The sequence below is a fragment of the Mus musculus genome, chromosome 17, assembly GCF_000001635.26.
Source record: "Mus musculus strain C57BL/6J chromosome 17, GRCm38.p6 C57BL/6J".
Classification (NCBI taxonomy): domain Eukaryota; kingdom Metazoa; phylum Chordata; class Mammalia; order Rodentia; family Muridae; genus Mus; species Mus musculus.
The window spans coordinates 53,465,784-53,708,407 of record NC_000083.6 but is presented as its reverse complement, the minus strand read 5'-3'; the positions used below and the strand labels follow the sequence as shown (position 1 = coordinate 53,708,407).

General features: G+C 42.2%; 4 protein-coding genes and 4 pseudogenes across 10 annotated transcripts; 5 read left to right on the top strand and 3 right to left on the bottom strand.

Moving 5' to 3' along the window:
* Rab5a-ps (RAB5A, member RAS oncogene family, pseudogene) lies at positions 5,342–6,285 on the top strand (annotated as a pseudogene).
* A 751-nt stretch (positions 6,286–7,036) lies between these two features.
* Gm31532 lies at positions 7,037–18,253 on the bottom strand (annotated as a pseudogene).
* Positions 17,077–33,622, top strand: Sgo1 (shugoshin 1). 3 transcript variants are annotated; one of them, XM_011246642.3, is made up of 9 exons: positions 18,980–19,228; positions 20,288–20,418; positions 20,550–20,697; positions 21,128–21,324; positions 24,778–24,854; positions 26,920–26,963; positions 28,707–29,498; positions 31,312–31,501; positions 31,697–33,622. In XM_011246642.3, exons 3-9 carry the CDS (start codon positions 20,556–20,558, stop codon positions 31,806–31,808), a joined length of 1,554 nt encoding a protein of 517 aa, XP_011244944.1. In that variant the 5' UTR covers positions 18,980–19,228; positions 20,288–20,418; positions 20,550–20,555; the 3' UTR covers positions 31,809–33,622. The 3 variants fall into 3 exon arrangements, with proteins under 3 accessions (XP_017173147.1, XP_011244944.1, NP_082508.1); NM_028232.2 differs by having other exon boundaries at positions 19,093–19,197; positions 31,697–33,621; XM_017317658.2 differs by lacking the exon at positions 31,312–31,501 and having other exon boundaries at positions 17,077–19,197; positions 28,707–28,757.
* A 2,064-nt stretch (positions 33,623–35,686) lies between these two features.
* Positions 35,687–141,634, bottom strand: Kat2b (K(lysine) acetyltransferase 2B). 5 transcript variants are annotated; one of them, NM_020005.4, is made up of 18 exons: positions 140,830–141,437; positions 97,418–97,544; positions 83,911–84,056; positions 78,992–79,084; positions 75,690–75,871; positions 69,865–70,056; positions 67,109–67,215; positions 63,672–63,794; positions 59,525–59,661; positions 55,178–55,386; positions 53,843–53,969; positions 48,980–49,090; positions 48,236–48,379; positions 44,759–44,873; positions 42,966–43,002; positions 42,692–42,755; positions 42,501–42,585; positions 35,687–37,733 (listed from the first exon to the last, which is right to left on the bottom strand). In NM_020005.4, exons 1-18 carry the CDS (start codon positions 141,076–141,078, stop codon positions 37,540–37,542), a joined length of 2,442 nt encoding a protein of 813 aa, NP_064389.2. In that variant the 5' UTR covers positions 141,079–141,437; the 3' UTR covers positions 35,687–37,539. The 5 variants fall into 5 exon arrangements, 3 of the variants coding, with proteins under 3 accessions (NP_064389.2, NP_001177775.1, XP_006523883.1); NM_001190846.1 differs by lacking the exon at positions 140,830–141,437 and adding an exon at positions 124,229–124,282; XM_006523820.4 differs by lacking the exon at positions 140,830–141,437 and adding an exon at positions 141,493–141,634 and having other exon boundaries at positions 35,788–37,733.
* Gm6919 (predicted gene 6919) lies at positions 109,711–110,255 on the top strand (annotated as a pseudogene).
* A 27,322-nt stretch (positions 141,635–168,956) lies between the features above and the next one.
* Positions 168,957–200,948, top strand: Pp2d1 (protein phosphatase 2C-like domain containing 1). Its single transcript, NM_173449.3, has 3 exons — positions 168,957–169,229; positions 192,404–193,467; positions 199,810–200,948. Exons 1-3 carry the CDS (start codon positions 169,198–169,200, stop codon positions 200,574–200,576), a joined length of 1,863 nt encoding a protein of 620 aa, NP_775625.1. The 5' UTR covers positions 168,957–169,197; the 3' UTR covers positions 200,577–200,948.
* On the bottom strand, positions 200,730–229,174 carry Rab5a (RAB5A, member RAS oncogene family). Its single transcript, NM_025887.4, has 6 exons — positions 228,800–229,174; positions 224,333–224,587; positions 210,730–210,881; positions 209,898–210,020; positions 207,939–208,032; positions 200,730–202,094 (listed from the first exon to the last, which is right to left on the bottom strand). The coding sequence occupies exons 2-6, from the start codon at positions 224,493–224,495 to the stop codon at positions 201,979–201,981; spliced, it is 648 nt and encodes a 215-aa protein (NP_080163.1). The 5' UTR covers positions 224,496–224,587; positions 228,800–229,174; the 3' UTR covers positions 200,730–201,978.
* Positions 241,105–241,950, top strand: Tpt1-ps7 (tumor protein, translationally-controlled, pseudogene 7; annotated as a pseudogene).

Sequence of the window (242,624 nt, the reverse complement as noted above, 5' to 3'; positions counted from 1 at the left end):
ATTACACGGTGACTCTAAGGAAGTGAAAGATCTGTATGATAAGAACTTCAAGACTCTGAAGAAAGAAATTAAAGAAGATCTCAGAAGATGGAAAGATCTCCCATGCTCATGGATTGGCAGGATCAACATTGTAAAAATGGCTATCTTGCCAAAAGCAATCTACAGATTCAATGCAATCCCCATCAAAATTCCAACTCAATTCTTCAATAAATTAGAAAGAACAATCTGCAAATTCATCTGGAATAACAAAAAAACCTAGGATAGCAAAAACTCTTCTCAAGGATAAAAGTACCTCTGGTGGAATCACCATGCCTGACCTAAAGCTTTACTACAGAGCAATTGTGATAAAAACGGCATGGTACTGGTATAATGACAGAAAAGTAGACCAATGGAATAGAATTGAAGACCCAGAAATGAACCCACACACCTATGGTCACTTGATCTTCGACAAGGGAGCTAAAACCATCCAGTGGAAAAAAGACAGCATTTTCAACGAATGGTGCTGGCACAACTGGTGGTTATCATGTAGAAGAATGCGAATTGATCCATTCCTATCTCCTTGTACTAAGGTCAAATCTAAGTGGATTAAGGAGCTCCACATAAAACCAGACACTGAAACTTATAGAGGACAAAGTGGGGAATAGCCTCAAAGATATTGGCACAAGGGAAAACTTCCTGAATAGAAGAGCAATGGCTTGTGCTGTCAGGTCAAGAATTGACAAATGGGACCTAATGAAACTGCAAAGCTTCTGTAAGGCAAAAGATACCGCCAATAAGACAAAAAGGCCACCAATAGATTGGGAAAGGATCTTTACCTATCCTAAATCAGATAGAGAACTAATATCCAATATATATAAAGAACTCAAGAAGGTGGACTCCAGAAAATCAAATAACCCCATTAAAAATGGGGCTCAGAGCTAAACAAAGAATTCTCACCTGAGGAATACCAAATGGCTGAGAAACACCTGAAAAAATGTTCAGCATCCTTATTCATCAGGGAAATGCAAATCAAAACAACCCTGAGATGCCATCTCATACCAGTCAGAATGGCTAAGATCAAAAATAATATAAGTTACAATTTGCAAAACACATGAATCTCAAGAAGAACAAAGACCAAAGTGTGGACACTTTGCCCCTTCTTAGAATTGGGAACAAAACACCCATGGAAGGAGTTACAGAGACAAAGTTTGGAGCTGAGACAAAAGGATGGATCATATAGAGACTGACATATCCAGGGATCCATCCCATAATCAGCCTCCAAAAGCTGACACTATTGCATACACTAGCAAGATTGTGCTGATAGGACCCTGATATATCTGTCTCTAGTGAGACTATGCCAGGGCCTAGCAAACACAGAAGTGGATGCTCACAGTCAGCTATTGGATGGGTCACAGGGCCCCCAATGTAGGAGCTAGAGATATTACCCAAGGAGCTAAAGGGAACTGCAACCCTATAGGTAGAACAACAATATGAACTAACCAGTACCCCGGAGCTCTTGTCTCTAGCTGCATATGTATCAAAAGATGGCCTAGTTGGCCATCACTGCAAAGAGAGGCCCATTGGACTTGCAAACTTTATATGCCCCAGTACAGGGGAACGCCAGGGCCAAAAAGGGGGAGTGGGTGGGTAGGGGAGTGGGTGGGAGGGTATTGGGGACTTTTGGGATAGCATTGGAAATGTAAATGAGGAAAATACCTAATTAAAAAAAAAAGAATTACACGGTGAGAAGTTTTGTTTTCCAAACCATACATTGTTTATTATTTCTTGATTTTCCTGACTGCAGTTTCCCTTCCCTCCTCCCCTCCCTTCTTCCCTCCCACCTTCTCTCTTATTATCACCTTCCACACTTCCCTGTTTCTCTTCAGAAAAGGGCTGGCCTCCTATGGATATCAACCTGCCATGGCAGTTTTGTGACCTGCTAGGCAGTGTCATCATTGGATTCCCTCTCATGACACAGGTCCCACGATGGACCAGTCAGTGGTTCATCCCTGCCATGATTTCTTTACCACCTTTACCCCAGCACATCTAGTAGGAAAGATAAATTGTAGGTTGAAGATTTAGTGGCAGAGTTGGTGTCCCATTAGCTCCCCTGTAAGTCTTGCTAGCTACAGGTGCTGGTCAGTTCAGGCTCCATAAACCCCCATTAGTAATAGTCTCAACTAGAGTCACCTTATTGATTCTTGGAAGTTTCCATTGCCCTAGCTTTCTAGCTCATTCCAGAAATGTATGCTCCTCCCATTCATTCCAGGTGACACATCCAGTACTCTCTCCCTTGGGCCTCCAAAAACCTAATCCCTCCTGTTCCAATTCCTAACCCCACTCCTATCCACTCCCCTCTCTACATTCACCCGTGATGTCTTTTTGGTTTCCCTTTTTGAGTGAGGTTGTCCCCCATTAGGCCCCCATGTGTTACTTTTGGGCGTCTGTGGATTCTAGCATGGCTATCCTTTACTGTACAGATAATATCCATTTACAAGTGAGTACATACAACTTTTGTCTTTCTGTGTCTAGGCTACCTCACTCAAGATGGTCTTTTCTACTTATATCCTTTCGCTGGCAAACTTCATGATGTTCTCATTTTTAACAGCTGAGTAATACTTCATTAAATAAATGTACCGCATTTTCTTTATCCATTTTTTGGTTGAGCAAATCTAGGTTGTTTCCAGTTCTTTAGTTTTTTGTTTTGTTTTGTTTTGTTTTTTGTTTGTTTGTTTGTTTTGTTTTGTCTTGTTAGGTTTTTCGAAACAGGGTTTCTCTGTATAGCCCTGGCTGTCCTGGAACTCACTTTGTAGACCAGGCTGGCCTCGAACTCAGAAATCCGCCTGCCTCTGTCTCCCAAGTGCTGGGATTAAAGGTGTGCGCCACCACTTCCTTACTTTTTATGAATAAAACTGCTATGAATATACTTGACCAAGTGTTTTTGTGGTTTGGTGGAATATCATTTGGATAGATGCCTGAATTGGTATACCTGGGTCTTGAGGTAGATTTATTCCCAATTTTCTGAGAACCTGCTGTATTGATTTTCAAAGTGACTGTACAATTTTCCAACCCATCATAGACAGAGAAGTGTTTCCCTTGCTCCACATATGTGGCAGCATGAGCTGTCATTTGTGTCTTTGGTCTTCCTGATTCTGACAAGTGTATCTGATGGGAGCATCATTTTGATTTGCGTTTACCCGATGGCTATAGATGTTGATCATTTCCCTAAGTGCTTCTCGGCCACTAGAAACTCCTGTGCTGAGAATTCCCTGTTTTGAACTCTAAACCATTTTTAACTGGATTGTTTAGTTTGTTGGTGTCCAGTTTCTTGGCTTCCTTATATATCTTAGACACCAGCCCTATGTCAGATATGGAATTGGTGAAAATATTTTCCCATCTTGTAGATTTCAGTTTTGTCCTTTTGAATGTGTCCGTTGCTTTAAACTTTTTGGTTTCATGAGGTCCCGTTTATTTATGGCTGATCTTAGTCCTTAGCTCTGAATGTTCTGATCAGAAAGCTCTCTCCTGTACCAATGAGTTCAAGGTTATTCCCTACTTTCTGGCTTATTAGATTTAGTGTATATGGATTGACGTTGGCAGTGCAAACTTCTCCCATCACTCTGGAAATCAATTTAGCAGCTTCTCAGTAACACACGTTATAACCAGGTTATAAAAGAAGAAAATTAAAAAGAGTAGCTAAGTGAGTTTTTAATAGGAATTTGCATAGTAAATGATGAAAGAGATAAGACATAGAGAAACCAAAGGTCCTTAAAAAAAAAAACACTTATTTATTATGGGTACAGTAGCATGTATGACTGCAGGACAGAAGAGGGCACCCAATCTCATTATAAATGGTTGTGAGCCATCATGTGGTTTGATAGGAATTGAACTCAGGACCTCTGGAAGAGCAGACAATGCTCTTAACCTCTGAGCCATCTCTCCAGCCCCAAAATCAAATGTCCTAATTAGGGTTTTACTGCTGTGAACAGACACCATGACCAAGGCAACTCTTAGAAGGACAACATTTAATTGGAGCTGGCTTGTAGGTTCAGAGGTTCAGTCCATTATCATCAAGGTGGGAGCATGGCAGTGTCCAGGCGGGCATGGTACAGGAAGAGCCAAGAGTTCTACATCTTCACCTGAAGGAAGACAGAAGACTGGCTTCCAGGCACCTAGGAGAGGGGTATTAAAGCCCACACACACAGTGACACACCTACTCTAACAGGGCCACATCCACTCCAACAAGGTCACAATTCTTAATAGTGCCACCCCTGGGACAAACACATACAAACATCACATCAAACCTCAGACAAAAAAGAAGCATATAAATATAGATATGGAAATCAACTTAAACTCCTGGGAGCAAAATCAACAAACTGGGAAACAAGCTCACTATACCAAAGTAAAAGCGATTGGAGATTCCAAGTCTACCAGAGCCAATTTTAAGTCCAACTGCTCCATAGGCATCAAGAGCTTCTCCAAAATACAAGAAGAGGAAAATGCAAGCAATGACTATTATCAACTAGTTAGTAGCATTCTTCATAATGCTTTCTGTGATGTCCTCACAAGCAGCCAACCAATCCTGGCTTGTCAGAATGAATAGTGTTTTTTCTCAGCTTCTGTACCACACCCAGTGTTCTGGTTATTTTTTTTCGTGGCTGGCACCAAATCCCAGGCCTGAATAAGTTCTAGGAAGGAAGGATTTATTTATGCTCAGGCTTTCATGAGACACAGAAGCCATGGTGTTGTATTTTGTTCTCTATAGAGATGGGTAGTTGGGTGGCTGCTGAAACACATTACATGATCTCTTTCCCCTAGTGATAAAGTTCTCCTAGCTAAGCTCCACCTCCTTGTATTCCACAAATTCCCGTACTAGAAATCAAATGTTCAATATCTGAGATACCTTCAACAAAACCACTGCAATACATTGAATGAGAAATGTCTCCTGCAATCTTGGGCATTTGGACACATGGACACCAGTTGTTGGCACAATTTGGGGAAGAACACTCTATTGTCTAGCCTTGGTGTCAGAAGTCCATTACTGTGGCTGTCCTTGAGATGAAAAAACCTAGGCGTTATTTGGCTGTCCGTCTTCCTATTGACTTTGAGGTTATGTTGCTCTCAGGTCTGCTTGTGCCTTCAAGACTCCAGATGGCTAAGACGGAGACGCAGCAAGGCAGGGGTGGCATGGTGCTTGGAGTCCACCTCAGGCCAGTGTGAGAAGTAGCCATCAGGCGACTCCACTGCAGCTGCGGTGCATCTGATCTCCATGACTGCATGGCCTTGCTGACAGGAGGCCCAGAGCTTGCTGTTTGCTGGGCAAGCACTCTTCCAGTCCCCAGCTCCAAAGTCAAATTGTTGAAGGTATTTTCTCCAGAAAGAAAACAAAATTGATGCCTTATATCATGGAAGTTCATTTAGAAATCTGAATTTAGGAACTTCTTTAAGATTTGGACATGGCTAATCTAGGAGCAACAAGAACCAACGGGCCAAATACTGGAAATAAAATATGCCAGGTCAAACTGGTCCTTCTAGGAGAGTCTACTGTTGGCAAATAAAGCCTGGTGCTTCGCTTTGTGAAAGACCAATTTTATGAATTTCAAGAGAGTACCTCTGGGGCTGCCTTTCTAACCCAAACTGTGGGTCTTGATGACACAACAGTAAAATTTGAAATATGGGATACAGCCGGGCAAGAACAGTATCATAGCCTAGCACCAATGTACTACCGAGAAGGACAAGCAGCCAGAGCTGTGTATGATATCGCGAATGTAGAATCCATTTCGAGAGCAAAAAACTGGGTTTAAGAACTTCAAAGGCAAGCAAGTCCTAATATTGTGATAGTTTTAGAATAGCTAAGAAACAAAGTTGACTTAGCAAATAAAACAGCCATTGGCTTCCAGGAAGCACAGTCCTATGCAGGTGACAACAGCTCACTATTTATGGAGACGGCAGCTAAGACATCAATGAATGTAAATGAAATATTTATGCAATAGCTAAAAAGCTGCCAAAAAATGAACCACAGAATCCTGGTGCAAACTCGGCCAGAGGACAAGGAGTAGACCTTACTGAGCCTGCACAGCCAGCCAGAAGCCAGTGTTGTAGTAACTGAGCTCCAGTGTGAACTTCCTGAATGGCAAAAACCGTGGAATTGGGAGCATTTAGCCGGCCCAGTGTGACTTCCAAAAAGAGACTATGGTAGAATCAAGTTTCTCATTCTGAATTATTTTGAGTGTTTTGAACTTAATTTTTAATAACATGCATGTGCTCCTCCAGCAGTAGAAAGGAAAATGAGGACTGTGTGTACACTTGTTCCATGGGAAAGTGCAGGGGAACAACTCATCTCCAGTGGGTATGGACCCACTCTTAACCCACCCAGTCTCCAAACTGGGATAATAGTCAGGAATGACATGTTCAAAATTACTAATGTATGCTTTAAAAACATTTTTAGAAGACTAAAATTATTTATGCTTAGCAACAAAAGTCAAATAAATGGTAATTTGAATAGTCTTTAAAAGTCTACATTTCACATATTAATAAATCAATCCTAAGAAAACAGTCCTGCATTTTCAGAAAGAAGGAATGAATATTGGTGACATTTTAATTTTATTCAGTCCCGTTACTTCTTAAAATTTGATTGAGCCAGGCAGTGGTGGCACACGGCTTTAATCCCAGCACTTGGGAGGCAGAGGCAGGCGGATTTCTGAGTTCGAGGCCAGCCTGGTCTACAAAGTGAGTTCCGGGACAGCCAGGGTTATACAGAGAAACCCTTTCTTAGGAAAAAAAAAAGAAAGAAAGAAAGAAAGAAAGAAGGAAGGAAGGAAGGAAGGAAGGAAGGAAAGAAAGAAAGAAAGAAAGAAAGAAAGAAAGAAAGAAAGAGGAAAGAGAAAGGAAGAAAAGGAAAGGAGAAGAGAGGAGAGGAGAGGAGAGGAGAGGAGAGGAGAGGAGAGGAGAGGAGAGGAGAGGAGAGGAGAGGAGAGGAGAGAAGAGAAGAGAAGAGAAGAGAAGAGAAGAGAAGAGAAGAGAAGAGAAGAGAAGAGAAGAGAAGAGAGAAGAGGGAAAAGAAAAAATTTGATTGGAAAAAAAAAGTCACATGCAACCCCATGCTGTTTTAGGAATATGAAACCGATAAATGCATTTTAATGATAGTGGTCCCTTCATATGAGCTTCTTTTAAAAAGTGGAAACAAACCAGGTATCTGCTTTCTAGTTAATCACTGTTGGCTATTCCATAGAGGTGTGTCTGGAACAGGGAGGGGGCTCTGCTTCCCTTTGGGCATAATTAGTCAGTGCACTAACAATTATGTACATTCAAACTTGATTATTTTAAATATGATCTTCAGCTGTACTGTAAATAGAGTACTGCATTGTAGTCTCCATATGTTTATTATTTCCTATAATATTTAAGAATTGCCTAAACATATACAAAATGTACAGTTACTAAAACAGCTAATTATTTCTTTCTCCCCCTATGAAAGGAAGGGGCTTTGCTGTTCTTACATGGCTAGAACCATAATAAACAATGTATTTGCAATTATAACATAAGTATTACAATGTTATTAGTAATAATCTTGAAGCCTTGTTTTTTGAAGTCCATTTTATTTTAATCAGTATATTGCACTAATTATTTTAGGTATTTTCATTATATGAAATCTACCATGTGTCAGATGATTTAATCTATTTAAGTGTTGATCTGCTAGCAGAACTTGTACATTTTACAGTAACTCAAAATTAGTAAGGAGAACAGTTCACTGGTGTTTAGTTTTATATTGAGGTGCTCAGGTTGGAATAAAGTGATGTAAAAAGCAACACTGAGTTTTCTCTGTCTTTGACATAAAGTATACACCATAATATGCATGATATATAAGCTGCAGCTTTTGTATTTCCTTCCCAGTCTAAGGAATGGTTTTCACGGGAGTCTTTGTAGCACTGTTTGCTGTTCTAGGTCATTGGAATGTTTTTATGTCAGCCTGTGATACTCGCTCCCATTGAGAAACATTACCATAACAGTGATGCTGTCGCTGGAACCCCCTTCTATTGCAGCACTTACAAGTTCACAGCCAATGTACTCAGCTGCACCTTTGTAGAAATTCTTAATACATAGTTCTTTCTCACTTTCCTGCTTACTGTCTATAGTGGGTAAGCTGCTATTTTCTTCTGTGCTGCAAGGGTCATAAGGGGTCACTTTTGGAGAAAATGTACCCTGATGAGTGTAAGCTTCAGCATATATTGAGTCAGATAACCCTTTCGTCCCATCTGCAGTTGACATAATGTCTTCATTTTCAGGCTGGTACTGGAACAGCACTCGGATGTTACTGTCTGGTGGGGAAAGAAGGCCTATAGGTGGCCAGGGTTTGCTTTTAGGGCGAGGAACATGGGTTTCTTTATATGCATGAAACAAGGTGATTACCAGTGCAGTGACTTCCTTCTTGTCCAAAACTTGCCAAAGTCCATTCGTGGCTAAGATGAGAAACTGACATAGATCATCTATAGGGACAGAGATTGTTTGCGGTGCTGGAATAATGGACTTTTTTAGTCTGAGGTTTCCATGGAATCCAAGACCCCTGGTGGTTTTGATGTGCCCATCCAGGAGGCCATAGGGGTCATCTGAACTGATCACTGCTTCGCTGTAAAGGACTCTTCTTCTTTCTTTGGTGTTTCGTGTACTGTGTTCCTTGGTCAGGCAAAACCCTTTTCCATTTCTGCATAAGACTGCTTGCACGTTTCCTAAACAAGTGTTTTGTTGTTTAAGAGAAAGAGATCAAAAGATTAATCATCAGTTCATATTAACATATGCAACTTACTAATTCTGTTTCAATGCTAAACACAAAGTATGACATGTAAATATTTCTAGAATATGTAAGCTCAACACTGTACAGATAGGATTTTTAACTGGGAAACGACCTAATTCAAATCTCAGTGTTAACCAGTAGACTTTAAAACACTTAACTAAAAAAAAACAAAAAAAAACAAAAAAACAAAAACTACAGGTCATGAAAAATAATTACTAAATTAAATTTTTATGAAACTGTTTCAAAGAATGGTTTTTACTGTTTCTTAACATCTATTCAGCAATTTTTTTAAATATTCAGATAAAGGGGTTTTTTAATGTTTAAATTATGTGTATGTGCACATGAGGAGGATGGGTGTCTGTAGAGTCCAGAAGAGAGCATTGGATTCCCTAGAGCAGAAGTTAGTTTGCCATGAGCCACCCAAATGGATGCTGGGAACTGAACTCTAACTCTCTAGGGGAGCACCAAGTATTCCTAAACACTGAAACATCTTCCCAGCACCAAGTAATTAACAAACAACAACAACAACAACAACAAAATCTTTGGTGGGCTTTTGAGAGGTAACCCAGCAATAACAAGCAATAATGTGGTCTTCTAGCAGAGGACCTGAATTCAATTACTAGCATCATGTAGGTTAGCACACAATTCCCCTTGGCCTCTGTACTTGTGTGCACAGGACCACATACACATAAAAATTAGAAATCCTTAAAGGACAAAACACTTGGGGGCTGATAAGAAAATTAGGTAAAGGCAGCTGCTACCAGGCCTGCTAATCTTGAGTTCCATTCTTGGGTCCTATATGGTGAAAAGAATTATCTCCTAGGAGTTGTCCTCTGACCTTCATATACAGGTATATGCACACACAATCAATCAATAAATAATAATGGATGAATAAATGAACAAAGTATGTGTGTATATATATGTATATATATTATATTTTACTGGTGAAAATTAAAACTCAAATGTATTTAGGATATGGATGATAAAATTCCACTGTTAAGTGTCCATCCTAGATTTCTGTAATGTGCAATTAAACAGTAAGTTCTATAAAAATTCATATTGGGGAAATAAGCAGCCACGTTAAACTCGACAGTTATTAACTGAAGTCTTCAGTAAGAGATGGCAGTATGGTATGATCATAGTTGAGATAAACCTGGGATATTTGCAACATTTTGCTTCATTAATGTCCTGAAGTCTAAATCTGGTCCAGACAGATTAAAAGATGCTGTTAGAAGGGGTTTGGATTTTTTGTTTTGTTTTCCCCAAGATTTTAGAATTATCATATGTTTAAGAACAAGCAGTGGTTTTTTGTACAGCATTGTGATTCACAACATATCTCAGGTGGCATTGGTATCTGAATACTCTGCCCCTGAAAATTAAAATTCCTACTTTAATATACCAGCTCTAAAAGCAAAATTTGGTGGGGGCAGTGAGATGGTTCAGTGTGAAGAGACACTTGATGACCTGTTTGAGCTAGACCCCATATGGTGGAAGGAGAGAACCTGATCCCCAAAGCTGCCCTTGACTTCAACATGCATGCTGTGGCATACATGCACGTGTACCACACACTTTAAAATAAGAATATTCTGTCAGGTGGGGGTGGTGTGCCAGCACTCAAGAAGCAGAGACCTGTGAGTTCCAGGACAGTCAGGCTACACACAGTGAACCCCTGTCTACAATCAAAGAATATTTAGGCCTCTGACAGTGCTATACTTGGAATCAGAATTTTGTTGCTAATGTGTTCAATTCTGTTTCTTCAACTTTTAACTTATTTTTGTCTTTCTTTTTGTAGTCTCCCCTCCCCCAGCCTGAAACCTGCTTGCTCAGGGGTGGAGCTTCCCGCTCAATTGTTCTGCCACGCCCACTGCTGGAACCTGCCGCTTTGCTGTTTGTAGCCATACACCCTGCTACTGGACCTCAAGATTATTTGGCGGGAATCGGGCCCCTCCCCCTTCTACTATTGAGTGCCGCAATAGTAAAAATTGAACCTTGAGCAGAGACCTTTGTCTTGGTTCCTTCCTTATCTCGCGCAGCCCATCCCCTCTTCTCTTCCAGGTTTCCAAAATGCCTTTCCAGGCTAGAACCCAAACCTGTGATCTGCTGGCCAGACACAACATTTGGTGAACCAACGCAAGACTGAGAAATGGCAAAGGATTTTTGGAAGAGGCACTGCTGGTTTGGAGCTCCATAGAAGAAGAAAATAATTAAAGGATAAAGGAAATTCATACCGGAGAAGGTTGGTATGGGCTAAGCTGAAACAGCGTTAAACCCGAGAGCTAATTCACTTAGGTTCAGCAGTGAAGCTTAAGAGGAGCTGGGAACTATAACAGGTGGTAGGCCGTGGCTCTCCGAAGCTACATTTTTAGGTGTGAGAAAAGAAAGGGTTTATTAAAAGGAAATTAATAATCAGGCGGATTGCATCATGAGGGAGGAAAATGTCCCAAAAAGCAGAGAGAAATTTCAGGAGTGCCATGCTTTGTTCTCTCTGGGCCTTATAGCAGAAGTAGTACTGTGTCCCCTTTTGTGTCTTGTCTAATGTCTGGTGCACCAATCTGTTCTCGTGTTCAATTCATGTATGTTCGTGTCCAGTCTGTATGAATGAATGTTCTATGTTTTATGTTGGATAATAAAGATGGTATAAAAAACTTTATCTGCAAAGCTGAGAGCTGCCACGTGCTTCAGCCAGGAATCAGACACATGGCAGGAGGGCCCCTGCTAGAAAAACTGTTTGTTTTAGGAGAAAAGGGCAAATGCACAGCCTCTTAGTTTCGGTGTAAAAAAGCTGATAAATGGTTCGTGACTAATGTGTTTGACAAATGGTAAAGTGCCTTTTATTCTATGATTGTAGCTACAAAAATTAATATTCTCTGAATGGTCTAAATGTAACTGCTTCATTTGGTTCCTTTTTATTGATAATGTGCTCTGCATGTTTTCACATTCAGCTCATAAGTTGTTGGTTAAGATTAATAATTGTTACATTGCTACAGATGGTTAGTGTTAAATTTGATAACTCAAGTTTAGAGTCCTTCTGACACGTGGCATAAGGCAGGCCCAGAGGCTGGGTCTCTAAAGATATTTCTAGTTTAGATAATAATTAATGTGGTTCCTATCCTAAATAGTAAAATTTAAGATAAGATTTAAAGCAATGCCTCTTTATTAAAGCATTAAAGCTTGCTTTAATAGGTATTCATAGGTATTAACTGGCAGCCAAACTTCATAATATGATAGTAATGCTTCTAATATTGATTTTAAAGATGATAAATTGTTTTAAACTTGGGTTTTGCTTTCCTAAGGTTGTAGATATTATCCTAACGTTACACAAGAAACTTAAAAATTATGGTTAAGACTGCCATTGTTACATTGACTGCAGCTTGCAGTTTGATTGCAAATTTAAGATTTTCTACTCACCCATATATTATTAATTAAGATAATTATAAGAGTAATCATCTTTTGAAAGCGCAATTACAGCTCACTTCATACAAACCTGTGATCTGCTGGCCAGACACAACATTTTTTTTTGATTAATTTTGAAATAGAGTTTCAATATGTAGCCCAGGCTGACCTAAACTTGAGATCTTCCTGTTTCTGCCTCATTTCAGAAAAACTCTTTGTTTAGCAAATAAGAATCTAGGCTTAAAAGGCTGAAGTCTGTCCAACTGGTATGATTTGACAGAAAGCCTAACCTGGTGTGAGATAAACTGTAGTCTTGCCTCATTAACATAATAGAATGAATGCTAGTTGAGGTCCGGGGTTGGTTGCAAAATGTGACCCTGTGCTATGCAAATTATGCTCCTGCAGTCTGCACAAATTTCTATTTTCATTCTTCTTTTATCCTAACTTGTGGATCTTTTACTTTGATCTGTAACAGGTAAGTCAGTAATTATTAAGTGGGGAGGTTTGGTTTGGTTTGGTTTGGCTTTGAGATAAGCTTCATTTAGCCTGAGCTGGCCTTGAACTCTTTGTGTAGCTCAGAGTGTCTTGAAATTCCAAGTCCTCCTGTTAGCAGGTACCATCATGCCCTGTTTATGGGTCTTATGCATTCTAGGTAGACATTCTGCAAACTGAGCAATTGTCACCAGCAAAGTGGCACATTGGCATTTAATGTGGCAACTGGATAAACTATTAGAATGTAGTTCAGCACCTTTCTTAAAATAGCGAAAGTGTATGTATGTGTAAGTAGTGCTACTATAGGTTTAAAACTATGTGGGGGAAGTAGTTCAACTTTCTAATATTCCATGTGACAGCTTGAATTCACATACTAGCTTAAGCAGGAAGATGGTAAGCAAGCACTTTGGCTTTATATACTTCTGTAATATGGCAGATACATGTGACTATTCTGGTTTTTAAAAGGAGTAGTAACTTGGTAGTATAAGGCAGGTGGGTTGCAAGAGTGAGGCCACTGTGTCCAGAAAACCAAGGGGGCAGTAATAGTCACTGTGGATCAGGGTCTAGCCCATCTCACCAAACACGATCCTAGGCAATGTACTGTTAGGTCTCCACATGTTGATGAGTTGATGCAGAAAAAACAAAGTTCTTAAGTCAGAAGATGATAATGGGCTGGAGAGATGGATCACTGGTTAAGAACACTTAGTGACCTGTCAGGTGGTTCACAACTGCCAATAACTCCAGCTCCGGGGGATCCAATGTGCTCTCTTCAAACTCCCCAGGTACCTGCACATATGTTACATTCACAAAAACACATAAGAATAAATTCTTTGTAACTTCTAGCTTCTTGTCTTTAGTGACTGACTAAATCTCAGAAAATGGGGGGGGGGACTTCTAAAAGTGAGAGAAAGGGGGAAGAACGGAAAGATGAGAAAGGAAGAAAATTTGACATGGTGGCTAGTATCTGTAACCTCAATGCTCAGAATGAGGCAGAAGGATTGCCACAAGTTGGAGGTCAGGCTGGGTTAGAGTGAGATCCTGTCTCCAAAAGGAAGAAAAGATGGCTTGCCAGTATGGAGTTTATAATATCCAAAATGTTGAGATGCTCAGAATGAGGCAGAAGGATTGGAGGACAAGTTGGGAGGACAGCCTGGATTAGAGTGAAAAAGAAAGAAAAGATGGCTTGCCAGTAGAAAGAGAACTAACCCTGAAAGTAGTCTGGTCTCCACACATGCACCATGATCTTTGTGAGTTCAGGTCATCTGCATTTAGAAAAATATTTCCTTCAAAGAAGGAAAAATAGAAGAATGAAACAAAGCACAGATTAAAGGAGCATTCGTAGGCTGCTGGTGGGTTCCAATAGACTAACACAAATGATGTGAGTGATCTTAGAGAGGATCCTTAAAGAGAGAAATAGATCCATCACAGTCAAATGGCTTAAAATCTAAGAAAGAGAAAATCTTTCAAGCAGCCACAAGGAGGAGCCACATTCTGAAGAGAGGAACAAGAGAGGTTGAGACAGGGATGCCTGCCAGGCCAAACAAGGAAACAGATTCCAACAACTGAGAAAAATCTGCCAGTCTGTAATTCCACACCAAATGATTATTTCCTTCAAAACCAAGAGTCAAATAATATCTTAAAAATTCATCACTAGCCTTGTATGGGTGGTGTATTCCTTTTTCCGAGCCCTTAGGAGACTGAAGCAAGTGGATCTCAGTGAGCTTGAAGCCAGTCTGGATTACAGAGTTACAGGTCAGTCGGGGATACATAATAGAGACCCTGTCTCAAAGAAAGGAAGAAAGAGAGAGAGAGAAAGAGAGAGAGAGAGAGAGAGAGAGAGAGAGAGAGAGAGAGAGAGAGAGAGAAGAAAAACACCAGAAAATCCACATCATAGAAACCAAGGAATTTTCTAGGCAAGAAACAAACCAAATGAATAGGTCAGCACAAAGGAATTAAGAACAAAAGGAGTATGAGTTCCTAAAAGATACAACCTCTTTTCTTACTGAAAAACATAAAAGACTTAGGAAATACAAAACTATGAATATAAAAATACATATATAAATATCATTTACACAGAAACATTGTAATCAAAATAATGACTGAGACAGGTGTAGCCTTACACACCTATAATCTGGACCAATTTCCTTTATGAACAGTGATGCAAAAATACTCAGTAAAATACTCTCAAACTAAATCTAAGAACACAGCAAAACATCATGCACCATGATCAAGTAGGTTTCATCTCAGGGATGTAGAGATGGTTCAATATACAAAAATTCATTAACGTAAGCCACCATATAAGCAAACTAGGAAAAAAATCACATGATCATCTATTAGATGCCGAAAAGGCCAAGATATGGATCTAGCTCAATGTCCATCAGTAGGTGAGTAGATCAAACAGAAACAACAGAGATTTATTCAACTACAAAGAACAAAGTGATATCACTGCAGGAAAACAGATGGAACTGGACACCACCATGCTAAGAGAAATATGACACACTCTAAAAGACAATATTGTATGGGTTTTTACTCCTATGTAGAATTTAGAGTGGTACAGGGGACATCAAAGTAAAAAAACTGACTATTCAAGGATTGGAAAAGTATAAAATCAAGGAGGCAGGGAGAGAAAAGAAAGCAATAGAGGAGATGAAAATGATAAGCTCATATTGTGTGTTATATAAAAATGCAGCCCCAGGCCAGCCTGGTCTACAGCATGAGTTCCAGGACAGCCTACATAGAGAAACCCTGTCTTGGAAAAAAAAAAAAAATGCAACTGCAAAGTAAATTAAAAAAAAAAAAAAAAGCAGATCTTTAGATTACCAATTATCTGCATTGTTAACCAAAACAAGCCTAAACACCATTTTTAGAGTATACCTTTTCTTTTTCTTTTCATTAAAACAATTTTTTCATCCAACATAATCTAATCATGGTTTCCTCTCCCCCAAGTCCTCCCAGACCCTCCCTACATCTTCATCCTCCCAACTCCTATCTCTGTCTCTGTCTATCTGTATATCTGTCCCTATCTCTCCGGGAAAAAAAAAAATATATATATACCAAATTTTAAAAAAATCTACTGAGTCTAGAGTGAAGGATCAGCAGTAAAGAGCACTTGTTGTCTTGCAAAGAACTTCAGTTCAGTTTTCTAGCACCCACATCTGTAAGTCCAGTTCCCAGAGGTTGCTGTTTTCTCCTGACTCCACAGGTAGTAGACATAATGTGCATGCACACATGCAAGCAAACACTCATCCAAGTTAAAGAAACACACAAATACACCTATTTGTGTATGAATATCTCTATATCATGTTGAGTAAGTACACAGTTTTTAACAATAAACACCATAGACTTATTATGATTTAAAAAAATAAATAAGGGGTTGGGGATTTAGCTCAGAGGTAGAGCACTTGCCTAGCAAGCGCAAGGCCCTGGGTTCGGTCCTCAGCTCTGGAAAAAAAAAAAAGATAAAAAATAAATAAAGCAATACATAGAACGCCCTGGCACAGAGCAGAGCATGCGCTTACGTTACATGTGTTTATGTTGCTGTGATGAAATACATGACAGAAGCAACTTAAGGGAGGAGAGATGGTTCAGGAGTTGTAAGTCCATCATGGCAGGAAAGGCAGGATGACAGACTAGATGTGTGGCAGTGGGAGTGTGCAGTAAATGCTTGTACATGCCACTGAGCAGAGCAGAGAGAGCCTAGGCCCAAAGCAGTCATCCCCAACCCTCCCACCTCCTCCAGCTGTGTCTCATAGCCTAAGGTTTTACAACCACCCGAAACAGCGTTACCATGTAGAGATAAAGTGTTCAAACCCATGAGCCTACAGGGGAGATTTAATATGCCAAAATAGGAATGCAGTGTAGTGGCTCATACCTTAAACACACACTTAGGAGGCAAAGACAGTAGGTTGTATGAGTTCTAGGTCAGTCTGATCCACATACCTATGTCCAAGCCAGCCAAAGCTACATAATGAGACGCTGTCTCAAAAACAAACAAACAAAACGCCAGCACGGCCAGCATCTTAGTTAGGGTTTCTATGGTGAAGAGACACCATGACCAAGGCAACTCTTATAAAGGACAGCATTTAATTGGAGCTGGCTTACAGTTTCAGGGGTTCAGTTCATTATCATCATGGCAGGAAGCATGGCAGCCTGCAGATAGACATGGTTTAGGAGGAGATGAGAGGTCTACATTTTGATCTGAAGACAGAAAGAAAGAGACTGTTTCAGCAGCATTCAATTAAGCCTGGGAGCCCTCAAAGCCTGCCTAAAGAGTGACACACTCCCTCCAACAAGGCCTCCTCATAGTGCCATTTCCCATAGCCCAAGCATATCCAAACTGCCACAGGCAGTAAATTCAATTAAATACTTACATTCTTGGCACTAGGCTGAGAAATTCAACCCTCTAAAATAGAAGTATACAGCAAGGATTCTGAGGTTTAATAAGTTATTTCAAGTGGTTAAGATACATTTCTAAAACATGCAGATGAAAGCTACAAGCAATCTAAAAAGTAGGACTTTCCCCAGCCTGTCTGTCTACTGTACACTTATATAGGTTCTCCACAGCTTGGGACTGCTCAACAAAGGAAAAGACTAAGCCAATATAAGTGGGTACCAAAATGATGTGATAGTTTGCTGCATTTTGGTTCTGACAAATTCCTTAAAACTTTTGGTCACCAAGTTTCTAACATTTGTATGCTATTCAAATTAATACACAGCACATGACATGGTAAGTATTAAAGAATCTTTCAAAGGGTTTTTTAATTCTTATTTTTGTATATATGTATGTGTTCTCTTTGATCACGTATGCCACATGCTGTACACAGGTGCCCATGAAGAGGGCATCAAATCTGGAGCTGAAGTCAGAGGTGGTTGTGAGCTGCCTGACATGGGTGCTCAGAACTGAACTCAGGTCCTCTGCAAGAGCAGCAAAAGCTTTTGATATCTGGATCATATCCACATTTCCAAAGGAATCTTTTTTAAAAAATTTTTTTTAATGTCAGCACTTGGGAGGCCAAGACTAGCATATCTCTGTGTGTTCCTGGTCATCGCAGAAATATCACGAATTTGAAGTCTGCTTAGGCTGTGTAAAAAACCTGCCTTAACCCGTTGTTTTGTTTTGCTTTGTTTTGTTTTTTGAATGCCAAATAAACAGACCAAAACCAAACTTTTTTAGGAGATGGACATGGTGGTACACACATTTAATCTAGCATTCAAGAGACAGAAGCAGGTGGATCTGTTTGCATTTGAGGCCAACCTCAAATATATAGTGAGTTCCAAGACAGTCAAAGGTACACAGAGAGACTTCTCTACAGCGTAAGGAGTTAGAGGTCATCCTGGGCTACAAGAAGACCCTGTCTCAAAAACAAAAACAAACAGAAAACAAAGAAGAGAGCCATAAATGAGCAGCCGTGGAACGATAATCTTAGGACCCTAGGTAAGAAATTAAGAGTGTGAACCTTGTGTGATGACCAGCATAGTAAAATATAACTTGTTATATTGGCTACGTATATCTATCTACCTTATGGCACAAGACATCTGCCAAGGATATGACTTATGAAGCAATCACTCAACTGTGGAGGCTCCAAATGTCTTGTGGTAGGGCTCCCTGCTGCCACCTTCCCCTTCCCATTTTCTTTGTGTGCCTTCAGAACTACCCAGTAACGCTGCCTGATGTGTAAGCGTGCCGAACTTTTCTCAGCATGACTAAACCCAATTCCTTGACTATTATCAGGAACTGATAAAGAAGTTTAGATTGTTCCCGGGAAAGCACTTTAAAAAACGGATCCCACAAGATGACCTTCTAATTCAGTCACGGCTGCTGCACTACAATGACTTCTGAGGTGAGCGCAGCCGGTTGTAAATCTCTTCCGTAAATGCACAGGACAGGATCGGGCTGTCACTTGGCGTTTCTTCTTGAATCAGCCAGGCCCACCCGCAGATCTCGCCAGCGGGCTGAACCTGGAGAGCCCAGTCTCTCACATCAGTCCTTTCGCTGAGCCTGCGCTAAACGTGCTGGATGGACGTTTGCCACACGGGCGCGCCCCGGAGCACAAGAGCTGCGCGGCCTTGGGCGCCCTGACAAGCCACGCCAGGATCTGTTTGGATCTTTCGTGCTCCAACTCAGGCTTCAACTCGAACTCGTCATTCTCCTGCCTCAGCCTTCTGAGAGCTGGGCTCTCAGGCCTGCGTCAACACCCCAGGTCTAACCGGAAGTCAGGGACGCACCCAGACAAGACCCAGTCTCAAAGTCGCTAGATCTCTAGGCTGTGGGAAGGCGGACGCCGAGCCAAGGCCTCAATTCCAGCCTGACTCCACCCCCTCTACCCCACCCCAGCCACAGCTGCGCGTGCGCAGGCGCGCCACGTGATGCCATTCCCCGGGGCCGGGCGCTGCGTCTACGGAGAAGGGCGGGCCGGAGTGTCACGTGATGGTGTCCGGCCAGCCAATGGATACGCGTAACGCAGAATTTCGAATGTGGCGGCGGTAGCTGCGGAGCGCGGCGGAGCGGGAGGTTGCATCTGCTCGTCCGGACCTGAGTGGCCGAGGTACGGAGCGGTACGGGCGGCGGGACTGGAGGTATCTCTCCGACCGGACGACGCGTTCCGCTCGCGAAAGCGAGCACCCCGAAATCGACAGGGCTTTTGCTCAATCAAAGTAGCAAAAACTTTTTAGATAGGGGCCGGAGGAAGGGGTGTTCTCGCCGACTTGCACTGTCTAGCACGCACAAGGCCCGATTTCCATCCCACTGTGCTCGCGCACGCGAACAAACTGTAATTAACTTTAACTCTATCAGTTATTCATTCTGTGTGTCACTCAGATGTCTCCGGTGCAAACTTTTAAAACTTGATGGTGACCCACCCATTCTTATAAGAAGTCGTTGCATTTATTCTGTTGAACTCCCCTCTCCAATCTATCGTATATACACATTGGTAAAAATAAAGGGTTAGATAAGATATACAGTACCAATTTAAGGCTTCATTATGCGTGGAGGAAAATACGTCCTGGTGAGAATACTCAAGAAGAGATTCAAGAAAACACTTAACTAAAAGGAGATGAATCAAGATAGTTCTTGTGGTGACAATTATATGCACACATTGTGGTTGGCAACAGTTTACAATTTTGAGACCAGGAAGTTTATTTTGCTTGAAGCACGCTACTGTTATTAACATGAATACATGTTTTCTCAGCCCCAAAATTACTAGAGAAAAGCTGCCAAACAGAAACCCAGATATACATATAAATTGCTTCTGAACTAATACTGTAATCCTAAACACTAAAGGTTGGCTATAAACATTGTAAGAAAAGTAAGTCTGCTTATGGCTCATACATTTGTGGTCCCAGCTACTCAGGAGGCTGAGGTAGGAAGGACATGAGAGCTCTTAAGTTCAAAACCAGACTGGGTAACAGCAATATCCTGTCCCAAAATAATAAGTTCCCATAGAGCCTAGAATGTTGTACGCCTCCAATGAATATTTACTATAAGATGAATAATTGATACTTTCTGGAGTTATTTAATACTTTCCTATGAAATAGTAGAAGATAAGGTTATAGCAAAAGCATGAATGACATTTTATGGGATTTTTTTTCTTATGATGGCTTGATTCTAACATCTTTTTTCTTCTTGTTTTGTTTTAGATGAATTTCACTATGTAGCCCAAGCATAAATCTATGACCCACCTGCCTTAGCCTTTTTAGTAGCTTGGATTATTCTACAACACCTGACTTAATATTTCTAAGCAGAAAATCAAAATATTGCTTTTTTTGAAGTAAGTTTACAATTTAGTCTTTTGTAATCCCTTCTTGATGAACAGCCTATGTTTCTTAAATTTTATGTTTAAAAAATATCTGAGAAGTGTTCATTGGTTTTTTTTTTTTTTGTTTTGTTTTTAATTCAAAGACAAAGATGGCTAAGGAAAGGTGTCAGAAAAGGTCCTTTCAAGATACCCTTGAAGACATTAAGAATCGAATGAAAGAAAAAAGGAATAAAAATTTGGCGGGGATTGGGAAACGCAAGTCCTTTATTGTTGCACCGGGCCAAGTACCCAGTAAGAGAATTTTGTGTTGTCTTCTTCCAGCATTCTTACTTTGAAAGTGTGGCATTTGTGTGTGTTGTGTGTGTTTCTTTGTGTGTGGAGCACAGTGGGGTGTTGCTGTAGTAGAAGTTCTGGAGTCCTGCTATTAATCTCTGCCCTGTTCCCCTGCAAAGGGTCTCTCACTGAACAAGGAACTATTGTGGCAGCCAGTCAAGCCCCAGAGATCCTCCTGTCTCCACACACCTTTAACACCTTACCTTCCCTCCGTCCTGCCACAGCAGATAGAGTCACCAGTGTGCAGGACCACACCTGGCTCTTTAGGGGATTTGACCTGTGGGCCTCATTGGTTTCTTAGCAAGCACTCCTAGCCATTGAGAGATATCTCTAGCCTCTGCTTCACCTTCTAGGTTGAGGCTTACTAACTGAAAATTTTATCTTATAGCTAACACTGCTACACTACTGAGATATTACCAAGATAACAACAGGTTGTTAGTCTTGGCTTTGGAAAATGAGAAATCCAAAGTGAGAGAAGCACAGGATGTCATCCTGCAACTGAGAAAAGAATGCTACTACCTTACTTGTCAGCTGTATGCATTGAAAGAGAAGCTAACTTCCCGACAAAGTGAAGAAACTACTCAGGTATATTCAGTACAAAACTTTTCTGTGTAGTTTTGCCATATGCAGTTCAGCTTTATATAGATTTAGATATGGAAAATATTCTTAAGTATTCTTCGGAGAGTCACTTTTTAAAAAAATACTTCATTATATCCATTTACTCTGTGTGTGTGTCTGTGTGTAGTTCAGAGGATAACATTAGGTGTTATATAGAAATAAGTAACATACATATATGTGCCCTCACATATAATGTGTATATTGACGTTATCGAAGACAGTTGTCTTTCTAGAAGGTGCTATTTCTTCCTGAGTGTCATGTATACCTGCGATTTTGTGATGCCAGAACTCAATATGCTAACTCAGAAAGACCCAAGTTATGGGTCAACCTGAACTGCACAATGAGACCTCATCTCTAGAAGAGATTTTTGAAGCCTACATATGATTTCATGACTTTTCTCTAAGATTTCAATTACTTTTTAAAGATTGTTTTCCTTCAACACTTAATCTTTTTTCCTCCTTTTTCAGTTAGTACAGTGTAAACCTAATGGTTTCTGAATCTCCCCCATGGTTTTCCAGTTTTTAAACAATTCCTTTTTAATTGTGTGTGTGTGTGTGTGTGTGTGTGTGTGTGTGTGTGTGTGTGAGTGGTGTGAATATATGTATGTGAGTATGTGCAAGTATATGTATGTGAGTGTGTGTGCACATGGAAGCCAGAGACATTGGATCCTCATCGGAGTGGAGTTACAGGCATTTTGAGCCACTTGAAATAGGTGCTGGAAACCAGACTTGGGTTCTCCCAAAGAGCTGTTCACACTCTTAACTGCTGAGCCATACATACCTCCAGCCCCTACTTCGCAGAGTTTTTGCTGAAATTAGAAGAACCAGTGTTCAGTGACTACTTAATGACATAAGCCTCAAAACAGTAGGGGGAAAAATTCTATTATTCTCGCGCCTTCGATGCCATCTATTGATGACTTTCCGTTAAGTGTATTGTTACTAGTTAGTTGCTGATATGTACTTAGCATTTAATATCAGGTGCTTTGCTTGTTTCTCTGTCACACATGCATGTGATCACTTGTGAGCCATCCTGTACCTGTACTTCAGTGCGCAAGGTTGGTTTTTCAGTAGTAGAGAGCTTAGCGTTGTTTCTTTGTTTGTTTCTGACAAGATCTCAATATGTCGACCAGGCTGGTCTCAAGCTCACTGTGTAGACCAGACTGGCCCCAAAGTCTTCCTGCCTCAGCCATCTAAGTGCTGCCATGCGCAGGTTGAGATATTTTAGTGTAAGGTTTTCTTGGGCTGAGTCTGTAGCTCAGAAGTGGAATACTTGTTTAGAATGTACAAGGTCCTGAGTTCATTCGTCCTCAGCACTGCAAAAGTAATTGTGGAAGAAAAGTGAAGATTTGGAGCCAAAGACATCATTGGGTTTGCCGCCGGTTGATACAATCCTGATGAGCTGAGTCCAGTCATTGGGACTCGCCGTGCTGGAAAGAGAACTGACCCTCTCCCCCCACCAAAAGAAGCTGTCCTCTGATCTCTATGCATGCTTCCTCGTGCCTCCCCCCAAATAAGTAAATAATGTTTTAAAAATGTATACACAAAGAAGAGAAGTTTTAAAAGCATGTTTCTTTTGTACTACCATTTTCTAGTAGTTCCTATGTTTTATAGTAAATCTTTATATTTTATATGTGATATATTTATATTATAGTTAAGAGGTGTAGTGTCTGTAGAAACTCTGGCCTTCAAGGTGAAACCACTCTTGGTCAGGTTTTCATCTGTTTGGTTTTTTTTTTTTTTTCTTTGTTTCTCCCTCACAACAGAACTTCAAAAAGAAAAATGGGGAAATTAAAAAAAGGGGACCAAGCATGGTGTTCATAGCTTTAATACCTGCGCTGGAGAAACAGGCATTCAGATCTCTGTAAGGGCCCACCCCAGCCTGGTCTACATAGGGAGTTTAATTTTAGGCTGGCCAGGTCTGTATAGTAAAACCCTATCTCATTTAAACCATGTGCTCTGTTGCTGTGTCAAGATCACCAAAACTTGTGTGCTGCCATTTGGCTTGCCCTTGTTTCTTAACCTTGTAGAGATATTCAGTCTCTCTTCTTAAAAGTATTGATCCATTAATTTTCTTGCCACCAGATGTGCCCTGCATTCTCTTTCTACATTCCTGCTGTTAGAAGACTAACAGGTCTTCTGTGTTGTCAGCTTTTTTATGCTGTGCACTTCGGCCTTTCTCCCTGTTTGGTTGGCTGTTATTGAAGCATGGTCTCTCTTTGTCGCCTGGGCAAGCCCAGAACTCGGTCTGAAGCCCAGCTAGCCTTACACTGATTTTCTTCCTGCCTCAGCAGCAGAGTGCTAAGATTAAGCTGTGCCCAGTTCTTCCTCCATAACTGCTACACATCTCAGTGAAGTAGCCTGCTCACTCTAACCATCACCCCATCCACATTCAATCCTTGCACGTGGTTGGACTCCTCTTTTCCTAGTATTCTCGTCTACTCAATGTTGAGAATGATGGAACCCTTGGCAGAAACTCCTTGGCAGCTCGCTTAACTATGAATAAGCCACAGACCCCTCGGGTTCTACATGTTTTATTAGTGGAGCCATCCCACAGGCTTTACCACTAGAACCCCAGCTCCAGACCTACCCAGTCTCCTATCTTCATTTGCTACGATGATCTCTTAACCCTTTCCACTCAGGGTCCCTTTTGAGTCATGCTTCATATGGGCCAGAGTGATCTTTTCAAAGCTGATCATTTTACTGCCTTACTTAGTATTTAAATGAGTTTCCATCACACTTAGACTAACCTTCCTATTAGGCCCCTTTGCTAGCTGGCTAGTAGGTGCACACCTCCCGCTGTTCTCAGTTTCTGTGTTTTAGTCACATTGGCCTATGTTCTTATCAGGACTTGTCCTGATTCACAACTTCTGCGTTTGCTGTTTTCCCTGCTTTCTCTTCCTCCTGCTCGTCCAACAGCTGACTAGTTCTTCTACTTTAGGTCAGCATCCCTGTGTCATAGAGCGCTCGACTTTAGTTGCTCTCAATTCGTTCTTGTGTTGCCTTCATAGCACTTTTCACTGTGTAAAACTCAGACGTGTCTTTTTTTTTCATTGGGAGGAGAGGCACAAGTGCCTCAGTGTGCATGTGAACGTCAGAAGACACTTCTGGGTGTTGTTTCCTTCCACGCTGGGTTCCACAGATCCAACTCGTCACGAGGCTTGCATGTCAGCTGACTTTACCTGTGACCTACCCTGCAAAATCGTTTTTTAAATTTTCTCTTTATACACTAAAATGTAAGCTTTAAGAGGCAGAGTGTGTGTGGTGTTTCAGCTGTTGGAATCCTAGTTCCTGAAACTACATGGCAGTGCTGTAGACTGTCAGCAAATGTATTTGTTCATTCAACAATACATTAATAATGCAGAGTGCATATGCATACCTCATAGCAGTACATACTTGTGTTTTTGTTTTAATATATTAACAGAACTGGAAAGGACGTCCCTCAGACGTGGTCTCCAGCATTGACAATACGACCAGGGACTTGTCAGGGAAGTCCTTACAGTGAGTGCCAAGTTCATTATTGTTTCTATAACACTGATCCATTTGTTAAAGGAAATTGACATTATTTGTGTCCACAGTTTGAGGCTTTTCCTACTGGGAGTATAAGTAAGAGAATTTGATACTCAAATACTATTGTATATAGAAAATTAGAGCTGTCTTTTTCTTTTGTTTAGTTGCTTTAATGACTAAGAGTTAGAAACTTTCTTTTAACTGTTTTCTTTCAGTCTAGTTTTTATGTGTGTCATATTTTCATTTTAGGAAGGAGTCATTATTAAAAAGGATATTTTTCCAGTTCTAAACACTGTCCAATTTAGCAGGAAGAAAATAAAGCAAAACACCTCTCATTAATTAGTTCTGTTTTTCCAGATTCACATGCTGATCTCTTCTCTTTGATTGTATAGATTTTATGTTCTTTCTTTTGGTTTGTTTTTGCTTTTTTGGTTTTTCGAGACAGGGTTTCTCTGTGTAGCCCTGGCTGTCCTGGAACTCACTTTGTTAACCAGGCTGGCATCGAACTCAGAAATCCACCTGCCTCTGCCTCCTGAGTGCTGGGATAAAAGGCGTGCGCCACCACTGCCCGGCTTTTACTTTTTTTTTTTTTTTTTTAATGTTCTTTCATGAACTGTGGAGGCTTAATTATATGTATATGAAAATATCCATCTCTTTTGATCAAACATTTTTTTTCAAGCAATGTATTTTGATCTTTTACCCCTCCCCAAACTCCTAGATCCTCTCTGCCCAACCAACATTATGGTCATTCTCTCAAGAGAGAGGGAAAAAAAAAGAAAACAAGAAACACAAAAATGAAAATCAGAACAAACAGGCAAAAGACCAATTAAAAAAAATAACCAAAACAAAAATAAAAAATAGACTGAGTCTGTTCTGTGCTTGCCACCACTCCCGGGTGTGGAGCCTGCGCTGGAGTGTAGTTAATTAATATACCTAGAGAAACTTGATTGGAGAAAACTTATTTTTCTCTTTGCCAGTATGAAATATCCAGCCTTTAATTAGACCACTTAGTGAGTTTGACTAACAAGTATAGCTATAGATCCAAAACTTTAGATAAAATACAGAACATCAAACTGAGTTGTAATCCCAGTGTTTAAGAGACTGATACAGGACATTCAAAGATAGCCTGGGCTACATGGCTAAACCTTGACTTGAAACCAAAAAACTTGGAAAGCTACAGCATATGGCTTCATTCTTCGTAGACCTCAGCCTTGGTGGTGCTGCCACGGAGCTGGGGTTGCCCACATGCTGTGCACGTCGCAGGGTGTGTGGCCCCTTGGCCTGTACCACTGTGCCAGGAGCCACTCCCTCCTGAGCTGTTAGGACAGACAGTGTTTCCAGATCTTGGCAGATAGTCCCAAGAGTGAGTGCCATAGACAGTTGTTGTTAGCCCTGTTAAAATCTCTTTCTTACAGAAGAAGCCATAGTACCATTTCTAGCCCCACAGGTCACTATGAAGCTTTAGTCCTTTTCAAACTGTTGGTTTTAAGATCTGACTAATGAAGTTAGATGAAACAAGGTAATCAGATTTTTATTAGATTTCAAGATAATTAGTACCCTCTACTTTATTACCAAACCTATATTTTAATTTTTATAACATAAAGTGTAAATTTTTTACAAAGAATAAAATTACAAATTATCAGTTACAGGTTTTAAGTGGAAGAAAACTTGGTTCATGAAGCAAAAATGAGTGGAAGTTTTGAAGAAAATAAAGGAGAAGCAGCTCTAGTTGACAACATTAAAGCATATACCACATGAGAGCCCCACTAGGGACGCCGGGTTCTGAAGGACTGAGTGACTGTTCCTACTGTGATGGGAGATTGGATTATGTCACGTTTTCAGAACAAACTATCTACCTTGATTTGTTTCTTTCAGTGAGAGTTAATACTAGTTGAGAAAGAAAAAGTATATCAGGCCTCATGTAAGCAACATCAGTGTGTGGGGATTTGGACTAGAATTTTGAAATGATACAGTAGCAAACTTATAGCCTGGGAAAATTTCAAATTTCTTTTGACATAATTGCTGATATTTTTGTTTTTCATTGTTATTCTTTAAGGCAAATTGCTGTTGAAGAAACTGATTGTCCTTACCAAACCACAGGTACGTCAGGTAGAAAATCTAAAAATATTGATCATTGTGGACAAGCAACCTAATTTCATTTCATTTTCTATCTTTTTATCATTTTTTGTTTTGTTTTTCGAGACAGGGTTCCTCTGTATAGCTCTGGCTCACTTTGTAGACCAGGCTGGCCTTGAACTCAGAAATCCACCTGTCTCTGCCTCCCAGAGTGCTGGGATAAAAGGTGTGCGCCACCACACCCAGCTTCTTTTTATCTTTTAAGTCTATTTGTCTGTTATTCTGTTCAAAGTAACTTTATCTTACGTAGACTGATATAAGGCATAGGTCACCGGCAATCGCAGCACTCAGGAGGGTGAGTGTCTTAGTTACTGTCCCCATGATGAAATGCCATGACCAAAAGCAATCCAGTAAAGGTTTTGTTGTTGTGTCCCACTCGTAGTTCCATATAGTTCATAAATTCAGGAACTCAAACATGGCAGGAACCTAGAGGTCAGAGATACTGGAGGAATGATGCTTACTAGCTTGCTCCTCATAGCTTGCTCAGCCTGCTTTCTTAAAGAACCCAGGACCACCAGCCCCAGCATGACACCACTCACAATGGACTGGGTCCTTCCACATCAATCACTAATTAAGAAAACACCCCACACTCTCACCTTCCCTGGATCTTACGGAGGCGTTTTTTTAGTTGTAGCTTCCTCCTCTCAGAAGCTTGTGTCAAACTGACATAAAGCTAGCTAGCACAGGGCAACAGTAGGCTTAAGAGTTCTAGGCCTTCTGAGTACACAGTTGAGACCCTGTCGTGAAAAACAAACAACACCAGCACATCGATTGATTGTACCCAGTCTACAAGAAGAAATTGTGGTTGTATCTGTAGCTGTAACCAACTGCTTCCTGCTGAAGCATTTTACATAAATTGACTTAGTTAACCCTGTTGTAGTCTAGAAATATAATCTACTTTCTGTAGCCTCAGGGAAAATAAGACATCTGACCAGAAGGAATGGAGAGGATACCACTTTGTACTAAGTGGTACACAGCATGGATGAAATTTGAATAAGCTAAGTCAGATGAAAACCCTGCTGTTCCTATAAATACAGATTATATTTATCTGAAAGGCCTAATTAGCAATTATTCAAATCTTAGTCACTTTGAAAAACTAATTTAGCTTCTGTATATTTTCCTACTTCAGACTTTTGAAGTTTTCCTCTGTGTTCACAGATTAAACAGAAAGGCTTTTTCTTTAAACCTTGGAACAAGAAGCACATAAAAACCCCTCTTAAAATGTATACTTAATGAGTATATATTTGCTTATGTTGGGGGTATTGTTTTGTTCTTTTGAGACAGGGTCTCACTATGTACATCTGACAATGAACTCAAAAGTGATCCTCGGCCTTCTAAATGTTGGTATTAAAGGCTGGCACCAGACTTAAATTCTTGTTTTATTTTGACACAGTGTCTCATTCTGTGGCCCAGGCAGTCCTAGAGCTGTGTAGCACAAGCTGGACCTCACTTGAGCTGCATCTGTCTTCCAAGTATGAGCTACACACATCTGGGCTTTTCATTCCAACAGTATTTTTAAGTGCTGATGTAAGCTGTCTGTTGTTCAATGAGGAGTAAATAGGTGTTGAGCTGTCCAGGTCTTTATTTGTGTATAGGAAGTACAGAGAAACTATTGAATAACTGCTGCAACTTTGAATTCTAATATTCTTGGAATGCAGATTTCTGAAGCATAACACTGTTTTTCTCATTTGTTTTTTAAATGGTCAGAACCAAGTCCTGCTGTTACTCCAGAGACACAGGGTTGCGATTTTGATTCAGGTAAAGTTGAGTCTACTGATGAAGTCTTACCCAGAACTATATCTATCCGTCGCCATTTAAGGAAAGATTTTAGTAATATAAGCCACTCCACGACTTTGGAGGATTGTAAAGCCAGTCCAAGAGTGGCACAGTCTCTGGAAGTTAAAGGAAGTAGATGTAGAGAAGTAACCGTAACCCTGCACAGACTTGAAAATGTTTGTCTGTGGAACAAAGACCAAATTAGCTTATGTTCTAGACTGATTAACCCAGCAAAGATTACTGAAACAGAAGTCATTTTATCATCTAAACCTGAACAAATAGAAAGCAAGCATAAACGTGCACGAAAAAGAAGAGCAGAGCAAAGAAGAACCAAGCAGAGATGCAAATCAAAATCCTCATTGAGGAGTAAGGGGAACAAAAACAAAGATAAGCAGGGTTTACCCCCTACTACACTGGATGGAGGTATTGGTTCCTGTGATGCTTACGATTTTAATCTAAAAGGGACGGTCCACCCCACCCCTTTCCGACAAAAAATGAACAATGGCTGCAACAAAGAAACGGATAGCAGCAACTCAGAAGTGAGTGACCTCGAATGCAGTACCTCTGAGGATGAGTCTGATGACCTCTACCTGCCTCCCTCCAAGCGCTTGCGAGACTACAGAGAGTCAGAGAGAGCAGTTACCAGGCCTCGGTCTAAAAGAGGACTTCAGTACCCAGATGGGAAAGAGAGGAAGGAGGTGCTGCCATCTACAGCTCCTACTGGTAAGCAGTGTGCTTTTTTGCCTGTGTTTCCAATGTTTCTGCTAAATGGTTGCCCTGATGCGGATGTAATCTTAGATACTGTACCTACCATCTGTTACTCTGGAGGAGGTTAGAGACTTCCCATCTGTCTCTCTGTAGGGGAAGTTACAGCCTGATTAAATAGTAGGAGGCGGAAAATGGAAATGCGGCTGTGTTGTTGAAGTAGTTCAAACAAACATGAATCTTACAGGAGTATTACTTCCCACAAACTGGATTCTTATCAACTAAGGAGACTTCTGAGTAGTGTGACAAGGTTGCTGTGGTTGGTTTGAATTAAAAAAAACCTTTACACTCATGAAAAAATTTTTAAAAAAAACCTCATTTTAATAGACATATATTTAATTTAATAGGAAGCATAACTTGTTTTTCTAGTTGTTGGTGAGCTTATGAGAGCAAAGAGTTCTTGTCTCATCTGTGCTGAAAACTTTGGCTGAGAAACTCTTCCTTTTCTATTATCAAAGTGGATCAGTGTTAGTCATCAGCCCGCACCTACTCACAAAGACTCTGGGAGTTGGGATTCCTGTGGCAATAGCCCCGTGCTATCAGGTCCTATCATCTCCAAAATGTTGTCCCATTGAAACAGCTCAGTCAGCCTGCTCAGTTTGTTTAACCCAGATATTAAAACTTGAACAGTGAAACTTTCCTAGCGGAACAGCTGAGCAGTGAAGCTTGCAAGATTCCGTTTTTAAACAATATATCATGAGTATTCTTTCCACTTTCCGTAGCTGTTTCTCTTTTCCTTAATAAATCTGTTTGCTCTACCTTAGGTAAAGATAGTCTGATGATAGAGTTGAACCAAATCGGCAAACTTGATAACTATTGACGTTGAGTAACACAGGCTTTCAGTGAATTACTGTTATTTTTTTGTGTTCTTTTGAAAATAAGAAGTTTTGAAAAGAACAAAATAAACACTGGAGTAGTTTGACCCCAGACTTCTAGCATGACCAGAAAACAACCATCTGGTTCTATCCTATCTCTTGAATTAGAATTTGTTAGAACTTTGCCTGTGGTTATAAATACTTAAATTTGTGAAGCTTTATTCTAGAATACAGCAGCTGGTCTAATCCTGATGTTTGGAGGTGCTCTATGCAATTAATATTGGAATTGAATATATTGATGGGGTTAAGAGGACAGACTGAAACCTAGATATTCTGTAGACTGTGGCTGCGTAGCTTCAAGTCATCTCACAGTTATAATTTAGTTTATCAAGGTTATCAGGGATAGAGGAACCTGGCTGGATGGTTATTGTGGGAGAGCTACCTAGATCTCAGAGATGGAAGGAACTTGATGTTTATGGTGGGAGAGACATCTGAATCTTGTTAACTAGCACCAATAGGAACACATTTTATCCTGGTCTTCACGGACTGATTGAGAGTTCTTGTGTGTTTAATGGAATGAATTGAAGGACCTTTGTGGTCAGTGCGCCTTCAACAGTGTTACAAACTTTGGTGTTGAATGAGACTGGTGCCTTAATGATTCTAAGTATTAAAGTGACTAAAATGCAGTGTCCCGCCTTAAACCAACTCATAGCATTTAAGCTTTTGGGGAAGAATGCTGAGTTTTAGTAAAACATTCTGTTGTAGCTAGCACTTCTTTTTGCCTGTCATAGTTTCTACATTATCTGGATTGAAAGGAAGAAAAGGCAATAAAAAGATTTTTAATCACTGATTATGAAGTGCCAGATATGTTTTGTGTTTACAATAGGTAACTTAGCACAGTTTTATTTCTGTGGTTTTTATCCACTGGTCCATATTCAATAAATACTGTATCATAGGTATCCCACCTGAGACTCAAGAGTCACCTCGTTGTAGCCTAAAGGATGTCACCAATATCCTGCAGTGTCCTAGAGTGAAGATCAGGAAGCCTTCTCTGCCTCCAAAGCGGCGTGAAGACAGCCCAGCAGTGGCTCTGACTAAACGCAGGTGTAGCACCATCAAAAGCTATAAAGAGCCAACACTCGCTTCGTGAGTATTGTTGTGTGGACTCAGCTGTGATGACTCTCGCGGGAGAACTGAAGACATGAGTGTATCATACTTGAGCCTAAGACTGGCATAATGTTAGCATAATCCTGTGCTGACTTCAAACTCGTATATTTGTAGTCATGTAATCTCAATGTCTCCCTCCCTCCCTCACTCTCTTTTCTCTCTCTTTACTTACAGAAAGCTAAGAAGAGGGGACCCTTTCACGGACTTGTGTTTCTTGAATTCTCCTATTTTCAAGCAGAAAAGGGGTATGAGATGTCCTAAAAGAAGAACCAAGCAAACACAGTAACTCATTTGATTAGCTACTGTTTAAGGTGATCCTTCTTTTTTACCTAATAAAATATTATTAGACAGTGCACAATGGGCAGAACCTCTACCAGGCTCTGATCAGGAGGGTCTCTTGGACATATACTTTGTATGGACTATTATATTACCAACATCTAAAACTTCTCCAGCATCCTTATTTTTTCCTTAAGCAGGAGAATTGCAGAGTACAAAACTTGCATCGTAGAAAACTTACATAGGATGTAGATCTTTCATAAATCCTTACCATCACAGTAAGACATAAGTGGGTGAGGATCCCTTCTGTCATTGATTCTTTCTGTAAACTGTGTATCGAATGGTGATTAAGAGAATTAATGAATTGGGTTCTGGAACAAGGTAACTGTTGTGAACTGTGAGTACTATGCTATTGCTCAGCAGAATAATAGCACTGTCGTGGACCTCAGGCTAGCCCTTTGTGTGGTCAGTCTACAGTGTAAATAAAGGTGTGAATAAAGGGGCTTCTGGCTTTGATATGTGAACAAAATAAAAGTATCCAGTTCAGAACATTGAATCTTTATGTGTGTATGTATGTCTTCAAACTTAAATCGTTGTAACTGGTCCATTGTTAAAGGTGAAGCCTATGGTGACCGCATTGTGTTTTCCTTTTGCTCTTAATGGTCAGTTACTCTTGATTATCTTCCTTTCTGGCCTTTACCACTCCCAACTTAGCTGGAACCTCTTCTGTCTTCCCTGGTTCCCCTTTTCTTCCCATTAGATTTGTCCTGTCAAGTTTTCCCAACTGAAGCCTCCAGGGCCAACATCAAGGCATTTCAATTTTCATTAAATCGGAAGAACGTTTGTCTCCTATGGGCAAGGCCCAGGGATAGATAAATACCACTCAAACAGGAGATTTTAAGCTATCAGAAGGGCCTTCTGGTGGTCATCTCAGATTTTACCCACAACTGCATGGCTTCCTACATTTACCATCAAACTGAAAGTGTGGCTCTGTCACTCACGTGCACCCCTCTCGCCCATCACAGCCTTACATTTTTAGCCACTGTTTACAGCTCTGAGGATTGGACCCACAACTCTGTGTGTGGTAGGAGTAGTCACAGCAATCCTCAGCCACTCCATTTATCATTTTCTAATGTCATGGTATCTTGAAAGTATCCATTTTAGCTAAATATAAATGCAGTTAAAAGTCTAGTTTCAGCCCAGTTAGCTGCATGTAGCGGTGATTACCATAGTACAGCCTACATAGAGAAAGGCCCTATCTGTTTTGGACAAGCTAAATTTACTTTTTCTGTAGTTAACATAAAGTAGAAAATATTTGGATTAAATTTTGCTACTTGGCTTGCAGAACCTCAGATATTTATTTTCTCCCCTTTTGTCAAAAAAGCTTTCCAAAGGCTGATATGTTGCATACATGTAATTTCAGCAATATAGAGGCTGAGTCAGGTACTACGGATCTCAAAAACCAAACAAACAAAAATCCACTTCCTGCTATAGACATTTAAATGGCTACTTCGTAGGTCAGCATGTCTAGTGTCATGGTGACGCTCACTCACTCCATGCCAGTCACTTATCTTAAAGCTGGTATTAGGCCTTTAGTCTTCTTCATCTTTCTTTATTCTTGCTGTAGTGTTTACTCATGGGCTATTAAGGGGTTTGTGTCAACATTTTTATGAAACATGTATTTTTATAAAATATGTATTGTATTATTTATGTTTATAATTGACTTAAGAGTTTGAGACTTCCCTGGTTGATAGATATAGTTATTTCTGTGGTTGTATAATATGATATAAATAAACCAGACTTAATGACCTCTTTTGAGACATAGTCAGTTGCCGCTTACTTTTTACAGTTACAGTTAAAAGTTACAGCTGCAGTTACTATTCGGTAGTTCCCCAGGGCCTGGTGTAAAGGCAGGCTCCGCAGCAGGCTGCTTCATGATGTCCAGCCAGATCCTCCAGCATTGGACAGGCTTACCTGTTGATCTCTTAGCTCAGTTCCCTGGTGGTCTGTCCCTTCTCTAGGAACAGTCTTAAAAGCTGGCATTTAACTGTTCTAGTTTGTTACAACATATAAGGTATTAAGAGAAACAATTCTACAAGGAGATCCATGCAACAAGCAAATGGAGAGAATTAAATTTTATTCCAGCTTTATACTTCTAGAAAAGATGGAGAGCTATGGCTTAAAGGAGGATTCATTAGGTGTGCTACAGCCACATGACAGCACTCAGTTGTCTTGGCATCAATCCTCTTCAGTAATTGATCGATAAGGAGTATCTGCCAGAGATATAGAGCAGTAGAGCATCTGCGAGACCCTGACTACTGTACCAAAAACGTAAAACTAACATGGAGATGAATACACGTAATTTATAAATAAACTGAGACCTAGAGAAGAGTGGGAGACAGTAAGCAAGGGGACCTAAGCCAGCGAGTAATAGCACTTGCCACCAAAACTCATGACAGGACATGTAGTGGAAGCAGAGAACCAACTACACACACACACACACACACACACACAAGCATGCACAATGAATAAGTTCATAAAAATAGGATCTCTCTCTTTTTTTTTAAACTATAAATGTATAGGGTGAAGTTAGCTCGTGTGTAAGAGGACATCAACATGTCTCCCCCCACCCTGTGCCCTCATCCATTCCTTACTTGGGAGAGTCTCAACTAAGCATACATGTAGTTTGAACATGGGTTGACATTACCATCTGCACCTCTCTCCCTTCCTGTCACTGATGAGAATGATCCCACGGTTTCGAGTATGAGATGGTTCATGCGCCTTTTCTACCTGTGGTCTCAGAAGCCTGCCTTTCACACAATTGTTTTTGATACTACAAAAGGCTTAAAGGGCAAAGCCCTGCTTCTAGCTCAGGAAATCATCGAACATCATAACTACTACTGGGTCCTCTCACCCAGGTTATTATTGAGATGTTATTGCTTGAGAGAGAGTTTTGAGGATGGTAGCAAGATTTTGCTGAAAGGACCCTGATATAGCTGTCTCTTGTGAGACTATGCCAGGGCCTAGCAAACACAGAAGTGGATGCTCAGTTAGCTATTGGATGGATTACAGGGCCCCCAAAGGAGAAGCTAGAGAAAGTACCCAAGGAGCTAAAGGGATATGCAACCCTATAGGTGGAACAACAATATGGACTAACCAGTAACCCCCAGAGGAGCTCATGTATCTAGCTGCATATGTATAAGATGGCCTAGTCGGCCATCAGTGGAAAGAGAGGCCCATTGGTCGTGCAAACTTTATATGCCTCAGTATAGGGGAACGCCAGGGCCAAGAAGTGGGAGTGGGGGGGTATGGGGGACTTTTGGGATAGCACTGGAAATGTAAATGAAGAAAATACCTAATTTTAAAAATCATATGCATTTTATCTTCTCCCCATTCCTCTGTCAGATATAAAGTGGAAATAATAGGTTGTTTTTAAACTTCTGACATCACTTATGTGAACGAAAGTTTTTTCAGTGGTAGTGGTTTAGTGAGTGACACAGGAAGTATCTTCCTTCTGACATTCCAGCAGACTGGATTTTATCTTATTTTTAATTATGTGTATATATGTGTGCATGGATATTTGCGCATGAGTATGGATGCCTGTGGAGAATAGAAGATAGAGGAGCAGGAGCTGGAATGACAGGCATCAGATGTGGGTGCTGGGGAACCGACCATATGCCTTCTGGACTAACGACTCTCTAGCAACACAAAGAGGGTTTGCTTTACATTGTTTTCTTTTGTTTATAAAATTTCCTACAACTGTGGCAAGTCTAGACATGTTCACAAAAGCTTAAGAAGTAAAGACTAAGAGCAATGGATGCTCATACCAGGTGACACATTGTTCTTTGTAACTTCAGACTGTTAGAGAAATAAAACATAACACCAGACAGAGCTTTTCAAAATATAATTTAAAACTATTTTGTACCAGTACAATATATTAATTTTACAAATGTAAAGTTTTTGTCGGCCGTTAAAGCATTTGCAAAAACCACATTCTACTTCTGCTTTATTGCACAATATCTATAAGAAAATATTAATTTTAAATTAGAAAACATAAAAATGCTTTCAATATAGAAGAGACCATCTGATTTTAAAGACAATACTCTTTAAGGATGTCTACCCAGGAAATAACAAACTTTCACAGGATACCAAACTGGACAGACGCTTCAGCGAAATCGGTACAAAGCTGTTTTAAAACCAGTCTGAGACACTTAATGCAGCCTCTATTATCACTCTTCATTAATAGTCTAGATACCACTCAAAGTGTTCCTTACATTTCCCAATGTTGAGGCATCTTCAGTGTGATCTTCAGTGAACACTATGAACATACAGCATGCCTTCCATGTCAGAAGCAGCACTCGGGAGCAATGCCAGGATATTTTCCTTCAAGCACACTACCTCTGCAAGCTATTTTTAATGACTATTAGTGACCCAATATAATTTATGCGGATAGAAAACATACATTAAATACATTTTTAAAACCTCAGCCTTTACAAAAAAATCAGTTTATAAATTTGCATCATAAAAATTAGTGTCGAGACCATTAAGGTGGCCTTCATTTAATATGGTTGTATATTAGTTGGTTTTTCCCAGAGTTGGGCTGGCAGGTGTCCCACTTTTCTATGTAGTGTAATTAGGAAATAAATCCAAGCACTAAGCTGGAGTCCCAAGACAAAAATGGTTAATAAGATTGTACAGCGAATGTTAGTGGGATATAACCCTGGACCAATAAAACAATGGAGGTGTTAAAATACTGGCCTAAACTTTGGTGAGAATTCAGTTCACCTCAGACAAACAAAACTCTGGAAGTGCAAATGGGAAATGTTCACATAGACACTGGTGATGGGGTTAAATGTACCAGAAAATACAAAGAATCCTTACATAGTGAAGCAAGGCTCCCCTGGGTTCATGTTTAGGCCACATGTCTTAACATTAACTCAACCTCAAATATTTTCAAGCTAACACCTTTGTGGCCTGGGAACGGATCTTTTAGAAGTTGGGCCCTGCACAAGCAAAGTCAAATATGAGATGGACACATATCTGCCAAGATATTATTAAATAGTGGTTGTGCACTCTCAAGTCTGTAATAGGTAGACAGAATGATCAAAGCCCCAGGAGCTTATAAAAAGTCCCTTCCTTAGGAGTCATAGCAGCCGCTATTGTGGAAGCTGCATTTTTTTTTTTCAGAACTGCTCAAAGCACCTCATCTAGATGAGTGTTTTAAAAATATATACTTATAAAAAGTCTACAAGGAGACTTCAAACATCACACAGTTCATTCACAGCACAGGTGTGTCACGGACCCTTTAAAGTCCTTCAGAATAAAATAAACTCTCATGTTCCATTAGAAAAAAAATGGAGACATTCATGGTCAAACTTTTCTCTAGATTACCCCAAATCTTGGTACTGTGTGCAATTTCCTCACATACAGGTTTTGAGGAAGCCCCTGATCATCTACCATGCAATAGTCAGCTACTGGACATGCCAGAGAAAAATTACATGATAGTAGTAAATAGATTAAAATCTATTGCTCAAAATAAAAAAAAAATCTATGATTTCCATTTAAATACGTCTCTGAAAAGCTAAAAGGAGGTTTTGTTTGTTTTTCAAAAGTGCTAATTATTACAAGTCTCTTCAACACATGATGTACAATTTAAAAACAAAAACAAAAAAACAAAAGCAACCAAAAACCTAAATGACCTGTTTTAGGCACACTGCTGATGTGTGTCTAAGGGAAAGAAATCACTTGTCAATCAACCCTGCTTCCTTAATTTTACTGAAGAAGAACTTCTCCAGGATGCTGGCGCATTTGTAGTACTCGCTCTCGGGAGGGTTGTACTCCTTGCAGTTGGTGAACACTCGTTGCAAGTCCGCCATGAATAACTTCTTAGACACATAGTACCTGTTCCTGAGGCGTTCACTCATGGTTTTCAGATCTGCACAGGAAACAACAACATTAGCGACTGTTGACTCCTCCCTCTCAGCAGCTGACAAGGGGGATGTGGGAAGAAAGCTACACTCTTGATTTGCTCTTACATCTTTGTCACTCTGATGCCATATTAAAGAAAAATTCTTTAAAGAATGCCATATTAATGCCATATTAAAGAAAAATTCTTGGGAGTAAGCAAAACCGATTCCTGAGTACTCTGCTGAAAAGGATTTCTTGTATAGCACTGCACAGACACTGACATTAGAAGGAACATGAGCAGTCATCTGCTTCCATCCCTTGTGCACCAGGAGGCTAAGAGACAGTGGAGGACTCATGGATGCTGAGTGGGGCAGGCAGAGCATTGGCACAGAATCTTTGATCACTAAAAATGATGAGGCTGAGCTCAGCTTACTAAATTTACAGTTGTTCTTGTGGGATACAAAGAAAGAAATTAATATCATATTTGCAAATACAGTGGTTTTCACATATAGTACCTAAAGGAAAACAACTAACTTTCGGTTGAGGGTCCATCGAAGAAGTCAAAATGACCAACTTTACCAAATAATCTACTTACTTATTGCTATTTCAATTATATAGATACTTTGTTTCTGTGTATGTCTGTGTGCCACATCCATGTCTAGTGCTCTCTGAGGTCAGAAAAGGACATAGAACCCCCTAGAACTAGAATTAAAGAGGGTTGGTTGTAAGTGACTGCGTGGGTGCTGAGAGTCCAACCCAGATCCTCTGGAAGAGCAGCCAGTGCTCTTAAGTGCTGAACCGTCGCTCCAGCCGAAAATAATCTATTTTCCCTCACTAAAATTGATAGTGCATATTGTTCCTGCAGGGGACCTGAGTTCGATTCCTAATACCTCTGTGGGACAGTTCTCATTAAGGAAAGGAAGGAAGCTGGGCCTCTGGGTGAAGTGACTGAACAGAAAACTAAACCACTAGGGGATACTCAAAAGTGAAGTCCAAAAAGAATGAATCATGAGGAAAGCCAGCACTCAGAAAGCTGAAGCAAAAGGACTGAGTGTGAGGCCTACTCAGTGATACTCCGCCTCAAAATAACCAGTCAACACAGGATGAAACGAGCGCAGAAGTATGACCTGATACAAGGTTGGGAGCTGGAGAGGTGGCTGGGGAATAAGAGCACTAGCTTGCTAAGGACACGGGTTTAGTTCCCAACATCCACAAGTGGCTGACAACCCTAACTCCCATCTCTCAGTCCAGTTCCAGGAGATCCAAGGACCCGTCTGTAACTTCTGCAGGCACTTCCCATGCATGGTATACGTATATACATGCTGGCAAACACTTTTACACACAAAGTTTTCAAAAGAAAATTAGAACTGGGTGTGGTGGCAGACTATTGCCAGCAATCAGATAGACCTCTGAGTTCAAGGCCAGCTTGGTCCACAGAGTGAGTTCTAGGACAACCAGGACTATACAGAGAAACCCTATCTTGAAAAATAAGTAAATACATATATAAATACATATACAGACAGATATAAAAAACATTTTTTATTAAAAAAAATGAAAAGCCCAGAAGTTGGTTCAAAGCTCTTCAAACTCTTTCTTTGAATGGGACTGGTTACAAATCCAAAGGGTTGCTAGCAGAAACAAGCTCAACTCACAGAAGGCTTCAGCCTTCCCAAAGAAGTACAATGGGTTCATCCCTCCTTCCACACTTGCTCTTATAAAAGGATAACGTCTTTCTTCTTCTAGTCATCTTAGATTCTATGAACTGACCAAAAAGGGGAGGGAGCATGTAAAATAAATATGGATGGCTAGTGAGATGGGTGTCAGTCTTTTTTGTTTGTTTGTTTTTTGTTTTTTGTTTTTCAAGACAGGGTTTCTCTATATAACCCTGGCTGTCCTGGAACTCACTCTGTAGACCAGGCTGGCCTCGAACTCAGAAATCCGCCTGCCTCTGCCTCCCTAGTGCTGGGATTAAAGGCCTGCGTCACCAAGCCTAGTCCGGGTGTCAGTCTTGATGGAAACCACATGACAGAAGGAGAGAACCAACTACAAGTTGTCCTCTGTCCTCCACACAAGTGCCATCGCATTCACATACACACATACAAGCATGTGTACACACACACACACACACACACACACACGTGTGCACACAATGTTAAATACAAAGAAACACAGAGCCATATTAAATTATTCTATTTTCCTTTCCTCAACTCTATGTAAGTAGAGAAACATGCTAGGTAAGGTCATAGTGGGGAAAAGTACTCAGCCTAGGTCCTCCATGTGTGTATGGGAGAAGAAGTTTTAGAATATGACAGAAAGAGAAGGGGTTCGTTCAAAAACCTTCAAAGGCAACAGGGCAGAGTAAGTGTTGACGTGGCATAACAGTCCTGCTTCATCCCAAGGAAATAATATTGCTCCACTCTTACAGATCATAGTTGAATGTTTTAGTTAATTTTGTCTCGGCACATTTCTCAGGCATCATCGGTGTTAAGCAGTGGAATTAGTTTTCTCCTCTGCCATGCACACAAGTTAGTACCTGACTGGAGAAGCTCATAGCCCTCTCCAGTAGAAACAAGCAAGACCCGTCCATATGCAGGTAGTGATTTCATTTGATTGAGGAGATCTGATAGCTCTAGCATTGCAATCGGGAGTGGGTGCTGAGAAAGGAATTAATTACTCTCCCTAAATTCAACAGGGCTCAGTGAGGACAAAAAGGAGGTTGAGAGACTAGAGAGACGGCTCAGAAGTTAAGAGCTCTGATTATTCTTGCACACTAACCACAGTTCCAATCCAACACCTACAGCAAGAGGTTCAAAACTCTCAGAAATGCCGTCTCCAGGGGATCTAGTGTCCTCTTCTGGCCTGGTTACCAACATGGATACACGTGCGCCCACGTGCATTCCCCCCCACACACATACACACACACGCACACACATGCACGCATACCACACACATGCACACATACACATGGTGATAACAGGTTTGAAGCAAAAAAATAACTGCTTCCCAGATGATGTTTCCTATCAGAATTCTACACTAGGTCACACCTCTCTTTGGTTTTCTTACATTACAATGTATTGGAGCAGGATAGGGCAAAATGATATAGATGCAGAGCTTTCACACTCCATTGAAATCCTCCAATAGCCACACATAACATCTACATGGAAATGAATGCCATGAAGAGACATGTAAGACACTTATCACCCAGGAGGCCGTGAGTCCCTGATTCTTCCTCCCTCACTCTGACACTGGGAACAGGTCCCAAGGAAAAAGAGGACCGTCACACCCTCTGGCTTTTCCTTCAGCTACTTGTCACAGCACACTGACAAGCTAATTTAACTTGAGGATTCTGAACTGATTGTTCCTGTTACCCCCAGCATAGGTGAAGCCCAAATTCTATAAGTCTATATTCCAGAAACATATATTGTAGCTGTAGGATTTGGAAAATGATTAGAAATATACAGAAGCTGGTAAAATGGTTCAACAGGTAGAGGTTCTTATAATACAAACCAGATGACCCCAGTTTGACTCCACAAAGCTGTCATCTCTCCTTCACTTGTGTGCTATGACACTTGACTTCACATGCACACACCATTCGCACACACACCAATATAGTTTTACAAAGAATTTTTAAAGGGAAATATACATATGGAATCTATAGTCTAAGAACAATCATTTACTAGTTTTTCTCTCTGAAAGTCTAGCCATAAGGGAACTTAACCTACCCTCACTCTGTTAGCTTCAAAACTTCTTTTTAAAAAAGATTTATGTGGCCAAGCAAATTGACAGACACCCATAATTCCAGCAGTCGGAAGTTGAGACAGGTGGACTGCTATAAGTTCGAGGCCAGCCTAGTCTGCCCGGTGATCTCCAGGTCAGCCAGGGCTAATAGAGAGGTCTTGACTTGGGGGGAGGGAGGAAGAGACAAAAACCCTTTATGTGTATAGTATGGTGGTTTGACTAAGAATGGCTTTCACAGGCTCATATATTTGAATGCTTAGTCACTAGGAAAGGTGCTATTTGAAAAGATTAGAAGCATTAGAAGGGGTGCCCTTGTTGGAAGAAGTGTGTCACTGGGCATGGGCTTTGGGGTTCCAAAAATGCTTATCAGGCCCAGTCTCTCTCCCTCTGCCTGTGAATCAAGGTATATCTCTCAGCAACTGCTCTAATGCCTACCTGCATGTCACCATGCTTCAACATGATGATAATGGACTAAACCTCGGAAACTGTAAACAAGCCCTTAAATGCTCACTTTCATAAGAATTTCTTTGATCACGGTGTCCTTTCACAGAAACAGAACAGTGACTACATGCATGCAGTGCTTAAGGAAGCCAAATTCCCTGGGCCTGGAGTTAGAAACAGTTGTGAGCCACCATGCGGGTTCGGGGAATTAAAGCCAACCCCCTGCAAGAGCAGCCAGTGCCACTTAACTACGGAGCCATGGCTCTGACCCTCTATCTTGAACAACCCTTCGAATAAGAGTGACTTTTGGCAGACTCGAGCCAAATAAAAAAGATAAACGCCTGCTTTCTTTTCATCAGTAACACAGTAGTCAGCTACATCCAAAGAGCCAGTGTGTAATCCAGAACTGTCCACAGTAAGATCCCTACCTCCACTCCACAGCTAGTGTACTAAAAACGCACAGAACGTCCCTGAATGAAACCCACTTCCCTCTCACAAATCCCACTCGAGACACACTCATTGTCACAGAAGTCAACACGTCCACCTTAGCCAGCACTGGTCTCCCACAGCACCACCCAGTTCTATATCTATAATGAGAAAATTGCAATAGCATTACCCATGGGGAACCTTATAACTTCATAATATCCCGGAGCTTCTGTTCTCTTCACTGGTTCCATGAAAGGCCAAGCATTTGGATGGTTCTTGAATAAAAGAAAATAATAAAGATAATAAGGTATCTCATATGGGAATGTCAAGTGGGAAATCACTTCAAAATAAGAGCATGAGATAAAAGACAAATACACCCACCTTCACCTGCTGCAGGATGTTCTTGAGGGTGCTGTAAAGCTGCTCAGGGTCTTTGGGCTCTTTACTTGAAAGAACAGAGAGCAAAGGAGGAAGGATTAGTGTTCTTGCTCCCAGCCTCTTCACCACTCAGCTTAGCCTCACAGGTAGGTCCCAGCCTAGGAACTGAAGCCCACCAACTGCTGTGTACCAATTAACATCACTTGGCCCTTTTCCTCTAACACGCTGGAAGGGGGAAGAACACTTCCATTAACATCCTCTAACCCAGCTTGCTTACCTTTTCTCTTTTCCACTTGGTTTCCAGCCTGTCTCTCCTATATGTCAACAAAATTAAACACTAAATGAGAACTGCTTTGGGTCAAGAGAATAACATACTTACTACTTATCAAAAGCATCATACATGACAGCCACGTCTCAATAAATGTCTATTAGGGGAGACACACTGCAATTAGTGGCATATATTTTCTTTCTCACACAGCTTACAACATAAAAGGTTTTCACAGACTGGCAGCTATATTAACGTCTTTTGTTCTCTTGATTCATTAATTGCTTCTGTAGGGCTGAGTATTGAAGCTAATACCACACACCACCACTGAGGCAAGTGCTGTGTCCCTGAGCTTTTGTCTCAGCTAGTTAGTGTGTACTAAGGCAACTAACTCTTCTAATTCCAACTCTTCAAAAGAAAGAAGAAAGGCAGAGAAGAAAACAGTACTACACATTTAAACTGCAAGTCTAATGTCTTCAATTACCCTACACCAAAGTGCTGCTATTATTTTAGCTCAGGACAATATTCTGCTCCTTGTTTTGTTTGGCCAAGTTCCTGCTGCTTGCAATGCACATCTGGTTTACAGAGACCTGGTGTCTAGGGCATCTGGATTTGACTTCTTCTCTTATCCTTTACCCCTTCCTTGATTTACCTACCTACAAAGCAGAACTATGGAAATTAGGTGTGGTTAGCCCTTGTGACATTAGTTGATACTAATAATAATTATTTTTAAAAAAAGAAGCCCAAATATCTAAACATTTGACCAAGAAGGAAAATAATAAATCGTGAACAAATAAAATAAACACAGAAAAATACCTAGCACCACTGGGCATTCAACAATGGGGCAATTACTCGGTCATTAACAGTGACTACATGGAGACATGAGACCTGGGTTTCAGCAAAAAGAGTTCTGAGGCAGGGCAGATGCAGTGAGACAGGCATCCTGTCTCTTTCCTGGAAAAGTTTAGTTTTGTGTCTGTCTGCCGAAGGCAGGGAGGGGTTGAGTCATCATAAGAACTTAGGTTCCAACCAAATAAGATTGCCAAATGATAATTGCTAGCTTCTAATCTACAAACCCCAGTCATTTTGTACGGTTCAACCCAATACAGTTCACTTTTAGAGAATAAAAAAAAAGAATTCTTAAGAAAGCTACTGTAAAATAAAAACTTGAAACAACTGATGTGACCTCCATCACTTGGAGAGGGAGGAAGAAGGAAAGTCAGGCTATGGGTCCATCACAGTGGCACCAAGGCAGGTTGTCCACAGCAGGCGATTGGGCGAACAGAACGAGTTGCTCCATTCTGACCTTCTGCCTGATAATTTATACAACCGTTTGAAGACCAGTTCCTCCATTCGTAAATATGAAAATCTAGAGTTTCCACACTACTTAGTACACATTCCTGTTGCCAAGCATTGTGTGCAAGTGCCAGGCTGAATAAATTATGGATATTAATAACTTCTTTTTAAAGGTACACTGTCTGGGTTGAGTTAAGAAGAAAAAGACATCAGAAACTCTTTATTATTGCCCTCCCCGGCCCCAGATAATGTCTCACGCTTGTCTTGGTTAGCCTCAAACACTACATCCTCCTGCCTTAGACTCCCAATGCTGGGATTGCACGAGAGCTCCTCCACAACCAGCTTGCTGCCCACTTCAAAGACCACAAACACCACGCATGGAAAAGGAGACAGGTGAGAGCTTTTCAAAGGACTGCACTCTGGAAATCGTTTCAAACATATCTCACAGGAGCAACAGAAAAGTTTGCTTTTTTTTTTTTTTTTTTTTTTAGAAAGTATCTTATACATACTGATTCCAGGAATGCTTTCTATAGGAATCTGCCGAACTCCATCTTTGAAACACGAAAGTCCAGGGTAGACTTTTCGAATCTGGGCTTGTTTTCTTTCTATCAGCTTTTTAATGATCTGAAAAGCATAGGGAAACATGTGGTTAGAACAAAGAAGCCACACCACAGACCAGGACAAGTCAGGTAAACCAAAGAGATGGTGCTCCTGAGGCTGTACAAGTTTTTAATAAGACAAAAAGGCTGAATACACATTAGCAGGTAAGAAACAGAAGAATTCTGGGGCCAGTGACGTGGCACAAGGGGTAAAGAGGCCTGCTAACAAGCCCAAACACTTGAGTTCAATCCCTGGGATTCTACGTAGTAAAAGGAGAACGCTATCCCCAGCAAATTGTTATCTGGCCTTCACATGTGTCATGGAGTGGGGGGGGGGGGTATAAACACACACACACACACACCACATACATAAATACAAAAAGTTAAAACATATCTTTTAAAAGAAGTATTCTTTTATACCATACTCATGTAGCAACATTCACCCAACCCTTTGCCACTAGGGAAATGACCATCAGAGAGAAGGAAGAAGGGAGGCTGGCTGGAGGTTGGCAGGGGCCCCTCCAGACCCAGCCTCTTGTAGTCTCACATATGGACTAAGATGTAAGAATCACACTCCACGGCAACCTACTCATAGGCATACACATAAGCAGCCATACACCTCCCTGCCCAGCACCTTTTCTCCCACTCTTTCTACGTGGTCCTATCTACTGTGTCCACCATCTTCTGTGCTAGACACTGACCTAATCTTTGTTCATTATCCCCAGTGCACACAGAGATTCTATCTATAAATCTATCTCACCTGTGGAGAGGTCTCTCTCCACCTTCAGATGATTCTAATCACTCCTGGACTAGAAAAGTTCTCCGTATCCATAGCTTATTCCCTGCTGTTGTTTCTCAAGGGGCTTTCCACAAGTGGAGTCTGACATTTGAGAGTGTTTGGATGTTGGAGTTTCTCATTAAAGATGCTCCATCAGTAAGTCAATGGAAAGAATGAAGAATAAGAAAAAAAAAAACAGACTCTAAAATACTCGGGTCACGAGCATTTTGCATCAGAGATACTTAGCCTGTCTCTACAAGAAAATAATTATTTCATTATGGTACGGTTGCAGCTCTCTTTTAAAAAATCTAGTTCAAAACACTGAGAATAAGGATATGATTGTGCAACCCCAAAGGCTCAGAGAACATCCTGGAAGAGAGGGCAGAAAGAATGCAAGAGCCAGCAGATCGGGAGGAACGTTGTAACGTTGTAAAAGGAAAGCCTCCGGATACGCACCAGATGGTACATCTGCGTACACACGTGAACTCACCCAAGTTGTGCTTACCTGCCCAAGAGTTAAAAACTGTATCATGAAGAGGGTAAAAATTCCAGATGCCATACCCTTAAATGAGAAGCCAATAAAACTGATAGCTTCGGGGGGAGAGTCACTTTTCTTTGTGAGTGTGGCCACTGATAGGCTGTCAGTGCCTCAGTGGATAACCCCATGCATGTGCATGCATGAGCAGCACTAACTAGAGTTAGTGATTTGGGGGTTATTTTTTAAGGTATGAAGGTGGGAGTCATATGAATGATATATTGGTGTGATGCTGGAGAGAGGAGCAGAGGGTGGATATGAGCAAGATACATTGTATATGTGTGTGGGAAAAAAGAAAACTAGGGTAATACTCCAAACACTGGTCCATTCAATGGTATGCGTGAAAAAAGACTAGAGACAAAAAAAGGAGAAGTAAAAGAGGAAACAGAAAAGAGGAGAAAGACTTGTCTTTTAAAAAGTGAAAAAACGTTAGCCATCTGAAATATCTCTGTGCTTCCAGCTTTCTCCTATACAGTAAGAGTGAACAGATCATTCTCTGAGGGAATCTGCAGACTCCCAGGGGACTCTCATTCTACTAGGGGATGAATCCTTGTAGCTAGTGGAAGATTACAGAACGAGCAGCTGTCAGCACAATGCTAGTGTCAAGCGATCAGCAGCCACCGATGCACCAAAGAGCTGCCAAGTCTAGACCTGCTTGTTAAGACTGAAGAGCAGTGAGGGAAGGTGACTCTTTAAAGAAGGCAGGCCAGAGGTGCCTGCTACATTAAGAATTCTCCCACTACCCTGTTTGGAACTCCCTACTAGGCAGACATCTTTGACCATGCAGCAAAAGTACTTTGATTCTCTAACAAAACAAAATTCGTTTTGCTCTTCTAATAGCAGCACCTGCCTGACCCACTTTAAATAAAACACTCAGTGAATGACTGCTGTCACTAGACATTACGTAAGCTTCTGGGCTGTTATATGTGTCACATCTAGCAAGCAAAAGAATTGGGATTAAGGATCTTAATAGAGAGCAGATGGGTTTAAGGCAGATGTTCCTCTTTGGTAACTTGTCAGGGAAGAACACAGAAGGTTAAGTAAAAGGAGTACTGGATGAAGCAGATGTCACCCACATCCCAGCTCCCAGATAATGGTCCTGGCTATTCCAGAGTTCATTCACTTCATGAACAGTCTTGTGGACTCTCTAGTATGCCATTCTGCCTTCTAAAAGGTGCTAGTCACTGTAAACTCACACCTGGAGCCTTCTCCAGCATTACCATTTCTTGTTTGCAAGCCTAAAGAAGGACATATCAACACAGATAACAAACTAGTTCTTTTTGTTGTTGTTGTTTGTTTGTTTGTTTTGTTGTTTTGTTTTGTTTTTTTCAAGACAAGTTTCTCTGTGTAGCCCTGGCTGTCCTAGAACTCACTCTGTAGACCAGGCTGGCCTCAAACTGAGAAATCCGCCTGCCTCTGCCTCCCAAGTGCTGGGATTAAAGGTGTGCGCCACCACTGCCTGGCACAAACTAGTTCTTATAGGACTTCAGATCATGAAGTGTAAAGGAGAGAAATAGACACTAGAAGAGATGTCTCTGCAGGATAAATAATTAAATCCGAGTAGGTGAGTCAGGCTGATGCTGTACAAGTTTACAGAAACGTTGGAACAGAACCTGAAAGAATGCCGTTTACCTGAGTGACAGGGTATTGTGAGCCAGAGGCCAAAGCATCAGCAATGGCCCTTGAAGATCCTTTTGGCGATGAAAGTGAAGAGATTAGATTGCAATGGGCTCGTACTATACGAACCTGGCGTGGTGGCGCACGCCTTTAATCCCAGCACTTGGGAGGCAGAGGCAGGAGGATTTCTGAGTTCAAGGCCAGCCTGGTCTACAAAGTGAGTTCCAGGACAGCCAAGGATATACAGAGAAACCCTGTCTCAAGGAAAAAAAAAAAAAAAGATGTACTATACACATGCTATATTTTACACAATTTAGCAAGTGCGCGCACGCGCGCGCGCGCGCGCACACACACACACAAGGCGGGGGAGAGGATGGGGTTAGGGTGGACCCAGTGTAATGGTGAAATGCAGTCCACCCCAAGGCTGGCCTGGGCAGAACAGCAATCAGCAGCTCACCTCCTTCTGCTTTTTAATGATGACAGAGAACTCTGTGTATGGGATCTGAGGGTTCAGCTCACATCCCATCAAAGTGGCCCCTTCATAATCCTTGATGTAGCCAACATATTTGGTTTTAGGTATTTTGATTTCTTTGGAGAAACCCTACAAGGCAAATCAGATCACTCATTAGGGTGCTGTGCATAACGCCTGCACAACTGGCTGCTAAGGGCTGGCTCTGGGCCAAGCCTGGTGCCAAGGATTCAGAGGAACTCTCTTCCCAGCACCGTTGCCCTGCTCTGAACAGCAGCCACACAGAGAGCCCCCTGATGAACAAAACCATCAAAAATCAAACAGTGCCAACAGGAAGCAAATTTAAAAGTAAAAGTGTCTGGGGGTGGCAGCGTGCACATCAGGAATCCCAGCAGGAGGAATGTAAATTCAAGATCGAAATAATGACACACACACACACACACACACACACACACCGCCAAGCCTGAAGCCTATGCAGACCTTATCAGAAACGAACATTTTCCAGAAACTAAGTCAATTTCCCTTTTTTTTTTTAATTTTTAAAAGAGATTCAGATTTAGTGAAAGACCCAGTTTCAAAGCAATACGGCAGAGAAAGATGTCTGGCTTTGGCCATCAGAAGTGCAGAAACAGGTGCAAGCACCTAGACAAACACACACACACACACACACACACACACACACACGTATATGCATACACAGTCTGAGAGCACACGGCTTCGTTGGGAACCGACCTGCTTCTTGAAATAGCCGATGGCATACTCATCTGCATATGTGAGGAAGTTGAGGATCTCGTGCTTTATGTGGTATTCTTTGAGATGGTTCATCAGGTGGGTTCCATAGCCCTGGTGGAAGTAAAGATGCTCAAGAAAAGAAATTCCTAACAACGTGACAGAGAATGGTAGCTTACAGGAGTTTGCAGTTTTAAATATTTTACCAACCAGGGTCTTTCCTCGAGGAACTATTTCTTGCATGTCTGAATTTTGAAAAGGAATCACAAACTAAGACATTCAAAATCTGCGGTTCAAAACAAAATTATCACAGGCAAACACTAGCTCCGGGTCCTTTGAAAATAACACAGTAAGACTCCAAACTCAGTCCTAAAATCCTTCTTGCTGCCAAATGTTTGCAGAGTGAATGCTGATGGTGAGTTTAATCTTGAAAGTATTTGAGAAGCTGAGATGAAAGGAGGGAGGCAGATGAATGGTGCTGATCTCATTAGCATATCTGAGGTATGTAAATGAGCCATGCAGATCTTCACTGGGTACTGTGTATGCTGAGCTAAGCATTTACCTGTTCCAGGCACCAACAACCCTTCTAGCAACTGCATCACAGACACAGGACTTCCAGCTTGGTTTATCAGACCAAGAAAAACCTAAGAAACCCAGAATCTGAGTCAGCAAAAAAACAGTGGAAACAAAAAGACGGTGAACAATGTTGAATAAATGACTGGGTTAATGTATGAAAACAGGCCCAGTGTTCCGGTGTGCACCTAAGGAGCTGGGACTGAAAATGCTGGGCTGGGAGGGTCTAGATTTGGTAAATAAGGCTATAGATAAAAACCCTGTCTCAAATTTTTAAAAATGAGAGTTGGGGCAAGGGGTTGTACAAATGTATGAAATTCTCAAAGAATTAATGAAGTATTTTTAAGATTAAAATATTAATTTGAAAAGTGAAAACTATAGTGGCGACGGCCGTGTATCCAGAGATCAGTGACCACCACAAAAGACAGACAAAACCACACAGAATCACAGCACACAATACAAGAGCTAACCCTCACTCCTGTTTACTTCCACTGCCCAAGCCTCAAATCAACCAGTATCATGAGTGGGGACCCTTTAGCAATCACAGCACTCCTTCTCCACTATGCCTGGCTACTATCAGGTGGGGTGCTCTGTCCCATAAAAGTCAGCAGCGACACCTCCCTTTTTTGGAGAGTGTTCTTCCAGTCGTGTCAGCCAAGGACATTTTTCCTTATACACATACCACAATACCAAGACACTGTGAGTTCGGATATAATGTGAATAGAAAAAACAAGTGAAATGTATCTCATGGAAGAATTCCTGGTGACACAGGGAAGAGAGAAAACACAATTATAAACGGAACTTCAGTATGGCAGCTTACTAGTGCTAGCTGGACGGTGCTAGGAACACAAAATGTCCATCAGCAAGATATGTGTGAATATACATTTTATACTTCGTGTTCACATGGCAATATTTTGGACAGATTGGGTTAAATAAAAAGTATAAACATTTTTACCTGTTTTTATTTTACTTTGCAATATGACTCCTAGAATTTTTTATCTCATTTGTTCACTTATTTACTGGATGTTTTGAAACAGGCTAGCCTGGAACTTACAGAGATCCACCTGCCTCTGCCTCTCTGCCTCTCTGCCTCTCTCTCTGCCTCTCTGCCTCTCTGCCTCTGCCTCTCTGCCTCTCTGCCTCTCTCTCTGCCTCTCTCTTTGCCTCTCTGCCTCTCTGCCTCTCTGCCTCTCTGCCTCTCTGCCTATCTCTGCCTATCTCTGCCTCTCTGCCTCTGCCTCTCTGCCTCTCTGCCTCCCTCTGCTGGGATCAAAGGTGTATGCCACCACACTTGACTTAGAAAAAGAATTTTATGTGAAACTCGGATTTCTGTTATACAGCATGTATTGAGAACAGTGTATTATTTGTCATGTGTAAAAGGAAAAGAGATAGAAATGATTAAGTTAGGCATTTAAAAAGAGTGTGTCAAGTTGCTGGGGCGAGAGAGATGGCTCAGCAGTTAAAAGCACTGGTTGTTCTTCCACCGTACCTGTGTTTAATTTCCAGAATACCTAGAGAATTGCTTCAGGAAGACCAAGAATGAGCAATGGATGGGCGTACACACAGATCAGGATCTGCGTGATCCAACAGAGAAACAGAAACCACAGCATGACCGCGCCCCAAAACACACAAAATTTCAGCATGTTTATTATGCAGAGTTGATCACGGGGGAAGGAGGAGGCTGAACTGTTTCATACAACTGAACAAGGAGACAGTTTACTAGTCTCCTAGGAACCGACTCTGCAAGAGAGCAGTTTTCAGGCTGTAAATATCATGGCAATGGTTCTCAACCTTCCTAATGGTGGGACCCTTTAATACAGTTCCTAATGTTGGGATGACCCACAACTGTAGAATAATTTTCATTGCTACTCCATAACTGTAACTTCGCTATTGTGATAAATCAGAATATAAATAACTGTTTTCTGATGGACTTAGGAGGCCCTATGAAAGGGTGGTGTGACTTCTGTTCCCCAAAAGGGTTTCAGAAGCACTGGGTGAAGGGAGGAAAACTATGGTGGACATCTTCTGCCCACACTATTAAACTCTGCAAGAGAACCAGCCATCTTTATAAGCCTCGCTCTGTGGGAGAGGAGTGTAGCTTCTGACTTTTCCCCATGAGTCGAGGCTAGGGTCCTTGACATGGCCGGTTGTAGCAACAGCAACCACTTGCTCAGGACCTCCCACCATCAGGGCGTGTCCACTCCTCACACGTGTATATAAGCAATCAAGTCTCCTGAGAGATCCCTCAGCCCACTGTAAGCATCTGGAAAGACACTCTCCAGCTGCTCCAGCTGCCTGCAGGCTGTGCAGTGTGCTCCAGGTGCCCAGCTTTGGGGGGGCTCTCACTCACACTGGGGTGGGCCTTGGCTGATAAGCTGTCTTTGAGTCATTTCTGCTCGTCTAAGTAACCCTTCACCCACATTCCTTCACTAGTTAAAAAAAAAAAAAAAGGCCAAAAGCCAAACAAACAAACAAAAACAAATATTTTCCCCCTTGTTATTCCTACTGAGTCTGTAATGTTTGGCCTCCTTCTTCCTTCCACACTGCAATAAAGAGAGGAGGTGGAGGAGAGGAGAGGGAGAGAGAAAATAGGCAATAGGATCAGGAGCTCAGGGCCACTATATAGCAAATATGAGACCACCATCAATTCCAGGAGACTTTTTGTCTTTAAAGGGGAGGGAAGCAGGGGAAGGGGTGTTGGGCAGTGAACATGGGAGGGACATGCAAACCTAACCACACTTGGAACAGAAAATGCGTCTTCCAGTGACTTATTTTTAGTCTTTGTAAATGGCAGTCCTTCTTTGACTCTGAAAGAACTAATAGACTCCTTCGCCCTGCACTGCCCAGGACAGAAGCCACCAGCCTCTTGTGCTCACTGAGTACATGAATGTGGCCAGTCCAAACTGGGTGGGACAGGCTGGGAGTCTAAACCACACAGCGGTTTCAAAGGCTTAGTACAGAGAATGCAGATGCTGTTGACGATTCCTCATGATACTGAATTTTACCTTAAATGAAACATATTTGAAAAAAATGGCCTCTCCTGCCTGCACTTGCTGTTTTGAAATAGATTTTCTAGAAAGCGTAGACTAAGTGCAGTGATGGATTGTGTGTGCAGCTTCCACACGCTACTGTTGAACAACTTGCCTCAGACCTTACAACAACTTTGTTTGTAGTGCTCCTGACTCCTAAGCTGTTCACGGCCCCTTCTCACACACAGTTTCTTCATACTCTTTTGTATCTGTCTGCAACCTGTGGGTCTTAACCCCTTTGGGGTCAGATATCAAATATCCTACATTTATATTACAATTTATAGCTAGCAAAATTACAACTATGAAGTAGTAGCAAAAATAATTTTCTGTGTGGGGGTCACCAACAGCATGAGAATGGTATTAAGGGGCAGCTTTAGGAAGGTCTGTTGAATGCCAAAAGCAAAACCTTCTAAGACGGAAACAGTGTCCTCAGAAAAACAGAGTAGAATACGACAGAGTGTAGAGAAGTGCTCTTTGTACCCAGCACATCTAGGTTATTCCAGGCAACCCTAAGAAAGCACAGCCTTAGCGCCAAAGGAACAGAGGACCCGTGCCAGAGACAACATGGGAGGGACAGAGGAGGACTTCAGCAAAATCAAAACCTAATGCAGGAACAACAGGGTTACAGCTATGTGTGGCAAAGTGCTAACTTAGCATGCACAGAGCCAAGTCCACGTAAATACTCTTCTTCTTTCCGTCTGTTTCTATTTTAGACAGGGCCTTCTGGGCTATCCTGGACTTAATAGGTAAACCAGGCTGGCCTCAAACTCACAGAGATCTACCTACCTCTCCTTCCTATGCACTGGGATTAAATGTGTGTGGGCCATCACACCCAACTCCTTTTGGGATTTCCTTAATATTCGTTTCTCTTTATAGACAAGGTCATGAGAATCTTGTTGAAGTGTGTGAGATAACTAAATACTCTGTGCGTGTGTGTGTATGTGTGTGTGTGTGTGTGTGTGTGTGTCCCATCTGATTGTCTGTGTCTGTTACATATAAATTAACAATAAACACAGATTTGCCTGCCATCTGCTACTGTCAGGATACAAGCTCTGCTTAGACAAAGCCTCTGTGCAACCCTACTAAAAATATTCAGTCTGATGAACTATGCCCACATACACACAGGGAGAGAACTTCGAAGGAAGGCCTGAACTTCACATCCTGAGCCTTCTCTGAGCCGAGCCTAGAGGGAACTCCCATGCTCCTCTGCAGCAGCAAGAAGCCCTACCCCTGCTTCCCTGCCAAGGTCCTGGGCAGCTCTTACCTTGACTTGTTCATTTGAGGTTACTGCACAGAAAACAATCTCTGTGAATCCCTGGGATGGAAACATCCGGAAACAGATACCACCAATGACACGGCCATCTTTAATTAAAGCAAGGGTTTTGTGTTTCCTAAAAATAAATAAAATAATGTTCAATCAGAGTTTTATCTTGTTTGGTTACGTAAAACACTTGTGGAGATGCTTCCTGCTTGGAAGGGGATGGGTTGTAAGTTCTTTCATCTAGATGCTAGGCAGCCATTTCCCTGGACTCTACAGGGCAAGCCTACTTCATCAAAGCTCCCACCAAAGCAAAGAAAGTATTCCCTGAGAAGAGCCTGAGCCCATAAGTGTGTGCTTAGAAGGGTTCTGAAACTGGCATGCCCAATGTCCAGCGGGCTATAGGGGTTGGAGGGAGAGCTCAAAGCTGTACACAAGGATGGCCTGCATTTCTGAAGAGTTCACACTTACACAGACAGTGACGTTACATCAAAGAACATAACATCCACATGTAGGAACTGTCAAGCCCCCATGTGTGGAATCTCACCTGACTGACTCACTCTGACTTGCCACGTGCACAGAGCACATTTCACATAGGCTGTCTCGCTAACTAGGTCAAAATACAGCCAATTGGAGACATCTGCTTACTTGTTGTTGGGTTTGTTGGGTCTGTTATATATAAATTAACAATAAACACAGATTTACTTTCAAACCTCTGTCTGCCATCTGCTACTGTCAGGATACATGCTTTTTGCAGACTGACTGATTGATTGATTGATTGATTGATTGATTGATTGATAGAATTGTGCATTGAACCTAGGGCTTTGTTTATGCTAGGTGAGCCCTCTACCGATGAACTACATCCTCATCCTTGGTTGTTTTGTTTTGTTTTTCCTTAAACCCATAGATTTTGTAGGTTAACATATCCAAAATCCCAATGGTTTTCCCAAGGTTTACAGAGTATATGGCATAGCAGATATGGTGCTGTCCTCTGTACTTCTCCTGAAGATCCAACACAACTTTGGTGCAACCTTACCTATGGGTACTTGGTCTACAGTGGTACCTAGTTAATATAACAAAGCCAAGAATGTATGGGCTATGAAGTAAGACACCCTAGGATTTCTATGCTCTCGTGGCTATAAAATTTCAGTCTATTAATAAGAATGTAAAAAGTGTTGATAGATTAATCTTAGTGATTTTGACCCGAAAGTTATATCAGTATGGCTCTCTATCAACAGTAGGACAGAAGGCAGCTATATTCCAAGGGCTGAATGTCACTGTCTAAATAAACAGTTCGTCCTTGGACTGGAGAGGAACTAAGGAAGAATGAGTTGAACTTACGGGTCAAAGACGAGCCGTGTGATGTACTCTTTGGGCATTCTGGGCAGCTGGTGGGAAAACACATTCTGGAGGCCCACGAGCCACATCAGGATCTTCTTGTTTGGTTTCTGGTTCAGGGAGTTGCCCACCACGTGGAATTCAATGACACCCCTGCGTTCTTCCAGCCGTGCCGCCTCATCTCTGGCCGAATGGGCTGACAGAAAATTGGTCTGGGATCCAGAAGACAAGAATAGATTACAAAGGGCTTTTCTTTGAAAGTGGTGGACTGGATAATATGAACTCTTTCCATGTTCTGATAAGACTCTGATGTGAATTTCTGGGTCTTAAACACATATGCACAAGAGCCCCTGTGCATCCACATCCCACAAGTTATGAAGACAAAATAGAAATGTGAATTAAGTAGGTTAGATAGGTGAATCAGCAGTTAAAAAAGTTTACTATATAATCAGACAGACTGGAGTTTGGAATCCCAGTATCCATAGAACAAGCCACGAGCATCCTTTTGCACACTTGTAACCCCAGCTCCAATGAAGGCATAGACAGAAGGGTCACTAGGGCTTGCTGGCTTCCAACCTAACCAAGAAAATAAGCTGAAGCCCTAGGTTGAGGCCCCGTCTCAAAAGGCTTGAAGGAAAGTTGTAGGGGAAGATACTGAATACCCTCTTCTGGCCCTGATGCACACACAGGCATGGGAAACCACGCACACAAAAGTAAGTGGATGAATTAAGTAGATAAATTAGCATTATGAAAAGTTAATAAGTGCATGTGCATTATATTTTATATGGGTTAGGCATCAGAAAACTTTTGGTTGTTGTTCTGAGACAGGGTCTTGCTCTGTAGTATAAGCTGGCCTTGAACTAAAATCTTCCTACCTCAGCTTGCCCAGGGACAGGAAATATATATATCACTTCTGATTAGGAAAATCGTTTTGTAAGAGAACCTGTAGAAAATATTTTAGAAGAGCTGAGGAGATAGCACACCAACTAAAGCACTTGCTGCATAACTTGAGGACCAGAGTGCAGATCCCCAGAGCCTAGGATTTCAAGTGGATCTGGTGGCCAGCAGTAGTGCAAGCTGACTACTGAGACTAATCAACAAACAAGTTATGTGGGGTTTTGGTTTGTTTGTTTGTTTGTTTTTGTTTTGAGAGAGAATCTGCCATGCATGGGCACCGATGTCCTGCCATGCTCATGTGAACATATGTATCAACGCAAAAGTTATCTTTAAGACAATATTTTAGGGCGGTGTTAGAAAGCTGGCTCCTTGGTTAAGAGCATGCACTGCTCTTTGAGAGGACCCAAGTGTGGGTCCTACAAAATACACACACTTGGTGGCTCACAACTGCCTGTAACTCCAGTCCTGAGAGTCTGACACCCTCCTCTGGCCTCCTTGGGCACATGTACATAATTCCACACAGATATACATGTACAGGTAATTTAAACAATAAAATAAGATATTTTTAATCATGTGTACCCCCTCTCTCCTATTCAGTTGCTACTGTAGCCTATAAGCAGACACAGACACACTAGTATAGAATACGGAGCATGATCTTCCAACTCTAAGGAGGGTAGCGGAGCTTGAGGAAAAGATCAGCAGTTCACAGTGCCTGCTGGTCTACAGGGAACGCAGGCTTGGTTTCAAGCCCCCATATTGGGAGGCTCACAACCGCCTGCAACTCCAGCTCCAGGGGACCCAGTGCCCCTTTCTGGCTTCTATGGGCAGCCACACATACATGGCATGTACTCAGATATATGCCATAAATAAATAAAAATAAATATAAAAATTTTTGAATTGGGGGAGCAGTCAGGTGGCACAGCAGGTAGGGTGCTTGATACAAAACCCGAGAACCTAAGTTCAATACCTGGACAAAGACCCATCTGACGGAAGGTGAAAATGAATCCCCTCACACTGGCCTCTAACCTCCATATTTACACCATGGCCTGGGTGTCTCCACTGGTGCATGAACACATACACACACAAGCACATTAAATAAATCAGTGTTCATTTTTAAGAGAGAACCAATAAGATGCATTATCAGGTAAGAGTGTTCACTGCACAAAACTGATGACTTCGGTTTGAGGCCCAGAATCCACAACTAAAGGAGAGAACTGACTTGTGAAAGTTGTCCCCTAGCCTCGATGCATGAGTGAGTCACTCACACAACATATTAATAACATAGAAGCAATGAAAATAATAATAATAATAATAATAAATTAAAGACCATTAAGATAACAGGTTCCAAATTCTTGAAATAGAGCAGCAGTCATATTTATATTCTTAGTGCCTCTTTTGGGAAGACACTTTTCTTTCTAGAAGTATCTATTGATCCAGACTTAAAACTCACAGCAGGCTACATGGCCTAGAGCCAGCACCCCATGCTTTAATCCACCTCATGCTGGGCAAGGAAATCTTTGACAAACAGCTCTGCTGGGAAGAAAAATCCTAACTATAGCACTAGCTTTGAGGTCTCTGGCTAGTTGTCTAGGTGACTGGGTATCACTGTGGTAGATATTTCAAGTGACCAAGATATTTAAAAACTAGCTTACAAAAATGTCTAAAACTGTAGCAGCTTTCTTGGGCATGCTGATACACTATTAACTACAGCAACAGATTGTGAAATGGGAGACTGCCTCCCCACTTTTCATCTGAGCAGGCCAAGCTCTGGCTCATGTATGAAGTTACGAAACCCCTAAAGCCAATACACAGAAGGTCAGCTTTAGGTCCCCACAGACTGGATAGTCAGTCCAGAAGGAATGAATTTTATGAGATGGTTCTGTTGCAACACTCAATCCTCCAAATGATCTTTGACATTAATAAAAGAGTCACAAAAACAGAGCAGTATGAAACTTACTGATTTAATCTAGCAAAGCCACACCAAAAAGATAGAAGTTGTTTATACACTACTACCCAAGTCATGTGTTCATTTCCTGGAAACGTCTTGAGCCTCCCTGTTCCTGGATGTCTTACAATAAGATGAGAGCAGACTTTCAACCAAAATGTTTTACCTGCATTGACCTAAACTATTACACAGATCCACACTGAGATATTATGCATAATTTGCTAACAAAGTTCCTCAACAAAGACAGCATTGTAAGAGAAGAGAAAAGGCCTGGAGAATGGCTTTAAAGGAGACTAAGGAGCCGGGGATATGGCTCGGAGGTATGGAATATGGCATATAACAAGCCCTTGACTTGATCCCCACCACCACATGAACCTAGCAAGGTGGTTCAAGGTCATTAATCCTGGCTATATAGATAGTCCAAGATCAGCCTAGACTACATGAGACCAGTCCAGGAAAAAAAAAAGAAAGAAAGAAAGAGAGAGAGAGAGAGAGAGAGAAGGAAAGGAAGGAAGGAAGGAAGGAAGGAAGGAAGGAAGGAAGGAAGGAAGGAGGCAGGGAGGCAGGCAGGGAGGGAGGAAGGAGAGAGACAGAGACAGAGAGAAGGAAGATAAAAAGATGAAGAAATGAATACTGAATTCTATGCTTGGTTCTTAACTGAGCCTCCAACAATAACGCATATTATGAATAGCATAAATTGGTCAGATGGTCACTGGACCTAGAGGTTGAAAATTAGGCCATAAGTCAGCAAACTTTCCACTGAAAAGTCAAGAGATGAACTTTTTTTTTTTTTTTTGCAAGACACACATTCCAAGCCTCAGTGATTCCATTTTCCTGCTATGCGCAATGGTTAGCAATTAACACAGCCCAGAAAAGCGATTTCCAGCCTACGACGCTGGACACCTTCACTCCTAGCGAGTAAGAAGCTGACACCCAATTCCTTAGCCCACAAGCTGAGCAGCAGACATGACTGGTAGGCTACAGTCTGCCAACCCTAAACCAGAGAACCTTATAATGAAGTTAAATTTCCTGAGTGCTAACTCACGTGATTATATAAGAGAATTGCTTTCCTATGAGACACAGGCAGATGCACTAGGTGTGATGTATTATTATATCTGTTTCGGACTCTGCAATGATTCTAAAAGGTTCACAGGAGAGGAAAAGGAGGTCAAGAAAGGAAAAAAGGAGGTAATCACTGACGCTTCTCAGCACAACACAGTCCATGGGTGTTTCGTTTTCTTTTGTTTTCTTTTGTTTTGTCTTTTGCATTGCTGGTGGAAGCTTGAAATTCTTCACTATGGAAACGTTCCCAACTACTTGAAACTGTAGTTTGTGCCCCTGTAATTGATATTTATCAAAGGGAACCACATCTTGGTTAGCCACTCCTGACCTCCCTATAGTGGCCTCTAGGTTACAGGTGACCAGCAGTGTGTTCTCAGCACCCCACCCTCATCTGTGACAGCTAGTGTGGCAGGGAGACCAGAAGGTGCCTTGTTCACCCTGCTGACCTCTGGTCCAAGCATCCCTGCAGGGTCTGTGATGGTAGACATGACCTCATTGATCAATTCCACGGGAATATCCCCCATCACTCGAGATCTCTTGGCCTCCTCGGGAGCATGAGAGTTGTTCATTTTCCTCTTTTCTCCTGTGATGTTCAAAATAAAAGGCAAAAGAAAAAAAATGGATGGTTTGAAATGGAAATACATACTGATGGATCTAATGTACTTGGGGAGGAGATGTGGAGTGAGAAAATGTCTTGCCATGTATCCCTGGATGGTCTAATACTATATATATGGGTGTGTGTGGGTGTGTGTGTGTGTATACATATATATAGTATTAGACCATCAATATTACACAGACACACACATATATAATATACATATATACACATATACATATATATATAGTATTAGACTATTAGTATTAGACACACACACACACATATATATGTGTGTGTGTGTGTGTATGTGTATGTGTGTGTGTGTGTATGTGTATGTGTATATGTATGTGTATATGTGTGTGTGTGTGTGTGTGTGTGTGTATGTGTATGTGTATGTGTATGTGTATGTGTATGTGTATGTGTATGTGTATGTGTATGTGTATGTGTATGGCTCGGGTTAGCTTCAAACTGGTGGTAATACTCCTGCTTCTATCTTCCGAAAGCTGGGATAATAGATGTACATTTTCACACTGGTCTCCCTACTAATTTTCTAATAGCACTAATGGCTGTCTCAGGAGGGAAAAAAGTGGTGGTGGAAGAGAAGGGAGATCACCACCACTGCCAATTCCAGATCCATCTTAAAGATTGCTTATTTTCTAAGATGACTTTCAACCTGACATATGAGTTATTAAAGCATGTTTCTTTGTCTTAATTTTTTATTTACTTTTATGTTGTATACATTGCTATTTTGCCTGCATGCATGTCTGTATGAGGATGTCAGATCCTGTCTGGAACTGGAGTTCCAGGTAACTGGGAGCTGTCTGACATGGGTACTAGGAACCAAGCACGGGTCCTCTGCAAGAACAGCCAGGGCTTTGAAACACTGGGCCATCTTTCCAAGCCTAAACATATGGGTTTGGTTTTTATGTTTGTTTATTTGTTTGTTCGTTTGTTGTTTGTTGTTTGTTTTTTGACATAGAGCTTGGTTTCTGTTATTTATTGGAGGATTGGGAGCTCAAGGTCTTCCTTGACTACACAGTGAATTCAAAACTGTAATACATTTCTATGATCATAGATGTCAAAGACTGTTTTAATCGCCTCAAATAGAATGTGTTGGTTGTTGTTATTAAATCTCTAATTTCTTCCTAGCAAGAATCTGTGTTTCCCAATGCTGGGGGTAGAATAATCCCTGAGCATCCAGCAACCCAGGCCTGGAGGACATTTTGTCTGCTTGATATATAAATTAAGAAGGTTTGTTTTTCTTTTTCCTTTTTTTTTTTTTTTTTTTTTTTTGGTTTTTCGAGACAGGGTTTCTCTGTGTAGCCCTGGCTGTCCTGGAACTCACTCTGTAGACCAGGCTGACCTCGAACTCAGAAATCCGCCTGCTTCTGCCTCCCAAGTGCTGGGATTAAAGATGTGCACCACCACGCCCGGCCAAGTTTGTTTTTCAAACCTTCAATGCTGGTTGATCTAATTATTTACCTCCATCTACACATTATACAACAGGTGTTCATATGCATGCTCGTATATTATATTTAGGTACCTTTTTATATATTTGAAAAATACCAGTAAAATGTTTTGCTTTAATAAAAACACTGAGGAGATGGCTATGGTAAAATGACTTGCCTTCCAAATGTGTGACTCAAAAGTCAGATCCTTAGCACCCACAAAAGCCAGGCAGTCATGCTGACCGACTTCTAATTCCAGCCCTTGGAAGGAGGAGGAGGAGGAGGCCAATATCTCTACAGAAAGCTGGCTAGCTAGACCAGCCTTTCTCTGTAAGCTTTGGGTTCAATTGAAATATTTGGCCTCAGGGAATAATGTGGAAAGTGATCAAGGAAGATTCTTTTTGTTTTGTTTGAGTTTCTTGTTTGTTTGTCTGTCTGTTGTTTGAAACAGGATTTCTCTGTGTTGCCCTGGCTGTCCTGAAGCATGCTCTGTAAACAAGGCAGGCTTTGAACTCAGAGATGTGCCTGCCTCTGCCTCCCAAGGGTTGGATTTAAAGGCATGCACTGCCACCGACACCGGGAGAGGAAGATTCCTAACATCAGTCTTAGAGCTCCACACACATGTGTACCACACACACTCACATGTATACCATACATGCACAATGGAAAATTATAAAGTTAAATAAATAAATTTTAAACAGTAAATTTTCTTTTCTCATTACAAAATGGTCCACTTTAACACTCACATGTCGTAATTTGGGAGGGTGGGGTTTGGATTCCTCTCCCTTAAAAATGACACTTCACAAGGCCAGCAAGGCCCTGGCTGAGAAAAGTATGCAAAGGCACAGAGAACATTCTCCTATGTTCCTCCTGAAAATTGTAGAACATGGTAGCTTTTTCTATTGCCTTCTTATGTCCATGTCTGATGTAACCACGTCTGGCATTTGACATACTATAAAAACAAAGTCAGTCCTGAAATCCTCTGAGCTCAGCCTCCTAACTGCTGGGATTATAGTTAGCATTACCACACCCACCTTGTTATGACCTTTTCTCCTTTCCATACTCACATTTGATTTTTCTGGCTTTCTTTTCCTTTTACTATTATTACCTGCATCTATTTTTTTAATCTGGTGCAAGCATTGTGTGTTCACTCATGTGTGCACACATCTGTGTGTTTGTGTGTGTATATGTGTGTGCACACATGTATTGTTGAGGCTAGAACCCAGAGCTTTATACGTTCCAGGCAAGCACTCCACCATTGAGCTACATCCCCAATCCAATAACTGAATAAAAATACGAATAGTAATTTGAAAGCAGGCATGGTACCGCATGCCTTTAATCCTAACACTGACAAAGTAGGTAGATCTCTGTGAGTTTGAGGGCAGCCTGGTCTGTATAGCAATTTCTAGGACAGCAGCACTACACAGAAATACCTGAGGGGTTGTTCACTTAAAAAAAGAAGAAAATAGTAACTTTTCAATGTCCAAATGCAATTTGTTCCTCAAATATGAAGCTCATTAACACACTTTCACACTGTACTCACTAACTTTAAAAAAAAAAAAACAGAATACTACAAAGTACATCATCTATAAGAAAGGCTTCATAGATGGCTTTCCTTCCAATTGTACCAATTCTATGAAGGTTGGTTTTGAAGATAAGCATAGATTATCTTAAGATTTTTTTTGGCCAAGAAGTCATCATGTTCCATGATTTGCATGTAACTTTGAAATCTTTCCCACAGGACTTGCCAGCAGCATCCCTTCATTTCTCCCCTGCTGCGATGCGACTCCAAGTGGAACCATGTGATTTGGGGTACCAGAAAAAGGCAGTCTTCACCTCAAGACACTGATTATTTCTTTTGTTTTGAGAAAGAAAATGGATTTACTTAGTGCACTGCAAGGGTTTCTGGCTAGAAACAGTTTCCTATAGACAACACTGCATATCTCAGAATGACCTATGGTGATGCTACTGTCTCAAGAACATGTGTACAGGACAACATCCCCAGAGAAGGAGATACACATGAAAGAAAGCTGCTTCCCCTTTAAATGCTTTAGCCAAGCCACAGAGTTTTGAGTAAGCCCAGGCAAAAGTGAATGAGACTAGCAGAAATTTGACCACCACCAAAGGATATATCTCATGGGTGCTGTAAGTTTTTATAGTTATGGGCTGGGGAGATGGCTCAGTGGTTAAGAGCACCAATTGCTTTTCTGGAGGTTCTGAGTTCAAGTCCCAGCAACCACATGATGGCTCAAAACCACTTATAATGAGATCCGATGCCCTCTTCTGGTGTGCCTGAAGAGAGCAACGGTGTACTCACATAGAATAAATAAGTCTTAAAAAAAAAGTTTTTTATAGTTATAGTTCCGTGCTGCTGGCTTGTTTGTTACACAGCAGTACACTCCCAAAGTCTAATGCAAAGAGACATCCGAACATTAATGTTGTGGGGAAACACAACTGGTAGTGGGTTTAAATCTAGCTGAGGGGCTCTGCCACTGACTGAGCTCCCAGTGTGCGCTGCAGTGCTCTCTTACTCCCTTGGTAGCTTACCCGGGTTTGCTTCAAGCCCAGAAGAGCCTCTGCATCCAGGACTTGTTCTCCCTCCATTGATCTGCTCATGGGAAGTGGAATTTGAACTGAACAATGCTGTCCCAGTAACAGGAGGACTGATTACTGCCCCAAGAGAAAAAAAAAAGGAGAGAATGTTAGGTGGCTCTTTTCTTTGACAACAAGACTCAAGGACATGTGAGACCATAAAGCCATCCTATGACTGCCTAACACCATAAACACCATGCTAAAAAAAAAACTGCAGAGCACCAAGATGCTAGACAGTCATGGAGTATAACTCACTGAACAGAGGAATGGTGTAGCCAAGTTCAAACTGATAAAATAGTGAACAAACAAGACAGTGAAGATTTTTTTCATGAAGACATATGCCACGAAGTCAATAAGGAAAGATGTTTGCGCTTTTAAAAAAAAGCCATCATGGTAGCCATCCTGATGAAACCAGGTAAAGGAAGACTGGACGTGGAGGCTGAACTTCATGAGCAGAATTGCCAAGGGTGGGGTTTGGACAAAGCCTAAAAGTTCTTCCCAGGATGAATTTTCCCTGAAGCGAAGAAAGTCAAAGGACTCCACATTAACAAGTAAGCAGGCCTCCTACCAATATTAGTAGACTAGCCTTATCCACAGCCTCTAGGGGTGCTTAATAGTCTAGAGATTATTAAAATGCTGTCTTACCAAGAAAAGAGGCCAAAAAAAAAAATGATAGGCAGTCTATCCATTAGATAATATTGCACCCAGATACACTTACTGACTTTAACAAGAACACCATTCTCATGTAAGAGAATGTCCTTTGCTCTGAGAGGAGTTGATAAGTGGGAATATTTATAATTGTGAACTGATTTCTGAGAAAATACATAATAGGCTAGGTGTGGTACTTTGAGTGACAAATGTTCTTTCTCTGTGGGCTCTTTTATATTTGGTCCAAGGCTGGAGGTGTTGTCTGCAAAGGTTATTTAACACTGACCTGCAGCTTTGCGGAAGAAGGTACGTCACTAAAGGCAGGCTTGAAGGTTTACAGCCTCACCCTACTCCCTTCCTGCCTTCTCTGCTTCCCATGAGAAGGAAACGTGATTAGCAACCTTCCTGCTCCTGCCACCAGCTCCCATACTTTTCCTGCAACCATGGACTATTGCCCTCAGAAGAGCAAGCCAAAATAAACCTTTCCTCTGAGTTGTTCTTGGACATGGTGTTTCATCACAGCAACAAAAATGATGTTGAAATAGCAGTATGAGGAGGAGTGTGTGTGTGTTTGTGTGTGTATGAGTGTGTGTGTCCGCTGCCTCAACACACACACACAGTGAATGGGAAGGGGTGGATAGGAAGGGAGCAATTCTTATTTAATATCAAGTGTGTCATTTCCTAAGACTCCAATGCTCTGTTAAGCTTATAACTGCTTTGTTTGTCTGAGTTTTTATTTCCAAATAAATTGCATTGGTGTTTTTCACTGTAGGATGTTGCTTTTGTTGGGTGTGGCACTGATTTGTAGCTGAAGAGGTGAGAGATGGTAAGTAGTGAGCACTCTCAGGAACACTTCCACATGGGTAGCCAACGAGGTCATTCACTGACATTTCTCACTGAATAGTGGTTCACTCTGCAGATGTTCCCAGCAGCCAAGTCACGGGATTCAATATGCAACCCAGGTGACAATAAGCCAGCAACCCCTGATGCTTCTAACTGTAGGCAACTGAATCACAAGAAAAATGGGTACAGTGGCACCTGCAGCTCCAGGTACTTGACAGGAAATTGCTTCAGCCCAAGACTTGAAGGCTAGTCTGAGCGACATCGAGTAATTTTGCCCTCTGCACCTCTAAAAGAAGGCTCAGAATGTGCTAAAAAGCAAAGCTGGCACACAGGCTCCGAGCATACAGGGTTCTGAATCTCGAAGTATGTGAACAGAAGCAGCTCTGGAGATCCAGAAGACACGGGAATAGCTGACAGAACTTCAAAGTCATTATTATGACAGCCATTTATCACTGTGGCACGGGTGTGCAGACAGGGCAATTTAGGTGATTACATTCTACTTTCCCAGCAAAGAACACATTGTAATTACAGTAGAACAGGAGATGACAGCTCACTCCTGACTGGCATCGAGTAATACCAGAATGAATGGCCTGACTTAAGGGTACAAGCTTAGCCACAGAGACAACCTCTGCCATAGCCAGCCTGTGCCATGGCAGTGACCTAACCCGAAGGTAGGCAAAAAAGGAGGAGTCTGATCAGGCAAAGGTCACAATGAGTTTTTACACGCAGGAAGAGATTTTCCAGAGACCTTTCATCAAAGAACTAAGCAACAATGTCACCTCAAACAGCGCATGTATGTCAAAACTCCTAGTGCATTATAAAGATGGACTTAACACTGCTAAAGATGATAGCAAAAACAATCTGGCCCCGTTGAGAAGTACTTTGCATACTGAAAGCAGAATCGCCTTCTCTCGCTCACAACCCCACCATCTTTTAGAAAATAGATGTCCCAGGTGAAGAAGCCAGACTGAGGCTTGATTCCTGGACATATCTTGCCAACAACTGTTACTGCAGTTTGAGTATGAAATGTCCCCCATAGGCTCATAGAATTAAACAATCGGTTCCTGGCTGGTAGTGCAATTTTTGGTGGTTATAAATTCATTACCAAGTGAACGCTTGCTGAAGGCAGTACACTCACTGAGGGATGGCTTTGAGGTTTTATGCCCTCACCCCAGTTTTCTGTCTCTCAATTTTCTGTGTAAGGATGAAATGTGATAGACAGCTTCCTCTGCCTGCTGTCATGATTTCCCAGTCATGACAGACTGTTCCTCTAGAATTACAAGCCAAAATACACCTCCACAAAGCCCTTTATCACCTAGATTGCTTTTTTTTTTTAAAGATTTATTTATTTATTATATGTAAGTACACTGTAGCTGTCTTTAGACACTCCAGAAAAGGGCGTCAGATCTTGTTACAGATGGTTGTGAGCCACCATGTGGTTGCTGGGATTTGAACTCCGGACCTTCGGAAGAGCAGTCGGGTGCTCTTACCCACTGAGCCATCTCACCAGCCCTAGATTGCTTTTTTATCAGAGAATTTTATTATAGCAACAGAAAAGAAAATAAATACAATTGCATTAGCATCTTCAAAAGGTCACTATCTCCTGACAGAGCTGAGCTGCCTGACATTTGATCCTCCATTAATCCGACTATGAAAACTAAGACTTCCTGTGTTTAACGTGGTTTCAACTGTTTGGTTTGTGCTTGCACTGCTCATCAACAAAACACAGTTGAAGAATTTGAGTTAGTATTTACTTGTTCTTCATTAACAGTGATGCAGATACCAGACTTACAGGCTCTAGACATCTATTTCCTTATGACAAACAAATAAACGCAACACTACAACTAACACCCTGGCTTGAGCTTCCTGGTTGCTTTCCAATTTATATAAAAGGGATGTACCTGTTTGGATTCCTAGCGGGCTGGTTCTGGAAGAGGCTGAGAGAAAATCCTGATCCCAGATAGGAGAATTTTGACTATACACTTCTTCTTCCAACATGGACAGAAACCTAGGCACAGAAAATAACAAGAATGAGCTTCTAAAATTTATAAATATTCCTCAAGGCTCAAAAACCATCTTGGAAGAGGGAACAAAAAGACTATAAGATGTCAGGAAAGACTGCAATACAATGTCCTCAGGACATAAGAACCACTACACGCAGTAACTCACAGCATCTGCGGATGCCTGTACAAGACATATGCAAGATCAGGCAGGTCAACAATCCAAGTTGGAGTGGGAGTAGGCTCAAAAGATGGCTTCTGGGTAGGAAAGTCAGTTTTAAGGGTCTGGATTCTGGTAGGTCAACCATGTTCCATTGGATATCCCCACAATAAGAAGTATAGGGGCAGTACAAATTGGACTTGATGGGTCATTTAAAAATAAAAGAGAAGCCAGGCAGTGGTGGTGCACGCCTTTAATCCCAGCACTTGGGAGGCAGAGGCAGGCGGATTTCTGAGTTCGAGGCCAGCCTGGTCTACAGAGTGAGTTCCAGGACAGCCAGGGCTACACAGCGAAACCCTGTCTCGAAAAACCAAAAAAGGAAAAAAAGAAAAGAGGAGACAAAGGGTGGATCTGGGAGGAGTGTGTGGAGATGAAAATGATCAAAATATATGAAATTAACAAAGAGTTAATAACAGTATTTTTAATTAAAAATAGGGGCAGGAAAAAATGGCTGAGTGATCTAGAACAACATTGGCAGCATTTCCACAGGAACCAGGTTCAATTCCCAGCCCCCACATGGTAGCTCACAAACATCTGAAACTTCAGTTGCAGTGATGTGTCCTCTTCAGGCTTCTATGGACACCACACATGCACGTGGTGCACAGATACACACTCAGGCAAATCACCCACACAAATAAAATAAAAACTTTCTACATAAATAAATAAAATATACCATTACTTTACTACCAGAGCATCAGTCACCTGTAGCAACCTTCACCAAGCAACAGGGTTCCCACTTCAGTTAGAAAATGCATTAGAATTATGATGCCAGAGATGGATTCAGATGGACATTCCTGTGTATTCAAGTACAGATTGTGTCTCTATAAACATCTCCTTTACCCCTGAGTAGCTTGGTAGGGCACTGGCTAGAGTACTAAGCAGATGATGTATACTTGGTGAGATGCACAGCAGATTCCAGCTGTCTATGTGGAAGTCATTGGCGTAGAAACCACCACCAATGTCACTGTGTACTGACTAGGCCCTTACACCCATGCCTGTCCTGCTCCTGGAGCTTCTGGAACTCCACACTGACTCGCCTCACTACTGCTGTGATTAGGTATCCCCTATTACACAGCTCTCATTACTTGACAGTGTGGTGAGGGATTGATGCCCTTAGTTGAGCCTCCTAAGGCCACTGTGAAATAGAATCCACTGCACCATGGAAACATGCAAAGTGCAGAGGGATGGAACAAGCATTCCATATTCCCATGACTACTAAAGAGCAGGGTCTGAACTGAGACCAGTGGGGATCTGCTGTATGGACTTCACAACACACTAAGGCAACCAACCGCATCTCAACAGCAACTGGAGGCCAGCAACAGGAAATAGCCCGATGCCACCACAGAGTACCTTTTTCCCCACTTCAATACTGAGAGAAGAAAGAGAAATATGGAAAGTGCAGAAACAAAGAAAAGAGGGTGGGTGAGAAATTAACCAATGGGGTTGGAAAAAGAGAGAAAGAAAAACAAGGAAGGAATCTTGTAACAATTCAGAGAGTAGTGGAAAGGCACTTGTTAGAACCAGTACAAGAAACCAGACCTACTGGCACCAGTCTGGAATCCCAGGTACTCAGGAGGCTGAGGCAGAAAGATCACCACTTCAAGATCAGTCTGGGCAATTCAGAAAGGGACTACAAAAAAAAAAAAAAAAAACAAAAACAAAAAAGGAAAACAAACATACAAAACATACAGGCCTTTAATCCCAGCACTTGGGAGGCAGATCTCTGTGAGTTTGAGGCCAGTCTAGCCTACCGAGTGAGTTCCAGGACAGTCAGGGCTGTTACATTGAGAGACCCTGTCTTTAAAAAAAAAAAAAAAAAAGCTCTAAATTCAATTCCAGTGTCAGTACCACAAAAATTAATAATGGCTGGGTACACACATTTGATCACAACACTCAGGATTTTGATATTCTCATTTCTATGGTCCATCACCAGGTTTTCTATATGTAAATGCTTGTCCTTTCTCACATGCCCAAAAGATGAAGGTCAGGCAGCTCTCATAGCCTAAAGGCAACCCTAAGAGATGAATGGGTATTGTCTTGATGCTGCTTGGTTCAGATTAGAGTATGGCTTTTGTATAATAAAGAGCTGATGGCTTCCCCTCAGAGAAGCAGGATGGAAGAAGGACACTCAAAGAGAAGGTAGAGGCAGGGCATGAAGGAATTGAAAGAACTGTAAGTAGGAAGTGAGAAGCATGGGAAGAGACTGGATGGCAGAGAAGTTAGGATAAATTTAGACGACCTAGCTGAGAGACTGTCCCACCAAAGGCCAACAGCTTTAAATTATTAGAAGTTTCTGTGTCTTATTTAACCACAGGAGTCCGTGAAAGCACTGATATACTCGGATGTTCATGATTTTGGTACTTAAGCAGGCTTTGGCCTATTCTCCACATCCTCAGGCCCTGGGATGAAGCAAAATCCCATAAGCACCACCCCTTACTTTGGGAAATGTGTGAGGATAAGCGTGCGTTTCTCAAGAGGCAGTTTGTCTTTTTCCTGTCTGGCTTGTTCCAAGAGCTGTCGTCTCATGATGGTGAAGACCGAGCGAAGCAATGTTCTCCCAAACACCTTTGTGGTTTCGTACCGAGGTAAGCTGTCACAGAACTGCGGTACATTGCAGTAGCACAACCACCTGCAAGAAGGAGACAAGTTCCATCAGTAAGCCAACAAGTCCCAGCCACCCAAAACATCCAATCACAAAGAAGCCATCAAGTCCCAGCCATCCAAACATCCTATCACAAAGACCTTCTAGACAATGAAGCTCAGTGGAAGAAACGAGACCTTCAATACCAGCCAGCAAGATCAACCAGCAAGATTACTAGCAAGAAGTGAGTGCAGGATAAGAGCAGCTGGTAGACCTGTTGGCCTCTTCCTATTCTGTTGTGCAGGGAGCCTGGAATCCAATACTGCTATGCCACTTGACTAACTACATGGATATACTACACTGTTCAGTGCCCACCTTCTTGCCTATAAAACAGAGACAAGTCACAACTACTTCACTGGACTCTAGAGAATGAGATAGCACGAGTAAGGTACAGAGTATAATTTGAGCTTATGCTGAAAGTATAGGCAGGAGCAATGTCCAATAATCCCAGCACTGTAGACGCTAAAGTGGAAGAGTACTGAGGACTGAGCCCAACATCCCTGCATGCCAGCACAGAAGTTCCTGAGGACCAAGGAGGAGAATTTATACTTAACACATTGAACACCAAGGAAATATGGCTGCCTGCATGGGTTGCTGAATCGTGGGAAGCCAAAATGTGGCATAATCAGATGTACTGTAAGGTATAATCCTGTCACTGTCCATGTAAGGTCAGATTCAAATAGAGCACCTCAATTAGAAGACCTACTAATCTGAAACAGCCTATTTTTAAAGACTGATAGTAAGCAGCTGAAAAATGTGTATACCACATCTCACTGGCCTAAAGGACCTTGTCTAATCAGAGACTTGGAAAAATTTCTTTCTTTAAGTTATTTGGTAGGTGTAGATATTTAGATAGTCTGAAGTACTTAAAACTAAAAAAAAAAAAAAAAAAAAAATTTAAAGTATGTATATAAAGTGGGTTTGGGATGTAGCTCAGAGGCAGAAAGCTCACTTAGCATGAGCAAGGTCCTAGATTTGAGCCCAGAACTGAAAATAAATAAATAAATAAATAAATAAATAAATAAATAAATAAATAAGCAAGCTATATAAGTGAGAAACAAAAAGGAAAGGCAACAGAGGCATTTCCTTATGTGGCGTCACTTAAGGGGAAAAATCACTTGCTGCCAACATTTCACGCACACACCATAAATAAAATGTAATAAAACCTAATAAAATACCTATAGGCATGATGGCATATCCCTGTGATTGCAGTATTCAGGTGGCCAAGAGAGAAGGATCATGTAAGTTTGTGGCCGGTCTGGGCTAGCTACATATTAATACTGTGTTCCTCTCAAATACATGCAAGCACACACGCATGCACGTGCACACACACACACACACACATACACACACACACACACACACACACACACTTTTCTTCTTTTTTATGATACATAGAATGAACAAATGAATGAATGAACTGCCTAGATGACACTCTCTTACTGCCGAAGCTGTGGGGGGAAGATAAAGAGCTTTAAGACTGTTCAAACCCCAGTCAGGCGCAGGAAGTAAGAAGCTTTGACCATCTGTCACCTAGGTATACTCTGCAGCCTCAAAGTCAAGGCTGCTTTCAGCACTGTGGGATAGAAGAGAAACCCAGTTTGCTTGACCTGACCAGAGGTCTGCAGCGAGCTGACCATCGGGGCCATCTAATTTAGAAAACTTCCTTCAACGCTAGTGCTTGAAAATGAAAAGATTCAGAAACCGTCCCTTGGATTTCCAGTCTACAGATGTGGTGGACTCTACTACTTCCAGAGACAGCAGTAAGCAGAGATCATGGGATTCCCAGAGTGTAGCAGTAAGTATGGGAGACGCCATGGGAATGTGTCATTGCACAAACCCCCCTCTTCCAGGCCAGGGCTGCTATCCAAAACAATAAAAATAAAAAATAAAAACCTTCCTCCATCCAATGAGGACGCTAACAGGTAAGGTGAAGCAAGGGCAGGAATGAATGGCGTGCTGCTGTACACCTAGGGGGCCTCAGTCTGTATCTGACCCCAAACGATCCTATGTAGGGGGCAATGGAGCTGTGCTGTGTCTCTTAGCAGGAAGACTTTCATGATCATACACACCCATAATTCTCCTTACATGGTAGGCCAAGGCAGGAGAATGGTAGGTTCAACACCAATCTGAACTATCCAGGGAAGGGGAAGAGAGGGAGGGAAAGAAAGAAGATGGGTAGACGAGAAGGAAAAAGCTTTTTGCTTGCGTCCCACCCTACCCCCATATTTTGAGACAGCTTTACTCTGTAGTGTAGCCTGGCTTTGAACTCATGGCAAAACTGCTACCTCAGACCCCTAAGCACCGGGGTTACAAGCATGAGTCACTCCTTGGGGAGAAGCGAGTTGGTGTTATTATGTCTGCCTTGATCCACAACCTTTTCTTCTTTTTAAATTTTAGTCTATGTATGTTATAGCGTTTTGTCTGTATTTATGTATATGCACCATGTGTGCCTAGTGCCTGAGGAGGAACACAGTGTTGGATCCCTTGGAACTGGAGTTACACACAGGTGGTTATGAGCCACCTAATATGAGTGCTGGGAACCAAACACCAGTCCCCTGCAAGAGCAGTGTGTGCAGTAAATCACTGAGCAATCTTCCCAGATTCATAGTCTTAAAACACTACACTACTTCTGTTTTCCTCTCTCAGCTCACTCCTCTCTATAGATGGATGATAGATAGATAGATAGATAGATAGATAGATAGATAGATAGGTAGGTAGGTAGGTAGGTAGGTAGGTAGGTAGGTAGGTAGATAGATAGATAGATAGATAGATAGACAGACAGACAGACAGACAGACAGACAGACAGACAGACAGACATATATGGATATATACATACATATATACATATTCATACAGTGTAGGTACTATTTTGCACATGTGGCCCCTATCTGGGCTTCACATCTGTATCTAAGCAGTGCTAGCTTGTGTCTAAAATGCATTATAGGTATCTGACAATCAAGAAACTGGCATTTCTGCTATAAAAATTATGGTTTATGAATATCATAATAAAAGATTTAATTATCTGGTTGGTTGGCTGGTTGGTTGGTTGGTTTTGAGATAGGGTCTCTTTTCGTAGCCCTGGCTGGCCTGGAACTAGCTGTGTAGAGCAGGCTAGCCTCAAACACCAAGATCCATGAACTACCACAACTGACTAAACAATAATGTAAAACTTAAAACACCTTTTCTTTTACTCATAAGAGTGCCAAGCAATTCTGTTAAATCCGTTTCATTTATTTTGTATTTTGAGGTGGGGTCTCCTGTAGCTGTCTGGCCTTGCAGTCCTGACCCTCCTGGGATCACATCCCTGGGACTAAGATTATAGACATGTGCCATCTCAGGTTGCTTTTTACTTTTTTCAATAAATAAAGCTTCAGACCTTTATTCACCACAGAGAATCCCACTTGCCTCATTTTTACGTTAATAGTGTTCTGTAAGTATGGTCTGTTTGTTGTTTTATTTTTTTTTCCCCAATTGTCCTCAACTTTGCTGGGTTCTTCTCCCTGTTTCCTTTCATCAAAGGGCATGATGGAGGACGCTGAGGTGAATGCATCTACCTTCATTCCCTCCTATTATAAACAGAGTCTCTTGGTCTAGAAATGAACAGGTCCCAGGACATACAGGGACATATCCACTGTCTCTGGGCAGGTTTCTCTTCTCATGGTTAGCTCCACCTTTTTGGTCCAGGGGGGAAGCTGAGCACCAAAGGACTCTTCTCCTGTTTCTATCATATACTATGACAGCTTCAAAAGTCTCACTCAAATACCAACACTCTCGTTCAACTGTCCATTAGTCTTGACAACCCTACATTGGCAGACTGTGTTCTAGATAGCACTGGTGGGGGAGGCAGGTGAAAACAAAACCCAAAATCTTCCCTGTAACTGGTTTATGCCAGACAGCAGTGCAAACTTCTCAGAGGATACAACTCCACAGAGCAAGAAGCTGAGAGTAAGGAAAGAGAAGGCTGCTCTACAGCTCACACAGATAGAGGAAGGTGGGACCAGAGACAAGCCCTGAGCCCACTGAGAGCCCAATTTCTGGTTTTGCCACTCTCTAAGTATCTATTATGTGCCAACCATTTCTTGATAGTTCCGAAGTGCCTCCCTCTACTAATTATTTGGGTTTGGTTTGGTTTGGTTGGTTGGTTGGTTTGGGTTGGGTTTTTTGTTTGTTTGTTTGTTTTTTGTTTTTTGTTTTTTGTTTTTTGGTTTTTGGTTTTTTTTTTGCAGACAGTGTTTCTCTGTATAGTTCTGGCTGTCCGGAAACTCATTCAGGCTGCCCCCCAACTCAGAGATCTGCCTCTCAAGTGCTTTGATTAAAGGCATACACCACCACACCCAGCTTCACTTTGTTTTCTAAAATTTGGCAATATCGCTCGTGTTTCTTTAACATTTAATTCTCTTTCTTCTCCTTCCATTCTACCTCAAACCTCCAAACCCCCTCTTAAAGACTGTGGCCTGAAACTCACAATCATCCTGCCTCCACTTTTAGCATCTTCAGAGCACAGGTATGCACACACCTCTTTTTTTAATTATTCACCTTCCTTTCTTTCCTTCTTTCCTTCTTTCCTTCTTTCCTTCTTTCCTTCTTTCCTTCTTTCCTTCTTTCCTTCTTTCCTTCTTTCCTTCTTTCTTCCTTCCTTCCTTCCTTCCTTCCTTCCTTTCTTTCTTTCTTTCTTTCTTTCTTTCTCTTTTGTCCCTTTTTTTCTTGATGAAACAATAATTTTCTCCAGTAAGAGCTACAAGCACAGGATTGGTGGTACACACCTGTAATCTCAGAATTCACCTGGGCTATATAGTGAGTTCAAGGATACCCGGGCTACATGCACCCTCTCTCAAACAAGTCCATACATGGTATGAATATCATGGAAAGAGATAAAATTTCTTCCCACAGCTACTTAACTGAAGATGAATGTAAGCCTTTATATTTTGGAAAATGAACATGCAGAATTGTTTTCTAATTTATCCTTCATGTCAATATACTATATGATATTGTAATCATTAAAATTAAAACCAAAAAGTTAAATGAAAAAATATAAGCCATGTTCTAACATTTTTTTCTTTGTGACAGTGTCTTATTATATAGCATTGGTTGAGCATATAATATGGAACTCACTAAAGTAGACTAAGCTGGTCTTTTCAGAGATCTGCTTGCTTCTGCCTCTCAAATGTTGGATTTAAAGGCATGTGTCTTGGCTCCTGTAGATGTTGTAAATCACATAGTAGCCACATTGAAGAAATAAAAACTAGAAGTTAAATTAACCCTATTTAATTTAATTTATCTAAAATATCATCAGGGCTAGTAAGATGGCTCAGTGGATAATGGTTCTTGCCACCAAACCTGAGGACTGGGTAACATTTCTCTGTATCACATGGTAGAGAGAGCCGATCCCTACAAGCCTGTTTCTACAACCCCCACATACATGGCAGGGCAGAGAGACAAATAAATATAAATACATTATTAATTAATTAATTAATTAATTAAAACTAGAACTTGAAACTAAACTGCATAGGCATGCTGTCTGAGTGAATGGAGTCACTGAGCAGAGCAGAAGTGAATAGTAATTTCATGCCTTGAAAGGTTCTCTTTGGAGCCAGGCTGCAGGATTCGAACTCAGTTACCTTGTGTAGTTTTCCTTGTATCCAGAGATGTCATCATTGGGAGACCGTAGTCTCCGCTGAGATGGAGCCTCCAGATGCCAGTAGTTGATGCGGTTCAGAAACATCTTGGCCAGCTCGATCGTTGTCTGCCTCTCTTTCGATGGCAAGTGACTAAACTTGTACTGCACGAAGTTGTTCACACCCTGAAAAGATGGAAATGCAGCATGTTAATGAAGCTAGATAACCATATTAACTCAGAATACAGCCAGTTACCTCAGTGGTTATTAGAAAAAAAAAAAAAGATAATTTCTCAATAGAGAAAAAAAAGTTTTCCCTTTGCTTAAAAAGAACCACTACTACCATGGGAAATCTCCCTTCTGGTCACAGTGGAAGAAGTTACAAAATAAAAAAAATCAGAATTATCATTTTGCCCCCACTTCAATCTGAAGCATCAAAGAGCAAATCCCGGACAAACATGGGAAGGGGTAAAAAAACCCTTAAATAAATGAGGTTCTGGGATAATTGTTTCTGTCTGTGAATTTTTTAAAAGTTCACTACCTCATCTTGAACTAACCGCCAAAATATGTACTTTTCCGAGAGAGTTATAGGTTGATTTAAATTTTCTATAAAATATTCCCATCTCATCACATAAAAGATCAAGAAGTCTTCCTAGTTTAGAATCAATAGGAAACATATTCTCAGCCAGGCAGTGGTGGCGCACAGCTTTAATGTCAGCACTTGGAAGGCAGAGACAGATGGATCTCTGAATTTGAGGCCAGCCTGGTCTGCACAGTGAGTTCCAAGATAGCCAGAGCTATACAGAGAAACCCTGTCTCAATAAACCAAAGATGAAGAGGAGGAGGAGGAAAAAAATTATTCTTACAAAAAGTCATGTATTTGTAACAACGCTGGTATCATATTGTGATGGTTAGCGCTGTCAACTTGACCTACAGTCATCACCTGGGAAAACAGTCTTAGAGAGTTGGGCATGGCTTCAGAGAATGGTCTTAATCCAGTTTATTGATGTGGGATGAGCCAGCCCACTGTGGGTAGCACCATTCCCTATGACTGAGGTTCTGATCTGCTTAAGCATAAGTAAACAAAACTGAACACAGCAAGCCTAAATGAATTCACTGCTTTCTGCTCTTGACTGTGAATGTGATATGATAAGCTTCCTGGAGTTCCTGCCACTGTGACTTCCTGTTATGAAGAACTGCAATCTGGATTGTAAACTGAAGAAACATCTTTCTCAGAAACTGTTCTTTCTTTTTTTTTTTTTTAATGAGGTATTTTTATCACAACAACAGAAATCAGGTATTTTATCACAACAACTGAAATCAGGTACTTCACAGCAACAGAAACATCACTAGAATTAGAATTAACTCCCACCTCCACCCCCACCAAGTTACAATGTTTACCACATCTTTAATGAACTCCCTCTCCTCAATAGGCTTTTTCAGACAGTGCCAAATAAAAAAACAAAGCCAAATAACCCCATTAAAAAATGGGGCTCAGAACTGAACAAAGAATTCTCACCTGAGGAATACCGAATGGTAGAGAAGCACCTGAAAAAATGTTCAACATCCTTAATCATCAGGGAAATGCAAATCAAAACAACCCTGAGATTCCACCTCACACCAGTCAGAATGGCTAAGATCAAAAATTCAGGTGACAGCAGATGCTGGCGTGGATGTGGAGAAAGAGGAACACTCCTCCATTGTTGGTGGGATTGCAGGCTTGTACAACCACTCTGGAAATCAATCTGGCAGTTCCTTAGAAAACTGGACATAGTACTACCGGAGGATCCAGCAATACCTCTCCTGGGCATATATCCAGAAGATGCCCCAACTGGTAAGAAGGACACATGCTCCACTATGTTCATAGCAGCCTTATTTATAATAGCCAGAAGCTGGAAAGAACCCAGATGCCCCTCAACAGAGGAATGGATACAGAAAATGTGGTATATCTACACAATGGAGTACTACTCAGCTATTAAAAAGAATGAATTTATGAAATTCCTAGCCAAATGGATGGACCTGGAGGGCATCATCCTGAGTGAGGTAACACATTCACAAAGGAACTCACACAATATGTACTCACTGATAAGTGGATATTAGCCCCAAACCTAGGATACCCAAGATATAAGATACAATTTGCTAAACACATGAAACTCAAGAAGAATGAAGACTGAAGTGTGGACACTATGCCCCTCCTTAGAATTGGGAACAAAACACCCATGGAAGGAGTTACAGAGACAAAGTTTGGAGCTGAGATGAAAGGATGGACCATGTAGAGACTGCCATATCCAGGGATCCACCCCATAATCAGCATCCAAATGCTGACACCATTGCATACACTAGCAAGATTTTATTGAAAGGACCCAGATGTAGCTGTCTCCTGTGAGACTATGCCGGAGCCTAGCAAACACAGAAGTGGATGCTCACAGTCAGCTAATGGATGGATCACAGGGCTCCCAATGGAGGAGCTAGAGAAAGTAGCCAAGGAGCTAAAGGGATCTGCAACCCTATAGGTGGAACAACATTATGAACTAACCAGTACCCTGGAGCTCTTGACTCCATATGTATTGCATATGTATCAAAAGATGGCCTAGTCGGCCATCACTGGAAAGAGAGGCCCATTGGACACGCAAACTTTATATGCCCCAGTACAGGGGAACGCCAGGGCCAAAAAGGGGGAGTGGGTGGGTAGGGGAGTGGGGGTGGGTGGGTATGGGGGACTTTTGGTATAGCGTTGGAAATGTAAATGAGCTAAATACCTAATAAAAAATGGAAAAAATAAATAAATAATAAATAAATAAATAAACACAAAGCCTTCATTTTTAGATCTCAAAAGCATGAAAAGGCACGTTTTATGAGTTCTTACTAACTACATGTTCTACTCAATTCTCCTACATACAGAGTGGAGTCTAAGTGAACAACACTCCCAAAAGACAAAAGCCAGAATATTCATGACACTAGGCACGTACATGGGACACAGAAGAGGGCATCAGATCCCATTACAGATGGTTGTGAGCCACCATGTGGTGGCTGAGATTTGAACTCAGGACTTTGGAAAGAACAGTCAGTGCTCTTACCCACTGAGCCATCTCACCAGCCCCTATTTGTAGGAACATCTTGTAGCTGGGTGGGGATGGATGCAAGAACTATATAGAAATGTTGAAGGAAGCATAAAATCTTCAGGCTAGAATATATCTTAATGGTATATGATGGCTAACTGGTTCCAGGTTTGAACCCAGCAAACAAAACCTGGCAGGGCCTTCAGCCTTAAATGCATGAAAAAAGAGCTCCTCTAAATATGCTTACCTGTTCAATACTGGGCTTCTCAAATGGCGGCTTCTTCTCCAAGGAGCCTTCAACCACAGGTTTTCCTCTTTGTAAAATTGACTTTCTCAAGAGCTGCAAAGAAATCATTTTTTTAAAACAAACTTTAGTTTGAAAGGCTTTTTTATGGTGTGTTTGTAGTTATGTGGTCCAGGTTTTGGTTTTTTGAAACAGGGTCTCCCTATGTAGTCCAGGCTGACCTTGAACTCGTGGCCCTTCTTTCTCAGCCTCAATTTTCCAAGTACTGGAATTACAGGTATGTACCACCGTATCTAGCATTTAAAGCACGCATGCGTACACACATAGTCACACATACAAATACATCCCATACTACATCTATTTCTTTCCTCCCCCCCACCTTACCCCACATATACCTAAGCTTTAAGAGAAATCACCAACTTAGCTACATATATAAGAACTAATCTTTAAGTCAGATACTCAAACTCCTAGATACCAAAAACTTGCCTTCTTGCGTTTAAACAGAGCCAAACAACCTCTCAATTCTGAGCAGTCTGGACTATCCTGCACTGAATACACACACATACACACACACACACACACACACACACACACACACACACACACACACACCACTCTACTCCTCCTTCAGTTTCCCCTTCTTTCCCATTTTTGCTTGCTAGGGACCCAGAGGCCCAGTGAGACTCATTGAGGCCACCACAGGTAGCTGAAGCTCTCAGAGTCTTAAACACTAGAAAAAGCAGGCTCCACTCTGCACACATAAGGCCAAGGCCAGGAGCGCAGGCTCAGAAGCTTGGAAGGAGCTTTCTCTACCTCTGTCTTTTTCCACTCCTTCTCTGTCTGTAGAGGCCAGGTGCATGTTCTCTGGGCCCACAAACCAAATATACCGCTTCTAATTCCAGCCTGAGAATCAAAGGCTCCAAAGAAAAAAAAAGGGGACAGAAAGAGGAATATTTCCCTCAGAGCACAACACCTTCTAGGGGGCCCATATACGTTATGGATGTGGAGGAGTTACTGATCCTTTCGATGTGCTGTAATAAAGGTAAGCACTGTGTGTTTGCAGTGTTAAAGATTAAGCATGAATCAATTGTAGCTCTGGCTAGAATCCCAGACCTCGGAAGTGGAGGCAGAAGGATCAGAGTGCTTAGGCCATCCTCAGCTACATGCTGAGTTTAAAGCTACACGAGACTCCATCTTAAAACAAAACTAAACGGGATTTGTCATGAATTTTAAAAGCAAGAAATCCCAGTCCCTGTGTTTATTTTCAGAGTTAGATAAGATCTTCTTTCCTATCTCAGCCCCTTGGGAACTGGATCCACTGAATGGTTAGTTTTTTGGTAAATCGATATGAACTGGGAGACAGTGAACCTATTTTCTCAAATATAAAGGGATAGAGCTGGAAATTGGGCACCATGGCTCATGCTCCCATCCCAGTACTCAGGAGGCTGAGGCAATAAGAATTGCTACAAGTTCACAGCTAGCCCCAGCTACCTAGTGAGTTTCAGACTAGCCACAGCTACACAGAAAGATCCTCTTTCAAACAACAACAAAAAGATTGGCCTGAATTACATAGAAAGACCAGGTCTCAGGAAAAGAAAGAAAAGGGGATGGTTGAGAGAGAAGAGAACACTGGCTATCTTAGATTCTGACTTGAGAAGCAAATATATCTTTCCTGTCGTTTGGAAATGAGGGAGGGCAAAGGCCAGAGACCTACAGCCTGGGCCAATGCTCACTGGCTTGTTCTACTGGCTGCAAGCCACAGGGCCAACAGGATGGAAAGCCTGACAGCATCTTGACTTGCAAGGCAACGAAAACTGCGGGGTCACTTGCTCCGAGACAAACACCAGCTAAAGTTATGCAGCCCTTGTTTTCCCTCAACAAAGATCTTTCTCCAAAGAAGCACTACCAGCTACAAACTGCCAGGGTTGATTGAGTCAAATGACTCCAGCCCCACAGCTATGTCCACAAGCTGCCACCTAAGGGGCCTATCCTGCGGATGCTGTGTGACTCACTCACCCACCCAACTCATCCCATCTGTGATTTTCCAATAGTACCCAAAAACGAAAAAAAAATGGATCCTCCTTCCCCCTCCTTCAGTTAATACAGCAGAAACTATAAGTAAAGAAGAGAAGGAGGGAGGGAAGAAGGGAGGTAAGTAATGAACGAAAGAAGGAAGAAACAAATGAACAAAGAGAAGGGGAAACTACAGAGCAAATGTTTAGATAAAGACAAGAATCCTGTAGAGAATCCACTGAGATTCCCAGCAGCTATGGCAAAGACAGGATCTCAGTGAATGACTTAGCTCTCTCTGCCATACAAAACATAAGCAGAGGCTGGAATGCAGTTCAAAAATAGCACGTGTCCATATTGGAATACAAAGTAATATATAAGGCCCTGATCTCAATCCCCACTATCACAAAAAGTAAAAACTAAAAATAATTTAAATGCACTAGCTCTCAGGAAAAGAAGAAAGCTTTTGTGAGCTATGAACATAGCTAAATTTCTGGTATGTACCTTGCAATCATGTAGTATATAGACATACATACAAGCAAAATACACACACACACACACACACACATCACTACAGAGAAAAAGAGAGTGTGACCAGAGAGGGGAGGCTAGTTGGGTATTGGTGGTGCACACCTTTGCTCCCAGCACTCAGGAGGCAGAAGCAAGCAGGGTTCTGTGAGTTCTAGGCCAACCTGGTCTACAGAGTAAGTTCCTGCACAGTCAGGGCTACACAGAGAAACCATGTCTCCAAAAGAAAAAAAAAAAAAAAAAGAGGAGGTGCCGGGCATGGTGGCGCATGCCTTTAATTCCAGCACTCGGGAGGCAGAGGCAGGCGGATTTCTGAGTTCCAGGCCAGCCTGGTCTACAAAGTGAGTTCCAGGCCAGCCAGGGCAATACAGAGAAACCCTGTCTCGAAAAACAAAGAAGAAAAAAAGAAAAAGAAAAACCAACAACAACAACAACAAAAAAAAAAAAAGAGGAAAAGAAAATACAGACTCGGGCACATGTTTCTGGCCATGCCTTCTGTTTTGATGTGTTTCTTAACATCTTTACAAGGATTACACAATAAATGTTGGCAAAGATCTAAAAAACAGGTCTCTCTGTGTGTTTCCTTACAAGACTTCTTTTTTTATGTGTATAAATGTTTTGGCTGCATGTGTGTATATGCACACATGTGTACAGGTGTCTGCAGAGGCCGGAAGGGTGCATATTGGATGCTGGAGTTCCAGGCAGTTGTTAATGCACCCTGCATGGATGCTGGGAACTGAACCCAGAGCCCCAGAAAGAGTAGTAGGTACTCTTAACCACTGAGCCATCTCTCCAGCTCAGGTTTCTTGTTTTACTTGTCCTTCTGCCACCTCCTATGAGGTTGTGACAAGGTGTCCTCCATCATCACCTGTGAACAGCCATGTGAATGAAGGAGGCGCAGCTTGGGGACAGTCAGACTTCCCCAGAAGTTGCCCTTCCTTCCATTGACACCTGTCTCCAGGCTCTACCTTGATGGCTTCACTGCTGTGACTCCATGCCACAGACTCTGCCTGCAAACCTCCCTGGCAGGAATGGCTCTTTGTCCCTCACAGGCTTTTTTTTTTAAAGATTTATTTTTTGTATATGAAATCCACTGTACCTGTCTTCAGACACACCAGAAGAGGACATCAGATCCCATTACAGATGGTTGTGAGCCACCATGTGGTTGCTGGGAATTGAACTCAGGCCCTCTGAAAGAGCAGTCAGTGCTCTTAACCACTGAGCCATCTCTCCAGCCGCCCCTTCCCCCCTTCACAGGCTTTAACATTGTCAACCCATTCCTGATTATTCACTGACCATATCCTTGACTGACATGCAACTCCATGCTGGAAGAACTTTGTCTTGCTACAGCTCTGTCCCTCAAGATACCTCAGTGCCATCTCTGATACAGGCTGTGCTAAGCACCCGTTTGGTGGGCGGAAAGAAATCTATGAGTGTACGTGAATCAAGCTGTCCAGTTCTGCACACCCGTGTGAAGGAAGGCATTTTAGAGACTCCTGAAGAAGCAGATCTGCAAGCACAGGGCTCAGTGCCTTCTTCCCACACACTGCACGAGGCACTGGGATCATCATGTGATCACCATCATGACGACAGGAAAATAAAAGGCTTTGGAAAGGCAAAAATCTCACCTCACACTCGTGACACCTAGATTCTAGGTCCTGGAAGGTAGAGAGGCAGGAAGGTCAGTTTAAAGTAAGCCTCAGCAACACAGAGAGTTTGAGGCCAGCAAAACAATGTGTCATAAAATAAAAATAAGGGGGCTGGAGAGATGGTTACGTGATTAAGATCACTTGCATGTCTTCTGGAGAACTTGAATTCAATTCCCAACATCTATGTTGGATAGTTCCCAACTACCTACAACTCCAGCTTGAAGGGATCCAACAGCCTCTCTAGCCTTTGTGGGCACCCATACTCATGTGCACATATTCCTACACAGACAAACACATGTACACATAATTAAAAATTAAGTAAGTCAGGCACTGGTGGCACACGCCTTGAATCCCAGCACTTGGGAAGTAGAGGCAGGTGCATTTCTGAGTTCAAAGCCAGCCTGGTCTACAGCGTGAGTTCCAGGATAGCCAGGGCTACACAGAGAAACCCTGTCTTGAAAAACAAAAATTAATTAATTAATTAATTAATTAATTAAAATAAGTCATTTTAACAGTAATAAGAACCCAACATGATGGTTTAGCAGGGAAAGATGCTTGCTACCAAAGCTGATAACCTGATTTAATCCCTGAGAACCCAATGTGGGAAAGAGAAAAATGACTTCCATAAGCTGTTCTCTAATCTCCATATCTGAGCCACGATATGTGCATGCCTGCACACACACGAGTATGCAACTAAATGTAATTAATTAAATAAATAAAAGGGTAAGCTCTCACCTTGAATAGGTAGAAGTACACTTGTTTGGTATCTGCATCTTCTTCTTTGTGGACGCAGGTGAAGAGGTACTCCACATCCAACACAATTCCCAGGAGTCTGTCCATCTCTTCCTCTGACACATTCTCCAAGTGAGAAACGTGAGCAGCTTAGGGTAAGACCAAAGGAAGCGAGAGGTGTAAGAGACAACCGTAAAGATCATGCACAGTAAACCAGGTTATCACCTAGCATCATGGCACTAACCTGAAATCCCAACCCTTGGCAGGCTGAGACCGAGGGGATGCAAATCCCAGGCAAACAGGAACTACAAAGCAAGGTCCCAAATACAAAAACAAAACAGTGGAGCCAGTAAGATGGGTCGGCAAGTTAACACCCTGGCCACACAAGCCTGATGACCCAGGTTCAATACCCAGAACCCACAGTGCAAGGAACAGACTCGTAAACGCTGTCCTCGGACCTCCTCCCACGTGTCATAGCATGTTCACACCTATGCGTGTGTACGGGGGCTGACAGTGAGCTGGCTCAGCGGGTGAGGATATTTATATCCAAGACTGACACCCTCAGGTCAATCTCCTTGTCTGACACGGTAGAAGTGAACCAGCTCCAAACAGTCTGACTCCATAAAATACTGTAGCACACACACACACACTCACACACACACACTCACACACACTAAACAAAAACTACAGAGGCCAAAGCAGCCTCTGTAATCTTCTTAATTGAATAAATCCAGAGAACACATTTGAATTCACAAGCATCCAAACTACACCTTGGCGTTATCGAGTTGAAAAGGAACTGATGAGCTGGGCATAGTGGATGTCTGCCATCCCAGCATGCAGGAGAACTGAGACTTTAGGAAGAACCTGGATTACAGAATAAGACTCAGAGGGGTCAATGGTACATAGTATCAAAATGCCACCATGAATCCCATTATTTGCATGCTACGTAAAAAAATAGTTATAATAAGAAAAGCCTCATTGGTACTCCAGCGTCTGAGGTTTGCTGCTGCTACAGATGAACCAGGCTCTATGTTCCCCAGGCTAGCTCACATGTCACCACATATCATATGGCTTTGTATGTCATCCCGCTGAACTCCCCTGTGCCGGGTTAACTACTAAGGATTTCCATGTTGAAATTTACTAATTTTTATCTTTCTTGGGGGGAGGGATGTTATTTAATTTGTCTGAGACATCGGCCCACTAAGTAGCCTTGGATAGCCTAGAATTCACTATGTAGACCTTGTTGGCTCTAAACTCAGAGATCTACCTGCTTCTGCTTCCATCTTTGCCTGCTGTGTGTGTGTGTGTGTGTGTGTGAGAGAGAGAGAGAGAGAGAGAGAGAGAGAGAGAGAGAGAGAGAGAGAGACATCTGCCAAGTTTTAGTAGCGAGAACATATTTAAAATCCACTCTCTTGGCAGTTTTCAAGCATAAAGATCATCTCTTGGACTTTTATTTATTCTTTTGTGTGTATGTTTGCCTACACATATGCATATATATGATACATCTGCCTGTTACCCAAGGAGTCCAGAAGAGAGGGTGGGACACCGTGGCACTAGCATTAGCAAACATTTCTGAGCTGAAAATTGGATCCGGGTCCTCTATTAAAGCAGAAAGTCCTCTTAATGGCTGAGCAATTTCTCTAGCCCCAAGACCCATGTCTTAAAAACCACTGGTGTAGTTTCACAAAGCACTTTCCTAGCATGCATGGGTTCCTGAGTTCATTCCTCAGCAGATATGCAAACAATAGACAAAAATAGACTTAAAAAAAACAACAACAACAAAACAAAGCATGACTGCTTACATCAAAAATCTGCTTTAGAAAGACTTAAGGAGGCTGAATATACTGCTCAGACGCTAAGAGGACTGTTTGCTTTTCCAGGACCCAGGTTCAATTGCCAGCACCCACATAAAGGTCCATAACCAACTGTAACTCTAGTTCTAGGGTATTTGATGTCTTCTGGCTTCCACAAGGACCAGGCACACATGTGGTGCATAGACAATATAAAAAGGCAAAATAGCCATACATATGAAAAATAAATAAATAAAACTAATTTTTTTCTTAATTTTGTAGTTAGTGGTTCTTTAGGACTTAATGAGTTGCTTATCAGTGACGAAATTTGCCTTGTGGTTAGAAAGAGGCACCCCTGGGTGCCTCCTTCAGTAGAGGATCCTCTATCAGTAGAGGATAACTAAATGCTTAGAGTCCAGAGATAAGTTAATCACGTTCAATTCTAGCACACAGCCCCAATGAATGAGAAGTGTGGCATAAATGTGAGCCCTACCCCCCTCCAAGCTTCTGATGTGTCTGAACAACTTACATAAAGGAGCAAGGAGAGAGAAACTTAGACGAGTGATCTTAGGATCTCAGAGAGATGTGGGTTGTTTGAGTCAAGCCATGTTCAGACTACCCTGGGAACAGAGCAGGCAGTCTAGAGTTTAAGAAAATACAGCGGCTCTGGAAGGTGACAAAGAATGACTGAATCCTGTGGCTGATGGGGAGGAAGATGAGGACAGAGCCAGGAGAGCTATCATTTCAGGACCGATTGACACATTGTTTTAGGAGTCCGATTGACCTTGCTGGTGGCACCCTTATGATTTTGAGATAGGGATGCTAGAGGCTCCCGATAGACTGCCATTTGAAGAAGCTAGCTGGTGACAGGAGTTAGGGAGAGCAAAAGACCAAGAGGCACACACCTATACACACAAGAGGCTTACACAGGAGAATGATCGGCACAAGGCCAGCCTTGAGTGGCAACACCAGGAAATAAGGATTTCTGCAATTAACTGACGACATTAAAATTTTAGCCTATTTATCTCCAAAATGAGGTCTGTCCCTGGAAGGCTTCCGACGGACCTCAAGGAAGACCCTGCACAGACGACCTAAGAAAAATGTGCCCTAATATTGTTCTACTTATACGAAGTCTAATTCTGAGCATGATGTCATAAGTGAGATGGCCACATACTGTAGTCAAATAAAAAATAAAATGTACATAGGTCTTTTTTTTTTTTTAATTTAACTTATTTGGTTTTTTCCCCTTGGAGACAGGCTTTACCTGTATAGCTTTACTTGACTGTACTGGAACTAGCTCTCTGTACCAAGCTTGACTTGAACTGACAGAGATCCACCTGCCTCTGCCTCGTAAATGCTGGAACTAAAGGTCTGTATCACCATGCCCCAAATTATTTATTCATTCATTCATTCATTAATTGTTGAGACACTGTCTCAGTATGTAATCCAGGCTGGCCTTGAGCTTGATATGAAGACAAGGCTGGTGTCAAACTCACAGAAATCTGCCTGCCTCTGACTCCCAAGGGCTGAAATTAAAAGTGTGTACCACCACAACCACCTTTGAACAGTAACTTTCCTGTTTATAAACACTTGTAATCTCACATGGATGCAAACTATATATAGCCTTAGAAATAAATGAAAATGTAATTAGTTCCTTTCCTGAAGTGTTGTTGAATTGATTTTCTCAAGTCTTACAATGTAGTCCCAACTGTCCTAGAACTTGCTTTGTAGACGAGGCTGGCCTGTGAGCCTCAAACTTGTGGCAATCCTCCTGCCTCTGTCTCCCAACTGCAGGAATTACAAGCTTGCACTTTGAAGCCCAGGTTTTGGTTTTGGCTTTTGCCTTGTTTTCCCCTTGACAAAGTCTCACTGTGTACTTCATTGTCCTGGCTGGTTTCAACTTTATAATCGTGCCAAGTCCCAGCTCCTGCCAAGCCTGTCTGGGGTGTGCTACTCCCTGTGGTGAGTTCTTCCTACCCCTCGAGAAGTCTCATCAGCACAGTGAAGCAGTAATGTGGAAGGGTCTTCTGGCCTTCCACCACTGCCTTAATGGGTGGATTCTCATCCAGACTGTGCTGTAAAACAGTAATGACTGCCGGTGCTCTATTGCACTGACTGGATGCCTTAGGTGTCGGCCATTACGTTCCACAGATACTGTCCTCTCTAGCACTGCCAACTCCTCTGCCTACGTTGTGAGGATGCCCGTCTTTTCCTACTGCCTTAAAAGAAATCAGGTACTAATGGTCTGTCATATGCTGTGCAGAGGCTTACGGAGTTTGTGAGGACCTGTGTTAAACGAGTGGATTTGGTCCTGGCTGCTCTTCCAGAGCATCTGGGTTCAGTTCCTAGCACCAACATGGAAGCTCACAACTGTTGGTTATTCTAGTCTGGGTCAGTGGAGTTGTGTTCTGACACCTTCTTCTGGTCTCTGTGGGCACTCCAGGCATGCAGTGCACATACATACATTCAAGTAAAAAAAATTTAAAAAAAAAATCATGTGATTAAATAAATGAATAATTTTTTACTTAATATTTTTTATTTTGATTATTTGGGAATTTCACACCATACATTCCCCCAATCACAATCACTTCCCAGTTCTCCCAGGTTCATTTCCAGACTTTTGGGACCTGTAACCCACAAAAAATAAAAAACAAAAGGGAAAAAATAGTCATTTATTTAAAAAGAAATTTAAGGGGCTGGTGAGATGGCTCAGTGGGTAAGAGCACCCGACTGCTCTTCTGAAGGTCCAGAGTTCAAATCCCAGCAACCACATGGTGGCTCACAACCATCCGTAACAAGATCTGACTCCCTCTTCTGGTGTGTCTGAAGACAGCTACAGTGTACTTACATATAATAATAAATAAATCTTAAAAAAAAAAAAAAAAGAAATTTAAAAGCCGGGCAGTGGTGGCGCACGCCTTTAATCCCAGCACTTGGGAGGCAGAGGCAGGTGGATTTCTGAGTTCAAAGTCAGTCTGGTCTACAAAGTGAGTTCTAAGACAGCCAGGACTACACAGAGAAACCCTGTCTTGGGGGTGGGGGGAAGCACTAAGAAGAAATTTAAAGCAGGGTGTGGTGCTGCATGCCATGGGAGGCAGAGGCAGGGAATTAGTGTGAGTTCAAGGCCACCTGGTCTACATAATGAGTTCCAAGACAACCAGGGCTACCAGGAAAACACTGTTTCAAAAATACAAAAACAACAAAGGAACAAGGAAGGAAGGGGAAGGGGGAGAGGGAGGGGGAGGAGAGGGAAGGGGAAGGAGAAGGGGAAATGGAAGGGGAAGGGGAGGGGAGGGAAAGGAAAGGAAGGGAAAGGGAAAGGGAAGGGCAGGGGAGAGGAGGGAAGGGAAAGGAAGGGAAAGGAAGGGAAAGGAAGGGAAAGGGAAGGGAAAGGAAAGGAAAATTCTTGATATCTCTCTGGGAGAGTGTTCCTTGGCGCTTCTCTGTCACGTTACAAACACCAGCAAGCCATGAGGTACCAGCTGTGTACCTGCTACTGAGAATCAGTGTAGCTGTTACCTTACAGGGGACCCATAGTACAGCAGACCCATAGCTCTGTATGCTGTGACCTTCGCTAAGTTCCACTAAGTACACTCACCTGGACTTCTCAAGGCTAGCTTGCCAATTCTTTTGAGACCTGCTGAACTGGAAACAAGTGTGTCCCTGATCCTTTGCACCAGAAGCAAGCACCAAGTGTCTAAGCAATTTGGAAGCAGCACAGATCAGTTTGTTGTAGTCAGTTTGGGGTCTTTAGTTTGTTATGTTTCCTTTTTGAAAGAGGCCTCATCATGTAACCCTAGCTGGCTTAGACCTTAATAAGTAGGCCTAGATGGATGTGAACTCACAGAAACCTATCTGCCCATACCTCCTGAGCACTGGGATTAAAGTCATGTGCCACCACACTGCCGAGAAATCCATTTTTCTCTTAGCTAGAAGAGGTAAAATTAATGCCCACAATGTCCTAAGGTTAGAAAACTAGCACCTGCAAAGAAAACTGTTAACACATTAACGGGCAAAAGGCGGATCATGTAAACACTGCTTCTCTTTCCTAATCACAAATTTGAAATGGGAAAAGTAGACCTAAGAGTCAGCGCGCCCATGAGAGGATGTGGTCGATGACAGTGGTCAATGGGAACTCAGAGGAACCAGCTTTCAGTTGTCAGTGTCCCCATAACAGCACCGAGAATGGTAAAGCGAAAGAAATGTTGTGATGAGTAGGCCCATAGCTCCAACACTTGTGAGGCAGGGAAGGTCCAGGCAGCCCAGGCCAACCTAAGCTATAGAAAACCCTGTTTTAAACTAAGGCAAAACAACAAAACAACAATAAACATCAAGGCACAGGAAGAGCTGAGGAGTCCTGAGGAGGTGGCGCCTATGGTTAAAGGATTCACATAAACCTGGACCAGAGGCTTTTAGGCCACTACAGCAATTAACAGAAATGAGAGAGCCTTCATCTCAGTAAAGGGAAGGTTGAGGGTCTGGGTCTACTCAGAGCATTCTCCTCTTCCCTTCTTACACACGCAAACACACACACACATACACAATAAATAAATATTTGAAATAAAAAGAAGACCCATCATGGCTGTAATTTAGTGTGGGCGTGAGTAGGGTTTGCTCCAGTCCTACTTCTGATGCCACGCCCCCAAAGCATATGAAAAGGTAAAAGAAATAGACAAAGGCTACTTTAACCATACATTTGGCTTAAAATAGCTCAAACTCCAAAAACATTGTCACATACTCCATGCTAGAAAAAGAACGGAACCCGTAGGTTCATACGCTTGAATAGTTGGTAGAATGGCTTGGGAAGAATTAGGTAGTGCCACGCTGTTAGAGGAAGAATGTCACTGGGTGGTGGGCTTGAAGTCTCAAAAGACTCTCCACCTTCTCCTTGCAAAGCCAGTTGTGAGCTCTCAGCTGTTCCTGTACCCTGCCTTTGCTCCTTTATCATGGAGTCTAACCCTCTAAACAGAACAGGAAGTATAACCTGAAATATAACATGAAGACACCATTGATCTCTTCAGACACACCAGAAGAGGGCATCAGATCCCTTTACAGATGGTTGTGAGCCACCATGTGGTTGCTGGGAATTGAACTCAGGACTTCTGGAAGAGCAGTTGGTGCTCTTAACCACTAAGCCATCTCTCCAGCCCCCTAAAACTGTTCTTTTAAGTTGGCTTAGTCATGGTGTTTTATCAGAGCAATAGAAAGATAAAGAAGACAATTACATCTAGTTTACATTCACTTGAGGAAGTCCATCTTCAAAATAAGTATTCATTTTATACCTGAGACTCTATCAGTAAGCCCCATTTAAAGTGTTGTTAGTCTCACGGGGCCCAGTTCAGTTTTAAGCACTGTACTCACAGAGCCGAAGATATGAAACCACATCTGTAAATTAATGCAACTCAATGCAGCTAACCCTCCTCTTTCTCCCTCCCCCCACCAGATCCCCTCTCCCCTCCTCAAATATTATTTAACTTAAAATTATTTACCAGTAAAGGAATAAACCCAAGTCTACCCAAGGAACTGAATATAGTGTAAACTGCAAGCAATGCAACCTTTAATCACAGTTCAGAAAAACAGGTAATATTTGCAATCATACACAGGGAAGCATCCAGCCAATCTCTGTGAACACCTTTATTTTCTCTATACGTTCTGACATTGTTAGGCTTGGGAGGTTAAGAATTCCCTGGCCCCAAAGAAAAAGAAAGGAAGGAAGGAAGGAAGGAAGGAAGGAAGGAAGAGAGAGAAGAAACTAAAAAGGAAAGGCATGAGGTATATATATGGGCAACCAGATCTGAAGCTGGGGAGGCAGCCTTCAGGAAAAAAGTGCTGTGCAGAAGGACAATAAAGCAAGTTTCCTGCTCTAGCCTGTAACCCTGAGACCTTGAAACCTGCACATGGCTGGACTCACTTTTAATGCAGCTGAAACTTAAAGTTGGCTGGTTACGATATCGTAGACTTTCAATCCCTGAATTTGGGAGAAGGCAGGAAAACCAGAAAGAAGTTCAAGACCATCCAAAATTACATGAGACACTAGTTCAAACAAACAAAATACTTTATTATGTCGTATTTTTCAAAGACTAAAAGCCCCCCGGCCCCGTGGTGTCTGTCTTTTCAGTCGTAGGAGCTGAAGCAAGAGAATCGTGATTACAAAAAAAAAAAACAGACTTCAGAAGTAACCTCTACTTTCCTTAGAAAGACTGAAATAATGAACATAATATTAAATAACAAAGGACTATCATTTGCACTGAAAACGTCAATTGAAGCTGATGACACTGGTGCTGGAAGAAGACAGTGAAAAAGAAGTTAAATAAATAAATAAATAAATAAATAAATAATGGTGATCGTCATCATCAACATCATCCAAGCATGTGGTGGAATCTCATGCTTGGAATCTCAGAATAGGGAGGTAAAGACCTCGGATTCCTGGGTATCCCAGAGACCTGGTCTCAAAAAGAAATCAAGATAGTTCTGGGGTGGGGGGGACACACACCTGCAATCCCAGTACTCTGGAGGCAGGGGCAGGCAGAACTCTGTAAATTCCAGGCCAGCCAGGACTACAAAATGTGACTGTGTCTCAAAAACAAAAAAACAAAAAAACAAATAAAAAGAAGCAAAGTGAACAATGGGGTTCCTGAAGAAGAGCACAGAGATTGATCCAACTTCCATATCCATGTGCATACACACACACAACTTCCTTACAAAGCTGAAAACTGAAGGCTGGAGAGATGGCTCAGAAGTTAAGATCAGCTCCCAGCATCCACATAGCAGCTCACAACGGACTGTAACTCCAGTTCCAGGAGAGCCAATGTCCTTTTCTGGCCTCTGGCAGCACCATACACACAAATGCATACATGAAGGTAAAACACTCATACACATAAAATAAAAATAAATTTATTTTTAAAAACAATCCTGACAGCTCATCACTCACTGGTGGAGTCTGATCCTCCGCAGCTGACAGTGTTCAGAACTCCAAAACAACAAAACTTACAGCTGCACTTGCTCGCCTCGTGTATCTCTTGCTTTCTGGTCTTAAAAACTGGCTTCTGAACAAATGCACAGCCTTCAGTAATAAATGTTTTGTTTAGTCAGGGCAGAGTCTCATCATGTAGCTCTGAGAACCTGGAATTCACTATGTTAGACTGGGCTGGTCTCAAACTAACAAAAGATCCACTTGTCTAGGCCGTGTGATGCTGGCACCAAGATGTGCACCCATCCCCCAGACCATTTTCCTTTGTTGTTGTTGTTGTTGTTGTTTTTAAAGGCATACATTCCATCTTTTTCCAGAGATAGTATCTCTCAGTGAACCTGAAGCGGCACTGTTTCAGCTAGGCTGGCTGGCTAGCCAGTGAGTCCCTGGGATCTGCCTATATCTGCCTACTATCATTGGGGTTATGGGCATAGGTGGTGTCTTAGTTAGGTCAACTCTTATAAAGGACAACATTTTTTTTCTTTTTTTTCTTTTTTTTTTTTTTTTTGGTTTTTCGAGACAGGGTTTCTCTGTATAGCCCTGGCTGTCACTCTGTAGACCAGGCTGGCCTCGAACTCAGAAATCCGCCTGCCTCTGCCTCCCGAATGCTGGGATTAAAGGTGTGCGCCACCACGCCTGGCAAGGACAACATTTAATAGGGGCTGCCTTACAGGTTCAGAGATTCTGTCCATTAGGATCAAAGAGGCAACATGGAAATGTCCAGGCAGGTATGATACAGGTAGAGCTGAGAGTTCTACATCTTCACCTAAAGGCTGCTAGGAGAAAACTGACTTCCTGGGAGCTAGGATGAAGGTCTTAAAGTCCACGCCCACAACGACACGTCTACTCCAACAAGGCCACACCTACTCCAACAGGGCCACACCTCCCAATGGTGCCATTCACTGGGCAAACCATATACAAGCCATCACAGGTGGCCATGACAGGCTTTTATGTGGGAGTTTGAACTCAGGCCCTCTTCTTTTCAGAGGAAAGGCACTTATCCACTGAGCCGTCTCCTCAGTCTTGTGAATAATTATTTCCTAACACTTGATTGAATGTTCTTCGTATCTGAACAGATTATCCTGCTTCCAAAGATGTAGAAGAGTCTCCATCATGGCAGTCGGGGTTACATGGTTCTTACAGAAGTCCCTCATTCACAACTTGATTAGCAACACTACAACACATGCTGATGTATTTCCATGGCAAGGCACAAGGTGAGACCTTGCCTGGATAAACAAGTTAGATAGATAGATAGATAGATAGATAGATAGATAGATAGATAGATAGATAGTTGGGGGAATGGCTCAGTGGCAGAATACTTGCCCAGTATGAATGAGAACCCAGATTCAACTTCCAGCACCACACACACACAAAGATTAAATGCCTAAAGAACTTGCTCAAAATCCCCTGAAGGTAGGGGTGAAGGGAAAAAAAGAGTGGTAGGGTGTTAACAATCATTAAGTGGGTGATGGGTCCAAGACAGTTTGTTAAACTATCTGATGTGTATCCACAAGTTCATACGATTACTTTTTCTTAAGCAGGGTTGAAGGAGGAAGATGGTGTAATCTCACAAAATGGTTTTCTAGAACCCTGGCAAATTAATAAATTTTTGCATTTCAGCAAAAATTCCCATGAGTTCTTGAAAACGTACAGACAGTTCCATTGAGAAAGCAATGGAGTAATGGTGGATTCCCAGTTCAAAAGCATTCAGCAAGTGAAGCAAGAGGATCATATCTCTGGCCTCTGAGGTATCCTATCTCTGACAAAAAGGAATAAATCAAAAAAGGTTAGGTTGTCCTTTACAGAGGTGGTTTTCAACCTGTGGGTCATGATCCTTTGGGGTCAAATGACCTTTTCACAAGGGTCCATATCAGATACCCCAGGGACTGTATTAAAGTGTTGCAGCTTTAGAAAAGTTGAGAACCACCCCTTTACAGTGTTCTATGTTCTTTTTTTTATTAGATATGCTCTTTATTTAGATTTCAAATGTTGTCCCCTTTCCTCGTTTCCCCTGTGAAAACCTCCTATCCCACCCCCTTTCCCCCTGCTCACTAACCCACCCTCTCCTGCTTCCCTGTCCTGGCATTCCCCTACACTGGGGCATCAAGCCTTCACAGGACCAAGGGCCTCTCTCCCATTGATGTCCGACAAGGCCATCCTCTGCCACCATGGATCCATCCATGTGTACTCTTTGATTGGTGGTTTAGTCCCTGGGAGCTCTAGGGGTACTGGTTGGTTGACATTGTTGGTCCTCCTATGGGGCTGCAAACCGCTTCAGCTCCTTGGGTCCTTTCTCTAGCTCCTCCATTGGGGATCCTTGTGCTCTATGTTCTAACTAATCAAATGGGCATGTCCTAAGGAAGGCCATGGTACACTGAAAATTGAATAGCTGTTGCTGCCTTTGGGAAGGATCACTTTGTCAACATTCCAACAAGCAACACCAATTGAACTCAGTAGGTTCACAGGACAGGACATGGAAGTAGGACATGCATCTGGGGGTTGGGAGAAGTCGGAGGGAGAGCTGAGATTGAGTTATGTATTACAGCGTCAGAGAGTAAATAAAATACACTTAAGTGAGTGTAAAATTCTTTTAACTTAATCTCAGGGTACTTCTTAACTTACAAAGAGGTTAATTTCAGGTGTGAATTTACAAGTATAAAGAACATGGGGCTATATACACACAGACACACACATACATGCACACACGTACGTATACACTCTGCTGGACTGTAACTCAGTAGTATAGCACTTACCTAATTGATACAATGTCCTTAGCTAGATTCCTAGCACTAAGGACCAAAAAATAAAATAAAACAAAATAAAATAAGATAACTGCAGACTTGTTTTTCCATTCTTCACTGTGTATTGGAAAATGAGGGCGCTGCTGCCAACACTCGTTCAGAAAGGAAAGAAAAGGAAAGGATAGGAAAGGAAAGAAAAGGAAAGGAAAGGAAAGCAAGCCAAGTCAGCTAGCTTTTGTCACTTGCGCCACTTCTGGCAGATGATTTCTTACACGTATAGAACCATACAATTATCAGCTTGAGAAGAAACAAGAGCTTTGTTTTTTAATGGTAATTGATTGGGGATAATAGGATTTCCCAAATCAATATGGGCACAGCTCAGCCCAGTCGTAGGTAGATTCCTTAAGCTCTGTTAACTGCATCATATTTCCCAGGTGATTCAATGTGAAGGGCACCCGGTCTATCAACTCACAGATGGGCGATAATCTTGGCATACTATAAGCTAAGACATCTCTGGAAGCTTTGGAATCTTCCCTTTGCACTGCTTAAAACTATGACAGCCTTTAGCCTGAAACAAGATGTTTTTGTAACGAGAGCGTTTGTCTTTTAGTCACAGCTTGGGTTATTTTTGACACCAGTTCAGTCAACACAATGATGCGCTTATTAGTGTGTTGATTTCTCCTGCGAGATCTCAATTCTGTTTCCTAGTGGAGAGCTTTCCAGTGCAGCAGCTTCCGGGGAAGACCACACCGCTGTCTGTCCTTTTGCCTGCTAAGTATTGAAATGCCTATACTTGCATTAAATGCAATACAGTGCAATAAATGCACTGAAACACACCAGACTCAGCTTAACAGTGGACTGGCTTCAGAGGTGGAGCTATGTCATTTGGACCAACAGCAAACCGGCAAAGACAATGACAAAATGCCACTCTTTTACAGGTCGTGGGTGGAGTAGTAAGACAGGACTTGGTGATCCCATTTTGCCTAAAGACAGGTCCTTGCCATACTCAACAGTAAGCCAGATTTATTTGGCATGGGCAGAAAAGTGTAAAAAGAGCAGCCTTTCCAACTGAAATGCTGGTATCCAAGAGCAACCAGTTCCCCACTGAACTTGACCTGAAACAGAGTTTGCACATACCCAGCACTTAGGAAAAAAGGCACAACATTATGAGGTTCAGACCTCTGTGTGTGTGTGTGTGTGTGTGTGTGTGTGTGGCAGAGGCAGGTGGAATTCTGAGTTCAAGGCCAGCCTGGTCTACAAAGTGAGTTCCAGGACAGTCAGGGCTACACAGAGAAACCCTGTCTCGAAAAAAAAAAAAAGTAGTGTTAGGAGAACTGGAGTGAGGTTCAGCTGGGTTAAGAACACTGACTCTCTTGCGGAGGACATGGGTTCAATTCCCAGCACCACATGGATGCTTACAACCATCTGTAGCTCCAGTCCCAAGGGATCTAACAGCCTCGTCTGTCCCTCACAAGTTTCCACACGAACATATTGCGAGGCATGGTAGCACGCGCCTTTACTTCCAACACTTGGAAAGCAGCGGCAGGCAGATCTCCTGAGTTTGAGTCCAGCCTGGTCTACAGATGGAGTTCCAGGATAGCTGGTACTACACAGAGAAACATTGTCTCCATTAATTAATTAAAACTAATTAATAATTACTGTCATTGTGATTATTATTATACATAACTATCCACTTAGTTGAGGTTTCAAACCTAACACCAAAGCCCTAGGGCGCCCCCTCCACCAGGACAAATCAGGCCTGTACCTCTTAGACACCAGAGCCATCATGCCTATTTCAACTTTAGCCTTCTGTGCCCCCAGCTCTTATAACATGGTGAAAAGACAAAGGAGAAGGCAGTGCAAGCAGATGGGGTCTGTCTCACCCATGAAGCACTTCCCAGCAGACTCTGGACCCTTGTCAACAAAGTGGCAAATGTGGTTTGCCCAGAGTCCAGCAGTGTGATTGTCAGGCCACTGGGGAATGGCTACCAGCTGATTCGGGAACTTACCAAGGGCATGGCTACAGCTTCGACAGGATTCTGTCAAACTGACAATTATCTGCTGGAGGTCTCCTCTTGGTGGAGTAGGAGAGGGGTTAGGGTTCTTCCAGCCATTGCATTTACAGGACTCCTCTGCCTAGAAGTGAAAAGAAAGAGAGAAACACAACTCTTTTAACAGGCACCCATGGACAGTTTTACAAGAGACCAATGCACACTAATTATCTGACAGTGACTCACACGTGAGCTAAGTAATTTCTATATATGTAAGCGTAACAAAATAGGGGGTGGGGGGAGTAAAGGACATATCCTTAATTAAAACTAATTAATAATTAATAATAATAATAATAGGGGGTGGGACTTCAGATTTGCTTCTGCTGGTTGTAACTACAACTCAAACATTTTGCTTTTGCATTCCCCAGGGAATGGTCAGATCAAAGACAGTCCACAACACTAGCTTCATGAAACAAGCAACACCCCCAAACAGCAATAGAACAAGAGTGAGTTTACAATACTTGATATAAATCGTGTTTCCCTAAAGACTCACACCTCCTTAGCTCTGTACAAAAGAATAAAGCTGACTTATTTAGCTGCTGTGCAGTGATCTTGGCTACGAAATGGAGACCAAACATGAAGGACATATTATTTGCTCTACCTGGCTGGTCATACTGTGTGACAGGGAGGCTTTCAAGTAGTGTCCTTAACTGAAAGATCCCTGGTACCTTTGGAAAGCCCCGTTTCATCCCCCAATATCGTTCATTGGTGCTGCGGATATGTCTGCTAAAACAGTGGGCTCTGGCTGCAGTGAAAGACTATCTCAAAATATAAGATGGACAACTCCAAAAGATCCAACACCCTCATCTAAGACTGCCAGAACCTACGCACACGCGCAAGCACGCAAACACGCATGCGTACACACCACATAATTCTTAAAATAATAGTAAATTGGCCTGGGATTGCGGAAAAGCCACTCAAACCTTGAACCCTGGCCTCCACCCAGCACCCCAGCTGCATTTCTACTGAGCCCTAATCTTGTTTGTCTCTGAGGACAGGATGCCTAAAAGTCAGAACCCCTCCCTCCGCAGGACAATCAAAACTAAGGAATGTAAGAAGGTTGCTGGGATGGCTGCAAGACAGTCTCTAACTCCATTATAACACAACTGAAAACCTACACGCCCTAGCACCATGACAGTTGACAATTGCCAAGTAACAACTGGAAAGGCCCCAAAAAGAGAAAAAAAGCAGAGGTTTTGTTGTTTCTTAGGTGTTGGTTGGTTGGTTTTGGTTTTGGTTTTTTGAAACATTGTTTCTCTGTGAAGTCCTGGCCATCCTGGAGTTTGTCCTGTAAACCAAGCTGGTCTCAAAGATTCACCTGCCTCCGGCTCTCAGTTTCTGTGACTAAAGGTGTATGCCACTATCGCTGGGCTAGAGGCAGAATTTAAATTCCCCAGAAAACTTCTGCCCATTCCAAGAAGACCATATGAATATTTTTCCCCTTTATAAGCCTGTATCCCCTTCTCTTACCCTGTAAGAGAAGAACAGAGAGGGTAACTCTCAAGTTGATCTTACACTTCTTTCCTTAGCTAAGAACAAGCTTCTTGCTTCTGCTCAATCAGGTACCATGGTTGCCACTTTTCCAAGAAGGAAAACTGAGATAGAGGTGGAAAACTGCAGCATTTTTGTTATACGTGAAAGGAAACGAAGAGCCTTGTCTGGGTGCGGCAAGCCACCAGGCAACACAAAATGAGCAAATTACATTTCAAAGCCTCAACGCAGTACAGGAAGAAAGAAAAAGACAAAGACCTAGCTGAGAGATTGAAAGCAGAAGAGAAGGTGCCCTGTGAGGAGGGCTGCAAAGAGGAAGGGGTGACGTCCATGTCCATCTGAGGCTGGAGGGCTGGAGGGCTGCAGTGCAGCTAAGAAGGTGAACCAACAGAGCTGCGGGAAGGTGGAGAAAGGAAGGAACTATGTGAGGCCGCAGGAGCAACTACATCCTCTACCTTAAATCCTCTCTCAAAGAGAACTCCAAGGTGTTAATGGCAGGTGCCCTGTGACCTCCCTTCTTTCTCTCCTCCTTTCTCCTGTGGTCTCCCAGCCCAGAATCTTCACTTCTTCTCCTTTGATAACAGTCAGGGAGGCTAGTAAGAACCCTATCTAGACCTTTCCTGTTACTAATTTCCATGAAGAATCATCTTATTTCCTTTTTTTCTTTAGGTTTCCAGTTCAGAATCAACCAGCCATTCTGGGACAAAGACAGCACACTCCCATTAATACAACAGAGAGTTAAAACCCTCTGACAGATGGAAGAAGCATCGATGTTTAGACCAAGGCCCCAAAAGAGTGTGAATGAGATAAACTTAAAAATAGAGAGAACTGCAGCTGGGTGAGGAGGCACACACTGTTAATCTTCTAATCACAACACTCAAGAGGCAAAAGCTGGCAGATCTCTGAGTTCAGTGACGGTCTGGTCTATAGAACAAGATCCAAGGCAGACAGGGCTACATAGAAAAACCTTGTCTTAAAAAAACAAAAATCAGGGGCTGGTGAGATGGCTCAGTGGGTAAGAGCACCGACTGCTCTTCCGAAGGTCCGAAGTTCAAATCCCAGCAACCACATGGTGGCTCACAACCACCCGTAATGAGATCTGATGCCCTCTTCTGGTGCGTCTGAAGACAGCTACAATGTACTTATATATAATAAATAAATAAATAAATCTTAAAAAAAAAAAACAAAACAAAACAAAAATCAATAAACAAACTAACTAATAGATACCAAGGAATCCTCAAGTGTTCAAGTCAAAGCGTTTCTCATTAGATCTAAGGTTTACTTTAGAGTTAGCGTTCAACTGAGTACGAACGAGAAGTCTAAACCCTAAGGAGTCATGTCATTGAAGTTTCCCTCACCATGATAGCCACACCCCTGTTTTCTAAAAATTCTTCCAAGTACGGAGGGTAACCTTAAGATCTCACCCATATTAGGCAGTGTTTTCCCACTACGTGGAGTCCCCAACCCCATAACTTTCTACAATAGCAGCCATACATAGCCTAGATCCTCTTCCTTGGATGGCTGCTCAGGGCAGAGAGCAAACTGGTGGAAATTCTGGATGGAAGAGAACAAAGCCAACCTTTACTAGCAGGGGGGAGTAAAGGACATATCCTTAATTAAAACTAATTAATAATTAATAATAATAATAATAATAGGGGGTGGGACTTCAGATTTGCTTCTGCTGGTTGTAACTACAACTCAAACATTTTGCTTTTGCATTCCCCAGGGAATGGTCAGATCAAAGACAGTCCACAACACTAGCTTCATGAAACAAGCAACACCCCCAAACAGCAATAGAACAAGAGTGAGTTTACAATACTTGATATAAATCGTGTTTCCCTAAAGACTCACACCTCCTTAGCTCTGTACAAAAGAATAAAGCTGACTTATTTAGCTGCTGTGCAGTGATCTTGGCTACGAAATGGAGACCAAACATGAAGGACATATTATTTGCTCTACCTGGCTGGTCATACTGTGTGACAGGGAGGCTTTCAAGTAGTGTCCTTAACTGAAAGATCCCTGGTACCTTTGGAAAGCCCCGTTTCATCCCCCAATATCGTTCATTGGTGCTGCGGATATGTCTGCTAAAACAGTGGGCTCTGGCTGCAGTGAAAGACTATCTCAAAATATAAGATGGACAACTCCAAAAGATCCAACACCCTCATCTAAGACTGCCAGAACCTACGCACACGCGCAAGCACGCAAACACGCATGCGTACACACCACATAATTCTTAAAATAATAGTAAATTGGCCTGGGATTGCGGAAAAGCCACTCAAACCTTGAACCCTGGCCTCCACCCAGCACCCCAGCTGCATTTCTACTGAGCCCTAATCTTGTTTGTCTCTGAGGACAGGATGCCTAAAAGTCAGAACCCCTCCCTCCGCAGGACAATCAAAACTAAGGAATGTAAGAAGGTTGCTGGGATGGCTGCAAGACAGTCTCTAACTCCATTATAACACAACTGAAAACCTACACGCCCTAGCACCATGACAGTTGACAATTGCCAAGTAACAACTGGAAAGGCCCCAAAAAGAGAAAAAAAGCAGAGGTTTTGTTGTTTCTTAGGTGTTGGTTGGTTGGTTTTGGTTTTGGTTTTTTGAAACATTGTTTCTCTGTGAAGTCCTGGCCATCCTGGAGTTTGTCCTGTAAACCAAGCTGGTCTCAAAGATTCACCTGCCTCCGGCTCTCAGTTTCTGTGACTAAAGGTGTATGCCACTATCGCTGGGCTAGAGGCAGAATTTAAATTCCCCAGAAAACTTCTGCCCATTCCAAGAAGACCATATGAATATTTTTCCCCTTTATAAGCCTGTATCCCCTTCTCTTACCCTGTAAGAGAAGAACAGAGAGGGTAACTCTCAAGTTGATCTTACACTTCTTTCCTTAGCTAAGAACAAGCTTCTTGCTTCTGCTCAATCAGGTACCATGGTTGCCACTTTTCCAAGAAGGAAAACTGAGATAGAGGTGGAAAACTGCAGCATTTTTGTTATACGTGAAAGGAAACGAAGAGCCTTGTCTGGGTGCGGCAAGCCACCAGGCAACACAAAATGAGCAAATTACATTTCAAAGCCTCAACGCAGTACAGGAAGAAAGAAAAAGACAAAGACCTAGCTGAGAGATTGAAAGCAGAAGAGAAGGTGCCCTGTGAGGAGGGCTGCAAAGAGGAAGGGGTGACGTCCATGTCCATCTGAGGCTGGAGGGCTGGAGGGCTGCAGTGCAGCTAAGAAGGTGAACCAACAGAGCTGCGGGAAGGTGGAGAAAGGAAGGAACTATGTGAGGCCGCAGGAGCAACTACATCCTCTACCTTAAATCCTCTCTCAAAGAGAACTCCAAGGTGTTAATGGCAGGTGCCCTGTGACCTCCCTTCTTTCTCTCCTCCTTTCTCCTGTGGTCTCCCAGCCCAGAATCTTCACTTCTTCTCCTTTGATAACAGTCAGGGAGGCTAGTAAGAACCCTATCTAGACCTTTCCTGTTACTAATTTCCATGAAGAATCATCTTATTTCCTTTTTTTCTTTAGGTTTCCAGTTCAGAATCAACCAGCCATTCTGGGACAAAGACAGCACACTCCCATTAATACAACAGAGAGTTAAAACCCTCTGACAGATGGAAGAAGCATCGATGTTTAGACCAAGGCCCCAAAAGAGTGTGAATGAGATAAACTTAAAAATAGAGAGAACTGCAGCTGGGTGAGGAGGCACACACTGTTAATCTTCTAATCACAACACTCAAGAGGCAAAAGCTGGCAGATCTCTGAGTTCAGTGACGGTCTGGTCTATAGAACAAGATCCAAGGCAGACAGGGCTACATAGAAAAACCTTGTCTTAAAAAAACAAAAATCAGGGGCTGGTGAGATGGCTCAGTGGGTAAGAGCACCGACTGCTCTTCCGAAGGTCCGAAGTTCAAATCCCAGCAACCACATGGTGGCTCACAACCACCCGTAATGAGATCTGATGCCCTCTTCTGGTGCGTCTGAAGACAGCTACAATGTACTTATATATAATAAATAAATAAATAAATCTTAAAAAAAAAAAAAAAAACAAAACAAAAATCAATAAACAAACTAACTAATAGATACCAAGGAATCCTCAAGTGTTCAAGTCAAAGCGTTTCTCATTAGATCTAAGGTTTACTTTAGAGTTAGCGTTCAACTGAGTACGAACGAGAAGTCTAAACCCTAAGGAGTCATGTCATTGAAGTTTCCCTCACCATGATAGCCACACCCCTGTTTTCTAAAAATTCTTCCAAGTACGGAGGGTAACCTTAAGATCTCACCCATATTAGGCAGTGTTTTCCCACTACGTGGAGTCCCCAACCCCATAACTTTCTACAATAGCAGCCATACATAGCCTAGATCCTCTTCCTTGGATGGCTGCTCAGGGCAGAGAGCAAACTGGTGGAAATTCTGGATGGAAGAGAACAAAGCCAACCTTTACTAGCAGGGGGGAGTAAAGGACATATCCTTAATTAAAACTAATTAATAATTAATAATAATAATAATAGGGGGTGGGACTTCAGATTTGCTTCTGCTGGTTGTAACTACAACTCAAACATTTTGCTTTTGCATTCCCCAGGGAATGGTCAGATCAAAGACAGTCCACAACACTAGCTTCATGAAACAAGCAACACCCCCAAACAGCAATAGAACAAGAGTGAGTTTACAATACTTGATATAAATCGTGTTTCCCTAAAGACTCACACCTCCTTAGCTCTGTACAAAAGAATAAAGCTGACTTATTTAGCTGCTGTGCAGTGATCTTGGCTACGAAATGGAGACCAAACATGAAGGACATATTATTTGCTCTACCTGGCTGGTCATACTGTGTGACAGGGAGGCTTTCAAGTAGTGTCCTTAACTGAAAGATCCCTGGTACCTTTGGAAAGCCCCGTTTCATCCCCCAATATCGTTCATTGGTGCTGCGGATATGTCTGCTAAAACAGTGGGCTCTGGCTGCAGTGAAAGACTATCTCAAAATATAAGATGGACAACTCCAAAAGATCCAACACCCTCATCTAAGACTGCCAGAACCTACGCACACGCGCAAGCACGCAAACACGCATGCGTACACACCACATAATTCTTAAAATAATAGTAAATTGGCCTGGGATTGCGGAAAAGCCACTCAAACCTTGAACCCTGGCCTCCACCCAGCACCCCAGCTGCATTTCTACTGAGCCCTAATCTTGTTTGTCTCTGAGGACAGGATGCCTAAAAGTCAGAACCCCTCCCTCCGCAGGACAATCAAAACTAAGGAATGTAAGAAGGTTGCTGGGATGGCTGCAAGACAGTCTCTAACTCCATTATAACACAACTGAAAACCTACACGCCCTAGCACCATGACAGTTGACAATTGCCAAGTAACAACTGGAAAGGCCCCAAAAAGAGAAAAAAAGCAGAGGTTTTGTTGTTTCTTAGGTGTTGGTTGGTTGGTTTTGGTTTTGGTTTTTTGAAACATTGTTTCTCTGTGAAGTCCTGGCCATCCTGGAGTTTGTCCTGTAAACCAAGCTGGTCTCAAAGATTCACCTGCCTCCGGCTCTCAGTTTCTGTGACTAAAGGTGTATGCCACTATCGCTGGGCTAGAGGCAGAATTTAAATTCCCCAGAAAACTTCTGCCCATTCCAAGAAGACCATATGAATATTTTTCCCCTTTATAAGCCTGTATCCCCTTCTCTTACCCTGTAAGAGAAGAACAGAGAGGGTAACTCTCAAGTTGATCTTACACTTCTTTCCTTAGCTAAGAACAAGCTTCTTGCTTCTGCTCAATCAGGTACCATGGTTGCCACTTTTCCAAGAAGGAAAACTGAGATAGAGGTGGAAAACTGCAGCATTTTTGTTATACGTGAAAGGAAACGAAGAGCCTTGTCTGGGTGCGGCAAGCCACCAGGCAACACAAAATGAGCAAATTACATTTCAAAGCCTCAACGCAGTACAGGAAGAAAGAAAAAGACAAAGACCTAGCTGAGAGATTGAAAGCAGAAGAGAAGGTGCCCTGTGAGGAGGGCTGCAAAGAGGAAGGGGTGACGTCCATGTCCATCTGAGGCTGGAGGGCTGGAGGGCTGCAGTGCAGCTAAGAAGGTGAACCAACAGAGCTGCGGGAAGGTGGAGAAAGGAAGGAACTATGTGAGGCCGCAGGAGCAACTACATCCTCTACCTTAAATCCTCTCTCAAAGAGAACTCCAAGGTGTTAATGGCAGGTGCCCTGTGACCTCCCTTCTTTCTCTCCTCCTTTCTCCTGTGGTCTCCCAGCCCAGAATCTTCACTTCTTCTCCTTTGATAACAGTCAGGGAGGCTAGTAAGAACCCTATCTAGACCTTTCCTGTTACTAATTTCCATGAAGAATCATCTTATTTCCTTTTTTTCTTTAGGTTTCCAGTTCAGAATCAACCAGCCATTCTGGGACAAAGACAGCACACTCCCATTAATACAACAGAGAGTTAAAACCCTCTGACAGATGGAAGAAGCATCGATGTTTAGACCAAGGCCCCAAAAGAGTGTGAATGAGATAAACTTAAAAATAGAGAGAACTGCAGCTGGGTGAGGAGGCACACACTGTTAATCTTCTAATCACAACACTCAAGAGGCAAAAGCTGGCAGATCTCTGAGTTCAGTGACGGTCTGGTCTATAGAACAAGATCCAAGGCAGACAGGGCTACATAGAAAAACCTTGTCTTAAAAAAACAAAAATCAGGGGCTGGTGAGATGGCTCAGTGGGTAAGAGCACCGACTGCTCTTCCGAAGGTCCGAAGTTCAAATCCCAGCAACCACATGGTGGCTCACAACCACCCGTAATGAGATCTGATGCCCTCTTCTGGTGCGTCTGAAGACAGCTACAATGTACTTATATATAATAAATAAATAAATAAATCTTAAAAAAAAAAAACAAAACAAAACAAAAATCAATAAACAAACTAACTAATAGATACCAAGGAATCCTCAAGTGTTCAAGTCAAAGCGTTTCTCATTAGATCTAAGGTTTACTTTAGAGTTAGCGTTCAACTGAGTACGAACGAGAAGTCTAAACCCTAAGGAGTCATGTCATTGAAGTTTCCCTCACCATGATAGCCACACCCCTGTTTTCTAAAAATTCTTCCAAGTACGGAGGGTAACCTTAAGATCTCACCCATATTAGGCAGTGTTTTCCCACTACGTGGAGTCCCCAACCCCATAACTTTCTACAATAGCAGCCATACATAGCCTAGATCCTCTTCCTTGGATGGCTGCTCAGGGCAGAGAGCAAACTGGTGGAAATTCTGGATGGAAGAGAACAAAGCCAACCTTTACTAGCAGCTGTCATCCTGCTGACAGTGCAGAATAAGAGGCTGTATCACTGTCAAGCACCAAATTTCAGGATTCAAAGCTGGGCGTGATGGCATATGTCTCTGTTTAATCCCAGCATTTAAAAGGCAGAGGAGTGGGTAGATTTCTAACTCCGAAGCCAGCCTGGTCTATACAGCATGTCTCAGGGCTACAAAGAGAGACACTGTCTCAAACAAGCACACACACACACACACACACACACACACACACACACCCCAAACAGAATTCAAGGATCCAGGAACTGGGGGATGATTTAGCAAGTAAGACCCTTTGTTGTGTAAACATGGGACCTGAATTCAAATTCTCAGCACCCATGTCAAAGTCAGATGTTGAGGTGGAGTGGAAATAAAGGACAGTTAGATCTTTCGAGTCACCAGCCTACTCCAGGGTCAGTGATAGGCTGTCTCAAGAGAATAAAGGCTGAAAGTGATAAAACCCTCTGGCTTTCTTACATAAGTGTGCATATGCATACACAGAGCACAAACACACACACACAAGATTTATTTGACAACAACAAAAAAGGGAGCTGAAGCACCAGGTTGGGCTTGGTTGCACATGCCTGAGTCGTCAGCTTCTCAGGAAGCAGACAGAGCAAGAGGGTTGTCAATTCAAGCTCAACAGAGCTGCAGAGGAAATTCAAGGCCATCCTGGGTAGTTTAGTAGTAAGGTTCCCTCAAGATAAGACATTTTACAAGGGGAGATGCAGCTCAGTGGTAGAGCACTTGCCTAGTATATGAGAGACTCTAGACTCAATCCCCAGTACTAGGGGAGGAAAGAGAATTCAAGAATCCAAACCTTTCATCCATGTGGGGTTACTTATAAAAGCCTGATGACTTCTTGTACATCCATATGTGCAGACAAAACACCCCTGTGCATAAAATTAACATAAACCCAATAACTTTAAAGGGCTGAACGGATGGCTAAGTGGTTAAGAGCACTGGCTGCTCTTCTAGAGGACCTGGGTTCAATTCCCAGCACCCATATGGTAGCTTAGAGTCTTCTGTAACTCCAGTCTCAGAAAATCTGAGATTCTATTTTGGCCTCCTCGGGCACCAGGTATGCATGCAGGCAAAACACTCATACATATAAAAATAAATGAGTAAACAATAAAAATCAAATCAAAATAAAACCATCTTGGCTTCCTTATTAAAATTCAAGTGAGCAAATAATGATTTTTTTAATGTTGGATAAGAAGACCCTGAAGATTTTCAGAGCCAGAGACTGAAACTTCAAGATGGCAATGGGCTTAGAGTACAGTCAGCAGAGAATGAAAATCTTATACCTCTACGTGCCCGACATGACATAAAACAATAGCCCTGTTCACCAGGGCTCATAAACCTCAAGTCACAAATCTCACAGCAGGGGCATTTATAGTAACCAAGTCTTACACTTCTCCTTTTAATCCAAATATTAGCTGCACATATTTAAGCCACTGTAATAGAGTGCTGAGCCCATTCTAGCACACAGTGAATACTGGCACTTAAACATGACCAAGAATTCTTGGATGCAAATCCAGCACTGAATATATACATATGATATAGTCACACACATATTGTATATGGCTCTCCTTGCAAAACTGATTAATTTAATTACTCCAGGAGTTTTTACAAACTCAATGTTGGTTTCTATTGTTCAGAATGAGTGAATATTTTTCCTAAAATAAACAAACAAAAAAACCAAATTAAAAAAAAAAAGACAAGAGGTAAAAGGCATGAAACAGAACAATGACAGTCCAACAGTTTTGTGGCACCATGGCACTCCACAGTGCAAGGCAGGATGAAAGAGTCCCCACAATGAGAGGGTGACAATAAAGAGAAAGCCTCCTAGGGCTGTGGCTCAGTGTTAGCCTTACCTTGCAAGTGTGCAGCCCTAGGTTTATTCCCTAGAACAAAAAAGAAAAAAGCATGCATAGTAGTGCTCAATTATAATCTGGGCACGTGAGAAGAGAGGCATGAGTTCAAAGCCAGCCTAGGCCACATATTGCGACCGTGTCCCAAGAGAAGAAGCAAGCGAACAAGATTGGTTATGGTGGTGGCCACCTTTAATTCTAGAACTATGGAAGTAAAAGTAGGTGGGTCTCTGTGAGTTCAAAGACAGCCTTGTCTACATAGCAAGTTTCAGGACAGCCAGCACTATGTAAAGGGATGCTGTCTCAAAGAAAAAGAAAAAGAAAAAGGAAGAGGGGTAATAGCTCAGTTTGGTGTCACAGCACCAGCTACCATCCTGGGTTTAATTCTCCAGCAGTGCAAAAGCAAACAAACTTAATAGAGAGAAGGAAAATGGAAGCAAAGAGGGAGAGAGGGGAAAATGGCAATCCAAGTTGAGATACGTTACTACAAACAACATTAAAATATATGGGGCCAGCAAGATGGCTCACTGGTTGAAAAGGCTTGCCACCAAACCTTATGGCCTGAGCCTGAACCCCAGAGCCCATACTGTAGAAAAGAGGTAACTCGAACAGATTGATATCTAGACTCTAGAGACATTGTAGTGCATGTGTGCACTCGCGCGCGCATACACACACACACTAATTGAAAAACAAATATAATTTTAATGCCTTAATCTTATTAAATTGAATATGGTAGTTCATACATATAATCCTGGCAGCACTCAGGAGACTGAGGAAGAATGATTGTGAGTTCAAGGACAGTCTAGACTACACAGCAAAGCTCTGTCGAAAACACACCAAAAAATATCATTGGGCCAGCAAGATGGCTCAGTGGTAAAGGTATCTGCCACCAAGTCTGACAACTTGAGTGCAATCTGTAGTATCCACATGTTGGAGAGCGAGATTCTCAAAGGTCATCTATACACATCCACTGTGGCTTACACACACTCCCACATTACATGGATTAAATAACATTATTTCTAAAAATTATTTTAATTATTTTATATTCACCAGGTATTGTGATAATAACTTCCAGAGTACTAGACTAAAAAGAAAATCACTTAATAAAATTTAAGTTCTAGTTCTTTCACTGTAACTTAAACTTATATATGTCTCTCTATATAGAGGCATAAATATAGATATATATCATGTTCTACGTAAATATGTGCACACACACACATCTCCCTGTCCTCTTGCTAGAGATCAACCCAAGTTATTAATATGATAGATAAGCCCTGTACAACTGAACCACACCCCAGTCCTCTCATTTGTTAATGTGATATTGTGGCTCCTAGAGCTCAGAGATTTGAATCCAAATACACAAGCTGGCAAGAGAAGCCACTGAAGACAAAGGCAAAGACTGGCATGGTAAGCCAGACAAGCGAAAGATTCTCAAGGATGGATCGCCAAGAGATGTCACCTGCTGAGAGAAGAAAGGAAAAGGAGGGAAGGTTGGGGAGAAAAAAGAGGGAAGAAAGTGGGTCTTTAGGAGGAGGTAAGGGGCTTTAGAAGAAGGGAAGGCCCTTAAAAAGAGGGGGAAGGGCTTTAGAAGTGGGGGCAGGGGCAGCCATCTTCTAGTAACTCGCCAAAATGACGAACACAAAGGGAAAGAGGAGAGGCACCCAGTATATGTTCTCTAGGCCTTTTGGGAAACATGGTGTTATTCCTTTGGCCACATACATGCGAATCTACAAGAAGGGTGATATTGTAGACATCAAGGGAATGGGCACTGTTCAAAAAGGAATGCCCCGTAATTGCTACCACAGCAAAACCAGAAGAGTCTACAATGTCACCCAGCATGCTGTGGGCATCATTGTAAACAAGCAAGTTAAGGGCAAAATTCTGGCCAAGAGGATCAACGTGCGGATTGAGCACATCAAGCACTCAAAGAGCAGGGACAGCTTCCTGGAACGGGTGAAGGAGAACGATCAGAAGAAGAAGGAAGCCAAGGAGAAAGGCACCTGGGTGCAGCTGAAGTGCCAGCCTGTGCCACCCAGAGAAGCACAGTTTGTGAGGACTAACGGAAAAAAGTCTGAGCTGTTGGAGCCCATTCCATACGAATTCATGGCCTAATGTACACAAAGAAATAAAGTACCAGGACTGCAAAAAAAATAAAAAATAAAAAGAAGAAGGAGGAGGAGGAGGAGGAGGAGGAGAAGAGGGAGAAGGAGAGGGAGAGGGAGAGGGAGGGGGAGGGGGAGGGGGAGAGGGAGGGGGAGGGGGAGGGGGAGGGGGAGGAGAAGAAGAAGAAGAAGAAGAAGAAGAAGAAGAAGAAGAAGAGAAGAAAGAAGAAGAGAAAGAAGAAGAGAAAGAAGAAGAGAAAGAAGAAGAAGAAGAAGAAGAAGCAGCAGCAGCAGCAGCAGCAGCAGCAGCGGGGGCAGGAGGGCCTTTAGAAAAACTCTTCTCATGTCTTCAGCTTCCCAGAGCCAACACAGAAGCTGGGGGGGGGGGGGGTTGTTTGTTTGTTTGTTTTTGAGGCATACTATATTTTACTACACAGGTTTATTTCTTTTTTTTTTAAACAATTTTTATTCGATATTTTCTTCATTTACATTTCAAATGCTATCCCGAAAGTTCCCTGTACCCTCCCCCTTCCCTGCTCACCAACCCACCCACTCCAGCTTCCTGGCCCTGGCGTTCCCCTCTACTGGGGCATATAATCTTTGCAAGACCAAGGGCTTCTCCTCCCAATGATGGCCGACTAGGCCACCCAGAAGCTGTTATTTTAAGCAAGCAATTTTGTGCTCATGTGTGAGAACGTTCTAAGATACGTGAGGTAACTAGAAACTGTAGGTTAAGGCCCAGTCATTCATGCTTATGATGTCAACACTTAGGAATCTGAGGCAGGAGAACCAGCATGACTTTGAGGCCAGTCTGGACTACACAGTGAGCCCTAGACCACCCTGGGCTTCAAAACTAATTAGACTGCATCGATGGCTCACATTATAACTTTAAGTAATTACTGAAGTGGTGTAGAATGGGAAAACACCTGAATCTTCACTGTGGACACTGTAGTTTAGGGTAGAAAGCATCAGTATTCCTCAGTGGCTAAGGACACCCCATGATGCACGGGGTTTCCCTCAGGTTAGTGTGCAAGTGTAGGGTAGGGAGCATACGTGAGCAAATGGAGTTTCAGGTGTGAAGAGCACTTCCGGCCCCTGTGCATGCCCAGGAAAATGTCAACCAGAGTGTCCAGTATTGATACTGTTTGACAAATTGTCTACCCTGAAAAGGGGGAAATAGTCTTTTAAGAAACAGTCGGTGGAAGCTGGGGTGTATCTCTGTAATACAGTGTTTGCCTAGAATGTCAAGGCCCTGAGTTGTAACCCCAGCAACAGAAAGAAAAGTAAAAATAAAAATTGAAAATATTTAAAAAAAAAAAAACAAACCAGTGAATTTCATTGTCCTTGGCTGCCAAGAACACATTTCTGTCTCGTGCTTTGATCTGCAGCTATCAAGCCCTCCACTTGGGCCTTCATTTCTTCTTCCAAATGTTAGAGCCTGGTCCCTGCTCTTAGAGATAAGAGGTCCCCTTGGAAACACCTCTTCTATAGCTCTTGGTAATTAGGCGTGACAGCTGCTAAGAGAACTCCTAGCAGGGTTAGCCTAGCAGCTTTAACTCAATAACAGCTGGAGGACAACCTTTTAAGGAGCCCTCTGCCAAGCCAATTACCACAGCAGCCAGCAACCTTGGCACCAAGGAAGAGCCAGCTGTCCAGGTGACGTCATCTCCCAAACAGCAAATCTATGCAGAGGAGACACATCCAAGGAGGAAGAAAATGCTCTCTAGAAGCCTGAGACAAAAAGTGGCTTTGTTCACATGAGAGGCTCCTGGACATGCAGTGATTTTCTTACTGTGAACAGAAGACAGACACTGGAGAGACTCTAAGGAGCTGAGCTGGATAGACATGTGGTCACATCCAGATGACAGACAAACAAGAGGGACAAGGGATTGCAGTTTGCTTAGTGTTAACGTGTAAGCATTTGTGTGATATTTGGAGGCCACCCAGGGAAAGAGAAGACAGCCATGCTGTCTAACAGAATTCTGTCACACTGAAACTACTAGACTAATTCAAGTAGGTAGAAAACTCAGGAAGAGCACACCGATAAAAGTGACTTCTCAGCCCTCAGACTCAGACCAAGCATAGGAACACGGTGGTAGGAAATGATGACTCTAGACTCATTCGTGGTAGCATTTCTGTGCCACGCCGCCATGCTAGAGAAACTCCTGCATCTCTATCTTCCCTTCTTCACCTTGTACGATGTACGAGGAAGGGATGAGCTGAGAGCCAAACTGAGCAGGGCTCTTTCTACAATGCAGAACCATAGATCCTGTCCTGGCAGGTACCTGAGCATGAGATTGGGGGCAGGGGTGAGGAGGCAATGGGAATTGTATTGTCTACATCCTAGCTCTGAAATTTGACAAAGGTATACTATTTAAAAGTCAAAAGGCCAGAGATAATGACTCGTGGCTCAGCGGGTGTGGGCGCTTGGCACCAGGCCTCAAGATCTTATAGATTGATTCCTGGAACTCACATGACAGGAGGAGAGAACTGACCCCAAAAACTTGTTCTCAGCGTAGCACACTGTGGTACATTTACATCTACACATAAACACACAAGGAGGAAATAAACAAACATTAAAAAAAAAAATAAAAGTCGGAAGTTGATAAGACAATTCTGTCGGAGGATGGAGAGACAACTCCAAGTTAAGAGCACTGGCGCGCTTTCAGAGGACCCAGGTTCTATTCCCAGCCCCAATACAGAAGCTGACAAATGTCTGTAACTCCACTTCATGGGAGTGAAATACCCTGCTCTGGACTCCACGGGCACTGAACTCACACAGTGCACAGACATGACAGCAAAACTCCCATATACATAAAAAAGCTAAAACTTTTTTTAAAAAATTAAAAGACCAGCACTTGGGAGGCAGAGGCAGGCGGATTTCTGAGTTCGAGGCCAGCCTGGTCTACAGAATGAGTTCCAAGACAGCCAGGGCTACACAGAGAAACCCTGTCTCAAAAAACCAAAAAAAAAAAAAAAAAAAAAAACTAAAAGAAGTTAGGATACACTTCAATGACAGAGTAATTGCAGCACATGAAAGGCCTAAGGATCAGCCCAGAGCTGCCAAAGAAGAACAAGAACAAGAGGAGGAGGAAGAGGAAGGGGAGGGGAAGGGGAAGGGGAGGAGGAGGAGGAAGAAGAAGAGAATTTCAAGAAGTTGAAGAAAAAGGAGGAGAAGGAGGAGAAAAAAGAAGAGGAGGAGGAAGAAGAGGAGAAAGAAAAAGGCTACAGACAATGAGGATGACTAAGGAGAGGGAGGGGGAGAAGGGGAGAGGAGAGAGGGAGGGGGAGAGGGAGGAGGAGAAGAAGAGGAAAAGGAAGAGAAAGAGAAAGAGGAAGAAAGGAGGTGACTCACGCCAGCACTCAGAAAACTGAGCTAGAGAATCACCATAAGAGACTGGAGAAATGGCTCAACAGTTAAGGGCCCTTGCTGCTCAAGCAGAGGACCTAGGTTCAGTACCTCACAGAAGGCAACACACCAGCTGTCTAACTCTAGCTCCAGGGGATCTGATGCTCTCGTCTGGCCTTTCTGGGCACCAACGCACATATTCACACAGACACACAGACGTAAAATTAAAAATTAAATCTTAATAAAAAAAACTGAAATAAAAATGCTCAGAATCATTAATGATGAGGAAATGCAAGCCCTACTGGGGTGTCCTGCAGCCTCATTAGCAAGCTAAAAGGGAGAAATTGGAGCATGGCTGGATAGGATCTAGAAACCACTTGAGGTGGAGACCAGCAGGAGCAGCTGAGGTGGAGAACAGTAGGACAGGACCTCGAGCATCAAGAAGGCACTGCCAAAATTCTGAAAATTCTACTTATGAGCATATATTTTAAGAAATTGAAGCAGGAATGTCCTTGCTGAGATGTATGGGACCTTCGGTTCTAGCCTCAGCAATCAAGAAAACTATAACAGGAAATCAAAACACATATTTGTCCACCCACATTCCAGCTGCCTTCTTTATTTAGCACAATAGCCAAAAGTCAGAAGCGATAAGTGGTGAATAAGTAAATATAACCTGGTATATGCAAGCAAATGCATGCTATTTGAAAAACTGTGCATATATATATATATATATATATATATATGTTATATAGATACAGTGTGTTCAAGCATGCATTTGTATGTGTATGTGTACATGAGTGCTTGTATGATTTGACCTGGAAAGGAAAAGAAAACATGATTTAGCTACAATGTGAAACTTGAGGATATTCTGCTAAGTAAAATAAACCAGTCACAAGGGACAAACTCTGTATGACGTCACTTCTATGAAGAGCCAAGTTTATAAAGATACAAATGAAGTGGTGAGTGAATATGATTAATACCCATTATATACATGTATGAAATGTGAAAAGTATTCATAAAAAGGAGAGCAGGACCAGCAAGATGGTTAAGCAGGCAAAGTCATTCCTGTACAAGGAGGATGGCCTGAATCAATCCCAGAATCTCTCATGGTGTGACAGTTAATGGTATAAATTTATCCTCTGACCTGCACCATGTGCCCAAACTCACTATCTATTCATCTATCTACCCATCCATCTATCTATGTCATATGCAGACACTCCCTAATAATATAAGAAATAAGGGGGTGGGGAGCACACAACTTTAATCCAGCACTTGGGAGGCAGAGGCTGATGGATCTCTGAGTACTAAGCCAGCCTGACCTACAAAATAAAGATAGCCAGAGGCACACAGAAAAACCTGGCCTTGAAATACCAAAAATAAATAAGAATATCAAAACCTTTAAAAGTAGATAGCAGTTATCAGGTGTTAGGAAAAAGAATTGGTGCTTAATTCTCAGACTTTAATCTGTTCATTCATTTTACAAGCTAAGTTTTGTTTGGTGGTTGCCAGTGGTGACTTCTGGAAGATTTATTTATGTCTGTCTGTCTGTCTGTCTGTCTACCTATCTATCTATCTATCTACCTACCTACCTATCCACCCATCTATCTATGTATCCATCTCTCTATCTATTTACCTATTCTATTCATTTTATGTATATGTGTGTGCCTAAGTGTATTATGTGTACTATGGACATACAGGTACCACAGAACTCAATAGAAGAAGAAATCAGATGAACTGGAGTTCCAGGTGGTTGTGAGTAGCCTGACATGTGCTGGAAACTGAACTTAGGTCCTCTGCAAGAGCAGCCAGTTTTCTTACTGAGCTATCTCTCCAGCTCCCAATATTTCTTAATGTTACTGAACTATAGCCTTAAAATGGTCATGATGGCAGTGTTCTGAGTATCATTCTGTAGTTCAGGCTCGATTAGAACTCACAACCCTGGGGCTGGTGAGATGATTCGACGGTTAAGAGCACTGACTGCTCTCCGAAGGTCCTGAGTTCAAATCCCACAACCACATGGTGGCTCACAACCATCTGTAACAAGATCCGACGCCCTCTTCTGGAGCGTCTGAAGACAGCCACAGTGTACTTACACATAATAAATAAATAAATCTTTAAAACACAAAAACAAAAACAAAAAAACAAAAAACAAGAACTCACAACGCCTCTCCCCGTTAGTCTCTTTCTCTACTTGACAGCAGCTATAGTTACCTAGGAAGAAGAGTCTCAATTGGAAAAAGCCTGCATAAAACTGGCTTGTAGGCCAGCTTGTAGCACAGTTTCTTAATTAATGATTGATGGGGAGAACCCTTCAGGTAGGGTCAACTTTGGTCAGGTGGTCCTGAGGTATAGTAGAAAGTAGACTGCGCAAATAATGGGCAGCAAGCTAATAAGCAACATTCTGCCATGGCCTCTGCATCAGCTCCTGCCTCCAGGTTCCTGCCCTGACTTTCCTGGATGATGGATTGCAAATGGTAAGATTAAATAAACCCTTTCCTCTTCCAGCCTCAATCTCCAAAATGTTGGGATTCCAGGAATAAGCTATCATACGATGCTAAGATTCTACATTTTTAAAAGTTCTCTGGTTATGAAGAGATGGTTCAGAGGTTATGAGCACTTCTTGACCTTGCAGCAGATCCATCGAGAGTTGGTTCCCAGCACTCACATGGGTGGCTCACAACCATCTGTAACTTCAGGATGATGTCCTCTCTGACCTCCACAGACATTACGTATGCATGTAGTGCATGCATATTCATGAAGGCAAAACACTCAAACACACAATTTTTTTTTTTTTTTTTTTTTGGGTTTTTTGGTTTTTTGAGACAGGGTTTCTCTGTATAGCCCTGACTGTCCTGGAATTCACTTTGTACACCAGGTTGGCCTCGAACTCAGAAATTTGCCTGCCTGCCTCTGCCTCCCGAGTGCTGGGATTAAAAGTGTGTGCCACCACGCCCGGCCAAAAATATTTTTTAAATCTCTATAGTGTGGCTATGGCCCAGAGGTAGAAGGCTTGTCTAACATAGATGAAACCCTGAGTTTAAGACCTTCACTGTGTTACTGACTCCCACAAAGAAACGTTCCAGTCGCATTTTTAAAAATTTGTTGACAATTGCATCCATGTACGGAGCACTGTGATCATACTCATGCCAACTCTTTCCTCCCTAGGTACCAGACCTGGGCCTCAAGCTTGCTGGTCAGTAAGCCACATCGTTAAGCCCAGAAAAACATCTCTTCCTCTTCCTTCTCTTCTCCCGCTTTCTCTTTTTCCTTTTGATAGACCGGGTCGGGTATGTAGCCCAAGCTGGCTTCACATTTGTGCTGTTCCTCTTGGCCTAGCCTCCCATCTGCTCAATTACAGGTATGAGCTATAAGCATCATTATGTTTGTACCCACAGATTAGTGCTGTTCTTAGCAGGGGTCAGAGAAACTTCCTTTTGCAGAAGATGACAGTTAACACAGAATCTAATAACTGGTAAAAAAGTAATCTGGATATATAACCGTTGGATGTTCAGTCCTAAATCAGACATCTACCTCACCTCCTCCAAGGCTCAGAGAACAACATAGAAGAGATGGTGGGATGAATGCTAAGAGTCAGAAGATGGAGATAAGGATATGAAACACTCTGGATATGACATGGCTGTCATAATCATGTACTCTTGTAGCTGTGGCTGGTATGCTGGAGACAGAATCAGAGACAATGCCCCCACCCAACACATACACAAGATCTCACTCTGTAGCCCAGATCTAACCTCAAACCTGTGATCCTCCTGCCTCAGCCTCTCAACTGGAATTCTTTTGGGGGCTTGGGAGAGGGCTTTGACACAGGGTCACATTTTGTATCCCAGTCTGGCCTAGAACTCACTATATAACCCAGCAATCCTCCTGCCTTGGGGTCCTGAATAGAGACTAACTCCAAATGTGCCGGTTTTCAATGGAATTTTTCAGTTTCCACAAACACACACACATACACACACTTTTATCTGTGAAGATGTTTAGCATCCAGCTGATCTGAGTTTTCTTTCTTCCTTCCTTCCTTCCTTCCTTCCTTTCTTTCTTTCTTTCTTTCTTTCTTTCTCTTTTTTGTTTGTTTTGTTTTTTTCGAGACAGGGTTTCTCTGTGCAGCCCTGGCTGTCCTGGAACTCACCCTGTAGACCAGGCTGGCCTCGAACTCAGAAATCCGCCTGCCTCTGCCTCCCAAGTGCTGGGATTCCAGCTGAGTGTTCAACTCTGTGAACACCTCACCCAACTGGCTGGCTAGCACCCAGTCACTACCAGTCACTACATATCTAAGCTATATATATATATAATCTTTATATAAGCTGTATTAGACAGAGTTTACACAGATAGACTGATGGGCTACCTCCATCCTCCACCTGATGTTTAGGCACCAGGGCAATGGGATGGGTAGAGTCAAGCCTCCCCCGTGGTTGCTTTGGAAGCTCACATTCTCAAGAAACCCACATAACCAGCCCAACCTGTGAAACAGATCTTGCAGCCCACATTCCCAACTGCCTACGCCAGCTTTCTGCCTAAAGCTCTATGACAGGATTTGTCTTCAACACCATCAGCCCCCGTTCAACCACCCCTAGCCCTGCATCCCATGGCCCTTCTCCAACTTCTAAGGCTCAGTGACATTTTGACTCAATGCCTCGCCCACCGTCCTCTGAGTCTCATCCTTACACCTTCTGCAAGTTTGCTGCCAAGGGCTCCTTCACGCCACCATGGTTGGAAGGATGCTTCCTCCCCTCTCCCCACACATTCCTTACTCTCAAACCTTTCCTCTTATAAACACAAAAAATAAAATTTTAATAAAAAAGAATAATGAAAATCTTGTTCTATTCAAAATTCAAAAGTTCCAAACTAATTTTTTTTTTTTTTTTTTTTTTGGTTTTTCGAGACAGGGTTTCTCTGTGTAGCCCTGGCTGTCCTGGAACTCACTCTGTAGACCAGGCTGGCCTCGAACTCAGAAATCTGCCTGCCTCTGCCAAAGTAATTTTTTGATGAAAGAAGAAAAACTAATAAAAGGCACTATCAGACAGTGAAGATGGATGAAACACAAACAACAGTAGCAGAGAGGTGGAAGAGGGTGTAAAAGCACACGTTTTCTAATTTCAACTCTGTTGGGTCTTCTCCTCCTCCTCTTCTTCCTTCTTCATCTTCCTCTTCCTCCTCTTCTTCTTTCTTCCTTCCTTCTTTCCTTTCTGACTTTCCTTTTACTTTTTTCCCTTGTGGTAAAATCCCTAAAAATGCCATTGATAGTGAACACCTAAACCTTCAGAATGACCTTCCTAACTATATAGACGGTCCCTGGGATTCACAGAGTTCGAGACTTCGTAGGTGTTTGAGTAGCTACCACGATCCAGCTGTGTGATGGTTTTTTTGAGTTCATTATAAAGGTGATTTTCTTGTGAGAGAGGGTCTCACCATATAACCCTGGCTGGCCTATAATTGGCTGTATAAACCAGGCTGGCTTTGAACTCACAGAGATGGGTCTGCTGCATTCTAATTTGGGGGATTAAAGGCATGAGCTAACATGCCCAGTCAGTACACTAAGAGGATTTTTTAAAACTCGCTACTGGGAGCTGGAAATATGGCTGGGAGGTTCAGAGTACTTGTTCTTACAGGACAGAGGTTCAATTCACAGGACCCAAATGGAAATCACAACCATCTATAACTCCAGTCCCAAGAGATGATACTCTTCTGGCCTCCATGACTACTCAGCATGCATATGATGCAGACATACATGCAAGCAAAACACCAGCATAAAGAAAATAGTTTGTTGCCAGGCGGTGGTGCCGCACGCCTTTATTCCCAGCACTTGGGAGGCAGAGGCAGGCGGATTTCTGAGTTCAAGGTCAGCCTGGTCTACAAAGTGAGTTCCAGGTCAGCCAGGGCTATACAGAGAAACCCTGTCTCGAAAAACCAAAAAAAAAAAAAAAAAAAAGGAAGAAAGAAAGAAAATAGTTTGTCTTTTAATCTTGCTTAACTACCAAGGAGAGCATTTAATTTTTTTCAAGACAACTCTGGTCTAAATCATCTTATTTTCCGAACAACCCACAGGAAGGCCAGGTGAATAATTCAATGATAGAGAAGGGTTTCACTGGCCTGAGTTTACATAGCTGGCAAAGAGCAAGGGGCCAAAACCAATACCAGAACTCAGCTCTGGCACCTGAAACTACCTTGTGGCACCTCCTTCTTAAAGTGCAGGGACACAGAAATCAGTGGGGTGGCATATAACCTGTCGAGCATCACTCAGCAGGTGAAAGCAGCAGGACCAGGAGTTCAAGGTTATCGTGGCTACAAAGGCTGTTGGAAGACCAACGAGATTCCAAGACTGTCTCAATTTGCCCCCTCCACGAAAAACAGAAAGTGGCTACTGGTGAATGCAGCCACACGTTTGAATCTCAAAAACACTGCTGCACTAAAGTGTATTGTGTAATACCGTTTTCTGGTGATGGTGGCAGTACTAAATGTGGAACCCAGGATCATCTTACCTCTTAAGCTACATCTCCGCCTCTCTGTTTACTGGTTTTCTTTGAAACCAAATCTAAATCATGCCCAGGCTGGCCTTAAATTCCTTCTGTGGCCTTAAATTCCTCTTAGCCTCTTAATGGAGCAACTAGAGTTATGAGGCCTACACCACCAAAGAACAAAACTCAGAGTCAGTTCGGAAGCAGCTTCTAGGGGTGGGGTAGGGCTGAAAGGAAAAGAGCAGGAGAGAAGACTCCAGAATGTTCTTGCTTGGGCATGGTGAGGCACACCTGTATGTAATCCAGGCACTTGCAAGGCTGAGGCAGAAGGATTGCCATGAGTTCAAGCATGAGCTACACAAGTAGCATCCTGTCTCAGGCTTGAAATGAAACTTGCTTAAAATGTTTAAAGCACTAGGTTCAACCCCCAGCATACTCACTCCTCACTGAACAAAAAAATAAATTTTTTTTTCTCTGCACAGTCCCTGCGGGGTAGGACAGGAAGGGATTCCCCAGGCACTACCAGCAACTTCTCTGTTTTCCTTCAGTGTGGCACTTACCATGTTCTGTTATTTTCTTTTTCACCATCTGCTTCTGCTACCAGAAAGCAAGCTCTACAAGAATAAGGACCCATCTGTCACTACACCCCCACATCGTCTACATCAATGCCTGGCAGCCTGAGTAACAATGTTGACTGAACGGAAAAACTGTCACTATCTACAGTGCACAGCCATGAAGCTCGAGTCTGGGAAGGGTGAGAAGCCTCGGAGGGCACAGATGGAAAGTGCCATGTGAGAATTTGAGCTCAGGTCTGTGGTCTAACCGCCCTGAGGTTTGGGTCTCCTCGATTTCTTGGCTTGTTTTCTGGCAGTTCAGAAAGCTGTCTTCTACAACTCACGATGGTTTTCTCTGAAGTGACTTTAAATGTGACTTTCCACTTTAATTTTTCTCCTCCTCCATTATTGTCTCTCTAGCAAGAGGCTGCTGCGGCTTTCACCTCCCTTTACACATGCTGGCCCGGGGAACTGTTCCGACGGAAGAAGAGTCAAGTAGTCATTCCTACAGGGACGCGCAATCCTGGGTTGCATGACTCATTTGTTATTTCGAAGTATGCTGACCTTGGCTTCCTTGGCATTCTGCCAGCCCATTTCAACACCAGCTTGTTACAGCAGATGCAAATTAGTGCTGCCACCATCTACCACTGAAACAGTCACTGGCATTCCTTGATCTGGGCCCTGTCTTGGAATCTCCTGCACAGCAATGGGGAGGGGGTTCCAAAAGGCTTCAGCAAGGCACATTAACTAAGGGAGATTGGGAACCATGGTCAACATGGAACTTAGTACCCCAACCCAACCCTGAGGCAACCAAAGAGATAAGTCTCCTTCAGAGAGTGGGGGACAGTCATTCCAAGGGCATTCAGTTTTTTCCAAAATCAGTATATTCATGATTTAGAAATTATAAAGCTGTGCATGGTGGTCTATGCCTCCAATGCCAAAACTCACAGGCAGGAGGCAGGAGGATCAGAAACTCAAAGTCAACACTGGCTTCATAGAAAGTCTGAGCTGTCCCTGGATTCACATGACCTTGCCTTAAAAAGAGAGAGAGGGAGGGCAGAGGGAGGAAAGGAAGAAAAGGGGATGGGATGGGGACAGAAGAATAGCTGGCTCCTAAACAAAAAAGTAAAGACAACTTACTGCCACTTTAAAAGAGCAGTGTACACAAAAATATATAAACAAGAGCAATGTAGGTCTATACATAACTGATGTCATTTCTATTTCATTAATGTAGTAGACTTTTAAACTTTCTGGAAAGTCAATTTTTGTATTGTATAGGTTTATTTTGGTCTGTTGGTTGGCTGACTTTCTGAAACTGGCTTTCTCTATGCCGTTCTGACTGGTCTGGAACTCTCAAAAGAGATCCTGAGAAATCCTGCCCCTGTCTCTAAGTGCTGAGACTAAAGGTATGTACCATCATGCCTTTCAAAACAGTAATGATGTCTTTAGGAAAATATGATTATGACAGAGCAGAAAGAGTGAATTTGAGGCTAACAGAAGCTGCAAAAAATGACCCTGTTCTCAGCAACAACCAACGACAAAAGCTGGAAAGATTGCATTAGTCTGTGATGCCAGCATTGAAGAAGTAGCCTCGACTAAATAATGAAACCCTATTTGAACAGAAAGAAAAGCCAGCCGTGAGCGAAGAGAACCACACTAGGAGATGCCTCAGTCCCAGCTGCCAGGTCTTTTGCTTTGGATCCATAGCTACAAAGTCTCTTAGAGCCTCAGTTTCTCTTCCTTTTGTCTCAACACAAGAGTCTCACTCTGCAATCTAGAATGGCCTAGACCTCACTACGTAACCCAGGTTGGTCCCAAACTTTGTGCAATCCCCTGCCTCAGTTCTGGGTTGTCAGGATTATAGGTGTAAGCCACCTCATATGGCTACCTTTCCCAAATTTAAAAAATGTTTTCTTGGGCTGGAGAAGTGGCTCAGCGGTTGGGAGCACTGACTGCTCTTCCGAAGGTCCTGAGTTCAAATCCCAGCAACCACATGGTGGCTCACAACCATCCATAATGAGATCTAATGCCCTCCTTCTGGGGTGCCTGAAGACAGCTTCAGTGTACTTACATATAAAATAAATAAAAATAAAAAATAATTTTAAAATGTTTTCTTGCCAGGCATGGTGGTACACAACTTTAATCCAAACATTCGAGAGGCAAAGGCAGGTGGATCTCTGTGTTCAAAGCCAGTATAGTCTACAAAGCAAGTTCCAGAACACCAGGGCTATTATACCCTGTCTTGAACACACACACCAAAAAGTGTTTTCTTTCTTCTAGTCTCACAAAGCCTTTGAATATAAAATTATCATCTTACTCGACAACTATTTTTTGAGTGCCTAGGATGTACATCTTCATGCTATGAGAAATAAGTCCAAGTCCCTGCTTCATGGGACTCAGAACATGGGCAAGAAATGGTTTTCAAACTTTTGATATCTAGGGGTATAGTTCAGGAAATGTGTGTATGTGTGTGTGTGTGTGTGTGTGTGTGTGTGTGTGTAATACATATATACATACACAATGATTTCCAACTCTTGGTAAGTGTAACAAATGAATGAAAAGGATAATTAATATTACAAGGTGATGGATGGCATGCTCCTGTTTAGACAGGCAGGGGAGAGGAGTTAAACATTTCTGAGATATTGGAATCTGAGACCATATGAGAAGGAAGTTTGAGAACAAGTTACAGAAATAAACACAGGAAAGAGCTGAAGGATAGCTCAGTAACAAAACACTTGTGTAGGATGCACAAGACCCCATTCCCATCCTTTTCCATTTCCAGCACAGGAAACAAAAAGGGGAGGGGGTTATGCAAGCATGCCTCTTTGTGTGCAAAGACAGAGGTAACCCAGGTAAAATCTGACGGAGAGAGGAATGCAACTCAAAAACATAGGGGCTTCGTGATCACATGTACGGCTCAATGGACAAAGGTGTCTGCTGATGGGCCTGAGTTTGATCCATGGGTCCCACATGGTAGAAGAAAAGTGGTGCCTCCGGTTTTCCTCTGACCTCCACATGTAAGCAATGGCTTGGGCACACAACACATGTGCACACACACAATAAATTAAAAATATGTAATTAAAGAAGTAGAAGCCAGTTAAATTAGACTCTATCTGGGAGAGAGAAAAAAAAAATGGTCCACATAGTTAAATGAATACCAGGAATAGCAGTAAAAGCCAGAACTGTACACACAGTAAGTCAGCTCAGAACTGACAATCACTCTTGGTGAACAGTGCCCTGCCGGCTACCAAGAGATGGGTATGGATAGTCACATGATTCCACTGAGGAAGCTCATCTTAATTTCCCATTATGGAAAAGCTGTGAGAACCTGTTGAGTAATCCTACTTCTCTGCCATTCCTGAGGAGACGGGGGCACACAGGAGTTTGGCATCAGCTGAGGAATGTACAAATGAGTGTTCTCTTTCCAGAATCTACAGGCAGTAGGCCAACATCACAGAGATGCTGTTGTTCCCCCCACTCCCCAGATTTCTGTGCAGGAGTCTGGCAGCCTTTTAAGAAAGCTACCATCCTCCCAAGCTCTCCAGTTCTACACACCCTCTGGAAGACAATGGGTTGATAACTCTAGTCATCTTCCAGAACCACGGGTTGGAAGCAACAGGATTTCACATGAGAGTTACCATTTCAGGACTCATCACGACCAACACCAAGAACAAGGAACCATGGCACTAAACAGAAGGAAGTCTACAGCTGGCATTCCACCAGCTGTGACATCACCTCTCTTACCCGACAGCCTATCAGCTATCTCCCAGCATTCCATTCCTGCCCACATTGTTGTGGTTAGGCACGTTGATTTCATGTCCATATTCCTGCCTCACAAGGCCTTCTCAGTACAACTGAATGTCAAATTTCCATCTGCTCTTTCAAAACCCGAAGTAAATTCCAGTTTAGGAGCCTAAAGAGTGAGGAGTGCCGGGCCGTGGTGGTGCACGCCTTTGATCCCAGCACTCGGGAGGCAGAGGCAGGCAGATTTCTGAGTTCGAGGCCAGCCGGGTCTATACAGTGAGTTCCAGGACAGCCAGGGCTATACAAAGAAACCCTGTCTCAGAAAAAAAAAAAAAAAAAAAGAGTGAGGAGTAACTCAAACCTGTCACCCCCGCACCCAATGGGCTGAGCCAGGATTGTAAGTCCCAGGTAAGTCTTGGGTTTCATAACAAAACTGCACCTCAAAAGACCAAACAACTAAATAAAAACTTAATTTTTAAAAAAATGAAATCAATTCTCTAACGTTTTCCATATCCATTGACTTCCATTTTTTAAATGGCTAGCAAATTTAACTTTGTTTTTTTTAACTTAGAAGCAAGTGTTGTTATAGCTAGGTGATGGTGTCCCAACCCTTTAATTTGAACATAATGTTTGGTTTGTTTCTTTTCTCTCTGGGTAGCCCTGCCATTCCTGGAACTTACTCCGTAGACTAGGCTGGCCTCAAATCCTCTGCCTCTAGAATGCGGAGAATAAAGGCATGTGCCATCGCTGACTAGCTTTGAACGCAATACTGTACGCAAAATAAATTTTTAAAGTTTTGTTTGTTTGTTTGTTTGTTTAGAGGCTGTGTCTCAATATGTAGCTCTGACCGGCCTGGAACTCTTTGTATAGACCAGGCTGGCCTTAAACTCACAGAAAATCCCCGGTCTCTGCCTCTTCAGTGTTGGGACTGAAGGTGTATGCTACCATGTCTGGCCCTTTTCTCTTTTCAATAATCCTATAATCGCAGCACTTCGGAGGCAGAATGAGGGAGATTAGGAGTTCAGGATCACTTTCAGCTACATATCAAGGCCAATCTGGGCAACATGACGTGAGAGGAAGGGGGGCAGGGCTTTGGGTTTACAGTGTACTAACTCTACAGTCCTAGAAACTGCTTAGGGTGCTGGGGCCTCCAAATTAAACTCTCCATTCCTTACCCTCCTGACAAGCTGGCAGCTTCTGCAGCGTTCTTCTAATAGTCTTGTCTTGCCTGCCAGCTTTAACGCCCTCAGAGCCGTACACATGCTCACCCTATCCCAACAATAAAGAATACTGATTTCTTACAGCCTGTGCAAGATCCACGGAATGGAAAAGCCTTTGTCCACATCTCTTCAGACAGGTCAGGTGAGAGCAGAGTACCTAGAAAGATGAAATCTCTCCCAGAGCCTTTAGAAGAGTTCTGGGTATCCACTCTACCAGCAAGTGGTTTTCTTGGCCATCTTCTCACCCAGGGTGATCAAATGAAACAAGATAGCACCTTGGGCCAAACACTCACGTCAGAGAACACTGTTCATTGTTTTGTTTTGTTTCACGCAAGGTTGCATGCTTGTTTGTTCATTTGTTTGTTTGAGGTAAGGACTCTGACTGGCCTGTAACTGTGTTACTGTGGCCCAAGAAGGCTCTAAATGAAGAGTTCCCTCTGACTCAACTTCCTGAGTTCTCAGATTACAGGTGAATGCCATTACACTTGACTGACAAACACCTTTAAAAATAAAGTACGGGAACTATGAGAAACTTTTCTTTTCTATCCAAAGTAATTAGCTGTAAGGGCCCCACAGTTCCTGAACCTCCCTCCTCCCCCACTTTTTGCAGATTAGCTAACAGTCAGATTGTTAAGTCAAGATCCCACCACGGAGATAAGATGCAGTCACTCCTACAACAAGGATGAAAGACAGATGCCATCTTGACTGACTCTACTCACTAGCCCAGTTTGGATTCTGGCACACCATTTTGCAAAAAGAAATTGCCTTGTAAAATTACTTTCACTTTCTTCCTTTGTAAAACACCAAGAGTACTCTTTTCCCACAAGACTCAGCAAATAAAGTGTGGATGAATTCTACCCCAGAACCCATATAAAAGTGAAAGAAGAGAACTAACTCCACAAGTTTTCTCTTGAGCTCAGAATGTACACGTGTACACACACACACACACAAACACACCATAAGACACATACAAAGCCGGGCAGTGGTGGTGCACACCTTTAATCCCAGCACTTGGGCTGCAGAAGCAGGAGGATTTCTGAGTTCAAGGCCAGTCTAGTCTACAGAGTGAGTTCCAGGACAGCCAGGGCTATACAGAGAAACCCTGTCTCAAAAAAAAAACAAATAAATAAGTAAATAAGTAAATAACACATACAATATAGTAATAAAGATGATAATGCTAATAAATGTAAATAATAAATTTAGAGAAAAGAACTGCATGTTTGAGTTCACTCTGGACTAAGTAGCAAAAAGAAGTCTTGGAAAACACAAAACAGATTGGATTTTGTGGCACACACCTTTAACCCTAGCATCAAAGATGCAGAGGCAGAGAATCTCTGTGAGTTCAAAGCCATCACACTCTACATAGTAAATTCCAGGACAGACAAGGCTATGTAGAGAGAAATCCTGTCTCAAAACAGAGACAGACAAAGAAACAAAAAACATAAAACAAAACAAAAGCTGCCTCATCCTTGGAAGATAAATAAAAATTAGAGTTAGTCCTGGGATCTTTCATTTAAGAAAGTCCCAGCTATTCTAACTCACACGGGGTATGTCACAGCATGGTGGGACACAGGGTGGGATGGCTGTATTGCAGTTGGTGGAGCGCTAATTTAGGATGCATGAAATTCTGGGTTTAATCAACAACACTACCTAAAGCCAGGTGTGGTGGGCCAAACAATTCTGAAGTAGCTTCAAGAAAGCCAAGAACTCAAAGCCATCCTCAACTGCTTACTAACTTTGAAGCCAAGACATGAGACTCTACCTCAAAATGAAATCAAAAGGAAATGATGTCACGTGTCTATAATCCCAGCCCTGGAAAAAGGACAGGTAGGCAAGTCCCTATGAGTTACAGGCCAACCAGGGCTACATAATGTCTCTCAGAATCAAAACCTGTGGGCATGGTGGCACATAGCTTTAATCCCAGCATTTGGGAAGCAGAGGCAGACAGATCTCTGTGAGAGTAGGTCAGCCTGGTCTACAGAGTGAGTTCCAGAACAGCCAGGGCTACACAGTGAAACCTGTCTCAGAAGAAAAACAATCAAACAAAAAGAAAACAACAATAACAACAGCAAAACCACCTTAACCATCCCCAATCATTGTTTGCAACTATACCTGTCCTACATCCAAACAGGCCACAGAAAGATCTTGCTCTGTTTTGCTCTGTAAGCCTATAAACTTTCTCAGGAGTATAACACTACAAATTACAATCTGATATTTTTATAAGCTTGAAAATGTCTGAGAAAATACAAAAGTAGATTTTTTTTTCTTTCCACCCTTTTGTTCTGAACCTGCCAAATAGCACTAAGTCTGCCTGCCAGGTTCTGATATTTACCAGCGTTTGGAGGTGTTGCCACCTTCCAAATGGCTACTATACACTTCACGGCTGAGGACAAATCTTTCACAATAGGGTTGGCAGGAGAGAGAGGCAGAAGGATTACAGGACACCTGAAGCTGGCACAGGCCGAGGCCAGGAGAGGAGAAGAGAAAGGTCTTGTCTTGATTTTCCATTTGTGTGTTTGTTTTTAGATAGGGTCTTTAGTAGCCCAGGCTAACTTCAAACTCAGTATATAACTGAAGCTGACCTAGAACTCTTTATCTTCCTACCTCTACCTCCTAAAAGCAGAGATCAGAGGCATAAGGCCACCAAACCCAGCAGACTAAACTTTTAAACACATTTTATCTTCCCCATCCCTGTTTTGTATTTTATTGTAACATAGTTGCCAATTTGATGAATTTCCAAAAGTATACTTTTAACTCGGTTCCAGTTTGTAAACGAGTAATGACTCAGACTCACTGTGCACATCCTCTTACCTGCTTGAGTTACAGGGAATAAAGCTGTTTTAAAATTGTCTGCAGGGCTGGAAGATAGTTCAACTGGAAGGTTGCTTGCTGGGCAAGCATTAAGACCTACATTCAAATCCTAGGTTCCTAAGTGAAAGCCCGGCCTGTGGGTGGTAAGGACAGGCTCTCAAAGGCTTGCTGCCTGACAGCTTAGCTCCAGATTCAGTGAGAATCCCTGTCTCAAGGAACTAAGGCAAGGCATGAAAGAAACAGAGGAAGGACGTTCCTCTGTCACTGGTGCTTACATGTGTACAAGCAACACACACACTGAGTATAGAAAGAACAGTGAGTAGCTAGGCAGTGGTGGCGCACACGCCCTCAAGGAGGGAAGGGACCAGAGACAGAGAATCTCTGAGTTCTAGGCCAACCTGGTCTACAGAGTGAGATTTAGGACAGGCTATACACAGAGAAACCTTGTCTTGAAAACCAAAGGGTGGCGGGGGAGGGAAGGAAAGGGAGAGAGGGAGGAAAGGAGAGAGGGAGGGGGAGAGAGAGAGAGAGAGAGAGAGAGAGAGAGAGAGAGAGAGAGAGTGAGAGAGGGAGAGGGAGAACAGTGAGCAGTTCATACATAAAGATGCCTATGATTTACAAAGGAAAGTTTTCAGATTCCTAGTGTAATTCAAATTAATACTAAAGGAACTGTTTTTGCACCCCGCCAAGGTGTTTATCAGACTTTTGAATATGATGTTTCTCCAAAGCAGAATTTTCAGCTCTCGCCTCCTGACCAGATAATTCTTTACTGGGTAATACTATCCCTTGCTTTCTATCTGGTAAGGGTTCAGGCATTTCTTCCTCTCAGAGGCCATGACCAAAAAAAAAAAAAAAATGCTTCTGCTTCAGGACACAGCCATATGCCCCCAGGAAGAGGCACTAAATGGCCCCCAGAAGAGGGGAGGGTGGTACTTTAAATAGAAAGTTGCCGCCTGGTGTGGGGGAGGGGACCTGAATCCCAGTGCAGAGAGGTGGAAGTAGGTCAGGAGTGCAGAGCCATTGAAATACATGAGACCAATCTCAAAAAGCCAAAAGACTGACCAATACGAGGAAGCGTGCTCGCACTTGAACGCACACACACGCACATGCACGAGCGCACACACACACACACACACACACACACACACACACACACACACACCACTGCTCTCTCTGCAGCTCCAAGGTTTGCTCAGGTATGGCCCACTGGCTGGCCTCAGCCACAGGAAGACACATTTCCTCCTCTGAGGACGCATCCCTTTCTAACCCACAGTTAGTGCTACTTTTTAATGACTTTCTAATTTGTACTCATGTGTGTGTGAGAGTGTGCAGATGCCCATGGAGGTCAAAAGAGTGCATCGTCAGATCTTGTGGTGCTAGAGTTACTGGCCAGTTGTGAGCCCATCTCACGTCTTTTGGAGCTTGGAACCAGTGAGCCCTTTTGGTGGGTCCCAGAATCAAATTCTCACGCCTCCCCTCTTTTGCAAATGACATACCCCTGCAAGAAGGGTCAATAAAAGGCCGGGAAGATGACTCAATAGGTACAAATGTTTGCTGAGCAAACTAAAAGTAGGAGAAGACTAGTTCCACAAAGTTGTTTTCTGACCTCCACATGAGTATATGTGTACACACAAACACATGAGCTCATGTACACCACACACACACACACACACACACCACGCACACACAGTGGTAGCTTTTGTCTTATAGTAGGTTATGATATTTAATTAAAAGAGCTTCGGCTATTCACAATACATTCATTCGAGCTTTCTTCTTTAATTTGTTCATTTGGTTTGCTTGAGGTCGGGTCCCATGTGGCTCAAGCTCGCCTTGAAATCACTCTGAAGATCAGGCTGACCTCAAACTTAACGATACTCTTCCTATGTCTAACCCCCTAGAGTGCTGTTAATTACAAAGACACTCACACAAACATTCTTTCATTGCATAAAAAAGAAAAATCTCATCAACGTGTACCTATAAATGCCCTATAAAAAAATTAAAAAGGGCTCCTTCATAAAGCTGTTGAGATGCAGCCAAGCTGAGCACCCACGGTGGCTGAAGTGAGTCATTCGCTCCATCTTCTCATCTCCAGTTCAGTCAGTCAGTCAGTAACCTCGTCATAGAATTCAGTCTGTTATTCTAAACATAGTAGAACATGATACTGGGAAGTGCACCTAGAATTTCAGCACTTCTCAGGCTGAGAGTGTGGGATCTTAAACTCCTAATCAGCCCGAATTAAAATAAATAAGTAAATAAGGCCAGGCAAGTGGTACCCTTCATCCCAGTGCTCAGGAGGTAAAGAGGGGAGGATCTTTGTAAGGTTATGGACAACCTGGTCTACGTATGGAGCGCCAGGTTAGTCAGGGCTACAGAGAGAACCCCTATCACAGTAAATAATTAAATCACATAGTGTGAGACCAAAACAGGAAAAAAAAGTACCTTGCAGGTTAAGAGTTCTGTTTGCAGTTAAAAATAAGTTCCTCTTATTTATCCTATGTTTGACCCATCTACACTGGCTATGCTAAACACATCAGGATGTACTGCTTGGCCCTGATTGGATGTAGGATAGAGGCATGAAGGTAGGAAATATGTCAGGATGTATGCTTCCTCCTGAGTGGACCTAATGGGATATGTCAATTGTGGGGGTTGTCCTTTTAAGGCCTTGGGGAAAAAACCACGACTCATGACCATTTTCCTGGGAACCAGGCTATGGACCTGGCCAGAGTCCATCCACATGGCCAGTATTTAATTAAAGCTTCTTCTAATCTGGCCTAAGAGTATAGTAGTGGTCTTATTCTGGGCCAGTGCGATTAACACTTTCTGGAGGCTCCCAGTGAGATTCAGACCACACATCCAAATTCTAAAGCCAGACTTTCACTTCAGAACTCTGAGGTAACTTTGGGAGGCATGTGCCTAGAGATGTTCCAAGGCTCTGAGGCTTCAGTTCATAGACTATGGGGATGAACTGCCGTGCTAAGAAAGGTAGAAGTCATCTATAGAGGCCTCCTAGCGAGTCACTGTCTGTGGGATCGCAATCCTAGACATGGAAGGGTTTTGTTCAAAGGCCCAATAACCTCCCGTGTAGGGCGAATAGCAAGACCATCTGCCTACCTGGTTCTGGCTAACCCGAAAGTTCTGTCTGTTATTGGAAAGTTTTATCTGTCTTCTTGTGAAGTTTTGTCTGTGTTTTCTGGTGGATCTGTAAGGTTTTTTGCAAACATGCAGCTGAGACAGAAATGGATGTTTTTACCGTCTCCTCTGCCAGCCACCACCGCTACTGTAACTGCTTTCATGGCTCAGAATTTATCGCTGAGCTCTGTGGTCAGTGGATGCAGGTTAGCAGGAATTCAGATGATACCCTTCCTATGTCTAACCTTTATTAAAGTTATTTTATGCTGTTCTTCTTATTGGAAAGCTGGCTCTTGAGTTGGGTCTCCCTTGTCTAGACCCAAAAATTTTAAAGTTTCCTCTATGTCCTGTGTCAGTTGAGCCACCTGATGCTGTGACAGGGAGAAGAAAGCAAAACTGAACAGACCAATAATAATAATAATAATAATAATAATAATAAATAATAATAATAATAATGAGATCTGGTTTATATGAACACTCGATACCTCAAGATTTATAAGTGTATTGGGTATGGTTAAAAGTCTGTGAAAAATAAGTGAATTTAAAACTCAACACAGGGTTGAGAGTTAAAACCCTATGCATAGGTAATCTTAGACGAACCATCTGGCAAAATTCCATTTAGGAATAAGCAACACATGGCTTGCCATTCTCTTTAGGCAGCCATATAGCACGTTTGCTAGGGCTGAAGAAAGCTATTGTCATGTGACTTCACCGACATCTTGATTGAAGGTAACCAGGTGGCACGGCCCAACCGAGGAGGCAACAACCAGAATCCAAGATATTTTGGATTAGGATGTATTACATGATAATGTCTCTCCTGAAAACAGAGTTTATGAAAGGATTTAAAAACAATGTTTGTTTAAAAAGGTATTAAAGCTGTACCTCCATTCATATGCAAGAATGTACCTTGTGCTGGCAGCCAAACTTTGTAACATAAGAGTCACCCAGGTAATATTGGTTTTTAGAGCTATGAAGGGGACAAGGAGCTGGCTTGGATCTAGAAACCAGGCTGGGTTTGCCTCTTAGGGTGCGGCCAGAGATGTAACCCAGGCCCCAGAGGATTATAAATGAATCCCAGACATTTAGAATTGAATTTGCCTTGTGAGGATTATGATCATGGCCTATATCTTTCCTCTTGAAATAAAGAGATGCTTTATATGTTTAACATTGCTGGAACACACAGTCGAGGGATTTTTTTTTAACTTTTTTAAGAGGAATTTTTGGAGAGATTTTACAGAAATTTTAAATTTAAAAACTGTGTATTTTAAAGGAATAGCTTTTTTTCCTTTTTTTTTAAATTAGGTATTTATTTCATTTACATTTCCAATGCTATCCCAAAAGTCCCCCCCCCCCAAGCTCTCCCACCCACTCCCACTTCTTGGCCCTGGCATTCTCCTGTACTGAGGCATATAAAGTTTGCACGACCAATGGGCCTCTCTTTCCAGTGATGGCTGACTAGGCCATCTTCTGATACATATGCAGCTAGAGACACGGAAATAGCTTTTAAAATATTTACATTTTAAAACTAAAACTTAACAGACATAAAGCTATAAAATCCTAATCTTTTTTTGGTGTTTTGTATTGTTTTGTTTTCGAGACAGGGTTTCTCTGTGTAGCCCTGGCTGTCTTGGAACTCAGTCTGTAGACCAGGCTGGCTGAGTCTGTAGACCAGACTCAGAAATCCGCCTGCCTCTGCCTCCCAAGTGCTGGAATTAAAGGCGCGCCACCACGGCTGGCCCCTAAAATCCTAATCTTATAAAAGCTACTAACTTATCATAAACTGTGAAAGATGATTAAGACGTGCAAGTTAAAGGTCATAACGGATCAAATTCTTTAATGTGTTCCAGGCTGTGTTTGTGATCAGGAGAAGTACCAATGTAATTAATTACAGAATAAGACTGATTTCGCCTCCATTAGGTTTTCCATGGTAAGCCTAAAGCAAGTAACTAAAAACAAGCAACGTTTGTTTGGCTCAGATAGATAATTGTCCTCAAACTTGTCAGAGATTTGCTGACTGTGACATTTCAAATATTTAATGGAAAAAGCTTACTGTGATCTCTTGTTAAGAAAGGCAGACGGGTTTGCCTTGCTAACAGGCTTCATATTAAAGGAAAAGCAGGCTTCAGACGTAACTCTTTACTGTTCATTTATTTTACCCCAGCTCATAGAATTACCCCAAGGTCTCCAAAGATGATGATGAAGTCCAGCAACAACCACTCCCCAGGATTATGGTAACGGTAACCACTGAGCAAGACTGTCCCAAAGGCATTGCCTGCCAAGGGACCTTGCCTTCATTGTGAACAAGCAGGACAATGGAGAGATGATTGCCTCACTGTACCTTGGCAAAGTATGGTCAGACTTCAGGAAAAGCCTCTCAACTCTCCTGGGCCTGTCAGCCAGACAGATGCTGTCCTAGGACCTCTGTACCCAGCCATGTCCTGGAGACCACAGGAGCCTGGGATAGCTAGGTAATTAATGGGTAAGCCTCTTCATTTTAATTGCTACATAGGCCATTTGGAGTATACTTCCTGCTATAATTTGAATTTCTCAGATCTCGGATGGCCTGGATAGCTAGGCTAGCTGTAGATTTGTCAACGTAACAGCAGCAGGCAGCCAGGTTCTTCCCTAAGAACCCACGAAGGGTCCTCCTTAGTCCCTTTCTTATATAAAAATCAAATGTACCTTTTTCTAGAGCTACCAGATCTCTTGTTAAGAAAGGCAGACGGGTTTGCCTTGCTAACAGGCTTCATATTAAAGGAAAAGCAGGCTTCAGACGTAACTCTTTACTGTTCATTTATTTTACAGAACTTGCTTTGAAATAACTTCTCAGTAATACCTACTCTGGTAAATGAATAGATGGAAAGAAAAAGGTTTAAGGTCTATGCAAGTTCTGAGGGTCTAAGAAAATGTTCTAAGGTATACAAAAGTCTGGAGATATGAAAGCTTCAATAAGTTCTAAGGGTCTAAAAAATGTTTTCAGGTATATAAATGCGAATTAGCAAGTGATTTAAGGGATATGAAAAATAGACGATGTTTTGGACTTCTTTCCCCTTCTATGCTATTGTTATACTAAGATTTCAAAGGGCCAGAGTTTTAACATTGATTAATGGAGTTCTGATAAGCTGGTAACGCTATTTTTTTCTACAGTGTGGACTTCAGTACAGATTAATGCTAATATATCTTGAAAATTTTATGTCTCTTTGTAAACTAAAGAAAAAAAAAATCATGTAGGCTTCAGGGCATCATAAGACTTGGATCCACCTCCCTCAGGTCAAAAGGACTCCAGTTAAGTATAGCTTAAGTTTCCTCACCGGCCCATTACTGAGAATGGGCTCTCTGTCCTGGTCAGGAGACTCCTTCTCCTCCCACAATTACTAGGTCTGTGGGCCTGAACGCTCCAAATGTAATTTTCTTTTAAGTTCCTAACTTCAGCTTCTGTCTGCAGTCTCTATCTGTCCCAGCAGATTGCTGTTTGACCGACGCCATCCATGAATCAGCTGCTGACTACAGCCTGCTCATGAGCCCTGGACTTGCTGAGAGCTGATGAGAACTGATGGGATTGTTCTCTGTCCCTTCAGGGGTCAGCAAACCAGATGCTCCTGATAAATGTCCCATTGCCTGAATTTCCTGGTGACCTTGACTAGCACTCCAGCCTTCCTAGGCCCTGATAATGACTTCCTAATTCCAGCAGGAAATAGTTACACAAAAAAGTATGTCGACCCTTGTCCCCCTACAGGCTGGAATGTTAGATCAAAAGGGCACTCTCTGGCACAGGAGACAAACACCTATAATACTCATTGGCATACCAAGAAAGGTACCAGTTAAAAACCAAATAGCCCCAAATCTATCAATAGGTAAATTCATTAGCTGAGACAGTTCTACAGTGTAATAGGACATTCAACCTGCCCAATGTAAAACAAAGAGGTTATTGCATGGCTTTAAAAGAAAATTGTTGTTTCCATATAAACCACTCAGAATAATTATTATCTGACTGTACTTAAAAAAAAACAAAATCCAAAAAAGAGAGCTGACATGACCTGACTGGGGCCCCATCCACTTCTAGCCTCCACTAACACAGTAACTCTGATGTCAGCCATCACAGGGCCTTTGGCTCTTCTGCTTCTGCTATAATTACTCTTGCATCATTGATGCCTTAACTAAATGCCTAACTAAGTCCTGTCTGGGTACCACTAAACTGATGGTTATTAAATCCCAGTATAAACAGGTCATCACAGAGTCAAGGATTTGACTCAAGATATAAGTCAGGGAAGGAATGTAAGACCAAAACAGGAAAAATACACTTGCAGGTTAAGAATTCTGTTTGCAGGGGTTGGGGATTTAGCTCAGAGGTAGAGCGCTTGCCTAGCAAATGCAAGGCCCTGGGTTCGGTCCTCAGCTGGGGGTGGGGGTGGGGTGGGGGGGGTGTTCTGTTTGCAGTGAAGAATGGGTTGCTGTTTGTTGGTTGGTTTGTTGACCCATCTGCACCAGCTGCACTAGATCACATGTGGGCACGAGGTATGCTTGGCCTGATTGGATTTAAGCCAGAGGGAATGTAGGCAGGTAAAACATGCCTGGCCCTGATTGGATCTGATGGGAAATTCAGTGCATTATGAGTTGTGCCTTTTAAAGTCCCTGCAAAATATGATCCATGGCCATTTTTCTACAGACTTGGCCAGTATTTAATTAAAGCTTGCTTCAAATTTGGCTTAAGACTGTGGTAGCGACAAGGACACTTGCTCTACTCTGGTCAAAGCTGCTTTATTCATAATAGCCAGAAGCTGGAAACAACCCAGATGTCCCTCAACCAAAGAATGGGTACAGAAAAGGTGGTTCATTTACACAATGGAATACTATTCAGCTATTAAAAACAAGGACATCAAATGGATGGAACTAGAAAATATCATCCTGAGCGAGGTTACCCAGACCCCAAAGGACAAGCATGGCAGGAGCCTAGCCTAGCATGGCTGTCCTCTGAGAGGCTCTACTAGCAGCTGACTGAGACAGATGCAGACACTTACAACCAACCATTGGGCTGACATCAGGGACCCTATGGAAGAGTTAGGGGGAGGATTGATGGAGCTGAGGGGGATGGCAACCGCATAGGAAGAACAACAGTGTCAACTAACTCGGACCCCTGGGAGCTCCCAGAGACTAAGCCACCAACCAAAGAGCATACATGGGCTGGTCTGTGCCCCTGGCATATATGTAACAGAGGACTGACTGCCTTGTCTGGCCTCAGTAGGAGAAGATGCACCTAAACCTGTAGAAACTTATGGCCCAGGGAAGGGGTGGGGGGGAGAGCTTGAAAAGGGGAGGGGCGAAGAACTCTTGGAGGGGGAACTGGGAAGGAGGGCAACATTTGGAAAGTACATAAATAATGGGCTGGAGAGGTAGCTCAGAGGTTAAGAGTACAGCCTGCTCTTCCAGAGGTCCTGAGGTCCTGAGTTCAATTCCCAGCAACCACATGGTGGCTCACAACCATTTTTAATGGGAGTGTCTGAAAACAGCTACGGTGTACTCGCATAAAATAAATAAATAAATAAATAAATAAATAAAACAGTTGTTAAAAAACTGGATTGTGAGTCGGGTGTGGTGGTGCATGCCTTTAATCCCAGCACTCGGGAGCCAGAGGCAGGCGGATTTCTGAGTTCGAGGCCAGCCTGGTTTACAAAGTGAGTTGGTCAGCCAGGGCTACACAGAGAAACCCTGTCTTGAAAAAAAAAAAAAAAAAAAAAAGCAAAAAAAAAAAAAAAGATTGTGGTAGTGGTCTTAATCTCTAACCAGTAGGATTAACAATCAAATTTGATTATTGTGGTAACGATTAAATTTGCAGGAAGGAGGCACTTGGGTAATTAATTCCTAATGAAAATGTTGGGTAGGGAAATAAAGAGAAGATATCTGGGAACAAATTTTGCATCTCTTTTGGCTTTGTTTGGGTTTGGGGTGTGTGTGTGTGTGTGTGTGTGTGTGTGTGTGTGTGTATGTGTGTGTGTGTGTGTGTGTGTGTGCACGTGAGATCAATACTAAACTCTGAGAGAGCCTTGTGATAAGCTCCCTCCCCGGGGTTTGGCTTTGTTTGGGTTTGGGGTGTGTGTGTGTGTGTGTGTGTGTGTGTGCGCGCACGTGAGATCAACACTAAACTCCGAGAGAGCCTTGTGATAAGCTCCCTCCCCGGGGTAGGGAATGAGTTTTCAGGAGGGAAGACCTTTCAGATCCCAGAGAAAAACGTGTGAGACCTGAGGTGGAAAGAGAACTGTTCCACAAAGCCCTGAGACAGACGTCAGCCAGGGAAGACACATAAAATAGACTCAGGAAAGGGGAAACAAAAGGATGGGAAGTCACCAAGGTCAAGACTATGCTTCCCTTATCGCTCTGGCAGTGTCACACAAGCCAAGTGGCTCTGATGCAACCTTTACCACCAACAGTTCAAAGAGCTCTAGGCTGGATCCTGTAAGACAAGTTTGTCACACACAGAGTCTTCCCTCTTTCTTCGGTTTCATAAAGTCTAAATGTCAGATCTCTGTTTTCTTTCAGTGGTCCCCAGGAAACTAAGACTTCCCAGATCTGTCTTTTTCCATCTTCCTTGATGTCCTCCCACTGGCTCAAGAGTCATTGGCAAAGGTAGTGTCAGCTGTCTTTTGTGACTTGCTCAACTTAAGTACAAAGACAAGCTGAGAAAAAAGAAAAAAAAAAAAAAAAAGCCACAGATTATGTGAGAAACCTCATCAAATCCAATCAGCCGGGCTTAAAGAAAATAATCTGACCACTCATATGCACTCGAACACACGTGCACATAATAAAATGTCTTTTTTTTTTTAATCTAAGATAACATCCCTCCCAGGTTTGGAGTCCAGTATTCCCAAACACCCACTAGGCCACACTCACCCCTCCCCCACTCCAGCAGGCCCCAAGCAAAGGAGGGCAGGCTCTGGTTGGCCCAGCTCCAAGTTTTCAAAACTGCTTTCAGTTTCTCTTTACAGCAAGAAACCCTACCCCACCCAACTCCAACGGGCCAAAAGTTCTAAATCAGTATGACACTTCCTCCGTCTACTGGATCTACAGCTACTGAGTTCTCCAAGTCCCGTGCCCTACATCCCAAAAAGGCTCCACTGGAGTCCACTGTCACTGCGTTACTGCCTTTACCTTAGAATCTGAACACATACTCCAACAACTCCACAAAGACAGACCCCAGTGCCATAAACCTGGTACCTGGCTTAATGCCTAGCCCCAGTTAGAAATCCTCATAACATTAGCTAAATAAATCAGCAAATAAGACGGCACACTTTCAGGCTGGTGAGATGACTCAAGGAGCACACAGAAGAGATGAACACTCTCTGACACTCGCAGACAAACACCACACACACTAAACTTCATTTCAGAGTCTCTCAAAAGCAGGAAGAAAGAATAACAGGTTTTTCTTTCCTAGGAGATTGTCAGAAAATATGACCAAAAAAAAAAAAATTCTCAAGTTATACACTTGAAGTTTCAAATAATTGAATAATAATGAATAATTCAAAGTATTTGGGAAGGCCAGGGGAGGAGCATGGTGGTAGAACTGTAATCCTAGGCAGATAGGAGTTCAAGACCATCCTGGACTTCATAGGAAGACCTAGAGAAAGTTAAAAAGAATGCATGTGTACAACCACTGGAAAGTTTTCAGACAGGAGGCAGTATGGAGATGGGTATTGGTGATGGGGACTCAGGCTAATACTGAAAACTAAGTCAGGACTACATAGCTGGCTTTCTGAATGAGACTAGAGCAGCTGCAAAGGCCAAGCCTATTTATTAAGTCCTTGAACTTGCTCTGGGTTCTGTTGGCCACTCTCTCCCCGGCATGCTACACCAGAGGTCCTGTCTAAGGTGGATGGTAGGTCGGACTGGTAGGACTGTAAAACTAAGGAAGTCAATAGCTTTTGGAGTAGAGCCCCTCGCCTTTCCCATTTCTTAGAAACATACTTCCAATTTTTTTTTTTTGCACGCCTTAGTCTATACCACGTGACGTTAGTATTTCCCAGCTCCTCTGCAGAATTCAAAAGTAGTAATATACTTGCTTCGTGGAAAGTATTCTCAGTTGCCACTCACATCTCCTGGGGGGCTTTGTTGGAAATGTAACTCCTCAGACCCCACCCCAGACCTCCTGATTTTTGCTTTTAGCGATTCCAAAGCATATTTGTGTGCATAAGGCACCGCACTGGAGCCCTCTCAGGAAGGCACAGCAGGTGCTGTGACTGCATCGATAAACAGGAGGTGACCACAAGGAATGGGCAGGGCATGCTTGAGACCCCAAGGTCCTTAAAGCTCCAGAAAACACGACAACCAGAATGTCCCGGAAGGGAAGTCATCTACCAGGTTTATCCATCCTGGCTGTACAGTGGGGAGTAGGAATGAGAACCTGGATGCTGCGGATGCGACTCCTTTTACAGTAGTAAGCTGGAGCAGCAAGCAACACGGGAGGTGTGAGTGAGTGAGTGCCTGGTCCCAACCACAGGCCGCCCGGGCTGACAAGGCCAAGTCCCCGCCCACTTCTGCTGTCACCCAGTCAAAACAAAGCCGCAGTCTACAGTGCAGAGTCGCTCTCCCCTGCAGCCTGGAGATGCTGAGCCCCCTACAAGTGCTCTACAGCTGGATGCCCTGGGTGCCTAAAGTCCCCAAAGAGGGAGAATGGCAAGAAAGCTGTCTTCAAACTGAGCAGACGCGCTCGCCGCCTGGGCTGTCACCCTGCCAGACCCTGTTTACACCCTAAGCGGCCAGGATCCCGCTTTCGCTAAATAAATAATAACAATAATGACAGGGTTGTCGCCGCACGGCCGAGGCCGCCAGGCGCCAAAGGACAGGGGCTTGGGGCAGTGCCCACCTCCCACCCCGCGCTCCGCCCCTTCGCTCCCGTAGAGCGCCAGGATTCCAGGACACTTCTGGGTGCTCCACAACCCAGCTCCTCCTAGCGGGGCTCAGTGGGGAGGGCGAGCGCGGGGAGACACACGCTAAGATGCCCCCAACCCCAAAAAAGCTGCTTCCCAACCCCGACAGATCTGCCACACCAAGCACAGTTACACTCCCTGTGAAAGGACTCCCGCGAGCTCCTACAGAGCAGAAAAAGCCCCAGTGCCGAGCGCTCCGAAGCCAAGACTCATCCTTCCCAGAAGAGGGACACCGGCAGATCTAGAAGACCCCCTACCCCTGTCCCAGTGAGATGCTGTGCAAGCCGCAGCGGCAGAGCGCGCGCACAGAACGCAGCACTTCCGCGGTGCCGGCGGGAAGCTGGGAGTGGGTGGGGGAGGGGAGGGGGGGTCCGAGCCCGCCCGTGACCCCGCGATTGTGCTCATCCCAGCGGGTACCTTGCAGGCGGAGTACACGCCGAGTTTCTCCAGCTTCTTCGCCCGCGGAGCAGAGCGCAACTGCGCCTTCTTCACGGCGATCCGGGCCGAGCCGCCTCCTCCCGGTCCCTCGGCCGTGCCCGCCGCGGCCACCGCGGTCGCTGGCCCGCAGGAAGCAGAGCTCCCGGCAGCGGTGGCCAGGGTCCGGGGGGAACCGTGCGGGGGCGCGGGAGGCAGTGCTGGGGACCCGGCCCCGCCAGCCTCGGCCATGCCGCCCCGACTGTCACCCGCAGCTGCCAGGGTCCCCGCGGGCGCTGGTGGCGGAGCCGAGACCCTCCCCCCCCCCCGGCCGCCGCCCTGCGCCCTCCCCGCCCCCGCCGCACTCGGCCGCCAGCGATCGCAGGCCCCCGCGCCTCCCCAGGCGGCTAGGACGCTAGCGGGCCCGAGCGCCTTGGCCGCGCTCTGCTCCCCTGGGCCTCCGGCATGCTGCTGCGAGCGTAGCCGCCCGCCGGGAGCGCCAGGGCCCGTAGGTGACCGGCGACCCGCGAGACCGGGCCGCTGCAGCCCAGGCACCTGCCGCCCTGCGCTGCTGGCGTCCCTGGGCCTGACACCCTCCCGCGCCGAGACCCAACTTCCTCCACCCTAGCGGGAGCCAGAGGAAAAAAAAATGTTTTCCAGAAGTACCCGTCAGCGGCCAATCCTCCTCTTTGTTGCTAATTCACCAAAATCATGGCGTGAAGGGTTCCTTTTTTTTTTTTTTTTTTTTTTGACTTTGAGTTAAACTTTTTTTTTTTAAACAATTCTTCCCCATCGTCTTCTCCTGGTAGTTTCTGAACCGAATATGACCAGAGAGGGAGGGAGATGACTCAATGGTGTGTGTGTGTGGTGTGTGTGTGTGTGTGTGTGTGTGTGTGTGTGTGTGTATCACATAATACTTGTTCGTTTGAGAACATTACATGTCGGCGAAATGAAAACTAAACGCATGGAAAAAGTTTGAAATTAGTCCGCCTACGGGGTTCACTCGAGGTTGGCTACTTTCAGCTGCTAGTGTGTCTATTGTTTTCAAGTTAACCAGAAAGACAGCGTCCAGGAAAGTGATTCCGATTTTGACTTAAACTTCAAAATCAAAACTATTGTCCCTGGCTCTGATGGTAGGAAGAGATTGTTTCATTTTTTCACATGGGTCAACCTTCCTAAAGCGATTTGAATAGCCCTGCATTGCCGGTCAGCACCGTTGGCAAGTGCCCTAATTCTGCGGAGCAAGCATAGTCACAATGTGGGACAATGGTCGTAATGAATTTGTGATTGGTTGTCTAGCAAGCTTGGTAGCTCCTGCTGAACTCCAGCCATATGGGATGGGCTTTCCCTTGCAAATACTCTTACCAGTCATGCTTAAAGTTGCATTTTATGTCTCAAGATGTGTTTCGCCAGATTCTGTGTCCTTTTAACGCAGAGTAATGCAATGCCAAGAGAGAAAGAAGTCTCTTCTCAAAGGAGTGACACCTGCTGTGAAACTGCAGCCTTACTAGGCTACATCTAACTGAAGTCCTTACCTAGGCTTGACCTTAGCCTAGTGTGGAAGCTCAATAGAGTAAGACTCTTGCCTCAAAAATTAATTAAATTAATTAAAAAACAGGCCAGGAGCGGTGGTCTTCACCTTTGACCCCAGAACTGCAGAAGCAGAGACTGGCCAGGCTCTGTGAGTTTGAGGAATTCTGGTCTACTGTTAGGAGTTCCAGGTCAGCTAGGGCTACACAGTGAAACCTTGTATATAAAGAAACAAGGAAAAAAAAAAAAAAAGAACTCAGCATGTCTTTAATCCTGGCATTTGGGAGGCAGAGGCAAGTGGATTTCTGAGTTCGAGGTCAGCCTGGTCTACAAAGTGAGTTGCAGGACAGCCAGGGCTACACAGAGAAATCCTGTCTGGGGAAAAAAAAAAAAAAAAAAAAAAAAAAAAGCTCAGGGGTTTTTTGTTTTGTTTTGTTGGGGGTGGGAGGGCTCAAGACAGGGTTTCTCTGTGTAGCCCTGGCTGTCCTGCAACTCACTTTGTAGACCAGGCTGGCCTCGAACTCAGAAATCCTCCTGCCTCTGCCTCCCGAAAAAGCTCAGGTTTTACATCACTGTCCTCTGGTTGTTTGTTCTTCAAGTTTCTACAATAATGTCATTAAAACATTACTTACTGGGGAAATCCAGGTTCTCTTATATGTTCTTAGTGTCCTTTATCTAAGAATTTTTAAGTGGATTCAGAAGGAAGATTGAGGCCCATTGTATTATAGTGAACTGTAAATTCTGGCAGCTGCCCAAAGGTAAACAGAAGGAAGAGAAAAACTGGCTCATTTTTAGAGTGCAGAAAGTAAGCCTGTTCTGCACTTGGAGCCTAGGTGGGGTGTAAGTAGCTGTACAAAAGGGTGGTTTGGAGATGTATATAACCTTCAGAGAAAAGTGGAGAATGCCCCGAGGGCCAGGGGTGGTATGCTTATGCTCTTGGCCAGAAACCAAAGAAGGGATAGAACTGGTGTGAAAACAAAGATACACCTTTTGAGTTAAGAGGTCAAAAAGGCAGACAATCTCGAAAAACCAAAAAAAAAAAAAAAAAAAAAAAAAAAGAGGCAGACAAGAGTTCGAGGCCAGCCTGGTCTACAAAGTGAGTTGCAGGACAGCCAGGGGTATACAGAGAAACCCTGTCTTGGAAAAAAAAGGCAGACAAGCTTAGCAGTCCAGATCTGTAAGTGGCTGCACAGCGAGAGGGGCTTATGGGTAAATGTAAGAACATTATCTCATTTAAGAGACTGAAAAATGTTCCCATCTCCTTAATGTGTTTGTGGGCATATCAGTTTCCCTAAAAACTGGTTACCTGGCCAGATGATATTTATTGCCTTTCGAGACAGGGTTTCACTGTGTAGCCCTGGCTGTCCTGGAATTCACTCTGTAGACCAGGCTGGCCAGGAACTCACATATATCTTCCTGCTTCTGCCCTCTGAGAGCTTGGATTATTGAAAGCATGCACACCTAATGGTGATTTGTGGTGATTTGACAGGGCCAGTTGGAAGAGGACAGTAATTTGTAACCTTTTTTTTTAGTTTTTCTTTGTGTAGCCCTGGCCGTCCTGGAACTCACTCTGTAGACCAGGCTGGCCTCGAACTCAGAAGTCTGCCTGCCTCTACCCCCCAAGTGCTGGGATTAAAGGCATGTGCCACCACTGCCCGGCCAAATCTAAGTTCTTTAATTCTCTCTCTTTGTCTCAAAAACAAACAAACAAACAAAAAGTCGAATAGTACATTAAATGTAATCTTTTAAGAAAAAAAAAATCTATGGCCAGGCATGGTGTCGAAAGCCTTTAATCTCAGGACTCGGGAGGCAGAGGCAGGCAGATTTCTGAGTTTGAGGCCAGCCTGGTCTACAAAATGAGTTCCAGGACAGCCAGGGCTATACAGAGAAACCCTGTCTCGAAAAACAAAAATAAATAAATAAATAAATATAAAAATAAGCATGTAAAATACCCAGACTTGATGCTAGAGTCTGTTGTGCCAGGGAAATATTAGTGATCCCAAAAAAGACAGACAGGAGTTGATCTGATGTAACTCACAGCAGGGTCTTTATTCTATTTGAGCAAGCTCCCCTGCCCCCAACACATCACCTTCAAGCAAGACAGTTATAGTGGTGGGGAAGCCTCAACTGTCTATGTGGCAAGGCTTTACAGTAAGCAACAAGCAGGGATTCATGTGCAAGCACCTAATTAGAAAGCTGCTGTGCCCTTTAACATAATTGGCTGGTTCTGGGAGTCCTATCATAAACTTAACTTCTGCTCCCCTCTGCACTGGTGGTCGTTAGGTAAGGGGTGGGCTTGTGACCTGGGGGTGCAGGTTTGTTGGGGGAATAATCTGGAGACACTGGTCTTGTTGAGGGGTGTAACCTGGAAACTCTGGTCTTGTTGGGTATTTAGCCTAGAGACTGCAGCTAGGCTCAGGTTTTGTCGTGGGGGGCAACTGGGAAACTAATGCTAAGTACCAGCCTGTTAACTTACCCTGAGTTCAAACTTAGGTCAGGTTCCCTGAAATGGAGTCACAATTTAAAAGCTTGGGCATCTCAGTCCGCAGTTCAGAACACTCATTGCTTTTGCTGAGAACCCAGGTTCAATTCCCACCACCCACATAGCAGTTCACAACCACCCTAACTCCAGTTCCAAGGGATCCACTCCTTCTGACCTTAACGGGTACCATGTATGCATATGGCATACATTACATGCAAGTAAAACATGCACACCCATAAAATCAATAAGCCTAAAACAATTCTTATTAAATAGCCCAGCTTTAGGAAGAGGAAACCGCCCTTTCTAAAATAGGCCTCATCAAAGCCTGCGACTCCCACCCTCCACTCTTTCTTAGTTTCTCAAGTTCTAAGGAGGGGCAATTGGAATGCTTCCTTTTCTACAAAATGGTTGTGGTAGCTTGGAGTAATAATTCACAAATGTAATCCCAGGATGTTGGAAGCAGACATATATGGTAGCAAGTTCAAATCCAGTCCGGGCTACCTAATGAGCAACGAGCCAGCAAGGGCTACATAATGGGACCCTAGCGTTAAATTACTTAATTAAATTAAAAGTTGTATCGCCATGTAAATAGAAGATGGAGTCCAAGGTTTATAGTGAAGGAGAAGGGAAGAGGGGGAGGCCTATCCTCATGGATTGGCCTACTAATGCCTATTCAGCTTTCTAACATAACTAAGTGACTGTAGTACTCAGATCAAACTTCTTCCTGACATTTCTTTTCTTTTATTTTGATCAGGTTTGATCATCATGACATTAACAAAGGGTATTGGGTTCCACTTCTGGCCATTTGTTACACTGATGGAATGGTCCTCTTGATTTGTATGTACCACTGGGTGTAAATGTTATCTCAAAAGTGGGATGATGGGGCTGGAGAGATGGCTCAGTGGTTAAGAGCACTGACTGCTCTTCCAAAGGTCCTGAGTTCAAATCCCAGCAACCACATGGTGGCTCACAACCACCCATAGTGAGATCTGATGCCCTCTTCTGGTGCATCTGAAGACAGCTACAGTGTACTTAGATACAATAATAAATAAAAATCTTAAAAAAATATTTTTTAAAAAAAAAGTGGGATGATGAGATCCAGGGGCAGATGTGATGGTGGGGGGTACTTTAGGGGGAAGAAAAGCAAAAGTGGGGGAATGGATTTTTTTTTTTTTTTTTTTTTTAGCTCAAGGCTAGCCTAGTCTACATAGTAAATTCCAGGCCATTCGGCACTACAGAAATTTCATTCAAAACAATAACAAGTTTGAGTTTGAAGCCAGTCTATTGTACATAGAGAATTCCAGGACAGCTTGTTCTGCATAGCAAGACTGCTTAAAAACTAAAACAAATTTATTAAATTAACTTTTCAGATCATTTATTTATTTTTATTTTATGTACATTGGTATTCTACCTGCTTGCATGTCTGTGTGAGGGTGCCAGATCCCCTGGAACTGGAGTAGCCCCATTAAATACATTTTTAAAAGAAGAAAGACTTTCTGAGCATGGCGATACATGACTGTAATCCTGATGACTAGAAGGGTCCTGATGTCCTGGCTTGGAGAATATAAGAGGAAAAGAAAAAGAAGACCATGCCACAGAGATGGATATGTAATTCAGACACACAGAGGACGAAGGACCATGTGACAGGAAGAGTGAATGTAGAGGTTTGCTGTGCATTGTAATGCTAAATTCTGTACCCAAAGGGAAAGTTGCCTACATGACAATTCTTATATTTACAAGCTTTTGTCCTGCAAACCTTGTTCCTTGATGTAAAACAATTGGTTAAATAAAACTGCCCACAACCAGTTACTAGAGGGTTTTGAATTACCTGGTTAGGGGTGAATAGGAGAGTGGGGAGACCTGGTGGAGAAGAAGAAAGAAGAGAGGAGGCTGGCAATGAGGGGAGATGGGCGATGAGCACAGCACGTGGCCAGGAGAAACAAGGATCTGGGATATACAGATGGGAGGTAGCCAGGCCAACAGAGGTAGCCAGGCCAACAGTTAGAAAAGCAGATTAGGGGTTACCCTCTAGAAATTGTCAAAGCCAAATAAAATAACCATAGTCTGAGTTTCGTTTATTTTTAAGCTAGTCAGGGATAAGCTTAAATTGGTTGTACTACAGAGACTTTAGAGGAAGAGTTAAGGAAACCCAATATTTCAGAGGCGAAGCCTAAAGTGTTAGGGAGCACATGCTTACATGAGATACAGACGCTGGAGGTATCTGTTGGATGAGCCTTTAATCCCAGCACTCTGAGGCAGAGGCAGGCAAATCTCCCAACTTAAGGCTAGCCTGAGTATCATAGGGCATTTCTGGACAAAACAGACTAGAAACAAAGAAGGAAGAGAAGTTACACTTCACTGAATAATTCAGAAAGCCTGATAGACTTACAAGCTATATTACAGTGGTACAGCCCAATAGCCTATAAGCCATTGCATCTGGAGTAGAAATTCTGGGAAGGAAAAGTACAATATCTCATTACTTCTTCCGTCTATCTCTTTAGCATGGCTTAACATGTAACTACATTCCTAGGATTGTCTCTAGGCCAGGTGATGAGCCAGTCCAACTAAAATGTTATGTCTCAACCCAAGCCTAAGATCTTATTCTTTTGGCTAGAAGGTTTTTTTTTTTTTTTTTTTTTTTTTTTTGCTTTTTGGTTTTTGTTTTTGTTTTTGTTTTTTTTTTTTTTTACTCTTAACACTAGGACATTGGAAGCTGAATCAAACAGGTTGGAAGTTTGAGGCTAGCCCAAGAGAAAAAGAAATTATGTCAGGCAGTGGTGGGACATGCCTTTAATCCCAGCATTTGGAATCTCTGAGTTCAAGGCCAGCTCATTCTATAGAATGAGTTCCAGGATGGCCAGGGCTACACAGAAAAGCCCTTGTTGTTGTTCTTGTTGTTCTCCTCCTTCTCCTCCTCTTCTTTCTTCTTCTTTTTTTTTTCTTCTGGTTTTTCGAGACAGGGTTTCTCTGTATAGCCCTGGCTGTCCTGGAACTCACTCTGTAGACCAGGCTGGCCTCAAACTCAGAAGTCTGCCTGCCTCTGCCTCCCAAGTGCTGGGATTAAAGGCGTGCACCACCACGCCCAGCCTTCCTTTTTCTTTTAAAAAGAGATTTATTTATTTAATGTATATGAGCATCCTGTTGCACATACCCCAGAAGAGGGCATCGGATCCCATTACAAATGTTTGTGAGCTACCATGTGGTTGCTGGGAATTGAACTCAGGACCTCTGGAAGTGCTCTTGACCACTGAGCCATCTCTCTAGATAGAAGAGAGTATTGGGGTGGCTGGAGAGATAGTGTGTGTGTGTGTGTGTGTGTGTGTGTGTGTGTATGTGTGTTAGAGAGAGAGAGAAAGAGAGAGCCAGAATAAAAATAACAAAAGCAATCGTGAATTATATGTATGATTAATAAATCGAAGGTATGATAAGGAAGGAAGGGGAGAGAGAGGAAAGGAGTGATTAATGTCTTAACTTTTTTTTTTTTTTTTTTTGGCTTTTTGAGACAGGGTTTCTCTGTATAGCCCTGGCTGTCCTGGAATTCACGCTGTAGACCTTTTGCCTCCCAAGTGCTGGGATTAAAGGCGTGCTACCACTACCTGGCATATCTTAATTTTTAATCTCCGGGGGTTGGGTGTAGTTTAGTTAGTAGTTGCCCAGCATGCACAAAGCCTGGTGTTCTAACTTGAGCACTGCAAAAACTGCATGTGGTGGCAAATGCCTGTAATTCCACCTTGGGAGAAGCAAGAGGAGCTGAACTTCAAGGTCACCCTCTGGTACTTGGGGAGTTTGAGGCCAGCCTGGGTTACATGAAAACCTTTCAAAAACCAAACAAACAACCCCCCCCCCCCAAACAAAACAAAGTAAAACCTTCCCTGCTTTTCAATATTCTTTATCTTTTCAATTCATGTGTGCGTCTCGGAGTAGCTTGCCAGGGCTCCTGGAGCCTGGGTGTTTGCTGTACATTTTCTACTTACACAAGGTCTTCTGGAATGTCTTACAGCTATGTCCTTTGGATACGTGAGAAGGAAACAGGAGAATAGTCAAAGAAGGAAGCAGGACACTGTAACGCTGGAGTCATGATGACTTCAGCTCTCCTGTGTGTGTGTTTGAAATGTTCTTTTATAATACCTGGGGGAAGGCTCCAGTTTGGTGCTAATGCACCTCCCCCTCCTGATCCATCCCCCCCACCAACCACCACCCCCATCCCCCACCCCGTCTTACCTGGGGGAGACAAGCTGCTTCCCCAAGCTCTGAAGAGGAAATTGTCAGCTTCATTTGACTCCTTGAGAAACCACCATTGACTGAATGTGGAATGGCTCCTGACACTGGCTGTACTTTTTTTTCCCCATCATTTTGCTGCTCAGAGAATCCATATGACAGAGTGCCTTAGGCTGGAGGTTCAACATATCAAGGCCTCTGCCAAGACCATGATGCGTACCAGGCAGAGAAACCTTAAGGTGGAAAGTACTTAGAAGGCCTGTTTCTCTTCATAACCTGCTGTGGTAAGCTTTGAAGGGATCTTCTTGTGCCCAGAGCATTTGCAGGGAGTACCAGATAAAGGACAATGTTTCCGTTTTTAAAACATTTGCCTTTTTTGTTTGTTTTGTTTTGTTCAAGACAGGGCTTTTCGGTATAGCCCTGGCTGTGCTGGAACTCACTTTGTAGACCAGGCTGGCCTCGAACTCAGAAATCCGCCTGCCTCTGCCTCCTGAGTGCTGAGATTAAAGGCGTACGCCACCACCGCCCAGCTGTTTATTGTTTTTTAAAGACAGGATTTCTCTGTGTACTCCTGGCTGTCCTGGAACTTAATCTGGAAACCAGGCTGGCTTTGAACTCAAGAGATCCTCCACCTGCCTCTGCCTCCTGAGTGCTGGGATTAAAGGTTTGGGCCACCACTGGTGGGCTGACTTCCTGTTTTCCTTCATTTCCTTCAAACCAATTCCTTTAAAACCAGCCAATTGAGAAAGAATGTGAAATCAGACCCCAGGCAATAACAAAGTTTTCACCTGTGTTAGAACACAAACCAAGTTCATTTCCTGTCGGTGTGCTTCTCAGCCACATTTGGGTATTTACACAAACTTCTTGCAGAAAGAAGAAATATTTCCTTGTGAGGTTACTTTTTCTTTTCTTTTCTTTTCTTTTTTTTAAGATTTATTTATTTATTATATGTAAGTACACCATAGCTGTCTTCAGACACCCCAGAAGAGATTCAGTTATCATTACAGATGGTTGTGAGCCACCATGTGGTTGCTGGGATTTGAACTCAGGGCCTTCGGAAGAGCAGTCGGTGCTCTTAACCACTGAGCCATCTCTCCAGCCCTTCTTTTCTTCTCTTTTTTCTTTTCTTTTCTTTTCTTTTCTTTTCTTTTCTTTTCTTTTCTTTTCTTTTCTTTTCTTAAGACTTATTTACTTGGCCGGGCAGTGGTGGTGCATGCCTTTAATCCCAGCACTTGGGAGACAGAGGCAGGTGGATTTCTGAGTTGGAGGCCAGCCTGGTCTACAGAGTGAGTTCCAGGACAGTCAGAGCTACACAGAGAAACCCTGTCTCGAAAAACCAAAAAAAAAAAAAAAAAAGATTTATTTACTTATTTCATGTATGTGAGTACACTGTTGCTTTCTTCAGACACACCAGAAGAGGGTATCGGATCCCATTACAGATGGTTGTGAGAGAGGAAACTGAACTCAGGACCTCTGGAAGAGGAGTCAGTGCTCTGACTCATCTCTCCATCTCTCTAGCCCTGTAGGATTACTACTACTTCTAAATTGCTTGTGTTTTCCTTTGTGTAACAGCAATATTATTCTTCGGTTGCTGCTAAAGCCAACTCTGTTGATAACAGTTTCCTGAGTGATCTGGCTATCCTGCCTTAACCCTGCCCTACCTGCTGAACCTGGTAGAGTCCCCACTGTCTTGGCCAGCTGGTCTTTATAGGCAGAGAAGTCTCTGTGCACGTGAGAGTGAATGTGTTGCCAGAGAGATTATCAGCCTCCCATTATGAACTGCTGACACGTCCCAGTACCATGACAGCATGAATATTCCTCCCTTTCTCTAACTTGTCTTTCCTTTGTTTCTTTTGTCTAATGACTAAAACCACCCAGCTAGTAACAGGCTAAATTTCTAGTCTAGTCTTCCTCACTTTTAAAGATCCTAGAAATCTAACCTGTGTCTCCAGTCTTAGCAGCAAGCACCCAATAAACCATCTCACTGGTCCTAAAATTATTCCTTTAAATGGTTCTTGTTAAGTTACATTGTAGAGGACTCCCTCTTTTGTTTTGGAATTCCAGGAAGTACCACAATGAGCTATCTCCCATTTCTTTTTTTTTTTTTTAATTAGGTATTTTCCTCGTTTACATTTTTAATGCTATCCCAAAGGTCCCCCATAACCACCCCCAATCCCCTACCCACCCACTCCCCTTTTTGGCCCTGGCGTTCCCCTGTACTGGGGCATATAAAGTTTGCAAGTCCAATGGGCCTCTCTTTGCAGTGATGGCCTACTAGGCCATCTTTTGATACATATGCAGCTAGAGACATGAGCTCCCGGGTACTGCTTAGTTCATATTGTTGTTCCACCTATAGGGTTGCAGATCCCTTTAGCTCCTTGGGTGCTTTCTCTAGCTCCTCCATTGGGGGCCGTGTGACCCGCTATCTCCTATTTCTATAACTGAGGGAGAATAAGTCTGCTTCATCTTGTTAGAAGTCCCATGATTGCAAAAGGGGAAAAAAACCCATTCTGTGGTTTAAAAAAAAAAAAAAAAAAAGTCAATATTCTACTTTAACCTTTTGTTCATCTATGTTCACAATACCAAGGTTTTTTTTTTTTTCTGGTTTTTTTGTTTTGTTTTGTTTATCTTTTCCTTTTATTTTTTTAATTATTTATTTATTTATTTTTCACAGTACCAAGTTTTAGAGGGATAAATGAAACACATCTTTACACTCCTGCTTTCAGTTCTCCAGGGAGAATATATGGCATGAAGCTGAAAAAGCCTTCTCCCTTTCCTTCTCAAAACAGCCAGTACAGCCAGTCCCTGGCATCTCATACCTGCAACTCCAGCACTTTGGAGACCGAAGCAGAAAGTTTGCCATACGTTTTGTTTCCAGGGTTCACATAGCAAGTTCAGGGCTATAAGTGAAGGAACAGTGAAAACACCAAACTAGGTTACTTCATTGGTAGAACGGTTTATTGGGGAATCAAACTGACAAGTCGATCTCAGGGGAGGGGGAGGGCGACTGAGGGAAGCAAAATGGTGGGAAAGCAAGCAGGTTTTACTTGACAGTCAGTTGGGTGGGATTCTTTTGAGTTGATCGAGGCTTTTAGGTTTAACTAGGAGACCTTGTTCTAGATAGTTGACCTTTGGGGGCAAATTACAGGAGGCTTCTGATAAGCAGAAAGTAGCCTTAGGAGATTACCGAAGAATGTAGAATTTAGGCTACTGTTTACCTAGTCATAGTTCTTTGGTTTAAGATGTTGGCACCAGCTCTGCCATTATGGGGCCTACTTTGGATTTAACAAGAGCCAGCCAGGGCTATGGAGTAATATCTATCTGAAAAGTCAAAAGACAGGGAGCTAGATGTAGCTCAGTCAGGAGAATACTTGCCTAGCAGACAGGAGATGAGGTGCTGGACTCCGTCTTAGCATGTCTAAGACTGACTATAATTATATAGCCTAGTAATCCTGGCACTTAGGAGGTAGAGGCAGAAGGATCTCAAGTTCAAAGTCATGCAGATATATAAGAGTCGGTCTTATAAAAGAAAAAATGAGGAGGGGGGAACTGGTGATGTGGTTCTTAACTATCATGTACAATGCTGTGATATCCACTCCTAGGAAAGCAATGGATAAAAGAAACTAAGTATGGAGTCAAGAGGCATGGCTCAGTGGTTAAGAGTATATAGTGATTTTGCAGAAGACCTGTGTTCTGTTTCTGGCACCCACATAGAGTACAAATGTATACACATGTGTGCCAAACATCCATGCACATCAATAAAATAATTATAACAATATATTTTTTTAAGCCACAGAAACCAGGTATATAAATATCATTTAGCCAGGCATAGTGGCAGCTACATAGTGAGAGCCTATCTAGAAAGAAGGGGAGAGAGAGAGAGAGAGAGAGAGAGAGAGAGAGAGAGAGAGAGAGAGAGAGATCATTTAGGACTCACATGGTGGTCCATACCTATAATCCCAGAACTCAGAGGTTCATTCTATGTTTGAAAAATCAAAAGGTGGCTTTCTGATTACTCCTCTTCACTGTGTTAATAGGTTTCTGACACTTGGGAAAAGACCTTAGACTCAATCCAACTATAATTATAAGATTTATTGATTAGCTCCAGGCAGGACACCAACCTTAAAGCCAAATCTCAATGCACGCCATAAGGGAGGGGTAGCAGAAGATATTTTTACAGGCAAAAACCATAGGGATGCCTTCAATATTGACAGAAGCAAGCAAAAGCCAAGTTAACTGGTAAAGGCAACTCAAGATAATCTTTGAGTATCTGCATACACGAGTTACAGAAGGCAACAAATTAGCCATATCAGAACAAGTAGATAGCTACAGCTGGACATTTTTTGGGTGAGGTCACTGAGACAAAGTTACTAGGAACTTATCTTCCAGGGACTAAAGTCAGAGACAAGCAGCTAGTGGGCACCACAACGGATGCCTAGCATAAGATGGAGTTTCTTTAGCCAGCACAGCTATTGTGTGGAGCTGTACCCATATATCCATCTGCTTTTCATCATCAATGAAGTTTGGATAAGAACTACTCATTCATTCATTCATTCATTCATTCATTTTCTCTCTCTCTCTCTCTCTCTCTCTCTCTTCTGTGTGTGTGTGTATGTGTGTGTGTGTGTGATTTTTCCAAAGTCACTTTGTACATGTGAAGATCAGAGGATAATCTGCCAGCGTCCGTTCTCTCCTTCCCCCCACATCGGTTCTGGAGGTTAAACTCAAGTTCACTTGTCAGAAAAGGCTCTACCCACTGAACCGTCTCACTGAATAGCTCTACACAAGCTATTCAATGCTTTAATGTAAAATAGGCTTTATGTTAGATGGTTTGTGAAATAGTAAACTGAGGTAAGTGTTCTATTTTTCTTGAGTTGCGGGGCAAGGACAGGGGACCAGGGATTGAGCCTAGAGTTCTTAGCTTGCTAGGCACAGCAACAGCTTGTAGCTTCAGCCCAGGGACTTTATATCTCGACACAAAGTCTCATTAATTATCCCAAGTTGTCCTTGAATTTGTTCTCTAATCCCGGCTGATCTGAATTTGGCAGTCTGACTCAGCCTTCCAGGTAGCTGCAGTTACAGGCCTGCGCCACCAGGCTGTCTAGTGTGGCCTATTCTAAGGCTGCCTAAGGTAGGCTGTGTTTATCTGTGATATTCTGTTAAGTTAGGGCTATTAAATACTATTTGAGACAGGGTCTTGCTGGGTATAATACAAACACATGGATGCATTTAGCAATATATTTCCTATTCAGGGAGAAAATGCTGTTCGAGTAGAAGAAATGAAGCCCACGCCTTCTGATTTTTGCTGAGTGACTTGCTGCCTTTGGAAACCCGAACATGAGCATCTCTTAAGCAACCTGAAAATTACAGAAACAAATTAAACATCAATGAACCAAACGTTATATGACCTAGATTTTTCTGGAACAATCTTTTTTTTTTTTTTTTTTTTTTTTTTTTGGTTTTTCGAGACAGGGTTTCTCTGTGTAGCCCTGGCTGTCCTGGAACTCACTCTGTAGACCAGGCTGGCCTCGAACTCAGAAATCCGCCTGCCTCTGCCTCCCGAGTGCTGGGATTAAAGGCGTGCGCCACCACGCCTGGCTCAGAGCTGTAAATTTTTAATGAAATTTTATATATGTATGTATAAACCTTATAAAATACAGATAGGAATCAGAATCATCCTTAAGTTTATTTAAACAATATCTGGCACTAATAATAATAACATTCATGATATTAAGATTGTTCCAGAAGCCTGGAATCAGCCTGGGATTCAAGGCGTGGACCACCACTGCCAGACCCAGCAACAAATATCTTTACCCACTATGCCATATAACCCATGTTCTTTTCTTTTTCCATTTTTTTTTTTTTTAATTTTAGAAAGGGATTTAGCTGGTTGTGTGGCCCAAGCCTTTAACTTGGGAGACAGAGGCAGGTGGAATTCTGAGCTCAAGGCCAGCTTGGTCTACAAAGTGAGCACCAGGACAGCCAGGGCTACACTAAGAAACCTGGTTCCCAAAAGAAAAGGCTTTTCAGGTAGGCAGACTGGCCCTTAGGTCTTCCCACTGAGTGATGGGATTAAGAATATGTTTTATTCCATCCCATAATCAGCTTCCAAATGCTGACACCATTGCATACACTAGCAAGATTATGCTGAAAGGACCCTGATATAGCTGTCTCTTGTCAGAGTATGCCTGGGCCTAGCAAACATAGAAGTGGATGCTCACAGTCGGCTATTGGATGGATCACATGGTCCCCAATGAAGGAGCTAGAGAAAGTACCCAAGAAGCTAAAGGGATCTGCAACCCTATAGGTGGAACAACATTATGAACTAACCAGTACCCCGGAGCTCTTGACTCTAGCTGCATATGTATCAAAAGATGGCCTAGGCGGCCATCACTGGAAAGAGAGGCCCATTGGACACGCAAACTTTATATGCCCCAGTACAGGGGAACGCCAGGGCCAAAAAAAGGGGAGTGGGTGGGTAGGGGAGTGGGGGTGGGTGGCTATGGGGGACTTTTGGTATAGCATTGGAAATGTAAATGAGCTAAATACCTAATAAAAAATGGAAAAAAAAAAGAATATGTTTTATCTGGGTGGATTGGTGAGCAAGGGGGAGGAGATGGGGGTTTTCGGAGGGGCAACCAGGAAAGGGGATAACATTTGAAATGTAAATAAAGAAAATATCTAATAAAACACACACACACACAAATATATACACATCCTGTTGTAACCCCCCAAAACAAAAGAATATTTTTTCTCATGGGTGACTGTTCTCCCAGTTAGTAAAACAAACCAAAACAAAATAAATAGTCCACCTAAACCAGGGACTCAGACCTGTCATTCCAATATTCCAGTAATGTATAATACTTCAAAGCTCAAGGCATTTCTTGAGCTACAGAGTACGTGTCCAAGGCCGCTGCATTAACATGAAAATTTAAGAGGTATCCTGAGGCGAGATGCTAGTGGTAGGGCATGGTCTTAGATGCACGAATTCTTGTGTTCAATCCACAGAAAGGGCCCTTTGACTACTGGTTGTTTTATTTTGTTTTAGAGTGCTGGGGTGGAACGTAGAGACTGAGAGTGGGAAACTACAACTCTGACCGTGGCACAACCATCCCTTCCACCGATAGATCTAGTTGTTTGTTATGTTTCCCTTTGGCTTCTGTCGAGCCCAGCCTCACACTGTAACCAAAGCTATACTGCAATGTTCTCCATCTCCTCCCTCCTCCACTTTCCAAAGCTTACAGTGTGCTTTCCCCGGCTCTGCACAAAATTGACACTTAAGAGAGCTGTGTCCTAGAGCTGGAAGTCAGACAATGGTACCCTCTTCTGGGACATGTAGTTCAGAGTGCCCCATGTTGCATGAAAAAAAAAATCAGTATGTCACTTGGTATTTCTTTCAGATAGGGCAACCTCATAAATTTAGAGGCTCACTCTCCTGCCCAAGTGTCATTTTCAGCCCCATCCTCACTCACCCTACCCCACTCCAGGAGGTGGGGCCCTCCTCACATCTCTTTGTGTTAAATCCCCAAAAAGACATCTGCCTGTGTTCAGTTATCTGGCAAGAGCTTGGCTTGGAAACTTGAGTGGCAGACCCACTTAGGTAAGTAAAAAGACAAATTAATTAACTTGTCAAATCCTGCTTCTTAGCGTGAATGTGAAAGATGCTTGCATAACAAAGTATTGTTCCCAGCATGCCAAGCTGCCTTTTTTTCTTTTCTTTGTACTCAATTCATGCTTTTGCAAATCTCATGAATTAGCTCCTCTTCCAGCCAGCAGGAAAGGCTATTCAGAGTGGCTGGGGAAATTTGGATAAGATTGATTCCTTTCGCCCGCCCTCAGTTCCATATGCAGAGATATCCAAGCCTTTACATGAGAAGCATGGTAGCAGTCCTCATTGGCAAATGTAGAGATGTTGACTATGAGCTCAGCTGGCTCTGTAGAACTGCAGTAGTAAATGCAATGCCTGGGTGATGTTCAGTTGTGCTTAAACATCTTTTGACTTGACTTAGAATTTTAGATTTTTGTATTTTATATTCATTGTTTTTCTTCTTTCTTTCTTTCTTTCTTTCTTTCTTTTTTTTTTTTTTTTAAAGATTTATTTATTTATTATATGTAAATACACTGTAGCTGTCTTCAGACACACCAGAAGAGGGAGTCAAATCTTGTTATGGATGGTTGTGAGCCACCATGTGGTTGCTGGGATTTGAACTCTGGACCTTTGGAAGAGCAGTCGGGTGCTCTTACCCATTGAGCCATCTCACCAGCCCCTCTTTCTTTCTTTCTCTCTTTCTTTCTTTCTTTCTTTCTTTCTTTCTTTCTTTCTTTTCTTTTTAAAGATTAATTTATTATATGTATGTGAGTACACTGTCACTATCTTCAGACACACCAGAAGAGGGCATCAGATCCTATTACAGATGGCTGTGAGCTACCATGTAGATGCTAGGAATTGAACTCGGGACCTCTGGGAGAGCAGTTAGTGCTCTTAGCGGCTGAGCCATCTCTCCAGCCCTCATAGTTTTTCTTCATGCTTTAATTGAACTAAAAATGTGATAGTGACTAACTATAACTTCATCTTGATACATTTTCTTAAAGTTTTGATAGATCGTTTTGAATATTTTAGTTCACCTGGTTTTTGTTTTGTTTTGTTCTCTTTATAGTTTTGTTTGGTCTTTCTGTGATTTGATACCCATAACCATACACACTTGCTGGGAATAGATTCCAGATTATTCCAGTGGGCCAGAATTCTGCTGTTGAGCTAATTCCACAGCCCTGATTTTGAATGCTTCAGAGCTCCTTCTTTTTGTTGCTTTTTTGAGTCAAGATCATACTATGACCTACACAAGTAAGCATGTGTTGGCCTTAAACCTATTTTGTAGTCCAACCTGACCTTGAATTGTCTTAGTCACTCACTATTCTATTGCTTTGATGAGACACTGAAAGACCCACAGCATGAGGACTCCCACCACGTTCTGACTCAGGAGAGGCAACACCTCAAATCACTCACGAGAAACGGTCTTGATGCAAACTACAAGAGGTTTATTCGGGAAAGACCAGTGCACTGGGCACGAAGCGTATCCCACCCAGGGGTAGAGGAGTCGACAATGAGCTCAAGGGGTGGGCTATAGAAAGGCAAAAACCACAAACACCCGGCAAAAACCAAACCACAAACACCTGACATCCTGGAACAATGGGGCTATTTTGGACACAGGTCTAGGGGCTTAAATAATTTTTACTCTCTGTCAGGATCTTTTAACACCATGACCAAGGGCAGCTCTTATAAAAGAAAGCATTTACGTGGGGAATGATTATGGTCTCAGAGGCTTAGTCCATTATCATCATGCTAGGGACCATGGAGACTTGGTGCAGAAGGAGCTTAGAGTTCTACATCCTGACCTGCAGGCAGCAAGGGTTAAAAAAGAGCTGAGCCCTGCTTGGGTCTTTGAAACCTCCAAGTCCACTCCTCCTCTCAGTGAGGCACTTACTCAAACAAGGCTACACCTACCCTAACAAGGGTACCCTTCCTCTAATCCTTCTCAAAGGCTGATGACTAAGCAGTTAAATATATGAGCAACCAGAGTAAATCTTTTTGTTTGTTTGTTTGTTTTTGTTTTTGTTTTTGTTTTTGTTTTGGATACAGGGTTTCTCTGTGTAGACCTGGCTGTCCTGGAACGCACGCTTGTAGATCAGCCTGGCCTTGAACTCAGAAATCCACCTGCTTCTGCACCACCACGCCGGCTTTTTTTTCTTTTTTTTACTTTTTGAATTTTATTTTATTTGTTTTTTTTAAGGTTTATTTTATGTATATGAGTACACCGTAGCTGTCTTCAAACACACCAGAAATGGGCATCGATCCCATTACAGATGGTTGGGATCCACCATGTGGTTGCTGGGAATTGAACTCTGGACCTTCTGAAGAGCAGTCAGTGCTCTTAACCGCGGTGCCATCTCTCTGGCCCCCAGAGTAATTCTTATTTAAACTCCCACAAGCGCTGTTTCATTTTTCTTTGTATTTGTGCTGCTGGGGATCAAAGCAAGCCCCTGTGCATTCCAAGCAAATGCTCATTCTAGGAGTTATATTCTCAGTCCCAATCAGGACCTTACTGTCTCAGCCTCCTGACTATAGGTATTTTTAGCCTCATCCAGACTAAGCCATATAACCATAGTAACATTTTAACCGTGAACAGTTGAGTTAAAAATTTAACAAACAAACAAAAACTACTTGGTTTTAAAGGCTAACTATGGGTGTGCTCAGGCAGCTGAGAGTGAAGATTTTCTTTCTTTCTTTTTTTTTTTTTTTTTTTGGTTTTTCGACGCAGGGTTTCTCTGTGTAGCCCTGGCTGTCCTGGAACTCACTTTGTAGACCAGGCTGGCCTCGAACTCAAAAATCCGCCTGCCTCTGCCTCCCCAGTGCTGGGATTAAAGGCATGCACCACCACGCCCGGCTCGAGTGAAGGATTTCTTTTTTTTTTTTTTTTTTTAAAGATTTATTTATTATTATATGTAAGTACACTGTAGCCGTCTTCAGACACACCAGAAGAGGGAGTCAGATCTTGTTACGGATGGTTGTGAGCCACCATGTGGTTGCTGGGATTTGAACTCTGGACCTTCGGAAGAGCAGTCGGGTGCTTTTACCCACTGAGCCATATCACCAGCCCGTGAAGGATTTCTTTTTTTTTTTTTTTTTTTTTAAAGATTTATTTATTTATTTATTTATTTATTTATTTATTATATGTAAGTACACTGTAGCTGTCCTCAGACACTCCAGAAGAGGGAGTCAGATCTCGTTACGGATGGTTGTGAGCCACCATGTGGTTGCTGGGATTTGAACTCCTGACCTTCGGAAGAGCAGTCGGGTGCTCTTACCCACTGAGCCATCTCACCAGCCCCCGTGAAGGATTTCTTAAGTCCTCGAATTTGAAATCCTGCTATCTCAGTGACAATGACAACGATAACACACACACACACACACACACACACAGGAATCTACATGCACACTGAATAGGAGCTAGCTATGTAAATCAGTTGGAGCACACACATGAAGCCCAAGCTTCAGTGGTCAGTTACTGCATAAACTGGGTACAATGACATACATCCATCTGTGATCCCAGCAAGCAGAGGTGGAAGTAACAGGATTTTAAAAGTTCTTCAAGGACACCTTCAGTTCCATAGTGAGTTTGAGCCAGCCTGTGCTACATGAAACCCTATCTCAATTAATTTACTAAAAAGTGTCTCTAAAGTGAATGAACAAACCACCCAATTTAGGCTCAGAACCATGTTTAGAAATGGTGGGTATTCAGTAAATATTGAGGGTACTCTAATTTGACATCAGGTACAATATGGCTTCCATTCTTTTCTTCTTCCTTCCTCCATACAAACACACATACCCTGTTTGGAACTGAGTTTCCTTTATCAAAACAGATCTCAGAGAAGACTACACAGCTGGCTAAACAGGCAGACTGACTCTTGTTAACAGAACTTTGGAGTCCAACATAGACCAGGAACCTCTAGGCCTCCTGAGACATTCTAGCTCTCAGGCATGTGGGTGGCAAAGAAGTTTACTCTTCTGACGGTGTGGTTGACAGTCAATGGCAGAAACGAAGGAAGTGCCAAAAGCTTGCGCTGTCGGTCCCCTCCACACAATCTCAGAGGCACACCTAGAATACTTTCAAATCTGAAATTGAATTTCTGAAGAGATTTATGAGAAAAACAAAGCAATAGCAAAATAAGAACAGAAAAGGAGATAGCTGATGTATTTCAGTGTGACCCCAGCACCCAGGAGGGAGAGAAAGGAGGACTGCCAGGCAGGTCGGAGCTAGCTTGTGTTATTATTTAGTGAGTTTCAGGCCTGTCTAGAAAACTTTGGAGGAATAGGAAGTTAGGTAGGTCGGTAGGTAGATAGACCTGATAAGTTACTTCTCTGTTGGTGAAATGAGCCAATTCAAGCCAGATTAGATTATATCACATACAGGTTTTTTGAGAAGTTGCTCCTGGGTGAATTCAGTGGCCCCAGGGAAGGAGGTCAGGGAAATTACCATAGGAAAGGGTGGGGGAGAAAAAAAAGCATGTGCGGGGTGGGGGGTGGGGGAGACAGAGAGAGAGAGAGAGAGAGAGAGAGAGAGAGAGAGAGAGAGAGAGAGAGAGGCAGACAGAAAAAGAGGGAGAGGAAGGAGGAAGGGGAGACAGACTGCAGACTGAAATATATAGATTATATAGGAAGAAGGGGTGGGAAGGGTTAGCCCAGGCTGGAAAGGTCAGGGTTGGGGCCAGGGTATGCCAGGTAGGGACTGAGGGATGCTGTGAGACCCTGGATGTTGCATGTAATTTTAAAAACATTTTAAGCTTGCTCCTTTGGCCGGGCCGAGCTCTGGGTTTAGCTCCGCCAATGGCTGCCCCAGTCTCACTCAGCTCCGCCAATGACCTGCTGGCCATTTTTCTGGAAGCTGCGATAGCTCCAGCCTCTTACAGCTATAGGTTTGCCAAGCCGCCAACTATCACCCTGGCTATCCTCTTTCTCCTCCTATCCACCTTAGCTTCGCTGATGGAAAACACTAGACAGTTTTATTATTTTAGAACTAGCCATATAACTCAATGGCTGGGCAAAGAATTTCCTGCCCTAATCTTATCACCTAGTTCCCTCCATCCTCCTTGCCCACTCGAGGCGAGGTTACATACTCTAGGGTCCCCAAGACCTACATGTCTGCAGCTTCCTCCACGCTTCAAAGCCTTGGTCCTAAAATTCCTCTTCTGCGACCCTTCTCTTCCTCCTGGGACCTGGAAATACTACCTTTCCCCCTTCACCCAGCAATTGGCTTCTGCCTCCTTTATTGACACAATCAAGAACCAATTAGGGAATCAACATCTCCCCCTATACCTGGAGGCCAGCTCTGCTTTGATGTGTAAAATATGCATCTTAGTCCCTTGTCCCCAGGGGTCTAAAACCAATCACCACTTAATAGATGCCTTTAAAAGATTTATTTTGGGGGGTGTGTGTGTGTGTGTGTGTGTGTGTGTGTGTGTGTGTGTGTGTACCAGAGTGTATGTATATGTGTAATACCCTGCAGTGCCTAAAGAGACCATAAGAGAATGGACGGTTCCTTGGAACTGGAGTCATAGTTAGTTGTAAACCACCTGCGGGTGTTGGGATTTTAGCTTAGTTCTCTTTGAGAATAATAAATGCTCCTAACTGTTGGGCCATCTCTCCAGTCACAACACATGCTTGTTTTTTGTTGTTGTTGTTGTTGTTTTGTTTTTAATTTAATGTCAGTGCGTGAATGTGAGCTGGCTTGTGGCACGGTGTGTATACTCCTTTCTGCCAAGCCATCTTGCCACCACCAAAACTTCCTTTTCTTTAAAAAAAAAAAAAAAGATTTATTTATTTTGTGCATATGAGTACACTGTACCTGTCTTCAGACACACCAGTAGAGGGCATCAGATCCCATTACAGATGGTTGCGAGCCACCATGTGGTTGCTGAAAATTGAACTCAGGACCTCTGGAAGAACAGTCAGTGCTCTTAACCACTGAGCCATCCCTCCAGCCCCAAAGCTTCATTTTCTTGCGACTGTTTTTATTTTACAGTACTAGAAATAAACCCAGTGTCCCACACATGGTAGACAATCTTTTTACCTCTGACCTAAGCAACATAATTTATTCACTGTTGGGTATAGCTGTCGTTTTGTTTTCTCATCAGACCCAGCATGTGCTAAGCACTACCCGGAACTACGCCCTCTGCCAAGACAACACCACCCTCACCATACGTTTTCAGTTGTTTTGCTTTATTGCGGTGCCAGGGTTGAACCTATGTGGGCCTCCTGGCACATATGGGGCAAATGCCTACCACAGAGAAACATCCCAGGCCTTATGTATTAAGTATTTTTTTCTTTTATCTTGAGACAGTGTCTCAGGAAATACCTATCTGTCCTTGAGCTCATTCGATAGTTTAGGTAGGCCTTGAACTTGGGATCCTCCTACCTAGCTCAGACTTCTCAGTAGATGAAGTCCAGGTAAAACAGGACAGTTTTGAAGAGTAACACTCTTTGGTAGCCAAGTTCTCAGCAGACCTTTCCTTTCTGGATTCTGCTTGTGTGGCTCCCCTTAACCATTCCAAAGCCCCATGGGAAGACATGCCAGTGAATATAGAAGTCTATATTCTCTCTGTGTTACACACATGATGCCTGGTGCAAAAGTTACTTTACAAATTAAACAACAATAAGAAATTAACCAGGAGCTAGTAAGAAACTATAATACTATAATAGCTGGGTGTGATACTGTATGCCTTCAATCTAAGCACTTGGGAGGCAGAGGCAAGCAGATCTCTGAGTTGCAGGCCGGACAGGGTTCCATAGTGAGATCTTATCTCAAGCAAACCAACAGTGCATACCACAGGTTTTGTGAATGTGAGAGCCTCATTGAATTCTCACCGTTCTTCTTGTATTTATTGTCTTTCTTTCTTTTTTCTTTTCTTTCTTTCTTCCTTTTCTTTTCTTTTCTTTTCTTTTTTTTTTTTTTTTTCTTTTTTTTGGTTTTTCGAGACAGGGCTGTCCTGGAACTCACTCTGTAGACCAGAATGGCCTCGAACTCAGAAATCTGCCTGCCTCTGCCTCCCAAGTGCTGGGATTAAAGGTGTGTGCCACCACTGCCCGGCTTCTTCTGTTACTTTTTTATCCCATATGTAGACCAGGCTGGCCTTCAACCTGCCTCTGCCTCTCTGTGTCTCTGCCTTTCTGCTTCTGCCTGCCTCTGCCTCTTGGATGCTGGAATTATGAGCTGCTTGTTGGCTTACAGGTGATTCTGCTAGGCCTCTCCCAGGGACCTAGCAATAGCTTATGTCTGTCATCTGCCACCAGATGCTGGCATGTCAAATGATCTCTCCCTGAAGATCTCTCTCTTTCTCTGCCTTCATGGCTCATGCCTTCTGCCTCTACCCGCTTACCTCACTCCCTTCCCTTTCCCCAAATCCTTTATACCGGTCTGTTGCGTGGTGTGATTTCTTAGGGGGACATTTTGCACTTTGGCATGGGTCAGCCACCACACAAACACACACACACAGACATGTCGCATTATATTTCATGACACTGGTACTACTTTCTTCTGGCAACACTGAGGATCACTTGTGGAAGTGAAAGAAAAAAAAATCAAGAGGGTAAGGACTAACTAACTGGCTGGAGCAAAGGACATGGCTGTGAAAGCCAAGGCTTCAGGGACTGTGTCTAAGGAGCACAGTGTGCCTGCTTGAAGATCCCTAGAGGATGGGAAAGGGAAGAGTCAAAGATGAAGGGTCAGACTTATGGATCCTATGGATGTCTGTGACTCCTAGGGGGACCACTGACCTTTATCCTCAAAGCAGAGTTGCTGAAAAGTTTTTTTGGCAGGATGACGTACTTAGAAAATAAACTGAAAAAGAAAACAAGCAGACAAATACGCCTCTGTACAAGGGCACCATTGTTCTCTGTTCCCTTGCGCCACCCTCAGCAGGCTGATAACCCAGGGCTGAAGCTGGCACGAGCTTCTCAGAATGTACTAGAAGGCTGGATCGGGGACCATGGGCTGAGCAAGCTAAGCTGGCTCTTTGTGCTAATGCTCTGTGTTTCTGCCCTGAAATAAAGACCCAGATGTTTATAAGAACTGTTGGCAAGTCGCCCACACCCTGTTTCCAACCCCATGCTCCGAAGCCCTCCAACAGCAAAGTTCCAGGCAGAATGTTTGCCGCAGAAAAAGAACATCTTAAGCATAGCCTCTTCCATGCAGTTTGGACCTCAGTGGTGCAACATCTAAGTGTTTCCCCCTGATAACAGGAAGTGCCTTTTGCTTTGGTTTGGAGTGGATTTGTCAATTAGTTAGATTTGTGATACTGAGGATTAAGTGTAGGGCCTGATGTCTGGGACCAAAGGCTGTAGCCTTTAGCTATAGGTCTATAGCATTGGCTAACTTTCTTACGAGTGTGTGTGTGTGTGTGTGTGTGTGTGTGTGTGTGTGTGTGAGACAGCATAGATGAATGCTTTTTTAGATAGCTCCAGCACATGCTAAATTCTTATACCATTATCGAACAGTGCATCTGTGCGTCTCTTCTGTGTGTGTGCCACCTGTGGTAGTTGGGAGAGCTGGCCAGGAGGATGTGAGAGCAGGAAAGCTAGCCCTGTTGCCTTGATGGTTGTAGCACTCATGAGAGTGGGCCCTGCACCTTGCCCGGGCAACAAAGTGGATCTGGCCCTGATGGCAAAGCCACTGGTGAGCCAGCTACTCACAGGCTGGAACATTTGGGAGAGGGGACCCTGTGCATTGACTGGGCGGCAAAGTGAGCTGGCTCTGGGGACCCACAGGGCCAGTGTTTGCAGGTGAGCTGGCCTAGAGGGCGTGAGAGCAGGAGGACTTCCCCTGCCTCCTGGTGATGGTGGCATTGGTGGCATTGGGTGCCCTAGCCTGAGCAGTGCTGGAAAGCTCATCCTAGTGGGGTGGATAAGTAAAACCTGAGCGATGATCACCTCAGCACCCACCAAGGCCCAATTCCAGTGCTCTGAGTTGGCCCACCCCAAAATGTATATCATCAGCGATTGGTTGGGATGCATGAAAATGCCAGTCCTGCGATCCAAAGCTGCAGGATCTGCATGACACAGGTTAACAACAGCATAACCAGAAAGAGTCCTGGTGAGGATCCAATATTGATGGTGTCACAGAAGCCAGAAACCTTGAACCAGACCAATGACTCATTGCTATAAACATTTGTTAAGTGACGATGCATGGACAGAAGAATACACTATGTAACACACACTGACATACTACAGCTTCCATGAAGAGATATTTTCTTTGCTTTTTTTTTTCTGGTTGCTTTTTATTTTGAGGGGTTTTGAGGGCAATGGGTGGATATGAGAAGACAGGGTGATGAGCAGGATCGGGGTGCATGATGGGAAACTCACAAGCATCAGTAAAAATTAATAAAAAAGACATATCAATGTGAGTGATTAAATTAAACCAAAGACTAATGCTCTAAATCATCAGTGATTGATGGTTTTTCCTTTTTTATTGTTTTTTGTTTTGTTTTGTTTTGTTTTGTTTTGTTTTGTTTTTTTCGAGACAGGGTTTCTCTATGTAGCCCTAGCTGTCCTGGAACTCACTATGTAGACCAGGCTGGCCTAGGAACTCAGAAATCTGCCTGCCTCTGCCTCCCAAGTGCTGGGATTAAAGGTATGCGCCACCATTGCCTGGCAATTGATTGATGGTTTTTCAAGACACCGTTTCTCTGTGTGTAGTCTTGGCTGTCTTGGGTTTTCCCTCTGTAGATCAGGCTGGCCTTGAACTCACAGAGATCTGTCTGCCTATCCAAGTACTGAGATTAAAGGTGGGTGCCACCACTACCTGGCTCACTTATTTTTGAAACATGGTATCATGTAGCCTAATCTGGCCTAGAACTTGATGTTCTTCTGCATCCACATCCCACGTACTGGGATTTTTTATCACCAAGCCAAAATGAGTTGTTTTCAAAAGACAGAAATTCACTTTTCATTTATATGTGATATATCCAAAAAAGTAAGACATGGTGTTATAACCTGCAATCCTGGCAAGTGGAGGCCAAACAGTAGAATGGGAATTCAAGGCCAGGCTATTTACATTGCAAGATCCTGTATTAAAAAAAACTAATGATTGGAGATGAAACTCACTGGTAAAAAAAAAAGTGTTTATTTTATTGCTTATCATATATATGTGTGTATATGTACATATATGTGCAGGTGACCATGGAGGGCAAAAGATGTCGTTAGAGTCTCTGGAGCTTTAATTACAGGTGGGTAATTATGGTGGTGACCAAATTTTAGTTCTCTTCAAGAGGATTACTGATGAGCCGTCTCTCCAGCCTGTTTTCTTTCTTTCTTTTCTTTTCTTTTTTTATTTTAACTTTTAAACTATTACTTCCTCCCAAGGATGACCTGATCCCCCCACTACACCTCCCAAATGCTGGGGTTACAGTCATTGTTGTTTGTTTGTTTTTGAGGAAGGAACTCGCTGAGCTAGCTCTACATAGGTATGCGGCCTACTGGGTTTGAACCCTTGCTTCTCTTCCTACCTCCATGCTGGGGTTATAGGACTGGAGTTAAATATTACATTTTTTAAAATGTGGTGGGGACTAGAGAGACGGCTCAGTGGTTAAGAACACTCGGTGCTCTTCCTAAGGTTCAGAGTTCAATTCCCAGCACCCACATGACAGCTCACAACTGTCTACAATTGTCTATTGTCTATAACTGTATGGGGTCCAATTTCCTCTTCTTGTGTGCAGCTTCACATGCAGACGAAACACCCACATAGATAAAATAGATAAATAAATAGTTGAAACACATAGAGATTCACATATGCTAACAAGTGTTGTATTCCATCTTTTAGACCCAAGGATAAAACACAGTTTAGAAATTAGCAGTTTAGAAAAGATCATAATGATTCTTTTTTTTTTTTTTCTTTTTAACCTCATAAAGAAAAGCCATTTACAGGCTGAACATGTACCAGCTTCCTGTACCAGTATCCCTGCAGTCCCAGAAACTGGGAGGTAGATGATTACAAATAAGACAACAACCTGTGCTATAAATTGAGTATGAGGCTAGAGTGAGAACTTATTTTAAGAAAAAGGGGGAGGAGAAGAAGAGGAGGAGGAGGAGAAGAACAGAAGAGGAAGAAGAAGGAGGAGGAGGAGGAGAAGAAGGAAGAAGAAGAAGAAGAAGAAGAAGAAGAAGAAGAAGAAGAAGAAGAAGAAGAAGAAGAAGAAGAAGAAGAAGTTGTTTATCTGGCTCTCTGCTTCTGACAGTGGATGTGATGTGATGTGACCTGCTGGTTCAAGTTCCTAGTGGCTAGATTTTTCGGTAGTAATGGGCTGCCAAAAACCCTCTCCTTTACTTTGCTTTTCTTGAGGTGGTTTATTTTTATTTTTATTTTTATTTTTGTTTTTGTTGTTGTTGTTGTTTTTGTTTTTTCAAGACAGGGTTTCTCTGTGTAGCCCTGGCTGTGCTGGAACTCACTTAGTAGACCAGGCTGGCCTCGAACTCAGAAATCTGCCTGCCTCTGCCTCCCAAGTGCTGGGATTAAAGGAATGTGCCACCACTGCCCGGCGAGGTGTTTTATTTTTTATGCATATGGGTAGTTTGTCTCTGTATGTCTGAATATATGTCTGTGCATCATGTGGTTGTGAGCTTGAACTCACAGAGATCTGTCTGCCTATCCAAGTGCTGAGATTAAAGGTGGGTGCCACCACTACCTGGCTCACTTATTTTTGAAACATGGCTTCATGTAGCCTAATCTGGCCTCTCCGGGTGCTGTGAACCAAACTTGGGCCCAGTCCTTTCAACCCCCAAGCCATCTCTCCAGCCCCCTTATAACCACTGTTTTCAAAATCTCACAATTAACAAGAATGAAAGAAAGAGAGAGAGAGAGAGAGAGAGAGAGAGAGAGAGAGAGAGAGGAAGGAAGGAAGGAAGGAAGGAAGGAAGGAAGGAAGGAAGGAAGGAAGGAAGGAAGGAAGGAAGAAAAGAAGCAAGCAAACAAGCCATTTCTGATACTTTATAAAATGTATCATAGGTATAAGGTGGAACATTTAAAGCTTGTTCTCTCCTTTAGAAATTCCACGGGGCTGGGGGCTAGAGAGATGGCTTAGCAGTTAAGAGCACTGACGGCTCTTCTGAAGATCCTGAGTTCAAATCCCAGCAACCACATGGTGGCTCACAACCACCCTTAATGAGATCTGATACCCTCTTCTGGCGTGTCTGAAAACAGCTACAGTGTACTTACATATAATAATAAATAAATCTTAATTAAAAAAAAAAGAAAGAAATCCCACTGGGAAGTTGGTTAACACTCTTATGATCTACTGTTTCAAGTCCTGGATCACAAAGGTTGCTATGGCTAAAATTCCAGATTAGATGGTCAACACTGTAACAGGGAACCTCCATCAATCAGAAGGCCCACTTCTGCCTCCTTACTACCTCCTTCACTGCTTGCCATAACCACATCTGCTTCACCTCTCCTCCCTCCCTCCTCCCTCCCTCCTCTTCCTCCCTTCCTTCTCTTCCTATTTTCTCTCCTATACCATCTCACCTGTGCTCAAGATAGACAAAGGCTCTGCAAATAGAGTAAAGTAAGGACAGAGAAAAGTATTCCATCCAAAGGAACATGAATTGGGAACTGTATTCTTCTCCTTTAAGGTATTTATTTATTTTGACTCTTAAAAAGATTGTTTGTATGCCGGGCGTGGTAGTGCACGCCTTTAATCCCAGCGCTGGGGAGGCAGAGGCAGGCGGATTTCTAAGTTCGAGGCCAGCCTGGTCTACAAAGTGAGTTCCAGGACATCCAGGGCTACACAGAGAAACCCTGTCTCAAAAAAAAAAAAAAAAACCCAAAAAGATTGTTTGTTTGATTGATTGATTGATTGATTGATTGATTGTGTGTATATACCTATGAGGCCAAAAGAGAACATCAAGTGTCCTCCTCTATCACTTTGTCTATTGCTTTTGAGGCATTATTCCCTGACTGACCCTGAGGCTTGTGCTTCGTGGCTGGACTGCAAGCCCTAAGCCCTAGTGGTTTTCTTGTCTTCACTTTCCTTGGAGTTGGGGTTATAGGTATGCATGTGATACTCAGTTGCATGTGATGGGATCTGAACTGTGGTCCTTGCGACCGCTCAGGGAGTGCACTTCATCTCTGAGTAATCTATTTTGATTAACTTTTTAAAATATTTATTTTATTCCATGTATATGTGGTGGGTACACATGTGTGTGTGTGTGTGTGTGTGTGTGTGTGTGTGTGTGTGTGTGAGACAGAGAGACAGAGACAGAGAGACAGAGAGCACACCTGGGAATGCAGGTCCCCAAGGAGTCCAGAGGAAGGCATCAGATCCCCTGGAGCTGGAGCTGGAGTTAGAGATAGTTGTAAGCCACTCAACATGGATGCTGAGAACTGAACTCAGGAACTCTACAAGAGTAATATGCACTTTAAACTGCTAAGCTACGGTTCTAGCCCCCTAAAAAATTAAGATATATTATTTTGGCGTTTTGAGACAGGGTCTCTCTCTGTAGTCTTGGATGTGCTGGAACTTGCTATGTAGACCAGGGCAGCCTTGAACTCAGATCGTCCTGCCTTTGCATCCTGAGTGCTGGGATGAAAGGCATGTCCCACTATGTCCATCCATTTAAATGTATTATTATAGTATGCATGTGTGATCATGATGTGTGTTTGAATACTTATGTGCACATGTGGGGAGCAGAGGACTAACTTCCATCTTTGCAGTTCTAGAATGGACTTCAGGTTAGCATGCTTGTGTGGGAAGCACCACTGACCACCAAGTCATCTTGCCATTTGCACATTTATCCCCTCATTCCAACTTATTTTCCATTTTCCTTTTTTAAAAAAAAGATTTATTTATTATTATACATAAGTACACTGTAGCTGTCGTCAGACGCGCCAGAAGAGGGTGTCAGATCTCATTACAGGTGGTTGGGAGCCACCACGTGGTTGCTGGGATTTGAACTCAGGACCTTCAGAAGAGCTGTCAGTGCTCTTAGCCACTGAGCCATCACACCAGCCCTTATTTTCCATTTTAAAATTTGTGTGTATGGATGCTTCCAGCACACATGTGCATGCTTGGTGCCCTCAGAAGTTAAAAGAGGGTGTCAGATCCCCTACTTGAGCCAGGTAGGTGCTGGGAGTTGAATCCAAGCTCTCTGAAGAGTATCAAGTATAACCTCTGAGTTAACATTTCAGTCCTTGTTTTATTTTTATTTTTATTTTGTTTGCTTGCTTGCTTGGTTGCTTTTTTGAAACAGTGTCTCACTATGGTACCTTGTCTGACTTTGAACTCATTATGTAGACCAGGTTGGCCTGAGATCACAGAGATCTATTTGCCTATACCTCCTGAGTGCTGGGATTAAAGATAAGTACCATCTTGCCTAGCTCATATTGTTTGTCTATTTGTTTGTGGTTTTGTTTGTTTTATTTATTTATATTTTTTGTTGTTTTTCTGATACAAGGTTTCTCTCTACAGCCCTGGCTGTCCTTGAACTCAGAGATCCAACTGCCTTTGTCCCCCCACGCCCCCCAGTGATGGAACTAAAGTTATGCACCACCACCTGGCGCAACCCACATTTTAAATTGAGTGTGTGTGTGTGTGCAAATAAATACAGGTACCCACGAAGACCAGCCATGTGAAATTTCCTTAGAAGTGGAATTATAGTGTGGGTGTGGGGAAATGAATGAATTCAGGTCCTTTGCAAGAACACTAGGTACCTGTAATCATCTAGCTATCTTTCCAACATTCCCCATTCTATTCGCCAGGTCGGCCTGGGTTATTGTGGGGTAGTTTACCATACTCAGTGCTAGGATTACAGTTGTTAGCCATTGGTGATGTCTGGCAATTTGAGAGAGAGAGAGAGGAGAGAGAGAGAGAGAGAGAGAGAGAGAGAGAGAGAGAGAGAGAGAGGAGAAATGAAATGAAATGAAATGAAATGAAATGAAATGAAAAATCGAAGGCCAAGCATAAGGAATCACAAGAGGATCAGACGTGTAGTGTGTAGTTTTGTCTACACAGTCACACACACACACACACACACACACACACACACACACACACACACACACACGCTCATTTTAAACCTGGCTTATTGGCTCTGTGGCTGGGTTCTTCTAAGCCTTCTGTGGCTAGAGTTTTACCTTCACTCCTAGCTCAACACCCCTAAGTTTTCCCTCAACTTAGTTGCCCAATTACCTTCTATGAAGCCCATTGGTCTTGCTGCCCAAGATGTTTTCAGCTGTTTTCCCTTATTGCCTACAGTTTTGGAAGATCTTCCCTACAGCTCCCAGTCTGATCTTCCCTACAGCTCCCAGTCTGATCTTCCCTACAGCTCCCAGTCTGTTCTGTCTCTCTCCCCCAAGTACTGCCATTCTCCTCCTTTCTCCTAGCCTGTGCGAACCTGGAAATCCCGCCTCTTTCCTTCTGCCCAACCATTGGCCAGTGGCATCTTTATTGATAGATCAAAAACTAATGGAGAGTGAGGACCTTCAGTGTCAGTAAACACAGATTCCTGATAAAGCATTGTAACTACCTCCCTACACAGAAGTTCAAGGCCAGACTTGACTACCTAGCAAGTTAGAGAGAAGCTACTAAACTAGTGCTGTTTAAGATCTTGTTGCAAAACCAAAACAAACAAAATTCCTAAGTTAAAAAAGGGCCACTAAAATAGCAAAATGGGTGAAAGCATTTGCCACCAAGCCCGAAGGTCTACCTTAAATTTGTTACCCAAAACCTACATTACATGGTAGAAGGAGAAATTACTGCAGATTTTACTCTTAACTTCCGTACTAGGGTTCTGTTATATGCATGCCCACACACACACAATAAATAATAAATATTTTTGAACTAAAAAAATGCACATGTATACATATATATGTACATATACATATATATACATATAAACATATATATGCACATGCATATATATATTAAAGATTCTAAGAGTCTGAACCTTAAAAACTTTGTAATCGGGCTGGAGAGATGGCTCAGCAGTTAAGAGCACTGGCTGCTCTTCCAGAGGTCCTGAGTTCAATTCCCAGCAACCACATGGTGGCTTACAACCATCTATAATGGGATCTGATGCCCTCTTTTGATGTGTCTGAAGAGAGCAATGGTGCATTCAAATACATAAAATAAATAAATCTTTTAAAAATATATTTTTTAAAAATATGGTTGGATAATATATTCAGTCAATAGATAATTATACCCACAGTATTCTTTTTAAAATATTTAACAGAAAATAAATTTTATACAGTGTATTCTGATTATGGTTTTCCCTCCTCTACTTTCTATATTCTTCCCACCTTCCCTAACCACCCAAGTCCATGACTTTTCTCTTTAGAAAATGGGCACCAAAAAAAAAAAAAAAAAGAAAGCTCAAGAAACACATGAACCCATAAAAACACAAAATCAGAAACAATAATATATAAGGTAGTCTTGGCTATCTAATGTTGGGCATGGGCTCTGCCCTTAAATGTGGTTTATACTCCCAGTGAGACTCACTGGAGAAAGGTAATTTTCCCTTTGCAAACGGTTGTCATTTAGACATAGCATCTGGGTTGTATGAGCTCTTGTCAACTCCCCGCTCTTAGCACTGGAACCCTGTTGGGTTTGGACCTGAGTGTGCTGCCCCAATCTCTGTGAATTTGTGTATATGTGTCAGTTCTATTGTGTCTGTAAGACACTGTTTCCTTGGGGTTGTCTATTACCTCCAACTTCTGCATTCTCTACACCTCTTCCATATACATTCCCAAACATCAAAGGAAGCGCTTTAATGAAGGCATCCTGTTTTAGACCGAGTATTCCAAAGTCTCTTGCTCTCTGCACATTGCTCATTTGTGGGTCTCCATATTAGGTTCCATCTATTGCAGAAAAAGCTGTTTGATGATGGCCAAATGAGACACTGATCTATGCGTATAGCCCAGTGCCCTTAGGAATCATTTTATTGCTATGTTCCTTTAGCAGAATAGTAGTGTTTTATTCACTCCTACGTCCATAGCTATCTAGTCTCAGGTCTTAATCACTTTATCAGGGGTTCAATCTCATGGAAGGTGACTTAAATACAATCAGTATTACCACCACAACATTTTGTATCCGTGTATCATGCAGGCAGGTCACCGCTGTAGATCTTAGTGATTGTAGCTTGGTTGGTTTACCTTTGTCCTTTGGTAGTATGAAGACTATGTTCTACTACCATGAACAGTAGCCAGTATAGATAAAAGCTCTTCGTAGCCACCAGCTCCATTTTTTTTTTTTTTTTTTTGGTTTTTCGAGACAGGGTTGCTGTGTAAAGGCCTGGCTGTCCTGGAACTCACTTTGTAGACCAGGCTGGCCTCGAACTCAGAAATCCACCTGCCTCTGCCTCCCAAGTGCTGGGATTAAAGGTGTGTGCCACCATGCCTGGCTTAATTGGGTTATTTGTTTTCTTGGTGTCCACTTTTTTTAGTTCTTATATTTTCGATATTAACTCTCTATTGGTTATATAATTCGTAAAGATATTTTCCATTTCTGTAGGCTGCTGCTTTGCTCAGTTTCATGAGGTTCATTTATTGTTGGTCTTAATGTCTGTGCTATCAGTTTTCTTCAGTTTCTTATGTCAGCATCTTAGTTTTTATTATATATATCTTTCACATGTGTAGTTAGAATTATTTCAAGACTTGAGGCTATTATCAAAGGTATTATTTACTTGATTTCTTTCCTAGTCTTTCATTTATTTAGGAAGGCTACTGATTTTTTTGTTGTTGTTAATTTTGCATCCTACTACATTGTTGAAAACATTTATTAACTGTAGAAGTTTTCTGAAGGAGTTTCTAGGATCTTTTACATATAAAATGATATCATCTACAAATAAAGCTACCGTGACTTTCCTGTACTCTTCCAATTTGTAGCCTCTCTGTCTCTTGCAGTTGTCTTGCTGCTGCTCTAGCTAAGACTTAAAGAACTATATTGAATAGGTATGGAGAGAGTAGACAACCTTGACTTGTTCCTAGTTTTAGAGGAAATGTTTCAAATTTCTCTTTGTTTTGGCTGTGGGCTTGTTGAATGTTTAAGTATGTCCCTTGTATCCCTAAGGGATAAAGGGATACTGGATTTATTTATTTATTTATTTATTTATTTATTTATTTATTTGGTTTTTCGAGACACAGTTTCTCTGTGCTACCCAAATATTATCTTAATTTCCCTGTTACTTGTTCCTAGGTTTGTTTCTTCTTTATTTCTTTTTTTCTTTTCTTCTTTTTTTTTTTTTCGTTTTTTTGATTTTCGAGACAAGGTTTTTCTGTATAGCCCTGGCTGTCCTGGAACTCACTCTGTAGACCAAGCTGGCCTCGAACTCAGAAATCTGCCTGCCTCTGCCTCCCAAGTGCTGGGACTAAAAGCATGCAAAACCACTGCCCGGCTGGATTTTTATCAAAGGGTCTTTCTGTTATCTAATTAGATAATCATGTGTTTTTTGTCTTTCAGTCTGTTTATGTGGTGGAGTTTTCTTTTTTTCTTTTTTTAGATTTATTTATTATATGTAAGTACACTGTAGCTGTCTTCAGACACCCCAGAAGAGGGCGTCAGATCTCATTACGGGTGGTTGTGAGCCACCATGTGGTTGCTGGGATTTGAACTCTGGACCTTCAGAAGAGCAGTCAGTGCTCTTACCAGTTGAGCCATCTCGCCAGCCCATGGTGGAGATTTCTGGGATGAAGCCAGTTTGATCAGATTGGATGATCTTTTTGATGTTTTCTTAGATTCAGTTTGCAAGTATTTTATTAGAAATTTTTTGCATCTATGTTTATTGGGGATATTGGGGTATAGTTTTCTTTTTGGTTGGGTCTTTGTGTGTTTTTTGGTATCAGAGTAATAATAGCTTTGTAAAAGTAATTAAGAAATTTTTGCTCACTGGGCAGTGGTGGCACATGCCTTTAATCCCAGCACTTGGGAGGCAGAGGCAGGCAGATTTCTGAGTTCGAGGCCAGCCTGATCTACAAAGTGAGTTCCAGGACAGCCAGGGCAATACAGAGAAACCCTGTCTCAAAAAACCAAACCAAACCAAACCAAACCAAACCAAACCAAACCAAACCAAACCAAACCAAACCAAACCAAACCAAACCAAACCAAACCAAACCAAAAAGCTTAAAATTCACTGGCTTTTAAAATCTATGCCCTCCTTCTTTCACTTTGACTAAGCCCTGGCAAGGCTCCAGCAGCCTAAAGAGAGATAAGAGTTCTCTCAGTCAAGCACTCGGCTATTTTAACCTTTTCCTGTCCTGACACTGGCTTCAGCCTAAACTAAACCATAACTGTTATGTTCTGTTATGTGAGTCTTTTCATGAAGTATGCTTTTGGGATTAAAGAGTTTTATACTAACATTAGTTGAGTTTCGATTCAAAACTGACTCCTGAGCCTCAAACTTAGCAGGGACTGAGAGGCAGTTAAGTGTAAGATTAAAGCTTTATTTACTCTCCTGTTTTATGTTTGCAAAGGACAGAGCAGATAACTAAAATAGATAAAGGTTGTTTAACTTAGATATGCTAAGTAGATAGTGGCCCTCAAACCAACCAGAGATTTGCTGAATATGGCATTTTATTTATTTATTTATTTATTTATTTATTTATTTATTTTGGTTTTTTGAGACAGGGTTTCTCTGTGTAGCCCTGGCTGTCCTGGAACTCACTCTGTAGACCAGGCTGGCCTCGAACTCAGAAATCTGCCTGCCTCTGCCTCCCAAATGCTGGGATTAAAGGCGTGCGACACCACGCCTGGCTTATGCATTTAATATTTTTAAACTTACTATAACAGACAAAGACTCCCAAAACCTAACAACCGCCCCCCAAATCTCCAAGAAGAAAAGGGCACAATGACGAAAGACACTGCCGGAATTGTGGTACACTACCCACTGGGCATAACTGCCTGAATGCCTTGCCCACTGCCAGGACCTAGTTTGAACTGAGACCAAACAAAGGACACCCAGATTGACAAACTGAGGTTATTTCCCCAAGTTCCTCGTCCTCCTCAGGAGAGCCTCTCAGATTTGCCAGGCCTGGCAGCTGAAGATTGATCCTACCTTGAGACCTGTGTCCCCAGTAAAGCAATGGACATCTCAGAAACTTAATGGGGTGGCTGTCTGGATAATGGGTAAATCTGACAGTTTTAATTGCTATATTTATTCAGTTTATTGTAATTTATTCTATTTAGTTATTGTAATTTATTGTAATTTGTTCAAGTTCTCTGATTGCATTGATGGCTACTTGTAGCTTAACAGCTGGACATCAGGGAACTACCTCTTTATGTCAAGGTAATCTACTACTGGGTTGGTTTATATTTGAACCACTAGGTTCCTTTTTTTAAAAAGGTAGATAGGGCTGGAGAGATGGCTCAGAGGTTAAAAGCACTGACTGTTCTTCCAGAGGTCCTGAGTTTAATCCCAGCAACCACATGGTGGCTCACGACCATTTGTAATGGGGGTCTGACGCCCTCTTCTGGTGTGTCTGAAGACACTGTACTCACATTCATGAAATAAATCTTAAAAACAAAATAAAACAAAACAAAACAAAACAAAACAGGCAGACAGGTTTGCTTTGCTAACAGCTTCCAAATTATTTCAGATGTAGCTTTTTACTGTTCCTTTATTAACTTTTATTAACTTTATTAACTTTTATTAACTTTATTAACTTTATTAACTGTTCTTAGAATAACTACTCGTGTCTCTGATAATCAATTGGATGGAAACAAAAAGGTTTAAAGCCTATGGAAATCCTGAGTGCTCTAAGGTATAGAAAGGTCTGAGGATGTAAAAGCTTAGGTAATTTCTGAGGATCTGAAAATTCTTTACAGTGTGTAAAGGCCAGCTGTAGAGGTATGAAAAAGTAATTTAAGGTATCTGAAAAATGGAAAATATCTTAGATTTCTTTCCCTCATCTGTGCTATTATAATACTAAGATTTCAAAAGTTGAAAATTTTAGCATTGATCAATAGAATTCTGATAAGCAAACGGAGCATTGGCTGCTTACAGTTCAATCACAAGCTCAAGGTTTAAATTGCCTTCGGTTGTCTTCTACGTGTAGACTTAAAGATGTTTCTCATCATGCTAAAAACATCTTTCTTCAATCTGTGTATCGAGCTCTGTGGACTAAGAGAAAAAAATGTTCTGTGTCTTTTTGTTTTGTTTTGTTTTTTGTTTTTTCAAGACAGGGTTTCTCTGTGTAGCCCTAGCTGTCCTGGACCTCACTTTGTAGACCAGGCTGGCCTCGAACTCAGAAATCTGCCTGCCTCTGCCTCCCAAGTGCTGGGATTAAAGGCGTGTCTTTTAACTCAAAACTATAGCTTTTGCTAGGTCTCAAAGACATTCATCTATTGTTGCCTTACCCATTAGCTGCTTTTTCTAAAATACAGATTTCAATGCAATGATAAATACTAATGTATATCCTCTTGTAACTACGGTAAGCTTCAGAGAATTAAAAAGTCATAAGATTTGAATCTCCTTACCACAAGCCAGATGAATTTAAGTTGCGTACACCTGCCTGCTTTTTTTTGTTTGTTTGTTTTTTTTTTTGGTTTTTCGAGACAGGGTTTCTCTGTATAGCCCTGGCTGCCCTGGAACTCACTTTGTAGACCTGGCTGGCCTCGAACTCAGGTGCTGGGTAAAGTAAGTCTTTTTTTTCTTATGATTATATTTATTGTATGTATGTGAGAGCACTGTAGCTGTCTTCAGACACACCAGGAGAGGGCGTCAGATCCCACTACAGATGGCTGTGAGCCACCATGTGGTTGGTGGGATTTAAACTCAGGACCTCTAGAAGAGCAGTCAGTGCTCTTACCCACTGAGCCATCTCTCTAGCTCTTTTTTTTTTTTTTAAGATTTATTCATTTTATTTATTTGAGTACACTGTAGCTGTCTTCAGATACACTAGAAGAGGGCATCACTGATCGTGTCTGCTCGGAATCGAATTCAGGACTTCTGTAAGAACAGTCAGTGCTCTTAACCGCTGAGTCATCTCTCCAGCCCCCTGCCTGTTCTGTTTTTGTTTTTGTTTTTTTGTTTTGTTTTGTTTTTGAGACAGGGTTTCCCTGTATAGCCCTGGCTGTCCTGGAACTCACTTTGTAGATCAGGCTGGCCTCGAACTCAGAAATCTGCCTGCCTCTGCCTCCTGAGTGCTGGGATTAAAGGCGTGCGCCACCACGCCCGGCTTCCCCTGCCTGTTCTTGTGAGTGGGATTTTTCCCTTGGTCTTGGGGTTTTCTTACCTTCCCCTATTACTAGACAAATTTTAACTTCTGTCTCTAGTTTATATTTGTCTCAGATTTTCATCTGGCTGACATCCAGGGACCACCTGTGTACTGGAAACTGCTGAATACTTGTTTATTGAAAGCTGATGTTAACCGGTCTAGTCAATATGATGGTTCCCTCTTTTCAACCGGATCACCTAACCAGAAGCTTTTGATAAATACCCTATTGCCTTCGATTAGCATTTCAGCCTTCCTGGGCCCCCAAAAGACAATGTGCTAATGTCAGCAGGAAGCAATTACAGAAGAAAAAAAAAATACAATGTCCATTGTCTCACCTTACTACAGGCTGAGATGCTAAGTCACAAAGGCCCCTATTTCCGGGAATAACTTATGATTCTTAGGTTCCCATTGACGTTTTGGTTAATGACTTGGATCTTGGGAAAAAGAACTGACCAATCAATGATTGGATTCAGTTACAAATCAGACAAGGGGATGAGAGGGCTGAGTTATCCAGAGCCAGGCTGACTCCATGGAGGGCAGCAAACTGGCTGTTTGAGAGACTAGGCCTAAGTTTCTGTTCCCCAGAACTGGAAAAATCGAAACACAATCAATTCCATGAAAAACTACCCTCACAGGCAGCCAATCAGGAAGCTGCCCCACCACCTAGCCTGAGCCAAATATAGTTAATCACCTTCAGTCTCTTAAAATCCCCCAGAGCCTTAACCAATCGCAAGGCATCCATACCCCAGAGATAAAGCCAACCAACCAAGAGAAAGAAACGTAAAAGTCACCCACTCCTACCCTAATAGGCTTTAAATTGACCCCGCAAATCCCACACTTCTGTCTTCCATCCTGATGTATGGCAGACCCCTGCATGCAGGTTCTCTCCACAGTAAACATTTTTTGCTGTTGCATAGTATTTGAGTCTGGGGTATAATTCTTCTCAAATCACAGACATTTACAGGAGCAGTAAGAGCTGAGCAATCCTGTCTTCCACTGTACACTGCACATTTTTCGCTATGTAAGCCATAATCGCAGTCTCTCCCTTAAAATCTTCATCTATAATTCCTGATGCACAATAAGTCCTTGAGATGTTAGGTTATTTCTTCCTAAATCCATTCCTACTGTCTTTGGGGAGAGAGGTCCATGAATTCCAGTGGGTATTTTATAGCATGGAATGTTTGGAGATAGTGTTAGATTTTTACTGGTGGCTAAATCTAGGGCACTGCATTCTTCTGTATCCTGCATTGTGTCTCAAATACTCAGCTATTGCACTGCTGACTGGAAATGACTGGCTTATATTGTTTATTGCCAAGGAACAATTGAACTCCCTTATGGAGTTTCCCATGTTTAAAGGAGTGTCTTGCAGGAAGTTTCCCATTGGTAAGGAATGACCTCACAAATCTCTTGCTCATCTGTATACATTAGTCAGTCCAATGCCAACCCTTAACACACCTTCGACAAACCACGGAAGGCTGAGGTTTTCTGGAGAAGTGTCTGGGAATGCCTTGTCTACAATCTCTTTTCAAATGACCTTTCTCCCACAGCTAAAACAATGGATATTTTTATATATAGGATTATATGCCATTAGGGTCATTAGGGGTCAATATCAGCAGAAATTCTAATCCATTCATCTGTGAGTGCTGATCGAGCTTTTAAAGGTCTAAGAACTTCTTTATACTCTCTGCATTTGCATTTTTGACAGCTAAACTTTCAAAGCCTTGCATCTGGATTTGATATTGCCTTGTTTTTAGTGGATGTTGATCTATGTAAGAAGTCAGAAAAAGTCTTTCTGGGACTTTGCATACTCTTTGTGAATGACATAGACTTTTTTCCTTGTTCCTCCACCTTCTTCCAGGCCCTTAAAGCTATTAAAGTGTATTGTATAATAATAGAGGCATCAAGTTGCATCTGCTGGGTTTTGTTTTTTTTAACTTTTTTTTCTTAATTTTTTACTCCTTTACGACAAATATTTAACATGTACATAAATTAGCTATTGTATAAATATTTCCTACTTTATTTTTTATTTTTATTAGATATTTTCTTTATTTACATTTCAAATGTTATCCACTTTCCTAGCTTCCCCTCCGAAAATCCCCTATCCCCTCCCCCCTCCCCGTGTTCCCCAACCCACCTACTCCCATTCCTGGTCCTGGCATTCCCCTATACTGGGGTATAAGACCAAGGGCCTCTCCTCCCATTGATGACCAACTAGGCCATCCCCTATTACAAATATATCTAGAACCACAAGTTTCACCATGTGTTTTCTTTGATTGATGGTATAGTTCCAAGGAGCTTTGAGGGTACTGGTTAGATCATATTGATGTTTCTTCTACGGGGCTTCAGTTCCCTTCAGCTCCCTGGGTATTTCTCTGGCTCCTTTATTGGGGACCTTGAGCTCCATTCAATGGATGACTGTGAGCATCCACTTCTGTATTTGCCAGGCACTGGCAGAGCCTTGCAGGAGACAGCTATATCAGGCTCCTGTCAGCAGGCCCTTGTTGGCATCTGCCTAGTGTCTGGATTTGGTGGTTGTTTATGGGATGGGTCCCCAAGTGGGGCAGTCTCTGGATGGTCATTCCTTCAGACTCTGCTCCGAACTTTGTCTCTGTAACTCCTTCCATGGGTATTTTGTTCCCCATTCTAAGAAGGAATGAGGTATCCACACTTTGGTCTTCCTTCTTCTTGAGTTTCATGTGTTTTGCAAATTCTATCTTGGGAATTCTAAATTTCTGGGCTAATATCCACTTATCAGGGAGTATATATCATGTGTGTTCTTTTGTGACTGGGTTACCTCACTCAGGATGATATCCTCCAGATATATCCATTTGCCTAAAGAATTTCATAAATTCGTTGCTTTTGTTAGCTGAGTAGTACTCCATTGTATAAATGTACCACATTTTCTGTATCCACTCTTCTGTTGAGGGACATCTGGGTTCTTTCCAGCTTCTGGCTATTATAAATAAGGCTGCTATGAACAGAGTGGAGCATGTGTCTTTATTACAAGTTGGAACATCTTCTGGTGTATATGCCCAGGAGAGGTATTGCTGGATCTTCCGGTAGTACTATGTCCAATTTTCTGAGGAAGTGCCAAACTGATTTCCAGAGTGTTTGTACCAGCTTGCAGTCCCGCCAGCAATGGAGGAATGTTCCTCTTTCTCCACATCCTCACCAGCATCTGCTGTCACCTGAATTTTTGATCTTAGCCATTCTGCCTGGTGTGAGGTGAAATCTCAGGGTTGTTTTTTTTTTAATTTTTTATTAGATATTTTCTTCATTTACATTTCAAATGCTATCCCAAAAGTCCCTTATACCCTCCCCCCTCCCTGCTCCCTTACCCACCCACTCCCACTTCTTGGCCCTGGCGTTCTCCTGGACTGGGGCATATAAAGTTTGTAAGACCAAGGGGCCTCTCTTCCCATTGGCGAGGCTCTCAGGGTTGTTTTGATTTGCATTTCCCTGATGATTAAGGATGTTGAACATTTTTTTCAGGTGTTTCTCAGTCATTCGGTATTCCTCAGTTGAGAATTCGTTGTTTAGCTCTGTTCCCCATTTTTAAATAGGGTTATTTGATTTCTGCAGTCCATCTTCTTGAGTTCTTTGTATATATTGGATATCAGTCCCCTATGCATCTGCTGTTTTAAACCATCAAATTGGCCTTCATCTAACAATTGGTCTTTCATATTAACACCTTTAGATCTGTTACGGTCCAGGAGTTGCCACACAATCCATTCAGACACCCATCTCAGTTAAACAGGGCTGGTTTATTGAATGTACACGCCAAGATCAGAATCACAGATCAGATTCAGGGGCTGGCAACTGTGACCACAAACACTACCAGGGTCAGTTTATATAGGGAAAAAATAATAATGCGCTCATAAGCAGATATAGGGAGTTGGGGGAAATGTAGCATGTTTAGGCTTTCCCCAAGTTTCTTTCACACATAGCAGTTTAAGTTGATCTCTATCTTGCTGCATGAAGGCTATGGTTGGGGAATTTCCAATAATAATATGGGCAGCTTGACCCACAGGGGCTACAGCTATGCTAGTGAGGCAGGCCACAACAGATCTATCATGATGTCCTATAACTGCAGCTTCTTCTTGCCACCATGTCAGCCATTGTAATTGAGAACCAGCTTCTGGTTCAGCTGCTTCTAAAACTTCCCATTTTGGGGTGATAATCCTCTTTTGGGAAGTCCAGGTAATTAACTTATCAAAGCATAGGGTGAGTGCATCCCATAAGTTACTATTGATTGTTTAAGTTTTTTTTTTTTTTTTCCGAGACAGGGTTTCTCTGTGTAGCACTGGCCGTCCTGGAACTTACTCTGTAGACCAGGCTGGCTTCAAACTCAGAAATTTGCCTGCTTCTGCCTTCCAAATGCTGGGATTAAAGACGTGCGCCACCACACCCAGCTCAAGATTTTGTATTTTAACAGGATTCCAGACTAATTGTTCATTTTGTGAATTTTCACCATTCTCTGGCATTTGTTCCCAGTTAACTGAGAAAACTAATTGGGCTGGTTGCCTTTCCTCAATTTCTTTAAGAGGTGGTGAGGTAATTTCAATGGGCTGTCTATCTTGATTCTTTATTTTTCAAACTGTTTTTGGACTTTTTTTCCTGTACAGTTTTTTTTCAACTTTTTTTTTTTGAGAGGAAATAAATATTGCAATTGAAAGTATAGAGGGATTTACTTTGGTGGCTCTTGGTCACAGTACTGCAATGACTTTTATCCCCCTCAACTCCTATCCTTAGTCTTAAGGGATCCAAAATGGAGGCATTTTCTTTTCTATTCAGCATTTTAAAAATTCACTTCACATCTTGATAGATACTACTTACTCTGGGTCTCCCCCACAGTCCCTTCCTCAACACCCCCCTCCTCTGAGTGGGTGGAGGCCTTCCCCTACATATCTCCCCACTCTGGCATATCAAATCTCTGCAGGGCTAGACATACCCTCTCCCATTGAGGCCAGACAAGACAGCTCAGTTGGGGAATGTATTCCACAGAAAGACAACATCTTTAGGGACATCCCCCACTCCAGTTGTTGGGGGAGCCACATGAAAACTTTCTAGAAGTTAATGAAAATGAATCCATAGTATACACAAATTTGTGTGACACAAACATAGCACTGTTAAGAGGAAAGTTCATAGCACTAAGTGCCTACATTAAAAAAAAAAAAAAAACAAAAAGGAGACATCTCACATTAGCAACTTAACAGCATACCTGAAAGCTCTGGAACAACAACAACAACAAAGTATGCATACCCTGTAGAGGAATTTTAATTCAGCAACATGGCTGCTCTAGAAAGGTATCACATCCAAACACTCTCTAGGTCTGTGTGGTCCAGATGGCATGGCATAACTTTAATCCCTCTGGCTATAATACAGGCATGCCCATAAGTACACACATTTAGTCCCAAACAATGAAGGTAAAGCTAGTTTGTAGAGAGAAGCAGCCATGTTTGAAAGTGAAGTCTAACTGAGGAACAGACAAAGTGATGAATCAGAGAAAGATTTGACAGAATGAATCAAAAGTCTGCAACCCTAGAGGTGGAACAACAATATGAACTAACCAGCACCCCAGAGCTCATGTCTCTAGCTGCATATGTAGCAGAAGATGGCCTAGTCGGCCATCACTCGAAAGAGAGGCCCATTGGTCTTGCAAACTTTATATGCCCCAGTACAGGGGAATGCCAGGGCCAAGAAGTGGGAGTGGGTGGGTAGGGGAGCAGGGCGGGGGAGGGTATAGGGGACTTTCAGGATAGCATTTGAAATGTAAATGAAGAAAATATCTAATAAAAAATTGAAAAAAAAAAAAAGAAAGAAAATACACTCAACTCTCATGAAAACAGAAAGGAAAGAGAGGCTATTTAAGAGACCAGGGGAGGAGAGAGAGTTTACCAGGAAATTTTTACAGAGACAGGTTGCAGGTGAAAAAAGAGAAGAGAATGAGAAGCTTAGAGCAGATTGCCAGAGTTAGTTTGAGGCCAACCAAAGAAAATCAGTTAGAGGCAGATAACAGAAGCTAGTTTGAATCAGTCAGCTTAGAGAGGAGTTTTAAGCCAAACCAGGCAGCCAGATCTGACAAAGAACTAGAAAGGATGAACTTATTCATCAGTAAGCCTCTGAGATGACAATTCCATCTGAAAATAAAGACATTTACAATATCCAAGAAAAATATATGGCAAGGACTTATCAAACTGAGGGCTAAAACCAATAAAATAAAAAAGAACAATACATAATAACAAACAAACAAACAAACAAACAAAAAAGAAACAAAGAGTTGGTTCTTTGAGAAAAATCAACAACATAGACAAATCCTTATTCAAACAAAATAAAACACGAAGAAAGAATATTCCAATTAACAAACCAGAAACAAAAAGAGTGGTATAACAGACATGAGGAAATCCAAAGAATGATCAGGTCGTACTTTAAAATCTGTACTATACAAAATGGGAAAATCTAAAAGAAATGGATGATTTTCTTGATAGATACCACTTACCAAAGCTAAATCAAGATCAGATAAATAATTTAAACAGACCTATAACACCTAAGGAAATAGAAGCAGCTATTAAAAACTTTCTAACACCCACCCCCAAAACTGCCTAGGGCCAAAGTGAAGAATTTCACCAGACTTTCAAAGCAGAGCTGACACTAATATTCCCCAAATTATTCCACAAAAATAGAAACAAAGGAATATAGCCAAATTCATTTTATGAGGCCACAGTCACCCTGATATGGAAATCACACAAAGACTCAACAAAAAAGAGAAGTATAGACCAATTTTACTTATGACCATATATATATATCAAACTCAATAAAATATTTGCAACCTGAATCCAAGAACACATCAAAAAGATCATCCACTATGATCAAGTAGGCTTTACACCAGAGACACAGAGATGGTTCGACATACAAAAAACAAAACAAAACAAAACAAATCTGTCATTGTAATCCACCATATAAACAAACTGAAAAAAAAAAGTCACATCATCACCTCATTAGATGCCTAAAAAAAACCATTGACAAAATCCAATACCTTTTCATGATAAAAGACTTGGAGAGATTAGGGAAATAGGTGACCTAGGAATCATAATAAGAACAATTTATAGCAACTCAAAGCAACTACATTAAAATTAGGAAAAAGACAAGGGTAAACACTCTATCCATATCTGTTCAATATATTATTTAAGTTCTAACTAGATGCATATATCCCAGTGCAAAACCACAAATACAGTCAAGACAATATGCCTCTTCGAGAAGCCAGCAACCCTTTGGACTGAGCCATAAGAAAAGCAATTTAGCTCATGCACAAGACAAAGACTTCAGAAAGCAGTGTGAATTTGTTCAAGGACCATAAAGAGGATCTGAGCAAATTCCTGAACGAAGACTAAGAATACAAACACTTGAATGAAATAATAAAAATATTTCTTGATATGTAAGTAGAATTTAACAACGAAATAGTCACTAAAAAAAAAATCCAAAGAAGTAAACCTAGAAATGAAAAACTTAATATGTCAAAACCCAAAACAAAACAAAAGAGGAAAGCCTCACCAAAAGATTAAAAGAGATGGAAGACGAAAGGTCAGACCTTGAAAACAAGGTAAAGGAAATGAGAAATTCAGCCAAAGAAAATGTTAAATAAAAAAATTTACAGGCACAAAAAAAAAAAAAAAATCCCAGCAAATCTGGAACACTGTGAAAAGACCAAACCTAGTATAATAGGCATAAAGGAAAAAAAAAAAGGAAACCCAAATCAAAGGCACGGGTGGGAGATGAGGGGTGGGGAAGGTGGGGGGAGGGGTTATTCCTCACTATCTAAGTTAGGGTTTTACTGCTGTGAACAGAGACCATGCACCAGGCATAGTGTAGAAGGAACTGAGAGTTCTACATCTGAAGGCCACTAGGAGAAGACTGGCTCCCACTTGGTAAGGAAGAAGGTCTCATTGCCCACTCCCACAGCTACATACTTTCTCCAACAAGGCCACACCTAGTCCAACAAGAACAAACCACCAAATAGTGCCATCCCCTGGGCCAAGCACATTCAAATCACCATACCCACTTTTGTTGTTGGTTTGGCTTGGTTTCTTTTGGTTTTACTTTTTTGAGACAGGGTTACTTTGTGTAGCACTGGCTATCCTGGAACTCGATTTGTAGACCAGGCTGGGCTTGAACTCAGAAATCTACCTACCTCTGCCTCACAAGTTCTGGGATTAAAGGCCTGAACCATATAGACAGACAGACAGACAGACAGACAGACAGACAGACAGACAGACAACTTTAAAAATATTTATTCTTCTCTCATATAATACATCCAAACAACAACTTTCCCTCCCTCTACTCCTACCAGTCACCTCCCTACCTCTCCTCTCCCTCAGAATTACCCCCTAATATCTTCCAGAAAAGAGCAAGCCTTCCACGGACCTCAACTGAACATGGCACAAGAAGATATAATAAGACCAGGCACAAACCCTCACATGAAGGCTGGGAAAGGCAATCCAGTAGGAGGGAGTCAGAGACACCTGCACTCCCACCGTCAGCATTCCCCACCAAAACACCAAGCCAACAACCATAACATGTATGGCAAGGACCTGGTACAGATTCATTCAGGCTCTGCAATTGCAGCTTCAGTCTCTGTGAGCCCCCAAGGTGCCCTGCTTAGTTGATTCCTGCAGCAGTGCTCTCCAGCTACACCTCTGGCTCCCACAATTCCTTCTCCCCCTTTACTGCAGGATTCCCCAAGCTCCAAGGGGAGGGACCAACCCAAGCAGTGTGAGGTATATGCTCCTTCTTGTGGCCTAGACCTTAAATCAGACCAGTTATTGATTGGCCACTTCCACAAACTCTGCACCACTATTGCTTCAGCACATCTTGCAGGCAGGCTGTATTAATATAGGTCAAAGGTTCTATAGCTGGGTACATGTCCTACAATGGTTACCTTGCCTGATTACAGAGGATAGATGGTTCTTGCCCTATATCTTCCATTACTGAGAGACCTTCCTAGGGTCATACTCACAGATTCCAGGAAAGTTGAATAGCAGTATATTTCTACATTGCCCCCTCAAAGGCCTCCAATTTCAGTATTCCCTTGCCATATCCACTTCCCCATCCCCCAACCTGATCCCTCCTAGTCCCATCCCCACAGAACTCTACTCTACCTCTAAAATCCATTTCCCCTTCCCAGGGAGACACATGCATTCCCCCAGAGCCCTCCTTGTTACTTAGCCACTCTGGGTCTGTGATTGTGGTATGATTATTATTTACTTGATCTCAAAGTAGGTGTGATTTGTATTTCCCTGATAGGTGAAGATGTTGAACATTTGTTTTTCTGCCATTTTAGTTTCCTCTATTGAGAACTCTCTGCTTATATCTGTGCCCCATTTTTAATTGGACTATTTGCTTTTGGATATTAGCCCTCTATTAGATATGGAGTTGGTGATAATATTTCCCATTCTGTAGGTCATCATTTTGCTCTATTGATGATTCCTTTGCCTTACAGTAGCCTTTCAGTTTCAGGAGGTCCCATTTATTAGTTGTTGATCTTACTTAGTACCTGTGGTATTGGTGTTCTGTTCAGAAAGTTATGATTTTTTAACCAATGAGTTAAAGGCTATTTCCCAAATTCTCTTCTATCAGATTTAGTGTATCTAATTTTATGTTGAGGTTTTTGATCCACTTGAACTTGGGTTTTGGGCAGGGTGGTGAATATGGTTCTATTTGTATTATTGTGTATGCAGATACCCAGTTAGACCAACCCCATTTCTTGATGATGCTCCCCCCACAACCCCTATTTCTGGCTTATTAAAAATCAGGTGTCCATAGTGTGTGGATTTATGTGGAGGTCTTCAATTTGACTCTATTGATTAATGTGTCTGTTTTTATACCAATACCATACTGTTTTTGTTACTATAACTCTGTATTATACCTTGAAATCAGGAATGGTGATACATCCTGAAATTCTATTTCTTTTCTTTTTTTTTTTTTTTTTTAAGATTTATTTATTAAGTATATAGCATTCTGTCTGCAAGTATGCCTGTGGCCCAGAAGAGGGCACCAGATCTCAGTATAGATGTCACCATGTGGTTGCTGGGAATTGAACTCAGGACCTCTGGAAGTGCAGACAGTACTTTTAACCTCTGAGCCATATCTCCAGCCCCTCTGAAATTCTATTCTTGTTCAGGATTGTTTTAGATATCCTGGAGTATTTGTTTTTCCATATGAACTTGAGCATTGTCCTCTCAAGGTCTGTAGAGAATTGTGCTGGAATTTTGGTTGGGATTGCATTGCCTCTGTAGATTGCTTTTGGTAGGATGACCATTTTTACTCTGCTAATCCTACTGATCCAAGAGCATGGGAGATCTTTTCTTCTTCTGATATCTTCTTCAATTAATTTCTTCAAAGACTTTAAATTTTTGTCATACAAGTCTTTCTCTTGCTTGATTAGAGTGGCCCCAAGATGTTTTATATTATTTTTGGCAACTGTGAAAGATATTGTTTCTCTGATTCTTTTTCAGTACATTTGTCATTTTTATATAGGAGGGTTATTGAGTTTTCGTTTGTTTGTTTTCGTTTTTGTCAATCTTGTATCCAGCCACTTCACTAATGGTGTTTTTCAGCGTTAGGAATTCCCTGGTAGAATTTGCAGGGTTGCTAAGACGATTGATGTGGGTTTTTTTTTTTTTTTTTTTTTTTTTTTTTTTTTTTTTTGGTATATATGTATTTCTTGTCTTTGTTGGGTGGTTGATCTTTTCTTTGGCTGCTGCTGCCCACTCATGCAAGTGTGGTGCCTATGTGGTCCCTGACACAGAAATGTTTCATTGGATTGCTGTGTGATACAAAGGAATGAAGATGGGCTAGGAAAAAATGTGTATCCAAATAGGATAGGGAACCCTTGGTGAGCACTGAGTAATCCAATCCCCGGGAAATGGAAGTGGGGTGGGAAGAGGGGCTCCTGCAGGCAGATTGCAGGAAAGAAGATTTCGGGGGTTTCTCAGGGAAAGTGGCAGAGACTCTGGTGACTGCAGTGGCAAATATTGTGACTGGTAGGGCAAAAGTAATTTACTTTTGGTAATATTTTTTCTTTCCTTAACTTTGCTATTTTAAGACCCAAAACTGCTGACCTCTTGTGATTAACACCTGCTTTTTACAGTGGGGAATTAAATAAAGGATTTATTGGTTGGTAGGGCTCCTTTCTCTGGCAAGCCAGTCAGGAGCCCCTTGCTGGCCAGGCAAGAAACTCTGGAGCTTGTTAACTCTTTGTGAACCAGGAAGAAAAGAGAAGAAAAGAAAATCTTTTACATAGGCAATGCATGCATGCACACACACACATACACACACACTCACTCACTCACTCACTCATGTCAGGCCTGACCACCTGTCTCATCAACTCCATAAGTGGTTCATGCATATTACAAACATACACATACACCTACACATATATGTATTGATGAACAAACATGTATGTATGTATGTATGTATGTATGTATGTATGTATGTATATACATTTAGTGGATGGTACCAGATGCTACCACCTTTTCTCTGGCCTTTTTATATCTTCTTAGACAAAAGTTTTTTAGAAAATTACCTCATAGATAACACATTATACAAAGGGGGCAACTATAGAAGGATGTTGATAGTTAAGTTCAAAGCAGCACTTCCCCATGGCCTCACTTGATCACAGTGCCCACCTGTGGCTTCATCCTTGGATCTGACCTAGCATGGATGTTTTACCTTGATCACAAATTTGTCCCAACCCTATTTTTCTTTTTAGTGTTAATTGTGAAAGCTCATTGTATTCCTTACTATGCAGCCTTTCCTTCCTTTCCTCTATGAGGAGTGAGTACATTCTATTCTTGATTCTGACTATTACATCTTTCTGGTAAAACAGATAAAACCATCTCCTGAATACTTTTTTTTTTCCCCTAAACTGACCAAATCAGGAATTCTATAAAGCCATTCATTCATCTAAACAGCATTAGCTCATGAAAGTTCATCTTCATGTTGATCTGCAGAAAATTTGGTCAAGAAGGTAGGCTGATGCCCAGGAATCATTAAGCTGTGTAATAGGGATAGGAAAAAGTATATCAGCAGTAAGAAGTGATCCTGGGATGAAGTCTATTGGGATCTTGCCTCTCAGAGTTCACTCATCATAAGCCATGTAAAAAATGGTGGGCCATCTCCAGAAAACTTATTTGCCTTTAGCCTTTTCTGGATGGCTCCTGACAAGGAAGAGTAGTGAAAACCACCTACTTGTGTCAGCCCCAGTATGGCCACTTAGGGTCCCTAGTAGAAAGTATGTCTGTGACCTGGCAGATGATATAAATATGTTAAGTAGAAAAGAGTTAGGATGACCCTGGGTCATCACAAAGAGATGGAAGTGTGCTCAGGTAATGGCTATAGGGCAATCTGTGGGACTCCTGTAGATAGGTTTTAGGACTCTCAGAAAGTTTACATTTGGATATGTGTGTGGTAAAGTCAAGGTCTCAGTACATATCCAGAGCTGGTCTCAAGCTCTCAATTTTGTTTCAGCCTCCTGAGTACTGGGATTATAAGTGTGTTGGGCTCCCATCACTCCTGGCTTGTAGAAAATATTTTTCCTTTCTCCCTCTACTCTCTAGTCATCCATTCATTTGTAAAGACATATAATAGTTAATTACAGGCTGGAGCTATGGTTCAGAGACACTGCATTTGCCTAGCCCTGGGATCAATAATGACCAAAATGGAAAAGAAAACGTTATTATTGAGATTGAGACCTGACTAGTTTAACGGAGGTTAGTTGGTAACACTCTATGGTTTTCTTGGTTTTCTTTTTCCCAGACAGAAACTCACCATGTAGCCAAAGCCAACCTCAACCTCATTGCTACCTTGTTTTGGGCTATAAATTATATTGAAAACATTTAAAAATTACAAATGGATTTTATGTTAAAATTGTATATGAGAGTGTGTGCTGGGCTCTCTTCTATCATTTAAGCCTTAATCCTTTGAGGCAGGTCCTTGGTGGATCTGGAACTCACTTTTTTCTTTTTGGTGAGGCTGGTAGCCAGGAAGTCCCAGTCCAGCTATTTTTCTGTCTTCAGTGTCAGGAGAGATTCTGCCTCAAAGGAATAGGAGAAGCATGGTGGAAGAGGGCATCGAATGTTCTCGTTTGGCCTCTATCATCTGCACGTGCACGCACACACTTATAAAATAAAATGTTTCTTCATAGCTGGAGTAAAATATTATTTCTCTGAGTATTTGTTCAGATGTCTAGCTGAATTTGTGGACTGGGCACTTAATTTCACTTAGGCCAACATGGAACAATCAGTGATTTGTTAAGGACCTTTTTGGGGGGCTTTATAAAACTCAACTGTAGGTTTCTATAAAATCATGAATAAGACTGTGCAAAGAGAGTGTACTATTTCTTTCAGGAATCATCTTAAAATATTCTAAAATGTATTTTATGTGTATAAGTATTTTGTCTGCATGTGCACGCAGTGGTAGACAGAGGTCAGAAAAGGCCATCAGGTCTGGAATGAGTTACTGGTGTTATGAGCCTCATGTGGGTCCTATGCAAACACAACAGGTGCTCTTAACCACTGAACCACACATTTCATCTTTCTCCCAGAGTGTTTTGGAGATCAAAAGTGTGGGATGAGAAAACTTCAACATTTACTTCTGATGAGAATCTCAAGATTGGCAAAATGGTTGGCAAAAGGAGAAGGCCTAGACCAAAGCGCTCCATCGACCTGGAGGATTCCACTGAGCAGCTGATTTCTGGTGACATGGTCACATTCCCCTGCTCTGTCTGCTACCGAGAACTGAACAAAGCTAGGAATTTTCTCCATAAGAAACATCACAATGCTCTGAGTATGCTGGGTTTCCAGTGGATGGGAGGGAGGCAACCAAAGCCCAAACTGGTCAGTCTTCATAGAGAGTGTATAATCTCTAACCTTTTGAGATCTTCTACATACAATGAAAAAGTCCTTCACAATGTGAACTACGCATTTGAGTTTCTTTGGAAGAAACAAGTTCCATCATACTTCAAACTTTGTGATAAGGTTGGCGAGACTTCTACGTATTCTCCAAACAGCAACCATCTGATGATTAAAGGTATAGCCATCTGTAGCAATAATAATTCAGCCTGGAAAGCGGAGCCGAACTGTAAATTCACGGTCGTGAACGATTTTGGTGATAAGGCCAATGTGTGCTTTTTCGGTTTATTTGATAGCCATTACGGTTATGCAGCAGCAGACCTGGCATCAAAGGAGTTTCAGGTTTTACTTCTCCATCAATTGTCTATACAGGATCCTTCCTACCAAATGACAGCTGAGCAGAAGCAACTCATCAATTCCTTTGACACGGTGTTCAGGGAGGAATACAGAGCCAGAGAAGAGGCCTTCTCTTCCACATACAAAACCTTCAGAACTAGTAGACGGGAGTATGAGGATACACACAAAGCCTTTGCAAAGGCATTTTGGAGAATGGATAGGCTTCTACGGCTTGGAAGGAATGAGACTTCCCGGGTTCGCTGGAGCGGCTGCTCGGCACTCACTTGTATATTAGAGGGTGGGATTAAGAACCCACATGCTAATAAAGACTGGGAAAAAACCTATCAGCAGGGTTCCACCAGTCTTCCCTTCCAGAAGACTCCACAGATCATATCTGGAGTACTACACCTGGCAAATGCTGGTATGTATCTTCATTTGCATCCTAAATATCTGTAAATGCCTACTCATGCTGCTAAAACCACTGTTATTTAGCAATTTGCTAATGTGCAGAAATTGCACTGAACAACTAAGAAACAAACAAACAAAAATTCCAGTTTAAATAGACTGCAGACACAAAAACCAAGCAACTATTTTTATGGGTACTGGTATGAATTGTGTAATGAAACTTTTCCTGGGAAGACAAAATACACACTTCTAAGTACCCCCAGATAAGGAGCCCATGATAGACCAAAGTATGGAGACCATCAAAGTCCAATGTGGGGAACAGATGAGTTTTACTGGAGCTACTTAGCTGATTATGGAGGAGGGTTACTTACAGGGGCAGAAATAACTCTTAGACACTGTATCACTAAAGCCCATTGCCAGCATGGGTGACAGTTCACAAAGGCTGGGAACCTGGAGCACACTGCACATCCTGCAGGCCACTCAAAAGGTTGGAGAGTGTCCTTTCTGGGTGACTCTGGTCTTCCAGGCAGATAAATTAGTTTCTGCATCTTCTAGACAGCTGGTGTGGCCAGGGCCTCTTTACTTACTTTATTTATAGTATGTTTCATATTTCTCCCCCCTCCCTCTTATTCCCTCCTTCTCTGTGTGTGTAGACAGTAAGTTAAAACAATTCCAAATGACATAACAGAGATGTCGTACAGGTTAAAAACAGTAACTATGCCTAGATCCAAACAAAATGGACATAAGGAACCCACTCTTTTTGAGGGTGGAAAGTTGATTAATAACTGCTAAGACAATCTTGTATACTTTTGGGGACAGGACTCTTGTTTCCCAGGTTCGCCTCAGACTCACTGTATAGTCCAGGGGAGTTTCCTTGAACTTCTGATCATCCTGCCTTCCTTCCTATTGAGAGCTGGACTTACAGACATGTACCCTAACTCTTGGGGCTGCTAGACTGAATGCTTGCCAAGCACCCTACTAACTGCAGTGACTTTCCTAAGGAGAGACCAACGCGTGTGTAACAGATTGTTGTTTCATTCTCAGTGACCATGTGGTATTAATTTCCTAATAGAGGAACCATTTTTCCTTCAGTTTTCTGAGCTTTAAACTGGCTAAGATACTGGGCAAACTCTTCTCACAAGGCCCACTTTGTTGTTCTTACTTTCAACACGGAATTCCTCTGCCTCTCAAAACTGGGGTGTCAGCAATCAGCCCTGGCTAAGTTCTCGTCCTTATCCTTTCTAATTTATATTCTATCTGACAATTCTCCTTTATCTTTTACTTCTTTACTTCATTAAATCCTTATGGGATTAAAGTACTTACACTCATACATATACATATACAGGGTCATGTCTGCAGGGGTGGGGGTGGGGGTAGGTGGAATTGCCACAGCTTTTCAGAATGGTGTCTACAGGACACTATCCACTTAGCAATGGCTAAAAAGTGATTTCTCTACATTCCTTCATTCAGTATTGTCATTTCATTTGGTATATTTGCACTTAACCCCTGAACCAGCTTTTTAGCGCCACCCCCCCCCCCCCTTTTGAGATGGTCTTTCTAGGTAACTTAAGCTAGTTGTTATCTTAGTCAGGGTTTCTATGACTGCGAGAAATGCAAAAAGCAAGATTTAGCTTATACTTCCAGATCATAGACATTGCAAGTCAGGACATGAACTCAAACTCAGAAGGCATGGAGGGGTTCTGTTTACTGGCTTTCTTAGCCTGTTTCTTATAGTACCACTCTAGCCCAGGGATGGCACTATCTACCATGGGCTGGAGCCTTTCATTCTGATCACTAATTGAGAAAATCCTGGATCTCATAGAGGCTCCTTCCTCTCTGATGACTCTTATCAGCATCCAGTTGACACCAGAACTAGGTCAGTATAGTTAGCCTGGCAAACGCCCCCCTCCCCTGCTTTCACCGTTCTCATTCTAGAGTACTGGAATTACAGGTGTGTAATCTGGCTCAATCACTATTTTGATCATACAATGATGTTTATATATGTATTTCTATATGCATCATTTTGTATTTACGTCTTTCAGGAACTCCTACTCCTTTTGTTCTTAATTCCATTATGCTGACCTATTCATTTGGTTTGTTTCCTACCCGGAAAATTCCTTGGTTTCTACCATGTGGATGTCCTGTTGTTTTCTTTCCTTCCTTTCTTTGAGACAGGGTCTCTATTATGTATCCCTGACTGACCTGTAGCTCTGTAATCCAGACTGGCTTCAAGCTCACTGAGATCCACTTGCTTCAGTCTCCTAAGGGCTAGGAAAAAGGAATACACCACCCATACAAGGCTAGTGATGAATTTTAAGATATTATTTGCCTTGATTTTAAAGGAAATAATCAATTGGTGTGGAATTACAGACTGGCAGATTTTTCTCAGTTGTTGGAATCTGTTTCCCTGTTTGGCCTGGCTGGCATCCCTGTCTAAGCCTCTCTTGTTCAGAATGTGGCTCCTCCTTGTGGCTACTTGAAAGATTTTCTCTTTCTCAGATTTTAAGCCATTTATTTGACTGATGGATCTATTTCTCTTTAAGGCTCCTGTCTAAGATCACTCACATCATTTGTGTTAGTCCATTGGACCCTACCAGCTGCCTACAAATGCTCCTTTAATCTGTGCTTTGTTTCACTCTTCTATTTTTTTCCTTTTTTGAAGTAAATATTTTTCTAAATGCAGATGACCTGAGCTCACAAAGATCATGGTGCATGTGTGGAGACCAGACAACTTTCAGGGTTAGTTTTCTTTCTACTGGCAAGCCATCTTTTCTTTCTTTTTAACTCTAATCCAGGCTGTCCTCCTAACTTGTGGCAATCCTTCTGCCTCATTCTGAGCATCTCAACATACTGGATGTTATAAACTCCATACTGGCAAGCCATTTTCTTCCTTTTGGAGACAGGATCTCACTCTAACCCAGCCTGTCCTCCAACTTGTGGCAATCCTGCCTCATTCTGAGTACTGAGGTTACAGATACTAGCCACCATGTCAAATTTTCTTCCTTTCTCTTCCCTTCTCATCTTTCCGTTCTTCCCCCTTTCTCTCACCTTTAGTGTTTTGTTTTCCTCTCCCATTTTCTGAGATTTAGTCAGTCACTAAAGACAAGAAGCTAGAAGTTACAAAGAATTTATTCTTATGTGTTTTTGTGAGTGTAACGTATGTGCAGGTACCTGTGGAGTTTGAAGAGAGCACATTAGATCCCCCAGAGCTGTAGTTATTGGCAGTTGTGAACCACCTGACAGGTCACTAAGTGTTCTTTTTTTTTTTTTAAGATTTATTTATTTATTATATGTAAGTACACTGTAGCTGTCTTCAGACACTCCAGAAGAGGGCATCGGATCTTGTTACAGATGGTTGTGAGCCACCATGTGGTTGCTGGGATTTGAACTCCAGACCTCTGGAAGAGCAGTCGGGTGCTCTAACCCACTGAGCCATCTCACCAGCCCCCCACTAAGTGTTCTTAACCAGTGATCCATCTCTCCAGCCCATTATCATCTTCTGACTTAAGAACTTTGTTTTTTCTGCATCAACTCATCAACACGTGGAGACCCACGTTGTTTACAACATTACAGTACATTGCCCAGGATCGTGTTTGGTGAGATGGGCTAGACCCTGATCCACAGTGACTATTACTGCCCCCTTTGTTTTTTGGACACAGTGGCCTCACTCTTGCAATCCACCTGCCTTATACTACCAAGTTACTACTCCTTTTAAAAACCAGAATAGTCACATGTATCTGCCATATTACAGAAGTGTATAAAGCCAAAGTGCTTGCTTACCATCTTCCTGCTTAAGCTAGTATGTGAATTCAAGCTGTCACATAGAACATTAGAAAGTTGAGCTACTCCCCCCACATAGTTTTAAACCTATAGTAGCATTACTTACACATACATACACTTTCTCTATTTTAAGAAAGGTGCTGAACTACATCCTAATAGTTTATCCAGTTGCCACATTAAATGCAATGTGTTGCTTTGCTGGTGACATTGCTCAGTTTTCAGAATGTCTCCTAAAACCCATAAAGAAGGCATGATAGCACCTGATAGAAGGAGGACTGGGAATTTTAAGACACTGTCAACTACAAAGACAGTTCAAGGCCAGCTCAGGCTATATGAAGTTTGTCTCAAAACCAAACCGAACCGAACCGAACCGAACCAAACCAAACCAAACCTCCCCACTCAATAATTACTGACTTACCTGCTACAGATCAAAGTAAAAGATCCACAAGTTAGGATAAAAGAAGAATGAAAATAGAAATTTGTGCAGACTGCGGGAGCATAATTTGCATAGCACAGGGTCACATTTTGCAAGCAACCCAGGACCTCAATTAGCATTCATTCTATTATGTTAATGAGGCAAGACTACTGTTTATCTCACATCAGGTTAGGCTTTCTGTCAAATCATACCAGTTGGACAGACTTCAGCCTTTTAAGCCTAGATTCTTATTTGCTAAACAAATCAAAAAGTTTTTCTGAAATGAGGCAGACACAGGAAGATCTCAAGTTTAGGTCAGCATGGGCTACATATTGAAACTCTATTTCAAAATTAATCAAAAGAAAAACAAAAATAAGTTAAAAGTTGAAGAAACAGAATTGAACACATTAGCAACAAAATTCTGATTCCAAGTATAGCACTGTTAGAGGCCTAAATATTCTTTGATTGTAGACAGGGTTCACTGTGTGTAGCCTGACTGTCCTGGAACTCACAGGTCTCTGCTTCTTGAGTGCTGGCACACCACCCCCACCTGACAGAATATTCTTATTTTAAAGTGTGTGGTACACGTGCATGTATGCCACAGCATGCATGTTGAAGTCAAGGGCAGCTTTGGGGATCAGGTTCTCTCCTTCCACCATATGGGGTCTAGCTCAAACAGGTCATCAAGTGTCTCTTCACACTGAACCATCTCACTGCCCCCACCAAATTTTGCTTTTAGAACTGGCATATTAAAGTAGGAATTTTAATTTTCAGGGGCAGAGTATTCAGATACCAATGCCACCTGAGATATGCTGTGAATCACAATGCTGTACCAAAAACTACTGCTTGTTCTTAAACATATGATGATTCTAAAATCTTGGGGAAAACAAACAAAAAAAATCCAAACCCCTTCTAACAGCATCTTTTAATCTGTCTGGACCAGATTTAGACTTCAGGACATTAATGAAGCAAAATGTTGCAAATATCCCAGGTTTATCTCAACTATGGTCATACCATACTGCCATCTCTTACTGAAGACTTCAGTTAACAACTGTCAAGAGTTTAATGTGGCTGCCTATTTCCCCAACATGAATTCTTATAGAACTGTTTAATTACACATTAAGGAAACCTAGGATGGACACTTAACAGTGGAATTTTATCATCCATATCCTAAATACATTTGAGTTTTAACTTTGACCAGTAATATACATATGTATATATATATGTATACATACTTTGTTCATTTATTCATCCATTTATTATTTATTGATTGATTGTGTGTGTATATACCTGTATATGAAGGTCAGAGGACAACTTGTAGGAGACAATTCTTTTCACCATGTGAGACCCAAGAATGGAACTCAAGATTAGCAGGCCTGGTAGCAGCTGTCTTTAACTAACTTTCTTAACAGCCCCCAACAGTTTTTGTCCTTTAAGGATTTCTCATTTTTATGTGTATGTGGTCCTGTGCACACAAGTACAGAGGCCAAGGGCATCAGGTCTCCTTATACCTGAAACTACAAGCAATTGTGTGCTAACCTACATGATGTTAGTAATTGAATTCAGGTACTCTGCTAGAGGACCTCTTTATTGCTGGGTCACCTCTCAAAACCCCACCAAAGATTTTGTTGTTGTTTGTTAATTACTTGGTGCTGGGAAGATGTTTCAGTGTTTAGGAATACTTGGTGCTCCCCTAGAGAGTTCCCAACGTCCATTTGGGTGGGTCATGGCAAACTAACTTCTGCTCTAGGGAATCCAATGCTCTCTTCTGGACTCTACAGACACCCACCCTCATGTGCACATACACATAATTTAAACATTAAAAAAACCCTTTATTTGAATATTTAAAAATCTGAATAGATGTTAAAAAACAGTAAAAACCATTCTTTGAAACAGTTTCATAAAAAAATTAATTTAGAAATTATTTTTCATGACCTGTAGGTTTTTTTTTGTTTTTGTTTTGTTAAGTGTTTTAAAGTCTACTGGTTATCACTGAGATTTGAATTAGGATGTGTACAGTGTTGAGCTTACATATTCTAGAAATATTTACATGTCATACTTTGTGTTTAGCATTGAAACAGAATTAGTAAGTTGCATATGTTAATATGAACTGATGATTAATCTTTTGATCTCTTTCTCTTAAACAACAAAACACTTGTCTAGGAAACGTGCAAGCAGTCTTATGCAGAAATGGAAAAGGGTTTTGCCTGACCAAGGAACACAGTACACGAAACACCAAAGAAAGAAGAAGAGTCCTTTACAGCGAAGCAGTGATCAGTTCAGATGACCCCTATGGCCTCCTGGATGGGCACATCAAAACCACCCGGGGTCTTGGATTCCATGGAAACCTCAGACTAAAAAAGTCCATTATTCCAGCACCGCAAACAATCTCTGTCCCTATAGATGATCTATGTCAGTTTCTCATCTTAGCCACTAATGGACTTTGGCAAGTTTTGGACAAGAAGGAAGTCACTGCACTGGTAATCACCTTGTTTCATGCATATAAAGAAACCCATGTTCCTCGCCCTAAAAGCAAACCCTGGCCACCTATAGGCCTTCTTTCCCCACCAGACAGTAACATCCGAGTGCTGTTCCAGTACCAGCCTGAAAATGAAGACATTATGTCAACTGCAGATGGGACGAAAGGGCTATCTGACTCAATATATGCTGAAGCTTACACTCATCAGGGTACATTTTCTCCAAAAGTGACCCCTTATGACCCTTGTAGCACAAAAGAAAATAGCAGCTTACCCACTATAGACAGTAAGCAGGAAAATGAGAAAGAACTATGTATTAAGAATTTCTACAAAGGTGCAGCTGAGTACATTGGCTGTGAACTTGTAAGTGCTGCAATAGAAGGGGGTTCCAGAGACAGCATCACTGTTATGGTAATGTTTCTCAATGGGAGCGAGTATCACAGGCTGACATAAAAACATTCCAATGACCTAGAACAGCAAACAGTGCTACAAAGACTCCCGTGAAAACCATTCCTTAGACCGGGAAGGAAATACAAAAGCTGCAGCTTATATATCATGCGTATTATGGTGTATACTTTATGTCAAAGACAGAGAAAACTCAGTGTTGCTTTTTACATCACTTTATTCCAACCTGAGCACCTCAATATAAAACTAAACACCGGTGAACTGTTCTCCTTACTAGTTTTGAGTTACTGTAAAATGTACAAGTTCTGCTAGCAGATCAACACTTAAATAGATTAAATCATCTGACACATGGTAGATTTCATATAATGAAAATACCTAAAATAATTAGTGCAATATACTGATTAAAATAAAATGGACTTCAAAAAACAAGGCTTCAAGATTATTACTAATAACATTGTAATACTTATGTTACAATTGCAAGTACATTGTTTATTATGGTTCTAGCCATGTAAGAACAGCAAAGCCCCTTCCTTTCATAGGGGAAGAAAGAAATAATTAGCTGTTTTAGTAACTGTACATTTTGTATATGTTTAGGCAATTCTTAAATATTATAGGAAATAATAAACATATGGAGACTACAATGCAGTACTCTATTTACAGTACAGCTGAAGATCATATTTAAAATAATCAAGTTTGAATGTACATAATTGTTAGTGCACTGACTAATTATGCCCAAAGGGAAGCAGAGCCCCCTCCCTGTTCCAGACACACCTCTATGGAATAGCCAACAGTGATTAACTAGAAAGCAGATACCTGGTTTGTTTCCACTTTTTAAAAGAAGCTCATATGAAGGGACCACTATCATTAAAATGCATTTATCGGTTTCATATTCCTAAAACAGCATGGGGTTACATGTGACTTAATTTTTTCAATCAAATTTTAAGAAGTAATGGGACTGAATAAAATTAAGATGTCATCAATATTCATTCCTTCTTTCTGGAGATGCAAGACTGTTTTGTTGGGATTGCTTTATTAATATGTGAAATGTAGACTTTTTAAGAAAATCAAATTACACCATTTGCTTGGGTTTTATTGTTAAGCGTAAGTCTTCTAAAAATGTTTTCTAAAGCATACATTAGTAATTTTGAACATGTCATTCCTGACTATTATCCCAGTTTGGAGACTGGGTGGGTTAAGAGTGGGTCCATACCCACTGGAGATGAGCTGTTCCCCTGCACTTTCACATGGAACAAGTGTACACACAGTCCTCATTTTCCTTTCTACTGCTGGAGGAGCACATGCATGTTATTAAAAATTAAGTTCAAAACACTCAAAATAATTCAGAATTAGAAACTTGATTCTACCATAGTCTCTTTTTGGAAGTCACACTGGGCCGGCTAAATGCTCCCAACTCCATGGTTTTTGCCATTCAGGAAGTTCACACTGGAGCTCAGTTACTACAACACTGGCTTCTGGCTGGCTGTGCAGGCTCAGTAAGGTCTACTCCTCGTCCTCTGGCTGAGTTTGCACCAGGATTCTGTGGTTCATTCTTTGGCAGCTTTTTAGCTGAGAAATAAACAAAATAAAATTGTATTATTCATATTAAAATCACTTAGACCTGCTTCTTTATAATACTCTCCCTGTTGGGTTATTTCCAAAGTTTTATGTGACTGTTGGCTCTTTTCAAAGGTTTATTACTTACTAAATGCCAAAAAGCAAAACAAAGCACCAAACAACCCACAAAAATAAAAATACTCTTCCCCAAACAATAATCCCCACTCTTTGCTGTATTAAAAGCGTTTAATCTCTTAGTATTTTCGAAGTAGTAGGTAGAGGCCAATTGTAGATATACCATTTAAACTTAAATTTAACTAGGACTACAGATAATTCTTATATCAATTCCCTTAGAAATCACAGTTTTCTTATGTCGTATTGGGTCCTGTGCACACTAGGGAAGTCTAGTACCACTTAGCTACACTTAGCCTTTTTTTTGTTTTTTTTTTTTTAAAAAAGATTTATTTATTGTTGTAAGTACACTCAGTTTTCAGACACACCAGAAGAGGGCAACGGATCTCACTGTCGATGGTTGTGAACCACCATGTGGTTGCTGGGATTTTAACTCAGGACCTTCAGAAGAGCAGTCAGTGCTCTTATTCGCTGAGCCATCCATCTCTCCTGCCCCAATTAGCGTGTTTTATAATCATTAACTGTCTATTATATACAAGCTGCTGGACATGGTGCGGCATGACTGTAATTACCATGATTCAGTACAGAGAAGGAGTTGGAACAATCATTTGAGTCCAGGAAGTTAATTAAAACTAGCCCGAGTAGCATATCAAGATTTCCATTTTGAAAAACAAAACCAAGCAAGACACACATAAAATCCAAGCCAATAGACCATGGCCAGCTACAAAATTTATAAAGAAGCTCACATTACAGCAACATTCTCTGGGCTATCACAAATAATTCTAAGTCAAGTCAGGATGTGAACAAATTCTATTGACAGAATAATCAACCCAACCAAACTTGTCCTTTATTGTGTAATCCAATCAATTACACGACTTATAACATCTTTTCCTTCTTGGGCTATGACAAACCCTGATTTGATCTACAAATACCAATACTTAATACACATGAACAGCTTTGTGGATTATAAATTGCTATATTATATATTGCTAGAATACTGGTTATGTGGAATATGCTCCCCACTAAAGTTCACCTGCTAGACACATGGCTTTATCCTGAGGACTAAGCAGCAATACGACCAAGAGTGGTGTTTTATGTCCAATGCCGACCTGAATCCTGGACCTTACATACACATTACACAAGTTAACTATCACTAAGCCATATACCTCCATCTTGCCATTTTTTAGCCCTTTATTTTGCCTACTTTCCCTTCATCAATATTATCTTTAGAATCTTAGCTTCAGGAAGCAGGACCTGCACTGATGCTTGGGAAGGAAGACTCCACTGAGTCATCCTAGAAATTACTCTAGAGAAGGTTCGGTAATGTATAATAATGATAAATGTTCAGTCAGATGCATTTACATGTAATGCCCAGTAAATGGATTAACAATGGTACTAGGTATGGGAAGAGGATGGTGAAAGGTAACCTGGTCCCTGGTTGAGCTAAGGCTAGAAGCCCCTGAGACCCTGAAGAGATGGTAGGAGCTTCACTTGCTCTTGGGCACCAGGCCCTTGCCACTAGCTGTAGCCCCCCCACCCCCCGAAACAGCCCAAGCCCCTCCACATGCAGATGAGGAAAAGGACGTGACCTTTGGTCACATAGGTTCAAGACAGACTTCCATGCTAATGAGGTATATAGAGACCTGGAGGGTGTAGCCAATCCTTCCCAAACACTCCTCCCTGTAAAAGGTATTTAAACTCAGGCCCTCCCTGAGAAGTGGGGTATGGTTTTACACATCCACTTTCCACCATGGCAATATATGATTCAGAACTACAGACTGTCTTTTCTCATCAGGATCCTCAGTGGGGAGCCATAGAGAAGACCTGTGCCTACAGAGCAGCTGTCTCATCTCCCATAGAAGGCCTCTCTGCATTCCCAGCCAAGACCACCATAAAGCCTGAGCCTGCAGTCAATACAAGCACTCTTCCCATGAGACCAGTCGGAGCTCCCCATCCTGCTCCCACTCCCTAGCCCAGGGCTAAAACCAGCCCCCCTCCCCAGACCCCACTGTTCTCAGTTCTTCCACCACTTCCAAATGTGCCTGGGTATTCAAGTGCCTGGGAAGTCTAGAGCCCCAGCCTCTTCGAAGGCTTTGCCTGGGACCAGGCCCCCCACTCCCTCCCCCCAACTAGCTCTGGCTGTCTTGTACCTCAGACTGCTCTTTCCCACCACAAGTAGTGCTTTGGCACTTTCCTACAATACAAGCCCAGTTTGGCACAGAGTGCAGTCAAACTCTGTGTTCTGTATCCTCAAGCTGTGAAGCCCTGTTGCAGAGTGGATGCAGGACTCACAACTAAGGAAACCGAATAAAACAGCACTATATATCATATTATAATCAACACCAAGTTGGGTTTTGGAATGAGCATAAATTTCTCCTCTATGGACTTTCTATAATCACACCTGACTCAGATGAGGAGGTGGAAGGAAATGAACTTCAGTAAGGACTCTTTAATTGGACTGTACCATATTTTCTATGAGATTTGCTAAACTAACTTTATCAAAGAACGACTCCAATCCCAAACACATATGTTTGTGTTTGTGTGTAACCTTGGCTGTGCTGAAATTCATTCTGTAGACCAGGCTGGTCTCACTTGAAGACCCATCTTCTTTTTTTTTTTTTTTTATGTATTTATGTATTTATTTATATGTAAGTACACTGTAGCTGTCTTCAAACACTCCAGAAGAAGGAGTCAGATCTCGTTACAGATGGTTGTGAGCCACCATGTGGTTGCTGGGATTTGAACTCTGGACCTTCTGAAGAGCAGTCGGGTGCTCTTACCCACTGAGCCATCTCACCAGCCCCGACCCATCTTCTTTTACCTATCAAGTGCTGGGATTAAAGGCATGTGCCACCACAGCTTAGCTTGGTATTTCTTTTTTCTTTTTTTTTAAAGTAGATGATTGTAATGGAAACATAGGCTTTCTAACAACTATAGATGTAACATCTCATGATTGTACTCTAAAGTTTATGATTTAAAAAAAAAAAAAGATTTATTTATTTCAGACAAACCAGAAGAGGGCGGCAGATTTCATTACAAGTGGTTGCAAGCCACCATGTAGTTACTGGGATTTGAACTCAGGACCTTTGGAAGAGTAGTCAGTGCTCTTACCCGCTGAGCCATCTCACCAGCCCCAGCTTGGTATTTCTTTATAGAAAGGAAATAGTTTAATCTGAAATGAAATCTAGAAGCTGAGGATAGAATCCAGGCTTCAGGAACACAATACAAACACTGTACCACAGAGCTACTTCTATAGTCTAAAAGTTTTAAACTTAAGCCTATAGTGTAGCCCAGGTTAGAATGGTGGCTCCATCCTGTAATTCCAGTAATTGGGAGGCTGAGGCAGGAGGATTTGGAGTTCCAGGCCAGCCTTGGCTATATGTGAGACCCTGTCTGGAAAAAAAAACAACAACAACAACAACAACAACAACAACAAACCAGGTTCAGTTAGTGAGTTTTTTGTTTAACCATTAAGTTCTGAATTTGGGTCCTCACCACCCATGTAAAAACATGAATACGTAACTCTAGCAGTAAGGGTAGATAGATCATGAGGAGTAGAAAGAGCTTGTGATTTCCAATGTGCTCAGATTTCACTGAAATATCTGAGCTTTAAAAAAAAAAAAGTGAGATAGCAGGATAATTCAGGAGGTAAAGGTGCATGCCACCAAGCTTCATGACATCAGTTCCATACCTGGAACCTATATGAAATTAAGAGGAGACTAGCAAAAACTGAAGTTGCCTTGGAGACCCCAAGATGTTTGAGATGCCAGAGTTATGGGCTATCTACTGAGGAAAGCTGCTAAGGGAATGGAAACATCCCAGGAGAAAAAAGTTTGTTGCAATCAACAAAGATGAAAAAGGAGTTGGAAATCTGAAGACTGCCCTGAAACAGACATGGAGTTGCAGAGTTTTGAGTTTGCCCAGCTGATTTCCTGTCTTGCTTTGGGGATTACAGTTAAGTGATTAGATGAATCTCAGAAGAGACTTTGAGCTTTTAACACTGTTGAGCCTGCTATAGACTATCGGGACTTTTGAAGTTGGACTAAATATATTTTGCATTATGTTATGTTTAGGTATGGTCTCAATAGATTCATATGTTTGAACAAGCATATGGGGGCCTGGGAGTGAAATGTGATGCTTGGCCCAGTGAGTGGCACTATTAGAAGTTGTGGCCCTGTTGGAGTAGGTGTATCACTGTGGGTGTGGCTTTAAGACCCTCATCCTAGCTGCTTGGAAGCCAAGTATCCTGCTAGCAGCCTTCAGATGAAGATGTAGAACTCTTAGCTCCTCCAGCACCATGCCTGCCTGGATGCTAACATGCTCCCATCTTGATGATAATGGACTGAACCTCTGAACCTGTAAGCCCCAACTAAATGTTGTCCTTGTGAGAGTTGCCTTGGCCATGGGGTCTCTTCACAGCAGTAAAGTTAATGGATTGGGGATTTAGCTCAGTGGTAGAGCGCTTGCCTAGCAAGCACAAGGCCCTGGGTTTGGTCCTCAGCTCTGGAAAAAACAAAGCAAAACAAAACAACCCTAAGTTAAGCACCAATACAAGTCCTTCCTCAGTATGAGACCCTGTCTCGATGGGCATGGTGGCGCACGCCTTTAATCCCAGCACTTGGGAGGCAGAGGCAGGCGGATTTCTGAGTTCAAGGCCAGCCTGGTCTACAGAGTGAGTTCCAGGACAGCCAAGACTACACACAGAAACCCTGTTTGGAAAAACTAAAAAAAAAAAAAAAAAAAAAAAAAAAAAGGTCAGACCTGGTGGAACCCCATATAACCAGAACTCTGAAATCTGAGGCCCAACAACCCCATGTTCTAATCCAGCCTTGACACATACCAAGCCCAAACTTGAACTCAAATTCAATAAAAACCTCAGGAAAACAATCTTTAATAATTTCAGCAATACACCACCTGCCTACCATTTTTAAGGTCAGGGGTCTGATCTTTTTCCCAGATGGGAGAGAAAATCTGTGCTAGTTTTGCTTTTTCACCTGTGTGAGTTATGGTGAGTGTGTGTGTAATGTATACTTAGGACAGAAAAGGCATCAAATTAGACGGCTTAACATGATCCACTGTCTCAGGCATCCAGAGTGTCTTGGAATATATTCCTTACAAATAAGAGGTGTTACTTTTCAGTAAATCTACCTTTGGAAAATCTACCTCTTATCTGTAAGATCAACTTTTAATTCACCTCTATTATATAACCCAACACTCACTGAATTCATGAATGAGTATAAAATCGACATTAATGGGGCTAGCAATGGGGTTACTTCAGTGGAAGGTATAGACGGCGGCTTAGAAAATTGGAGGCCCTAAGTTTAATTCATACTACTGGAAGAGGAAAAAAAAGTTAAGGAAAGGAGGAGGAAGTGGAAGAAAGAAGGATGAAAGGAAGGAGGAAAGAGAAAGGAGGAGAATAGAGGAGAAAGGAAGGAAGGAGACGGAGGATGCGGAGCAGGAGGAAGAAGAAAAAAAAAGACAGCGTGGACCTCCTAACTTCCAATCAATCTCTTCTTTTTTAACCTTCCCCAACTCTGAGGAAGGGTCTTTAGCTCAGGCTGGCCACTACATCCTGCTTCACAACCAGACTTTGCAATATTCCTAAGAAGATATTGCTTAGTGAAAAGGACCTAGAAAAATAGTATAATCAGGAAAAAAAAAGATTTAAGAAGGGTGAGGAACATTCAGTATATATTGCTTTTCATTAGATATTAAGCTTACCTATTGCCATAAATATTTCATTTACATTCATTGATGTCTTAGCTGATGTCTCCATAAATAATAAGCTGTTGTCATCTGCATAGGACTGTGCTTCCTGTTTAAAAAAAAAAACCAACCCTTAAGCATATACTGTATACAGTTTATTTTATAGATTTTCTTATTGGATTTCTATTACTAACAAGTGGAGACTATGCTGTTGCAGAGGAAGAAACAATGGGTAGAATAATTCACCACGAATACTTTTTTATCTTAACGTTTTACACATTCTACCCTTACTCATCAGATCTAAGATTAACCCTAGTCACAATAATTGGGGGACAGTGTATCATTTTACCCTAAATCCTCTTCAAACACAATGGCAACATCTACTTACATCTTTTAAAAATACAGATTTTGTAATAAATATGGAAACCCAATGTCTTAGCACTGGCAACTAATGAATTACGTCCTCATGTTAAATTTTCAATGACATACAGCATTAAAATTTAAACTACATTATGAACTATTTCCCTTAAAATTACAAACTGCCCTACATTTCTGTCATGCTTTCCAGTTTACCTATATTGTTGCCTTTGATCCTCTTAGAACACCTGAGGCCCCTTTGAGCTATTACAGCACAGGCCCACTTCTGAACAAAACTGAAGCTCTCTAAGATGTTTTGCTGAGGAGTGTAATTGTTTTGGACAGCATAGCAGATAGCAGACTTCACACGGTCATCGTAAGAATTAACGAAGTTACAACTGAAAATGCTCTGCTTAATACACCATGATACAGTAGCTTCCTCTATCTACACTCTAGCAATGTCATAAAAAGAGCCTCATCTACATATTGGGCCACAGCTAGAGCTATGTGAGCAAAAGAAATAGTTTTAATATAAATAATTTTGTAAATATGAGTAGCATTTACTGTTTTATAGTGGAAGGCATTTTGAATTAATTACCTTAAATATATACAGACTGGAGGTCTATTAAGATCAGGCTGGCCTAAAACTTGTGGCAATACTCCTCCTACCTCTGCCTCCCAAGTAATGGGACTATAGGGATACACTGCCATGCCTGACTCAAGCATTATTATTTTTACATACATACATAGTACACTTATATATCTGTATGTATGCTATGTATGTATGCAATGTATGTACATATGTTTGGGGTAGGTATATGCCAGTAAGCATGCATGTGGAGGGAGGTCAGAGGACAATTTACATTTCTCTCCTTCCAGCACCTGGGTTCTAGGCATAGAACTCAGCACCTTTACATGCTGAGTCACACTGCTGGGTCTCAAATAAAGAGTAGCTGAGTCTATTTTTGTTTTGTTTTTTTTTGCTTTTTTCTGAGACAGAGTGTCTCTGTGTAGCCCTGGCTGTCCTGGAACTCAGAAATCCTCCTGCCTCTGCCTCCTGAGTGCTGGGATTAAAGGCATGTGCCACCACGACCTGCTGAGTCTCTATTTTTTAATTGCCTTTTAAGGACTTGCGTGCATGCACACATATATACACGTAATTGTGTGTTTGTGTAGCAATATATGTAGTATATGTGTATATAAGGTAGGAAGAACATTAACTTTTTCTCAGGTTGGAGTGGAGGGATGGAAGGTACAGAGCAGTATTTCTGTAATCTTTCATGTAATTCTTTTTGGGAAGGGACAGGGTTTCATGTAGCCAAGGCTGTCTTTACCTACTCCCCACCCTCATCCTCTTCCATCTATTTCCCCTGATATTATGTTTGCTACCATGCATGCCTGATTTACACAATGGCTCAGAATAGAACCCAAAACACCCATACACTCTAGGCAAGTGCTCCCTCTATCTATCTATCAATCATCTGAGCTATATCCCTGACCCCACTAGGAAAAATATTTTATTTGTTACGGTTTTACATGTTTTTTCAAAATCTGTATTTTTAAGGTTTAAAATTACTTTAAAACAAGATTTTGATTTAAAAGTAAAATTCCACATACCTGGAAGTCAACAGCTCTTTTATTTGCTAAGTCAGCTTTGTTTCCTGACAAAGCTATCACAATATTAGGACTTGCTTGCCTTTGAAGTTCTTTAACCCAGTTTTTTGCTCTCGCAAAGGATTCCTGTTAAAAGGAAGAAAAGGCTATTTGGCATAAGCTCAAAACAGAGTTAGAAAGCATTCTCTATGAGATAAGGCTTATAGAATCTAGTGCAATTGTTTTCAACCTTCCTAATGCTAAAAACTTTAATACAGTTCCTCATACTATGGTGACCCCAACCACAAAATTATTTTGCTGCTACTTCATAACTAATTTTGTTAGTTATGAAATGTGCTGTAAAAGTCTGATACACAGCCAGGTATGGTGGCGCATGCCTTTAATTCCAGCACTTGGAAAGCAGAGGCAGGCGAATTGCTGAGTTTGTGGCCAGCCTGGTCTACAGAGTGAGTTCCAGGACAGCCAGGGCTACACAGAGAAACCCTGTCTCGAAAAACCAAAAACCAAACCAAACCAAACCCACCAAAACAAAACAAAACCCCTGATATGCAGGATGGTCTTAGGCAATCTCTGTCAAAGTGTGGTTAGATCCCCAAAGGGGTTACACCCCACAGGTTGAGAACCACTACTCTAGGGTGACCCTGTGGGAAGATTGTAGTTTTTAGTACTATGTCATTTAAGGCACTTTCATTTTATATTTCACTCACAAAAAAGCTCTGGCAGAAATGTTATGACTAGCTACAAATGAATTTCCCAAAAATCTTTAGCCAAATTGTAAGTAACAAAAATGATTATTCAAACTGGCTTTAGAGTAGTAAGATTTTGTTATACTCACCTCATTTGTGATATCATACACAACTATGGCTGCTTGTGCTCCTCGGTAGTACATTGGTGCTAAGCTATGATACCGTTCTTGACCAGCTGTATCCCATATTTCAAATTTTACTGTTGTGTCATCAAGACACACAGTTTGGGTTAGAAAGGCAGCTGAAAAAGAAAATATCTATAGTAAGTTTATCCTTTTTTTCAACTTAAAAAAAAAAAAAAAACCATGAAGGCCAGGCTGACCTGAAATTCACTGTATAACCAAAGATGACGTTGAATCTTTAAAAACCTTCTGTGTGCCACATATGTGTACAGGTCTGAGGGTAATTTACAGGAATGGGTTCTTCCCTCCACTGTGTGGGCTACACTGATCTCTGGTCAGGCTGTGTGATGAGAACCTTGGCCTATTCTGATTCTAATTTCAACAAACAGTACCTACCTATATTAAAGAATACTTTACATTCAGTATGGAGATACAAACCTGTAATCCCAGCATTTATTCACTGGAAGCAGAAGAATCACGAATTTGAGCCTAGCCTGGGCTCAGATCCATACATCAACATAAACACGTAAGAACATGGTCCATGAATGGAGCTATATGCTCTTGTGCTTTTGAGATAACTCCAGAGTCTTGTGACCTCAGTTTCTTAAAAAACAAGGAATTGTTTTTGGCTTATGTTAGCGTTTCCCTCCCAGGTGTAGTAGATAGGATTCAGTTTACTTTAGTTAATCCATTACAACTGGCTATTGCTATTTGTTTATATGCCCCACTGTAAAGTTTTCCCCCCTTTTTTCCCCATATGCATCTTGTCCTTGTGATCTCAGGAGAATCTGAACTCATAAGAACTCCATAAGAACGTTACTCAAGTGATTTTTTTTTTGACCCTTAAGGTATAAATCACCTGTTATTCTGAATAAAGTTGGCTATTACATGAAATGTTAGTCCATCTCATTTTCAGGCTCCACTTTCCCTCTGCCTTTAAAGTGGTTAACAAGGGTGGATAATTTAGTCTGGTTCATGTATGAGCCCTCAGTTTCTCTACAAGCCATTTCCACTACACCCTCCCCACATTCCCACTTTAAGTTTGGTACTAGAATATATCCTACAGTATATTCCATTTTAGACTACTGTGGCAGCCCATGCTTGTACTATCAGCATTCAGTATAGTCTGGGGCAGAAAGACTGCTGTGAATTCAAGGCCAGCTTTGGAAATCTACTGAGTTCCACGATTGCTTGGGACACAGAATAAAATTCTATCTCAAAAAGTCAAAAGCTAAGCTTGAATAGCACCTGCTATTTCAGCATTCACAAAAAGTATTTTTACAAACTTGAGGCCAGCCTGGGCTATATAGGGAGTTTCAGGTCAGCTTGGGCTACAGAATAATACCCTGTTCAACACCCCTACCTCTAAAAAAAAAAATCCAAAAAACAAAGCACCAGGCCTGCCAGTGGTGGCACACGCCTGTAATCCCAGCATTTGGGAGGCAGAGGCAGGCGGATTTCTGAATTTGAGGCCAGCCTGGTCTACAGAGTGAGTTCCAGGACAGCCAGGGCTGCACAGAGAAACCCTGTCTCGAAAAACCAAACAAAAACCAAACCAAACCAAACCAACCAAACAAACAAAAGAAAAAAGCCCCATAAAGTATGCATAACTAGAAACAATTCTAAGCCCATGGAGATAACTGTCAATTACACTGCCTTAATGAAAGCCCAGTCCAATTTTCAAACCAGTTAAGTTATACCAAAAACCACTTAACTCGGTCATTAAGATGGCTCAATGGACACAAAACAACAGCAACAACAACCACCAACCCTTATTGGAACCCTCATGAAGGAAAAAGTTGTCCTTTGCTACTGTGGCACATGCACACTTATACTCACATGAATAAAGAGAAGAAAAAAATGTAAAAGGCAACCAACCTTCTTCATAAATATTAAATACATCAAAAGAACAATAATAACATCAGCAAATTAGAGTTCTTTTCAGAAGCACTAAACCATTACAATAACAGTTTAAAACAAAAATGGCTTTTATTTATACAACTTGTAAAAAGCATTGGAGTCAGTTCTAAAAGAACACAGCAACTATCCCATCTGTAAGCATGAAACTGGCAGACCACCTAGAGCCATTCCAAAGCTCTGAGGAATTCTGATTCTGTGAATGATAATGTCCACATCACTATAATTTAGTATTAATACTAGTATTTCTCTATAATAAAGCTGTTATTGGAAATTATTTTAAACCTCCAGTTATCAGCTTAACTAACACATGAGTTCTTGACTTGTGATGAGCTAGTAGTTGCACAATGGAACACTGAACAAGCAGGTGAAATTTCCTGGAAAGTAACAGGACTCAAGGAACCACAGCAAGAACAGCTCATTGTCCACTCTGTGTGATCTGCTGCTTACGTTCCCAAAGCTTTTTACATCATGCTTTATACTTGATTCTTCTGGTGTTGGGGCACTCAAACATGCTAGGCAACTACTCTGTATCTGACCAGCCTTACTCTCTTCTACTTATTTTACTTGTTTTGTTTAGAGATAGCATCACATTCAACTATGTCACAGACGACTCAGCCTCCTAAATGTTAGGGATTACAGGAATGAACTAAATAAATACTGGCTGAAACTATAACCACTTAGTCTACAAATACCCAAGTTCACACGGTACTGTTGGGGGGGGGGGGAGAAAATATCCAAACTGATGGCAAAAGAATAACAAAAAAAGCAGTTAATCTCTCCTAAAACTGCCCCAATAAAACACAGAGGAAAGACAAAAACTATGGAAACTAATTCAACTCTACCCCAGATAGTTATTTGTACTGCTGCTCAGGATAGCACTCAAGGTTTCACATGTTAGCCACACACTACCACTAAGCTACATCCAGGCTTCCAAGTTAGGTATCAAATTTAACTCAAAATTACCTTATTAGACTTAGCAACAACTAAAATCTGTAAGACTGGATTTAACTATACAAACAAACCTGAGACCCTATGTTTTTGAAGCATCCAAAATGCACAGGTGAATACACTCAGAAAAATGTAATTTTTAGCGTAGTTTCTAAACTAAGCACGGTGGGTGCCACATGCCTGTAATCCAAGCACTTGGGAGGATGAGACAAGAGGATAAAGAGTTGAAGGCCCATCTCAACTACACAATGAGACCCTGTGTACATCAAAAGCCTCTATGCTGGCCTGTCTACGGTGTTTTATCCTTCTCAAAAATACATTTTTCAAACAACACAAAGATGGGGCTGGAGAGATGGTCCAACAAAAAGAAGCACTCATTGCTCTTACAGAAGATTCAATTTACTTCCCAGCACTCACATAGCAGCTCACAATTATTCATAACTCTAGTTCCAAGGAATATGACACCATCTTCTGACCTCTGTAGGTCCCACAGATTCAATATTAATAAAAAGCAGTGTCAAATAATATTTGTATATCAATGCTTAAAACAGTAATGTATAGAATAGTTAAAATATGGATGCAACTGAAGTTATCAAAAAATGGATGTTCCATGCATGACACATGCCATTAATTCTAGCATTCAGGAGGCAGAGGTAGATGAATCTTTGATAAGTTTGAGACCAGTTTGGTATATACAGTGAGTGAGTTCCAGACCAGTCAAGGCTACACAGTGAGATCCTATTTCAATAAATAAAGATGGACTGGCTAAGCTGAAGAGTAGTAGAGGCTTGGGTCCAATCTTCCATACTGTAAAGAGAGAAAAAAAGGAGACAGAGGTATGATCCCCAATGTTTATGATCGTCTTCAGTTGAAAGTATAGACAGGAGGATTTCCTCCTAGCTCAGCTTCCTATGTACTAGAATTAAAAGTGTAAAGAGTCTGCTAGTACATGGATATGATTTTAAAATTAGTCTTTTCAGTTTAACATTTAGTACCTTACACTTGATTACCCAAATATATACTAAAACAACTTAGTACTTGGCATGGTATTATTTGCTATTATACTCCTGCAATCCTGGCACTGGACAGGCAGAAGGATTGTCTCAAGTTCAAAACCAGCCAGTATTATAATGTGAGTCTTGTCTTTATAAAGGTACATGTTACAAAGAAAAGAAATAATGGAGCTGGAGAGATGACTTAGTGCTTAAGAGCCCTAGCATTGTTCCAGAGGACTGGGTTCAATTCCCCCACCCACTGGACAGTTCACAATGTCTGTAACTACAATACCAGGGATCCATTCTCCTATGGCCCCTATAGGCACTGTGTGCAGACATACATTTGAGCACATGCACACACACCACCACCACCACCACTACCAAAAACCAGGGCATACTGGTACACACTTATAATCCTATCAGTGAGCGCCAGGGAGGGCAAAAGAATCAAAAGTTCAAGATCACCATCATCCATTTGGGCTCACAGAAAGGTGCTAACAACAATCACAGAATTAATCACCATTTGTTTATCTTGACTGTTTTATTATTTTATATGTATTTTTTCTTATGAGAAGGAGAAACGAAAACAAAAGAAGGGGGGGGGATAAGAAAAATGAGAAAGGGGAATGGAGAAAGAAGAGAATCGAAAAAAAAACTATAAGCAAGGAAAGATGCTGAGAGCGCAAAGGAGCACTAGTAAATATCTTGATGCTAATTCCCAGCAGAACAAGGAGAGTAGAAATAGTATCTTAATAAAGTAGAGATATTTTAAAATGCTGAATTAATGATTTTGCTTGTCATCTAATTACTTATCTGTTGCCCATTAATAGCTCATTTCATAATATTCTGTTTCTTGATCTGTTCATCTGGCAATAAGGTCTTCCTTGTGGTTTAAAAAAAAAAAAAAAAAAAAGCCAAGCCTAGTAAGTAAATACTATCATATGAATTCACAGAAAAAGTACATACAATTAACTTGCTTGCTTTGAGGGGTCATAGCTATATGTGAACATGTGGAAAAAGTCTACAGACACTTTAGATGTAGATAATAATTTTGTTACAAGTTGAGATTTTTTACAAAATGTAAGTGGCAAAAAATAAAAGTTATGAGGCCTTGGAGCTGGGGTGATAGATCCTGTTTAGGAGTGTCTGTTACTCTTATAGAGGACTCAGTTTCAGTGCCTATGTGCAGTTCACAACCACTTATAATGGCAGTTGGAAGGCATCCAATGCGGTCTTATTCTGGCTTCCTCAGGCACAAGGCATGCAGGTAGTGTACTTAAGACACATGTAGGCAAACAAAATACTCATATGTATTGTAAATTTTTAAAAAAAGATTTATTTTATGTACACTGTAGCTGTCTTCAGACACACCACAAGAGGGCATCAGATATCATTATAGATGGCTGTCAGCCACCATGTGGTTGCTGGGAATTGAACTTAGGACCTCTGGAAGAGCAGTCAGTGCTCTTAACTGCTGTGCCATCTCCCAGCCCATATTTTAAATCTTAAATAAATAAAACTAGGGCTTTGCTATGTAATTAACTATGGCTGGCCCATAACTACTTATAAAGACCAGTCTGACCCTAAATTTGACAGTCATTTACCTGCCTCTGGTTCCTGAATGCGGGGATTACACTACTTGAGCCAGTAAAGATAGGGAACAGCATAGATAAATGATGTGGGTGGTGGCACATGCCCACATAATGTCAGTACTTGGGAAGCTGAAGTGTGAGGACATTTTGAGCTTCAGGCCAAAATAACAAATGAAATTAACCTCCCAAATCTATCAGATTAACAGTTACAGGTACTTACAGGAATTAAGCCAAGATTCCCATAAAAACTAGAAGTGTTCTAAGGGAGAAAACTTATGAAAAGACAGGAACCCTTTAAATCTCAGTCATTAAAGCTTCTTTTGGTTTTATACCCATATGCAATAACCACATTACGGAAATAAGTTCAGGGGCAAACATTTGAAGATGACATCCACTACTGAATTGTAACCTGAAACTGCAAACAGAAAAGAGAGGGTTAAATGGAGCTGGGGACACAGCTCAGCAGTAGGGTGTTTTACATATAACTTACAAAGACCCTGGTTTTGGTCCCCAGCACCAGGGAGGGAGGGATGGAGGCAGGAAGGGAGGGAGGGAACGAGGGAATGAGTGAGTGAGTGAGTGAGTGAGTGAGTGAGAGAGAGAGAGAGAGAGTGTGTGTGTGTGTGTGGGGGTGTTAAGAAAATAAGAAAACAACAAAAAAAAATGGGACTGCAAGGTATAAAAGAAAATAGAATAATAAAGAACACTGAGAATTGTGACCACTAACAAAATAGAATAGACATATAACTATTTTAAAGAACACTGAGGAAGCTCTTCTGTTAAGATCTTACAGTAGGGGGCTGGCGAGATGGCTCAGTGGGTAAGAGCACCCGACTGCTCTTCCAAAGGTCCAGAGTTCAAATCCCAGCAACCACATGGTGGCTCACAACCATCCGTAATGAGATCTGACTCCCTGGTGTGTCTGAAGACAGCTACAGTGTACTTACATATAATGAATAAATAAATCTTTAAAAAAAAAAAAAAGAAAAAAAAAAAAGATCTTACAGTAGATTTCATGTTCTAAGAGACCTACCTACATTATATGGTGTCACACTACAATTTTCTTACAAGACTGGCACTGACCCTGTAACTTGAGCTTGGTCATAAAAAGGTCTCTAGCTTCTACCTAATTCTTTCATAACACTTATGCTTAAACTCAGCTATTAAGTTGTCAAGGAAAACCTAGGCTGAAGTAAGTATAAAAAGCCAGATTGCTACAAGTAAGTTCAATTCCCAGGATCCATATGGTGGCAGGAAGAGAACAAGTGCAAGTCATCCAATCTCCATACATAGAACCACATGAAAAGATAATTTGTAAATAATGTATAGCTGTGGAAGTTGTAAACTGGGGCTGGAGAGATGGCTCAACAGTTAAGAGAACCAACTGCTCTTCCGGAGGTCCTGAATTCAAATCCCAGCACCCACATGGTGGCTTACAATCATGTAATGAGATCTCATGCCCTCTTCTGGTGTGTCTGAAGACAGCTACAGTGTACTTACATATAATTAATAAATAAATCTTGAAAAAAAAAACCCACAAACCAACAGAAGTTGTAAACCAAATTGGGGGAGGGGGCAGAAAATCAGAACCTCGATGGACAAACAATGAAGTTAGGTATCTTGGAGGCCTACTGGAAACCTTAACTCCCTTATTTATCTCCCTACCCCCTTTTCTTCTTTTAGGCAGGATGTCACTATGCAGTCATACGTCATCACATCTAGCCCTTTTACCTCCCTTTTCTAAGGCAAAGTTTCTTGAAAGTACTTTCACATTATTTTAACTGACACATAAAAAGAGGAGTCAATAACTTTCAAATATTTGGTTGCACAACATAATGCTTGTTATGTGTACTGATTTTCTAGTCTCAACTGCTTGCAAAAAACAAACAAACAAAACCAAGAAACCAAACAAAAACATCACCACCAAAAAAAATAAACCAAAACCAGTAACACCAAAAACCTCACATGGGCAATTATACAACAGTCGCACTGAAGAACCTGCTTTGAATTAACTGCAAAAATTCAGGCAACTTATGGAAGCTACTGCCTTGGTTTCTTCACCTATAAAATTTAGTGTTTTTATACAGCCATGCTAATGTAATGATGAGACTCGAAAATGTGTGATCTAAGTCCCATGAGTAGGTATGTGTCTTAATAGGTCAAATTGCTTCTATAAAGTAACATCTTTCTGAAATTTACAAATTAGATGCAAATGCAATATAGCCCTATAATGTAGTTATTTCATGATGTTTTGTATTACAAAGATAAAAAGAGTGCCATTCCTCCCATCTCTGTCATTTCAGTAGTAGGAAGTTAAAAAAAAAGCATTTCAAGGCCAGTCCAGACTATACAGCAAGATTGTCTCAAAATAAAGGGAAGGAGGGGGAAAAAAAAGAGAAAGAAATCAAGAAGGGAATGGTGGGACTGGAGAGAGATGGTTCAGAAGTTAAGAGTACTAGCTGCTCTTCCAGAGGTCCTTGGTTCAATCCCCAGCAACCACGTAGTGGTGGTTCACAACCATCTATACTGGGATCTGATGCCCTAGGCATACGTGCAGACAGAATACTGCATACATAATAAATAAATAAGTAAATAAATAAATAAATAAATAAATAAATCTTAAACAAAAACAAACACAAACAAACAAACAAACCACCTTAAAGAAGGAAGCAGTGAAGAGATTTGTAAAGTACTGTGATTATCTTCAAAGTCCAATGATATGACTGGACCTAAAAATAAAATCTCAGCTACTCTGGTAGCTGAGGGAGGAAGATTCTGCTCTTAAAGAGTTCAAGTCTTGCTCTGAATCACAGTGAGTTCAAAGACCCTGTCTTAAAAACAAAGAGGAAAATAAGGTGGACAGAACGGCCTACTTCTGCTATAATTCAGAGGTAGAGTACTTGTTTAGGACAGGTAAAGCACTAGGTTTAATCCTTAATGTTAACAACACAAAAAGAAAAAAGTCTAAAACATGATACCAACAAAAATTTTGATGGGTCAGCAATTAAATAGCTAGAGTTTATGCTTTACATCAAGATAGCTGATAAAAACAAAAATCTGGGCCAGCAAAATGGCCATGGGTGCTTGGCACACAAACCTGATAGCCTGAGTTCTATACCTGGAGTATGAGGCAAAAGTAAGGAGTTAACACCCAGAATTAGTTCTCTGACCTCCACAAACATACCACTGCACTCAAATACCCACAATGACTCATACAAAATACTAATTAAACAAAACAAACAAACAAAACCAAAAAACTTCCAACTAGAGCTGAGAATGCAGTTTAGGTGGTGGTAGCTTGCATCATCACGTATCGTGGGTTCAGTCCCCAGCACTGAATACTCAAGTGGCCTCTAATTCTAGCATTGGGGAAGTAAAAGTAGAAGGAACAGCTCACCACTACACAGTGAATTCAAGGTCAGCTTGGGCTGTAACAAACCCTGATACAAAAACAAATCAACCACAAAAATGTCTTAAATTACTGTTTCCTTTTTCAGGAGACATGACTTCAAGCTTACTACATACTTGAGGCTGGTGTTGAACTTCTCCTCTTGCCATCGTCCAAGTGCTGGGATTATAGGCATGTACCATTCATCATACACAGCTAAAACATGATTTCAAGTAGTAGTGTTTGAAGTAGAGAATGAACTTCAGACAATCTACTATGCCCCAGTATTCAACAAAATGGTCAAGTGAACCAACAGAGGCAGTTCACTGGGTTAGAGGTCCTTAGGCAAGTTATTCTGCTGAACATTTTCAAATAGTTGACCAGTGCCAGCTTCCTAACCCTAGCAACACTGAGACAAAATACTAATACTCATGATTAATAACGACTACTTGCAACTAATTTTAAGAGGATACAAAAGAACACAGGGCCCCCAATGTAGGAGGTAGAGAAAGCACCCAAGGAGCTGAAGGGGTCTGCAACCCTAGAGGTGGAACAACAATATGAACTAACCAGTACCCCCAGAGCTCAAGTCTCTAGCTGCATAAGGAGCAAAAGATGGCCTACTCGGCCATCATTGGAGAGAGAGGCCCCTTGGTCTAGCAAACTTTATATGGCCCAGTACAGGGGAACACCAGGGCCAAGATAGGGAGCAGGGCGGCGGGGAGGGTATAGGGGACTTTTGGGATAACATTTGAAATGTAAATGAAGAAAATATCTAATAAAAAATGTGTTAAAAAAGATACAAAAGATAAACAATTGATCATATTACCTATGAATATGTGTGACTCTATCTTTTGTGATACTGGGGGTGGAGTGGGGTGAGGATTGAAACAAAGACCTTATGAGTGCTAAGCAAACACTTTACCACTGAATATAACCTCGATATTTTTTGTTTTGTTTTTGAGACAGAGTCTGTGAGTCCTGGCTGTCCTAGAATTCACTTTGATGAACAAGCTGGCTGCAAACCAGATCTGCCTACTTCTGCTTCCCAAGTGTTGGGGTTAAGTGTACACCATCACATGCAATTTAAAAGAACACCTGTGGCTGGGAATGTGGCAGCACAGTGGCAGAGTACTAGCCTAGTCTACATGAGTCTCTAGATTCAATCTCCAGTACTATAAACAAAATGAAACATCAAGAAAAGGTGTTCTTTGGAAATCTTTATCCAGTTCAATACTTCATTTATAAAATATGTAAACAGGGCCAAAATGTTTATAAAGGGCATAGGATTGTCATTAATCCTGTTCAACAGTAGTATTTCAATTACACAGAGAACATTTTGAATGCATAACTCAGAGGACTGATACTATAACTACTGCATCATCACCACCACCATCATCTCCTTAGGTCCTGAGTGGCACAAACTAATATGAAAAAAATCAAATTTCTACCAACATCCAAAACAATCTACAAACCCATGGACATAAATTCTAAGAGGAAATAATATTGCCCATTAAGATAATATTCTTTCACTTAAAACCAAGGACACCATACAGTAATTCTATTTTTGTATTAAAAAACTACTAAGTTAGATGTATGTAAAAGAATAAATTCTTCAGCTTTAGCACTCAGGGAAGTTTAGGCAGGAAGCTAACTATAAGTTGCCTGACCTACAGATGGAGATCATCTCAAAACCCAAACAAAAAACTCAAAGCCAAACAGTAAGAGCAATAACAACAAACCTAGAAACAGTTTAAGTATTTTAAAAGTATTCCTTGTTTTTATGAATGCAATATATTATACAAGGTCTAGCTCTCAAGAAGACCTAGGGTTCAGGGCCAGTCTGAATCATCCTTGTTTCAAATAATAATCCCCTTTCCCACATCTGGGTCTTCTATCATTTTATGAAAAAGCAGTTTTAACAAAAAGCAGGTCATGGTAGTAGCACACATCTGTAGTCCCAGAAAGTAGTGGAGGCAGGACAATCAGTTGAGGCTAGCTTTAGCTACAGTGAGTCCGAGGCCACCCTGTTCTACATAAGATCCTATCTAAACAAACCCAACTAACTAAGCAGTACCACTGACATTGTGAAAGCTAAGTGTGGCGCCACATCTCAGGAGGCTAAGGCCAAACTGCTGTGAGTTCCAGGCTTGCTTGTGCTACAGAAACCCTGTACGAGGAAAAAAAAAAAAGGGGGGGGGGGAGTTGGAGAGATGGCTCAGCGGTTAAGAACACTGACTGCTCTTCCGAAGGTCCTGAGTTCAAATCCCAGCAACCTCATGGTGGCTCACAACCACCCGATGCGTTTGAAGATAGCTACAGTGTACTTAATGAATAAATCTTTAGGCCTGAGCGGGCAGGGACTGAGCAAGTGGAGTTGACCTGAGCAAGTGGGGCGACCAGAGCAACCGGAGCAAGCAGAGATCCTAAAAATTCAATTCCCAACAACCATATGAAGGCTCACACCAGCTGTACATGTACTCATATACATAAAATAAAATAAATCTTTAAAATAAAAACAAAAAAAGAAACCCTGTACCAAAACAAATAAAAATGTAAAATTTTCAGTTGGCTTCTGTTTTTTGGGGGGAGGAGGGAATAAACTTATTTTCCTGCTCGTTTTATTAAGGTATTGCAGTGAAGTGAATGTGTATTGTTGACATGGTATGTCATGGGCAATGTCATATAAAGATTCCAATAGCCTTAGCCTTAGGCTGAGAGGAACAGCAAAGCCTTCCTTGGGGATGCTGAGTATAAGCTTTGACAGTGTGTGTAGAAAATCCCATCACAGTTTGTTCCCCTTGGGATTTTTATAGTCTGAGAACTGTTCCCATACAAACATTTCTGTTTTGAAGATTAGCTAAACCTGTCTCCTTGATCCAGTTGTATACCAGAAACCTCTTTGTTAATGTGTATGCAATAACCTCTACTCCTTGATCTGCTGTATGCAATAACTCTACTTCCTTGTTCAACTCTATAATAAATATGCTGAGCTTTTGGGGGTGCTGTGATTTTTTTCTCTAGAGTTCACACTCCAACCAATCTCAGCTATTTCTATGTGTCCATAATCTGTTTTTTCATTTCCTCACTGCCCCAGCCAGCAAAGACAGAACACAGTTATGCCGGAGGAACAAAAGTTAAATATACTTCAAAAAAGACAGTTTGATACATGTATATACTGTTTGACAATTGAATCAAACTATCATGTGTTATCTATAAATGAAAAACAATTTTAGGGCAGGCAAATGGCTCAGTGGGTTAAAAAAAGCACCTGATGACCTGAGTTTGAGCTCTGGAAACACTGTGTAAGGAGAGGCAGCTCCAGAAAGTTGTTCTAATGCTGTGACCAGTTCCTCATGCTGTGGTGACCCCCAAACCATAAAATGATCTTAGTGCTATTTTATAGCTATAATTTTGCTCCTGTTATGAATCATAACATACATATCTGATATATAGATATTTGATATGTGCAATCTCATATCCAATCTCATAACCAAAGAGGTCTTGACCCATAGGTTGAGAACCACTGGTCTAAATAAAGTATGGGCCTAAAGTTCTTTCTTCTGGAAGAGCAATCATCTCTCCAGCCCCTACTTAATCAAAAATTTTAAATCAAATACTAATCAGGTGTCATCCAAAACATTATTATATAACATTAACAATCCTAAAAATTACTCAGCAACAATTACACTGGTATTTGTTTAGCAGACAATTTATTCTGTGTCTAGAGATTTACATTTCATATAAGAGGAAAATTAACATGTGACTTCCCTAACTTAATGCAAGTAGTATGCACTGGAGGATTAAAGATAGAAATATTGTGTTAGCCGGGAGTGGTGCCATACGCCTTTAATACCAGCACTTGGGAGGCAGAGGCAGGCGGATTTCTGAGTTCGAGGCCAGCCTACTCTACAAAGTGAGTTCCAGGATAGCCAGGGCTACACAGAGAAACCCTGTCTCGAAAAACCAAAAAAAAAAAATTGTGTTAAAAATTGCTGAGGCCTAGAGACATACCTTAGTTTTGCTTTCCTAGCATGTACAAAACCCTGGGTTTCATCCCTAGCACCACAATCACGGGTTTTCGTGGCCCACCTGTAATCTCAACATTCAGGAGGTAGAAGACCAATATTCAAGTCATCCATAACTACCTAGCTTCAGTTCCAAGCCAGCCTAGGTTGTATAAATCCTATCTTATTAATGTCCCACTCATATCTTACTCTCCCAAAAAAACCTATGAAATAAAGCTCTGCTAGGTTTGACACCCTGACTCAAAAAATAAAATAAGCCAACATGTATGGTAACTAAATCTGTAACCCCTATACTTGGTAGGCCAAGGAATGCCAAGAGTTCACAGTAAACATGGGCTATAGGGCAAGACCTTGTCTTAAAAGGAAAACTTTCCTATCTAAATAAAACAAGGTTTCAATTTTGTAGTTTGTTTTTCCTGGTATTAAATATTGTTTGAGCAAAAAAACCATGCTGGGCTGGATTACATCTGTAATTAGAATAATTAGGAGGTGGAGGCATGCCAGTGAGAAATTCACAGGAATTTCAGAATAGTTTATGGTACACTGTTTAAACAAAACACCAAAATAATGTATATTTTAAAGTTTGAGGTCTCCTAAAACTTTTTTTCTTCCCTGCATGATCAATTTAGTTATTCAAAATCACATTTAGAATATTAGTATGATTCAGTTAAATGATTAAAAAGAAAATAAGAATCTCACCCCCAATGGTACTCTCTTGAAATTCATGAAATTGGCCTTTCACAAAGCGAAGAACCAGGCTTGATTTGCCAACAGCAGACTCTCCTAGAAGGACCAGTTTGAACTGGCATATTTTATTTCCAGTATTTGGCCCGTTGGGTCTTGTTGCTCCTCGATTAGCCATGTCCAAATTTTAAAGAAGTCCCTAATTTCAGATTCCTAAATGAACTTCCAGGATGCAAGGCATTAATTTTGTTTTCTTTCTGGAGAAATTACCTGTGGAGACATAAATAATAACTAAGTAAATAAATCAAAACTAAGTAAATCAGTAGTCACTTTAGTAAGTTTACTCACTGTATTGTAATAACCAACTAACTATAGACAGCCAGTATCATTTAGTTTATTTTCAAGAGAAATAATGGCACACAATTTGAGCCTAAAATCACCTCAAGTTAAACTTCAAAAAGATTGTGAGAAATCTAAACGAAGAGAAAAAAAAATGCTTGGAAGAAGAGAAAGTAATGGAATATGTGAAAGCAGAAGGTAAGATAATCTACAGAAGAAAGGGTAAGAGAGGAAGACAAAGAACAGCAGTGGGGGCCATGCAAGGAAGAACAAAATTTAATGACACAAATGAAAATGTCACCCATTAGCCACCTCTCTCTATATAAACCAAGACAAAGGAAAAAAGGAAAGATGTAAGCTTTCAGTAGGGTGTGGTGGCAACAGCAGTGCCAAACTTGGGAAGGCTGAGGCAGGACTCAAAGCCATGGATAACAAGTTAAGACCTGATTCCAAAACTAAACAGCAACTAACCTTCAACAATTTGACTTTGGAGCTGGGGACTGAAGAGTGTTCGCCCAGCAAACAGCGAGCTCTAGGTCCAAAACGAACAAACAACTTGACGAGTTAGTATTCTACACACTTAATATAGTCAAGTCAATAGTATCAAGCGCCATTACAATTCTTATAAACAAGAAAACAGGTACTGAAAGGTTAAGTAACTTCACTGAGATCACACAGTGACAAAGCAATCTGAGATGTCAATCAAGCATTCAGATTCTAGGTACTGGAGAGATGGCACTTTAGTAGGAGTACTCCAACTCTAGGTGACTAGGACTCAATTTACAGGGTGATTCACAACCACCCATAACACCAGCTTCAGGTGATCTGACATCCTCCTCAGGACTTTTTGGGCCAAACATTCATAAGCACATACCCATAGACATATAAACTAAAACTAAAACCAAAATCTTGAAAGAAAGAACAACAGAAAGACAGACAGACAGAAAAGAAAAATTACGTTCTAATGTCATAATACTTAAAAGTTATTTTGAAGGAAATTATGCTAGTGAATGGAAAGATTGTAGAACAAGTCTAGGGTTTACTATCTGAAGACTTCCATTAAGTGATACATTTTTCATTTAATAGTAATTCCCAAGCACCAAATAATTTTTAACTCCCATGACCGTGTGCCTAGCTGATAATAATTTCTCTATTTGGTATAATTAGGAGTGACTTATTTACTTACAGTAATTTGGGGACAGTTTTGAGGCTAAGAATATATATATTATTTTCTGTTTTGCAATGTATTTGGAAAAAGCTGGTCTGAGTGACAGTCCTCTTCCCTCCTGTTTAGACAGGGTGTCACAAAGTAACATTGAATGGCTTCTTCAGTCCTGGTCTGCAAAGCATGTTTCAAGTCACCCAGAACTATATTGTGAGAGCCTGTCAAAAGTAATTAAGCAAAATTCCCAGACATCTAGTTTTGGTAGAACTGGGAACTATTTGAAACACCCTTTCAGCTTATTCACAAGTCAACCTTAATATTTTACTCCAACCTCTTATTAATGTATGGAGCCTAGATTGGGGGGGGGGGGGAGCCTGTAATCCCAGCACTCAGAGAACTGGAGGAAGGAGGGCTGTGAAGTCCTTCTAAGGCTAGCCCAGGCTACCAAAAAACTTTGTTTAAAAAAGGAGGAAGAGAAAGACCACTGGGTAAAGCACTTGAAATATAAGCTTAGATTTGGATTCTGGGAAGCACATATGGTGAAAAGGTGAGGACCAAGGTTGTCCCTTTGATCTCCATGAAAATGCTGTGAAATGCACATTCCTTCACACAGGAATACATACACATGCAAACATCACACGCATATACTAAATGTGGGTTATAAGCTTATCAAAAACAAAATATACTAAGGATTTTCTTCCTAAAAAAATCTTTGACCAAAAGCTACACTTAATTTATACTTAATTATAGAAATTTATATTTCCTATAAAATTTGAATTAATACATGGAACACTTGATAATGACAAATTCATTAACGAATATATCCATAAGATCTCCGTGCTATCTGTTTGTTGTTTTAAGACAACGGCTCTCTGTTTAGCCATGGCTGTCCCTGAACTCAGAGATCAATCAGTACATCTGCCTTTGCCTCCTGAGTTCTCTAATTAAAGGTATGCCACACCAAGCCCAGCTCCGTTTTTAAGATACCATCTTCTAGCCTAATCTAGTTACTAGCTTTGAAGAGTTCCTATCTTTACCAATAAATACCAACACATTTACAGATGAAATGTTTGAGCTGCTTCTAACCAACAGCACATAAATAAAACTACCATTTCATCCTGGCATGATGGAGCTTGTCTGTGGTCCTAGAACTTGAGAAGCTGAGACAGAAGCATGCCAGTCAGAAATATTTAGCAAGGCTTGTCTCAAAACAACAGACACAGTGGGCCAAGATTTTAATTCTAGCACTCCAGGGCCAGAAAAAGGTGGATGAATGGCTGTGTGTTCCAAGTTAGCCTGGCCTGCAAAGCATGTTTCAAGTCACCCAGAACTATACTGTGAGAGCTTGTCAAAAGTAATTAAGCAAAATTCCCATTTCTCCCCAATCCATAAAACAAACCAGATTCTGAAGTCTAGTCTCAGCTATGTCAATCTAAGTTTTAATTTTCAAATTTTCTATATTCATTATACCCTAACATTGCACAGCAACTGTTAAGAATTAAATAAGACAACATATCTAGTCTCTGATACAGTGCTTACTAAGTACACAGTGTTTGAAACTGGCAATTAAAATGGCCTCTTGGTGAATTAGTTAATTAATTAATGCTTGTAGATCAATAGACTTCATACAGACTGAAAAAGGCACCAACATACCTTCAGCTTAAATGTTTCTCAATTGTTCCTTACCTATAAAACAGTAAATGACTTATCCAGGACAAAACTTGTTCTGTATTCCTATGGTACTTCCAAAATCTCAGGGAAAACATCGATTCTCACAGAAAATACAAACAAAATTTTGTACTTAGTTTTTAAAAACTGTTTCCTGCCCCACATCCCGATCACATTTTTGAGGGACAGGGACTTGTCGCCTAGGCAAGCACAGGATAGGTTACGGATGGCCTGGACTCCTGATCCTACCTACCTCAGCTTCCAGAGTGCTGGGATGACAGGCGGGGTGCCTTCACAGTCAGTGTCTTTTAAAGTGCAAAGCTACTAAATCTTTTACTTCCAAAGACCTCAAACGGAAATAAGCCCAAGTATAAACCTACACAGGTTGAACATGGTATTAATGTTAAGTGCGAGGGCTGGGGGTGTTCAGTGAAGCTACTGCTCAGTGCACAGAGGTTCTGCACTTATAACTTGTACTTTTATTCCGTCAAAGAAAACTTTTGCATAATATGCATCTCCAATCTTTAAAATAGTTTTTTTATACAGTTAGGAAGTCTTTGATTAAAAAAATTGCACTGAGCCCTTAAATTGTGCCAGGCACTGTTGTGCTGCCTACTTTGTTCACAACCCCACGGGTTCAAATTTTACATTAAGAACGATTCTGGGCAGACCTCAATATTCTGGAAGATGTAACAGTTTTTTTTTTTTTAATTAGTTACGTGCAAGGCAACTGATTCAGAACTTTAAATCCATTTCGGCGAGGCAAAAACTAATATGCCAAGAGTGACAGTCAAAGCTTTAAACTTCTGGAGGCGTTAGGATGTTAACCTGCTCGCACCTTGGCCCGGGCTTCCCACCTCCCACGGAAGGGACCAGAGGATCCCACTACTCGCACAGCCCGGCCAAGCCGGTCAGAGGTAGGCGGAGCTCCCCAATCCCCACCTGCTGGAGGCCTGGGTTCCTGTCTGGAAGAAGCCGAGAAATCAAACCGGGGTGCCGGGGCCAGGAGCTCCGCTGGGCCTGGTGGGCGCGCTCCTGAGCCACCCCCGTCACCCCGGATGCGATCCGGCTCAGTAGCCGGGACAGAGCCCCAAAGACCGGGCTGGAGACCGCCAGGGCCCCAGGCTCTTCCCACGGCGCCATCTTGTGAAGGGAAGAGGGTGCCACCCGCCGCTCCCTCAGAGGATTCCCCACGTCCCAGGCCCCGAAGCTGCTAGAAGAATGAGTCACTAAGCGCTGAGGGCCCGCGGCGGCTTGGAGGCCCCAAGCCCGGCCCGGGACCACAGGGACCCGCCCCGACGGCGGCTTACCTGGGCCGCGTCTCCCGGCAGCGAGGCCACGCACGGCCCGGCCCGGCCCGGAGATCGGATGCGCCGCGGCTGCAGCGGCGGCGTCGCCTGCTCGCTCCTTCTTCTCACCCTGGCCGGCGCGGGACTCTGAGCGCCGCCCGCCGTGCCGCCGCCCCTGCCGGGCTGCGTCTCCGCCTCTCCGTTCCGCCTTCCTTTCTCCTCCTCCTCCAGAGTCGCCGCGCTCGAGTTCCGAGGACTTCTTCCTCGTCGTCGTCGTTCTCCTCCTCCTCCTCCCTCGGTCTCCTCCCCTCAGACCGCCCCGGCTCCTCACGAACCAAAACACAAACACTCGGGCTCCAGCGCAGGAACTGCTTCCGCCGGCTCCGCCACGTAGCCGCACGCAGCGAAGAACGCCGTGACGTCATTTCCGCCGCTGCCCCTCCCAGGAGGCCGGCAGCGGCTTCCTAAGGGGGCGGGGCCGAAGTCACGTGACATCCCCGGGTGCGCTAAGGGAGAATAGTTCGGCCCTCTCTAACGCCTCCTTGATCTGAACCGACATCTTTGGGCTCCGGCTGCAAGGCGAGGCAGGAGCGTCAGGAATGAAGAGGGGGGCGTGGGGTTGCGTCACGTGTCTTCTCCAATTCCCTGGGGCCAGACCTACTCACTTCCTTGCTCTGCCTTCCTCCTCCCCGGGGCTCCACCCTCAGTACCACCATTGTTATCTGGGTGGCGGCGCTCTAAGCCGGCGGGTTGGGAACCCGAGAGGCGTGGGCCAGACCTGCGTTTTATGGGTCTCATCGGAGCTGACAGGGTCCCCACTGCCATTGTCAGCCTGGGTTGTCTTCCCATTGCGGCGATTTTCGGTCTGATGGTTCACTCACAGGCCTCTCACACCACTTCAGCAGCTCAGTAAAGGGGTTTAGGCGAGCGAGGGCTCCTGTGGCTCTGGAAATGCCCTGCTTTTCCGAGAATGGGCGTGTCTGTGATCTCGGAGAGAATTAAGACCCTTAAATTCAAAAGCTGCCTTTAGACAGCAAACCTCAAAAGAATAACTTGCTTTTATTGAGAGTTTACCTGTGTGTGTGGTTTTTTGTTTTGTTTTGTTTGTTTTTTGAGTGAAAAGGAGGAAATCCTAATAATTAGCGTTTATTTGGAATTCCCCATTGAACTAAGTAGTAAACATTTTGGAGTGATCTCTCTCTCTCTCTCTCTCTCTCTCTCTCTCTCTCTCACACACACACACACACCCATTGATAAGCACAGTTGATAAGCACACAGAGTCCTGGCATGTTTGTGGAATGAATGAGGGAGGCAAATAATTTGGCCACGATCACAGGTTAGATATAGTCTAGCCTGCAGCCGGCTCCATAACACTAGTTCTTAAGATTCCAATGAACAGCAGCCCAAGATGTTTATGGCTGCCCACAGCACACCTATTTAAGACGTTCCCTTGATCCGCATAGGTCCAAATACTCCACTCCCCTAAATTCTGGCACTGGTTTCTATCAAAAGAGTCATTCCTTGTCTCTGTCAGAAAGGTTCTGTGGTGCCTATTAGCATACCAAAACACAAGGCTAGCCTTCTGATTTACTCAGTACCTGTGGCTCTTCTCACCCCACTTCCTACCCTAAACTTCTCCAAGTCATGAGCTTCCCTCTTCTAGTTTCTCATTCCCATGTAACCCTACTATTTGACTCTCTCTCTCTCTCTCTCTCTCTCTCTCTCTCTCTCTCTCTCTCTCCCTCCCTCTCCCTCTCCCTCTCTCCTTCCCGCTCCCCTCTCCTGTGGCCTCCTTTGCTCCTTTGTCTTCCTGTCTCACTACCCCATCCCACCCCATGGCCATGTCCAGTCTACACTTTTCTCTCCCAGCTCTGGATTTTTCCAGATGCCTCTGGCTGTACTTTCCCTCATACCTACAACAAAACCCTTCCTTCCCTTCAAACAAGCATGCCTTTGAGTAGTCGTGGCCTCAGTTTATACATCTGGCACTACAAACTTCCTTTATACACAAACCACACGGACATGAATGCTTTGATCAAATCCACCCTTCCAATTTCCTTTCCCCCAAATACTCTCATATTCCACCATGACTTTTCCTCCTTAACTTCAAGTACTCTTTCTTTAAAATCATTTTTAAATTTGATTTTATGTTTATGAATGTTTTCTTGAATATATGTCTCTATACCATATGGCTCTCAGAAGAGGATGTCCTGCCCTCTTAGGTAGTAGTATCCTTTATTTACCTGAAGTAATTGCTGTCTCTGCATACTGCCACAGTCGGCTAATCTAGGACTGGTCCTGGAAGTTTCTAGCCTCTGTACAATCTAATCTAGGCCTAGAATGCCTTCAAGCTCCGAGGTTCCAGCTCAAACTCCTCTTCAAGCTAATTCAACCTGGCTTCTCACTCGGCCTTTGACTTTTTGCTCTGCTTGGCCTCAAACTAATTCAGGCGGTATGTTCTAATCTTCTGGCTCCTCATTTTCTGGTGGGTTCTGTCTTACCTGTGTCTAGCTTGCTCTCTCTTCAGTCTTTCTCTCTAAAGCTTTCCCAGTACAACTGCCTCCTTTCTCTCCGCACTGCCCATCCCAAGTAGCTTCTCTTTCTTTTCATGAGAGTTGAGCATATCCTGTTCTGTCATATCTTTCTCTGATTTGTCACTTTGTCTGCCATTCAATTAGACATCGCTTTCAAACATGTGCGCTTCCTTCTACAAACTAATTTTATTCTCATTGTTTGGGATTAAAGGTATATACTAAGGGCATGTCTGTATTCTAGCCAGAGGGATTAAAGTAGTATATGCTAAGGGTGAACCGTACCACAACTAGAGACAGGTTTATCCAGTAAACAACAGAATCTCAGGGTTCACAGTATAATCAAATATTCTGCAACATGAGTAGAATACTGAGAACTGGAGTTAACAAGTCCCAAAGAAAATAGGACAGATGGCTAACTGTGGTGCTTATTAGCATCCAACAGTGTAAGATTGGCCTTCAGGCTCACTCAGTATCTGTGGTTCCTCTCAGCTCTTCTTACCCTGCCTGCTCCCCTAAACCTCTCCATCCCACAGGCTTTGCTTTTCTTCCCTTAGCATTTGTTTTCTATATAATCCTGCCATTGCGGCTGTAACTCTCTTGGTCTTCTGCTCTTGGCTCTCTCTCTCTCTCTCTCTCTCTCTCTCCCCTCCCCTCTCATGGTTCAGTTAAGTCGATTGGCCACGTTTAGTCTACTACTTTCTCTCCCTGCTCTGGACTCCTTTGGATGTCCCTGGCTGTACTCTTCTCAACCACACTTTGGAAATATTATGTCTTCATTTCAGTCACCAGGAGGGACATATATAACACTCTCCACCCCCAAGGGGCTCAGCCTCTCCTAATCGAACCAAGCTGCTGATTTGACTCTCCTGAGGTATGTATAGATTATTTGTTTCTTCTGGCTTCTGCTACTCACCATATTTGACTCTAAATTCTAGATTCTACTTCCTCAGCTACTTCTTTGCACCCCCTGCTCTAACCCTTTGTCTGTCCTCTCCTCACCTACTTGGTAAAGGTCTTCTTAGTCTCTATGGTCCCTGGAACCTGCTTTGCTTTGTTGGGCACCTGTCACCCAGGCATCTCTCTACTAAGCCACTTACTTGTCTGCCTCAATTGGAATGTTCCCTTTCCCCAAAAGCCTCTCCCAGTCCACATCTTTAGCTGTTTTCTCTCCTGTTCTAACCATTTGACTCTCCTCCTCTACTGTATGTCACTCTGGAGCTGCCTGCTTTGTCTCTGTTGGACTACTACAAAAGATACACCCATGTGCCAGAAAGCTCCTCTTGCCCGATTGGGCCTCTATCATGTGAAAAGTGACACTTCTCCTCTGTGATTTGGAACATTTCTCTCTGACAGCTCTCTCAGTCCACTTGTTGATGTGCCTGATTGAAATTCTTGTCACCACACCACTTCCCTTCCTCTGTTCCATTTGTTCTCAGTTCCTTCCTAGTGGAGGTCCTGCTTGTGACTCCTTCCTTTCCTCCTCCCCATCAGAGGTACTTGCTCTCTTTCTTTCTCCTTCTACCTTCCTGGGCCTACATATAATCACTCTGTTCTTTTCCTCATTTCCCCCAGGAACTGCCTGGTGAGTCCCACCGCTTCCCTATACCCCTCTGGGCCTCTAAAATATTAGAACCCTCCTTCTGGCAGAGTTTTTGTCTGTGACCCTGTCCTTTCTGTCCCTTAGCACCCCTCCCTCCCAGAGTTTCTTCAGCTTCTCTATTGCCTCCTGGGCCTGAATGATACTCAAATCCACCCTCTGGAGGAGTTCCTGCTTGCAGCCCTATCCCTTATGGTGACCCTGTTGTCGAACAGCTCCCTCTTGCAGCTTACTGGAACCCTCTGTTGGGCAGAGTTTAGTTGCGACTCTTTCTCTTTTCCTTTTCAGACTCAGTTTCCTCCTCAGACTGAGAAATTTCATTAAAGCCTTGCTGTATTACTGAAAACAGTTTGGCCTTAGCACAGCTTGCTCAATGGCCAAAAATGGCACACTTGAGTCCCAAATTCTGTCATACTGCAATAACTTCTGCCATTGCACAAATGACACCCAAATCTCTCATAGCTTTATTTGCTTTACTTCCAAAAGGTTATCTCTGAGCGTTTCTACTTTCTACTCTTGACAAGTTTTTATCTCTACCATTTCTTCATTCTCTGCTCTCAAGAAATTTCTTAAAACTATTGTGTAAACTCTTTATCCTAGGATTTATAAGCCCAATGAATATAGTTTTTTTTTAAGATTTATTTATTTATTATATGTAAGTTCACTGTAGCTATCTTCAGACACTCTAGAAGAGGGTGTCAGATCTCATTACAGATGGTTGTGAGCCACCATGTGGTTGCTGGGATTTGAACTCAGGACCTCTGGAAGAGCAGTTAGGGCTCTTAACCACTGAGCCATCTCTCCAGCCCAAATATAGTTTTAAAAGAAGTCTATAAAAAAAAAAACAACCCAAAATAAACAAAAAAAACTTGTGGCGGGGCAGTGGTGGCACACGCCTTTAATCCCAGCACTTGGGAGACAGAGGCAGGCGGATTTCTGAGTTCGAGGCCAGACTGGTCTACAGAGTAAGTTCCAGGACAGCTAGGGCTACAAAGAGAAACCATGTCTCGAAAAAACAAACAAACAAATAAACAAACGAGAAAGAGAAAGAAAGAAAGAAAGAAAGAAAAAGAAAGAGAGAGGGAGAGAGAGAGAGAGAGAGAGAGAGAGAGAGAGAGAGAGAGAGAGAGAGAAGACCAAATTGTCTGGATTATATAGGGAAGAGCCTCTGGGGAGAAAGGCAGCCTAGCCCTTGCTAGCCCTTGAGCTGGAAATTCCAGGGTTGGGGGCAGGGTATGTCAGGTAGGGCCTGAGGTATGCTGGGAGAAGCTGGAGACCAGGTCTGCTTTGGTATGTAAGATATATACCCCGGTCCCTTGTCCCAGAATCTGAAACCAAACTCTAAGGTCTCTAAGGAAGACAATAAAGCATAAATGACTCTGAAGAAAATGAATACATGACCACTCCAAGGTATGGCTGAGGAGAAGGTTTTTCTTGTCAATATGAATGAAAGTACAGTCGGAAGCATCTGCAAGTGTCGAGAGCAGAGACAGAAAGAAGTAGATTGAACATGGCCAGCAGACTAGACTGAGCCATGGTGGAGAAAGGAGTGGGAGGAAGAGAGAAGCGAGAGGCCAAAGAGATCCAAAAGAGCACATGGCCAAAATGGCAGGGCTACACAGGAATCAGAAGCTGGAGGAAGGAAAGTATATCTAAACTTTTATGTCTTTTTGTAAACTTAAAAAATTATTGTAAACTTCAGGGAGTCAAGAGTTGGATCCATTTGTCAAACACACTCCAGAAAAATATTCCTGTTAATCAACAGCTTTTCACCTACTACCTATTCCTGAGGGTGAGTGTCACATGTCCTTTGCCAACCACCACTCTCTGCTTTTTCCCTCTGTCCCTTCCTCTTTCCCTCTGTCTGCTTCTCCTAGTCTTGGGACTATTTCTATATCCCCAACTACCAGGACTACCGGTCTGGAAGTTTCAAGTGTACACTCAAGATAAAGATTGCCCCCTAAGCAGCCCCTTGACTTCACGTTCTGTCACTAGTCTGTACCTCTCCCAGCAGATTTTTAATCAACTGAAGACTGTAAACTGCTCCAAATCAGAACCAGTGAGCCCCTGACTTGCTGTAAGCAGATGTAAACTAGATGCACAGCCTTTAACCCACATTCCAGCCTTTCTGAACCCCTGACATTAATGCCCTAATTTCATCTAAAAAACAGAAGAGAGTTCACCTTATCAACAAATGTCTGGTCCCAAAGAAACGTAGGACAAATGGCTACTGTGGTGTCTATTAGCATCCCAAAGTGTCAGCCTGACCTCCCAGTCCCCCTCAGTACCAGTGGCTTCTCTCAGTTCTTCTCACTCCAGCCACACCCTAAATCCATCTAGCTTGCTTTGCTTTTTTTCTCAGCTTCCCCCCCCCCCCAAAGACAGGGTTTCTCTGTGTAGCCCTGGCTGTCCTGGAACCTGCTCTGTAGACCAGGCTGGCCTTGAACTCACAGAGATACACCTTCCTCTGCCTCCCAAGTGCTGGGATTAAAGGCCTATGTCACCAATGCTCAGCTCCCCCTAGCTTCTGATTCCTATATAACCCTGCCATTCTTGGCTCTCTTGGTCCTATGCTCTTGGCTTTTGATCTGCTTGCCTTTTCTCCTCCTCCTTGTCCTTCTCCTCCTTCTTCCTCTCCCCACACTTCTCCCCTCTCTCTGTCTCTCTTTCTCTCTCAGCATTTCCTCTAGGCTCTGCTCAACAGTTACCAGGCACCAGGACATGTCCCCAGCCTGCCTCTTCTCCCTCCCTCTCTCTCTTCCCTCTCCCCCTTCCCTTCTTGCCAATAAACTTTCTTTTATATTAAATCTGTCTCATGGCCTTATTCTTCAGAGGGAATGCCTCGACATGAGCCTGCCCAGATGCTCCCTTCAATCTCACCACTGCCACTGTTTTATAAAACACAAAACTCTCCCTCTGCCCCGTCTCTCCTCTCATGGTCCAGTTCAGTCTAATGGTCATGTTGAGTCCACCATTCTCCCTGCTCTGGACTTTTCCAGATGCCCTCAGCTATACTCTGTCTCATGTTTACAGTAAAAACCTTCTCAACCATCCCTTGGAGCAGCAATGTCCTATTTTTATTCAGGAGTTATGGATAAATGTGAGCTGGGAATTGGACTCCAGTGCTCTGCAAGAACAAATCCTCTAAAACATTGAACCATGTTTCCAGCTCCCCTGAGTCTACTTTTTGCTGCAAGTATGTAACGGCTTCCGACTGTACCCTAGAACATGAGCAGCCTATGGGGCTATCCATTAGAAGGAACTGACTGTTTCTTTTGAAGCTGTGTTTTTTACAGTAGCTCCTTAGCTATGATTAGACCTTCATGAGTCTGTCCTTCAATCATGCTGGACTTCTGGATGGATTGATCTTGTTGCAGGTGTTGTCCGTTCAGTCATAGCAGCTATGAGTTCATTTGTGAAACATCTCTGTCGTGTCTGGAAAACCCTGTTTCTTTGACATGGACCTGGGCAGAGCTAGCCTGTGGTTACTCATTCCATGTTGTGCAATGGAGATGATTTGAACCCTTGAATAGCCAGTCTTTCAGATCAACTCCCTGCTTACTAGAAGGGCAGAGTGTGTCATATATAAATACCTGTGGCAGTTTATCCCTAAGGGCTTGTTCTAATATACTGGCCATGTTAATAGCTTGTAACAACCACGGAAGGAATCAGGAAACAGGATAGATATGTCACAACAGCTTTGTCACGTCAACAGCATGTCACAAACACAAACCTATTTTCTAAACTTGCTTCTACTCAGTGACATATTAGCAGTCATCTAGTCTTGGCACTTACTGCAGCATCTTTTTCTTTTTTAAAAAAGATTTATTTGTTTATTTTATGTATATATGAGTACACTGTAGCTGTACAGATGGTTGTGAGTCTTCATGTGGTTGTTGGGAATTGAATTTAGGACCTCTGCTCGCTCCGGGCAACTGTGCTCACTCAGTCCCTGCTCACTCCAGCCCAAAGATTTATTTATTATTATAAATAAGTACACTGTAGCTGTCTTCAGATGCACCAGAAGAGGGTGTCAGATCTCATTACAAGTGGTTGTAAACCACCATGTGGTTGCTGGAATTTGAATGCAGGACCTTCAGAAGAGCAGTCAGTGCTCTTACCTGCTGAGCCATCTCACCAGCCCCGCAGCATCTTTTTCAACCCTCTTTTCTTTCACTCATAAACCATTATCCATTTTTATCACTAAAATGTATGTAATTTCCAGACTTTGTTTAATCCCAATGTGTAGTCTATGAACTGGATTTAACATGGGCGTATGCCTTTTAAGCCCATTCCTTACACGTTTGCCAGTCATGCTCTGACCCATGTTTGGCAGTATCTTATTAATTGCTAGTGGAGCCAATCCTTAAACTCTGATTTCACCTTACATTTCCTTTATTCTAGTTCTTTAAAAAGTTGTAAGTTAATTTAGTGTCTGTGTTTAAAACATGCATGCCATGGCTGCATGTGTGGAGCTTAGATGACAACCTGCAGGAGTTGATTCTCTCCTTCTGCCATGTGGGTCCTGGACATCAGGCTTGGTGACAAATGGCATTATCCCCTTGTTGTGGCTATTCTTGATTGGCAATTTGACTACATCTGGAATGAACTATAATCCAGATATGGAGGGCACACCTGTGATCCAGATCTTGAGGCATAGTGGCCATGAAAAGCTTAGGCCCAGGCAAGGTAGTACATGCCTTTAATCCCAGGAGACAGAGGCAAGCAGATCTCTGAGTTCAAGGCCAGCCCGGGACAGAGCAAGTTCCAAATCCAGGTGTGGTGGTACATATCTTTAAGCTGGGACTTCTGCTGGAGGCCTCCATAAGGACAATGAAAGAAGGAAGGCACTTTCTTCTTTGCCTGCTTGCACTTACTTGCCAGCACATCTGTTGGAACCTATTTCTTCAGGATTCAATACAGAAGAGGGGAACCAGAAAGAGCCTCATGGGACTGAGAAAATACTAGATTCGTGGACTTCCCATTCACAACTGCCCATTGTTGGGTTAGTTGGACTATAGTCATCACAATAACTTCCCTTAATATATAGAGTCATTCCGTAAGTTCTGTGAGTTTAGAGTACCCCGACTAATATACTGGCCCTCTTTTATGCTATCCCTATAGCTTCCATCTCCCCAGATTTGCTTTGTGTTCTTACTTTGCATTTCAGCTCTTCTTTGAGTATATATACCTGTGTTCCCATGTTGACATCTTTGCTCTCTTTGCTTTCTACCTGGAACAGTGATGCTGCCCATCATTACTGGTCTACCTCAGGCACTATACCAGTCCCTTAGATAGCATTCTAGGAAACTTCTATTGGACTCAATTATCTTAATCTACATAAGGAGAAACTCACTACAGAATTTACTTTTTATATTGATTCTAAATCTGCCACATTTTATAATTAACTTTTCCTTACCCTTCATTTCTTTATGATTATAAAGTTTTTTTTTCAGGTCAGTATGAAAAGAATTCTATCTGCAATTTTATTAGTAGGTTCTATTGGCAGGTTCCTCTGTAAGAACAGTATATTAGATTTTTTTTCTTACAACTATGATAAACTATACTAGGATATATGGAGATGTCTACTCAAAATGTGCTTACAAAAACACTGTAACTTTATAGGCATGTTTACTAGTGACTAGTACTTTGTGTAATATGCCTTATCATTACTCAGAAATGCTGTATTTTTTTGTGATTTATATTTGGACAGTGTCCAAGGGCATGTCCCAAAAAACAGAATCAGTTGAAAGTGGGATTGCTATTTGTAACAGGCCATGTTACAAATCAGTAGCTCCAGGAAGAAAAGAAAATTTGATTTGTGGAAGGGAAAAATAGGGCACTTATTAAATGTAGTGAAAAAAAGTTCATAGGCCCAAAAATGACTGGTAAGAGGTAAGATAAAACGGCTCTATGCAATAAAACCGAATTCTACTTTTGATAAAACCCAACTCAGCATGAATTCTTAAATCATTTGTAGAAATCAAATGACAGCATTTAATTGTAACCTCTTTCAAGATATTAGCCAAAAACTTCAGCCCTGGAGAAGTTGGTGAATATATAACCAAAGTTTTATGGAACCCCAAATCATCTCATCAGCCATGGCTAAGTGTGAGGTCCAAATTTAATTCTTTCCTTCTTCCTTATTCTTCATTCTGTTTGATCCAGTACAAGATTCTGACATCACAGTTAAAATATCTCAACTTAAATCAGAGTAAGGAAGTCTGTGTATTTCCTTAATAAGTTCAAAATGACTTTCATTTTAGCTGCATATTCAGTTATTCTAGGTGACAGTACCTAGCATGGCCTCAGTGTGTAATAGAATGTAAGAAAGTGAGAAAAAAAAACACAAATCTATAAAAGGATTTTTGCAAGCACATAGACTGATGAAATGAATCTGGTAAAGGCTGGTAAACTTATGGGCTTCTTAATGGACAAAACCAAGTGATTCCTAACAGCTGTAATCCAGATTATGCTACTTTTATAAATAATCTATAGACTTTCCTCCAAGTGCAAAAGATAAAAGAAATTATTAAAGCCTCACTTAATACAAAACACAGTAAAAGGAAGGAAATCTCCCATGTGGAGCCTTATCTGAGCTGGTCTCTGGACAGATTGGGGGGATATTTCATCACATTCTTGTAGCCTTAGTTCCTTATTCCCCTAAACAATGGCCTCCACCTTTGTAATTCCCTGGGGCTGCTCTGGGGCCAGGTACTCAAGGTAGCTGTTCTGTACAGTCCAAATGGTCTGGGATGGGAAGACCAGTTATGATCATACCCTGGATTTGTGAGCAAAAATAAATACTTCCTTCTTTAAGTTGCTTGGGTCAGCTATTTTATCACAGCATTGAAGGAAATCATTTACACATTTAATTTTATAAGCCGGAAACAAAGCAATGACAAGAAGGGCTGTTTAATACTTGAGCTGGAGGAGAAGGAGATGGCTCAGCCCATAAGAACACGTGTGCAAGCATGAGCGTATGAGCTCTAAAATCAGCACCCCAAAGTGAAAAGCACATTTGCCTGCAACCCCAAGGGAGGCAGAAACAGCAAGATCCTAGGGCTTCCTGGCTGCTAACCTAGTTTCAGGTTCAGTAAGAGATCCTGTCTAGAGAGTGTGGGATAGTGATAGAGCAGGATACTTGATGTCTGGTCTCCATGGGTATATATACAGTGCACATAAGCAGAACATTAGCTGGTCATGTTTAAAACTATTGGTAAGAGTTTGGATATAACTTCATGTTTCTCATTCCAACTAGAACATAAATCCAATGAGACAGTGATAACATTCTCTTGGTTCCCAGTATTGAAAAAAGTTGAGACTCAATGCGTATTTATAGAATGAATGAGTGAATGAGCCTTTAGAAATGAGTTACAGACTATCAAGTCATTTAAATAACTGAGGTGGGGGAGGGGGGAGGGCATTTATATTGATGATCTAGAAAGTTCTGAAATAAGGACCAGGAATGGAGGATCCCAGCTGAAAGCCCAGCATTTGGAGGGCTAAGGTAGGAGGATCTGGAGCTCAAGGCTACTCTCAACTATGTACTGAACTCATTTGCCTGGGCTGGTTGAGACCCTGTCTCAATATGAAGCAGTACGATAGCGCAGGCCTTTAATTCCAGTACTTGGGAGGGAGGGAGGCAAATGTCTGAGGTCAAGGCCAGTCTGGTCTACAGCATAAATTCAAGGACAGCCTGAGCTACGTGGAAAAAAACCTGTCTCAAATAACCAAAACCAGCTGGGCGTGGTGGTGCACGCCTTTAATCCCTGCACTCAGGAGGCAGAGACAGGCCGATTTTTGAGTTCGAGGCTAGCCTGGTCTACAAAGCGATTTCCAGGACAGCCAGGGATATACAGAGAAACCCTGTCTTGACACCCCCCCCCCCAAAAAAAAACAAAAAAACCAAACTAACCAAACAAACAAACAAACCCCCTCCCAAAACCAAAAAATACCCCAAAATACAAAAACACCAAAACACTCCCTTACACAAAATAAACCAAAACAACAACAAAACAAACAAAAAGAAAGAACCTTATCCTCTCCTTCTGCCCCCCCCCCCCCCCCCCCCGCGCTGCTAGCGGCTCCACCTTGCTCGCTGATTCCCCTAACCCCCCTCCCTGCCGCTGTCAGGCTAGCTACGTTGTCCCCAGCTGTCGCCATGGTCACCTACAGGGACCTCATCAGTCGTGTCTACAAGATCCTGGAGATCGCACAGGGACTGTGCCTGGAGGTGGAGGGCAAGATGGTCAGTAGCACAGAGGGTGCCATTGATGACTCGGTCATCGGTGGAAATGCTTTCGCAGAAGGTCCGGAGGGCGAAGGTACCGAAAGCACAGTAGTCACCGGTGTTGACATTGTCATGAACTATCACGTACAAGAAACCAGCTTCACAAAAGAGGCCTCCAAAAATTACATCAAAGACTACATGAAATCACTCAAAGGCAAACTTGAAGAACAGAAACCAGAAAGAGTAAAGCATATTATGGCTGGAGCTGTGGAGCGAATTAAGCACATCCTTAGTAATTTCTTTTCTTTTCTTTTTTTCTTTTTTTTTTTTTTTTGGTTTTTCGAGACAGGGTTTCGCTGTGTAGCTCTGGCTGTCCTGGAACTCACTCTGTAGACCAGGCTGGCCTCGAACTCAGAAATCCACCTGCTTCTGCCTCCCGAGTGCTGGGATTAAAGGCGTGCACCACCACGCCTGGCACTAATTTCAATAACTACAGTTTTGAGTTTTTTTTATTGGTGAAAACATGAATCCAGATGGTAAGGTTGCTCTCCTGGACGACTGTGAAGATGGTGTGACTCCATTCACGATTTTAAGGATGGCTTAGAGATGGAAAAATGTTAACAAATTGGATCTGTCACCATAATCGGCTGCTGCTTACTATCCATACAACACTAGGACTTAGGACAAATGGGACTAATGTCATCTTGAGCTTTTATTTTGATGGTGATTTATTTGGAGTGGAGGCATTTTTTTTTTAAAGGAAAAAAAAAACTGTCATGTGGGTTGTCTAAAAATAAAGTGCATTTAATTAAAAAAAATAGAAAGAAAGAACCTTATCTCAAAAGAGGCGGGGAAGGCTAAGAAGATAGCTCAGAGTTAAGAGCAGGTACAGCTCTCTCTCTCTCTCTCTCTCTCAACTTTTTTTGAGAGTAGATTCTTGCTGGGTCTTTCCAGCACTCTGGAAAGAAAGCCAGGTAGATCTCTGTGAGTTTGAAACCAGCCTGTTCTACAAAGTGAGTTCCAGGACAGCCAGGGCTACACAGAGAAACCCTGTCTCGAAAAGAAACAAACAAACGATATAGATTCTTTTCTCATACAATATATCCTGATTACAGACAATATATCCTGATTACAGTTTCACCTCCTGTACTCCTCCCAGTCCTTCCCCACCTCTCCTCCTCCATTGTAGATACATTCTGTTTCACATTAGGGAAAAAAACCAAAAACCAAAACCAAACCCAAACAACAACAAACCAAAACAACAGGCTTCTAGGCAATAACAACCGAACATGACAAAATAAAATATAAGATGGAATAAAATCTACCACATTAAGGTTGAATTCTTCTCAACCAAGAGAAGAAAAAGAACCCCAAGAGAATCAGAGACCAACTTGTTACACACTCAGGAGTCCATAAAAATACTAAGTCAAGGTGTGGGGCCTATTCTCCCATTTGTTGCAGTCAGCAAGGTGGTGGCAGTCT

Excerpts from the sequence above, each read along its gene's own strand:
- Rab5a (NM_025887.4), bottom strand. The coding sequence starts at position 224,495 with ATGGCTAATCGAGGAGCAACAAGACCCAACGGGCCAAATACTGGAAAT. Across the intron at positions 210,882-224,332 it reads TCAAGAGAGTACCATTGGGG|CTGCCTTTCTAACCCAAACT; the intron begins GTGAGATTCTTA and ends TTTCTTTTTCAG. Across the intron at positions 208,033-209,897 it reads AAAGAGCTGTTGACTTCCAG|GAAGCACAGTCCTATGCAGA; the intron begins GTATGTGGAATT and ends TTTTTTAAACAG.
- Kat2b (NM_020005.4), bottom strand. The coding sequence starts at position 141,078 with ATGGCCGAGGCTGGCGGGGCCGGGTCCCCAGCACTGCCTCCCGCGCCC. Across the intron at positions 84,057-97,417 it reads AAGCTGTAGCCATGCCCTTG|CTGCTCACGTTTCTCACTTG; the intron begins GTAAGTTCCCGA and ends TCTTACCCTAAG. Across the intron at positions 67,216-69,864 it reads ATCCTCACACATTTCCCAAA|GTTTCTGTCCATGTTGGAAG; the intron begins GTAAGGGGTGGT and ends TTCTGTGCCTAG.
- Sgo1 (XM_011246642.3), top strand. The coding sequence starts at position 20,556 with ATGGCTAAGGAAAGGTGTCAGAAAAGGTCCTTTCAAGATACCCTTGAA. Across the intron at positions 21,325-24,777 it reads AAAGTGAAGAAACTACTCAG|AACTGGAAAGGACGTCCCTC; the intron begins GTATATTCAGTA and ends ATATATTAACAG. Across the intron at positions 24,855-26,919 it reads TTGTCAGGGAAGTCCTTACA|GCAAATTGCTGTTGAAGAAA; the intron begins GTGAGTGCCAAG and ends TTATTCTTTAAG.
- Pp2d1 (NM_173449.3), top strand. The coding sequence starts at position 169,198 with ATGAATTGGGAACTGTATTCTTCTCCTTTAAG. Across the intron at positions 169,230-192,403 it reads CTGTATTCTTCTCCTTTAAG|AGTGTTTTGGAGATCAAAAG; the intron begins GTATTTATTTAT and ends TCTTTCTCCCAG. Across the intron at positions 193,468-199,809 it reads ACTACACCTGGCAAATGCTG|GAAACGTGCAAGCAGTCTTA; the intron begins GTATGTATCTTC and ends ACACTTGTCTAG.